This window comes from Hakea prostrata, chromosome 4 (assembly GCF_041222555.1).
Source record: "Hakea prostrata isolate BN-2017 chromosome 4, UWA_Hpros_2, whole genome shotgun sequence".
Taxonomy (NCBI): Eukaryota; Viridiplantae; Streptophyta; class Magnoliopsida; order Proteales; family Proteaceae; genus Hakea; species Hakea prostrata.
This window is the reverse complement of record NC_142603.1, coordinates 2,051,982-2,269,376: the sequence shown is the minus strand read 5'-3', so window position 1 is coordinate 2,269,376 and position 217,395 is coordinate 2,051,982. Positions and strand designations below refer to the sequence as shown.

General features: G+C 37.8%; 21 protein-coding genes, 1 long non-coding RNA gene, 1 other non-coding gene and 3 pseudogenes across 31 annotated transcripts; 12 read left to right on the top strand and 14 right to left on the bottom strand.

Moving 5' to 3' along the window:
• Positions 1-13,823: 13,823 nt before the first annotated feature.
• LOC149017037 (uncharacterized) lies at positions 13,824-15,793 on the bottom strand. Its single transcript, XR_016173169.1, has 3 exons — positions 15,328-15,793; positions 15,060-15,244; positions 13,824-14,956 (listed from the first exon to the last, which is right to left on the bottom strand). It is a non-coding gene; the product is annotated as an uncharacterized LOC149017037 (long non-coding RNA).
• Positions 15,794-16,872: 1,079 nt separating this feature from the next.
• EMB2296 (Ribosomal protein L2 family) lies at positions 16,873-21,630 on the top strand. Its single transcript, XM_089151337.1, has 2 exons — positions 16,873-17,498; positions 21,117-21,630. The coding sequence occupies exons 1-2, from the start codon at positions 17,059-17,061 to the stop codon at positions 21,457-21,459; spliced, it is 783 nt and encodes a 260-aa protein (XP_089007463.1). The 5' UTR covers positions 16,873-17,058; the 3' UTR covers positions 21,460-21,630.
• Positions 21,631-26,676: 5,046 nt separating this feature from the next.
• On the top strand, positions 26,677-36,116 carry LOC149017035 (auxin response factor 5-like). Its single transcript, XM_089151336.1, has 14 exons — positions 26,677-27,819; positions 28,151-28,263; positions 30,004-30,102; positions 30,233-30,289; positions 30,431-30,583; positions 30,678-30,762; positions 31,008-31,098; positions 31,990-32,154; positions 32,255-32,377; positions 32,638-32,713; positions 32,830-32,965; positions 33,043-34,367; positions 34,824-35,014; positions 35,232-36,116. The coding sequence occupies exons 1-14, from the start codon at positions 27,717-27,719 to the stop codon at positions 35,386-35,388; spliced, it is 2,874 nt and encodes a 957-aa protein (XP_089007462.1). The 5' UTR covers positions 26,677-27,716; the 3' UTR covers positions 35,389-36,116.
• Positions 36,117-39,015: 2,899 nt separating this feature from the next.
• On the bottom strand, positions 39,016-41,302 carry LOC149017034 (putative methyltransferase At1g29790). Its single transcript, XM_089151335.1, has one exon. It carries the CDS (start codon positions 41,134-41,136, stop codon positions 39,886-39,888), a length of 1,251 nt encoding a protein of 416 aa, XP_089007461.1. The 5' UTR covers positions 41,137-41,302; the 3' UTR covers positions 39,016-39,885.
• Positions 41,303-43,581: 2,279 nt separating this feature from the next.
• On the top strand, positions 43,582-47,690 carry MSRA5 (Peptide methionine sulfoxide reductase family protein). Its single transcript, XM_089151334.1, is given in 5 exon segments — positions 43,582-43,876; positions 43,878-44,003; positions 46,475-46,587; positions 46,664-46,808; positions 47,019-47,690. Coding segments are annotated over 5 exon segments (753 nt in total). The 5' UTR covers positions 43,582-43,705; the 3' UTR covers positions 47,217-47,690.
• Positions 47,691-49,091: 1,401 nt separating this feature from the next.
• LOC149017032 (uncharacterized) lies at positions 49,092-52,605 on the top strand. Its single transcript, XM_089153802.1, has 3 exons — positions 49,092-49,293; positions 49,392-49,457; positions 52,302-52,605. The coding sequence occupies exons 1-3, from the start codon at positions 49,246-49,248 to the stop codon at positions 52,347-52,349; spliced, it is 162 nt and encodes a 53-aa protein (XP_089009928.1). The 5' UTR covers positions 49,092-49,245; the 3' UTR covers positions 52,350-52,605.
• Positions 52,606-54,009: 1,404 nt separating this feature from the next.
• PIN1AT (peptidylprolyl cis/trans isomerase, NIMA-interacting 1) lies at positions 54,010-57,445 on the top strand. The gene is made up of 2 exons (XM_089151333.1): positions 54,010-54,489; positions 56,842-57,445. The coding sequence occupies exons 1-2, from the start codon at positions 54,255-54,257 to the stop codon at positions 56,964-56,966; spliced, it is 360 nt and encodes a 119-aa protein (XP_089007459.1). The 5' UTR covers positions 54,010-54,254; the 3' UTR covers positions 56,967-57,445.
• Positions 57,446-58,322: 877 nt separating this feature from the next.
• On the bottom strand, positions 58,323-66,417 carry LOC149017030 (zinc finger CCCH domain-containing protein 6-like). The gene is made up of 4 exons (XM_089151332.1): positions 65,909-66,417; positions 59,835-60,038; positions 59,568-59,692; positions 58,323-59,473 (listed from the first exon to the last, which is right to left on the bottom strand). Exons 1-4 carry the CDS (start codon positions 65,966-65,968, stop codon positions 58,534-58,536), a joined length of 1,329 nt encoding a protein of 442 aa, XP_089007458.1. The 5' UTR covers positions 65,969-66,417; the 3' UTR covers positions 58,323-58,533.
• Positions 66,418-70,201: 3,784 nt separating this feature from the next.
• Positions 70,202-73,085, top strand: LOC149017029 (small ribosomal subunit protein uS10y-like). Its single transcript, XM_089151331.1, has 4 exons — positions 70,202-70,357; positions 71,020-71,152; positions 71,237-71,350; positions 72,930-73,085. Exons 2-4 carry the CDS (start codon positions 71,032-71,034, stop codon positions 73,070-73,072), a joined length of 378 nt encoding a protein of 125 aa, XP_089007457.1. The 5' UTR covers positions 70,202-70,357; positions 71,020-71,031; the 3' UTR covers positions 73,073-73,085.
• A 1,749-nt stretch (positions 73,086-74,834) lies between these two features.
• On the top strand, positions 74,835-76,567 carry GMD1 (GDP-D-mannose 4,6-dehydratase 1). Its single transcript, XM_089151329.1, has one exon. The coding sequence runs from the start codon at positions 74,922-74,924 to the stop codon at positions 76,077-76,079; it is 1,158 nt and encodes a 385-aa protein (XP_089007455.1). The 5' UTR covers positions 74,835-74,921; the 3' UTR covers positions 76,080-76,567.
• Positions 76,273-82,802, bottom strand: LOC149017027 (uncharacterized). Of its 2 annotated transcripts, XR_016172756.1 has the most exons (7): positions 82,407-82,802; positions 82,222-82,302; positions 82,028-82,109; positions 81,125-81,213; positions 78,217-78,328; positions 76,721-77,819; positions 76,273-76,621 (listed from the first exon to the last, which is right to left on the bottom strand). XR_016172756.1 is itself a non-coding variant. In XM_089151330.1 (6 exons), the coding sequence occupies exons 1-6, from the start codon at positions 82,446-82,448 to the stop codon at positions 77,623-77,625; spliced, it is 603 nt and encodes a 200-aa protein (XP_089007456.1). In that variant the 5' UTR covers positions 82,449-82,802; the 3' UTR covers positions 76,273-77,622. The 2 variants fall into 2 exon arrangements, 1 of the variants encoding a protein (XP_089007456.1); XM_089151330.1 differs by having other exon boundaries at positions 76,273-77,819.
• Positions 82,803-86,572: 3,770 nt separating this feature from the next.
• LOC149017026 (protein IQ-DOMAIN 32-like) lies at positions 86,573-94,279 on the bottom strand. The gene is made up of 6 exons (XM_089151328.1): positions 93,858-94,279; positions 91,016-91,342; positions 90,686-90,898; positions 90,112-90,192; positions 88,151-90,026; positions 86,573-87,544 (listed from the first exon to the last, which is right to left on the bottom strand). The coding sequence occupies exons 1-6, from the start codon at positions 93,960-93,962 to the stop codon at positions 87,525-87,527; spliced, it is 2,622 nt and encodes an 873-aa protein (XP_089007454.1). The 5' UTR covers positions 93,963-94,279; the 3' UTR covers positions 86,573-87,524.
• A 1,857-nt stretch (positions 94,280-96,136) lies between these two features.
• Positions 96,137-109,845, bottom strand: LOC149017025 (uncharacterized). Its single transcript, XM_089151327.1, has 16 exons — positions 109,138-109,845; positions 108,890-108,951; positions 108,745-108,812; positions 108,200-108,321; positions 105,764-105,869; positions 105,568-105,619; positions 105,359-105,476; positions 105,234-105,264; positions 105,090-105,113; positions 104,770-104,894; positions 103,782-103,863; positions 101,268-101,390; positions 101,100-101,153; positions 99,445-99,514; positions 99,138-99,171; positions 96,137-96,808 (listed from the first exon to the last, which is right to left on the bottom strand). Exons 1-16 carry the CDS (start codon positions 109,331-109,333, stop codon positions 96,447-96,449), a joined length of 1,629 nt encoding a protein of 542 aa, XP_089007453.1. The 5' UTR covers positions 109,334-109,845; the 3' UTR covers positions 96,137-96,446.
• A 720-nt stretch (positions 109,846-110,565) lies between these two features.
• On the bottom strand, positions 110,566-118,643 carry LOC149017024 (FMN-linked oxidoreductases superfamily protein). Its single transcript, XM_089151326.1, has 10 exons — positions 118,269-118,643; positions 117,463-117,579; positions 117,101-117,337; positions 116,261-116,498; positions 115,906-116,165; positions 114,284-114,556; positions 113,727-114,008; positions 113,454-113,574; positions 111,441-111,610; positions 110,566-111,351 (listed from the first exon to the last, which is right to left on the bottom strand). The coding sequence occupies exons 1-10, from the start codon at positions 118,605-118,607 to the stop codon at positions 111,253-111,255; spliced, it is 2,136 nt and encodes a 711-aa protein (XP_089007452.1). The 5' UTR covers positions 118,608-118,643; the 3' UTR covers positions 110,566-111,252.
• A 2,543-nt stretch (positions 118,644-121,186) lies between these two features.
• On the bottom strand, positions 121,187-121,270 carry TRNAL-CAA (transfer RNA leucine (anticodon CAA)). The gene has a single exon. It is a non-coding gene; the product is annotated as a tRNA-Leu (tRNA).
• An 85-nt stretch (positions 121,271-121,355) lies between these two features.
• On the top strand, positions 121,356-131,913 carry LOC149017022 (uncharacterized). Its single transcript, XM_089151325.1, has 11 exons — positions 121,356-121,724; positions 121,917-122,800; positions 122,879-122,968; positions 123,045-123,509; positions 124,006-124,117; positions 124,207-124,380; positions 124,574-124,812; positions 124,949-125,042; positions 125,146-125,198; positions 126,604-126,685; positions 126,772-131,913. The coding sequence occupies exons 1-10, from the start codon at positions 121,493-121,495 to the stop codon at positions 126,670-126,672; spliced, it is 2,412 nt and encodes an 803-aa protein (XP_089007451.1). The 5' UTR covers positions 121,356-121,492; the 3' UTR covers positions 126,673-126,685; positions 126,772-131,913.
• A 470-nt stretch (positions 131,914-132,383) lies between these two features.
• Positions 132,384-137,907, bottom strand: LOC149017021 (Basic-leucine zipper (bZIP) transcription factor family protein). The gene is given in 5 exon segments (XM_089151324.1): positions 132,384-133,677; positions 133,679-133,863; positions 135,597-135,681; positions 135,802-135,934; positions 136,049-137,907. Coding segments are annotated over 5 exon segments (1,770 nt in total). The 5' UTR covers positions 137,335-137,907; the 3' UTR covers positions 132,384-133,596.
• Positions 137,908-145,336: 7,429 nt separating this feature from the next.
• LOC149017020 (NAC domain-containing protein 37-like) lies at positions 145,337-149,672 on the bottom strand. Of its 2 annotated transcripts, none has more exons than XM_089153801.1 (4): positions 149,503-149,672; positions 147,493-147,681; positions 147,051-147,322; positions 145,337-146,140 (listed from the first exon to the last, which is right to left on the bottom strand). In XM_089153801.1, exons 2-4 carry the CDS (start codon positions 147,656-147,658, stop codon positions 145,574-145,576), a joined length of 1,005 nt encoding a protein of 334 aa, XP_089009927.1. In that variant the 5' UTR covers positions 147,659-147,681; positions 149,503-149,672; the 3' UTR covers positions 145,337-145,573. The 2 variants fall into 2 exon arrangements, with proteins under 2 accessions (XP_089009927.1, XP_089009926.1); XM_089153800.1 differs by having other exon boundaries at positions 147,493-147,672.
• Positions 149,673-159,382: 9,710 nt separating this feature from the next.
• Positions 159,383-161,242, bottom strand: LOC149017019 (aldehyde oxidase GLOX pseudogene; annotated as a pseudogene).
• A 1,607-nt stretch (positions 161,243-162,849) lies between these two features.
• LOC149017018 (aldehyde oxidase GLOX1 pseudogene) lies at positions 162,850-164,370 on the bottom strand (annotated as a pseudogene).
• Positions 164,371-170,229: 5,859 nt separating this feature from the next.
• On the bottom strand, positions 170,230-171,888 carry LOC149017017 (aldehyde oxidase GLOX pseudogene; annotated as a pseudogene).
• Positions 171,889-175,643: 3,755 nt separating this feature from the next.
• LOC149017016 (polyprenal reductase 2-like) lies at positions 175,644-183,854 on the top strand. The gene is made up of 6 exons (XM_089151322.1): positions 175,644-176,102; positions 176,680-177,029; positions 179,390-179,624; positions 181,187-181,285; positions 182,506-182,577; positions 182,692-183,854. The coding sequence occupies exons 1-6, from the start codon at positions 175,947-175,949 to the stop codon at positions 182,794-182,796; spliced, it is 1,017 nt and encodes a 338-aa protein (XP_089007448.1). The 5' UTR covers positions 175,644-175,946; the 3' UTR covers positions 182,797-183,854.
• On the bottom strand, positions 183,408-185,106 carry LOC149017015 (NADP-dependent D-sorbitol-6-phosphate dehydrogenase-like). The gene is made up of 6 exons (XM_089151323.1): positions 184,974-185,106; positions 184,797-184,891; positions 184,591-184,708; positions 184,072-184,204; positions 183,723-183,942; positions 183,408-183,638 (listed from the first exon to the last, which is right to left on the bottom strand). The coding sequence occupies exons 1-6, from the start codon at positions 185,104-185,106 to the stop codon at positions 183,408-183,410; spliced, it is 930 nt and encodes a 309-aa protein (XP_089007449.1).
• Positions 185,107-186,974: 1,868 nt separating this feature from the next.
• Positions 186,975-200,439, top strand: LDL3 (LSD1-like 3). 7 transcript variants are annotated; one of them, XR_016172754.1, is made up of 11 exons: positions 186,975-187,183; positions 187,294-189,849; positions 191,106-191,247; positions 191,435-193,702; positions 193,839-193,932; positions 194,641-195,128; positions 195,636-196,352; positions 196,493-196,567; positions 196,730-197,564; positions 198,239-198,272; positions 200,357-200,439. XR_016172754.1 is itself a non-coding variant. In XM_089151317.1 (9 exons), the coding sequence occupies exons 2-9, from the start codon at positions 187,469-187,471 to the stop codon at positions 196,793-196,795; spliced, it is 6,231 nt and encodes a 2,076-aa protein (XP_089007443.1). In that variant the 5' UTR covers positions 186,975-187,183; positions 187,462-187,468; the 3' UTR covers positions 196,796-198,298. The 7 variants fall into 7 exon arrangements, 3 of the variants coding, with proteins under 3 accessions (XP_089007443.1, XP_089007442.1, XP_089007444.1); XR_016172753.1 differs by lacking the exon at positions 200,357-200,439 and adding an exon at positions 198,503-200,286; XR_016172752.1 differs by having other exon boundaries at positions 196,730-198,272.
• A 14-nt stretch (positions 200,440-200,453) lies between these two features.
• On the top strand, positions 200,454-205,851 carry LOC149017013 (V-type proton ATPase 16 kDa proteolipid subunit). The gene is made up of 3 exons (XM_089151320.1): positions 200,454-200,659; positions 200,780-201,065; positions 205,368-205,851. Exons 1-3 carry the CDS (start codon positions 200,581-200,583, stop codon positions 205,498-205,500), a joined length of 498 nt encoding a protein of 165 aa, XP_089007446.1. The 5' UTR covers positions 200,454-200,580; the 3' UTR covers positions 205,501-205,851.
• Positions 205,852-209,596: 3,745 nt separating this feature from the next.
• On the top strand, positions 209,597-212,753 carry LOC149017012 (arginine decarboxylase-like). Its single transcript, XM_089151319.1, is given in 1 exon segment — positions 209,597-212,753. A coding segment is annotated over 1 exon segment (2,154 nt). The 5' UTR covers positions 209,597-210,265; the 3' UTR covers positions 212,420-212,753.
• The last annotated feature ends 4,642 nt before the right edge of the window (positions 212,754-217,395 follow it).

Sequence of the window (217,395 nt, the reverse complement as noted above, 5' to 3'; positions counted from 1 at the left end):
CTAAAATCTCCTTTGTATTATCCGCCAGAGTGGGTCCCATTGGTGAGCCCGGATTTCTTTTCTATCCCAAAACAAAAATATCGTTATGTATCTAATGGAACCAATTCAGTATATATTTACCGGTAAATCAGTCTAGTATGAAATAGGTTAAAGGGCATAACTTAACACGCCTTCATTAGCTTCAAAGTTTTTGGTAACTGATGAAATACCTAAACTTTGATATCAGAGCCAGTACCACGTCAATAGTTCGAATCCCAAAAAAGGCACCTAGGAGAAGATTACTTGGAGTAGAGTGAAAGTTACTAAGAAATGGGTTAATTGTTATTTTTTTCTAAGGATTAGACGACTAATAATGAGACTTATGAATTAAATCTAACAGTCAACAGAAAGAAACAAATCCTACCAACACAGAGCTGTTCTAGTGGTGAAACCAATACCTCTTAATGAAGAAGTCGTGGATTCGACTCTTGTTAAGACATATTAATATCCCTATCCTCCAGCTTTATAAAGCCCTTTTATAAAAATAAAAAAAAGTAAATCCTATATATATTTTATGCATAATACGAAAAGAAAATAATTGAATCATTTACTTCACTATCAATTAGGTGTGCACTATAGACCCTGGTTGTCCCATTCTCATTAGCAAAATAAATAGGTACAAATCATTATGGCAGAGAATGTTTGGGGTTTTATATTTTGTGAAATAAAAAGGGCAAAATGTAAATGAAGTAAACGGAAAAAAGAAAAAATATGATTGTTATAAGAATGTGTTTGCTATTTTACCTCATATCACTTATTTAAAAATTAAAAAAAAAAAAAAAAAAAAAATTTTTTCATCAAACCCAAAAGGGAAAAAAGTTTTTTTTGGTTTTTGGGGGTTTTTCAATTAAGCTTTTAAAGCAACTTATTGCCAGACAATAAAAAGACTCAACCTTATTAACTTAGTCATCGAAAATCCATCTGCGAAGCCAGCCCACAATTAACATAATTATGCTAGATCATCAGTGGATGGTGACGTGGCATAGTGTATGGTAAAGAAGTGGCTTTTGGTGTGTCGCGGCCAGAGGGGTGACAGTTGGAAATGTGTGGAAGCAGCTTTACAAGTTAACAAGAGAGAAAACGTCTAGGTTCGAAGCCGCGCTTAGTTGTACAGCACAGCATCACGGACCCACGTACGCCGTCACAGGTCCCGTCCGTCTTACACCTCCCATGGTATTGACCACTTTTTTTCCTTTTAATAAATCAATCTTCCAACGAAAATGGACCCCGGAAAGGCGGAAATTATTTAATAACATTGTTAGTTGTTACTGCATAAACAAAAAGATTCCTCAATAATTTCTAGATTAAACACTTGTCAACACATAATCACTTTCTCTCTTAATTAGCGACAATAAGTTGTCTTCATTAGCGAATCAAAGGAAATAAATAACTAGGGTTCATAAAGATAATGCTGCGGAGGCCTACCTTGTTTATACACGCACGTGCAATGATGAACACTTACCTATTCTTTTGCCTCTTAAGCTTTATCCATGCATCCATGGATTCCTGCATATTATATTATCTTATCCATTGCCCACTGGCATTTTCTACTTTCTAGAAATTATATATTTACATATGAAAAAGATTAAAGAGACTCTACACTTCATTCATGTTTGTATTATTATTATTTTTTCTATCTAAAAGCAAGCTTATATAAAGTTTTCCAGCTGAAAATCTTTGGAGGCATTTAAAGAATTGTTTAGCATAAAATACAGAAGGCAATTCTATCAAATTCTAGAGATATTAAAGGTTTTAGTCTCACGAGCAATAAAATCTGCATAAATATTGTTAGACCTACTAGTAAAGGTAAAAGATACATACTGAAAATGAATACTAAGTTTCAAAATCTCACCAACAATACAACAGCACATCAGTCTAAGAAATGACTCCGATCATTGAGGGTCTCAATTGCACATTTGTAGTCCGAGAGAATAACCAACTTGATAATGTGAAGTAATTTTACCAATAAGATATCGTTTCTTTTCGCCTCTAATTCCACTGCAATTGCCGACATACTAAGACTAGAATGTGCCTTCGCAGCTAGAAAATCTCGCCATGCTAATCCCAAATAATACAACCTCATCCTCCCTTTTTACTTTATTTGTCCCAAACGCCACCCACATAAACATGTTTGTATTCAACAATAATAAGCTTGGCTATATGAATTATTATCTTCCAATCAACTCTATTTAAGACCATACTAGATACAAACAAGGTCTAAGTTACGTATTTCCATTATCATCACTTCTCTTAAAATTGTCTTAGCTAAGTCTACTTTTAATTCTTTTAAACATTTAAGTCTAGATTAAATAATTTCTCTATATACATGCATTTACAAACATCTATTAAACGTTATTGTGCCACTTCAAATGATTTTCTTGTAGCTTATCATTTATCAGAGCTATTGTTATATCAACTCTAACACGATCATTTCTTATATTATCCTTTCTAGTCATATCACTCATCTATGGTGGCATCTTCAGTTTAACTACACTAAGTTTGTTTATATGATATTTCTTAACAATTCACTTCCTTAATAAATATTTACATTATTAAATCATCTATATTCAAACTAAATACTTGTGTTAATCTCTCCTTTTATTTTTATGTTTTCTCGTGATAATCTTTCTTTTAAGACATGAATCAATCTACATCCCCAGAGTGTAGAAAATCTAATTATCTCCCAACATAGCCTTCTAGTGCATGAATAAGATAACTTTCCCATGCATTCTTTTTGAAAGAGAAAAAGCTTCCAGTAAAACTTCACGGGTTACTCCCAATTGCAAAGCCCATGGTTTTTAAGAATAGAGAACTGAACTAGTAGTATTGCTTCCATTCTGTGGGCTGCAACTATGACTAGGCATTTTCAGGACTTAAAAGCCACTTTGATTGATAGAATTAATGAACTCACACTACCCATCCCTATACAGTACAAGTTTAATTGATCAAGACAATAAAAGAAATGCAAGATTGTTAACTACGAATTAGAACCAGAGATTGAGATAAGATTCACGGAAATATGTCAGTACCTAATAAAAAAGAAGTTGCATCCAATAGAATTAACATGGTGATGATAAGGAAAAAATAATAACCAATTGGGTCCAACCGTGTTCGGGTCAAGGACCCCGATCAGGACTAGTTTAAAGGTTGGACCAATAAAGTAGCATAAGTGTTTAGGAATCCGACAATCATGGAAAGAGACGTGCTCCTATTAAATTCGGGATGCACAATTGTGCTCTATATAGAAATTACAACTGACTCGAAAGAAGAGAGGAAAACCCTACAATCGGATAGCCACTAAGAGAGATAATGAACGAATCCAACAATCAATAATGAGGAGGTAAACCCTACAATCAGATGGCCACTAAGAGGGATCATGAACGAATCCAACAATCAATAATGAGAGGTAAACCCTATAGAAACTAAAGTATCACACAAATAAAATGTATCTAAATCGTCTCCCTTTATTATCGTTATTCAATTAAACTCTGCAACTAACAAAAGTTTTGTGGTGATCCATTACTGATTTAACCATTAGAGATGGCATTTCGACAGCAGAGTCGACCCATGTCTAACCTTGTTTTACAGGTAGGTATTAAAGAATGATCAACTTTTGGACATATCACATAGACATGGATTATTGCTGACTAACTTGTCATAACTACAGTCTAATTTCCCAACGGTCAACAATCCATCAAATTTGAGAGATCACTAGGTTTTGGGATGAGGAAGTAAACCTACACAGTTTGAACTACTAAATTCCTGATGGATGGAGAGTCAGAGAGTCTCCGGTATTCAATTGTGGCTTCGGAAAGATCAAGGATGAAAGCAAGTCAACATGAAATCCCTTGCTTTTCCATTTCACCCAGAAAAGAATGGAAGTTCTTCTCTTGTAAGATCCTAAGAACATCAAAAGGAAATGCCATTTTGACGTGTAAAACTGAGATGATGAGGTTATGACCCATCAGTCACCAATGACATAGACGGCCACGTTTGACTTTCACAAGAGAACAGATTGAATAGTCATAGATTCGAGTCCACATCAGCCCGATCTATTCCAGCATTTGAAAACGACTGGATAAAAATGAACCAAATTCTTTCTTGAGGGTTTTGACTTCAACATCCAATATGAATCATAGAATTTGACCTAAATCAAAATCAAACATGAATTGCATTAATGGTCAATGGTGTTTGGAAGATAGTAAAATCTGTGTTTGCGGACACAAGGAGGAGAAGAAAGAAGAAGGTTTTCCACCAACTTCTCTAGGAGACGATAAAGAAATTAACAAAGATTGGTCAGCCCACATCCTTTTGGTGGGACATGCCCAAGAGCCATGGCTCGATTTGACAATTTGGTGTAAAAGCACTAGATTAGACTATCTTAGAATATTCTGATAAATTAAAGGGCTTGATACATCTTATACCGTCAGCTTCAGAGCTTTTAGCACACTGATTAAGACCTAATATTAGGCATGCATGATCTCTTCCAAGTTCCAACTTCGAACTAACTAACTACACACAATGCTAGCAAGGGATCGAGAACAATTTGTTCTAATATCAAATGAGCCTGCAGCCGGGCTGGCCGGCCCCTATAATTGTGAGACTAGAGCACAGAGTTCTAGCTGACATAGAGCCAGGGGTCCTCACCCAGCAAGGAACCACATTTAACCCTTCACCCACAAACCAGCTGAAGCTGATCGACAACTTTCCTCCTCTACCTTACCTTACCTTACATGTCCTTTTGATTCTTCTCCCATATGAGTGTCTCAGAAACGGCTGGTGGCTGGTGGGTACCATTCTAGCTTGTACTCTTTTGGCTTTCATTAAATTGGTCTGATTTGAGATTGAGGTGGTAGAGTTGTGTAGAAGTTTAGAAACGCCACAACTGAGTACCTGAAAACAATTTTCCACATGAACCCATGCATGGGTAAGGTGGTTGGTAGGTGCAGCCAGCCTTATCAATTCGAATGAAAAAGGCTTAAAAACCTTCAAACTCTCCAATGGCTGGGGTGGCATTAACATATAAATAACAATAATCCATTCTTATATACATTTTTATTATGGGTTGTGAGTTGTTGTTATATATCTACCAACCATATAAGTATGTTGTTGGCGAACGGATTATAAATGTCTACTGATATGGCCCAAAAATGATTGGTAAGGTACCGTACCAAAAATGGAATCAACTTCTTACATTCATCATAATGGTATTAATATATTGAAATCTCTCTTTTCTCCAAAGTGAAGTTGGGAGCATTACTTTCAAATTTAAATACATGATAAACTTAGAGAAGATTGTTAAGATAGTTTATTCTGTCTAGTCCTTGGTTTACAAGAGTAATTAAAATCCTAAGAAGGAAAGCTTAGGATCACCATAAGAGAATACTAGCTTTCAAAAGGACATGCTTGATAAAATGGCTCATAGAGTAACTCTGGGAGGTGGTTCCATTGGTAAAAAAATAAACGACGACTCCCAAATAGGAGGTTAGAGTTCGATTGTTCTCGAGGCCAAGGAAGAAGCCGCGCCTTATGTTTAAATTATATGTAACAGCTACCCTTAAAGATGTGATTAGAGTGAACTTGATTCGTCCCCTTAAAGTTTCCGAGCTATATATTTAATAAGGTAAACGAAGTTTGCTTAGGAGGGTGGTCCCATGAGATCTATCTTCTCCACATATGAAAAAGCATTTATATTCTATTAAAATTTGAGAAAGAGAGAGAGAAACACATGAGAGTTTTATCATGGAACCCTAGAGTGTTGGACCACACTTGTCAAAAACTGCTTTCCATTTGATAATTATTTGTGAAACATAAGCTATGAGTTAAAAGTACATTATTTGGGTATCATATATCCAGTGGTTTTATTTATGATTCTTGGGATCAATTTGTTAATTGGAATGATTTGATCCTGAATCCAAGAACAACGGAACAAAATTAGGGTTCTACCAATGGAAACGCAGTTCAAAGATATCAAGTAACAGCAACAAAGCTCTGATTCTTAACAATTATGCTAAGAATATATACTGATATAGGTTGAAGTCAACACATAAGGGAATCAAAAATGATTGGTTTTGGAATTGGAACTAAAATCATTGGATATTTTTAAAGATTCGGTAGCAACTAGTAATGCTGGAAGTGGGACACTTGAATTCAAAACCTAGAGTTGCTATATCACCTCCTTAAATAGATTTTGAGTTGTTAAGATCGTTAATTAGGATTGATTGTGGTTGCCATAAGAATATTTTGGTTGTTCCATACGTGATAGCAACACCATGATTAATTGTTCTTGGATTCGATTTGGAGGATCTACTTCTATCATATTAGCCTTTGGTTTTCGAGTTCCATAAAGGGTTAATCTGTAATTTTTCCTTTATATTGTTTTGGTTTTTTGTTCCGTCTAATTAATTATTTGGTTTTTCTGGTTTGAGCATCATATTGATGGTACACGTGTATGCCGAATAACTAGCTGAGAAAGCGAAAATGAACCCGAAGATGTAGGTTGTGTGATCAAACTCCACAAGCAATTTTCTTTTATTTTTCAATTTCTTCTTCTTCTTCTTGCGCGCACCACCATTTACTTCCTCAGGGGGAGCTTTATATTAATACGGCAGAGTGGGTGCGAACCCAAGACCTCCTCTAGGGAAGTTGGGTCTTAATCGCTTTAACATACTATCTTTGACAATTTCTTCTTCTTCTCTTGTGCTGTGATTTCTCTAAAACCATGGTCGTCTGATGTCAACAAGTCCATTTAATGTATTGGATGGATATGGGCTGTGGGTATGGAAGTATTTTAAATTTTGGATAAATATGGGCCATCTGTGGACATATTTCTTTACCAGGTAGGCCCAACCTTGTATCGGCTGGAATTGGATCCTTGCGTCAAGTTAAATCTTCATGGGCTCAAATGCTGTGCTGTCAAATTTGGGCCTCCAGCCCAAACATATATATAACTCATGTATACCCACCAAGCCCAAAGCTCATTCGGTTGACAACTTGACATAACTGTTTTGTTGAAACCAAAAGCCATTCCCACTATCCAAAATAAATGTTTCCGGCCCAAATAAATAATCGTTTTCTTTTTTTTTTTTAACTGAAAATGTTTCGTCTTTCATAAACACCAAAAGTTCTAATTCCTAATTGGATAGAGAAGCGGCCAAAAATGTGAATTGGGTTCGAGCCAATGTATGTTGAAAAATCCTATAAATACTGGGACCTAACTTATCAGTTTTTTTCCCCTTCTGCGCGCAGCTAGGGTTTTACTTTTACTATATGCAGAGCAGAGCGAGCGAAACGGCACACATGCGGAAGCACCAAGGATGTGATTTGTAAATTTAAACTTTTTTTTTTTTACTTTTAAATGTAAAATATAAAGGTTTGCATTTACATATATATCCCTATTCTTTAATTTACAACCGTCTAATCTATTTTTGTTTACGTGGCCTCATCCTAACAATTACTGTCGCAAATAAAAATCCTATTAATATGAATACCCCTTTTATAGAGTTAAATTAACTTTTTTAAGTATGTCTTTAAGGAAGGCTTTGTCTAGTGTTGCCCAAGCTTACGCATAGAAATGCAGATCATCACGGAGTGTCCACAAACTCTTACAAGTAGTATAAATTTTATAATTATTTTTCCTCCGATAATTCTGGATTCTTTCGCTAACTTTTTGTTCTCCTAAACAGCTGCAAGCAAAGGTGGGGAATTTCGTTCTTCCGTTCTTTATCCCTATTGTTAGTCCAACCGGCCTCGCCCTCTTTCGCCTCTCCCCTGGTGTCGTGGATTTTTCGCACCGAGCCGCCCGGCCTTGGACTTCTGTCTACCCTACTTCCTTATTTTTGGGTATTCACTCCCTAATTCCTCTCCTCCTTCCTATTCGGCGCAGTGTGGAGAGATTCACGGAACCACTTAACCACTTCACGCCTCGAACAGTAACAGCTGCGGTTAATTTCCTCATTCCGTTGCTTTTTCACTGGGAGAATGTTGTAAAACACTCGGGTGGTTTAGTCAAGGGAATTTATTCTCTGGTTGGGGTTTTTTTTTTCCCAGCGGCTGTTTCTTTTGGATGAGCCTATGACATTATGCAGGAGAGAATGAAAGAAAGACAGAATGAGAATAAGAGAAGTGGTAGTGTCATTTATGTGTCGAGCGGAGGGGCAATCGTTACCGCATCTCGAGCACTCGCGCCCGACACCAGCCCACCCGCGGCGAAAAAGAACTTCGCACTCAAGTAGATGCTTTGGATGTAAGATATTCAAATAATCTGAAGAAAGACGTCGATCATCTGGTGAATGACGCCAAGTAAATATAAATGTTTATTTATTATTTTTTTTTGTTTTTTTGGTTGTCTTACTATCTCTATTCTTGTACCCTTTCCTTTTCCCTCCCAAATTTGCCCGAATAATGGCTGCAATATGGATTACTAACACACCAATTCGACAAGATGCATTTTCAACGTTATTCTGATACCACTTTTAAGCTCCCTCCCCCAGAATAACGTGGTTTCAAAGATTCAAACCTATGACTGCATGCTCTGATACCAATTGTAAATTATATTAGTTTATTTGACGGTCAGATTTCTTAATCCCAGTAAACATAGCCCTACCTTTGCGTGCTTAATTTGCATAAAATTTTATGCTTATAGATCGATTCGAGGCTAGAATTCACCAGCCCGAAGATATATACCCATTTAAAATCTTTTACCATTCCCAAAAAACTATTGGGTCGCATCCACTACAGGGGGGTTTTTTTCCTATTATGTGCTTTTCATTCTAAATGGTTGTTCCCAAAAACCCTCAAAGGGCAACTTCTCTTCTATAAATAAAAGGAATCCGACATTCTGCCGTAAGGAAATTACCCAACAACAAAGGCTTTAAGATTATCCCTTATTTTAGAATCTTTTTAATTTTCAAAAAACAAATCGATTGATTGCTACCTTACCCAAAAAAAATATTGATTGCTACATTTTTATGTTATTATAATTTTTTAAGGATAAATTTAGGGGAAGAATGTTTACTAAGGACTATGAATCAGTTTTTTGGTAATTCTGACTTTTTAATTTACGCCGTTAGATTTAATTTTGTTGACACGGAGAGATCTCCACCATCGGCAAACAAAAATCCATCTTCCCACACCCTTCCCCCGCCTTGTCTTCTCTCTATAAACTTGTGCAAGAAGTAGCCAAGTAGGTCATTCTTTCCATATCTTCAAAAGCTCCAAACTGTCATTTCGTTCTGATAAGCTCCAAACTTCCATTTCCATTTCATTTCTATTATGTTCTGAAAAGCTCCAAAATGCCTCGTCTGAAGGGTGTTTTTGCACGGAAGAACGTCGGAGTTCTTCCTCTGACTTTGACAAAAAAGTTGACATTATAGAGTTTTTCACACCCCAAAGCTATAGTATGGTGATTGCAAAATGTGTAGTGGATGCGACCCAATAGTTTTTTGGGAATGGTAAAAGATTTTAAATTGGTATATATCTTCGGGCTGGTGAATTCTAGCTTCAAATCGATCTATAAGCATAAGATTTTATCCAAATTAAGCACGCAAAGGTAGGGCTATGTTTACTGGGATTAAGAAATCTGACCGTCAAATAAACTAATATAATTTACAATTGGTATCAGAGCATGCAGTCCTAGTTTTGAATGGATGCCAACCCAACTCGACCCACATTCGTAACATATCTTCAGGGAATTTTCATTTGCGATATTTTTATCGTTAGATGTTTGCCATGTGGAATTGAATTGAAGTTGCTATTATTATTTTTCTTTATACAACACGCAACCTCGCTTTCCTAAGCTCGTATTTCAAGTTTTTCACTGAAGAGGCTCTTCAACCTCTTTCTCGGTTTCTGCATGTGAAAGTCGGAAATGCCAAGCAGATGATATTTCTCGTGCAACAACACGGCATTATCTTCCAACTTTTAAAAAGCCATGGCTTTCGCAAGTACGGTGATATTTTAGGTTTCACTTTTTCCGATTTCTTTCAGCTTTGTAGATGCAGAGGATATTTGCAGGTGGATGGACTGGACTAGAGGTAAAAGCTATTATTTATCTTTCTTTCTTCCGCCGTAGATGATGTCCTTGTAAAACGTTTACAAGAAGCAGAGGTTATTTGCAGGTGGATGGATTCATGGATTTGAGGTAAAAGTTAATTTTTATCTTTCTTTCTTCCGCAGGAGATGATGTTCTTGTAAAACGAGTAAACGACAGTTCTTGTCTTCCAACTAATTCAATTTGTGGGTTGCACAGCAGCATGTCTAGCTAGGTTGTCACGTGTCATGTGTGTAAATGGGTAATACACGATGAGTTATTCTTGAATTTTATTTTACAGTCCGTTTAATAAATAGCCTCTTTTCTGTTCAATGTTTGATGGTATTCCATTTGATTTCTTAACATTTGGGAATGGTAAAAGATTTTAAATGGGTATATATCTTCTTGCTGGTGAATTCTAGCTTCAGATCGATCTATAAGCATAACATTTTATGCAAATTAAGCACGCAAAGGTAGGGCTATGTTCACTGGGATTAAGAAATTTGTCCGTCAAATAAATTAATATAATTTACAAGTGGTATCAGAGCATGCAGTCATAGGTTTGAATCTCTGAAACCACGTTATTCTGGGGGAGGGGGCCTAAAAGTGGTATCAGAATAACGTTGAAAATGCATCTTGTCGAATTGGTGTGTTAGTAATCCAAATTGCAGCCATTATTCTTAGTAAATCTGGGAGGAAACAGAAAGGGGACAAGAAGAAAGACAGTAAGACAACCAAAAAACAAAAAATAATAATAAATAAACATTTATAGTCACTTGGCGTCTTTCATCAAATGATCGACGTCTTTCTTCAGATTATTTGAATATCTTACATCCAAAGCATCTACCTGAGTGCGAAGTTCTTTCTTCGCCTGGACAGAAGCTGCCGTCGCGTAATGCTCGGAGGCAGTAACTATTGTCTCCCACACATAAATGGCACTACCACTTCTCTTATTCTCATTCTCTCATTCTCTCATTCTCTCCTGCATAATGTCATAGGCTCATCCAAAAGAAGCCGCCGCTGGGGGAAAAAAACCCCGACCAGAGAAGAAATTCCCCCGACTAAACCACCGACCGAAGAAGAAGCTCCCCCGACTAAATCGGTATTCGGAAGATTGCTATTTGTCCTCCGACGGATAGTGCAAGCGGACGGTTTCAGTCCCAAAGCAGCTATATCGGTGTCGGAAGCAGTCGTTACTCCCTCCGAGCACTTTGCAAGGGAAGGATCTCAAACTTACATAGATAAGATGGAGAAACATTTTATTTCTAAAATGTTTCAAGTCGAAAAAGTGGTGGATTTGGTGTATTCTTCTTCAGAATATCTGACAGCTTGTGTATTGTTTCTCGAGGAATTTAATTGGGTGATCACTTAACTTGTATCTTCTACACTATTCTGCCAGAGTTCATGGTCAACTAATACCAAAATCAGGATCTTGTGGCAGAGTTCTTGTGTGTGGATAATGATGATGGCCAGGCATTTTACAGTAAGAATTTGAGAAGAAAAGCATTCTTCAATTAGACAGCAACAAACATAAAAATCTCAAATATCTTAGTTGTTTTTTGATTTTCCATGAGTAAGTACATTATAGAAATTATTTAGTGTATCTGATTTGTAGTCCATGGCATGGCAGTATGATTTCTTATTACCAAAAAAAAAAAAAAAAAAAGGATAAGAATGTTGATAAACTTGAGCAAGAAGGACTAATGATGTTCTGATTACAAAGATCAAGAAGCCACGTAGTGAAATTAGGCCAAATCATCATGCTTGCCATAGATGATGCCTTCTTAGGGCGGCAAACTGTGTTGCCCTTTAGTTAAATAAATAAAAATGTTTCTTACCAAAAAAAAAAAAAAAGACATCAAATAGGTAGCATGTTTAGAAAAATGATGTGGTGACGTTAAATGTGCACTATATATTATCATGGATCATGCTAGAAGTAATGCTATGGCCGTTATTGTTAAGGATTCTTAGTCATTACCTTCATCATACGGGTATTTTAGGTATTACGTGTACGTAGATATTATGTTGTTTCCTTATTGTATTTTCCTTTATATAGTACTTGTCATTCTTCATTAATCAATACAATTAGAACTATAATACTAATCAGAGAGAGAGAGATGTCTAGGGAGAATTTGTCAGAACTTTGCTAGATAGAAGTAGAAGTAGAAGACATAATATTTAAAGCTGTTCATGAGGAAGAAGATCCTTATATTAGGCTCAGAAGGCAATCCAAAATGAAGCATATATATAGAAAGGGCGAGGTTAATCACATGGAAGGAGGCACACAGCATTCATGAATTAATTTGTTTTTCTTCTTCTTATTAAATCTAATTTGAGATGGAAGATTAGCAAGTAGAAGTAGAAAAATGGAACGCACAGAAGGACTAAAGATAGAAACAGCATCAACCCAAAGCAAGCTAGCAAACTGATCTACATACATCATATTCATATACCTCCAAATTTTATTCTAATTACCTAATTAGAAACGGCTGGTGGCTGGTGGGTACCATTCTAGCTAGTACTCTTTTGGCTTTCATTAAATTGGTCTGATTTGAGATTGAGCTGGTAGAGTTGTGTAGAAGTTTAGAAACGCCACAACTGAGTACCTGAAAACAATTTTCCACATGAACCCATGCAAGGGTAAGGTGGTTGGTAGGTGCAGCCAGCCTTATCAATTCGAATGAAAAAGGCTTAAAAACCTTCAAACTCTCCAATGGCTGGGGTGGCATTAACATATAAATAACAATAATCCATTCTTATAAACATTTTTATTATGGGTTGTGAGTTGTTGTTATATATCTACCAACCATATAAGTATGTTGTTGGCGAACGGATTATAAATGTCTACTGATATGGCCCAAAAATGATTGGTAAGGTACCGTACCAAAAATGGAATCAACTTCTTACATTCATAATGGTATTAATATATTGAAATCTCTATTTTCTTCATAACAGTTTTTTTTTTTTTTTTAATTAAAACTATTTGATTTTTTTTTTAGTAATTGAATACAATCTTTGCACCAAGTCCTGCTTACCAAAGGAGTGGAGATAGCGAAGGAGGAGGAGAAGTATAGCAAAGCTTGGATATCAACATGAAAAATATATACAAACCTAAGATAAGAGCAGCTGACCTCCAGTTTTAGGCCTTTCAGCTGGAGATCCCGCATCTGCAACCATATCACTCGTCTTCTCATCCTAAGAGGTAGGGACTCAACATTTTAGGTGAAAATTAAAATGAAGGCAAAAGTTCTGAAGATGCCATTAACTCAATTAAATGCTATAGAGTTAATAATAGAAAAACTAACATAAACCATTTTTACCCAAGTTTCTACAAAAAAGAAGAACTTGAAAAGCTGGAAAACAGTAGTTAGCAAGGAAGATAAGACCCACTCTCTCGCTGGCTGTACTATTACAACTTATGCCAATTGAAGTCATATGAGTTCTTTTTATCCTTCCCCTTCTCCTCTCTTCACTATCTCCTTCTTTTTCTTCCCTTGTTACTGACATCATGTTAGTCTCCACCATTGTTCCTCTGGACAATCAACTCTGCCTCCCTAACTACTCCTGCTAAAGGCACACTATTGCTTTTTACCGACAAGCATTCTATATACGGAAGAAGAATCCTGATGGAATCGAACCATCATCCCCCAGATAATTTCTAGGTGCTCTTCCATTTGAGCTAAGGATTCACCTAAAAAAACAAGCATAGCTATCAAGAAAAACAGAAGTTCTAGCTACTTGTCACACAGTCATAGTAACCAGGCCTGAAAATGCATAAATGTAGAACCATCCATCAAGCATAGTGGTTAAACTGATTTTGAAACCAACCTTATCGTTTGCCACCTAGGATGATGAACATCTAATTATTTGAAGTTGTTGAATGGGGTAGAGAAGGAGGAAGAACTCTTAGTTTCTAGAATTCGAACCATGTTTAAATCTCAATAATGTTGCCCCTATCCAATATCAAATTTACAAAATATATTTCAGCATTCAACCCCAAAAGATGAACTCATAACTGTGAATTTAAGGTGATAATAACCTACCATGCTGCACATTTGTACATGTCAATGTGCATTCGAGAAGTAACTGACCCATTCTAAACCACTAACAAATTGAATTTGATTTCAGATCCCACATCCTAGTAAGGAATGAGAGGAAATGGAGAAGAAGCTCTCCATTATAAAGTAATTGTCCCATTCCAAACCTGAAACATAATGTGTTGGAAGTAAAGCAGGAAATATTTCTTCCTATTGAAAGTAGTTTAGGTAGAAAAAATGGAGCCTAATAACTATGTGAAGGAGCTGAATGAATAAGATTAGAAGGAGGAGAAGCAAAATGACATCACATTATCCTGAACTCTCAATACCTGTGAAATATCACTTGACATTTTCACCACAACCCAAGACCTGTTCAAATTGCAACCCGAAATTTAGGAAAAGTAGCTATTTATTAAAAGCCAAGGAACTTGGGGCAATCCAAAATCATCGTCTCAAACTAAGGCCATCAAACAGTTATCATCAATCCAACATTAGAAAAATGATTATCAGATTCACAATTCAACATCTTATTAAATTTGTGCCATAAAATTGAAATCAAATGAAAAGGAAAATCCATAAGATTTATGGACCTTGAACATCCTAATCAATTGATCAGTTGTAAAGTAAAACAGTACGCCAAGTGAAATGAAATGAAAAGCCAAACCCATAAAGCTTTGTACCTTGAAGATCCTAGAAATGAAAATCACTTGTCTTTATGGACTTTCTTCCCGATCCAGCCGGCTACAAAATGGGAGTAAGAGACACTGTAGGAGGAAACCTGATTGGAGATGCAGCCTTATGTTACAAGTGTTCCTACTTTTTCTCCAATCTCAGAAGCAGGGATTTCCACCTGAAGAAGAGGGGGGGCCACAATTTTCAGACCCGAAAGAACCAAGAATTACAAGCAAATCTTTAACTAGATAGAAATATTAGATGTTCTACTTCTTTTTTACCTTCTGCAACAGTAAATGCTTGGACAGCAATGCCTGCACTAACTAGTATGAAACATAGGGAGAAGGAAATCAAAGAGAGAGTAACGGAAGTTGCAAGATATGCTCCTCCGTATTTCGCCAATAGCTCTTTAGCTTGATCCCCTTTGGATTTCTCACCTTGCCCTTCGTCTCCTTTCTCTTTCAAGCTAAATATCGGTAAATTGTAACTCCATTAAAGGTAAAGTAAGCGTTTCTTAGAAAAAATAAAAATTCAGAATCAATGTAATACCTTCCACAGATCAGCATCAAGAACCGAACTTTTTTGTAATTTCTTCAGGAGAGGGAAGGGTTGTCTGGGCTTCCTCTATCTCCTCTTTGAAAGCTTGAATTCTGAAGTGCTTAAAATCGGATTTGCAGTAAAGTGGCGAAACATAGTTGTGCAAAACTGCTTTATTTCTCTTAAAGAGCGAAGACGAAGGAGAGAAGAGGGAACAAGGGAATTAACCATGTATACATACATCCGACTTGAGTGAAAAATCAATTTTTATTTAAAATAAACCGAATCATGTTTTGAATGACTAAAATTTAATAAAATCTACATGACATCCATTCCAACGTGAAGCACAACAGACACCACCTTGTCATTTGCCAATGGTACTAGCCCAGCATACCAGCACTACAATCTTAACAGCAAACCATTCCCTTGTTCCCTTTTTAATTTTGTCACTTCAACCGTGATTGAGGTTTCATAGAAACTATAGGTATCTAGTTGCCAGAAATCCAAAAATTAAAAAAAAAAAAAAAAAAAAAAAAAAAAAAAAAAACTAGTAAAGTAGTTTTAAACCAAACGTGGCTAATGGTTCATTCAGATGTACAGAAGATCTGCTAGATTGAATCTAAACTAAATTCCGTGAACCGAGTAATTGCAAGAAGAACAGTAACATATTTATAAAGAATGTATTGTTTTCATTTCAAAGTAAACTGCAAACTTAGTGATTGGAAGACAGAAATATTCTTTATTATTTCATTAGGGCTTCTGTTACCTTTAGGGAATCGACGGTGTCGGGGAAATACGGATCAAGGGAAGAGTTGACGGCCGCAGCAGTAGAGTCGTGGGAACGAAAAATGATGAAGCCAAGGCCACTACGGTCAATTCGAAGGCGTGAGATGCTACCATACATCTCGAAACGACACTTAAGGTCGAGGACGGAGCAGTTTTGGCCGAGCCTAGATTCGACAACCACCGCAGGGGACCTACGAATGAATAGAACAGGAGAAATTAACGAAAAATGTATTAGCAGATCCAGGAGAGTGGATGATTACAGCAACTTACCTTCAAAGATTCAGAAATTGCAGTACGAGAGAGGAACAGCCATCCAAGAAGACAAAATTAAGAACCGGAGAGGAGAATAATCAAATACGTACTAAAAATGAAAGAATTTCAGTAATGAAGAAAGGGTTAAATCAAGGAAACAAGGCGTTGATGAAGTAAATGGAGAGTAAAAAATCGACACAGAGAGAGAAGAGAGAGGCGATTTTGTTTCTTCGGAGCTTCTTCTGAATTTAGGGTAGAAGACGAAGTCTCGCGCCCTGTATTAGGTGTTTCAAAGCGATTTTGAAAATGCATGGGTTGGTTTCTCTGGTCCGGATGAAGGGTTCGGTTCATATGGCAAACCGGTCGGATTGTTCACTCAGTCACTCTTTTTTTTTTTTTTTTTTGGTAATCGTTCACTCAATCACTTAAAACGTATAAAACGTATGCAACAAAAATCAAGAGCCAGGACTTAATTCATAAAGATCGGACGAAGGAAAATCGTAAAAACTGAACTAGGGTTTTTAAAACAAAAAAACTAGGGTTTCTACTTTTCTTGGTATTTATTCTTCGTACAGCCTCACCGAGCGTTCTTCTTCCGTGGTAACCATTTTCGGCGCCTTTAACTGAGAGCCAGCCAAGCTTGGCTTTCTTCTCAGATTGAGAGTGAGAGAGAGAGAGAGAGAGATCCAGAAGTGAAGTTGAACGATGGGGCGTGTCATCAGAGCGCAGAGGAAGGGAGCAGGATCCGTCTTCAAGTCCCACACACACCATCGTAAGGGTGCTGCTCGCTTTCGTAGTCTCGATTTCGGAGAGCGAAATGGTTATCTGAAGGGAGTTGTCACAGAGATCCTTCATGATCCAGGCCGTGGTGCTCCTCTTGCCAAGGTTACCTTCCGTCATCCCTTCCGATACAAGCACCAGAAGGAGCTTTTCATTGCTGCTGAAGGTATGTACACCGGTCAGTTCCTCTACTGTGGTAAGAAGGCTACTTTGATGGTCGGCAATGTTTTGCCTCTCCGAGCCATTCCTGAAGGAGCTGTGGTCTGCAACGTTGAGCACCATGTTGGTGATCGAGGTACCCTGGCTAGGTCTTCTGGTGATTACGCCATCGTCATCAGTCACAACCCTGATAACGATACATCCAGGTCTCTTTAGATATTTGTTTGGTCAAGCAATTGATTGAAATTATTGATATATTGATTCGTTGAAAGCTTAGTCTCTAGCGTTAATATGCATCTTGTGCTTGCTGATCTGTGCTTTATTGGTTTGTGTTTTGCTTTAGTTTATAGCGAATCGGTTCTATATTTGTCTTACATTTATATATATTTATTATATATTCATACAAAAGATCATGTATCAAATGCTGGCCATGCATGGAATTCCTCTGCTTGATTCTTGTATGGATAACAGGTACACTAGGTGGCACCCAGATATCTGATGGATACTAGCCCTCTCTAGTGTGTCCATGCCCATTTGGTTCGAGATCAACTCAAATTTAGATATTTTGTCTTGAACATCCTGGAAGAGAATATGTTTTCATCCCCCAATGGCACAACCAGTCTGGCAGCAGCTGGAAGAACTTAACTGTACCATTAATTAGACAATAGTCTTTCATTTTTTAGTTTTAGAGTAGGGATTTGTCATGTATGCAAGGTGCTTTAAAAGTGTTAGCATAGGAAGTGCTGATGACCATGGCAGCATCAGTCAACTAAGAAAAACCTGAGAAAGATTGTCAGGGTACATTGCAACCTGCAGTGTGGAGATCTCAGAATGGTGTAAACTTTCTTTTGATTCTAATCTTCCTGAAAATTATTAGATGCAAATATCTAGACTTCATCATTCTCTAAATGAATCTCGATGGAGCTTTTTGTCTTCTCTATGCCTATTATGAAGCTTAATGGAGCTAGCTTTAGGGTATCAGATAATGATCTGATACATTGTAGGTCCTATAACCGAGACCTCTCCCCTCAATATTGTCAGTGCAGTAAATTTGCTGATCAATCACTCCAGAAGACAAATTAAGTATGAAGCCCTATTTTGGATGCAAGCAGATATTTGCCTGAGCCTACAGCTACCTTTCATGGGTGCATTTTACAGCAGCATAAAACTTCTTTTTACTTGATGAGTTCATCCGTTCCTCTGGAAAACCTACCTAAAACCCCTTAATGACCTACAGCATTGGCTACTGTATCATTTGAAGAGCTCGTCCAGTGGCAGATCAATCAAACAGAGCACATAAGGTCCCAGATCCAAATTCTAGGCTCGCAAGAACCACTGTTATTTTCGTAAATTGAAATTGGTTATTATGTCGGCAGAGACTTTGGGCTCTATACAGCGTTGGTCTTTATGGCATGGAACGTGGAGTTCACTAACTGCTTAATTATCCTGAAATTCGAATCATTACTCGTTAAAAGCAAATAATAGATTTTTTTTTTTTTGGGGGGGGGAATAAGCAATGAATAGATAATTTGCATATGTTTGAAGGAAAATATTTGAGCACACCCAAATTTTCAATCAGCAAGAGTTGGAATCAATTTCTCTAACCGCAAGGAAGAGTCACCTGCATGCATCCAACAATTATCATTACAATGGTTAGACTAATGAGAGACTTCGAAATATTTGCTAACATACCATTAAAGGGCAGCTCAGTAATTCAGCACCTCTTATTGAAGTGGGTTTGATTCTCATTCAAGTCATTATGTCTTGATTTAGGTTTTACCTATACCTTGTTTTCAAGGATATGATTTGGTTGATCAGTTCCCTTTGGAACCAATTAGTGCTTTTCCTGGCAATGTGTTGCACTGTATTTGATTCCTCTTTTCAATATCTGAGTAATTAATTAAATAAGCCAAACTATTTTGTGTGAAGGTTGAGCATTATTTTTTCTAGTGTTCTATGAATTTAGCTAACTTCCCAGTGCTGATTAAGTTTCTGTTGACTATTTTTGTATTTCAGTCGCCTTTATAATCCTACTGAATTTAATCTCCGTAACTGCTTCTACTTGGTGCAGTTTTTTGTTTTATGATACAGAGTTTTGATTATTTTCTCTCATCATGTTACTATTTGTTACTACCTCTGTTCACACCCATGCAATTCATTTATAAGTCAATTCTGTTACCCTCTCATCCATCTACAGCCATATCTGGTGCACCAACTTTATCTGTTGCATAGGCAATGGTTTGAGAATTTGTTAATCCGGGTCAAACTAATACAGTGTTGTTACTGTGTAGCTCATGTGTAAATTCACTGGATACTTTATAGGATATTGATGAATCTCAGGACTTTTGTGAAGCCATACTGATTAGATTGTATATTGAATGCATTGCATGATTTGTAAAAAATTCAATGTTGCACAGTGGGGGAAAAGGTCAACCAACAATGTCATGGGTATGTATGTGTTTTGGCATGTGCCTATTTCTACAGGGAGATGATAATAGCCTTCTCTTATTGTGGAGAAGCTTGTCACACCTTGCTGTTTATGAAGTGTTTCCGTTAATGTAATGTTGTTCACCTTTACTAATTTAGAGCGAAAATGAAGATGCGTACTTTCTGAAATTTATCCATGGATCATCCTTCAATCAAAACCCTGTAGACTTATTTTCTGCCCTTTCAAAGCAGCCCATACCCAGACCACAAATATTAACTTCATAACTGAAGTTCAAGAATTACATCACCAATAACAGTTTTCCGGATTCCACCTGTTTTTTCCTTAAATTCCGATCACTCAACTTCTTGACACCCAACATATAAACATCGCTAGTTTTTCTTAGAGGGGTATAACTCTTCTTTTTTATTGTCCTATTTTGAAAACCCTCACCAATAGAGGGATTCTTAAATAAATTTTGTTACTTCTATAGCATCATTAATGAAATAGGCATTTTGTTTGGGGTTCTATAGGAGAGATGGTGGAGGGCCCTCAGGAAGAGAAACCTGAAATGGGGATGTTGCAGTGGAGGGGGAGATAACATTAAGAATATTAGGTTGGAAGAAAATTGCACATTAATTCATCCTGGCCTTGGGGGCACTCACACTTGATGCACTACATTCTTCACCCGTGTTCTAGTTACATAATTACATGGTATAAATAGAATAGATTAAAGCACATCCACAATAAGTCTGAAATTGAAACATATTAGAACTCTATCAAAAGAAGGCTGATGTCTTACTAGACCCAATCTCCAAGACTCAAAACTAGACTGGGTTCATCTCCATCTAGGTTAACCAACAAGTTTTGGATCTAAGGCCGTGCATCTGCATTAGGAGAAGAGTGACGATTTCAGTTCAGAAGTTCTCCACTTGACCTGTAATATAGTATATGCTACAAAGCAATGATCATATGGTTCACTCTCTTGGTCTTCTTCCAAAAGTAAGTTTTAATTAGCTTCACCAACCTTGTTAAGAATAGTGAATTTAATGTCTAGCAAATGCTTAATTGAAGACATGTTCATGTATCACAGTAGTTCCCCTTTTGCATATCTGTTTTAATGTTCCAGATGTGCATTTTTAGTATTGTTTTCTTGCCTCACTCTGCTATGAAATTTGTATAGTCAATTAGTCATTTGTATGTTGCAGTAGTAATATATTTTTGGGCATTTGTATTGCAAACATGTATGCCCTGTGCTTTGAGTATTGTCTAAATTCAACAAAAACAATCTCTCAGTCCAAGGGTTTTTCACTCCGATAAAAGTTCCACATTTGAAATGCTGTTTCTGATATAAATTTTTTTTTTGACACTCTTGGTCTGCTTTTGTATTTATTGGTAGGATCAAGCTTCCCTCTGGTTCCAAGAAGATTGTACCAAGTGGGTGCAGAGCTATGATTGGGCAAGTTGCAGGTGGAGGCAGGACTGAGAAACCCATGCTCAAGGCTGGAAATGCATACCACAAATTCAGAGTGAAGAGGAACTGCTGGCCCAAGGTTCGTGGTGTTGCCATGAATCCAGTGGAGCATCCTCACGGAGGAGGTAACCATCAACACATTGGGCATGCTAGCACAGTCCGTCGTGATGCACCTCCTGGCCAGAAAGTTGGTCTCATTGCCGCAAGGAGAACTGGTCGGCTTCGTGGTCAAGCAGCTGCCACAGCTGCTAAAGCTGATAAAGTTTAAGTATTTTCAAGTCTTGTTTTTCATATATCCTTGGAACCTTTTCAGGATTTTTTCCCTTCGAAGTTTTGTAGTAAGAGGTTTGTCAAGAGGATTAAGTTAGTTTTGATATTGCCTTAGAGACCTCCAGTAATGTTAATGGTGCCTCATCATTTGAGATTTATTCTAGTGTTATATCCTGGTATTTTTTATAAACATTTGTCCACTGAATGATTTTCCTTTTGAAGTGCTTACTTTTTTTATCATGGCAGAACTTTTTTAAGAGTTGCGTTGGTTTTGCAGTTTGGTGGGGGGGGATGTGGCTGATTGAAATGCTTTGATCTATCTTGTGGATGACAAGTAGTTGATCTAATCCTGAAAATTTTAAAACCTTGGAAGATAGAAAGTATTCTTGGGTTGGGTTTGAACGCATTTTTTAACCTAACCCAATGCTCATTATTGTTATTTGCCAAAAGTACACCAAATAAAGGTGAGTCTGTTGAATAATTGCATGCGTGTCTACAGAATGCAGTGATGGGTTTCTTATTTTCTTCTTTTCAATATGATTCAATCCTGGACATGAATGCATTGTGTAATTGTGCTTCGGGAAAATTAGGAACAAGGAGAGTTATCAAACCGCACTAGAGAAGTGTTTACCAAAGGTTGAGTTTGGGTTAAAAGACTAGATAGGAATTACATTCCTAGCTGGGTTACAGATTTAACTGAACAGCTGTAGAGATGAGCAAGAACCACATCCTTAAAGGAGGATTAATTTTGCCATCACACACATAGAAGCTAGAATAGCTCTTCTTCTCACGGTGTGACTTTATGGTTGGTTTCCCTTCTTTCAACCCTTCCTTTTGTTCAACTTTTAATGAAGCAATTAAAAAAAAATTCCGTAATTCAAAAGCAATACCAAGTAAACAGAGTGAGTTTGATCTCCACCCCAGTGAAAATGGAACGTCATTATTTGACTTCAACTCTTATGGAGTCTGTAGGATTCATTAGTTGTGATGTTTAAAATATGTAATAATGTTGCAAATTGAAGGGTTGAATGCTTATGAAGGAATTTGGACAGCCCTACTGAGACTGTAGACATTTTTTTTTGACAATAGGTTTTGTGCATTTAATTCATAGCATTCAAGTCTACTTTTTTGATAAATACACTTTTGAATGTATTGAAACATGCACTTTCTACATACCAAAAGATAAAGAACATACACTGGTTACTCTTGATTTGGAAGACCTCTTTACAGCTCCTTAGTAGGTTTTATCCATAATTACAACTCATTGTCTTTTTCTTTTGTTTTTTTGAATAAGAATAATTAGATGTTATTATCACTTTTGATCAGTGGAGTTGAGATGCGAACATGCTACCAGTTGGCTTTGCTCGTAACTGACATTAGAGGTTGCCATTCCCATTATTCACCACAGAAATCTCTTGGCTTAGAAGCTTCAATATTGGTGGTTTAGGGGTTTTCAATAGAGTCAAACTTTTGAAGAATTTTAAAAATTTAATCTTCTCTATTCATCAAAGTAGAGGTCCGTGTTTTGTTCATATATTTTCATCTCACACTAAGAAAGAGGTATACTTCTAAATTTTGATAAGATGAATTAGAGATAAGATCCTCAATAAGTCTTGAATCTCCTCTTAATATATGGTGGACAAATGTTAGAAAAGTAATACCAATACAAGTTTTAGACTCCAAACCTCCACCCCTTTCTTTTTTTTTTCTCAAAAAACCTCCACCTTTGATAACGGCAAGTTTTTTTGGTGGCCCATTTCAGTAACAGTATTCCATTTTGTTGGTGATCTTTGTTTCTTTTTTTTTGGGTTAATTGGTAGATCCCCAAAGATAGATTTGTGATCAAGATTCAAAGAGCAGGAGAAATGAAGAAGCATATTACAAGTTTACAACTCAAGAGAGAGTGGATGTGAAAAGAAAAGAAACCACAGAGAGCACAGAAATGGGTATCATCCATGTCCCCCTTATGCCGACACAAGTCTGAGTGCTTGTCCAGCCACTCCGCTGTCACCAAACCTCTTCTCTTCAAAGGCATCGCCGAGGAATAAATCCCAATCATCTCTCATGACCCTTGATTCCCCCTCTGTCTGTCTGTCGCCGCTGTTCTGTACTTGTGTGCTTGTGTTTGTTTTCTGAATTTGTGGCCGGGCCTGAGAAAGGAAAGTAAAATGGTTAAGAACGTCATGTCAACCTCACTGGGCCCTTGGTTCTCGTGCCGAAGCCAAACACAAAAAGGTGAAAGTTAAAACCTTGACTACCTTCATTTGTTAATTCATATTTTTGGATCAGATTTTCGCTAGCTCCTGCTTATAGTAAGGAAAAATGTTAATAGTTAACAACCCAAAAAAAAAAAAAAAAAAAAATTTGTTAACAAAAGGAGCATATTAAGATTTAAGAAAGATAGAATCATGGGACTTGGCCTACATCAATAGGCTAGGGGCAGTACAGAAGGAAGCTGGGTGCGGTCTGAGGTGGGGGCCCACTCAAGGGAAAGGGGGGAGGAAGGCCGGAGTGGGATAGAAGGAAGATTATTAGACCCACCGGCCCACCCATGAGTCCATCAAGCCATGGCCCACATATAAGCTGTGCTTGTGCTGGGTCCACAGGCCCAGCTCGGCAGACCCACATCATCATCGTCGTGTGACGTGTACACATCGATCGTCGTTTTGGGGAGGGCTATGGTTCTGATTACTTTCTTCGAACACTGACAATAAGATGCGTTCTCTAGCTGAAAACTTATTTAAATAAATAGGATAAATATGAATGATTCGGGGAATCCAAAAGGGGAGGTTACGCAAAGTATCTGCATGAGTAACACGTGGGTAGGTAGAGCATTCACGGTTTTGGAAGAAAAGGAACATCCATCTTTTTCTTTTTCTGGGGTGAATTGGAAGTAGGAACTCCAGCTTGGGCCGCACGCCGCCGCCGAAGCAGGCCGGAGGTGAGCGAGCACCACCGTTTTGGGCGCGGGGACCTGGAGGACTGAAAAGAGCGTTTTGATTCCCAACACATCGGGAGTTGGTAAGAGCGTGGACAATCAATCCCCCTTCTTTCATCTCATCACGGTATACCTATGGACCAAGGCCTCGAGAAGCCATGCTCACCCCCACGAAAACCATTACCTACACTAGAACCATAGGTCCATAACATAAATTTTACACCTACCCAAATTAAAATAAAATAAAGTTAAAGGGAGAATCTTGGAGGGCGGTTTCAGTAGTCTTCACAACCTCTCAGCCATTTGATGAATAATATTTCTTTTCACGTTTCTCGACTATACAATAAGAATGTTAAGAGTCACTAAAATTTTTATTTATTATTTTATTTTGTTTGTATTAATAATGGGTTTATCACTATTATGTTATTGAGATTTGAGAAGCATCCAGGGCACATATATTTTCGGCTAATAAGATTATCTCCAAACTTTTAATAAAGAAACACGAGGTTGGAAAATCCCTCCAGTTGTGCTATAATTTAGCTTTTTCACATGTGCATATAAAGAGTGACAATAAAGCCTTAATTAATATGCTCACAAAGTCCACAGGGATACCCTTTCACATACTGAATGATGTATGGGACAACATGGCTATTTTCACAGGTATTTGCTTGTCCCATGTTCATTGGGAAGCGAATTTATCAACGGACTCGATCGCCAAGTAGGCAGCGTTAACATAGGAATGCTATCTTTCCTTCTCATTCCCATCTTGTTCACTATAGTCTCCCCTCTCTAATAAATCAAAGCTCCTTCACATCAAATAAAAAGGATAGCACATTGTTCTTCCATGGGAGGTGATCCGGACCCTTATTTCAATGAGTGTTCAATAAGTTATAAAATTAAATCACATATAATATTCCAACGCAGAGCTACAAGAGGCGGCTGTGAGGTTCACATCCTCTACAATTCTCATCCTCTATAGTGTATAGGATTGTGACATATGGTGGTCTATAATCTAACATTCATAAATATAACTCAATTATGGATTGACTATAATGAATTCTTAAAAGAGTTTTTTACATGTGAGTTCCTTTAATGGATTATAAACCAATGTTGGGTTTTCTTAATGCAATATATTATATGTGGATCCCAATCAGACTAACACCATTAGTCGCTGTTAAATATATTCAAATTTCAAACTTGAAGGGACCAAAATGCCCCCCAAATTGTGTGAATATACGGTTCTAAAAATAGATAATTGGTTATTAAGTGTTTAATTATATATATATATATAGTAACACAATGTATTAAATAACCATCCATGTTTGAAATTTGAATATACTTAACGGCGACTAACTATATTTGTTTGATTAAGACCCACATGTACTATATTGTACTAAGGGGGCTCAACATTTGTGGTTCACTAAGATGACTTACACGTTGGATTATTAATATATTGTACTAGGAATTCATTAAAGTAAGTTGGATTATTGACTTCCACACGTACAATCCTCCTCCCACATTTTGAAAATTTCCCCTCCTAAAGATATTTATTGAAATTTCTCTTATGAGTCTCTTTCTATGTATCAAATATCAACATTTGTTTCTCATTGATTTGGAATTTTTTTTTGTAAAGGTTCATCCGGTCCATTTTATGCGCACAACGACTACATCCTCATAGAAGTTTTTTATATAATTAATATAGAAGAGGACTTCGCCCCTAAACCCCAAGGGGATTCCAACTATGATCTCTCATGTGGATGATTTGAAAATTTGATCTATCCCTTTCGACTATGATAAATTTGTCCTTCTCATTCTTTTTGTAAGTGTCAAATTTTTAATAGTAAAGACAATGGGTAAATACTCCGCACCTCTTAATCTAAAAAATATTACTTGCCAATTCTCCTCTAAGAAAATGAGTCAAATACTAAAAAGAAGAAGCATTAACTTAAAAGGTTTTTTTTTTTTTGGTAGAAGCACTAACTTAAAGGTTTTTTTTTTTTGGGTAAAACTTAAAAGGTTATTAAAGCATGTTTATGCAGTATAACATCAGAGAAGGAAGAAAACACGCATTTTTTCCGCATCTTTTATTCCTTATCAATTCGAAATCATCAAATCCTAACATTGACACGTAGGACTAGAGAGTCTCAATTCTCTCTCATCTTTGTCTTATTTTCCAGATTTTAATGTTAGCGTGCAATCTCACATTTGTTTTGTCGTGAACCATACGCATGACGATTGGAACGGTCAAATTTCATACGTAAAAGCGGGCGAAAGCCGTCAGGACGACCCACAGAGAGAGAGAGAAGAGAGAGGAGCTGCCATTGCTGTGACTGTGAGTGAACGAGTGAGCAGAGAGGGAAGACCAGTGGAAAGATCGTACTGAAGCAGAGAGACCGAGAAGGGAGAACACTGACGAATTTGCAGAAAAGAGATAAAGAAAAGAAGAAGAAAAGTAGAAAACCCAGTAGCTCTGCTCCGAGAAAGCCGAGACCCTGCAAGCCTCGTAAAACACGTGTTAAAGTGCACCACCTTGACATTCTCTACTTTTTTTTTAAACGCTAATCCCTAATCTCTCTCTTTCTATCTCGCGCGCGCACACAAGCATAGACCCACAAGGAAGCTCTACCTGAGTTACCCAGTACTGATTTCGTGTTTTCTGGGTCCTTTCCTGCTTTCCTCTCGCCTTTTCTTCCAGTCTAAAGCTGCAAATGATAAGCCATAAACAGAGAGAAGAGGTGCGCATAGCTGTAGCATATGTTCAAGATTTCTTCTTTAACAGGAGAATAATACAGTAAAAGGGACAAATCTGTGCTTCAATGGCAACCCAGCAGGGACAAAATCACCTCTGCTGTAATTGCGCAAAAATGAAAAAAGAAGGGTGCACTTGATAATCCGACCACTCATGCTTCGGTCCGCGTGCTTTGATAGAACCTCGCTTTTTTCTTGTGGGGTTTTGGGTAGACCCACTTAGATTTCAGTAGCTTTTCAGGTTTTGTTCCCTATTTTTGGATTTTGAGTGTGGCGCTTCATGTTTTGTCTGTTTGGATTTGTTTCTTCTTTTCTTATGGGGATTCAGGGGAAATGAGAGTTTTTCTTTGTGATGGATTGGGTTCTATACTTTCTCAGAAGATGAGATTTGGTGACATGATTTTCGTTTGTACTGTGGTTTTCTGTATTAAGTTTGGATTTTGAAACTGGGTCTTGAGCTATAATGAGAGGTTTTATGTAACTGGGTTTCGGCATGAAATGTTTGAGGCGTAAAAAATAGGCTCTACTCATTCGTTGTTCAAGTTTCGCAAAAGCTTCAGAATTTAAGAATGGCATCCATTAATGAGAAGGTTAAAGCATGTGGGTTCGTCAATGGACAACCGAATCTGTTTCAAGAGATGAAGATGTTAAAGGAGTTTCAAGATCAGTCTGGTTAGTTACTTCTATATACATTTTTATGTGGTTCTTTTGTTATTATTATTATTTTTTAACTCCTGGTGTCTTAGTCGTTGTTTGTTATCTTAGTGTGTTCAATGCGACAATGGGAGGACTTGGGATTCAAATAGTTAACCAAGGACCTTGACTTGGAACACCTAGATTGATTTAGTAGGGACTCTGCATTCTGTATTAGTGACTTGGAACAGAGATTGCTTACTTGGCAATCTTTTGTAAAGCAATGAAGTGTATACATGATCTTTTCTTTTCTTTCGTCAATTAGTTTTCTTAAATTGTTGATGAAAGGTTCACGTTTTGTTGGTTTCAGGGGTGCGGAAAAATTTAAACTCTGAGCTTTGGCACGCTTGTGCTGGACCTCTTGTTTCTCTGCCTCTAGTCGGCAGCCTCGTATACTACTTCCCCCAAGGCCATAGTGATCAGGTTTGCTTTCACTTATTTTGACAGTGGCGCTTAGATTAATCGTCTGTTTCTTAACAATCAGTGGCAGTTTTCAGTTTCAGGAAGTTATGTTAGCAAAATGCCATTTATATGTTATTTACTTATTTCCTTGCTATTTTTGCCAATTTTTCTTGAACTGAGAACTGAATGATTATCGGTATGTGAGGGTTAGTCATGTCTTCTTTGATCTAAGTATGACAAATCGCATGTATGAAGGAGATTCAACTAACCTAGACATAACATACCTTGCCAAAAATACTAATGCCATCTAGTTTTGTTTTCTTATTCTGAAATCTATTATATGATTGAGGTTCTAGATACACCCATTGGTTCGTACTTGTGAGCTTCACACCTTTGGGCCAGTCCATCATGCCTATATTTGAATTGGGTTTATTCTTGAACTTTATTAGTACCATGCCAACTGGGCACGCCTCTTCTTCAATAGCCTATAGCAAGTCGGAAACTCTCTCTTACTAACTTAGTAATCTGGAAGTAAATACTCTTTTGTTGGATAATCAAAGGGGATTATTCAACTACTTGGTACGTATGTAGCTAGCTTGCAGCAGATTATGCTGCCACAACCTCACAAACTGGTTGTACTCAATAATTTGACTGATGCTAATTTTGCGTATTTAAATTTATTGTTGTATGGAAGATTTTGATAAGATACTTCAGTTGTACAAAATTTTCTTGTGACTTGCACTAAAGCTCATGTATAAGTTATACTATTATACACTTATACTTCAGTTTTAACTAGAAGAGCCAACATTTTGATGTGTTCAAGAAGAGTTATCTCAGTCAAGAATTCTTTGAGTGTGGGAAGTTAGCTGATGGAGATCAGAAGATAACACGATCTATAGCTGATAGATGGGCATATTTAGTTCCACCAAAGAGTAAACAGGCAAGTAGATCAAAGATGCCCATATGAATTTTCAGATTGAAGGAAGCGACTGTAACAAAGTTGTTGGAGATGACTTTATTTTGTACGACACTGGAAAAAAATATGTATGGATTGGATATGTGTGAGCTGTATTTGATTCATCATGGAAATGCTAACCAAGAACTGTAGTACCTTTCTCCCTACTGGGGAACTGTTTACTGGAATTACAAGTGGAAGAATTTCATTGAATGTCAAGGTCATAAACGCCAGTTTACTACTAGAATGTCAACTGTTTGACTAGTCCAAACCTTAAAATCCACCCGGCAGGGATATGCCTTTGTCTCATTGAAATTTATATTTCTCTTTTATTTAATTACCTACAAACAACTATAGGTGTACCAATTTTCCAAGAATGTACATGTACGGTAGCTTTCCTTTTTGCAGTGAATGACTCCGTGTCTTTATCTCTCTGATGTTTTTCCTAGAGAATCAAATTTGCTTCTTACTGATATAAAAGCTGAACAATGACTAAACAGCTACTTTATAATAATTTCTGGCATTATGCTTCATTGCTATGATCTTCTGGACCAATGCATGCTTCTGGAGGTGTATCTTATAATTTATCGAGTCCACTTCGTCCAATGAAATAACATAAGGAATATCATGCACAACTGGTGATGATATAATCTTTACTTCTGTTAATGAATATGGTATTTTGTAATTCACTTTTTATTATTTATCTTCAGATATAATTTTGTGAAGTACATTGTAAATTTCTTATATCATTCTGTGACCCTTTTTCTACTTCCAGTTAACTGGTTTTTCTTCTCCCCCCCAAATAGGTGGCAGTATCAACTAAAATTACAGTCAGCTCACATATCCCAAATTACCCAAATCTTCAATCCCAGTTGCTGTGCCAGGTTCACAATGTCACATTACATGTATGCTTATGATACCATACATACCTCTTCTTTCCTCTTTTGAATCTTCTGTTTTACTTTTACATTTATCAGTCTTATCATATGCTTCTGAAAATATCTCATTTATTGCCTTTGTAAAATAATTTGGCAGGCAGACAAAGAAACCGATGAGATATATGCACAAATGAGTCTTCAGCCAGTCGACTCTGTAAGCCAAATCCTTTTCTTATTCAAAATTGAGATTTTTCTCTGATATGCTGCATTTCTCATTGTTTACATCTGGATGAATCAAGACATTTTATCTAATGGTGTTGATTTTTTTTTTTTTATGCAATTCTTATTTGGTCAGGAAAAGGATGTTCTTACCATTCCTGATATTGGATTAAAACCAAGCAAGCATCCAACTGAGTTCTTCTGCAAGACTCTGACTGCAAGCGATACAAGCACACATGGTGGCTTCTCAGTTCCCCGCAGAGCAGCGGAAAAACTCTTCCCACCGTTGGTGAGGGTTCTACCATGCTGAATACTGAACTCTTGCAATTATAACTATGATGGTTGGAGCAGCCTACTTTATCTCATCATTTTTATCTACTCAGGACTATTCAATGCAACCTCCTACTCAGGAGCTAGTTGTTCGAGATTTGCATGATAATACATGGACGTTTCGGCACATATACCGTGGTGAGTATGCTTGGGATATCCATTAAGTAATTCTCTGCTATTTAGTTTTGAAAGATTATAATTTTTTTCTGGATGAACTTAGAAGATAATAATTGTTCATCAATGAGAAGACATAAGTGCATGGCTTGAGTTTTGCCATTAAACCACAGACATTTAGTAGACAGTTCATATTCTAATGTTGCAGTAATTCATCTTTTTAATATGTTCAGCTTCTTTTCTCTTCTACTTTTTCTTTTATAATGTAGGGCAGCCAAAGCGACATCTTTTGACCACTGGTTGGAGTTTGTTTGTGGGCGCTAAAAGGCTTAGAGCAGGTGATTCTGTTCTATTTATAAGGTATGTTTTTGAATGATTTTTGTGAGTTGAAAGATTGTCTACTTTCCATGTCCATTGAACTGATGGATTCTGACACTAAAGTTGGAACATTTATGAAAAGGACCTTTTGATGCCTCAGTGTGGATACTCGGAGTATTTACTTCATTGTTTGCTAGTCATTGCTTTTAGCGATATAGTTTGACTTCTTATTTTTCAGCTTTCAGAAGTGGCTAATTGCATTCAATAATGTAATTTTCATTGTGACATTGACGATTCCAAAAGAAAATAAATTAGTAAATGAAAGAACTGTGATGGTTTCACTTCCCATGGTTAGCTCTTTAGAAATGAATGTTTTGCTTTGTACCTTATGTTTGTTGTATATGTGCATGTTACCCATTCTATTTATTTTGTTTTCTTCTTCTTTCTTTCTTTTTTTTTTGGAGAGGGGGGGGGGGTGTGCGGTTGTGCCGGGGTTGAACATATTAAGTCCTCATATTCAGGAACAAGTTATACAAGTAAACCTTGTGCTTTGTTGCATGTATGTGTTTTGCAGTGTTCTATTTATTTATCTTTTTTCAGGTGGGAAATGTATTGAATCCCTATATTAGACCAAGTTGTACAGGAAACTTGCCCCTAAGGAATTGGAATCATTGATCTGTATCCATGGCTTTGTATTTGGAAAATGAAATGCAGTTCTTTCTGTCTGTAGCTTTCTATTTTGCCGATATCTGTTGGTGAGAGGATGTATCTACTTTGGCTTGGTATAGTGTTTGTGGTATTTCACTTCATTGAGCCTCGTTAGTTCTACTTGGATATACTTGTGGGTGTTGATAAAAATCACTCAAGGACATTCATAATATTTATGATGACTATTCTCTATTACCTCACTAAAAATATTCCTTCTTGTTAAAGGGATGAGAAGTCACAGTTATTGCTGGGTGTGAGGCGTGCAAACCGTCAGCAAACTGCGATGCCATCATCAGTACTTTCGGCTGATAGCATGCACATTGGAGTCCTGGCAGCTGCAGCTCATGCTGCTTCTAATCGAAGCCTCTTCACCATTTTCTACAACCCTAGGTATCCTATGCTGTTTCTTCTTTTGATGAGATCCCTGTCAAGAGACAACATTTGGGCCCGCCTATATTATTTATATGATATTTTTCATGTGTCCATATAGGGCGTGTCCTTCACAGTTTGTCATTCCTTTGGCCAAGTTTCAAAAGTCTCTATATGGTAGCAGGGTCTCAGTTGGCATGAGATTTGGTATGATGTTTGAGACAGAAGATTCGGGTAAGCGCAGGTAACCATCTGAAATCCCCAATTTAGGAAGATATTTCTATTAACATTAGTTAACACCCCCATCCCAAAAAAACTTCAGTTTGCCAAACCAGGAAAAAGTAGCTTCAAATTACCACAATAAAGAGATGTTGGTGCAGTTCTGAGGCAGCAGCAGTATCTTGTTTCTGACAATGTCAGGATGTCAATCTTGTGATGCTGTATACATGCCAATTAATTTGAATTCATGATTACTAGGATTAACATATTCTCAATTACACTCAGATACATGGGCACGGTTGTTGGTGTCAGTGACTTGGACCCCCTAAGGTGGCCTGGTTCAAAGTGGAAAAATCTTCAGGTAATAAATTTGATTCTGTTCCTTTTAAATAAAGTTAAAGTTTGATGAGATCATTAATTCTGAAAAGATTTTGGTTGTACTAGTTGCTTGACTGTTGTTTTTTTGTCCCAAGTCAGGTCGAATGGGATGAAGCTGGATCTGGTGAATTGCCTAACCGGGTTAGTTTATGGGAAATTGAGACCTCTGAAAGTCTTTTCATTTTTCCATCACTTACTTCTGGTCTCAAGCGACCTTTACACACTGGATATGTGGGTAAGTCCATCATTATATTCTGTATATGAGCTAATTGGATTTTAGGATGACTGTGTTGCTGTGTTACCACTTATCAGGGGCTGAAATGGAATGGGGGAGTCTAATGAAAATGCAGTCCTTGCGGGTACCAGGAAATGTTTTTGGAGATATCCGATCTCCAATGACTAGTTCAGAACAGCTGGTGAAGATGCTTCTCAGACCACAAAATGTTAGTCCAATTTGCTCCTTGTCTTGTGCTGAGCCAGTCTCTGTGACAAAGGCAACTCCTTTACCTGAGGCAGACACACTAAAACATACATCAGTCCAACAGAAGCCTCAATTTCCTCATTCAGATCAGAGTCTGGTGGAGAATCAGAATCCTCCTCGTTGCCAAGACCTGCCGTGCACCATAGATTCAAATTCAGCATTACAAGCATTTATACGTGAAAATGTGCAACTTCCAAATAAGTCAGAAAAGCAATTGGCAACTCAAACAAATGTTGGGGTGGTGGAAACAACACCACCTATGGCTGCAATGGACCACCTCAGCCAATTGCCTTCCTTTGGAAGCTGTAGTGAAGACAGAATGAGTAGAGGTCCCTTGAACCAACAGAATCTTGTGAATGAGTTATTAATCTTGAACCAGGGGATGTTGCAGTTTCAGGCTGGCATGCGCTATCCTCAGCAGCAATGTCCAAATACTGGTTTACCAGTTCAAACTGATGCACTTCAGTCAGATGTAAACCAAAATGGTTTACTTCCGTACCCTAGTAACCTCTCATCACAGTACTTGGATGCTGATGATTGGACATTGCAATCTTATCATTTCCAACCACTTACTGGGAGCCTGAAATCACCGGGACCCTTATCAGGTACTACTCAAGATACATCATTGATGTACCCGGAAGCAGTTAACCCAAGCCTGCCAGCACTGAGCCAGGAGATGTGGAATCCTCAGTTGAATTACCTAAAGTGTCTACCGCAAGCAGTTCAACTTGCTCCATGTCATCAACTAGACTCAACTGCTGTTCTTAGTGCATCTAATTCATGTGGATTGAGAAATCTGTCTGAGGGAAGTAACAACCATAGTGATATATATGGTGGTCTTCATTTGGATGTAAGCAACGATGAAAGCACTGTGGTTGATCCTTCGGTGACAAATGTCTCGAAGGGATTTGGTACCTTGAGTGAGACTGCTTTGCAGAATCCTTCTGACTGCTTGGTCGGTAACTTCACTGCAAGTCAAGATGTTCAGTCTCAAATAACCTCAGGAAGCTTCACAGAGTCTCAGGGATTTTCTTTCCAAGAGTTCCCGGACAATTCTGGGGGAACATCTTCAAGCAATGTGGATTTTGATGAGAGTAGTCTCTTGCAGAAAACTTCATGGCAACAAGTATCTCAACCTCTGCGAACATATACAAAGGTATGCTATAAACCTCTTTTGGGGTCTTGAAATATTTTGAGTGGAATGTTTTAGTCAGGTTTCATCTTCTTGGAGCTTCATCAAATCTCATGCCATATGTTTGTCCTCTATAGAGGATATATTTTTCTGTGAAATTTAATAGGAATTCATCAAGATTTGATATGCTTTTAGAAGTATATGTGAATAAATTTTGACTAATGGAATATCTTCTGAGTACTCCCGGTAGTATTTTTGTTTATGGAATAAGTTGTAAAGAAAAATCAGAAATGTGATGTACTGGAGGGTAAGCATCATCTGGTTGGTTATTTTCTCTAACTAGCTTTCAAGACTGTTGGGATCAATTGCCATGCAATTCTACTACCTGTGCAGCACAGTTAGACTGATTATGTTATTCCGCTTCTCATGAAAGGCAATTTTCAGTGACTTTGTGACATATGAAACGATTTGATGTCACAGGTCCAGAAACTAGGTTCTGTTGGGAGATCTATTGATGTTGCAAGCTTTAATAATTATGATGAATTACGGAATGCAATTGCCTGTATGTTTGGACTCGAGGGGCTGCTCAATGATCCAAGAGGCTCTGGGTGGAAACTGGTTTATGTGGACTACGAAAATGATGTTCTTCTAGTAGGAGATGACCCATGGGAGTAAGTCACCTCTTTCTTATCCTAATGTAATGGTGCACACGGTTGACTGCCAAAATGAGTAGCAGCTGGTCAATACATCCATTTATGCTTTAGATGTTCATGCATAATATTCTTTTTAGTCGTTCCATAGGGGAAGATTGTAACTGCCAAAATTTCCTTTGTTTGCAATGTTGGTCTCACAAAACCTTGTGTCAATTTAACATTCTTACATGTGCAGGGAATTTGTGACTTGTGTTCGCTGCATCAGAATTCTATCTCCATCTGAAGTTCAGCAGATGAGTGAGGAGGGAATGCAAATTATCAGCAACAGTGTAGTTGAGGGAACGAAAGATCATGTATCAAATGCTGGCCATGCATGGAATTCCTCTGCTTAATTCTTTTACGGATAAGAGGTACACTAGTTGACACCCGGATATCTGATGGACACTAGCCCTCTCTAGTGTGACCACGACCATTTGGTTCGAGATCAACTCAAATTTAGATATTTTGTCTTGAACATCTTGGAAGATAATATGTTTTCATCTCCTAATGGCACAAGCAGTCTGGCAGCAGCTGGAAGAACTTAACTGTACCATGTAATTTGACAATAGTCTCTCATGTTTTTGTTTTAGAGTAGGGATTTGTCATGTATGCAAGGGTGCTTTTACTGTGTTAGCATTGAATGTACTGGTAACCATGGCAGCATCAGTCAACTAAGAAAAAACTGAGAAAGATTGGTCGGGTACATTGCAACCTGCAGTGTGGGGATCTCAGAATGGGGTACACTTTCTTTTGATTTGATTCTTCCTGAAAATTATTAGATGAAAATATCTAGACTTCATCATTCTCTAAATCTTGATGGAGCTTTCTGTCTTCTCTATGCCTATTATGAAGCTTAATGGAGCTGGCTTTAGGGTTTCAGATAATGATCTGATACATTGAAGGTCCTATAACCGAGACCTCTGTCCTCGACTCGCCAATATCGTCGGTGCAGTAAATTCGCTGACATCAATCACTTCAACCCAGAAGACAAATTAAGTATGAAGCGCTATTTTGGATGCAAGCAGATATTTGCCTGAGCCTACAGCTTCCTTTCATGGGTGCATTTTACAGCAGTATATAACTTCTTATTACTTGGTCAGTTCATCCGTTCCTGCTGGAAATCCTTCCGGTTAGATTTACAAATGGACCACAGTGAATTTCATCTTCTCTTGTGGGCTTACTTGTGCATTTTTTTTAAGAAATTCGTTCCATTCATATCTAAAGCTTCCCTATAGAATCATTGGTATGAAAGCATTCTATCCAGGGAATGTTTTGCCTTTCGAAATGGCCTTGGTACTGGCTGCCATTTCTGGGTTGAATGCAGAGAAATTGGGTTTCAGATAAAATTTGGTATAGATCTCTTTCTATTGCTAAAGCATAATCTTTCTATGGCTGGTTGAATCAGATGTTTTAACTTCATTTGGGATCCACTGGGGAATGTATCGCCAAACTCCAACCTTTAGTATCTAAATGAAATCTTTATCCTGTTTTAGGCTTTCCGAATCTAAAATCCCTTTCTGACCAACAGCATTGGCTACTGTATCAATTGAAGAGCTCGTCCAGTGGCAGATCAATCAAACAGAGCACAGAGAAGGTCCCAATTTCAAATTCTAGGCCCGCAAGAACCAGTGTTATTTTCATAAATCGAAATTGGTTATCATGTCGGCAGAGAGATGGTCTTTGTTGCATGGAACGTGGAATCCACTAACTGTTCGATTATCCTGAATTTCGAATCATTACTCGTTATAAGCAAAGAATCGATTTTTTTGGGGGGAAATATACAATGAATAGATAATTTACGTATGTTTGAAGGAAAATATTTGAGCTTTTCTTTCCACTGTAATCTTTCAGATGGTAGGGAAAAGCTTTTCTTTCCAATTCGCTTAGGAAAGGTTCTGTCTTCCACTTCCCTACCAAATCTCTCAGTATTCTCTCAGTATTCTGGCACATAAATGAAGGGATCGAAGAGATTATGGCGGATCATGTTCACCAAGAAATGAGCCGAAATTGGATCTTGGTCTATTTGAGATTATATACATAGACTAGACTTAAAGACTTAAAGAGATTCAAACTTTTGAGACCATCATTTATAAGGGTTGATTTTTACCAGAGAACAAACCCTAATTTTCGATCAGTAAGCAGTTGGAATTAAATTCTCTACCGCAAGGAGGACTCAACCGCGTGCATCCAACAGTTATCATTACAATGGTTATCATTGAAGGATAGCTCACTTAGTAATTCACCACCTCCTCATGTAATAGCCCCTTATAAAAAGCTATTAATTAAAAAAAAAAAAAAAAAACCCAAATAACTTTCCCAAGAGGTTATGAATTCTAATCTTTATCCCTTGAAAAAAAAAAAAAAAAAAACAAATGAACCAACACGAATCTCCTTAATGGCATACAAATTTTATATATAAAAACTATCTTGAAGATGCAGTTGAGACATGTAAACCAATCCAAATGGAACAACCTCCAATCCCAAAAAAAGAAATGGCAGCATTAGCATTGTATACGCCACACCTGAGAAGATCTTTTCTCATGCATTCTGCCCTTCATGTATGATGCTGCATCTTACGACTACATTGTTGCTGTATTATATGCCCAAATGGGGCAGTTGGCATCTTTGTTGTTTCCTCGTGTCATGACAAATGATATTTATAAAATTCAACGAATGGGGAGACAAGATTTTCCGTTTTTTGGGGTTTATAAATGGGAAACGAGATCATAGCCATTGAATCTTGAAATGAGATATATCTAATCTGAGAACTGTTCGAAAAGTACCATGGGACAGCGAACAAAAATTCTTTATTTCAGAGAAAAAGGAAAGTAGTACTACCCACTTTCTGCCTAACTTTTGGGATCCAAGGAGACCTCTTACAGGCGAAAGTGAGGCGTCCTTCATTACTTTCTCAACCTTAATAGACATTCACTTCACATATCACAACTCAAAAGCCTAGCAAGACACCGAGGCTTCCAAATCTCCCCAAAGCCACCTAAAAGTATCAATGATGGCTTCTATTTACCACCCCCAACCCAAAGAAAGAGGAGGTTGTAAGCCCCAAAGATTCAGGACTAGCATCACTCGAATAGCAAAATCAGAAAATTCAATCGTCTCCCCAGATGGAATTTACTAAAATCCCTTCCAAGGGACTGACACTCTACTTGAGGGGCTTCCATTTCAGGAAGTATACTTCTGGATCAATAGTTCTGGAAAGTGATCCAGAAACAAAAGCAAAGGAAGAAAAATGTGGCTGGGGAGAATGACTTAAAATCCTAAGAGAAGGCCTGCAGGTACCTTTATTTCTCCAGTGTTTGAAAAAAGAAAAGCTTTGGGAATGGGTTAGAGAGAATTAACAAGATGGTTCTCTGTTAAACTTTCCAGCTCCCAGAAAGAAACGAAAAAGCAGTAAGAAGGGACTGAAAAAAAAGGGAGAATAGGGGTGAAGATAAAATTGCCATTAGAATGAGGAGCATATTCAGTTTTACACTCACTACAAACAAGCCACCAATACAAACAAGCCAAGATAAATTGCCTTCCCCCTGCCAAACCAAGTCATCAGATCTCCACTTTGATTGAGACAATCCTATAACTGTACATCTAATGTCTTGGGAGGTAGGGGCATGGTGAAGAATGATGCAATGATAATCTGAACTTCACAACCTTGGTATATCACATTATGAAAACTAACTTCTGTTACTTGAACAATCGCACAATTATAGAAAGCTACATCCCAAGAAAAATTTAATAGTCAATTGAGTGGGAAAGCTAACAATTGGATCCATAAGTTCTAATCATAAAGACATGAACATGTAGTCAGGTTAAGAGGGCATATGCATGATCGCACTATGTTCTTCAATAACACACTTAGTGAGATTCAGTGAAAACCAAAGTTTGACATCTAGAGGAAGAAATGAACTTCCCTTTCTGGATTAAATGATGTCAAATAAAGCACTCTCAATATAAATATGATATGTACCAATAACTGGTGCTTGCATGAACAGGAAACATGGTTTCTCAAATCTTTATTTTATTGTTCATCTTCCACAATGTGATGTAACATATCCACAACATCACATATAAAATAAAACATGTCAAACAAGAGGTGGGAACCCAATGGATGGTGAATCATATAGAACAGCAAATAGTGAATAATATGGTTGGACAAAGTGATATTCAGATACAAGAACATGCAACCACTTAATAGTAAAGAAGATTCTGCTCTTAAGCTTTGGATGAAAAAAACTAAAAAACAGTTACAACCCTTCTGATATTTCCAAAAAAGAAACTGAATGAACCATTTACCAAAGTATAGAATGCAATTCCAAAATAGAAGAAACACATCTTATAAGCAACGGAGTACAATTGATCATGCACAAAATCTATTGGAACAAATCAATGCAGTTCAAGTAGACTTAAGCAGTCTTTGTTTGGTCCCAGTTGATCAATTTGTCATTTCAAGTATTCAACAGTTTAAAAAATGATTTTTACTTCTCTTTCTTCTTGCAAAATAAGACCACGAAATTTTAAAGACTTAATAATTGTATGAGGGAAAGTCCATATTCCAGGAAGCATCTATTACACCGATTCATCTTTCTACTGAAATAGAAAATTGGTACAAAACCATCCCATTGTCCTACTTAAGAAGTACTATTCCTGCCAATAGACCTTAAATTACAGGTTATCCTCCCTCTACTGCCAATTCACAGCCAGGAAAATAAACAACAAAGGCTTAACTTATTTCAGATAGAGAATAAATTTCTTGCAGATTTGATAGCAACGAATCAACACAAATTGTTTGTGCATCCATACCTCTGCCCACGCCATGTAAAACACAAATCTCTTGGTCATCATACTCTTACTGGTTTCTGCAGAATTGCAGACAAGTAAACCAGGGGCTTTCCGGTCGCAGCATCAACCTTCTCGCCTACAATCCACTTCAACTTCTTGTACCCAAATCTCTCAATCAATCTCATTAGGGTCTTTTTCCGCTCCTCATCCGAACAGTAGAAGTTGTCCAACCAAAAGAAGCCCCCAACCCTCAAAATCCGATCTATATCAAACATCAGGAACTCCATTTTCTCTGGATGACCCCCATCGCCCAAAGAATTCACTGCGTGAACCAGATCAAAGACATTGTCATGAAATGGGAACCTCTGATCCAAACTTAAGAACAAAGGGAAAAGCCCTCTTGCAGCTATGAACTCGTTGAATGGGGCTTCAACATCCAATGCCGCTGTCACCACTGTCACTTTCCTCTCAGCCATTCTAGCAGCAAAGCTGCCAGACCCACCACCGAGATCAAGCCCTATTCTTATTCCCCCATTCCCCAGCTCCAAGACATCATCAACAAGAAAATCGTTCTTACTCCTGGCTTTAATAAACCTATATTTTTCAGTTCCATTAACCACATCAAAACAACCCACGCAACCTCGACCAACCTTCTTTGCTTTCAAGCAGTCAAAATTCTTGCAACCTAGTCCACTCCAGCTGACAATCTTGTCACTTACAGGTTTCCAGAGAGAAAGTGGAAATGGAAGAATACCCACCTTAGGGATGGCCTTGGCAAAACACCTTCTCCTAGGCAATGGCTCGCAACCCCTCGAAATCAGCTTCTGCGCAAGGCTCAAATCATCAGGGCAAGCTCCACCAACCTTGTAATTCATGTACTGAGACAACAGTTCAGTGGATTTCTCACAGGAATGGCCAACGGAAGAGACCATTTCAGTGATCCCACTCTTGGAATCTTTGCCGAGAGGAAGTGGGTGAGGCTGTAAGAATAGCTTCAGCTCACTAGCGAGGTTGGGTCTTGAGACGTCGATGTTCTGGTAACCAAGGAGCTCTTTCTCCATCCGGGCAAGCTTTTTCTGGGATGATTCGATCTCTCTGAGGATGATTGACACATGTTCTGAGATAAGAGAGATGTTCTTGTGAGTATGGTGGAGCGTCTGGGTTTTGGGGGACGAAGTGAAAGCGTAGAGAGCGAAAAGATTGGTGGTGAGAACAGAGAAAAGCATAACAAGATTGAGAGCTGAAGAACAAAGAGTAGCTCTTCTGAATCTGGCAGTCCCATCTCCAATCTTCAGAGAAACAGAACCCATTTCGGTTCTGCTTCTGGGATAGAGAGATTGAAGAGAGGCGGAGAGATTAGAAACCTTTGAAGCAACTTTGAGAAACTAGATTCAGATTTGAGAGTGAACCAGAGCAAGTAGAAACAGTAAAAAGGTTAATAAGGACAACACAGAAAGCAATGAAGCCATTAATAAACAGTCACTTGCAGATATCGTGGTTATAATATCTCATCAGGAAGAACGCGGTGTTAATTTTATTATTTTTCCGAAACGGATCGTTGTCGGTTCACGTTACGCTAGACTTCTGATCACCGTCCGATACCAGATTACAAAGATCGACGATATTGATCCGGCCCCATCTGACGGTGTTTCTGAACCGTCCCCACCACTAAAGAGACAGATAACGATGAAGGCATCAGTGAAGTTAATTACCATTTTTATCACCTTCACGACGTTAATTACCACTTGAGGCCTTGGGTCCATTGCAAATTTGCATTGCAACCCTAAAGTTATAAGGCCAATGAATATATTGTGATGGCAAATATAAGTTTCAAACTATAATGTAAAATAGTGAAATAAGTGAAAAATAAATAAATATTTTAAAATTGTGATGTTCATTAAAATGTTAATCACGTGTTTTAAGAGTATTTTGTTAATGTTTTACTGAAAAATAAAGAGTACTATGTTAATTTTTTATTTTTTGTTACTGATTTCTAACTATTTTGTTCATACATTATGCTTGGTTGATTTTAGAAATACATTATGTATGGTTGAATAACATAAATTATCAAATAAAATTTTCACGGATAATCAAAATATTTGTGGTTATTGTCATTTTTATGGTTATTTAATGTATCTCTAATTCAATGATTTTTATATATCTTTTTGGAAAGATAAGTTTGATATACTGAGTAAATTGACATACTCCTAACGTATAAAAATAAGACGTCAGGTAAATTTGTTTTCCTCAATTTATAGCAATATAATTAAATTAAACTATTTATTTATAGACATGTTTTTTTTATTAAAAGCTACAAATTTGAAATGTTATTATATTATAGTTGGTTCTATTTTGAACTTAGATTATTGGATTTTTTTAATAAGAAAATGGCTTTTCTATTTTAAAAATGCTATATGATGATATTAATTTGGAATACGAAATGTGAAGACGAAGGCAATAATGAATGTTCATGGAAATGTAATTTTTCCTCATGTAATTTGTTTTTATTGATACAAATGACATTTTAGCAAAAATTATATTATAATTAGCTAAATAAAATTATAATTTTGCAATTAGTGTTTAATATTATAAATTTTGTTAAAAAAGTATATATTTATTTTTTATCTCGGTGTGAAAGTAAATTGTTGTGTCTCTTATAATTGTGAAAGAGTTGAGAAGTTGACTAAATAATTGTTTAATTAAATTAAATACCATGGTCAATGCAAGGTTGATAGAATTGTAAGATCCATACTTTTCAATGGAGATGTCATGAGTTTGACCCTTATAGGATGACAAAGTAGTCTTTGAGGATGTAATTGAGGTGCGCAAAAAACTGGCTCGAATAAACCTCAGACATCAAAAAATAAATAATAATAAATTAAACACCATGATAATAAATGGAGAAAAACTATTTAGATATTACAAAAGTTCACTAAAATAGAAAAGGGAAAATTACTATCAACTAATTATTTATTATTTTAACAACACAAATTTATTTATTATTGAAAAATGAGAAGACACTAATGAACAATATTCAATGTTTTATCACTGGTGATAGAAGAGACCCAACAACATCTTAATAATGTGGATTCTCATATAGACCTCATCAGGACCAATGTCATCTTAAGAGTGTGAATTATCATATATACATGAACGAAGTTTTTCATATTTGCCAGTTAGATTTCAAAACTAGGACCATTAATGTTTTAAAATTGGCAAACCAAGAAGTTTAAGAACTACCCCAATGTAACATGATGGCTTATATCAATTAGGGTGCGATTTTGAGCAATTATAAGGAATGTAATCAAGGAGAAGAAATAATAAAATTTGATGACATTCATTTATTTTTTTCTTTTTAGTTTAATAAAGTTTTTTTAGTTTTTTTTTTTTTTTTAATTTTTTTATAAAAACAAAAAGTTTAAAGAGAAAAATTACTAGTAATAATAATAATTATTATAATATTATAAAACAAAATTACATTTTTGGTACTATGTATACCATTTATATCCACCAATTCAAGGATTTCACATGATTATGTTTTAAACAGATTGATCTATGAATATAGGTTTCATACTCATGTGAGTTATGAATGAATGGGACGAATGAGTAGACTGACCTTAAACACTTACTGATCACTAATATCGGTGGGGTTATAGCGTAGGTCTACCCCTCTTAATATTAATAATTATTATTATTATTATATTTATTTATATCCCATCTGATTGTTTGTCCACCCAAAAAAAAAATCCACCTGATTTTGTTGGCCGGAAAGTGCAAGGGTTGTACAAAGGGTTCCAAGGACCGGGAAGTTTTTTTTTTGGTTTGGTAGTAATTTATGTGCAAAGGGTTTTTGTCTCTCGGACAAAGCAAAAGGCAAAAATGAGGGTGACGACGATGAATCTGGCTTCCCTTCATCTCCTAGGGTTAGCTCTTCTGAGCATCTTAGCGTCAGAGGGAGCTCTGAGCATTAGGTTGCCTGATCATGGCTATGTGACTACGAGTGTTCCCCCAAATCAGCCTTTGAAGACGGCGGTTTTCGCCCTAGGGAGCTTTTTGGAGGTCTGAAGCTGTGTTCGGATGCTTGAATGGCGTTGTGCGGACCACCGCCGGGTATGCTGGAGGAACGAAATCCAATCCTGAATTTAGAAACTTGGGAAACCATGCCGAATCCGTTCAGGTTTCATCTTCGTTTCCCTTCTCTTTAATCGCTAGCTGATGTGCCGTAGCAACTAAATTCAATCCAATTTCTGTTGTAGATTTGTGTCTGTATTTGCTAATTTTGAGTAGGTTATGTTCCATTGTTGTGAATTGGTCTTTGATGGATCGTAGATGCCATACATCGGAATTCGTAACTTTTTCTTTATTGGAATGTAGAGATTCTTGTTATATTTATCAATTCCTTCTCCCCCATTGTCCAATTGTTTGCGTACTGAAAACTTAAGAAATTGTTGAATGGTTACTTGTCAAGGAGAAGTGGTTGGATTTGTATCAATTTATATCAGTCCATCTATTCTGGCATGTCTTGGCATTTTTTTCATGAAAGCTTCATTCTCCTGGTGGAATCATCTGTAATCAATTCTGTATCACTGTTGAGATTTTGGGAAAGATGCTTAGTTTTGTTAATTTTTCATCGATTTTCTATAGATTATGCTGTATAGGGTTGTTGCCCATGTGGTCACATTGTGTTCCTTTATGACGTAGAGATTGTTGGAATTTGACATCTTCAGTTACTTATTTTGGGGTCTCAAATCTACTCATCAGTGAACTGCTTGCAGCCTCTGCACTAAGATATATATGTTTTTTGGAATTGACTATGGTATGTTTGTCTTTTGAAGTTTAAGACTCTAGAAACACACACACAGAGAGGGATGTTGATGAAATTTTTTGAAATTATTTTAACTTCTGCCGTACTCAAATTGCTTGTGGAATTAAGTGTCTTCCTGTCTGCTGTGTACATGGTGTATGGATTTATATCATTTTTGAGTATGAGATAAGGTAACTTCATTAACGTTGGCGAGTGATGATGGCTTGGTATGCCTAGTTGATTAAGGAACATATAAGTTGGCCATTGTCAATAGTGTGATGAAGGATGGTCCTAAGATCCTGTCCTCACTGCTGATGGGTCTTGAGATTCAAATCAAACCTTGTCAAATTAAGGGGCAGGGGGTACATTAATTTTGCATGTAGAAGAACCCTCTGGAGCTTAGGATTAAGAAAAATGTGAAGATATGATGTAAATGGGGGCTATTTGATGAGACCGACAGAAAAAGATGCAATCAGGTGGTTACAACTACTTATATTAGCAGGAATTATCAGTGCTATCAAGAATAATTCAGCATCAGAGTGCGGAAACTGAATTTAAATTTGAGCAGAATTTGTTAGTAATACCAACTTAGCATAAAATCAGATCTCTCTTAATTGGGGTTGGAAAAACAAATTCACATATAATGTGAATTATTTTTCAGATGATACAACATATTATTGAAATCAAAAGAAAATTTCGAGTCCAGCAATGTCAAATTTGCTTCAAGCCATCAAGGATTGAAAAAATTCACGAGAACTTTGATACAAAATAAGAATCATAAGACCAGTGCAACGGCAGCAACTAAATCACCAAGACATTAGACATCCTTACATCATTCAGGAAGCCAGCAGCTTCATTGTTAATTATAAAAAAAAAAAAAAAAAAAAACAGCTACTTCAGCATGTATTTATGGAGTCTCAAATATTCCTACTCTTTGTATAACTTTGAAGGAAAAAGTCTAACTCTAGCTTATGTAGGACTTGAAAAGAAATCCATTATTTTAAAAATCTCTCATAAAATCCAATTAGATTTACCTTCCCAACTATAATTATTGCCAGTTCAACTAATAAGTAATTCATCTTGACTAGAAATAATAAGATGTGGTGGAAGTGTTCTCCAATTTACTTTGACAAATAAAACGTAATCGACAAGTACTATTTTTTTAATTATTGATTTCATTAAGAGTAATTGACAATAATTCATAAATGATATTCCTGCATCAAAAAGGTGAATGACGTTCCACCTGACCAGGGAAAGTGTGTCCTTTAGTTTGGTCCAGGAGGAGTTTTGACATCCTTTGTATGGTTATTTTGTTACAATGTAGCTTGTGTCACTTCTTGGGGATGTTAATTGATGCACAAAAGTACTGGATGCAACACCAATGGCAACAGCAGCTTGGCCTTTGTCCTATCCAAATGGAGTCAGCTGCATGGATGCCTGCCCTCTAGTCAGCTCTGTTTAAGGTCATGTCCAAGAGGTTGAATGTTGGAACAAAATGAATATAACTGATTATACATAAAAGGACGGTGCATTTCATGCTGGTGACAGGATACGAGGGTAGTGACCTGTAATATGCTATTGGGAAATATATTGTATATTTGGAATGTATCAGCAAGTGGGGAGGACACATAAGATTTGATTGATCCACAGTATTCTAGTTTTAGCCAGATAATGGAATTCTTAGATATTCATCAATTGCTTTGTGATATTTTCTGCTGGAAGGTTGCAACACTTTTGAGTAAACTTGCTATATTATTGAATAAGTGTTACTATATTTGGATGTGTTCTTCTTTGTCATCATTTTAACATAACATACATGTCGGCTTTTTGTGGATGCTTCACAGATTGAATATGATCCCAAGTTGATTAGTTTCAAGCAACTTTTGGAGGTCTTTTGGTCTAATCATGATTCTAGGCAAGTGTTTGGCCAAGGTCCTGATGTGGGTTTTCAGTATAGGTAGTATGTTCATGACCTATAGCTGTGACATTTTAATTTTTATCAAAGGTACTTGATGAATATGGAGTATTTGCAGGTCAATAATCTTCACTAATGGAACTGAAGAAGTTAGATTGGCTGCTCAGAGCAAAGAAAGGGAACAAACCAAATCAAGGAGCAGTATTGTGACTACAGATATTCAGCAGTTGGGAACTTTTTACCCTGCTGAGCATGAACATCAGGTACAGTGGCCACAAAATTTTTTCTTCAGTGAAGTTTGTTGTTTCCCAGTAGACCTGCTAACGCAACCCAACTTTGTGGATGACCGATTGTACTTAAAAAGTGAAATCCGTTTTTAGAATTTGAAAGTTTATTTGCTGCTGGCACAATATTGTTATTGTTTATCAGTTAATTATTAATTCATAGTTCATCCATTATTTTAAACTTGACAGAAATTTGAGCTCAAGAGAAATCACTTCCTCCTCCAACTTATTGGGAATATGCCAGAGGAGGAACTTGCTAAATCAACCCTAGCAGCTAAACTTAATGGTTATGCAGCAGAGCTTTGCCCATTAAAGTTCCAACGGCTGATTGATGCCAAGATCAATGAAATCCTAAGAAAAGGTTGGCCCATCTTGAGAGAAGTCTAGTTTGAACTCATTGGCTTTGTATACATTCAACTGGCGAGTGGAAGTTCGGTTTGATGTTGAGACTTGAAAATTACAAGCTGATGAGGAGAATGGAAGAAAAGTTCAAGTGTTGTTTGTGCCACTGTGGCAAGGTTGTGATGGCTTTGGGGTTTCAACAGCCTGTAGCCTGTAGTTCTGGTTGTATGTGATTCCTAGCTGTTCGGTTTTAAAGATATAAACTGCATGAAGATTTATCTGTACAAAATTTTCCTGGTAATGCATCTGAATTGGGAAATTGTGAGTTGCAAAACAAAGGTATATGAGGTAACTCTTGCATAATTTCACAGCTTCCTTTCCTTGGGATTTTAAAACGCATGGATTACCTTTCAGTGGTACTCGTGTCAATCTCTGAAATCCCACATAATGTTATAAGACATGAGATACTGAAGTGAGAACCTTAATCGTACTCAGATGTTCTTGGGTGAAGGAATGGTGCGGAGCCATAATTCTTTGATTAGGGGGATTAGGGGGCTTTTGCCTGAGTGGTTCACAGGAAATCCATGAGAAATATAAAATGATTCCAGTGGAGTAACGTTTTCTCAAATTAGCTTATTTTTATTTGTTCCCATACCATATTTTGTAACGTGAGGGAAAAAAAAAAATGAGAGATGTTTTCCGGCTCGATGGGTTGAGCCAAATGATTATCCCACTCCATGGATCAATGGGGGACGAAAATTAAATGTTCACCCTTTAATTTAATTTAATGTTTCTTTCTGTATATTCCATCGTTTTCTTCTCCTTGAGTCAAATCAAATCAATATGCAGGTGTTGGTCGATTTCTTTGTCCTTTGGAAGTTAAAAATGAATATTGTAATTTTCTTCAGTTTGCTGGTGGAAATTTATCCTGTGCATTTATGTGTGGATGAGCCAGTTTTAAGAGAAAGAGTTTAGAGGGAAACTTATGAAAGTATGCTAAAACTTGAGTGACAATGCTTTTGCTTCTAAAAGCATGTTTATTAAATGTCTTGAAAAAAAATGTTTTGATTCTAGAAACAATCATAAGTGTTTCTAGTGTTTTTTTAAGCATAAATACTTGGCGGTTTATCAAATAAGTGTGATGGTTTTATTTTTTGAAGGGTGCATGTGAAGAACTCAAAACATTTAGGCATTTTGAGAAACACCAAAAAATGGTTATGCTTCAAGAAAAACTAGAAACAATTCTAAGTGTTTTTTGAAGTAAAGATACGTGTTTAGGCATTTAATAAAACTTGCTTTTAGAAGTAGAAACAATACTCGTAGTAGTTTAATAAAACCTGTTTCTTGAAATTAATTCGAAAAATGTAATAGAACTTACGAGAATTACCATTGTTATATTTAAAGTGTCAAATTCTAGAAATACCATTTTTAAAGCTATTTCACTTAAATTTCTCCTAGACACTCAAATTTTTTTTTTTTTTTATTTTTCGAGCTGGAGTTTATTCGGGTTAGCTCGCGCGTACACCTTGACTACATCTTTTGGCTAGACGCCTCGATGAGAGTTGAACCCACAATCTCTTTACTAAGAGGTGTGGGTCTAACTGTTAGAACAACTCTGTGTTGGCCATGGCCAAACGCTCAAATTGTTGCTTCTGTTTCTCGAGTTTTTATCCATGTTGCAAACTTCATGTGAAATAAAATGGTTTTATCAAACTACTTTTGACCGATATGTGCTTAAGAGACACCAAAAAACTGTTCTTCGAGACGAGTACTAGTCATAAATTTATGTTCTTGCCCTTTAGCCAAAATATGAGGATGCTTTTTGGTATTGACAATTGACAAAAAGTGAAAAGGCAATAGAAGGGGCACTTTTGGTATTTTACTTATATAAAATCAAATACTCAAATGGGTGAATGGAATGGATGAATTGGTTGCTCTCAAACTATCGCCGAGGTAAATCACATTTTCCGAATTCTAGGGCTGACTTGCTGAACTCTCGAGGGCTCTCTCTCATCCTCCCTCCCTCCTCTCTTTGCAAATTCTTCCTTCAATTTTCATCAATTGCAGAGCTTCTATGGCGCCACCTCCAGGTCCTTATTCCGGCACAAGCACGCTCGCCTTGGTAAAATTCCTCACTTTCCTTGCCTTTCCATTTTGCATGGAATGGTTGTTGTCAAGTTTCTTAAGCTGTCTTTCTTTTCCTGATTCTCACCGCTGCAGGTGGTTCGTGCATCGGCTTTCACTTTCGGTGTCGTCTATGGAACCGTCAAGCTCAAGTATCTTAAGGTATTTCCATTTTTCCCCTATTTTACTCTCTTTGAACTATAATTCCGGATCTGTTCAGTCCACCTTACTTGTATTCTCGATCCTTTATTTGGCTCTGTATGTCATATTATTATGCTTTTCGGGGGTCGATCACTGGGATTCCGTTGTACGGGATTGATGCAAAGGGAAAATATTGGCTTTAATGTTGTATAGAGAGTTCACGGTAGATTTTATTTGGAGATAGATTTTTTCGCTAATCCTTTTTTTATGATTTTTCTCTCGATATGCATGGTACTCGATCGGAAATTCATTTTTTTGGAGATCCGTGAGGTCTCTTTCTTGAAGCCCATGCTTTTTGATGAATAACTGGAAGATTCTGCCGCTTTGGTTATGCTTTTTAGTGTTAGTTTGGGATGTATGTCATTGTCTTAATGCATTGACCTCCTTAGACAATGACAACGCTTTCAACTAGGAAGTTTCTGAGAATCAAATTGTGTGGTTGCGTGCAGTAATTTCTTTCAGTCTGAGAATCCATATTGAAGGAACTAGAAGAGCTAGGGGTAGACCTAAGATAACCTTAGGGGTCGGTGGAGGAAGTAGCTTAGGCCTTGTATCTAGCTGAGTTTTCAGGAGGCCCTTTAGTTGGGGGCTCTTTTTTTTTTTTTTTTTTTGTTCGGTTCTCTCTCCCTCTATGGACATTTTCGATGATCTTTGTTTTCTTGTGCAAGTTAATTTGCTTGGTCAAAAAAAGTTATGATGTGAGAAGTTTGGATGCTTTTGAATGACTTGTATCCAATTGGGGTAAACAATAAAGTACCTGCTTCTCAAGGAATCCTTCCCAGATCTTTGGATTTCTTTGAGTAGCTACTCTGTTGCATATCATGATTGTTCTTATTAGTATCCCTTTAGAAAAGGGGAAAGAAGATTTTCTGTTTACTGGATATTTGTTCAATTATTGTGCATATTGCTTCTCATGTCATTTACCAATGAAAATAAGGAACCTGACAGTTGTGTGGACTCTCTGAAACAAACTTTTTCCAATGTTGGTAAAATACAATCTGTTTTCCGATAAACAATTGTCATCATTATCCAACCTTTTGTTCCTAAATAGTTACAGTTGCTACTTAGTTTTGATGTATGGCATAGAATGTTTATTGGGGACTTCTTGGAACTTGGAAGCCAGAAGTGAACGATAAAAAAAAATCCATATGTAGAACAGTTGGAAAAAAATTTGACTTGAAGCCCAGTAAAGGTGGATAGGGATTTGAGGAAAATTCAAGTAACAAATAAAATGAATGTACGGCAATTTGGCCTGTTGACCCATCTGCATGCATGACTTTTCCCTGTACAATTGTTTTCAGAACTTACAGGAGATTAATCGCTTGAAGGAACTCTATTTCATGGAACTTTGTTTATAATCATATGGAAGACAATTTCACTGACTCAATGAGAAACTTTGGTTGCCTTGCTTTTTAATCAATATATATCAGTTGCCCTTCATAAGCTATAACTTGTGTCGAAATTTAATCTCATTCATAAAAACAAAACATTGGATTTATGAAACCTAAACAACAGCATCTGCCTAATAGACGCAAAAATGGCACTGGGAAGCAGAGAGAGACTGGCCCGCCAGCATAGTCAAGAAATTCATATTATAGATACAACAGTGGCTGAATCATTGAACCCAACCACCTGAAGGTCACAATATTTATATTATAAAAGAAAATCAAAATATTTTGTGTGTGTGTGTGTTTTTTTTTTTTTTTTTTTTTGGGGGGGGGGAGGTTGGGTTTCTTTCCTTTGCTGGTATAGAAATGTCAAGGAGTTCTCTGTTTCCTTCTTTGCCAGTGTTAAGGAAATCTGGTGTATGTTCCTAAGCATCTGTTTTAGATTTAGAGGGGCTAGGTATCGTACTCTTGTGTTCTTGTAGTCCTGAAGAGTAGTTCGTGTTCTCATAGTTTTGAAGGATGACTTGTTGTTCCAAAGGATAGAATGAAGGGGATGACCCTACTGTTGTGTTGGCAAAGCCAGGTTGTGGGCGGAGAAAAGTGGGCATGGGGACATGGGTCCGGGCACAGCCTCCCTAAGAGAGCCATTCCATTTAGGACGGGATAGATTGGGTGGGCACGAGCAGTTTGGTGTCTGAGCCGATTGGTCAGACGACAACTACTTCCACTTATTAGATTAGTATTAGCCGCCTACAGAATGGAATGGAATGGAATAATGCAAAGCGCTAGAAGGTGAAGAAGCAAGCAACTCCCTGCCCTGACTGGGAGCTGTAGGGTCTCCCCATCTCTCCTAAACTTCCCCCGGTCTTCCACCCGAGCTGTTTGTAGTTCCGAAGGATGATGCATTGTCTCAAAAGACATCTCATCCAATGCCCAACCCCTAATGGAAAGAGATTGCATTCACAAGGTCTTTTTCTATTAATATTACTGTTACCAGTCTCATGTACTTGCTTCATGTATTTCATATACTAGTTCTCATGTCTCAATACACGTTCACATTCCTTGTTCTCAATGCTAATTTAACTTTTGTTATGGCCTCAAAAAAATTTAACTTTTGTTCAAACACATTATACTTGTAATGTTGCGATGTCTTAGAATTATTACAACCACATCACAGCAAACACTTTAATTAAGACGTATATTTCCGTGTTCATTACATTTCATTTACATGTCGTTCATACAGTAAGGTGGTCCAATTGTAGTGGACCCTCTGAGATAAGAAAATCTCTTCCATTTTTGCCTCGGATGCTTTTTTTTTTATATACACGTACAATTAGACTTGTTTTATCAGTCATTGTTATACTTGTGTATGGTAGATGATAGCTAATTATTTAGCAATGCTTTCTTTTTCTGTCAGGCCAAGGCAAAGGCACAGCAGAAGGCTGAGGCTAAGGGACATCACTGAAGCAAGAATGGATCCCATTGTTGATTTCCAATAAGCAAAATGATAAACCCTTTAGGAATCCTGTAAAGTTTTGGCAGACAATGATCCCTCATTGACAATTCCTGCAATTTTGTTTAGCCGATTTTTCCTACGAAAGGATTATGATTCAGCTTATATCTTCTAGTGTGTTGTGAAAGAGAAACTGTTAAAAGGGATTTTTGCACAAACCCTTGATTGAAAAATAATCAATCAATCATTCATCAACTTTTGGTTTTTATGTTGTATGGTTGCAGCATTATTCTGGTTGCAGAAAGTTTATATGATTTGCAAGATGTGGTATTGTTTCCTGACCATAATATCAGAAGTGTTGATAAAATTATCGAAAGCTTCTGGTAATAGTTCAAAAATTGAGCCATTGATTCACGGCAGAACTTTAAATTTTGCTGATGGTTCAGATGTCATCATGTCAAGATCTTTTACATGCAGTGGATTGTTAACAGAGGGGTGCTTTTGTCTGGGCATATATGAAGTTGAGCGGGTTACGGAGTTGCATGAAACAAAAATGAAGCCTTTGTGGTATCTGCTACTTTGATGCTACGGTATGGCAATGGACAACCTAGCCTTGCGTTCATTACTTGAGGAACGAGCAACAAAGTTATTTCTCTTATGTTCAGATAAGATTATAGTTGTTTTAGTGAGTAATAAAATATTAGTTCATTCACGGTGACCAGCTTTTGAGAGTACAGAAATGTTCCAAAGCTGCTGAGGTTTATGTTTGATTCCAACGCATACCAGCATTTTCTAGACTCTCTCTCGACAGATTTCGGCATGGTAAACTAATACGTATCATCTATTATTATTAATACCCTGAAACATGTTTGAGGGGTTGATGAGTTTTGCAGATTATAAAATTATTCTTTCAAAAGCTCAAGGAGTTGGTCCAGATGGCAAAAATTAGTGGCTTGTAGTATGATTTCAAGAGTTTGAATCTCAAGGTGAAGTTCTGTTTAAGTAAATGTTTACCTCATTTTAGTATTGCACGTTTGTTCAGTTGGTAAAATCAATACCTCTTAGTGAAGAGGTTATGAGTTTGATTTCTGCCTGAAATGGTTCATGCATGTTTGCCTGTTTAAAAAATGATAAAATATCTTTAGCTCTTCTTTTTTCATCTTTTAACTCCTCAACAGGTGTGGATAGTTAACTCCTCTTTCTAACCCAAAGCCTAGAAGATGACAGATGCCTACTTGTGACCTTTTTGACGTATATTGTTTAACTTTCTTTTTCCACTAAGTTTTTTATGCATGGGTTCTTCTATTGGACCATGAACTAATGTTGAGTCTCTTTAATGCAATGTATTACAAATGGGTCCTAAATACACTAATATCGTTAACTAAGTATTTTCAAATTTTAAACATGAAGAGACCAAAATGCCCCTCAAGTTATTTAATACATAATTTTAAAAAGAAATCATTGATTATTAAGTGTTAATTATATTATTAAAAAAAATATATATATATATAATCTAGGGGCATTCTGGTCCATTTAAAAATTTGTGTTAGTCTTGTTAGGATCCACACATAATATAGTGCACTAAAGACACCCATATGTGAAAACTCTTTTCTATTTTATTTTGTTTACGATTTACAATAACTAACGTTTATCCAGGGCCAAAAAAAGGAAAAAGGAAGAAAAAAAACACTCTTTTCTCCTAAGCGCGCAGGTCTGCAATCGCCTTGCTTTTTTAACACCTTATTATCGGGGTTACGAAGATAATAATTTAAGAAATTAAAAAAAGGATAATCGTAAGAGAAGAACCGGTGATAAGGGATCATTGAACAGCTACCTCCAATCAGCTCTTAAACAAAGTGGAACGGAAGAGAAGAAAGGTTCGGTTACCAGCAACAGAAGCAAAGGAAGAAGATAATCATGTCGAATTCCAATCAAGTTAGGGCTTCCCATATCCTCATCAAGCATCAGGGTTCCAGAAGAAAAGCTTCTTGGAAGGATCCAGAAGGTCGCATCATCATGAACACCACCAAGGAGAGCGCTATCTCTCAGCTTAAGACTCTTCGTGAAGACATCGTCACCGGCAAGGCCAAGTTTGATGACTTCGCTTCTCGCTACTCCGATTGCAGCTCCGCCAAGCGCGGTGGCGATTTAGGTTACTCCTTCTTCCCTTTCTACTCGATTACTTTCTATAGTTTTCTTTACCCCCTTGATTTTCTTTTCATCGATTCTGAATTTTTATTTTTTTCCCCACGTTTCTCTGTTACTTGGGAACCAAAGATTTAGGTTTTTTTTTTTCTCACTTGGAGAATTGTATCTACACTCTTCTCACCTTGGTCCCGTATTCATGTGGTTTCCCATAGTTGAATTTAACTGCGTATTTTAATGGATTTTTTCTTCTTCTATACCTTCAATGTTTTTTGTGAGTTGTCTTAGCTGAATCTTTCGCACTGATAACCCAACGATCCCATTTAATTTGACTCCTTCAACTTCTCCATTACAACGATTACTTTCCCACTGTTAATGGACTCTTCATAATTAAACCCCTTAGATAATCACAAATGAAAGTGCGCTGCGTGAATTACCATTCAGCCAATAAGCACTAACTTAGTCAGATTAAAGTTCATTTGGGTGACCATATGCAACAACCCCTTGAATAGACACTGTAAACTAATTGTCTGGTGCAATTCACAGAAAGCTGGAATTTTGAAACATGAGAATGCAAATGGTCTAGCCAATGTGTATACACGCTCATGAAGAATTTCAATATAGTATCAGAATTTACCCACCCACTGTTTGTAATGGACGCATCTTTTATAACTTCAAGTGGACGGTTGTTTGACTTTCAGACAGATCAGTTGATAGAAGCTGTGGGTAGTGGGACTGTCTGTAGTATTGCCCTGGTCATGAAGAGTTTCTTAGAATTTAGAAAGATATCTTAATTTTCCCCTCTTTTCCCACTTTTGCTGTAGTGACCTCAGGGAAATGCATCCACTGAGGCTATTTTCTTTCTGCTGTTAGTGAGCAAATCTTCGTGTACACTAGAATTCAAGACAGACCTGTCATGGATCCTAGGGAAGCACAAGAAAATCCATTGTGGGGATGAAATATTTAGAATAGGGAATGACTTTCCATGCTGCTTCTATGCTAAAAACATCATGTACACTAGAATAGTAAACATATTAACGTGCCTACGAGATACTCTATTGACTGATGATTACAGAATCTAATCAGAATAGGTGAATGCTCCATGGACCTCAAATTCATTTAGTGATAATAGCTTGTGTACCTTCATCAATCTCTGAACCCCAAGTAGAAACTCCAACTTATGTCCTAAGATAGATAGAGAACTCGTGGCATCTGGCCTTATCTGACCTGATATATAAGGCAAGGTTGGATTACTGCAGTTTGCATTTCCTAAAATTTTCTAGGATCCTGATAACAAGGATACTATTGATAATAGAGTCAGAAGTTGACAATACTGTACAAATTATGATAAAACCTGTAGCTCAAGATGAGCCTTCCCAAGTAATAATTGTCAGTGTCGATCAATAAGTTTGCCAACAACATATTTGTGGGGAGGTAATCTGAATATTTCTGACCAATTATGTCAAAACTAAATGCTAATGCCCATCATCAATAATTTGTTAGTGTAGCTTGGGAAATAAATGTACTTTTCTGGAGGGGTATGACAGCCACCTTTAATACATGGGAAGTGTCTCATGCATATCATGGTGACTTATTGTTAATCATCACTTAGGAGTACTGGAAGATTTTCTAGAGACAAACTAAGGTGCAAAATGCCATTAGAGTTGCATGTTTCCTTCCTTGATCACAGCTGTTTGTGCAGAATGCATTATATTCCATATGGTTATCTTGCAAGTAGGCTTTCTAGTGTTTGGGGCTGTCTCGTTCTTCCTTGGTGTCTTTTTTAGCTCAGATGAAGATTTGCTGCTAGCGGGTTTTTTTCAGAGACAGAAATGAAAAGGTTTTTGTTGAAGTTTTCAAGATAGGCTGGGGAGTCACCAGAACTGTCCCAGTGGGCCCTACCTTCCCACATCCCCCCCATCTCTCTCTCTCTCTTCTTTTGTTGCTTTTTTAGCTTCTTATCAACAAGTTGAAAGAAGATTCAAGTCCGTATTTAATTTTTCTTTGAGTTAGTTGCCATTCTTTCATCCTTTTAGTCCCCTGAAAAGAAGTTGTCTATCATTCTGTTGTAGAGTTTGTAGATTACTGATAAAAAAGTAAACAAAGATCAGGTTTTGTGTTCACAATTTACTAGACTAAACTCAATTATGATGCATTACTATTATCATCCAAAAAAAAAAAAAAATTCATTTAATTGGCTATGCCCTTTTTCCCTGTTTTTTCTTCCCAGCCTCATTAAGTTGTAATAAGGCCAACTACTTGTTATTGTATTGGTTTTTTTACCAATCAGTCTCCTATCTTATATGCACACATCTCATAATGCACAACTGAAACAAATTGTCTTCGGTGATTGTTGCAGGTCCTTTTGGCAGAGGGCAGATGCAGAAGGCTTTTGAAGAAGCAACATATGCTCTGAAAGTTGGAGAGATCAGTGACGTTGTGGATACTGATAGTGGTGTCCACATAATCATGAGAACCGGCTGATTGTGATCCAAACACCAGTGCATTCAGTTTTCTACAGACAGCTCGTCTCCAAGTTGGTTTTTGCTGGTTATCAATTTAGGGGCAGTTGAGCCATATTACACCTTGGATGACTATTCAGGGAGCATTTGTTGTGATCCTTCCGTAAATGCCTTACTACGTTTTGAGACATTATTTGGAGGGTATTGGGGAAATGATTCATGGCCACAAGAGCCGTTTTTCATGTATTTCTAATGCAAACGCATTGATTGAAGTAACATCGTTGGGATTTCTTCAATTTCTTTTGGATGTAGTGTCTTTTAATCTGCGTTCTTATGTCATTGTCTCTTGTCAATTCTCTGTCTCGGTGAGACCTACCCTTGAATGGTTTGCACTACTACGGAATGTTAGTCTAACTGAAAGGATTCAACAAAGTGACGAACTTACCGTAATGCATGTTACACATGAATGTGATTTTGTGGGCAGGTTATGAAATCAAGTTTCCAGGAACCTTTGCTTGGCGTCAATTTTCTTCTTTATATTAGCAGAAATGGCGAAATCAACCAACAGAATGTCTGGGTAAATAAAGAGATGAATGGAGCATACAATTGGTTAGTGCACTATTTGAGTTTCGATTTTTAAACTTGGGCTTTTTGAACCATTTTCAAGATATATCCAGTGGTTGAGGGAAGAGATCTTAGCCATTAAAGTGTCATCATTCCCTCTGCTCTCCAGGGTCACAAGAATTGGAGAACCATAGACCAAGATACTTTTGATTCACCATTGGGCGACTTGGTCATGGTTATCCACGCAATGCTCTATGTTTGTATTCAGTATATACTTTAATATTGGTATAAAAAATCATCCTATCTACCCTAAAAAGAGTCATCCAAATTTAACAGTACAATAAAATCTTCACATGAAACTACTGTAAAGTTTGACTGTGGCTGCATTCCTGGGAGAATGTGAGGGAGGGAAAACAACTTCATCTCTTTAGGTTTCATATTCTTACAAATGAGAAATGCATTAAACTTATTGTCCCCTACTATTTCCCTCTCCTTCTGTGTAGCAAATTTGAAAGAAACCTAAGATCAGTTCCAGGCTTTTGGCCACAGAGCAAGAAACTAAGACAAGAACTGAATTTCAAAATGCATTTCTAGATCCAAAATTCATTTCGAAATACAAACTGTATACAGCATAGTCTTCCCAAAAAGATATGAAGCATTTGTTTGGCTTATTGTAGCCTTAGCTCGCAGCAATGGATTAAGCATGAGATTTAGTTTAGTTGACTGCTTAAATTTAATGGTGGGCGCCAATCAAGACTAATGGGCATGTTCTCAATCCAAATTCTCGGTGATTCCTCAGGAAAAAAAAAAAAAAAAAAAAGAGCTCGTTTTTTTGGAGGCATTGGCAAATTGGAGAATGCATGCACAATCAAATATCAAGGTAATCTCTACAAGGTTGAGAAAGGAAAACGAATCAGAGAGAAGTCACGAGATATTCTATTTACTGACTAAATGAATGCAAAAACATCGAAGCGTCTTCATCAATTCCTCACAGAAATTAGTTCACTCATATACCAGATATCACTTCACGTCCTTCCTGTTATTTCCCTGTCTAGTTTCACTCTCTTTCCATTCCGAGTATCCTGAATGCTTCCCGGCCTCCTCTGATATGATCCATCATGTTGGTATGGACACTTGGCTCCATTCCGGCAACCCTTTGAACTATTGAAGTATATGCAAGGCTTCATGTTTTTAGGTTTTGAATCTCTGGGTTTTGAGTTTTGTAAAGGTTCAGCATTGGTTTCTGGTATATGCTGGTTCGAGCGATCACTAAATTGAGTGAAGGTGTGATCCCGAGTCTCTGGTTTCTCTTCTCCATGCTGTTGAATCAAGCTTTTGTAGTAGTTGATATCCTTCACAGGTTGTGGTTGAACAATTCCAGGCGGGGGTGGATTCAGAGCATGCAACATAGAATTCGTCACAGGAAAGACGTGGCTAGCAGTGGAGGCTGCTGAAAATGGTGCATCTGGTTCTATCCTGTTGATATGAGCAGGAGGGGCCAATGATGTCATCGGAGGTGACTTAGGCTTGGGCATGGCCTGCGGAATGGTGGGATTCCCATAATTTGCAACCAGTTTCTCCATTAATTCTGGGTTGCTGAGCATCTTAACAAGCAGTTCTCTGTCAATCAAGTCTGGCTGCTCGCTGCTTCGCATGATTGCTGTGAAGGCAGCAGATGCAGCAGCACCAATGTCAGCTTCTCCTCCAGAAATAGCACCAAGTGCAGGTTTTTCTGTGGTTTGTGCCTTCCAGGAGGAGTGAACATCATACTGAGATTGAGATTTTGTTGCAGGAGGAAACAAGCTCTGGGACACAACCGGTGGAGAGCTCATGGGATTAGTTTTTGGCACCACCAGATTGCTTGATGGATCTATGGCATCTTCATCTTCAATGGGAGTGACTGGAATTAGAGGAGTGTGAGAATCATCATGATGATAGTCTTCTACCTCAAGTGAAACAGAAGGGCTGCATAGGACAAAGAAAGTTGCATCAAAAGGGAGCATCAGGGAATCAAAGAAAAAATCTCTTCCAAAAACGTAGGAGTAGGCTGGCTTGTCACCTAGAAGGAATGGCAGACGGACGAGGATAAACTGCTTCCAGTACTCTCATCTCTCTCTGATCTTCAACTTCTGCCTCTCTGCTCTCTTCTCCAGCCACCACTTGCCAGCTGGGGATCAAAACAAACTGCAAATTCAAGAAACCAATTAGACAGCATTCTGTCCTCATATTGGACACCCATCAGAGTCTAAACTTGAGAGTTAAGTGCAACATGTATACTAGGAAATCAGGGATCAACCGATCAAGCACTCAAATATCAAGTGATTACCTTAGGGGGGGACTTCCATTTGATCAAAGGGATCTGAGAGAACTCCTTCAACCGATCAGCACCATGAGCCACCTCAAATCCAGGAGGAAGATGATCATCAGAGCCCATTCCAGTTGAATGTAATAGCCATGATGCCTTTGCCTGTAGGTGATCTTGACCACCACCAACTTGCGAGGGTGCATCCTCAGAGAGAAACAGCCTAACCTACTCAACAGAAGGTTTAGGGTGATTATTCAGCAACTACTCTTAAAATAATATTTATAATATACAGATGTAGAATTAACAAGCAACATTTCATCAGCAGAGTGTGAGGTAATTGATAAGCAATAAGCAAGATTCTAGTGATTTGGAAGATAACTCCAATCATGAGGCAGGATTTAAAGGGAGCTATGGATTCCGAAACCCCTAATCCTTCACGTGTATTGGCACATGATGGTTGTAGGAGAAGCAACCATACTACTAAGGGCTGCCCTCTCGTCAACGGAGATTTCATCGTTGCCTTCAAATCTCCTAGGAAGAAAAACAGAGGAAAACTAGTTAAGGTCTAGCGAGTCTGTTTCACCTTTTCCTTTTTGGACCTCTGATAAATAGTATTGTCCCCTTTTTCTTTTGGTTTCCTCTTTCGCTTTGTGCCTTTGGATCATCGTCAGATTCCAGCCTTTCATTGCTCCTTCTATTCTCTCTTTCCCCCCCCCCCCTTTTTTCTCTCTTTTGGTTAATAAGGTATTTATCATCCATTATAATTCCAATGATATTATTTCCCTGCAAGGCAACCGAAAACAACTCTTGATAGTTCCAAGTCCCACACCAAGGAGCCAAGAAGCATACCAACAACCATAGATCTCCTTGTAATTCCAAGTTCCCATGGCAAAGAGCCAAGCAGCATGTCGGCATCCCTGGATGCCTAAACTCCAAAGAACTTACAGAAGGCAAAATCCAAGTAGGGGCCAAATAACCAGGAACTCTATGAAGCAGTCAAGTATGAGCAAGTCAGAATTGGGTAGGGCTAGGATTAGGTTGAATTTAGTGCTTACGAAAGTCGATGATGGGAAAGGTAACAGTGAAGGTTTGGAATTCCACAAAGAAGGTTTGAGTGCTGAATTTGAAATTCCAGCCTATTAGAGTTGGTATCCGAGCTTTGGAAGAGTGAAAATTGAAGGAACTAGGTTTATACTTGGAAGGTCCTGGGCTTTGGATTGAACATTACTGGGCTTCTAATGCAGGTCCAATTAAAGTATGGTGAGATTTAGATGGCTGGATTAAAAACTAACTTTGATGTTATGGAATTAGAAGGTTAGGATGGTTTAGAAATATAGGCATTTTGCTGGACAGAATTGGACCAGCTTTGAATCAAAAGTCAAGGGCCTGGAGTGGCTCGTGTGTTCAGATTATGGAAGGGTTTCCATGGCTGGACACAAATTAATTTCAGTTTGAATGAACTGTACAGTGGAAGGGGGCAGTGCGGCTTGTGGATTGATTAAGGCCTGGTGAAAATTCAAAATTTTCAAAAGAAGAAGGTAGGGAATGGGATACTTCAAGAAGAAGAAATTGCAGATGGGGATCAATAGTCATTTGCTGAAACTGCACAACAGCAAATTAATGGATTGGACTGCTTGCTATCAGGTCTGAACCTTGAACAGTGGATGAAATGTTCAACTTAGTTGAAGGGAACCATGATTAGAACTTCCAGGCTTCGCACCAGGAGTCCACTAGGTCAAAAACTGAGCTCTCACAAACTGAAGTTGGATCAGCAAGCACTAAACTGAGTTCTCACAATAAAGGAAGATGTAATGGATTGGACTGCTTGCAATCAGGTCTGAACCTTGAACAGTGGAGAATGTTCAACTTAGTTGAAGGGACCATGATTAGAACCCAGGCTCGCACGGGAGTCCACTAGGTCAAAAACTGAGCTCTCACAAACTGAAGTTGGATCAGCAAGCACTAAACTGAGTTCTCACAATAAAGGAAGATGGCTCAACAAGGTTGAATGTTCAAAAATAACAGCAAGAAAATTCCAAAAATCCGACGTGCACTTCCCCTCCCACAATTTACTTTTTATACATATTATGGCCTAAATATTCCAAGAAAAAAGGCTCCCCTGAATATTACAACCACTTAAATTGGACCAAAATACTTGTGATTTATAAACCACACCAACAAAACTCCTGCGGAATCTTCAAAACATAAAAGTAAATATAGAATAAAAGCCAAATCCCTATGGAACATAATTACCCCTACTTTAGGCATTTAAAACTGCCTTAAACATAGCAAACCCTGGGATCAAAGGCCCAATATGTATATAACTCAGACCTAGGTTCCTAAGAAAAGAAGCCCATTTTGGTGATGAATCCATATCAAAACTCCCAGCAGATTCCCTATTGTCCATACAAAAAGATAGAAAGGGAAAAAGCATCCAAGGTAAGTTATAACACACTAGATCAATAGCCGTTTATAAGGTCCAGAGTCCAGACCCCCTCCCTGTGAACTGTCATCGTACATTTTCTAACTGTCAAGCCTATTGACTGCCAGTGTACTGATGTAAGAATACGATTAATCAGTCTAGGAAAGGAATATTAAAACAGTTCTTTTTAGACAGAAATAAAGATAACAAACAGAAGCGGTTTCCACTTATGGTTAAGGACTGGTTCTTTATGGTGGTCTACAAGGAGAGGTAATTATCACATCCATACAGTTTATTATTGCATAAGTTGCTAAAGGATAAAAGCTCAACTAGAAATCAAAATTAAGCAAAATCCCAAGCTATTACTGAATGGGAGAAAATTGGTCACTGAAATGCCTCTAAAACATCAAAACTTCACTTCGAAAGCTGTTTTGGGGATCTTGTTGACAATTAAGGAATAAGAAGAATAGTGGATGATCCTTCGTATCTACTTCACTGGAAAAGCTATGTAACTCTGTCAGAGAAAGGCCATTGAAAAAAGAGAACAGGTGATGATCCTGCACATCTTTTAGTAATGAAGTACATAAAATCTAGTCCCATAGGCAGAACCCAAATGTTACTTATGATTAAACAGACAACTGAAGTGCACAGTCCAACTACATATACTCCAATGAGGGAAACTTTTCAATATCCCTTGACAAATATAATCTAATACATGCAACTGCATCATACTTGATACCTTCAACAGGCCATCTCCATCATTCTCCATTAATCTCCATTTGCAACCATTGTAAAATTCCTCATTCCTCCCTTAACTATGTACTGATGAGTTTATGCATAAATTCTGAATGAGGTCATGTCTTCTACACAGAGGAATGGCTATATAGTTAGCCCTTCTGAAACCAATAGGTGCTCTTCCCAACATGCTTCTTAAAATCCTCCATTATAGAACCACTTAAAATTCATCGGTAAGGTACAACAGAATTCACATGACCACCAAATGTAATCAGGTCTAGCCTTTACATCAATTTTATACCTGTGGTTTCAGAATACCATGTGATGATCCTTCATATCTACTTCACTGGAAAAGCTATGTAGCTCTGTCAGAGAAAGGCCAATGAAAAAAGAGAACAGGTGATGATCCTGCACATCTTTTAGCTGGATATCTTCAAGAAACAACAATGCAACCAATGTTTTAACGTCCCTTCCAAGAAATGCATGATACAGGTCAAAACTGGATTTCCAAACGGAAACTTAGAAAACAATTTGAAAAATAAAGAATTTAGAATGAATGATCTACAGGGTCAAAATTGAACCCAAGACTTCCAATCAAAATCTGGGCTCTGTGAAGCTGTGGATGAAGATACAATCAATCAAGGAATGCTATTCAAAAGTCTAGCCCTTAGCATATTATGGTTATTTCAGTTTGTCAGACTTTGATACACACTCTCTAACTATCGTGGAGATTACTCAGACTGGAGGGATGTAACAACCATGGCAAATGGTAAGAAACTGATGCAAGACTTTGAGGACATCCCAATAAGCACATGTATTAGGAGTGGAAATCGATATTTCCCCCCCCCCCATCTTTCAGTGATTAGGTGGCTAAAACCCCACCTATAATAGCAGGATCTAAGGGGTTTATCACCACTCTGTTCATACATGTAAAGATCATTCATTAGAAACTTCCCATGATGAGCAAAATGTTAGCACCCAACAGAATAAATAAATAAATTACCTGCATAGTCCAAAACTGGCATGAAACATACTAGAACTGGAAAATTTTCCGACAAATCTAGATGCGATGAGACCACTGATCAGGTGATGGAAACTATCGTAGCAAAGCGTTTTAGAAAGATCTAGGAACTTCTCTAGTAACTCTACGAAGTGCAAAAAAAAAAAAAAAAATTGTTCCATAGTAATTTTTTATGTATCTAACATCAAATCTATCAGAAAATAGGGTAAAACAGCACCGAAAGTGATGATCATTGATAGCCCATCAACTGATAGTCTACCAAAAGGAGTTTAAACAAGGATGTATGGGACACCGTATGCATGATACAACAACCAAACCCCATCATAAACCTGATGCTGACATTATAATTCATAATATCTGAGAAGTTGCAAATCGATTCCCCCAATACCTTCTTGGATTTCATAATCCCTTATCTGCAAAAGTCAATGCCTTCGTCATCGTTTAGTTTAAGTTGGAGTTTCTCATGACAAAGCATATAAATTATAATTTCATATTTAATATGAAATAAATATGTCTTTTGATGTTCCATAAACTCAACAAAATCTCATTCCAACTACTTGATGGTGCCAGAGACCTCGTGTTTCCATTCCATGATATCAGAAAGCATATGATCAAAATATGTCATTGGCATTCATGTTTTCTTGACAACTTCATTCCACATCACTTTCTGCACTCCCGTGTCCCCTAGAGTTTCCACCAAACATCAAAATCATCATCTCCATCACACATGACTGAACCACCTTAGCTGACTTTACTTCATCCATTAACCTTCTCCTGTGTAAGCACTCACATTGATTCCATCCTTTCTTCTCTTTCCAATTATATGGCTCAACAATGCAGTCAGATAAACTCTTTTTCCAACTATGGATTATTTTTTACCACAGCAATCAAACACAAATTGAAAGAGCATTTTCACAAATAGCACCCTATAAGAAAGGGCCAAATAATAACAACAAACTCACCTTGTGCGAAGGTTGACATTGGTAGTTGATTAATAATTGATATTCAATTACTCAATCTCATCATAGAATAGCAAAGACACACTCAAGAATGGATCCAGAATTTGTAATATATTCATTTACAACCCAAAATAAATCAACTAAGTAATGAAGTACATAAAATCTAGTCCCATAGGCAAAACCCAAATGTTACTTATGATTAAACAGACAACTGAAATGCACAGTCCAACTACATATACTCCAATGAGGGAAACTTTTCAATATCCCTTGACAAATATAATCTAATACATGCAACTGCATCATACTTGATACCTTCCACAGGCCATCTCCATCTCCGTTAATCTCCATTTGCAATCATTGTAAAATTCCTCATTCCACCCTTAACTATGTAATGATGAGTTTATGCATAAATTCTGAATGAGGTATGTCTTCTACACAGAGGACTGGGCTATATAGTTAGCCCTTCTGAATCCAATAGGTGCTCTTCCCAACATGCTTCTTAAAATCCTCCATTATAGAACCACTTAAAATTCATCGGTAACGTACAACAGAATTCACATGACCACCAAATGTATTCAGGTCTAGCCTTTACATCAATTTTATACCTGTGGTTTCAGAATACCATGTGAAGTTTTATGCTGATATTTTCCACATCTTGAGTTATGTCTGAATCTGTATAAGACATGCATGGAGAATGCAACTAACTTTGATCAAGAGAACCCACTAAAGTAATAAGAAAATGAAGTTAATCTAAAAGCATGTCTCTATGTGATGCACAAAACACAGAATTCCCTTTTCAGATTGTAGAATGCATCAACAGCAAATGATACTGAAACTTAATGCATCAACAGTAACAGGTACTGAACCAGAATAGATATCAAAGAGGAAAAACAAAACATAGGTTTAAGTACATTATCACAACAGAAAAACTCATTTCCATAAATATATCGTATTTTACCTGACAAAGGTTAACATCTGAAGCCCAAGACACCTTTTTTGGTTTGTGCAATCCCCTCATGTTAACAAAAGATACAACCCGCTCTTCTTCCGGCAATTTTCAATAACTTACGAGATTTTATAATCGGTCACGAACTCAAGATGATTACCGCTTCAATTATCACTAAATCATAATAGTCTAGATTTTATGATCGGATACGAATAACCCTGACATTATAAGATCGTACGAGCTCTCGATAATCCAAGAACTCGTTCCAAACCCTAATCTACTAAATTAACACCAGGTTCTTTGCTCTGCTCTTCTATTCAATATCACATCTTCTACACTCTTCAATTTTTATAATTCGAAAACAACAATGGAAAACAGTGTTCTAATACTCTCCCTCATGTTGTGTTAACAATGGAGACGGATCAGCATGTTTGAGCATTAGAAACTTCACTAGAGTCGCGTTACCAGAACCTACCACTCTGAAAAAAATTTCTGAGAAACTGCGATGAATTTAGGGCTAAATCGCAAATGTATTCACCGTCGAACATTGATGACGTATGATTTAACATTAATGATATCATCTTGGTTTCTACTAAAGGTTGACGTTTTCTCACATATGTGAGCCACACAAATGGCATCTGTTTCCTGGGTCCCACTGTCCCACCTCGATGAACATTATGTATGGCCGATGGATCTGATATGTATCAATATGACAATGGTAGACCACCTTTCTACATTGCTTTGTAGGCAGACGTGTCCGAATCACCTACAACGATGGGAGCACCGTAAACCAAGTTTAAAGTATTCCACTATACTAGTCGTTATGTATCCATATTTGACTCAAGACATACAATATATCTCGATACGTCTCTCTATTGAACTATATTATAATACATTAGTCAAAGCGATACAATACTCGATATGGGGCGATATGTCTATTAAAATCACCTAACCGATACGATACTCAATATCGATACTTTAAACCTTGACTTCAACATTTTTTTACCATAAATATTAAGGGGTACAAGGGATACACTGTGGGTCTTACTTCTAGATTTTTTTCATAATTTTTTTGTGGGCTCTTTTTTTTTGTGTGGAAAAAGAGCATTGAAAAAGGCACATTGTATTGCCCGTCAAATGAGGTAATCTAGATTCTAAGAAAACGCTGAGTGTGAGTCTTATTTTTTCATATGAGTATGTAAATATGATTTGAGGTGATTAGACTCTAAGGGTACATTTGGTAACAGTCAATAAACAATTTTTTACAGTCTTTTATTATAGAACGCTGAAAAACTCCAAAAAGCATATGGTAAAATGGGTAGATCTTTCGTTTTTAGGAAGCGAACCAGTTCAAATTTCATATATTATAAGGTTTTTTATAAAACAACTTTAACTTATTTCGCAATTCTCATAAACAAAAAACATGTTTCAAAATTATGCACAAGGGACACTCAACTAAAATTTAATTCACAAACAACTTCTAACTCTTTATCGCCTTCATAAGAAAAATAAATATATTAAAAAAAAAGAAGAAGATAGAAATCAATTCTCAAGTGTTTTTGGCAAAAATTTATCACATAGTCAAAATTGTACTTAAACCACCGTTCTTTGATCAAATTGCTATAAAATAATTATCGAAAATAACACTATTCTTATAAAAGATTTTTACCAAATGCATACTAAGCAGACCTTGTAAATGCGAGTTATACTATCTCATGTGAATATGAAAAGTCTAGGTGAGAAGGATCTAGACTCATAGACTTGTGGTTCAAATGAAAATTGATGTGAATTTTGAAAAGTCCTTTTTTCTTGTCAAACACTCCTCCATTCCAATAAAATTGTAGGATTTATTTGTTTTTCTATGTGGCACCAGATTTTTGTCACCGTATACTTAAAATTATGGGTGTAAATAGATAATCGAAATTCGCTATCGAATTCGCATTCGCATCCGCATCCGTTCAGCAGTATTCGAATCTGTCCGATTACTAATAAGATACGGATATGGTAATACCCCTTTCTGACTGATTATTTTCCGTCCGATTAAATTATCAAATAAATGATTTATTTGGATTTATTTTTATTTAAGATATGTGATTTTTTTTTAAGTTTTCTACTAAAATAACTACCAAAATTGCTAAATTCTTAGACTTCAAACCTAATACCGCAAAAAAAATGATAAAGATGTCAACAGGTAGTCAAAAATTTATATTTAATTTGTATTCATGCCCATTCAAAATAATTTACTTAAAAAAATAATTATTCGATTATCATCCGAATCCATCCGAATATAATAGAATGCATATATGATATTACCACTATCCGATCCAAATCTGATCCGTTTACACCCCTACTTAAAATCCCACCACTTTGAAAATGAATTTGTATTAAAAAAAAAAAAAGAAAAATAAAACTTTGTGAAGCCCAAGTATCAAAATCTTTCTTTGCTTTTCGATTTATTTTATTGTCTCCTAGCCTTCACATGAATCCCACACTTTTTTATCATCCCACTTTAAACAACTTGTCTGTTTAATCACCATCAAAGGTTTGCTCAGCTGGCATTGACTAATTAGACTCTCCTTGATGCACTTTTTTTTTTTTTTTGGGATCCTTGATGCACTTTAATGGTATGTAATATGTATAATTGTTTCATCCTCCATCCTTGATATAAAGCTTTCTATTTTTATGGGAAAAAAAAAATTACTGAAGGGTTGCTCAGTTGGTAGTGATTGAAGCTTTATAGCGAAGGATTCATGTTTCGATGTTCTATGTGGTATACTCTAATAGTCCTCACCTCTACATGTTAAACTACTAGTTTCCCGATTTTTGTCCTCCTTCAATCAAATCCAAATTCTGCAAAAAATAAATAATAATCAAATGCATTATCCAAATCAATTATATGAGTTCCAGTTTTTCTTATATGAAGCTTTTGTTTTGGTACAAATTTTATACAAAGACTTGGTTCCAATTTCATGTAATATTTATTGGATCTTGAGTCAAACCAAACTTTCACTACAAAAATTAAAACCTAAAGGAACAAGAATGTATTGGACACCATGTGCATAATACAACAATTTAGATTTGGTTGAGAGAATGGGACAGAAACACAAAAATTTTCCATGCTTCCACTACCCAAGGAAGGCACAATAACTCTATAATTAAACTTAAATATAGAAATGGTCATTGGATCCATAAGAAAGTTTAAATAAATCTGAAATTTTAACTCATTTGTTTTTTTGTAATAGGTCTTTTGATCCCCTCCCCCTTTATAATTTTCTTGAAAGCTCCCCACAATTGTTTACCCAAAAAAAATAAATAATAATAATAAATAATTATAATTTCAATGCAAATGTATTTATAAGCATAACATGATATTCATTGATGGGGCTTCAGACTTAAATAGATAAGCAAACCCTTAAGTTCATAATTAACACCAGAATCCGCTTATAAAATGTAGAAACAGACATCCTGACAGATTAAAAACTAGAGGAACATTTTATCTCATCAAACAAAGGAAGGAGCGAAGCACCCGAAATCATCACCATCTCGAATGAAGGAGGGAAAATGCAAAATAATAAATTTGGTAAAATAATATATTTTTCATGATAGAGCCAGGCGGTTAATTGATATCAGAGTTAGAAGGTCAACAGGTGTCAGAGATAGAAGATTGTTGTTCGAGTCTCCTAAGAGGTGCTATTTGGGGTGAAAACGGCTTGAGAGTCATTGGATGGGACTTTAGTCTTAAACCGGAGAAGAAAACCTTAAATTTAGACCTTACCTCAGAGTCCTTTTGCAACCGGATTAAAAATTTAAAAAGTAAATTGCACTGGCGCCACAAAATGGAGGTCTTAAAGCACTGACACCCCACTTTATGTTTAAAAAGTACAGGACTCAAAAATTAGACTTTCATTGAATATATTTATCTAATTTATTACTTAAAACTTTGTAGACACTGTTTATTATAGGGATATTTTTTTAACATAAACAGTAATTTAACTGTTTTCAACGATAAATTTGACAAATATATCCAATAAAAATCCAATTTTGGGGTTTTTGTGCATTTTAAACATAAAGTGGGAAGTTAGTGCTTTAAGGTCTCTATTTTGGGTGCCAATGCAATTTACTCAAATTTAAAATTCGATTTAAAATCATACTCATGCCCCTGATGCTGCAAAAAATTGCACAATTATTACCAAAAAATCGGAAATTACCAAAAACATTCTGTTTATTTTCTTCACAACATTAAGTATTAGGGAGTTTTTAGAAATTTCCCATCATCATTATCCCCGCGCTGGCTGATGCCTCTGCCCCGGCAGCGTGAGCAATCAGTTTATTCCTAGGGTTTCACCCGTTTTCTAGCCTTCTAACAATTTCTACTATTGTTTCAGCTCCCGCGCCGTTTTTGTTTCTTGGTTTTTTGCTGTGGACATTATCAGACCTCGAAGAACAGGAGAAGCATAGAAGGTAGGATCTCGCGATATCATATCTGTTTCAGCTTTCATTCTCATTCAATGTTTGCTTGTTTGACTGATTGAATTTCATGTTATCTGTAAGAGGACTGTCGTTCCGGATGAGTTGAATATTTGTAATCTTGTATTTTTGATGAATTGCATTCTAATTTTTTTTTCCGCTGGTGCAGTAGCGTATGAGTTCATAACTAGAAACTTTTAGCTTTAGTTATATTGCACTTGTCTGAAATATCGATTACCTGAATTACGATGAAAATGGTCTTGTGGAGATTGAGCTTATATTGGAAATTTGGAATAACCTCTTAGGGGTAGAAACCAGTGGAAGATTTGTGAGTGAAGCTTCTTAACTTTCATGGTCTGTATTCTAGGTTGCAACCATTTAAATCACTGCAATGATAATTTATGAGCTATTAGAACTTCATCTGGAGTAACATTACGGAGTTTGTAACCCCAGCTTGGATTATTAAGCGTCTCATGCTTTAAAAACAGTTTTTGTAGACAGGGTTTTACTTTGATCTGTCTTGATCACCGTTACGGGATATATATCCATAAACAAGCTGAAAATTTCCAAGCCTGCTTTACCTGTGGTTTTCATTTGGTGCCTTGCTACTTGCGTCTTTAACCTGTTGGCTTCTTCCTCTTCTTTTTATGGCGCAGGGGTTTGAAATAATGGCGGCTTTAGCAATGGGGACTATGAAACCCCTCAAGCCTGGTCTAGAAGAATCACACGAGCAATTGCATCGGATTAGGATTACTCTTTCGTCCAAGAATGTCAAAAATCTTGAGAAAGGTTACCCCTTCTTTGTTATGATTTTCATTAAATTCTGTCCAAATGTTCGTGCGGAGGTATGAGGGTTTTAGGTCTTTTTAACAGTCTGTGCGGATCTTGTGAATGGTGCAAAGAACAAAAGGCTGAAAGTCAAGGGTCCAGTGAGGATGCCAACAAAAGTTCTCCGCATTACCACAAGGAAGTCTCCTTGTGGGGAAGGTAAACTTTCTAGCATTAACATACTTTTTCTTTTCTCAGGTGTGACCCTTTGTGCCTCTTAATTCCTGATGGGCTAACAATTTTTAGTTGTTAAAAATAGTTTTGAGCTTCATTTTTTCTAATCTTATGTTCGAACTAAGATATATTTGCCGTTCACCCAAAAAAAATGTTTTGCCCATGCAATTCTGCAAGGATTGATCATCACAAGCTGTAGTTTAACTTGTGGTGCAATTTTTTTCTGTTTTCCATTGTCGCTGGGGAGAATTGTTGTTTGGATGGTTTGCTGCTGATAGCAATTGGAAAGTCAGTATCATATGTGGCAGCCAGCTGCTGACCCTTGGAGCTGAGATATAAAAACTCTCATTTATTGGGTTGTAGTTAGGCACCTTCGCTTTCTTGGTTGAGAGCTCTGGCTCAAGGCTGTTTTTCAAGAAACTCTAGTAAGACTGGTTTCAGAAGTCAGTTACTTATTTTATTTTATTTATTTTGGTAAGTAGTCAGTTACTTTCATAGATAACCAGAAACAGCTAGGACATATGTTAAGGGAAATTGCCTGGAAACTTAGGCTGGGTCTTTCTGGGGTTTGGTCCATATTTTTTTTTCAGTGTTCCCATCTTCCTGGTGATGCAATGTTACATCCACCACGAACAAATGGAAGCCAGGGAATAATTTCCTATACCTCTATTATTTCCAGTTTAGTGCATCTGTTTTCTTTTGTCTATGCTGACTCAGATTTGAGTTGTTTTTTATTACAAAAAAGCTCAGGGTATCACAACAGTGCAGAAGTTAATGACTTTTTCATATTAAAGAGTGTCCTAGTAGATGAGGGTTGTGTAACTGCAGGATCTGGTGTGCGCAAATGTCCGTAGCTGAACCCCCCCCCCTGCGCACGGGACAGACAGATTGTTCCCCCATGTTTTGAACCTTCAACCAATAAGAGGCAGTAACTTAACTTAACTATTGCTCCAAGACTCTCAACAGAAATTGCATTCACAGTTTGTCATCTTCTGTACCCATTTCTGGATACATCTTGTCACGACATTTCTCTTGAAACTTTTCTTCTGTCATATGTCACAGATGTTTTACAATAAAAATTTACTGAAGTTATATTGAGGGTAAAGCATGAGTTGGTTATTATAGTCTGTTAATTTGTGCTTCATAGTTGGTGCGCTGATTTCACAAGGATAAGGGCTTTTTGATGGTATATTAATTTTCCCCTTTCTAGGACCCTGCCAAATGTGGGAGCCTTGTGCATTGGTTAGGTCCTTATTTTTGTTATTCTGATGATTGTCTGACGGAAATCTACTTTTGTCATTGTCTTCTGGGAACTTCTGCCTTGTTTTATATTTCATATATCTGTTTAGGTTAAATCCAGTATAATGCTTACTGGTTATGTACTCTAGCCACTAGAGTTTTTGTCGCTGGTTATTGGACACCAGATATTTATGAGGGGTGGTTTGGGTTGTGGTTGGAAGGAGTTGATTGACTGGAACACAAATTGCTGACAATGTCATCCTTTCTATTCTTTTTGTTTCTTTCTATGGGGTGATTTTTTTAATTCTTCTCTAATTTGTTATAGGTACTAATACTTGGGATTGTTTTGAGCTCCGTGTCCACAAGAGAGTTATCGATCTTGTGAGTTCATCTGAGGTTGTGAAGCAGATCACATCGATCACAATTGAACCTGGTGTTGAGGTTGAGGTCACAATTGCAGATCCTTGAGCAGCACTCCAAGTAGATACATGTCAGTTTTGTAGGCTGAAGAAGTAACTGATTTAGAGTTTGCCTATGACTTATATCTGGCCCAGACGATTATTTTTGGTAGCCATACATTAGGTTGTTTTTATATTGCAGTTCTTATCTGTTTCAGTACTGTTTTGAAGTTTTCTCTATTATAAGTGTTCCATTGACTGATCCGGGAAACTGACTTAAGCATGTGGCTTTGAATTGGATCCAGATCTCCATTCCAATGACTGTACTTGTATCCCAAAAAGAATTATAACCAATGAGATCTATTTACAGGAAGTGATGGAGATAGAGAAGAGGGGCTGAAACTGGGACAAGATACCAGATCTTGACCATAAGTAACAAGCCATTCAAGTAACATGTTCATTTATAGTGAAAGGACATTACAAACATGTGAAGCTATGCGATTATTTTGAAAATTTTAGTTAAGTGGTTCCATAAATAAGTTATATTAGGGCCCGGTTGGATTTATGGATGTGAGATTTATATTCGTTTGGTTGTGAAAATTCTTAAATTCATGAAATCTAGAAATTCATCTTTCTACACTAAAACGTGATTTTGTAGATTTTTTGTATGGGATGAAATCCGAAATCTCTATTATAAAAGTACTAAACGTTGGGCATTCACAAAAATTATGTTGACCAAACAGTCTTAATCAAATATTTCATTCCAAAGATTTAGGCTAATCAAATAGTTAATTTAATGAATTATGACTTCATAGATTTGAAGTCTCATGTTACAATAGGCTCTTAAAGTTCAAAGGAAATTTTATAAGATTGTTGGATGATAAAAAATGTCAATGTTGGATCAAGAACACATATTGAAAAACTGTTTTTGGGTGTTAATGGTGGTGATAGAACTAGAATGGTTAAATGACAAGTTATGAGAAAATCAATTGAAATGAGATGGAGTTCTTTAAGGAATTTGTTTCAGTCCTGCACATTAAACCGTCATGCGGTAGATCTTGGTCCGTCAGATCAAGAATTTGGTCTAGATTTAGATTCGACGGTCTTAAATTTCGCTTGACCGTCATGCACATGATTGAAGCAATTTCAGGTCTTTAGATACCCTTGTTGAAGAATCGATTTATTTCATATATAAAAAAAATGACATTATTTAATTGGAAAAGGGTCTAGTGTTGCTGTTGTTTGTTATTGTGTCAGCCTTGATCGATGATATTACTATAAAGGGGGATTTTTTTTCCGTCTTTGTTTGGTGTTGATATGCCAAGTCACTGTTTAGATCCTCTCTACCTAGTTTGTCTCTCTACTTACATTTACATGAGCGTGGGACTCACATTGTCTTACACTAAGGTAGATCCTGTGTAATGTGAGTTTTATACTTAATATTAATGTGAATTGCTTTCAGTCCGTCGGATCCAAAATCTCGGTCAGACCAAATAGTTTGGCTTGACCATCCTGCGCATTAAATACACAAAAATGAAGCAAAAGTATATATGAATATAGGTAGATTTAAGGAAATGCAGGGTGAGCGGAGAGGATCTCAATTTACCAAATGGACCCTAAAATTAGAATGAATATAAGTGCGCCATTTTTTTTTTTGGTAAAGGTTCCCATGGAAATTAGATTACATTAGAAGCAGAGTCCCATCCCACTATCATGGTCCCCTTAGCTGGTGTTTGTTTTATCACGGTTGTCTTCAAAATCAACAGAGAGGAGAGTATTGAGTAGGCCCTACCACATCAGCTGTTATATATACCTCAACACTCCCCACTCCCATTCGTCTTCGTATACACAGTTTCGCAAGGGAGAATCTCAGAAACGCGTGAAAACAGAGCTCCAAGAGAGAAGAGCAGAATTTCACAATGGCCTCTGAGAGTATCGAAGGCGCCAGATCTGGATCCACCACCACCACCGCCACAGCGGTGGCGAATGGCGGGACGCATCATTCTCCGTCTCCGGTGGAAACAGAACAGCGTCGGAAGGTCGCGTTGATAACCGGTATAACAGGGCAAGACGGTTCTTACCTGACGGAATTCCTGCTAAAGAAGGGTTACGAGGTGCACGGACTAATCCGTAGATCCTCCAACTTCAATACGCAACGGATCAACCATATCTACATCGATCCTCACAACTCTCAGAAAGCTCTCATGAAGCTCCACTATGCAGACCTTAGCGACGCCTCCTCCCTCCGCCGCTGGCTCGACACCATTCTCCCCGACGAGATCTACAACCTCGCCGCGCAATCTCACGTCGCCGTCTCATTCGAGATCCCCGATTACACAGCTGACGTCGTCGCCACCGGCGCACTCCGTCTCCTCGAGGCTGTTCGTTCACATGTCGCCGCCAGTGGTCGATCTCACATCCGTTACTACCAGGCTGGTTCCTCTGAAATGTTTGGTTCTACTCCTCCGCCTCAGTCCGAGTCGACACCGTTCCATCCTCGCTCTCCCTATGCAGTCTCCAAATGCGCCGCCCATTGGTACACCGTCAACTACCGCGAAGCCTACGGCATCTTTGCCTGCAATGGCATCCTCTTCAACCACGAATCTCCCCGGCGCGGCGAGAATTTCGTCACCCGCAAGATAACTCGGGCTGTCGGTCGGATCAAGATCGGTCTCCAGAGCAAGCTCTTCCTTGGCAATTTGCAGGCTGCTAGGGATTGGGGTTTCGCTGGGGATTACGTGGAGGCGATGTGGTTGATGCTTCAGCAAGACGAGCCTGGCGATTATGTGGTAGCCACCGAGGAGGCTCACACTGTAGAGGAGTTCTTGGAGGTCGCATTTGGGTATGTCGGATTGAATTGGAAGGACCATGTTGTCATCGATAAGCGCTATTTCAGGCCAGCGGAGGTCGATAACTTGCAGGGAGATTCAAGTAAGACGAGGCGGATACTTGGGTGGAAACCCAAGGTTGGGTTTGAGCAATTGGTGAAGATGATGGTCGACGAGGATGTCGAGTTGGCCAAGAGGGAGAAGGTGCTCGTTGATGCTGGGTATATGGATGCACAGCAACAACCTTGAGTCAAGATCTGTAATTCTGGATTCTATTATTTGCTCGTGTTGCATTTCGTTCTTTCTATTTAGATTCGTTATAGGATTATAAATCAGAAAAGGTTATTATTGTCTTTGGTATATGGCATACATGGACGGTAGATTGGAGCTGAAATTTTGCAAGGAGACAGACTGAGACTCAAGGGTTCCTTATTGCTTGTCAATGTTTTTAGCTTAATTGGAGTGCTTGTCAAATGGAAAGGTAAGGCTTTTCAAGCAATGGAAGAAGCTGCATTATAATTCTTATCAGAAGAGATGCATGACAGCAAATGGGATCACAACTGCCGCATCAACAAGCTACATTTTCTTCTTCTTTTCCGCTTCCTATTTTTCTTCTTGTGTTCTTTGATCTCTCATGTAGTTCCGATTCATTCAATTCTGGGGATTTGATCATTGTTGTAACAATTTTATAGTATAATCTGAAAACTAAATGGAAAGTTGTTAGAGTTTTTCTCCTGGGTTCTTCCTGTGTCCATTGTCCTGCAGCTGTTATCGTCCCCAAGGTCCTGCATCTGGCAGTGATCACCCATTTAGCATGCTCAAGAATATCCTGGCTAGTGAAGCAAGTGAAATTCTGCTCTAAATATCAGTTTTCATTTTTGTCTCTTCACCTGTTGATACAGATCTAGCGATTCCGCTAGCAAATCTACTTGATCGCGATGGAAGTCAAATACAGCGGTGATTCAGTGTAAGAAGATTAGAAAAAAGTGTATGAAGGCTCCAATCTTGTGTCGGCACCCACCGACATTTTCATTCCACCTTTAATGCTTCATAGGCTCTAAAATGGTCCCTTCATCAACTAATAATTGATGGGCACATGAAATCGATGATTAATTTATAGACAGATGTCATTTCAAAGTTGAAACTACTTGGAACTAAAAAATAAAAAATTCAGAAATTGGAAAACATGTTGATTAGCAAGTATCAAGATCCAACAGCAGGTGGTAACTCACTTGCGAGGTCTCCCACTTTTGCCATATATATATATATGTATATATCATGTAAGTCTAGCTTATGAGAGTCCGTGACATGCCAACCATCATAATTTTTTATGCAATACCTGAACCCACGTCGAAAAAACTTCTGAGTTTTGATAGACTTCCTTACTGGTGGAAGGGTATCATTGGCTGCATAACCACAGTTTAAAAATGAAAGAAAATAAATTGATTCAACAAATATATTTTAAGAAAAATGCAGAGGGAATAAGGAACGAACCCAACCAGAGGGTGAGAAAACCGACCAAGAACATGCATGTAGAGATACAAACCACTACTTTTGTTTGAAATTAATAAGAAAACAATGAAGGTAGACTTAAGAATTCCATATATTATATCCCTATATTTACCATTAGGTGCATGTTTTTCTCTTTCATTTTTTGGTAATACCATTAGATGCATTATGAATACAAGCACGCTGATCTCAAGCTAACCAAAGAATGACTACTTACAAAAAAACGAAGAATGATAGAAAAGACTAAACAAGAGAACCAGGATATCTTGTGCCAAGTTGTAGTTCAGTTTCCTGTTGGGGTTTTGGGTGAAGAGACATGGTCAAGTTCTACATCAGTCTTGGACATAGCAAATGGTTTGACAGATGAGCGAAGAGATTCTGGACCCTCTACAGCAATTCTCTTGCACAATGCATCACAATTATTTAATACCTCAGTAAGCCTGCCCTTGAGCTCCCCTACCTCCACCTGCAATGGATGAACTGCATGCCATTTCGAATATCACATAGTGCTCAATTATTTAGAGAGCCTTAAAATGTAAAATTAGAAACACCCTTAGGTTGATAGAAATCTTAAACAGAGGGCACTAATTCAACATGATACCCTCTACATCTGGAATGGATGGATCCACTGGTTATATACCAAAAATCGACCATAACCTTCAGTTCAAGGATCTGGAAACTCCATGAAGAATGCACTGGAAACTAAGAGTACCACTAATCACATGAAGTAAAAAAGGCGGGGGAGTTGCAAAATAATGTTTTTGTCAAGCTGTGATCATCACACTTGACAGGCTTCGATGTTTTTCATCTTCTCAAAACATTTCTTTATAAGAATTTTAGTACTAAAAAGAAACCGTGTGAAAATTAATTCCTCTACCTTCTGACAGATTATGTGCAGTCGTCTTCATAGAAGATACTGAATAATTAAAACGCTGAAGAAGTTTTACCGCCAAAGCATCAGCTACCTCTATTTTGTTACCCATCTCCTCCTGCACCCATCCAAAGAAAAGGCAAAATCAGCACTATTTTTCAACTAAAATGGTTAAAAATCTAATAACAACAAATCAACACATCAAAGCATATCAAGTTGCACAGACAAAAGGCACAAACCTCAAGGCTCCAACAAAACTACCTAGCCTTATTCCAACCAAATGGGTCAGCAGCATGTATCCTTGTTCTCCAATCTGATCTGTTTGAAGTCATACAAGATATGAGACCAAAACAATGCATGCCTTTTCTCACTACTTCACTGGGGGTCATTTAGGTTTGCCATGGATCTTTTAGATCCTTCAATCTGAATCAAATAACTAGTCCAAACTGGGTTATCTACTGAACATGACGATGCAAAGGACTCTCTTAGCTTAATAGCTTATCATGTATAGAGCTACTTCCAGTTCAGCTATACTATGGTCTTCTTAACTTCGTCTTTCCTAGTCTTTCAACACATCCATCTCAACATTGTTATCCCCACCACACAATTTATCTACAGCCAATGCATGGTTGGTTGAATGATAAGATCTATACTTCTCAGTGGAGAGGTCGTGGGTTCGACCCTTACGGATGGCATTTCTAGTATTAAAAAAGCACCCGTACCTAACATCTCATACCATACATCATAGCCAATTGTGGGTCCCTATAAAATTTCCTTTTCAGTTCTAAAGGAATAATAATGATCGCAAATATGCCAGTCACATTTCTCTCATCCTCATCTAATTTTTGGGTGGCATCATCCTCTGAATCACCTTCACTAATGATAGAGCTCAGCTATCTAAGATTAACACTTCAAGACTTTAATGATCTCCTTATCATCATTAGTGATCCACTTGTTAACCAACATAGTGTAATTAAACGTGCACACCATTTGCTCAATGTTCGTTCTACTTATCGTGACACCTTTTGATTCCAAGGTAGACCTCCACAACTCCAACTTGCCATTATCCAAGCTTCTGCCTCATCCACCAACAGAATGCCATCAGCAAGAAGGATACACCAAGGATCCATCTTGAATGTCCCTAGCAAGGTCATCCATGACAAGTACATACAAATAAGGGCTCAAGGAAGATCTTTGGTGTGAACCAAACATAATTGGGAACTCACTACTTTGACACCCCCCCCCCCAGTTCTTATGCTACAACTCACCATCGTTTTTCTTTGTTTGTCCCTAACTCTGTCTTTTTCTTTCAGCTGTGTCTTCTGTCTACTCTTTTTTTCGGTGCTCCCTGTCCTTCTCTCTCTTTTTTTTCCGAGTTCCCTACAATAGGATATACTTCTTGGACCTACTTGGCATAAAGCCAAATTGGTTCTCTGAACTGGTAGTTTTCTTCCTTAGGTAGGTACAAATAACTCTGTTCCATTGCTTTATTGTATGACTCATAAATTTATCCCTCAAATAATTATTCCAGCTCCAAATGTCACCTTTGTTTCTGTAAATCTAGACTACAAAGCTTCTCCTCCATTTTTTTAGCATTTTCTGTGTAATCAAAATTTTGTTGAACAGCTAGGTTTAACCTTAAAGATCCAGGTTCTTCAATACTCCTATAGGGACACGATCTGAGCCTTATGTATTGCTTTGCTTACTTTCATCTTTCTTAAAGCTTCTTTGACTTCACCATAATTATGAGGATACGTCTATGACTTTAAGTGTCATGATGGGCAACGCAGAATTTCCAATTCAAATGTTTGAAAGCTGGCAATGACAGAAAGACCCTAACAAGACATCAATAGGTGCAACCTAATTACCTATCTGATCTAATGAATAGTAAGTACAATTGTTGGTCCAATTTAGAGACCCAATCAGCCAGTCCATTTTTTCCTTTAAAATAAAAAGGTAGTAAAATACTAGCTGATTTATACACTGGTTATTCATATCGTAAAGGGTAAAAGAAAAGACATACAGACAGAGTGAGAAGAAGAAGAAGATTGCTATTGGATTGGGGAACTCAAGGGGAAGGAGAGAAGAGTGTTTTTTTTTTTTGGAAGGAGGGGGTGGGGGTGGGGGTTGGGGAACTCAAGACAAAGATCCACTCCCAAACATTCAGTGTTTTCCCTATAAGTCACACTTGGCTAAGAGAAAAACTGAATCAACTTTTCTTTTTTTTTTTTTGAGGGCAAACATTTAAATGTTGACCCCATACAGACACGAATTCAAGGCATTTAAAACTATTATGTGCTTCTTGGCACAGAAATAAAGCATTAAGTTCCTAGAAGTTGTCAGGAGCTGATAGGAAGTGTAAATAGAACTGGTTCAAGCATCTGGAGGAGAATTGCTACATCGCGATGCTTAGCATAGTGTAATTCATAAGGCCTTACAAGAGAGCAACACTTAAGTTATATTCCATCACAGTCCTTGCAGAGACATCTATGCATGAACAACTGATCAGACGATCATAAATGTCTATGAAGGAAATTTTTTCCAGAACTTGATTGCTCAACATGGTCAAAGTCAAATTTTATATAATAGTCAAGTCAAGGACGTGACTCTGTATGTCAAATCATCAAATCAAAGGACTCCACTGTTTTCAGAGCTACTATTTCCCACATTTGGTTAAAGCACAATCTTCATAGATGGTCTACCAAATCCTGCTCTACGGATTTGATATGGAAGGCCATTTATAAGGAAGCCCTAAGATCACTCTCCTCCCTCTAAGGCCCCTTGAGGACTCTCCAACGAACAAGATGTATTCTTGTAACTTGGGGTCCCATACCCAGATGTTGTTTTAATGCTTATTTATTAACCCAAAAAGATGGTCAAAGCAGTGTTGATAGGTGTACATCTAGAAAAATACCTGCCTCTTGCTGATCACTCTGGCCTTCTCTTCCTGCCAATCACGGTACATTGAGAAGAGTTCCAGTAGAACCTTGGGATCTAAAGTACCTGTAGCAGCCACCACAGAAAAAGAGATTAATTGGATCTCGACAGACAATTGTTATTTCTATCATTCAAAGAGAAGTGAAGAGTTAGGACACTAAGGGGGCAATGTCACTTATAATCAAGCAGGTTGGAAACTCAAAAAAGTAAGCAATGTCAAATAAATTATATACAAACCATATTCCTGGGAAATTAAGAAAAACTTGTTAACAGAAGAACATCAGTAGATAATTCTTTGAGTATAAAAGAAGTTCAGCTTGAATTGTCTCAAAGACAAAGAAACAATGTTTTTGCAACACATGTTAAATCATTCTGATGAAGTGGGTGAATGGGATCTTCCAAAAGAAAAGAAAAGCAACCAGTTTTAAGGGTTATCCTGGATAAAATCAGCTAGGCACTGCTTCAACCACTTATAGGTCTGGATTTTAATAGTTGAAAGAGGATCAGTATATTTGTGTGCAGCTCTCTGAAATTGTCAATTCGTATTGTTTCATTCCAATTTTACTATCTTAATTTCGCCCGTGAGAAATACTTTTAAAGTGTTTCCTTTGGTGTTAGTCTCAAGTGCAATTTAGTTAGAAATTTTAATTCATTTACTTGATAACTTGAATTTGGGCTAGCCAAACTGGCCAAGACATCAATAAAATATAAGAGCAGAACCGAACTGCGTCCCACAATGCCAAGAATATCCATGCGCTATCCATCACAGAAGACCAAATAATAATTCAAAGACAGATGGTTTTTTGGGTTCATCGATACAAGATCACACATTAAAAATAGAGTAGTCAGAAAACTAATTAATCGAGTACAATAAACTCACCAGTAACCGAAGCCGAGGGTTTCTTCACAAGGATATCGGTAAAGGTGTTCTCCGTCGGCGGAGACGTCAGTATTGGCGTTGTCTGCAAGTTAATCAAACAGAGAAATTAAATCGTGAACATCCGAAATGACGCCCTAAGCGAAAGCAAGAGACCAAATGAAGCGCAAGGGAACCAGATGGCAATAAGAACTCACGATTTTTAGAGATTTAACCCGCTCTAAAAGGGGATCTGCGCTCTCTATTCTCTCGGAGACGGTGGTGATAGCATCCACCGGCTGCTTCATTGACAAAGCAGAAGAGATGCAGGAAGCATTAAAGATCAAATTAATCAAACCCAAATTCGGGAAGTAGAGAAAGCAAAGATGAAAATCGAAACAACCTGAGACTGCGGGTTCGCTAGTGTGGATTCTGTGGCGCCCATGTGTGGCAGTTTGACAGTAAGGTGAAATTAATCGTTTCTCTAGATTATGTATGAAACGATGACAGTTGATATTGTTCGAAGCTACGAAAGGACCTTCGTCGTTTGCAGAATGAATCAAGCGGCGACTATCTTCACACGGCTCCAACCGGCATCCGAATGGCCGATGCCTAAGCTCACAGAACACGCGTGAAGAGCAGAGACGATCACCTTGGCTTCGAGTGAAGAGCAGAGACTTATCACCTTGGCTTCGCGTGTCACGCTCCTGCTCGTGGGAGAGGGAATCCACAGTTGCTGCCACTGGTAGTTGGTAACAGGTTTCAGAATCAAATCGGATCGCACCGGCCGACTCGTTTGGGCTTGATTCCAATTGACAAATCGGATTAAAAGTAATCTAATATATCAGTCAGACCCTCTAGCCCTTAATCTCAATTAATTTTTATTTTTCTATTTTCAATATTATCTTTATATTGAAAGTTTAAAAAACATTAATCATAAATCATATCCTAATCCTTGTGGGGATTTACAATTTTGAAAGATAAAAAAATTGCAAATGATAACCATTCGATAATTGTTCTAATTTTAACCTTGGGATTTCACAAGGCCTGATGGCTGATCTACTTTCATCGGCTATATATAAAAAGAAAACCAACTTCAAGATTTCTAAATCGATGTAGCATAGTCTATCAAAAAACCAAATGTAGTTTGGCTCTGGTTACTCACTGTCATCTCATATTCTTCATCATCATTAAGGCTCTTTTTGGTATCAATTATCATTGTCAATTATGAGAAATTTTCATTATTTTAAATTGTTTGGCATCTATTCTGAATTTTATTTTTATTTAAAATAATAGAAAAACCTCAAACCATAAGAACTTTTGTCCATTATGGAGAGAAATTTCATTATCTTCATTTGTGGTTTCAAAGTTCTATAAGTAGATGAGGGTAAAATAGTCATACACTTCTTTATAACAACCTACTTTTCCTCTTTCTCCTTGTTTCTCTTTTAACATTTTTTTTGACCCAAACTTTTTTCCATTTCATAATTTTTTCGATAAGTTCACCAACCATTTTTCATTCTTGACCAAAAATGAATTCTTGTTTTTTATTTTAAATAGGCATAATGAGTGAGTTGTCCGCTTTGTATCAATTAAATAGAGGTTGATGTATAGATTACTTTTTGTTTGGGGCCAAGCTATGCATATCATTTTTTACTACTTCTTTTAAAATTACTTCAGGTCTTTCCCTAAGGTTTTATAATTCCTTCAATCTGAATTATGTTACTTTTTTGTACAAAGGTATTTATAAGCCTCTGTTAAATACCTCTGTTGAATATGGTTGTACGGTCATACCACTCCTTAAAAAAGAAGTGAATATAAAGTTAATTTTTTTCCTATAGTTAATTAAGGATAGTATTATAATTTGACAAAAGAGTAAATAAGTAAAAAGATAATTGCAGGGTTATTTTTGGGATTTTAAAGAAAATATATAGATGCCACATCATCAGTAAACTAACGGAGCTTAACAGTAAAGGGCATTAGTAATTGTAGACAAAGTTAAAGGTTTGATTAATAATTTTAAAAAGTACAACGGATAAATAAATAGTAATACAATCAAAGTTCAAGGGGGCAACAGTAATTATCCCTTCTTTTTAATAGTCTAACACTTTATACCATAGATCCCAGTTGGTCGAATGATGATCCTTTAAAATTTTCCTTTGAGCTTTAAAGGAATTCGTCTATTATATAAGATCCTGGACATACCTCTTCATTTCATCCACCATATTTTAATTATTTGAGAAACATCATATTTTATATTACATTTTTTATTTATGATTGAACCAAGACATCTAAAACAATTGCTCGAGGGATCTCCTTATGTCAAATTTTACCACCTCATCATCCGCCCAATCATGACCAAAATTACAAACTAAATATTTTATCTTCATTTTACTTAGTTTAAAGCCTTTTAATTCCAAAATTATTCTCCATGATTCTAACTTGGCATTAATCTCTATTTAAGTCTCATCTATATACACAATATCACCAATAAAAAGCATACACCAAGGAACCTCATCTTGAATGTGTGTTTGTTAATTCATCAATTAAAAGTGCAAATAAATATGGATCTAAAGTTGATACTAAATGGAGCCCAACTATAACTATTCTTACACTAGCCACTAAACCATCACACAGATCATTAATTATGTTAACATATTTACTTGGAACACCTTTTCTTTAGTACTTGCCAAATGAAAGTCTTTTCTATACTCTTTATACTTTTCCATAAGTCTCCTAATAAGGTAAATAGCTTCCTTTGTAGATCTTTCTGGCATAAAGTTAAATTGGTTCTCCGTAATTATAGTTAATTGTCTCATATGGGTTTTAATTGTCCTCTCCTATAATTTCATAGTATGGTTCATCGGTTTAATAACTTTATATTTATTACAACTTTGAATATCTCATTTATTTTGTAAATTGAAATCACGAAGCTTCTCTTCCATTCATTTGGAATTTTCTTTGTATTTATAATCTTATTAAACAACTTAGTCAACTAAGCGAGCCCATAGGTTCCTATGCTCTTCCATACTTTTATTAGGATTTCATTAGGACCATGAGTCTTACCCATTTTCATTCTCCTTAGAACTTCTTTCACTTTAGATATCGAAATTCTCCATATACATGTTCGAAAATTAATGCCTTAGTGAATGGTATAATCATCCGACGCAGAAGTATCTGAACTTTGCTCGTTGAGTAGTTTAAAGATATAGATTTATCATCTCTTCTTAATGTCCTTATCACGTACTACAACATTACCATCTTCATTTTTAATACATCTAACATGGTCAAAATCTCTACTCATCTTGTCCCTTATTATTATTTTTTTTGGGTAAACCATACTTTTATTGAAAGCGGATAAGAGAGGAAGGTGAACATAGATCCACCAACCATTGATTGAAAAGCGGCCATTCTTTCAGGCCAGAAACCGAAAGGGCCTTCTTGGCTAGGAGATCTGCAACAATATTAGAACTCCATCATGTCTCATTTTAGCTATCTTAAAAGTAGATTCCCCCCCCCCCCCTTTCTTCTTCTTCTTCTTCTTCTTCTTCTTCTTCTTTTTTTTTTGGTGTGTGTGTGTGTGTCCAACTTATTAAATAAATCTTCATACTTCTTTTCCCTTAATTTTCCCACAATTTTCTTAGCTTTATTTGCCAACCTATTCTTTTGAAAACCTTCGACATTCTTAGTCATTTGCCATGTCTTAAAACTAACTTTCTTATTATAAATGGTTGCTTGAACATCCTCATCCCACCACGAAGTCTCTCTATAGAAATGAATCATTCTTTTTATTTCACCTATGACATATTTATCTACTTTTCTAATACATATAATTATCTTATTCCACATTGCATTAGTATCCCCACAAAATCCCATTTTCTTTATTTGATTACTTCATTAGTGAAGGCTTTCAAGCACTCACATTTTAAGTTTCACCGTCTTATCCTACGATAGTTAACCTCACACTTTTTATGAGTGTTTGGAGTTGGACACATATCCAAGACATTAGTCTATGTTGTACAATTAAAATTTTTCCCTGGTATCACCTTGCAATCTTTGTACAACAATCTATCAAACCTTCTAATTAAGAAGAAATATATTTGATTTCTATCATGTTCACTTTTGAAGGTAATTAAATGTTCTTCTCTCTTTTCTGAAATAAGGTTGCGCTTCTTTGCTGGAATAAATGTGGGGTGAAAAAAAAATATGAAAAGACAATTTTTCGTTAAATCTCAAAAGTGTGCTTTTTTTTGTTGATGGGGGTGGAAAAGCTAGCAACAAGAAGCTTGTCTGGTGAGGTGGCATGTTAATTTTTTCACCCTATGCATTTTCAAAACCCCACAAAATATGTGATCTAGTCCATTTCTGACAAAAAAATGGACCATCCATTTCCTTCTAGATGTGTGACATGTGTCTCAACATCACATCAAAAGGTTGAGGTCCATTTACAAGTCACATCAAATTTTTTTTTAAATTTAACCACATCTTTGATGTGACTTATAAATTAATTTCAACAATTTGAACTATCAATTTCCTTGTCGTCCGCTTCCGCTTCCATTTCCTTCTCCCTCACCCCATTACACATAGAACCTATATGTTTTTCTTTTCCTCATAACATATATTAATTTTAAGCTCTTCCCTGTTAAAAAAAATCTTTTGTTTCAAGTTGCTAATTTAATCTTTTACTTTTGGACTGGCTTCTTTAACTATAATCGTCCATGGCGCGAAAACCCTTGCCTACTTTATCACCGGATCTGGGCGCTTACATGGCGTGTCAATTATGGGAGACACCTTGACTAAACTTTGCCCACTTATCATTACACCCGGACCATAGTATAACATGTTACTTCTTTTGTCAACGAATGCCCTAGCATAACATTAATCATATAAGGTCATATCTATGAAAACCATTAGCTATAATTTTTTTCTGCGCTAGATGCCAACCTGACGCACCGACGCTCCTCCCAGACCCATGAAAAGCATTTAGTTAAGACCACCTCCTACAGGGACCTAGAAAAGCAAAGAGGATAGCTTTTCATACGAATAAAACGGAAAACAAGAGTGAAGCAGGAGGTATATTTCATCATTTCAAAAACAGCAATCCTTTGCTCCCTTAAAAATTTGCAAGGTGACACCTCCACGCAGCCAACCTAACAATGCTCTACCCCAAAGGACAAAAAATATATATATAAAAAATTAAAAAAATAAGAAAGAAGAACAAGAAGAGAGGGAAAAAAACCTAACAATGCACACAAATGAAGACATGAGGGAAAACACCTGACAATACACACAAATGAAGACATGACAAACACAAGCACACCTCATGGCAGGAGTTTTGAAGCACTAGACTGTACATGAAATCCTGAATCCTGGGTTTTCCCTCATCTCAGCTTGCCCAATTCCACACAACACCTCAAACATAGCAAAAGCCAGAGATCCCCCATCTCGTACCAGTGATATGGGAGGGACTGATCAAATGTCTGCACAACTCACTACGTAAGGCCCCCCTTAGATAATATCATCATCTTTGCCATTTTCTCTCTGAAACAAGCAAATTCAAATGGGTAAATATACAAAGCAAGATATCTATTGCTAACTCAGTTTTAAATACACGAATGGAAAATCCAGTTTGTGATCTGTTGCATTTATAAGTTACCTATGATTCTCCCGTATCTAAGGAAACCATTATTTCTCTTACAGCCACTGCAAATTAAATGAGTCTAAAGCATGCATCGGATTTCTTCAATATAATCACCTAGCTTTGGATATGGGAAAATACAACATGCATACAAAACAACAGAAAACAACCACAATGCCAGAACAATTGTGTCAACAGCACACAGAATAGCATTTAGAAAAAGAAAACCACACTTCTCCCATGTACTAAGCATAGACTACAGAACTCAAAAGTGGGCAGTGTGGTTATCACTCAGTACTGTAAGGAACTCTGCTTTCTCCTAGGAATAAAAGGAAATTACTAAGGACTTTTATTAAATATATTTGGAGTGGCATTTTCTGCAGCTAATAGCCAATCATACTGGAAATGCAATATCAAGCATGTGTTTTTATAGGAGATCACTATTTAATGGACATACACATTACCAAACAAGAACTAGAAAAGAAGATATAATTTAGTCTAGTAGTTACCAGATGGAGAATGTGTACCACTTCCCTTAACGCCCAGTTGTGCTTGTGACATTGAGCGTTGGATTCGCGGGGAAATCTGCTTTCCGTTTGCACTGGGTAGGGAATGTCTCTTCTTGGTATAAATATCCTTGTCTTGCACATCTGGACTTGATGTCACAGAATTATGGATTTGGTGGGCCTTGGCCTTGGCAGATTCTGTTGCTTGCATGTAACTGGGAAGTGAAATACTGCTGCCACTATCTCTTCTCTCCTCGTCAACAGGCTCAGATCTTGCCGAACCAAATGAGTTACGCCGTTTCCCATTTTTGGAGTCCCTGGGCAATTGTTCTGTATTACTTCGTGCACTGGAATCGTTCTGATTAGATGGGGACTTTTTAACTTTCCCCTGGGATCTCTGTTTTTGGTTGGACCCACTCCCTTCTAATCTGTTCCTCTTAGCTTTGATTGACACCTGACTAGATGGGGTTCCATGTGATTCAGGGGCAGTCATATGGCTTCTTGGAGATCCCTCTGGAGATGATTTGCATGTTTGACGACCAATCATGCTGTCCGGCTGAACTTGTACGTCTGACATACTTCTACCTGGCTGCTGCTCCATACCAGGAGTGCCTACAGCTAAAACTGTATCAGCAGATTCTTTTTCAACTTCTTCAGCCTTCTTTGCCTCTCTATCAACTTCTTCAGCCTTCTCTGGCTCTCTGTCAACTTCTTCAGCCTTCTCTGGCTCTCTGTCAACTTCTTCAGCCTCCGCAGGCTGACCAAAGACATCATTATGAGACAGATTAGATGGGGGAATGGAGGAAGAATCTTTTGCCTCAAGACTAGAAGTTCCAATTTTGTGCACATTATCAGCAGTGCTATCGTCGGCTTCCCTTTCTGCAACTTTAGCTTCATGTTCAAGTTCCCCTCCAACATCAGAAGTTTCTGGGGAATCAAGAGTGGAAGTAATAGAAAGTTCAGTTCCACATTCTGAGTCCCCAACCTGAACCTGCGGATCGTGAGAGACTGTGAGGCTTGATTCTTTGGCCTTCATTGCAGAGTCTTCAGGAGATAGAGGGTTGTCTGATTTGGATTTTGTTCCAAAATCTTCATTAGTTGACTTGATTGCCCTATCTAATGTTGCTGATGAACTCAGCACTGTGAATTTTGATTTTGCTGCAATAAATGCAGGATTAGATGCCTTTCTTGATCCAGAAACAAACTTCTTAGCCTCAGTCTCCAGTTGGTCAGCTGCAACTCTTTTCATAGTACGTTTTGGTTGCTCAGAGTTTAACCCAGGATTCTCAGGAAGAGAATTAAGTAGTGTCTCAGAAATGACATCAGATTGCACATCGGTTTGAGTTGGTAACAAGTCTTCCTTCAAATTGGTCTCTTGCGATACACTCAAATAGACATCCTCAACTTGAGACTTGTTAAGATCATCTTTTACCGATGGGTAGCTTGGATGACCATCCAGAATGCGTAAGTTACTTGCATTTTGAGATTTTTCTGAATCCACATGCCCAATGTGAGGCTGATCAAGATCATCTCTTTTCGATGAAAAATTAGGAACCCCAGCTTGAAAATCAAGGTCATCTCTGTTGTAACTTATCAAGCTCTCTTCACTCTCCAGTTCCATCATTGCTTCCCTTCTATTGGCTTTTATAGCTTCTGTAACAGAGATAGCTGCATCAGGCAGTGCAGCTCCTGCTTCAGAAGCAGTTGCCTTAATATTCTCTCCTTGTTCCACATTCTCTGGACACACTGGAGTATCTCGCTGTGCAAGTTCTGATGATGATACGGACATCCACCTCTCCAGCCAATTCCAAGCTGAATTAGATCTTGATGCATCACATTTAATGTGTATTGCTTTTGTCTTTGGCGCTGACTCCAAAAGCTTGTGGCACAAAAAGTGTTTATTGATTTCAGTTAGATGAAATGCCTCAAGGGATGAAGAACCAACTGTGAATACAGGACTTTACCTGACGGGCAAAACCATTGCTAAGCAGTTTCTTAATGGAAGAATAAGTTTGGCTTGTCTTAGCCTCTGAATCCTTGTTTCCCTGAACCCAGAAAAGACCATGAGAGTTTTTCTACCACTTCAGCATTACCTATTGAATTATTGTCAGTGAAACGACACACATAAATTATAAATGAAGAAAAATGAAAACACCTCAATCCTTCAAAGGATAGCAGAACTTTTAATCATGTACTTAATATACTACAATAGAAAACCAATAAAGTCACAAAAATCGATCAAGACCCATGAAATCCTAATCTAGACCCTAACTGCACTTTGTTATGCAGTTATGCTTAAGACACATTACTAGTGTGAGCTACAGAGAAGTCAATTGACGGTGTGAATCCAGTCAGTACTGAGTCTACTTACTATATGAAATTTTAGAAACCCTGTGAAGCATCAAACTTAACTGGTCAGTCCCAAATTATATTTTATATTACATCCAATTCCACCAACATTCAAGAGAACTAGCTAGTAGCTACCACATATAATTGAAGGATATACTCGTGACAAATTTTGAAGAAATAAACCATTACCAAGGGCTTCATAGTTTGTTCAGTTCTCTCATCAACTGACCCTTCTACTAACAGATGAGCGCGACGAGCGCGACGAGCACGCACAAGAGCCTGAATCTTGACAATCGCTTGAACACAGCGTAGAGTTCCTATAGCCTGCCTCCTGACTAAATGCCCACGTACAGCAGCTTGCAACCTAACAACATTTTTAATCTTCAAGAGAGTTCTTTTTGCCTGGCAATTTTTATGCAAAAACAGAGACATGCAAATAAACAAGAACAAAGATTGGTCAAAAAGAAGATTCACGAAAGTAGTGTTCTCAGAAATATAAGTCTTATTAAAAGAAACTACCAAGTATCCTCTGATAGCAGTCTGGATGACAATGGCAACAGATTTATCTGGACTCAATTTAAATGTAACCTTCTTGGCAATTAGGGGAGCAGTTTCTTTAGAGTGCACTGCCATTGACAATTCAGGTTTCCCATCCATCCATTGTGGCTCAGGTACTTTCTCAAGAACAGCCGACTCAGGTTGTGGACCAGAGCTGATTGCAATTGATTCTGGGCTCTCCTTGTTCCCAACAGATGGGGTTTCTGAAATTAAAGTGTTGCTTAGCACTCGATGCCTGGCAGATCTCTTTCTGAAGCTCCAACCACGTTTTTCTGTGGACTCATTGCTCTGGAAGAAGATTTATATAAAATAATTCAGTTAATGCACAAAAGGACCCCAGGATACTTTTCAGGATTCTAGGGCAGGATGCCTGCCCATCTATATCACACCTATCCAATTATTTGGGATCCAGATGACACAAGAAATGAGCGAATTCTTATTACTAATATAGAAAAGCGACTTTTTTTATAGTCAAAATAAAGTAAATTGTATTTTGAATTTTTTTTCACTAATATCTTCTTGATTTATTTGAGGAGTCTGTCAGAAACATTATGAGGAGGTCAATTATAAATACTGAACATCACAATCTAGTATTCTCAGATTCAAGTCAGGATACAGCCTCATCACGAGGTAGGGGTAAGGCTGTGTATATTATGATCCTCCAAGACCCAGCAATGGTTGAAGCATCATACACTAGATACACCCTCTTATTGAAGATTGTTTAGAATATGAAAAACATTGAAGAATTATTAAATCTGCATGATTTTTTTCCAAAATCTGAAACATGTAAATTCACAAGAAATAAACAACAGCGCCAAAACAAAATATCAAAGTTATAGTCAAAGAAGAAGCTGGCAGAATTATGCCATGTCAGCAACAGCAGTCAAATAATAAGCATTACATAAAATGTCTGCAATAGGTATAATAGACAGGAATCACTGCAGACAGTGATGCACCCAATGATGATATTTATTTAGCAAAACTACAGAAGATATAGTCTTGGCCTCTTGGTAGGATGGGATGGCAGGAAAACAATTTTCTACCAAGCTTCAAGTAGTTGGGATTGATGAAAAGGCTTGATGACTTGGCTAAGTTGAGATGAAACTACAACTCTGATTGCTTGAATACATTGTTTCCCAACCTTGAAATCTGAGAAAATAGAAAGAAAAAAAATCAATTGTTCAATCTGCTACACACGATGTTTTTCCCTTGAATTCCCCTTCTTTCATCTGTCTCTCTCCTCCTTCCTTTCTCTCTGACTTTTGGTGAAAAATGAAGAGAAGTGAGGCCATTGGTTAACAGGAAACAGTAGTAAGACAACCACAGATTCTTCTTACTAAGGAAATGTATGATCACGACCCACACTCCATTCTGACATAAAAGCTTGAAGTATGAGAGAACCATAGTACATCCCAATGCCTTTAGTACAGCACTCATTCACAGAAAGAAGACTATCAAGTATGAACCCTAAGAGACATTTCATTGATCTTTTGAACTCAGCTGTCAGAAGAAGACTATCAAGTATCAAACCTAAGACTCACTAACATAACTGAACCCCCAGCATTTACCACTTCCAAGCAAACAACCAGCTTAAGTTTCCAAACCATCTTAAAAGCTGCTGAAAATGTATGCAAACTTCTAACAAACATTTGGTAACCTAAGATCCCAAACCATGTAAACAGGAAAGACGAGCTCCCCAGTACTCAAGGCTTACATTGCCCTGCAAAGAAGCTTCTCAAGCCTAAATATGCTGTGTAAGCCATCATAATAGTTTCTCAAGATATCTGACAGTAGGTTGTCATCAAATCATTGATTACTCATCAAAGGAGGCTTAATCAGTTGTCCACATGCATCAATGCATAATAATCCTCATGTCAGCCTTCCATCTTACTTACAGGGGTTCCATGTCAATATGCATGATTTCGCTAAATTTTACTTATAGCTTATAGCCACAGAGCATACTACGCACCTAATAGCATCACAGTACAATCTGATGTAACCTGGAACCAGATCTACATTTTGATTTGAAAAAAAAAGATGAGAGGTGTTACCATATAATAGATACTATCAAATACAATAAGTACATAATCAAACAATCATAAAAAAACACAAAGATGCGGTTAAACAATTTTTCTTAAAGGTAAAAAGTTAAAACTACAAGTTGCTTGATCACGCTTACGACTGCATACATTCTCTCTTCCAAGTAGGTGTCATCGGACGAACAGCCAAATGTGAATCACAACAAGAGATCCAGATAAAAGTATCTAAAAGGGATCTAGAGCAAGTCCGATCAGTTCAAAATTTGGTGGCCTTCGAAGGCAGTCTTTGCAATAGATCTTTTCTAGTAGTAGATCATCCAAAACACATAAACAACCCGACCCTCGAATTCTAGCTTAGAAAAGGTTTCAACCCGATTGAAGATATCAGCAAGGTATGACGTTAAAGCTGAGGCACAAAATTCATCACAACTCCTCAATATCTTCGCTTCTGAAATTAGTGAAAAATTTCGACAATTCTCGAGAACAAAATCTCATTTCAGCGAGGAAAATAATGACTAATGAACGTAAAGAACAATATTATATCAATACTGATCATCAATGTCACTCCAATCTATACAAAACCATACAAGTAGAAGTTCAACAGGAGGGTGCGGAATCTGTTATTCACCAAATCAAATAGCGCAGGAAATATTGAAAATGAATGTGCGGATCAAAGCATTAAACTGCAAACAATTCCCCTAATCAAAAGTGGAAATCTGAAACTATTACTTCAATATCCATCCATGAATGGAGAAAACAAATACCTCAGTCTGTTCAAGGTCATCTTTTACAGGATGAAGGTCATCTTTTACAGGAGTGTCGTTGCCACATGCAAGGATCTTCAAACAGCTGCTCGAGGATCTCCCCATCTTCTCTCTTTCTCTCTCTCTTTCTCTCAGTCACACAGACACTCACCAGAACACCTCACCAGTGAAGCTCATGAAGAGCTATAATTTTTGGCTATAAGTTAACTTGAGATTCGAACCAGAGATGTTTGACAGGTCGGTCGGAGTGTCGGACCTTAACACGTTCCTAAATCACAACTGAACGTTCCCTTCAAGTCCGCCATTTTATCAGTACCGTTTTCCTTCTTCTGCAATCTCTCTCTCTGTGTCTCACTCTCGTTGGTGAGTTGTGGTTGATAAGAAAGAGAAGAAGCAAAATAAGAAAAAGATGTCAGATCCGTCATGTGTTTTCCCTTTATTGCTTTCGTACTTAATTATTTATATTTATATTCATTGGACTGGAACAATTTATTTATATGTAAAAAGGGGTAAAAAATAATTTTACCATTAATTCTTTAATTAACCAAATATTGGGATAATCCTCATCTAATCAAATCTAGCCGTCACTAATCACAAGATTCCACGAGAAATTCCTATCGTCTCGCGTTTTTTTGGGTTAGCGCAGTAGTCTGGTACTTCTCCTACATATATAGGAAAGATTATGTTGGGAATGATTGGTGATTAAGTTTATCCTAAACCGTTCGCCTCATTTGTTGAGACGACACGTCCACCCATTATCATGATTTCATGAATCAATTGGTGAGTTTGATTTTGCTTCAGCAATGGCGCTGGTCAGCCTTGCCGACTGTCGGATCAGAATTTGGTCAACATTTTAACAAAAATCTTGATCTGGACAATTGATTTCAATGGTTGAGATCGGGATTTGGATCAAAATCTCAATCCGACGTTCAATTTGGTTGGCAGAACTGTCCTATGCCATCTGAAGCAAAGTCCTGGTGAGTATTGGATCATCATTCTAAAAGATAGTGGTACGTGATCTTTTTAGACTTCTCTACTACATAATATGTTAGCCTGTTAGGTTCACTTGTTTGTCCAGAGAGTACAATAGGTGTTTTTTAACATTTTTTTACCACAAAAATAATATAAAATTTACACATAAATAATTATTAAAAAAATTTATAAGTGTGACCCATTAGAAATTTCACACTTGATCGTTTTGTCAGCAGGCAAAGGTGAACCACAGTTCTATTATGATGTACATAAGTACGAGAATAGCACTAGGATCTACCATGCCAAGTAAAGGATCTAGACTCTCAAATGATATGATTTTCTTTGATTTTAATTTGTAATTTTTGGTTTAATTGTTAAAGTCATACACCCTATTTTTGGGGTAGAACTTCTGATAGATAACAAATACTGTTATATTTGGCAGAAAATTGTCCATTAAAATCAATATGGGTAAAACAAAGCTTTCTCTTCCATTTAAAGCGTAGGAGAGGGAGGAAGGTTCAATGTCACGAGAAAAAAATATCCAAGCTTAAAAGATCAGGTTTAACTAATAAAATATGCATGGTGATGTGTCTTCTTCTTTCATCTTGAATAGGATAGGACAACATTCATCATTAATTTATCATTTCTCATTTTTAATTGCTGATGTTGCTGCTGCAATGGAATGGAGCCCATCTCACATGATATAAAGCTAAACCCATACAGCTTGATAATTAGGTGGTCGTCAGATATTCCAATTCAATTATAGTTTTAGTGATACATGCCTCACTTGCCAGGCAAGCATGTCATGAAAGATTAGAAGTATCAGTCTTTAATATCTAGAAATTTCAAATATGGAGTCATAATTTATAAAATTCAACTGTTTTGATCATCCGAATTTATCAGATTTCAATGAATTCATTCTAAAAAACTATTAGGTCGACATGATTTTGTGAATGTGCAAATATTTAGTGCTTTTATAATAGGGGTGAAATCCAAAAATTTCATTCGATATCCATAAATCTACAAATTCACGTTTAGTAAAAAGATGAATCTCTAGATTTTATAAATTCAAAAATTTTCACAACCAAATGCGTATAAATTTGGCATTCATGAATCCAGAGTTCATATATAACCAATAGGCCCTAAAAAGTTAATTGAGTTCCTGAATTTCAACCAGAATATGAAAACCAGGCCATTGGAAAACCAAGCCCAAGGTCTGTTAAATAAACCTGGGGTGTCTAAGTTGGATCTTGATTGGATCTGAGGTTCTTAACCGGATTCTTTCTCTTGGGTTAAACACAATGACGACCATGAAAATGTAGGGTAAAACACATAAACTCAGAGAAACCAAATAGATAGCAAAACAGAATGGGCGAATAATGCCACTAAGAGTGATGAACAAGTATAGAGTTTACATCTGTGAGAGCCTTTGCTCCACTGATCCTTCCCACGGGAAGATAATGAGCATCAGTTGTTAGTACAATGGTAGCATCAATGTCAAGTACAGTAATACTATAATCATTGCAAAGAACACCAACAATAACAAGGTCGCCATTGTGGAAAATGATACAATTTCCTACACGAAGAACAAATTCTGATCTGGATAAGAGACAAAGCCTATAGCTTGCGAGGTCTCCCTCTTTTCCCTGCTTTCTCACTCCCTCGGCCAGTCTGAGAACTTTTCTTCTCTTCAACAGAAGGCCGTCCTCCTCGCCCACGTCCCATGTTTCTTTTCTCCTTTATTGATAGTTTTTTTGCTCCCTTACCTCGGCTTATACTGGATAAACCATCCTGGTCTTCTAGATTGCCATTAGCATCCTCTTCACTGCAGTCATCCTCATTATCACTATATTCCTCTTCTTTAGAGCCAGATTCTCCAGCCACCTTCCTTTTCTTTGAGTTAGCAGAAGGCTTGGTAGCACTCTTTGTTGGAGTTTTCTTTGCAGCACCTGAATTTTTGCTCTCAGGTTCTTCAGTCCCTGCAAAAAGCGATTTAATTTCCATATCATACTGAAACTCTCATGATAAAAATGTCAAAAGTTTCCATATCCCTTCCTCTTCTAAGGGCATTACATTATGTAGACTCCAGATTTGAGCCCAAAATGAATAGCTTACGGAAAAAACAGAAACCTCTATAAACCGTGATTTTGAATAGTCAGAGTCCCCTACAAAAAACAGGTCATAACCCTAATAATAGTAGGGAATAAAGGTACAATACCCAAGTCATCATGCTAAATCTAGCTTCCGTGCATTGAAATAAAAACCACTATATTAGAGAACAAAACAAAAATAGTAACAAACTGAAATTAGAAGCAACCTAACATTCACAATTTTGGCCAATGTAGGAACAAAAACCTTCACATGTTTCTCCTCGGGCAAGACCACGTTGACTCTTTATATGAAGATCTTCAGAGTTCTGTTTCGCTTGATAGATTCCAAAGAAGTGACAGGAATGGATGATGCAATGGAAGCATATTAGCATGCCATGTGAAGCATCCACTAGCATTTTATTTTATTTTCTTCAGTTAAAAATTGAACACGGTGTTAATTTTATTCAATTTATGTGGCAAGCTCTTTCTGTAAATTTAAGAATTTCCAAAAATTAATGCCGCCTGCTTCACTCTCTCATCTGACAAGGAAAATTAGTGCATCTATCGGATTCGTTACCAATGCTTGAGCAATCCTTCAATGGATCTAGATCTATTATACAGTTTTTGCTGTTATCGCAGAATATTTAGCACTAAAACTACCAGACAATTGCAAGAAAAAACCAAAAAACATGTTCAGGAACATAGAGAATTGACCAACATTTTTATATAAGAACAATGGTGTCTTCACCATTGACTTGGATCTTCCAGTTCACAGTTGCCATGTAATAGGTTTTGGAGACATGGTGAGCACATAAACATAGAAGATCTCACTCACCATGATGTAAACCAAGGATTAGGGCTAGCCTTAGGGTTTCCAGGGTGTCCGGCCAAGGTAGAATAGGGATTTAAGCTTGCTGGTTTTGCAGATCAGACTGTCTTCTGTTGTGGTTTCTTCAACTAGAGCAGGTTCTAATCCACAAAACTCAATAAATTTCGGATTTCTGGAAAATTCTGCAAATCCAAGGAAAAAGATGAATTGCAGGTTTTTCAGAACTAAGGTAAGGAAGGCTGTTTCTGCAGAACTAAGGGTAGGGATGGGTTCCTGAGGCTTGTGTGATCCTAATGAAGCTGAATGGGGGCTAAAAGGGCCCAGGGTTGATGCAGTCCTAGATGGAGTAGGATCTGGAATCACAGGGAGGAAGAAGAGAGTGGGAAGGGCTGCAGTGGTAAGGCTTGGGGTGGGGAATGGCTGAAGGTGCAGGGGAAAGGTGAAAGGTGTTTAACTTACTTGTAAGTGAAGGGGGGTTGCTGGAATCTGAAGAAGGGAGCTCGAAGAAGACTTGGTGATCTCAAAACTGAAGAACAAAAGCACTAAAACCCAGCTGCAAGGTATCCAATAGATTCCCATGACTTCTTAAGTCAATTCCCAAACTCCAATTTTATTTAATCATCGAAAACTAAAAAATTACATGAATAACTAGGCTATTTATCGCCTCCAACTAAATTGGGATCCAATTACCCTCTTAAATAGAAGTTAATTAAAATAGAACTCCTTATAAGATAAGGTTCCTAAAATTAGGGAACCCTATCCTCACTTACTAACAACTCCAACTAACAATCAAAAGACCAACATTAACTCATCTAAGACTCCAAATTTAAAATAAAAACAGAATTAAAAATCAGAAATTATTCTGAACTCAACCCTACTGACATAGACTCGATCCAAGGGGTGAAAATAACCATTTAACCCCTTGGTCAGATTCAGCCCCCCAACCCACCCCCGGGTTTGGGCCCTATTCCGGCAGGGCTTGGCCCCCTTCTAGGCTCTTTTGAGACTGCCTGGGGGCTGGATACATCACATCACTCAAGTTTTGTCATAGTGCAAGAGGAATATGTAAAAGCAGAAGTTAGTGGCACCTTTGTAAATTATCATCAGTAGTAGCACCTTTGTAAATTATCATCACTCCAGATGCACTTTTAATTGCCTTTTAACGTGGACCCACTCAATGATTGACTACTGATACAGGCTAACGTAGGCAAATTTTACCAAATTAACACTAATCATCAGAAACGCTTTCAGAACTCCCCTTCATAAGTTCAGTACAACTGCAGACTCAACCCCTACCTTAACTGACCTAGGTCAACTTAATCCTACACAGATGCATAACTTCCAGAACTAAAGATTCTAGAAAATTTGACATAAATTTTACAAGCTTACCTTCACCAGAAGCTTTGCCATCATAAATATTGAGCTGCCAGAAACAGGAAAATCAGAAAAATATCATCAGGTAAAACAATGCTAGCAGCAGCCAAACAAAAGAAATAATACGATGACACCGAAGCAAACATCACATAAGAACTGCTCAACATGTAAAACATCACAAGTTGTGAATGGCAAGAGTGATTCAGTAATGTTCATTTCTTATTTAAGGGTCTATGTGTACAAACACATAAGGGACTTTCTTGTAATTACTTAGATATTCAAACCCATACAGAAACTAAAGAAAACATAATCAAAATTTTACCTGTTCAAGTCGATCACCAACATTTGTTCTATCAACAACCACCAGAGAATGACCCAAACCACAAGCAACACTACAGAAGAAGTCAAATAACCAAATCAGTTTTTTTTTTTTTTTTTTTTTTTGGGGGAGGGGGTTCAATATCCAAATCAGTATCACTATTGCAGCGGGGTTACACAAAATCCATATAAGGAAAATTACATTAAGCAATTACCCAGGAATTCCATCAATTTCATAAACTTCACCTCTACGTTGAAAATTAATTAGAAACGTTGAGTGATAATCCATTACCTAAATAATAATAAAATGTTCATAATAACCCCATATAAAGGTGTTTCACATTTTGATCCCTCATTAATTTGAAACATCATCATCTTCCCAAGCCACCTGCTGCTGTTCCAACTCCACTGCCGCACCACCACTGCCAACACTACCACTGCTGCTGCTTCTTCCATAGCCTCTCTTCCGAATGTTTACAGCTTTCTTCAAACAGCAGAGCTGCAAACATAGTGAATTCATACCCTCGCCCGATTCAGCTCTTTCATTGGAGAATCTGACTTCCTCCAACTCTCCTGAACTGAACAAAACATGTCATCACCCATTCAGTGATCTCCCTCCCATCCCCAATCTTCTCATGCACATGTTGCATTTCTGCCCTCATCCTCCATTTCAGCCCCTACACCTGCTCTATCCCAAGTAGGGTTCCACAGCCTCAATGTATCCCATTGCAAATATCATGGTGGGATTGATTTGTTCAAGAAAATTTTCAATGCCAAATGTCTTCCTTGAATGCAGTTTGGTGGGGCATTGTATTTCATGGTGCAAAGACTCGTTTTGGGTGGAATTTGATCTTGTTCCCTTGTGCTTCTATTTGTCATTTCGATAAAGTTTGTCCATTTTTCAAAAGACTTGCTTAACTTAAAGTTGATCTTCAAAAAGAAAGCTCATTCCTCCCTTTCCAAGTTTATATTTAACTACAATACTACATCCATAATATGTAATTTCTATTTGAAATTGAAACATGGAATTGTAAATACAGTGAAGAAACTCGTGTTCCAAAGTGAAGTTAGCAGAGAAGCCATAGAAACTGTTGTATGAATGAAATTTTCTGAAGGCAGAGCAGAGATGCCCAAATTTGAAAGTTGGGGGAAGGTCAGTGAAAGATGGCAAGGTTGGAGATGGAAAACCGAGATGCAGCAACGCACACAGGAGCGAATGCTGGGAGGCAATGAATGCATTGCCATTTTCTCCTCATGAATCTCTGTTTTCTTACCTCAATCCTGTCTACTGAAATTGAGTCGCCCATGTGGTTAAATGTTCATTCAAGTGCCTCTTGTCCATATGATTGAGCAGTTAACTTCAAACTCTCCCACATTTCAAATATTTTAGCTACTGACTCTCTCATCAGAGGTTGGGGACTGTAGGGTTGCATGAGGATGGAGAAGAGGCAAAGAAGAAAAATAGACCCCACGGGATGGGCTTGTCATTTCCTGTCAAAACTAACTGTGCCTGTCCCCAGGGATATGAACATAATTTTTGTAACTCCTGGAGCATTGACAAAGCTAATTGCATACCCCGGGGGACTTAGGCATAATTTTAGCTTTACATATAAACAAACAGTATACACCATAGGAGAATAAGGCACAACAATCACACACCTGACAACATGCATACCCTCCAGTATATCAACCTTTTTGGGATTTGCAGAAGACCTAGTGGACAAAAAAGACTCAAAAAATAATGGTTAAAACTTAATAATAAATAATCAACTAAATAAAGAGAGCAGAGCACGATTTTTTTACGCCAAAAGTAGTGGGGCAACATACTTTTGACCATCAGGGCCATATCCAAGCTCTCCATATGTTGCATGGCCCCAACTTATACATGATTTTTCAGCACCACAGAAATGGTGCATAGAGCCTGAATCCATGCAACGTATATTCCAACCACTGGTGACACAAAACATTCAGCAAATAATTGAGTAAGCACTAAGCAAAAGAAGAGGATACATCATCTTTTCTCTTTCCTTCAAAAGTTATTACATGTAAAGATGAAAATTAGTGACAGTTACAGGAAATTAGATCAAAACACTCCGCATCAATCAGTACATAAAAAACCAGAAAATAACAACAATGTGAAGGTAATAAAAAACAAGGTTTTGAAGCTAAAAAGAGAGTTCAGGCTTGATCATATGAATACTTGTTTTCTCCCATTTATGAATTATGATGCAAAATTTCAGTAAGAAGCGAGGATGGACGTGTAGTTTTGGGATCGGTTCACTTTCTCATGTCAAGGCTAAAATTTGAATGCTTAACGAATCATGGGCCATGGGATTAGTATTTTTAGTTCTTCATTTGGCCAATCTGTAGGGCCAAATATTAGAGATTTAGGTCCTATACAGAATTAGTTAGTTAGTTTCTATATTTGTTACTTTGTAGTGAGGCACAATCCTAGTACAACTGGGAATAGAGTTGCTTCCGGGACAAAGACCCATCTTCCGGGATGTTCTTGGGATGCTTCGTACTGGTTTGGATTTCTTCACCTTTAGTGTCCTTTGAAACCCCCCCCCCCACTGTACTTTCTTTTACTCCCTTTTAGCTCTTTAGTGCTTCTCTTATTTCTATTATTGTCTGAACCTCTTTTGGGTCCATGAAGCTGTCAGGACAAAGATATAGTGGTGATCGTTGTTCTCATATCTATTTCTAATTTCATTTTCTCTGATGCACAAGGCACCACTACTACATGTGTAGCCTACTTTCCAAGTAGTGGTTATCTTATTAGTTTCCTCTTGGAGAAAGTAGGCCCTTCTATATATTGTAAGGGCCTTTGAGCCCAACTTCACAATTTTGAAAATTGATGAAATTAGACTGTGCTTCCATTGCTGTGAGAAACAGTAAGCATGGTGAGATGCCATAAGGCTAGTGAATAGTGAGAGACTGACTGAGGCCATGATCATACCAATCCTCTTCTTCTTCCTTCTCCCCCCCCCCCCCCACAAAAAAGAGAAGTTTTCTTAGGCTCTCTTTTTTTTTTTTTTTTTCTTTTTTTTTAATTTAAATACTACCACTGCAAAAGAGTTACAAAACTATACTAACACCTGCTGGAAAGTTACTTTGTTGCTTGTTCCATCAGTTATCTATGGTGTGCCAACTACCAGGAGGCAGAACAACCCTACAACACTGTAAATCTGTTTTTGTTGACAGCAACATTTAACAGTGTAAAGCTCCATACCCAGCCCTTTTTCAACAACAGCAACATCATAGCCTTATCCCAACCTAAAATAGATCAGCTACATGGATCCTAGAAAAGTCATTAGAATAACAAACGAAGCACAGCAGTTGAAGCATAAAGCATCAACAAAAACCCCTAGGGCATCTAACATAGCTACAAACTGCTCCTTTGCAGCCCAACATCCTGCTCCAGGCCTTGAAATGGAGTACAATACAGGAAACATCGTCAAATCACGTCAAATCATCATAGTCCAACTAAGTACGGTAAACCACATGGATAGTTGATACCTAATCAGCTCTATTGGAAGTCATCCTAGGAATAAGGCCTAAGATACGCTTGTCCACTTTCCTATGGTTATCTTAGGTCCGCCCCTGGTTCTTTTGTTCCCTCAATCAGGGTCAAGTCACTCCTCCAAACTGGTTCTCTTGTTTCCTTCCTTCAGTTGTTTCTTTCAACTGTAATTTCATACTCATCCAATCACTGTGAAGTTCTTGGGGTAACAACTTTCTAATACTGATCTCCTAGGAAATAATTGAGAGTCATTATCATATCTCATAATCTAGCAATTAGAGAAGGCTGCAATTTTGAAATGATCATTCCCACAAGGTGTCTTATGGTCTTACCCTCAAGGTCTTATGGTCTTCTCTTCTTCATTTTTTTTTTTTACGTATACTGCTGACTGCAGTATTTTGTCATACTGTCATTCACTGTGGTAGAGGATTTCAAGATTGTAACTTGAATGTGTGTGGCTATATGTGTCAAAGTTAAATGTGACTATATGTGTCAAAGAACTGGTGTATACTGTTCTGTTACTGGTACAGGGTGCTATACTACTATAGCCTATTATTTTCACTTCTTTCCACAAAACTGAGGATCTTTTCATTGTGGGTTGGGTACCAATGACCAACTCCAAATAATTTATTTCTCTTCAGAAAATGCCATCCCAGTGATTTGAAATGCTCTTTTTTTTCCCCTTCTTTTCTTGACTCATGTCAGTTCTGTGTTGGTGTGGGAATGGGTGGATGTGTGTGTTTTTTAGTTCATAAATAACCAACAAAAAGAATAATTAATCACAAAGTATGACAACCATTTGCATGATGGAAGAATACCTTAAACCCATTAACGGCTTTGGATACATCCAATCATCGCCTGTAGATTTTATCTTGCCCCACATATACAACTGCCCTCCACCTTGAGGGGGGGGGGAGAAGAAAAAAAAGGAATAACCATCACCAATCAAGCTGGAAAACCCATATCACGCACACAAAGAATCAAATTGACAAACTAATGAGAAACACAGAAAACACAATAATTTTTCTTTTCATTCTAGATATAATAAATTTGTTAAAAAGAAACCTAAAACAAAGCCAAAAGCCAGAGAAAGATGAAAAAGGCCCCTCCCTACAATGGAACTCCCAGTCAGAAAACTAGAATGCATCTTCCAAGATCATCAAATATGTCAGTGATCAGGGTCTCCATTCCAATGAGAGGTTTAAGAAGAGAAAAGACAAAAACTTGTTTGATCAAAGTGCCACCCATCAACAACAAGAAAGAGTCAAAACACATATTACCATTTTGAATTTTTTTATTTGTTCGACTCTTCTTATTCTTATTACTAATACTAATTTTTCTAAGGATCCACAAAGCCAACCCCATTTAGTTAGGAAAGGCTGAGGTGTTATTGTTTTTTCACAATTGTAACTGACAAGACTACCTTACTATCTAGATTCTAAATAAAATGAAATAGAGTAACAAATCTTCTTCCTCTGTATTTGTTCATGTTCACCCTTTAGTAAACAAGATGCTTTATAGTCCTCTGATCCACTAAAAGCCTAAAACTAAATTTAGGGCTTCTTTCCCACTATCTTTGTGTTTGTCCCAGATTCTAATAATATTAAAAGTGACATTTAATGATGCTCTCTCCCCCTTTTGCCAGTGTCTCACATGAGTCTTGCACAGCAAAAAAGTAGTTCAAAAACAACTAATAACAATATTCTAAGAGACCAAAACACACAAAACAAAATCAATAAGCAAAATTCTCATGGATTTCACCATGAGATATCCACATTTTATCAAATTTGTTGGGCAAACCAATACCAGCTGTGCAAGCAGAATTAGCAGAACCAGCTGAGACCAATGCCTCAGGAGGTAGAACATTGTGTCTTTGAAATACTTCAACACGACGAGGAACCCACTCATCCTTCTGCTCTCTATGTCCAAGCCTATATCACCAATTCAGGCAGTTAAACAAAAAGATACAGCCAAAATTTAACAAATCTGAATGGTTAACGGCAGTGAAGCCATCTTTTTTCTTTATAATTTTCCATTAAGTTGCATATCTTCTTGCAGGTAGGAGGCCAGAGTATCATGCACACAAAAAAAAAGACATACAAAACAGCATTCTGCAACATTCCAACCTTCCATAGCCACCAAATCCCCACCTGAAAATGCACCAAAAACAAGAAAAATAATTATGACCTGTTAGGAATATGAAATATTTATACTGGATGCCCTTTCATTAGAAGAAAATGAAATAAAACTAAAACAACAACAGTACGTACGTATAGACAAAGCCTTTTGAGTCAACAGCAACTGGATTGTCAAACCAAATTGGAACAACAATAGGTATTAATAACACGACAGAATGAAATACAGCTTGAGGGGAAGGGAAAAGGTTAAAGTTAACCTGTATGATTTGTCCCACATGCGACTTTTACAACAGTTTCTGCTGCAAGGGCAGCTATAGCTTTTGGGCGCGGCTGGGGTGCATAAGCAAGTCTCACTGAGCTTTCTTTCGTATTGTACTGCATGCCATCCAACAGTCTTTCAATATTCAAGCCAAAAGCCTGATATTAAGTATAAAGGATCAAAACTTCCTAAGGAGTAAAGAAAAACCTCATTGTCTGTTCCATGTCCAAGTTGACCATATTGTGGAAGACCTGCAGATCTGAAAATCAACAGGAAGATAAAAAATCATAAAGAAGCATACACAACATAAGATCTCAAATCATCTTGGCCATCATGTACATGCAAGGTAAGCAACCCATACAAAATAAAGGACATGTGGGAACAGTAAATTTACAAACCATACAATATAGTAGATCCTTCAACAGAAGATAGCCACACAGTAAAGTCAGCCCCACAAACAGCATTTATGGCACCATTAACCTGACAGCAGACTGGTGACAGCTCGAACTCTATAGAAGTTAGAGTGAAGATATTATTAAATAAAAGAAGACCTGTTTTCATGCAAATAACTTTACCATGCTTAAGAAATACAACCAGAATAGATGCTTAGTGACCACAATAAAATAAATAAATAAATTATAAGTATGCTGCTGCATATAAAACATAGAATTGAGGCTTATATTAGTGAAAATAAGCCTAAGATTGAGTTATGCAATACATCGTTTGCTTGCTCTGATTGGCTTTAATTGAAATTGGTGACCTTAATGTACTTAACGGTAGGAACATGGAACTTACTACTTAAGTTGGAGGTCTTTCATCCTATTCTTTTAACTGTAATTATATTTAAGTGTTTCCATGGGCCGGTTAAATCTATTTAAGTTCAGCATCGTTTAAAATGTTTATTTCTTATTTAATGCGGGGTTTACATCAGTAAGAGCACCTCCAAAGTATGGTTCAAGTTTAGCCAAAATTTCAGTGAAATCTCGCCAAAATTTCTCCCAAAACCAAGACGAAACCTGCTAAGAGTTCTAGAAGTCTTGGATCTCAGCAGTTGTATCAACTTGGTTCGACCATTACAGTCCAAAAAGAGTCTTTTTATTCACCTGTTTCTAAGACATTTGCGTCTCCATAGTCTCCCTTGTTTTGACCATCTCAAGCTTCCACGGGCATTTTCGAAGAAAAAAAACCTCCATGTTTCTTGCAAATCCCTGCATTCCTTTGTGATTCTTCCTCCCATTAGCTAGATTAAGGTGGACTTAAGCTACTTGAGAAAAGGTATGTGTGATCTTCCTAAGTTTCAAATTTTTGATAGTTGACCTATCAATACATGTCAATCCTTGTTCAAATCAATATCCATTCAGTTTAGGGGTCTAATCTATGAATCCAAGTAGTTAAACCTTCTTTTTTTGGGTGAGTATTCTTTTTTTTTTTTTTTTTTGGGGTGGGTGTTAAATAGTTAATTCTATACAATATATTTTGAAAAAAAGAAAATACTATTTATGCAAGCATTTGGGATGTATATGTTGCACATTCAAAGGAGAGGCTAAGATTGATGCAGTGATATGCAGCTCATAGGATGGATCCACCAAAGAACTAATCATGGAATTCAGCAATCTCAGAAAAAGCTTCTTTAGCTTCTTTAGTTTGTGGTTAACACCATCTTGTTTGCCATGGAACATTGATCGTATTAAACATTTAAAGTACATTAGATTAAAACTCTTTGTATTTGTCAGTAACGGATTACCTCTCTAAATCATAGGATATAAATTAGTATTTTTCATTGATTTTTTATATAGCATAGCTCATTCATAGTGTTTAGAAGCCTTTGAATAAGGTGTAAGCCAAAACCAGCTCAAAAAAACACTCAAATTAGGGCAGAAACTAGGTTCCAAAACTCCCAGTGAAATTCCCTGGTTTCAGCCCATCTCACCGAGATCTCAGTTTATGGCTGGCTGAAACCAGCCTCAAAACCGAGATCTTGAACCTTGTTCCAAAGTAAGCTATTGGTTAGAGTGAGCTTCTTATTTTGAGTCCATTATACAAAGTTGTAAGTGGCTTTCATCCTGCCCATAAATCTAATGAATGAAGGTTGTTTTTTGCCCTTGGTTCTTTGGTGATTGAATGATCAAAGTGCTCCTTGCAGTGGAGATTCAATAAAATCCCTCACGCTATTCCAGAAGCCCTTGATAATGATTTCCATCCATTGAAGTTAACTCCAGACCTGGCATGATTCAAGATTTTGCATCTTCACAATATTAGGGTAGGCTTCAGCATAAAGTATCAATAGGTATCAAAACGAGACAGCATGTGAGTATAAAAGATAACCAAGTTTCAACTGAAATCTTGATGTTTCACCGAATTTTGGATCCTATACAAAGTTTAGCCAAAACTTTAGATGAAACCACTACAAGCCTATGATATAGAAGCAAGGTAAGCAAGAAAACAGTCACAATTTCAATCAATTTCATGAGTTCTGCCTGCTTTTTGGCAGAAGGATGAGAACTTAAATTTTTCATGCTTTTATTGCCAATCACCATCGTACAAGCATGAAACCAATTCTTGGACAAAATGAAGGTGCAACATTACCACTGCAGTGACGCCCACCTACTAACTTGTTCTCGTTAGTCAAAATAAACAGATGATTAATACAAATACAAGATTAGCAAAAGACAACACAGCTTGTCCCGCCCAACCATCCTCAGCAATCTTTTAATCCAGAAACCATGCTAAATAACAGGACTCAATGGTGATATCAGGAGGCTATTGATGAAAACCCTGATAGTTTTGATTTACCATTCAGTAGGAGGCTATTGATGAAAACTCTAAAAGTTTGACTTACCATTCTTCACTGAACCTGAACCCAACTGCCCATGCTTGTTCCATCCGAAAGAGAATGAGTTTCCATCATCAGTAACAACCACAGTGTGGCTCCTCCCAGCACCCACTTTAATGACTTTGTGTCTACACCCAACAAAATCATTGATTCAGAATCTTACTGGCAGAAAACAACTACAAAACAAGCAAATCCAATGCCTTCACATGGAATCAGGATAAGTAAACTATGAAGCAACAACAACCAAGCTGCAGCGTAATATATGAAATAAATAAAGGTTCACAAATCTACCTTGCAACAAAAGTATATGATTATTTATAGATAAAATGGCAACTCATTCATTAATAAATTGCATCCATTACCCGAAAGAAAGAAACAAAAAAGACTGGTTTTTCAAAAACACATGCATAAGCATTGAATTAGGAACGAAATTCGAGTTGCAATTGCTCGCACTGAAAAAGAATTCATTGTTGCCAACAGGTTTACTGGTTTTTAGGTTCAATACTTTCAATGTGTTTAAATAAAATATGCTTGAAAAAGATACAACTTACTTCAATAGGTCGGACACAACTGTAGGCCTATCACGCTGAAGGTAATCTCCATGGCCAAGCTGTCCCTTCTGCAAACAAGTAACCAGAAAGTACAAGATTATTGCATTTTCTGAAGAAAAAGTAAAAAGTGCTTTAGTTGCCATACCTTATTCCGACCCCAGGTATAGCAGCGACCTTCAACATCCAATGCCACACAATGACACGAAGCTACAAGGACATCAACAAGAAGCCATTCACAAACACACCTTTAGGGGTTGGGCGAAAGAAACAATAAAAGCATTTCGAAGATCACAAGGAGTACTCAAATCAAATTCATGTCATTTTATAGTTCACCGAAAGCCAAAAAGATAAAAATCAACCATTTACAGAACAGAAGCAACTGAAAGAACTCACCACAACCAGAAGCTACGAGGGAAATGTCAACACCAACCAGTGTACGTAGGCGTGTTGGGGAGACCAAGTTGAATTCGCCAGGTGCTCCTTTAGTACCTATAGTATCCCAGTTAGTTGCTCCACAGAACAGTAACTCTCCTCCCTTTTTAACTGACTTTTCCTCTTCTGGCATCTTCTCCGTTTCCGTCGTCGACATTTCTGATCCAGAAACGAAAACGGAGAAACAAAAAGAATCCGGCGAACAACTGATGATCGGAAAGAAGGTGATGGTAATGAGGGAGAGAAGAGGGTTTGAAACTGTAACGGCTAGGCGAGGGAAGAGGTCGGAGGTAGCGGGATTCGGCCGTAGATCTCAAACTGGTAAAGATGAAATGAAGGAAGAAATAACCGAGCCCTCGATGAAACAAATACCAAAATACCAAAAAGAAAGAAAAAGTGGAAACAGCAAGAGATGCGATTATGATAAATTTGTTTCAATAAATTATTATTATTGTTGGTAGTTAGATATACAAAATCATTACATTCCCCTAGTCATGGCACTTCCGCTTGCTGTGCAGATTAGTTCATCTATCACTCCAACTCCAAGCAAAGGTCCTAGATCGGTCCTTGCATCGGGCTCTAGAAATTATGACCAGTTGAAAGAAGTCTCAAAATTTGCATATAAATACATTTTCTTTGTAAAAATTTACTTTTGGAAGATTGTCACAATGCAATTCTCCAGTTTGTCCTATATGATCACCTGTGAAATCAACTCTATATAGAATTTGATTTTTTTAGGAGTTAGAAATATGAAGAAATTAAGTTCAACAAAAACCTTTAATGTTCCCTGCAAATAATCTAAACTGAAATAAAGAACTGAAAATAAATAATTTTAAGAAAAATGATGGCAAAAGATATATATGACTTAGATTTTTTTATTTTCTTTTTTGATAACTTAGTGTCAGTTATAACCTCAAATAAAATTGATTTAGAAAAGATCCCCAGTTGGGTTAAGACTTATTATTTTATATCTTGTCATCAAATAGTGCTGACTCTTGGAAAATTTTGTAAAAAGCTTCTTCCTTCTTTTTTTGCCAATCAGTTTTGGAGGAATTTTTTTCTTTCTTCTTTGGTAACTAAGTAGTTTATTCAATGTGTGCAAAAGAAGAGGCTGAAGAAAGCTCTAATAGCCAATCGGAGGTAACAGGCCATTCGGTCGGGCATGGAACTATCAAGGCCTTCCAAGCGAAGGCATCCGCAACAGAGTTAACTCCCGTCATGTGCACTAGCTTTTACTAATTGAAAAGTAAAGTGTTATGCTAGGAATGGGATTTAAAAATAAAAAAATAAAAACTAAACCAAAACTAAACTAAACTAAACTTTTTGGTAATCAACAAAACAAAACTCTTGCATGAAAAGGACTGCAAAAGAAAACAGGGCATAGGTTTTGTATTACAATGCTTTGACTTCCATTTAGAAGATACCGTTGTAAATCTTGCAAGTAAAGCAAAGGAATAAACACACCAGCCCAACTTTCCACCTTTGGAAGAAACCGCTGTAAAACTTGCGAGTAAAGCAACAGGAATAAGGACACTCGCCTACTTTCCACCTGAAAATACATTAGTAGAGTTCTCAACAATATCATTACACAAACTAATACCGTTTAAACCTTAACTTCCCCTGTTTGGTTGTTAAAATAAGTTTGTAATACAAAATTGAATACTGTTCATCTTGTGCTAACCCTCAACAATCTCAAAGATCATATCATTACACAAACTAACACCGTTTGAATCTTAACCTCCCCTGTTTGGCTGTTGAAATAAGTTAGTAATACAAAATTGAATACTGGTCATCTCGTGCTAACACAGAGTAGCTGGAAAGAGTCCAGGCTTGAATCTCAATGTAACAGATTCATAAGTTGAGTTCGTCAATGATTATAACCATCACGGTTCCAACTTGAATAATTAGAACAAATGAATGGTGGGAATGGAATGCAACCATTTTATAATGATACAGCCCAGGAGAGTAAAGTGTGGTCTCTATATCCAAAAGGGATGGGCACAAAAGACCAAATATACCACCTTGCCATCAAAGAAGAGACAAATTCATCCACAACAGCAGAGCAGCAAACCTTAGTCACCCGTTTTCTGCACTATCATAGGCATTAGATTTGTGTTTTGGTGCAAATGTGAATCCAGCAGGAACCTTGCCAAGCAACATCTCAGATATCCGAATCTACATTATGAAATATTAAAACAATAAGACAATTTCGAGGAGAAAACCATCAGAAGTAAATCAACCCATGATGAATATAAGCAACATACCCAATCAGCAGCAGATTCAGAAGCCATTAGCGTCTCAAGGTCATTGCGACCAAAATAACTGGGTGCCCGCCAATTCAGTTTCTGCGGAATAACATCTAACAGACCAACAGGTATGTACCTATATGTATAGCTAAGCCACTCCAACAAGAAATGCCTTGTTGTCTCCACACCTGCGGGCATATATTATATTACATTAATAAAATACAATAAAAATTAAAAAAAAAAAGTGCCCTGGTGCTCCAAGGGTCGTGGATTAAAAAGGAAGAAATACAAGTATTTAGTAAAGCCTACTCCCAAGAGCAATAAATAAATAACTTCTCCTCAGGAGAGAGCAAGATTATCTGAGGGTCCTTGTTTTAAGAGTTATTTTCCCAGTTACCTACCGTCAACAAATTCACCAAGATCCCAAGATCAACAGCCCTTAACTCGATCCTACTTGCAACTACCCTAGCAAAACCCTTAATTTTAGCTAACCCTAAAATCTAAAATTAACCCAGAATCCTAATTTTGAACGTCATACTTCCCACCATTAGCCTTTGTTCCAATTTGGACAGAACCTTCCCCTCGGTCCTCTTAATATTTGATCCCAAGCCTTATCCCCAACAGGTAACCCTAACCCCTAGTCTCTTATTCTCCCCAAATCTGAAACCTAACCCCCCAAAAAGACTTATGTGGCTAGCTCCATTTGATTGTGGCTACATCACATTCTTCACCAAAGCTCTCAACTACAGCTGTTGGCCATCACTATGAGTAGGATGGTGTGGCCTGTTCCTGTCCTACCACCTGCAACAACTGAACCAGACTTGCTTTTATGACTCACGTCTGTTCCAACAGGGCATTTTTTCCAATTAATCCCAATTTGAGCTCCTATGCAGGCTATGCCTGCAACTGTCTTGCAGCTCTAACCTTCTAATTTTATCACCAACTCAGATCTCCTCCGCTGCTCATCAGAATTGACCAAAACTTGCTGCAAGGCTTCATCACATTAATGACTACACACATCATCCTTGAAGTCCAAACACAGTGCCTAATTGCAAGTTATCTCATAACCTTCTCTTTTGGTATCACCTACACATCTCACCCTCAATCCATCGGAATTGGCTGAGATTTGGAAGGCAGGCTGTCCTTGATTCCATCTATACTCAACCTAAATTTGTTAAGTTCCCTACAAGCTGGTTTGGTTTGAATTCCAGAACTTTATAATTCTGAGTTTCATTATTACTGTGATTTGTGGGCTTATTTGGGCCTAGGTAACCCTGATCTAGTTTTGCATTACTCACAGTCCTGTATATAGGGTAATCTCTTTGACCAATTCAAAAACAGTCACGCTTTCCTCATTTCTTTAATCTAGGTTCAATTTGCACCATATTGATCTCTCAACATGTTCATTTTCCTTCTTCTCTTCATTGTGGGGGTTATTGTTAAAAGTTATCCAATAAGGAGCTCACAGCACCGTCAACGTGTAGTATTCATGGATACTGTTAATGTGGACAATGATTCGATCATTTATGATGTATTTTCTTTTGTCTTCTTATATGTTGAATGACGTGACAATCTTCAACAAGGTTGGGGCTCGAAGGTTACAGCCATCTCCTTTGTCTTCTCTTCTTCTCTCTTTCCTCATATTTATAGGGATAACTCTAAATAGATTTTTAACTCATTTGATATTTTGAATTTATCCATCCACTTGCTATTTGTCCCATTTCAATGCCATAATCTGGGTCAAGACTCATTTTACATAGATCTAATTTCATGATTGACCATTGAAACACATTGTACTTAAAATATGCAGAGTTACATATCTAAGGTAAAGAGTGAAAGTTGCCCAATTGTATCAATCCATAAGACCATCCCTTCAGTGTTTCCATTCCAATAATTACTCCAGCCTAGATCTTAGCCCCATCACTGTATGAATAGGCGATCTCTATAACTAGAGTTTCCAGGTGTTGCCGCTGATGCCTTCGGGTACAGCTACTATGAAGATGCTAAAGTTAACACATGATCAGGACATACCTTTGTTATCTGAACCCCAGTGTTCAAGGCCACAACGTGTGAAGTCTTTCAAAATATCCAGACGTTCAGCGGAACTGATGTCCCAATGCCTCTGTTCCTTAATTTCAGTAAATATCCAGGGCTGCATCACATTAAGCTTCTTCATTCAATAGACCATTTTATATCCAGGAAACTAAACCTTGATCGCAAAATGATATTCCGAATTCTTTCGGAGTAAAAGATCACAAAAATAATATGCTGAATTTTACATAAACATGAGGGAGATAGGAGAACCTTAATCAATGCTCCTCGAGCAATCATGCAAGTAGATAGCTCAGGACAATCAGACTTGTGCTTGTTCCAGTCTAAGTAAGAAAATACATCTCCATTGCCAAGGACTTGCAAAGTATTTGGTGCCTTCCTAACACATTCATAGATGTAATCCCAATCTGCAAGCTTGCTGTAGCGTTGCTGACGAGAACGGCCATGTATCGTCACAGCAGTGGCACCCCACTGACCAATATCTGAAATTAATGAATCAATCCGATTCTTCCCTTCAAAATAAGCAGTCCGTACCTAAAGGAACAAAAATTTTATATTTGTAAAATAGTCTATGTCAGATGGAAATGATAAAGGACAACATGAGGGTCTAAAACAAGAAGGAAACCTTATAACCAGTTCAATGTAATTTCACTCTCCTTTCAATCAAATATAGAAAAACATGTTGGAATTTTAACCAATCTGATTTGGAAGGGGGGGGGGGGGGGACCAAAGAAATGCTATCTGCTCATTAGCCCAGATCATCTTAACTGGAAATGTCCAAAACCATTATAACCTTGGGAGGGCAGTACCTTTACAGTTACAGGAGTATCCACTGTGCCAGAAGCTGCCTGAATGATACTTTTCATTCTCATCGGTTTCATAAGAAGAGAAGAGCCAGCACCCTTGTTAACAACGATATCAATAGGACAACCCATATTTATGTCAATAAAATCAACCGTACATTCACGGTCTATAAGGTCAACAGTTTTTGCAATGGTATCTGGGTATGCACCACATATCTGTACACCAAAGAGATCCTCAGATGAATGCCGCCTCAGTAATGCCCATTCTGAAGCTTGCCCCTGATTCAATCATTCATGGTAAAATTGCAATGAGAATGGATCAAATTATTTACAAGATTTAGTAAGCTACAGAAAAATACAGCATCAATTCAAAAAGGAGGAAGAAGAATAAAGAAAAACACAACAAACCTGAAGCAGTCAAAAACCAAAAAATACAATAAAATTTTATTGGGGATCATAACTAAAAACCAAAAAATACAATAAACCTTTTATCGAGGATCATAACTAAGTAAAACTGGCAAGTGTGACATAATTAATGAGCTACTCTGCTCATTCTGAGTCAAATGATCATTATCGTTAATTGATTCATAAGTCTGTTTAGTTCATATTTGTTTGTGTCATTGCTCCACTTCCATCAATCGATCAGTCAAGAACTTGAATGAATCCACAATCTGCTGTTAAGTAGCAGGCAGGTGTTTCACCGGAGACAAGGCATCTAATTTTGCCCTGCCCCGACATGTTGAATCACCAAGACTCCACGGCAATTATGAGGTATACAGGTAGGTGGCAGCCTAAAGTCCCACTAGTTGTCCAACCATCAAAGTCCCACTGAGGTAACTTGATTCTCAACATACAGTCTCACCTAGACGCACTTGACATTCTCACAATAGGAGTTCTTTTCTCCCAAAAAAAAACCTGGGTGCTAAAAGAACCACCCATGGTTCCATTATATAGCTTAGTGATGTAGCCTCAATTGAATGAGGGATGATCAGTATCCTTTGAAGCATTCTAGCAAAGACAGAAACAAGGGGAGTCATTGAGTTGCCAGTGACAAAGAAAGTACTACTTTAAAAGCTGTTAAAAAAGCCATGTCAAAGAGTGAAGCAACGGCAAGGCACGCAGGCAAACTGAATGATGCTGAGGAGTGGGAGAACCTCTAGTGCAACTGTGCAAGTAAGAACACAAGCAACTTTCGAAGGTACTAGAGTAGCTCAACTTCCCGATAACACAGTCTCTCGTCCATAATATTGACCACCTTAAAGCTCATCCTCCACAATTTCAATTTGGGCCTTCATGAAACCTTATAAAAATAAGTTATCCATGAAATGTCAACCTCTCAGAACTCCTGACCCTAACAACTACTCGCTCAGATGATTACAAAGCAAAGTATCCTGCTAAATAATGGAGCATCATATTTATATCCCTGAAAATCCAAATCAAGTTCCTTGCAAAAGCCCCAAAAAGGACACGAGCACATTATGAAGTGTCCACCTTTTGGAATTTTCGATAAGTTAGAAAATTTTATTACTTTCTAATTGAGGAATATCATACATCCGTAATTAAGTTGAAACCTTTGAATGTTAAAATAAAATAGGAAACCTGAGTAGGCATGTAAAGAAGATATATACCTGCAGGAGATTTGTACACATAGCCATTTCACCACATGTTATATCTGCCCCCAATTCCCTACAAACCCTTCGAAATGGCAGATTGCCAACAGTGGTCAGAGGTGCAAGATACAGCTTCCCCCTGAAATCAATTAGCTTCTTTTCTCGAGGATGTAATTTGAGGCTTACATCGGTTTCTGTAAGAATGTCATCACTTGGTTTCGCTTCTGCTTCACTTTCTACACAATTTTTCTCAAAATCATTTATTGGAAGAGTTGATCCTGTCCCAAATGGTGCAAAGTAAGTGACAATGTAGCAATAACAACTAGTATAAAACCAACTGAAACCACAATGAAGAATAAATCCAAACCATTACCCTCTTCACTTAAGCAGCAATTTTCAACTGGGACTTTTGCCTTCTTCTGTGGTCGAACAACATCACTTTCAACATCCACATCCTGTTCTGAAGGAACCTCTGGAGTGCAGTCTGTTGCTTTATCAGAATCACCCACATCTTTATCATTTTCTTCATGGCCAGCAATAGACCCATTAGAAACATCTTGACCAGATATGCTTTTAGTTTCAATATCTTTTGACTTTGATTTGGCCTGATTCTGCCATTCAGGAATAAAACCAGCTGTGGAGTAAGACAACTGGAATCTATCTCAAACTTTAGTGGAATATAACAATTTTAACAATGGGACTAATTGGAAATAAAAAAACAAATCAGAAATAAATAATCAAATCACAGTGATAAACCAGACCAACATACTGCAATATCAAAACACTCATTGTTTTACTAATAAATGACCAAAAAACAAAAAAACAACACATTCTTGCAGGAAATACTGTCAGGTTTATATATAAAGAGAATGATGGAACCACTCCAAAAGAAGTATTATCAAGAGGAACAGGAATCGTGCAACCCAAAAACAAAAACGAAGAGAAGGATGGTACATGCCCAACAGAGCTCAGTGAAATTATAACTCATTTATGTATAAGTAGTGAGAAAATAAAACCAAATAAAATGAGAAGCTAAGTAAAAATACATGAAATATGAAAGAAAACAGCAACGTATTCAAGAAATGTCTATTAAGAGAGTTCCAGAAAGAATGAATGATAAGGAAGAGAAAATATAAAGTTTATCTAGACGAGCCTGCATACATGCATGAAATGAGCAGAAAGAGTTATGTGGCATATATTGAAGTTTTCTTACCGATAACCCAAGAAGTTTCAGCTGAGCATCAGCCCTGGAAAAGCACATTTTGTTTTTCCACAATAGTTTCTGAACGTCTTTATTCAGTCCATTCATTTCGCAGCCTATCTTCTGGATGACCGTATTTTCTGCAGTAACACCATCTTTATGTGAACCTGAAAATCTACAAGCCAATCCATAAGGACATGGCTTTTCAAGACCTGCAAAAGGACAGTTTCCCTCCAAATCTGCTGGCTTCTGCATTTGAGAACATTTGACCCATCATACATGTACAGAGTGACGAACTTTTTATATTACATAAAAATCTCGTCCAATGATAAAGCAACAGCTTCAGAAAACACATGTAAAAGAAATTACAGTACCTGGGCCTTGAAGGCTTCCACATCATGGCTGAAGCGACAATTGTCACCGTAACGACATGAACTGGCATTTCCCGTCTTTGCAACTTCAGGACATACGTGTAGCGGCGATTTCTGTTCCTGAGAGTTATGGAAGCATTGCTATCAGAAATCGAATACACACAATCTTGCCATTAGCATAGAAATAACATATACTACAACATGCAAATAGTCATACAAGGATGACCAGAATGCGGCCTCGTGAGATTAGTCGGCCACTTTAGACAGAATGAGCCATCAATGTTCTACTAAAGATAATCTAAAGGAAGCAAGCATCTGAAATTCCTTGGTCCTTCAGTTATACGTAAACATAGACATCAATGATGCCTCCGCTTGCTTCTTATCTGAATGATGTCAAAGTTTGATGAGGCACGGAGTTTCGCCTCACCAATCGTCTGACAAGATCTTCACCAATAAAGATGGCCAGCATGAGTGAGATTGTTAAAGCCTGAGAAGTTTCAATGACTATATTGCAGATCATAATTGCTCGACGAAGATAATTGAAAATCCTGATTTCTTATTAAGCAGTTAAACCAAGGGAAATCATGGTAGTATAATGCAATTCAAGTTTGCTTTCAGATTTAATCGAGAGACTAGTTGTTGTTTCTAACTTCTGCAAATTAAAACCATATAGTTTCCATCAAAATTTAGCTTTAAGAACAATCCAAGAATCCCAAAAAAAAAAAGAGAAATCAAAGAAGCAAAAACCACGAACTGAAATTCAGCCGCCAACTCATTCAACAACAAAAGTATGGCTGAAGATACTAAACCTGTCGTCGTTCCCTCTTCAATTGTCTCTTAGATTTCTTCTTATCCGTCACGACATTAGACGAAATAGGTTTCTGTTCTGAAACTCGTCCATCATCGATATATCCATTATAGCCAGGCCTTACGGGTCGCAGTCGGAGGTGGTCTTTCTTCACTGGAGCTATTGCTTTGGCGATGAGTTCCTCTGGTGTTAGATGAACTTCACCTGTCTTTGAGAGAGATGCATCACTCGCTGCTACTTCGGCGTCTGGGGAGTTGACGATTTTGGAAGCCTTCACTTCGACCTCAGACTCGTTCATGGCAGAACCAAGATCTCCAGTGAAGTGAGGCGGGAACTGCATCTCGACGATTAGGGCTTTGTAATTGTAACCCTCCAAACGGGCGGTTGGCGGGTTGGGCGGCCCCACTAACATGAGTATGCCCAATTAGTATACTTACAAAAAATAATAAAAATATTGGCCGACTTAATACAAAAAATACTCCGTTTTAAGTGGGAAAAATAATGGGGACAAATATTGATTTTTTTCATTCCACTCAAGTAATCAATATTTCAGTTTGACCGATATCATAAACTTGTAATTATTATTAAAAACCTAATGTTAGTTTTGTTAACTTTGAATTTTAAATTACCATTTTGCCTATGGAGTGTTTACAGAACTTCACTTGATTTTTTTAAATTCACAAAAGAAGTCCGTGCTCTTTTTTTTTTTGGATCCAACGGGCCCCGCGACACCCGGCCGGGCCCCGCCGCGCGGCCCGCGCGCGCGCGCCGAGAGGGGGCCTCCCCCTCCCCGGGGTGGGGGGGGCCGTGCTCTTTAATACCTAGAAAACACCATTGAAGCTCTGGTGCTACTTCACTTTTGGTTGGTGGAGTATGGTGATTGGATTTAGACAACATATAAGCAAATTTGTTAGATTTTTTATTAAAATTTATATTATTTATATTAAGTTTCAAAAATTAGTTTTTGTATTTCTTTTATTTAATTATTTTGTTAGTGTGTGGGACCCATGAGGTGAGGGTGGTAATGAGGCACCATGAGTAAATGAGGCCCTTCGTAACCTTAGTTATGAGGCTCTTCGTGATATTGGTCATGGGTCTTAATGGTCTTGATTATGGTGGTGTGGTGGGGTTACTTGATGGGTGGAATTTATTTCAATTCTAACTCTTAATCATCAATTCTCATTTCAACTTCATGACCATTCATGGTCATTACCATGAGTGGGGTTAATGTTATTGAATGGATTAAATCAAATTCATTGCCTTAAGAATCCTAAGGGGGGCGGTGGGGGGAGGGGAAAAGCCCCGTGGGGGGGGGGGGGGGGGGGGGGGGGGGGGGGGGGGTCCCCTTCTCCCTCCCCCCCTGGGTTTTCGGGGGGGGGCCGCCCGGCCTGTCTCTCTTTTAGGTTTGGGTGTTCTTTTCTTTTCCCCCTTTTCCCCCCTTTTCCCCCCCGGGGTGTAAAGTGAGGTTTGGGCCTATATAAACTCAACCCAACCTTTCCTTGCATGCGGTGTGGAAAATTGATACACTCCTTACACTTGCATAATTTGTGTTACAAAGTTAATTTATTTATTTTAATTTGTCTAAGTGTTGTGCTCTAGCTTTTGGCTCATTGAAGGGACTAAAATAACTACCTTATCTTCTAGTTGGAGGTTACTTTATCTTGGAGGTGGTGGTGCGAATAACCCTTGGTAGTAGGGTGCATCAATTACCTTAAAGACATCACTCAAGGTGTGACTCAACCTCATTGATCGGTGGTTCGTTCAGTTGCAACTTCAAACTCTCCGGATTGGCTAAAGATCTTCATTTCTCAATTTGCAATTTCATTTTTTTGTGTTTGAAGAATTTGTAATACAATTACCTTGATTATGAAAGATTTAATGGCAAGTCTTGGAGATGGTGATCTCAACAAATACGAGAACAACAACATTGAGGTTGTTAAAGGAGCGGGAATCCCAAATAAATGAAACAACAAGGGGGCACACAAAATGCTAAAATTTCATCAAACAGTAGGGGAGATAAAAAGGATATCAGAACCTCCTTTCTGCAGCTCAAAAATGGCTAGCAAACAATCTACTTCCGGCACCACTAACTTATAGCCAACGCAAAATCACTCCTTGTATTTAAATTTACTTGACATTTGAGCACTAGATAAATATATATTTATTTGCATCTCTCTACTACTCTTGTATGCATCTATAGCGTCTTTCTCGACTCAATAATATCACCAATAAACTATAAAAATTGAAGAATCATGTATACCACAGAAGATTACACTCTTCACACCTTACAAAATAAGGAGGTTTGATCTATCGCATAGATCATACAATTGCTCAAACCTCAATTTCTTTTGCTATATTATATTTACTCTTAGATATAAAGGGAGATAGAGGTACCGGCTGAGTGATAATCACCCTTCAAGGCAGAACATCTCACCAAAAACCGCCTACCACCCACCACCCACACCTTTACCCCTCCCCTATGGGGATTCAGTGTCATCCTACTCATTGCAGTTTTGGATTGAATTCGATTTATAAAAGTTGAAGGTCTCAAACTATTAGGGATTTCGTATTTCTAGCAACTACTTTAGGTTTTAAAAGGGAAGTGGTGCATTGTAATTGTAAAGATATTGCTTTAGCCTTAAAGGGCGGGCAAGCCAATCCCCTTGATTGGTGGCTATGTCAAGATATTGATGTCTGTAATTTTATTTTTTATTTAAAGAGTGTCTAATGCTTTAGCAGACACCTTAGTTAAGAGGGCCCAGTCAGTGTCGAGTTTGACTGTTTGGCCCGTTTCCTCTCCCTTGTTGGTGGATTTCTTACCTCCAGGTTGTTCATCTTGGTAGTTTTTTATGAATGCAGTTCTATTATAAAAAAATAAAAAAAAAAAATCCCTTAGAGGAAGTTTAAAACAATTGTATTTGTCAGAAGTGGGATTTGAACCCACGCCCTCTCACGAGGATCAGAACTTGAGTCTGGCGCCTTAGACCACTCGGCCACCCTGACCTTGTTGATAATTTTCATTTCTTAAGATATTTATACTTAAGCATACCGAGATCTGTAGTTCTTTTTTCCCAGTGTTGCCGTTTGGTTTTAAGTTTGACGTCCCAAAATTTCATCTGTGGAAGGCGGAAAGACAAGACACCGACGTCAGAGTTCGTTCACCTGGTTTTCACAATCCCGTTCAATCTAAATTGGACATTTTGATATTGTTGTCTTGATCTCGCAATGAAAACTCGGAATACAGATTCTCCCAAACCTCGAACTGTGAAGAAAACGCCTGTGAGGAAGGCTACCTCCAAAACCCCTCCGAAGGTATCATCAGAAGTGCCGGAATCTTCTACGGTGACACCCAAGTCCGCTGAAATTCCAATCTCTGCATCTTCAACTGAACCGAAACCCTCCGATGACACCAGCGCCACCGCGACGGCCACTACTGTCTCAGAGCCCGAATCAAAAGGTACTATTCCAAGCCCTAACCAAATTGATTTATATTCTTTTCTTTTCTATCCTAAAGATCGATTTTGTTCTCATGGATGGGAGGAGGTTATTGTTAATAATGTTGATTCAATTGTTACGAACCCAATCATTTCTTACCCTTTTATCGTCTCCTGCAAAGCAAATACGGTTTTTTTGTTTTTTACTTCTTCAGCGGAAGATTCCGGCTCTCCGGCGGTTACTACTCAGGCGACGCCTGAGGTTAAACCAAGCCTTGCCACGAAAGCCGCAACGAAGAAATCTCCAGGAAAAAATAGAAATAATGCTGTAGCGAAAGCTTCTTCGACACAAACACCCGAATTGGTAGTGAAGCCTGAGCAATCAACTGGAAATGAAAATGCTTATGCATTGGTAATAGATGCTCCACCAAAGGGAGAAACTGTCCTTGCAGAAGTTGGACCATCTCCCGATAAAGAGAAAACTCCGGAAGAAGCTGATGTCTCGAAGGGAGAAGCGACCCAGGAAGAAGATGCGCTTGTAAGTGTTCAGGAGTCCCCGAAGAAGGATGAATCAGTTGTTTTGAACGTGGAGGAGGCTCCCAAGGAAGAAATTAACGAGGAGCCAGCCGCTGTTGAAGATACAAAGGAGCTGAAGAGTGACCCAGTTAGCATGGAAGGAGACGTAGTGGAAAATATGGGAGGTGAAAATGCTGAACTGAAGGGAGATGAGAATGTTGCTGACGAGGACATGCAAGGCTTAGGAGAGCAAGGAGGACTGGAGGAACCTGTGGATGAAGAGGGTGCGGAGAATGATGGTTTTGCGTCAGATGAGGAAGGCGTGAGGGAAGATGAACAAATGGAAATATCTGCAATTGCAAAGGAACGGAAGATGAAGAAAGAACAAGAGATCTTTGTTGGGGGATTGGACAGGGATGCGGTGGAGGAAGATGTTAAGAAGGCTTTTGAGAAGATTGGAGAAATTGTTGAAGTTCGTTTGCACAGGAATCCGTCAACAAATAAGAACAAGGGATATGCATTCGTTAAATTTGCGAACAAGGAGCAGGCAACTCGGGCGTTGTTAGAATTGAAGAATCCTGTCGTAAGAGTTCTCTCTTCTGTTAGCTTTGTGGTTTCTAAATATGTATCCTGTTAACTTCTATTTACTCGATTCTGATAGATACGTGGGAAGCGATGTGGGATTGCCTCCAGTGAGGACAATGACACGCTGTTCTTGGGTAATATCTGCAACACATGGACAAAGGAAGCTGTAAGTTTTTCACTAAGCTGAAGCCAGTTTGCCACCATGATGTGAATTGTTTCTCACATATTTTGTGGACTCACAGATCAAGCAAAAGCTGAGGGAATATGGTGTTGAGGGTGTTGAGAATATTACCCTTGTGCCAGATGCTCAACACGAAGGGTTGAGCAGGGGTTTTGCTTTCCTAGAGTTCTCTTGTCATGCTGATGCAATGCTGGCATACAAGCGACTGCAGAAACCGGATGTTGTTTTTGGCCATACTGAGAGAACTGCCAAAGTGGCTTTTGCTGAACCATTACGTGAACCAGATCCTGAGGTTATGGCACAAGTTAAGTCAGTCTTTGTTGATGGGCTTCCTTCTTACTGGGATGAAGACCGTGTGAAGGAACAGTTTAAAGAATATGGGGAGATTGAACGCATTGTGCTTGCCCGGAACATGTCTACTGCAAAGAGGAAGGATTTTGGATTTGTTGATTATACCACTCATGAAGCAGCAGTTGTGTGCGTCAGTGGTGTAAATAATACAGAATTGGGTGATGGGAAGTCGAAGGTAGCTTTCCAGTTTGACGATTTGGGATCTCATGCTGTTACATTAATTTTTATGTGGGAATATTCCATGTTAAGATGGTATTGCTATTTATGGCTCCTGCAAAGATTCATGTTGTTGGAGCACATTCATATTGTGCCTTTTTGATGTTTTGATGTTTCTTTCATTGCTTCTTTTAGTAAGCAAACATGAAAAATATTCAAAATTAGAGTTGGTTTTCCCTTTTCCGCGAAGGGGAAAAAAAAAATCCCCAGTTGTCTAGATTGCATAGTTCTTTCAATTGTCTTCTAAAAGAAATGTAGTTGTATAAGTATGTTCATGCAATATTTTGGCCTTTTAGTTAGATTTTCTCTGTTTATTATCACCTTAAAGATTTTCTCAGTTTATTGTTAACTTATTGTGTTTGATTGCTATGTGCTCAAATCTCTGTTTATTATCAACTTAAAGATTTTCCCAGCTTATTGTTAACTTCTTGTGTTTGACTGCTATGTGCTATTAGGCAAAAGTGAAAGTAAGGCTGGCCAATCCTTTGCCTAAGACTCAAGCTGTTAAAGGTGGAATGCGTGGTGGGTTTAGGATCGGTCACATTGGTGGAACCTTCTCGAGATTTGGTCGGCTAAACATGCGTAGATGCTTGTGCCTTACAGATAACACTTCTCTTTCATGTTCCTCTTTTAATTTTTTCCCTTTTGCACTATAGGTAGGGGATTTGGACGGGGTGGACGTGGTTTTGCCCCCATAAATTTTCAGCGTGGCAGAAGCTTCTATCCACGAGGACGTGGTCGTGGTCGAACTGGAAGATTTGGTTTTTCTGCTGGTGGTGATTTTGGACGCTATCCTGACTTTCATGAGAGGCAATCTTTTGGTGGACGAGGTAAATTAAAAAACTTATGGACTTCTTCAAAAAAGAAAACGAACTGTAGTTTTTATTTTCCCCCCTTTATTTTTTTTGTTGGGGGGGGGGGGATGTTGTGAGTTGCATGTTTGCAATCTTGAAACTTTGTTTTGTTGATTTTTATATTGACATGGTTTTGTTATCTTCCATTTTCTGTTTTTTACTAATGCAGGAGGAAGAAGGGGGTTCTTTAGGGGACCTCATGCACCCGTTGAAGAGTTTGTCCCGCGTGCTGCTTCTTCATCAAGATTTGATCGGCCTAGATATGGTGCTTTTGAGAGGGGTCAGTCTAGGAGGCTACCATTTTCCCCAGAAAGAGAATTTGGTGGTCCCTTTGGTGCTAGGCACTTTGTTGATGAACCTTACATGTATGATGGTAGTCATGGGATGAAAAGACCATTTTCTATGATGGTAAGGGATGTATATTATATGTGATGTGATATTTTCGTGCATCTTTTACATTTATTTTGACATTCTTGTTGTATCAGCTCTCATTTATTGCTGAAAACTGTGGTTGCATTTTTTCTTATTCTTTTCTTTCCTTCAGGACCAAGATCCCCTTTATATGGAGCCTAGTAGATTGCGTCCACGGTATGATTATCCTGATCCATCACTATCATCTCGAGGCAGTCATTTCCGAGGTATAGTTTTTGTATGAGCTTATTAAGGTTGATGCATGCATGTATTGTACATTTAAAGTTGGTTTTTGGTAAACTCATATTTGTTAGCCTTAATTTCTTTCAGATCCTCTCGGAGCTGGTGGTGATCCCTATGATCATGATTACTATGGTTCAGATGTAAGTGCATAACATTCAGCTATTTATACTTGTTAAAAAATCGCACTTTGCTGAACTACTCAAACTTTCATCCGTCCAAATAAGGTCCTTGGGTTGGTTGGTTAATCAAAATAGGTGATTGGTCAAGGGTTGTCTATATAAGAATTTATGTACTTAGGTATTGGATAAGAAAACTAATGCTATCTAAAAATCCAGATTTAAGCTTGCTCAACAATATCTGTGATTATATATGAGATAAATGAAGCACAAGCAGTACTAAGGGGCTTTGAAAAAAATAGAACAATGGAAAGCGAGGGAAGAGAGATGAAGAGACGGTTTTGGATTCCAATCTTGTATGCACTGCTCAACAACACCAAAACTATTTCAAAGAAAATTTTTTCTTTACTCAAATTATTTTGTTGGGGTTTGGAGTGGGTGTTGTGTTCTAATAGATAGACCTTCTAAACTTCCTAATGTGACTCATAAGACTCCTAATGTCTAATACACTTGGAAAAGTGAATAAACTCAAGACAGAATTCAGTAGTTATTAAGCATCCTTATCTAAACCAAACACTTATCTACTTATCCTGTGTACTAACTGTATCTCTTCTTGTTGGGCTTGTAAATTAGGCTTTTTATATTAATCAACGGAAAATTAAGGAGTCTATGATACTTAGAAATATGGGACTCATCGATCAGCCAAAATGAAGTCTTCTGGTGCCCGATTAACTCAATCAAACAGCCTAATTGAACCAAGAATATTGAAATTAATACTTTTATCATCATTGCAAACTTGAGCCTTCAGTTGTATGGTTTTTACTTATTGTTATTGCATATTTCTGTCCAACAAACATCTTCGAGATATGCCATTCACAGTTGCCTTAATTGTGCCTCTAAGCTTAGAGTCAAAATTTGCTTTGATACAAGTTGATGTTGCAGTGTTGAAATTCGCACTATAAGATACAAATGGAGTGAATCTATCTCAAAATGAAGAATCAAGTATAAAGTAACAAGGCCAGAGATGACCACTTAACTTTGGGTTTCTTTCCACTAGAGGATCTCAAACTCAATACGGGGCTTACGAAGCACACCAAGTTAAGTGTTCAAAGGCATTATCCAACACATTTTTCAATCAAACTACAATAATAAAAGAGAGAGAAAGAGGCTTTAGGAGGAATAGCAAAAGATATCTGGGGTACAGGGTAGGAAAAGAGACACTGGGAGGTGATCTTGGGGTGTTAGAGAGAGACTTGAGGTGGAGGGGGTTTTTGGGAGAACAATTGAGTCTGTTTCTATTTTTTTTTTTGGGTTGTTGGGGGGGGGGGGGGGGGGGGTATCATTGATTGTTCTGAAAGGTACTACGACTTCTGCATCTTATGCTGTTCCATTTGTAATCCTTAATTCCCTGCCGTTTTTTATTTTACAGTATGCTGGTGGTGCATATTCATCCCTGTACAGAGGCGATCATGCATTTGGAGGAGGCTATTATTATTAAAAAAAAAAGTTTGGTAATTGTACTTGGCTGGTTAATATCTTGTTTCATGTATTGATATTTATTGCATTATTGTCTAACTATGCTTTTGTGGCCTTACAGAGAGGGGACAAGCTGTTGCTGAGTGATGGACAAGTAGCTGTTTTATCCTATAATTGGTTGCTCTCGTAAACTCTGTGTTTAGCTTTGTTGTGTTTGTTCTAGGTAGTTTATTTGGAGAACTTATAGCCAGGAATTAAGATATTTGTATTTTGGGTCTGATGCAATACAACTTCATCTTGTTAAATGAATGAATTATCATGAGGGCATCAAGTATGAATCGATGAGGTCAATCTGGAGATAATGGTTTTATCTTATGTTTGTGATATACATCTGAGTTTGAGGATAGATGCAAGCAATCCTTCAATTGGAAGTTTGAAAGGAACAATTTTGATGGTATTTCCGCTTTGCTGGATGAAAAATATAGGTTTGGGGTTTTTGATATCTGTATTATTGGTAAAGATGTGGAGATGTATGGGCTTAGGTAGTTTTCTTGGAGATCAATCAGTCTTTTGAATTCCAGCATTTAACACCTCCCAAAATGTTCAAATCTTAAAATGTGGGATATATTTGGAGGAGTATATTGTGGACTAAGATGGTCCTTTTGAACTTATTTAATCATTGTTTGAATGAAAAAGAGAGGTTTAATATTATCCGTTATTCTTATGAAAAATAATTGATAGTTCAAGCATTTTTTGCAGCTATATACTAGGGGTTTATGGGGCTACAATAGATTTTCATTCTCAGTAAGCATGCTTGATCTTTATGTGTGTTTTCAGAGAAAGCACTTGACTATAATTCAGTGTAGGTTCTAGCTATATACTTTCACTTGGTGTTCGGGGGAGTGGAATGATCAATTGAGTTAATGATGCTATATGATACTTGTATGTGTTATCCAACATTCCATCCATCATTAATGAAATGGTATTTTACTGTTGCATTTTGGTATTACAGTGATTTACTGAATCCAGGTTGACTTATCAGGCTTAAGCAACCTTTCATGATATTATAAAGGGAGTTGGCTTTGAGGTTGATATTTACATTTTAATCAAGTCGCTTTGAATTCTCATCATGAAGATTGGACGCCCTTAAGTATGGGTGGAGTTGAAAGTACAATTACTGTGGATCTGTAATCATCACTGTTACCTATGGAAATGATTGATCATGTGAGGCAACAGTAATTTGGGGGAGGGAGACTTTGTTATGTGGTGTGTCTACCGTATGTTTGTTTGAACTTGTAATGCTGTAGATTGGATCCAAGTGCTAGTTCAGTGAATTAACTAAATCGAGGGAGAGTAAGTTTGCTGATTTAGTTGGCTGCTAAACTGGTCCTCTATGATGAATGACATGGGCTGTTAGAGACTTTTGTCTTAAGTGATGACTATGTTGTGTTTTAAAGAGCACTGTTGCCTTTTAAGTTGAAAGAAAACAATTAGATCATACGTCCTGCATTTAGAATTCTTTTCTTTTGGGCGAAGCTTTTAGGAATGCTTAATTTGATTGATCTATATTTTTTGGATTTTTTGTTTGCTTCTTAACCTGATGAGTTCTCTGTAATTGACGTCATTTGTATGTATCCAACTTAGTCCTGCTATTGAAATATGCCTTTGGTGCAGCTTGTATTGATGGTTTAATTATGGGAACTATACCAGAAAAGTTTGTCTGCGTGCATGTGGGCTCTACTGATTATCCATTGTGTAGAGGAAACTCATATGCGCTATTAACAACAGAAATGTTGATTAGGCTTTATGTTTTTATTACTTTATATGCCCTCGTATTATTAAATGTAGTATATCTTGTATCTTAGATCTGTACGTTGAGGAGTTGTTAGATAGACACCTTCCTCCCTTTTTTCTGAATTATGTGGTAATTCTTAACTTCCCTCTGTTAAGGCCAAACAGATTTGCTTGTTAGGTGGCTTAAAATTATGCAAGTATTGGGGGATTTTCTTTTTCTTTTTTAATTTTTATCTTTTCTTTGACACATTTTGCTCTTTTGATGGGTTGATTTCTTTATCGTCTGGATAGTAACAGTGCTTGAGATTCCATCTTTTAAACTGAATACAAGTTGTCGAACACTTTCAGTCGTGTTGCATTCATGCACAAGTCTTCCTGAATTTTGAAACATGGGTTCCCTCTCTAGAAGACGGGCCTTGTTGCAACAGCAAGTTTCTCAATTGGAACCTGGAATCCCTGAATTTTGAAACATGGATGCCATTCTCTCTAGAAGACGGGCCTTGTTGTGACAGTTTCTCTATTGGAACCTGGAGTCACAGGTTTGAATCTGGAAACACCCTCTCCATAAGGTGCATCTGCCCTAACCAGACACTGCAGGGGCAGAAATCACATGCTCCGGGTATGCCCTTTTAATGCCTCTCTTTCCCTCTCTCTCTCTCTCTCTCTACCTCTACTTGGTTGTTTGAAGCGGAGTTGGAAAGGATGAGCCCAATTGATAATTTACTGTAAAAAATTCAAAATCATGGATAACTTCTTAGCTGAGAATGTTCTATAAAGTGGTATAAAGGTTGTGCTTGGTGTGTTAGCCAAGTGCTTACTTGCTGAATCTTCATGGGCTTTGTGCCCTGGAAATAGCTTCTTTGGAAACAAGTTAAGACTGCACGCATTTGTTCTCCCCAGACCTTGCTAAGCATTAAGCCTTGTGCATCGGATATGACCTTGTTATTTTTACTTTTGATAATAAAGCATAAAGGAATTATAGTTTAAAGTTTTACTCATCTCTCCTAGTGATGACCTCTGATTACTCATAGTGTATTATAGGTCGTCAAGGGGAGATGTGTGCTCAAAACCCGTTTATTGAATATATTCTAGGATGTTTGATCATTTTGAAGGATCTCCTTTCTGAGGGATTTTTTGTTTTTGTTTTTTTTTTTTTTTTTTTGTGTCAACCAGTACTGCAGTAGTAAAGAGCTACATTTATGATGTTAAAAAGATCTTTTGGAAGTTTTATTTTTGTCTGGATCTTGATGACATTCCTGAGGGTGTTGAACAAATTTGAATGTTTTACCCAATTTGAATTTTGATGGTTTATTCGAGTATGTGGATCGTATGACCCATATTTTAAGCAGTTGATAAAGACCCTTTGTTGTATGGCATCCGTTTATCCGGGAGAAGGTGAGATTTCAGTTTGTTTAGTTATATTACTGTTGATGTTTCTCAATGGTATTTAGCATATTTGGTTGCCTAAAAAACTGGGGCATGATCTGGGAAATTAGAAATTGTGATATTCTGGCATGCTTCGTCCCTTTCAAATCTGCCAGGAAGCTAGTTGATGTATTTGGAAAGGATCGGTATTCATGTTCCAGATTCAGTACTCACTTGAGTTGAAGACACCGGAGATCAATCTATTCATTGGCCTCGAGAGGTTTATGTAGATTAGCTGACTATACAAAAGTCTCTTGTTGAGCTGCTTGGTTCTTCAGTGTGGGTGGAGCCAGTGACCTATCTCACTGTTGGATTGATAGATCAGCAATTAATGCCTCTCAGTTTTCTTCGTTGTATTTTTCAGGCTTATAAGGTATGTGATGGTAGTGGTGCAATTCCAGCGATTGTGATAGTTAGGGCACCGTCAGGTTTGGACTTCAGTCAAATTTTAAGCCCAAATCTCAGATCATCGTATTTTGTTTTTCCCATGCATAATTAGTCAGCCATGGGAATCATGGTTCCAACTTCCAAGTGTAGTTTTTGCAGCTTTCTGGTTTTGTCTGAAATAGTGATCAGATCCTTGTGTAAGTGGTTCATATTCTAGAAGAATGATTGAAATCTTTATCTAACTTGAGTTATTGCTGTAATCAAACTGGTTGGGTCCATTTAGGCCGGAAATTCAAAATGTATTCGGTGGTGATGCTTATTTATAACGGAGCTTCCAGCCTTCCAGGGCACTTACAAGGGATGCCTATACTAGTGATGGCTATTTGTATAGCTGGTTTCAAGTGTGTTTTCCTGCTGCCCAAGTCCTCTTTGCTAGCTGAATTTCTGGAATGCAAAGCTTTGTAGAATTTGCGGACGAGAAGTTGAATGATGGTCTCAGATTTTCTAGTATACCCTAACCAGGGCGAGGACTTTGGGTAATGGAATTAGTTGCTGCTGCAGAGTCAATAGTTCATCAGCTGCAGCCACTGAAAGAGATTTGAGACCTAAAAGGACTTCATAATTGTGTTGAGCTTGAAGGAAAGGGTGTGGGGGTGGGCGGTGAAAATTATAGACGGAGGAGGCACTGTTTTGTATGCATTTTACGTCAAAAACATGTGTTGAATCTGCCAGTCCTTGTACGGGGTGTTCTTGTTCTTGAATTGCAGGATTTATCTGGTAGGTAGGTGTTTTCGTCAAGGTCCTCTTGCAGCATGTGTAAGCTCTGGATATCTGTGGAAGTTGCAGAACATAGCGAACCTGAATGGGTTTCACACAAGTTGCTCGAATTGGACCACCTTGTCTGCTGCTCGCCCTTTTTGTATCTCTATCATGCGGAAAAGCAGATTCAACAGAAGTTGCTGCGGACTAAGGTGGTCCAGACTCGGCATCTTTAGCATCTTCCACTGGTAGTGACACAAGTCAGTTGTGAGGATGGTAGCAACTAGCAAGTTATGTTGGAGCGTAGAGGGCCTGGAAGGGTTGCAAGGGTGGAGAATGGGAGGGTAGACGGGGAAGATTTTGTTGAGAAATAAATAATAGATAATTAACGGTTTTACATAAAGCAGATTCAACTGAAGGCTGTTGCTTGTGTTTGGTGCTTCTATAAAGTGATTTTTACACAACACCCACTATTATTATTATTGGGGTAAGAGTAAGACTAGCGATCGCCCTATTATTCTTCAAATTAAATAGCACCCACATCAAAATTGTAAGGTACCCACAATTAAGTTTTTGTGTAAAGTAAGGGGTAAAATGACCTAAATGCCTTTATTCTCATTTGAAACTTAAAATTGTAAATTAGTCAAATGCAGAGTAGAATGACGTTATTACCCTCAATTTAACTCACTAAATGCCCTTAATCCCATCTAACTTATTCAAAATTTAAAACACAAATTATCGAAATCCTTTGGACAGTGAAATCACAATATTGTCTCAACCTACTCTGCCGTCTACAACCATCTTCTCCAACCACCTCAAGAATGGTTGCAGCAGTACTTGAGCATGAGGGTGTCTTCTTTGTGGCCAAAACCCTTGAGGTTGTAGTTTCTGCTCACAGTGGGGTTCTTGACATCAAACTCCAATTCCACGCGAGTTCCAGTACCAAAGACTCGCCATTGCTGCACTAGATGGTGAAGGGTTTTTGAAATTTGGAACTACCAAGGACACTGGACCGATTCTTCGGCAAGGAGAAGTTAGTACCTCAGAGAAGTAGTAGAGTTGCAGAGAAATCACCATTTGATTGTGGATGATCCAATGAGAGGTGATATTATTATTACTCCGCGAGAACCATCTAAAATGGAGAATTATACAAACTACAATACAGAGTGATTTCTCTTTCTAACTTTCTTATTTGAACTAGTAAGTTGCATAGGAGATTAGAGCACATCAAAATCTCAGCGGCTTGTCCAAATCGGTTTCGTTTTGTTTTCTTTATTTTTAAAATTGCTTTCTTCCTTGAACCGGTACCCAAAAAACTCATTATAATGGAGGGTGAGGATTAGAAGGTGATACTTGAGGTTTGATTCTGTGTAATGGATTTGGCAATTTTCTCTGCATCAATGGATTCGAATGGACTGAATGATGTTAGACTAGCTTGCTTCACTTTTCTGCCATCTATGTTCTTGAAGCTTCTGTATTCTGGAATTGTTCAAAACTGAATCTCTGGTGCATTCTTTGAAGAAACTTGGTTCAAGAGAATATGTGTTACCCACCTGCTTCTTGAATAGTCATAGTATGAAAATAACCTCTCAAAGAAACTTGTTGGAATAAAATTATTTACGAGAAATGCACCCAAGTCTTACTTTTGTGAAAGCTTTCGTCATCGGATTGCCATGTCTGGCACGACACCGTAATACTAAAATCTACTTTTTCAAGTGACCATCGCTAAGACAAAAATACTTTCGCTTTCAACCTAAAGTTGAGCTGAGAAAATAACGCCTTAAGAGCAATTCATCACGGCAACAGAGTATGCTAAAATTTTCCTGTAACTACTACATCCGAGCAGTCCAGCGAAATTTGCTCCAACATTCCACATGAAATACCCTTTCACTCCAGTTTGCTCCTTCATGATGATTGGGTAGGAAGCGATTCTATAAGATTTCTTTTTGGTAACCATTCTAGAAGACTAACCAGATTAGACAAAGATCATCAGAAAGCCAAAAGAAGTTTATAGGGTGTCAAACAAGATACTTTTCAACTGCTCAAATGATACAAAACCTTTTTACCAAAAAAAAAAAATGTAACTTGAAATGCCATCAAATATACACCACAGAAACCCAAAAAAAGGAACCATAAATATAGAGTAAAAGATTCGCAGGCTAATCTTGAAAAAGCACACGATGTAGAAAGAGTTTCCTCTCATTGTTCAAACAAAAAGCCAAAGTCTTAGACAATTAAATGCTTAAAGTTATATAATGAAACTTTGAAATATTAACAATAAATAAATAAATATAAGTGCTTATATAACTTTATAACTCTATGCTAACCGGGATTCAAGTCTTGAGAAAGCAACTTTGCACAAAGAATGCTTACGGGATTATATCCGATTTCACCCATTCTGGGACCTTGCAGCCCAAAGCAGGACACAAAACAAATCAGCTCCATGTCATTTTACCTGCAAGAGCACATCTTAACAGATAGAGACAATGAATGGACCGAGTAGAAGCCAGATTGAAGCTCCAGATTCATATACTAGAACACTTAGTTTTGACTGGTAACCACCAAAAATACCGGTTCCCCTTCAGCTTATTGGTTTTGATTCATCCTTCGCTGTTGTGTTGGTAGGATGCTGCTGTTGCTGATGGGCTTGTTGTTGCTGCTTGTGGTGGCTGTTGATTGTGCGGCTGTTGCAACTGGTAAATGTTGAGCTGCTGATTCTGCATTCGGAATAGCTGAGGATTTAAGGATAACTGCTGAGCCAAGCAATTAGAAGGATGAACTTCCCCACTTAATTCCCCAGTAGCCATCTTCAGGCGCTGAAACTCCGCAGTCAATGCCTCATTTAGGGCTGCCATGATATCAAACAAATTAAACTTCAGTATTCTGAGAGCTCAACTGATCATGTCAGAGCTGATAGAAAGTCATTACATGAAATTGACTGAATATAGTCCAAAGGAATTTTTTCTCTTTTTTTCTTTTTAATTCTTTTTTTTTTTTTTTTGTTGTGGGGGGGGGGGTGTTTGTGGGTGGGGAAGATTCAACATAGGGGAAATTTTATTTATCAGCATTAACCATAAACAGGAACCAAGACACATAGGGAACCAAAATGAGATTCCAAGCATGTGCATAGCTTGATATCTTATCTCACATTTACCACAAACAAATAGGAAAGAACACACACATATACATGCAGAAGCATGGCATAAATCAGCCAAGGTTATTGACCTCCAGAAAAAAGCTGAAAAAACAAAAGCGATATTAATGTGAAGACACAACCATGATTCCCTTCAGAGAATGGCATGTCATCTGTAGAACAAACGGTACATGAGCTGACTAGGCTTCATGTTATAAGATTGTAATGGAGTATTTTTTTTTTTAAATAAATAAAATATTAATATGTTCATCCAACTGAACTGTCTGTTTATCAACATCGAGTATACTCTGTTTCACGGAACCCTTCAGATGGATGTAAAAGGTGCTGGGATCTGTAGTAAACATATCAACCAAAAGTACCTAAAATGCACGTAGTCAACCAAAAAAGGTTATCAACAAGGGCTCGCCTATGTAGCTTCCAGTCCCCAACCTACACTGCATCACAGGGTAAACCCAATTTCATAGTCTCAATCTAGGGCATGGGTTTGTCTTGTGGCAGAATCTCCCATGCAACCCCGCATCACATGGTAAACCCTATTTCATACTCTCAATCTAGGGCATGGGTTTGTCTTGTGGCAGAATCTCCCATGCAACCTTGCATCACATGGTAAACCCTATTTCATAGTCTCAATCTAGGGCATGGGTTTGTGGTGTGGCAGAATCTCCCATGCAACCCCAATCATGATGTGAAACAATTTCATCAAAAGGACGTGACTAGAGAAAATAGTGTATGGGTCCACATGGTTCAAAGTGAGAGCATGAAAAAGCATACCCACAATGGCATAAGGATCTTATCCCCCTCATTTGATTCCTACTTCAGGGTCATCCAGATGGCAGGACCAACATCTCTTCAACATTTACATTGCCAATATAGCAACTATAAACAGTGTTCCTACATTAATTGTCGATGTTGCGATTTTGTAACTAGTTATCTTTGTACAGAAGAGTAACCTAGTTGTCAGGAAGTCACCTAGGCATCCAGATGCCTTGGCCTGCCTAGAAGCCATGATAACCGTAGTGGTAGTCAGAGGGTAATCAAACTTCCATATAAAAGACAACCTACAGAGCATATGATGATGTTGTCAGTTCCTATTACAGACAACATTCATTCTTTACGTAGTAATAGTAGTACCAAGAATGACGATGATAATTATTAAGCAACATAAGACCCTGTGAATTCCACTCCAACATGTGAGGACCTCTACACAACATCAAAGAGAACTAAACAAAAGTTGTAACATGATGCATACATCATTTGAGATGAAAATAATGAACTTCCTGGGCATACTTATCTAACCAATCTAAATCAACTCGCTGGACACTAATTTATATGTGAACATTTCTGATCATTTACATAAAATCAAAGGAAATCAATGATGTACTAACAAAGGGAAAACAACAAATGAGGACAAAAGAAAATATGGATACCATCTCTGAGCTGAGCCTGTTGTTCCATGGCTTGAAGACGAAACTTCAACTCGTTGTTCTGGCTTGTAAGCCCAGCAGAATCCCTCTGCAATAAGAAGTTAGAATAAGTTACCATCAAAGTTTCTTTTTGTTTTCATTTCAATAATATGAAATATCATTTTAATGGAAAAACATAACAGCAAATCTTGGTAAGCCAGGTACCAACCTGTAGCAGGGTCAGCTGCGCAGACAATGTGGTGGCTTCTGTCTGTAGAGTTTGCACCTTGTGTTCCAATTCTGAGATATACCTCATTTTCCGCTCCTTGGATCGTGCAGCTGACTGCCGATTTGCCAAGATCCTGTGGTACATAGATTCGCAAAAAGAAAAAAGGAATATTCAACAACTATGGACTCCATTACTTCCTGAATAAAAACAAATTCTTCTACTGAATTGATCATGAAGATTTCAGCACCTTTTGGCACGTTTTGGGTCTGCTGATGCAATCTCAGCAAGTTTCTCATTGGCCATAATCTTCTTAAGTTCTGCTCCACTGAACTCGCCATTCCCAAAATCCAAACTGAAAGTAGAATTCCCATCCATTGAATTACTGCGTGAATGTTGGGCAACAGGATTTCCAGGAGAAGGTGGTAACTTTGGTGACTCCTCACCAAAGTCAGGTAGCTTGCCCATGAAGCTATCCACAGAAACACTTCTATGGTGACGGGTGGTTGGAGCAATATCCCCTCCTGCACTTCTTTTGGTCCCTTCCTTCCTCTCAGTGAAGGAACCTGGGTTTGGACGATTCAAGCTGTTGCTGCTCTCATTTATGCTGCTCTCTGATTCATTGTCACTGCTACTAGCCCCATTTGTCTTTGTACCACTGGCTCTGCTATCTAAATCCTCGCGGTTCTCACGATATTGTTTGTCCTCAGTTCCAGATAAATTCAGTGACTCCATGTTGTCCAAGTTCATGTATGCAGAGAACAAGTCATCAAAGGCTTCCCCTTCAGATTTTCTCTCCCCCATTCCTTCTGCTGCATTGCTGTCAACATCCCTATCCCAGTCCGTTTCCCTTTTCACTAATCGAGCAGGCTTAACCATTCCTTGATTCTCTCTTGTGGATGCCGAGCGGTCCTGAACACCCGTACCCCTAAATGGGACTAGTGGAGGCGAGGATTGCATCATAGTATTAAACCCAAATGGAATATCACTGTTAGAACGCCTGTGAGCCTTCCGAGGGGGAAGGCTTTCACTGACACGGCTGGTATTACCTCTAGTGAAAGGGGAAGGAGAGTGGGATGATTGCAAGCCCCCCTCACGGTCTTCCATTGAAGCATCTGCAGAAGATGGGTCAGAAAATGATGGGGATAAGGAGTCACGGTAAGGCGAAGGGCTCAGGGGAGGTAAGTTATCGAGCGAGAAAAATGGTGGCTGCGACAGAGATCTAGAATGGGATGGAGCTGCGCTAAAATTCTGAGAGCCCTGCTGCTGACTAACTGGGCGAGAAACCGGGATCTGTGAATAGGGAGAAGCAGGGGGGAAGTGAGGGTGTGAGGGAGGTATACCAGGCCTCTTATTGCTATCAGGACTAAAATTCGGCGAGAAATGCCTCAGCGGAGGATGAACTAACGAAGTATTCAAATGGGGAATTTCGAATCGGTTGATGGATGGCTGCTTTGGAAGAGAAGACGACGATGTTCCAGACGACGACTGAAGTCGCTGCATCACATCAGCTCGAGTTTCTTCTGTTTCCTCCATTTCTCCACTCTAACTCTACAGTGAAACCCAATATAACTTTCCAGGCTTGTTCAAAAGCTCTCACACTTAGGATTAAATTAACCGTACCAGCTGCCTACTATTTCCGTTACCAAAACCAAAAGCAAAAAGCTTGACGATCAAACCCTAGAACATCGAAAACCAAAACGCACAGAATGCCTAATCAAGAAAACCAAACTACAACATTACATTCAGGATTCACAAACCAGAAAATTCACCATTCGGTTCCTCAATCCTCAAACGCCATAACACTAAAAGTTCTGGGAAGGGGATAAGCATACACAGTTCGTACCTCGCCAACAAGAAGTACTACGCCATTACAGTAGTAACCAGAGCAATGCCGGATGACCACTGTAAGCTACCTTAAATTCTCCGCCGAGTTCAGAACCGATTCAATCGAAACCTAAATGAAAAATTCGTCGAACAAAGAACAGAATCGCTTACTTCACCAGTTCACAGACGAACGAGACGAAGGGATTAGCACGCATCAATCCAAAGAGCGTCTTCCTCTGTCTCTCTCTCCTCCGAGCGCCGGCTACTGACGAAGCTTCTCTCTTTCTCTCTCTATGCTTTTCTCTATCTTAATTCCGCGTGAATTTAAGTAGCGTTTCATTTAACGTTAATTTCAACTTTCATTTGAAGTGCATTTGAATTTCATTCCGACTGGTGCGTGTTTTTTCTTACATGTCAATTCGGTTTCCTCCGTCTCCGCAGATGATCCGGGTTATAAATTTTTTCCCACACATTTAGTTTTTTCTATTTCTATTATTTCTATTATTATTATATTCTCTAAAATATTTTATTTCCTTTTGTTACTTATTTTCTTTTTATTTATATCATTTTCAATCTAATTTTTTTCCGGGTAGCTTCAACACTTTGATTGATTAAGACATTTCCTTTTATTTCATTTTAAAGAGAAAAAAAAATATATTCAACAAGAGATAGAGAATTTGACATCAGAATGCAAGAACAACAACGTTTATAGTTATAAAACTTTCGAACTTTTAAATATTACTCTGTTGACAAAAGATCAATGGCTTATACGATTATTATTATTATTATTTATTATCTTATTTAGAGGATTTCAATATCTTTAAATTTATTTATTTCGTATAGAATTCTATGCATGGTAAACTTTTCGTATTTTAAGTAAAAATAAAATTATTTTAGGAAAATAATAACAAGTGGCACATGCTTATTTTGGCACGCCCACTGCCCACATACATGCATACATGTATAATGATAATAATATATTATTTAAAAAATATTACAAAAAGGTATATCATGATATATGAGAAAATTCTCTAACGGAAAGGGAAAAGATTTTCAAACTATTCTCGCTTTTCTTTTTGACATACTAGTGAGATCTTTGCATAAGATCAATATTCTATGTTGTCGTATTATTTTAAAGTTCATTCACTCTCTAGTGTTTACATGTCTTTTTTCCTTCTTTTTTCTTCTTTTTGTACTTGTCAAATCGGTGTTTACATGTCGAGTTTTAGTTGAATTGAAATTGATCACCTTACTTTATGAATCTGAATTGGTTCAAATGTATGAATCCCTAAGCTTGTAACAAAAGTATTATTTTTCGTTGTAAATCATATTTTGTGTGGGGCAGGCCTCAACTATTGTGATTATTTTGAAGGCAAAAAGGATTTTTATACCGATTGACATAGAAGGTGTTTCTACACCAGCACCTAATTTGTATCATTTGAAAGTTGATATTGGAACTTATTTTATCAACAAAAAAAAAAAAAGTGATATGGCTTCTCATGGCATATCTATACTTCGATTTAGCATATAGTTGTAATTTTTATTTTATTTATTCATTTTGCAATAGATCTTTTGGTCAACCAATTTGTAAATTTCAATATTATTTAATGTGCCTCGTGACATAGTCCCGGAGAATATAGAGAACTCGTCTCTTTTAAAGATCCTAAAATTTATTAATACATGGATTTGAAGACGATAAATACTTTCCATTTGGTAACATGGATCATACATAAAATATTTTATCTATGCATATATATTATATTTTACAAAGTATACCAAATAAAGAGATTCAAATACAATGTTGCATAAAACATGATCATGCATGAAACACAAAAGAAATAAGTACCTTCTAATATAAGACATGAATATGTAATGATTGGTTATTCAATCTATTCGTATTCAAATGCATTGTGATCGAATGATATGTTATATCAAGTTGACAATTGTTGATCAACATTCTATTAATTTTATTAGTTGTTGGATACATCTAAGGATAATTTAGGCACATTATTCATGTGCATTACATCAATCTTTTGGGAAATTGGTTTCTTTTTGGACCATGGACTTCTTCTCCTAGTAGAAGAAACAACTAGATGTTATCATTGTATAAAGTATAAAGTAGGTTTCATTTGCATTCCAAATGTTTCATAGTCAAGTCGTAGTCTATCTATCCATTTTTTTCCGTTAGAAATGTTATTTGTCAAGGTTAGCTTATGTATACTTTGACTACTATCTTTAAGAAGTAGCTTGAGACTTTATCTTTAGCTTTCAAACTACTAATCTCATGTTATAATGAGTTATTATCATCATTAAGGGGAGCTTTATATAATTAATATAGGTGGAGCTTTGTCCTTTGACATCAGGGAGATTCAAACTCTAACATCATATGTAGGGGTATCAATTGCATATTGAACCACGCCTTTTAAAACCACACTGTACTGTATAGTTCAAAATTCGGTATAGTAAGAGTACCGAAACTGAATTTATTTGGTACGGTTCCGATTCAGTATTCATATAGTCGATCCTAAACAAGATCTTGAATTGGTACCGTACCAAATTAAGGGATATAAATGTAATTTCACAATAAAAACACTTTAACCTTACCATATCCATAATTCCTTATTTCAATTTTTTGTTTCATCATTCACTCATCTTCTTAGATTTACTTGATTTGTCTATATTAATTAGATTTACTTTCTTTGTCTCTTGATAATATCAAATTCAATTGATTGTTTGGTCGCAATTTCATTAAGATATTAATGAACTAATAATAAAAGTGGCATGGGTTTCTTCGTACAAAAAATGTACCACACTAGATACTATGTTTAAATCGTTGTTTTCTACCCATTTAATACCTAAATCGTATCGAACCATTTTGTGCAAATACCAAAATTATACTATACCGTTTAAATTATGCACGGTACGGTTATGGGTTTTCGGTATTTAAAGTTGGTACCGTATTGAAATCATACCGATTGACACACTTACTCATATGTGGTTGCATTGATATTTTGTCAACTGAGTCACCTATCCATCCATCACAAACATTCTTGGGTCATGTATCCAAGGGTATGGCGTTTGAGTGTGGATCATCTTCCCTGACCAGGGAGCATTTTGTGCTTCCACCATCCATTACAAACATTCTTGGACCCCCGGGTTTGACCAGTCAAATTAGCCACGCTAGCCCCCCCCGTGTCATAAGGCGGATAACACTTGTGCTTAAATACTCTGTTCTTTCGGTTCCACCATGCACAACCTGGCGTGAATGCCGTGGGGTAGGCAAATATTAATTTATTCATCATGAAATGTTCTTTTCATTGTTCCCGTCGCTTTCTTCCCCCCTGTCTCTTTCTTTGTTTTCGTTTTCTCTCCCTCTTTTCTTTTTCTTGTTTTCTTGTCTTTGGTTGTCAGTCTGGTTCAGTTTGTTCCGGCTCGGCGCTGCCCGGTTGCCCGCTCCTTCTGTCGGAATTTCACATAGAATCCTAGAATCTCATCACTCTAATCCTATAAGTCTTTCAATTATTAGCGGTCAACAACCATCAAGAGAGCAGAGAGGGGAGGAGACGATCCGAACTTGTGGCGTTTATCACGGTAACATTAACCGTTGAAGACGATAAGATCATTTATAAGTTTTAAATGATTTCTAGTTGAAACCTGTAAATAAGAAGTCAACGATGATGCAGACAACGTCAGGCTCTGCACGTACGTTCCATGAAGACCGCCAATGCCACTGCATTATGGGGATCGTGACCACGCTTAAATAGGGGGTTGGGATTGGGAAGTTAATATATATTATATATATTTCGGTAGCCACGTGGCAAACATAGTTGCTTAGGCGTCACGACATAAGCGACGAATATATTCACGACTTATTCTGGGCCGTATATTATTTTTCAAATCCGGCCCAAACAAACAAACAAAGTTGATAAAAAAAAACTTGATTTTCAGTTTGTAGGTTTGGTTCCCAAACCCACCCTACAAAGCCCACCCTAGAAAGCTCTTTATGCTTAATTTTGCTTTTGGATGTTGGGCTTTCACATGCTAAGATGCCAATTTCATGTCAGGCTTATGCTCGGGTTGGTCACCGGCCAAAAGCTTTTCCCATGCTAAAATGAATGGCCAAAAGAAGTGAATAAAAATCAACAAGGATTTGGTATCAGATTAGATCTCTCCATTCTGATTTGGTTCCGATTTACATCAATAAAGGTATTGATCGATCAAACTTGTCATGGGCGTTGATTGGACTCGTTGAAAGGCACTGTAGGAAACCAATGTGGTCCTAATATTATATCAAATAACAAATCGGGGGGGGGGGAGACGGCTGTCTGCAAGAGTCCAACCCACGACCTCTCTACTTTGAAGCATGAATTTCTACCATTCTACCAACCCTGCATTGACCGTGTGATTTCACATTTCTGGTGTTATTGATTGCCTAGCTTAATTTACCATTGGACCGATCATCCTGATTGGTTTACTCTAATGTTAATGTGTGGTTCTTAAACCAATCTGAGACCAAAATCAATTCAAATTCATCTAAGAGGAATTCAATTAATCAGAGAGTTTGGTTTACAATCTAACTGCTCATGCAATTTCAAAAGCAACACTTAAGCTTGGTCAACCAGTCTGTTCATTGCCTTACCATGCCTAGCTATCTCACATTTAAAAACTCATCCCTGTCCTTTCTTTCCTCTTATTTGGCTTTCTTCAAAGTTATCAGACCAAAAGAAAATCTTCAATTCCATCCCAAGAACCTCCACATCAGATAGACACTTTTGAAATATGGAACTACTCATTATGGGCACTTGTTTTTTTTACTAGTTAAAAGCCTTGATTTCTAATAATAATAATAATAATATTTGTCTTTCCCTTCATTTGGTCAAACAAGTTTCATTAGATAACAAGAGAGTCCTAGCTTCCAGAAGTTAATATATATAGCATGCCCATTATATGATATTATATTATATTATAACATGTATCAGGCTTATTTAATATAACTATTACCAAGTGATTGCTATATTATAATAAATTCATTCTGGGGAAGCATTAACAAATAACAAAACCTACATATGACTATATGAGTGAGACTTTTAATTTCAGATGAGCAGTGAAGTGGACTGAAAGTGCAAGTGATGATAGTGTCTGTGAGACTGACTAGAAGAACAGATCAGTTGCAATAGCTAGCGCATGCATGCTGGACCAGCCATGGTCGGGCATGGCAACTAGGCCCCCTTCAAAACAAACAATAATACAAACCAGTCAAATATCTATATATGCTTCCTTGCTTCCTTGAATTGCTGGTTCAAAAGTACATTATGATTGAGTCAAATGTCTCTGAAATCAACCTGCTCTCATTCATCTCCTAGCAGAGTAAGTTAAGCGAATCTGCTTCCAGGCTTAATTGCTCACGGTACTGCTGGGGATTCCTTAAAATCTGAGAACTGATCATCAGACAGATATTGCAGGGTCTGATGGCTGACACATTTGATAGGTAACTACATTTTTGGGAATGATATACATATATGGTAAAAACAAAACAAAACAAAACAATGGAGTGCAAGATGAAATCATTACCCAGACATGTTTCAATACATATTTTGATGAGAACAAAGTTACAAGGATTCTGTTCATCCCTGTGTTTCAAGAAATTTTTGTTTGGATACCCGCTTGGTTCTAATCAAGATTCAAGTTTTGGCATGCCTCAAATCATGAACTTTTCTTAAGTTATTTAACTGATTGCATCTCAACCATGTTTTCATTTAATAATTAACTGGGTTGCTTGGAAAGATGAACAGAGTTTTGCAATTATGTGGTTGTTATCAAATATCTAGTATATATATATATATTAAAAGAACAAGAAATAGACAAAAGAATGAGAGGAATTAGGGAAAGAAATAGAAATAGGCCACAGAGAGAGATTTGTGGTTCTATCCAGGAAACTACTGCCTACCTACACAGCGAGCAGAATTGGTAAGAATGCATTTCGGGCTTGCTTGGAAATAACCTTATATCATGTTAATAATAGCTAAGACCAATTTGGTTACATCTTAGGGTAAGAAAATAAAAAATATTATCAGAACAAACATCAAGAAATCACAAACAAAACTAGAAATCATATATTAAATTAGCGGGGTTAACACACCATACTAGTGCACAACCTCATCTATGGCAAAGAAATTTTTTTACTATGTAAGAAGAAGATTACCATCTCAAAAAATCACCAAAATGGTATTATAAAACTCTTAGCAAGAACCCAGTGAAAATCCCAGATCTCACAATGATTTCATACAAAAGCATACGATCAAGTTGCCTATGTTTCCACCATAGACCTTACAAAATTGGTCACATGGATTATTCATCAAAATATATCACAGTAAGTCAATCTTCAAATACCACGTACAAGAATTTGAGTCACACATGACACATGATCTTTGTAGATGGTGGGTTTTAAATATATTAACAAGTTGGTCATAGGTTCAACTAGATCTTAAAAGATTTACCCATCTGATTCATTTACTTGTTTTTGAGGACCTAGTGTTAATATTAAACCTCTTACTTATATACGTATTTAACTGTGGTTATACCTTTTGTTGTCAAGAAAATCATATAACCTTTAACAGAATGTGGGTGCATTTCATAATTACTAAGTGAAATTTCTCCAAGTAATAAAAAATATGAGAGAAAATAATTATCAAGAAGATATGATTGTTCCAAAATTTCTCCTGGCTACATTTATACATTGGAAACTTATTCTCGTTGATGCAATGGTTGGCCTTCACAGGAAAAGAGTTCAAATCATGTACATAAAGTCAGGTTAATTGTTGTAACTATGTGTTCTAAGTATTCATGTTAAACTATCAAAGCAAGTTGCTTGGTTGGTAATCACTAACACTTCTTAGTGAAGAGGTCATGGGCTTACTTGCCGTTGAAAATATATATAATATCCCCATCCCTTATGTAAAAAAAACTTGTTTATGTCAATGCAGGGTTGGTAGAGTGGTAAGATCCATACTTTTTCAGTGGAGAGGTTATGGGTTTGACCCTTGCGGACAACAAGCATTCAAGGTGTGCGCAAGCTGGCCTTGAACCTCGAATACCAAAAAAAAAAAAAAATTGTTTATACTAAAAAATAAATACTAATAAATGTTAGGGGAGTGTGATCAGTAGAATTTGGGGGCTAGCAATTCATACTACATAGGTTTTCCTGTGTCTGTTTTTGCCTAATATCTTTTTGTAGGTATGGGATTCAATAATTTAAATTCATAGGAAACTAAAAAAAACATGTTTCTTATTGATCTATTAATTATTATTCAGAATGCAGATTAATGAACGAACAGCTGGTTATTATCATTCCTTCCCCATAATTATTTCAACAGCAGCTTCGGTTGCATCAGGTTTCCTCATGGGCGTGTTAAGATAGAAAGCCATTGTTGTCTGAAAATATATATGTATATGAGTTATTATTTTCACAAATAATTAAGAAGTCCATTGTAGAACTCATACGCCAACGAAATACAAAATAATCTACTCCAAAGTTATCATGGTATCAAGGCAAAACCAGATTAGCTGCTTTCATTTCTTATAGTTGATTTGGGTTCAATTTTAGAGTCTCTAAAATTATTCTTCATTTATCTAAGATCCATTTCAGTTTAAGTGAGGTTCAGAAATCTTCTTTGTTTCGTTCTGTTAGAATTATTGATTGAAGAACGTGCCTGCAAAATCTAAAATCAAGATGACTTCAGATGGGGATTCTTCATCTAGCATATTTTAGTCTTAATAGGGTAAACAACATATTCTCAGAGAGAGAGAGAGATATTTTACAAACTTATAGGTCCTAATAAACATCCAAAAAAAAAGAAGAAAAATAATAAAGGTAACAGCATCTTAAGTTTTCAATCTGCTCTGAATCCCTCTTTATCTTCAACCCCATTCCCCACTTCTTTTATTCTCTTCAATTATCAAAGACACAAATTCCGATGTCACAGTCTGAGTTCGAATTAAGTAAGCCATTTAACTTGTTTCCTTCCTCTCTATTATTCTGCAATAGGAGCAAGGCCATGTCCGAATTATAATGATTTCCAAAGCTTGAGATTCCTTCACCATCATATCTGTCTTCTTGACTCAATTGAGAAGCTACAAACTTGTCAAGGGCCCTCCAATCCGTCACTTTTTCTCTGTTATTGAACCCTCTTCCTGCTTCTTCTTCTTCGTTGTTGTTCTCCGGTGACAGCAGTGATATGAAGCTCTGCTGCCTCTTATTCACTGCTGGGAGAGTTGGGCTCTCAAGCTGTGGAAGCTGTACAAAGTGATCAGAACGCAGGAAGTTCATATTATCCGTTTCAATCTCTTGCTTACATAAGTAACTCTGGGGTTGCCTCGGAATGTAATCAATTGGATCAACACTGGAGCTAACCCCAGTTGGTTCATCATAAAAATAACTGGAATCCCATCCTTCATTGCTTCTTGTTTGGCAATTGGTTCGTTTCTTGAAGGCTCGGCACACTACCCATCCTTCTTCCTGTAAACAAAAAGAAGACTGAAAGAAATTTAGTAAATAGAAGGTTTCTTTAAGTCACGCAAAGGGAGAACATGAGAACATGAAAAGCAATCCTACTTTGTTTTTTGGCCTTTATTTACCCATCCTTTTTGTTGCTTTCTTGGGTTGAACTTTTTGTTTGAAAAAGGGTAGTAGAAGAACTGTAGAAGCATTACTTAAAGTAAAGGTTTTCAACTGAAAGAAAAACAAGTGATTATAAGTTTCCTTTGGATGATGTGATTTATATCGAAGAAGATAGGGAAGATAGCAATTAGCAAGTAAGCCTGGCAGTGTCTTATCACTTATCATGTATACAAACTTGGAGAAACGAGAAACTCAGAACCGAAAAAGTAATTGAGTAAAAGCACTTCAGCAATGCCTGAAAAAGAATTCTGAATGTCAGAAAGAAAAGTTTTGTCTTTGAAATGGTGAATCATTTTTCTCTGGGAAGGAAAAGAAAAAATATACTAATTGGTACCGTCGTTATACATTATTCTAAAACTGATACTGAGACTAAAACAGTACTGTCTAGAAATAGAAATTTGATGATGCTTTCTCCTCATTAGTATTAGGATCATGCTTCTAAGTGAAATTTAAGGTAAAGTTGAAAAGGCTAGGAACTGGGTATCTTGAAAATTTAGGGTTTCTCACTGTTTGCGGTACTAAGATTTGATGACTCGGTTCTGATTTCTTGGCTAAGGTGGCAGCCAAGTGACTGATTTTCCGTATCACATTGAGGAAGTGATTCTATGCATAGATCTACAAAATAGGTTTTGGAAGGAATCTAGTGTTTAGTAATAGAGTCTGCCCTAAAACTCAATCTGATCGTATACTTTTAACTATATGACATAAGGAGTAAAAGAACCAAGAAGGTAAGATGAGAAATGCTCGCCTGTGGAGGACCATTCTCTTCAGTCTCAAGCCTGTATTCATGCATGATCCAGTCAGTTTTTTGTCCATTGGGAGCCCTCCCTTTGTAGAAGACGAGGGTCTTTCTCATGCCAATGAGTTTGTTCTTGTCATACACTGCCTTGTCTCTCCCAGTTGCTTTCCAAAACCCAGCCATGGTCGCCCTGTTGGTCCTTGTTCCTGTTGGATACTTCTTATCCTTGTGGCTGAAGAAATACCATTCATTCTGCTCTTCATACCCAATTCTGCACCGCTCTGTGTTTACAAATCCGATCCATCACAAATCCAAGTCTTGTTAGCTTCTTCATAACATAAATCGCATCATAAAGCAGTCAGTATACATGAACACGGGACTTGAAATAAGAGATCAAACAAGGTTTGCTTAATGGAAGGTGCGTTTTCACTTGAAGTAAATTTGTATATACCTTGAAGGTCCCATGGTTCAATTCTGTACAGATCGATGTCTCTGATGACGTCGAGATCAATCTTCTGGGATGCCACTTTCTTCTTCAGATAATATCCTACGAGCTCCTCATCTGTTGGATGAAATCTGAAACCCGGAGGAACGCAGGATTCCATCGTTTCCATCATCACCACCAGCGGCACTGCACCATCTTTAAATCATAAAAATGACAAAGAGACGAGAAAACTTAAATAACCAGAAGGAAGATTAGCTTAAAAGAGACGATAAAATTTGGAAGAAAAAAAAAAAAAGAAGGAGACGATTGGCGAATCCAAAGATAACATCTGGTGTTAGATATAATCATGAAGTCATTTGGTAATGACCGACACTTACCATTTACATTTATCTCTAAAAAGGGAAATAAGCGCATGTAATTAAAGAAAACCCAATAATCTATTGTTTTTTTGTATCAATGATGATTTCTTAAGTACAAAAAGAATAAATTGATAAAATCCAAGTAGAAGTTGGAAGCTTAGAGTAGGTACTGGATTGCAGGTCTTAAGAAGAGACAAGCAGCGGTCCGCCCTAATGATGTTGTCTTGTAAATGTGAATGGTATCAATAATTCAAGAGGAGCTGCATTTGGTTCACTAATAAGAACTTATGCAAGTTTAAATCTGAGCAACGATATATATAGAACTTCCAATTCTTTTCGTGTTTTTCCCGGTTGAAGATAAAATCAGAGATAGAGATAGAGATAGAGATAGAGAGAAAAAGGCTACCTAACAAACAGATTTGTTTGTAGTAGAAAGGCATGAGAAAAGAGCGAGGAAGAGAAGATTCAAAAAGTGATTAATCTTTTTTCTGGGGGTTTTGAGAAGAAAGCTGGGAAGGCATGGCTAAAATAGTTATGGAGGAGAAGGTGGCTGACGTGAGCAGAAATTAGCACGCGTTTCCTGAGGGCGATTTAAAGGCTACGACGAAAAAGAAGAAAGAGACGGTTTCATTGGATCAAGACAACCATCAGAGATGAAAATGAAAAGGCAAAAAAAGCAGAGAGAGAGAGAGGAGTGAAAGGTGTGAATGAGGAAGAGAGCTGAGCCACACTCAGAGACCAACAACGGCCATGAATGTTGCAGAGGGAATGATTCTGCTGCTGCTGTCTCTTTGTCGAGAATTTCCATGGCAACATCTGACCGATCTCTTTGATCAAAGAATGCGGATTCATTAACAAAAAGGAAATTTATGGACGATCGAGGTCTTCACCATTTCTTAATTAATCATTAAATAATCTCCTGCTTTCTGCACCTACGACTCCAGGTTATTGAGATTGTCACCTAGAAAGAGAAAGATCAAACAGCGAAGATTGAAAACCTTCTAATAAAAGAAAATGGAGGATTCTGAGTTACATCTTTCCTCTTTCAAAGCTCAAATGCAGACAGTAAATTACAGTTAGAGAAAGAAATCTAATTTCTTAAGAGAATTTGAGTGATCGATTTACTTGGACTTAACGGACGGTTTAACTGTCATATATGAAAGCAATGTAGGTGATGAATAGGATGAAGAAGAAGAAGAATAGGGAGGAGAATAGTTGAAATAAATCAAACCAAAAATAACACTCATGTTCTTACTGAAAACCCTAAACATCGCAGGAGAACGTCTAAACCTTACCAAAAAACTGGTAATAAAAGAAGAGACTGAGAAAGCAAGAATCCTGATTAAAATTGAACTTTAAAGTGAATTAAGGACTAACTTAGAAGTCTATCTGATCAGAAAAAAAGAAAAGAAATTGATAGCAGATGAAGATAGGTTCGTGAAATTTGGGGATTTTTTTTTTGGGATGAACCACAGACACAGCACCAGTCAGAAAAAAGAAAAGAAATTGATAGCAGATGAAGATAGGTTCGTGAAATTTTTGGAGATTTTTTTTTTTTTTGATGAATCAACACATGACACAGAACATCCAGTTAGTTCTTAAATAGATGTTTTTGTACCGGAAAATCATCTGGATAAGTTGTACCTCCAAACTATACCTGAGAGTGCGTGCAGGAAAACACTGTCGAACTGTGCACAGGTCGCTTCTTCAGTTGCAGGATATGATGATGGAGAGGGAGTAGAAGGAGAAGAAAGATGACATAAAGAAATTTAAAGAGGAAGAAGACAATGAGAAGAAAAGAGAAAGGACGGAGAGAGAAAGAGAGAGAGAGAGAGAGGGATAAATTCCGTTAAGAGGAGACATGAGGAGAGTATAAAATATAAATGTTTGAGGGTGAGAGTGAGGGACCGCTCGATTGCGCGTGGGTCGAGAGAGAATGAGCGACTTGCCACGGGCCCCTACTCCTCTCACTCTCTCCCTGACGTCATTCCCTTCATTTTCTCGTAGCTCCACTCGTCTGTTGAGAAATTCATTACTTTCTTTCACCATTTTCAATTCACCTCTCAATGAGCTCAAGGTTATTTGTTTTTGTTTTGATCTTTGTGAGGTTGTGATTTAAATTCTTTGATCGATGAAGAAGCTCCACGGGTTCTAAATTTCTTTTCTCGAAAAAAAAGTAATGAAAGTATTTTGAGAATAAGCATCGACCAACTCTGTGCCAACGACCACGGTAATACAGAGGATGTAAGCGTTACTAGGATGATTGAGCGTAAAGCATATGTTATCGGACTATGAAATGAGTTTTAGAATTTATTAACAATCTCTAAAAAGGGTACTGTTAATAATTCCCTAGGTACGAAACCATTAAAAGAACACCCAATAATTTACTTTGTACTATTTGAAATACTGAAAAGAAGTACCATTTGGATAATATTTCTAAAGGAGTTGCAAATAGATCTATTGGTCACCAATCATGCATTGATGGTTATAGAATCAGTAAGCCTACTTTACATGCAATAGTACCTAGAATTACTACTGGGAAAATATATAAAAGATGATAAATGTCTATATATGTACCTTATGTTTGCTTAAGAAGTTATTATATCAAAATTTTGCTTTAAGGTTCTGCATCAAATAAACAATCATATTAGAGTTGGTCTGGGAGTTGCTCCATAAGTGATAAGTTTAGAGAAAGTCATTTGAGGTGGCACGACCAAGTTCAACGGAGACCTATAAATATTCCTATTCGAAGAAGTGATATAATCCATATTAAAGGAACTAGAAGACCTAGGGGTAGACCTAAGATAACCTTAGGAGAAGTGGTGAGAAAAGATATGTATAGGTTAGGCCTTGTATCTAGCATGGCCTCGAACAAAACTAATTGGAGGTCATGAATTCATGTAGCTGACCCCATTTAGTTGGGATAAGACTTATTGTTGTTACTCTGAAAATTGATTAAGAGATCATTATTATTACTATTATTATTATTATTTGTTGTCTATAAATGTAATATACTGTTCTATGTATGAACCTTGTTATATTACATAGTTGGCTTTGTAATTTCTAAATATTCGTTTTAATAGTACTTGATAGTTTGTCATATTTTGGCAAAAAAAAGATATTTGGTCATAGATATTGCACCTTGTCAATTGAGTAACTCTTGGAGCTTGGTTTCCAATCTAGACCTAGATTACATTTACATATCTCGATAGATGTGGTCCAATAACAGCGCTACAGCACTGCCTATGCTATATTATCATTCACGAAAAATATAAAGGGAATTGCGAGAAAATGGTGACAATATATCGCGAAATGATGATTACTAATTTAACGCATTTTTTGGCCGACCATCTGCTCAAGCTATCAACAAGCGTTGTCTCTGTTCCAACTTTAGCTTTCCGCTCTTATTACTTTCACAGTTTCACTGACGTCGTCGCGGTCTTATGACACTCTTCATCTGCCACGCAGGCAGCCTTCAAGAACTCCACGTGTCACCGCCAAAACCCCGTCTTCACTTTTGCGCTTTTCTTTTACCGTACTCTGCCGGCGGCGGCGGCTCTCATGGCTGTTTTGGACTCCTTATGTGGCTTTACTTCTTGAATTTACTTGGAACCCCCCCTCCATCTGAGCAGAAGAAAAGTCGACGAAAACGTAATACCTAATGCTGCTGTACAGGTCCCATCCCGCTGAGATGACCATTGTGACCTTACGAACAGAAACGGGAAAGGGTCATCTGTAGGGGTGTTGACGTCCTTCCACTGGATGGTAATGATGCTCGACAAGCATCGTGGAGAAGGAAGAGTAGAAAAAGAGTTTGAGAAAGGGGCCACGCGTAACCTAGCAGTTGGTGGAGGAAAGGTGGGTACTTTACGTACAAGATAAACAAAGGGAATAATACTTCACAACAAAATTAACAAAGACCCGAGTAAAATATCCATTTAACCCCACCCACCTTTTCATTGTGGTAAAGGCATAAAAGGTGGGACCCGCCCCCATTTTTCATCTAGTTAAGTTGCGTAGCTCTCTACCAAAAAAAAAAAAAAAAAAAAAAAAATGTTGACAAGTTCTGTCTACCCAAAAAAAAAAAAAAAAAAAAAAAAAAAAAAAATGTTGACAAGTTCTGTCTATGTCATTTTCAAACTTCTTAGCCAGTCATTGTAGATTGGTAGAGTGGTAAAAACTATATTTCTCAATGGAGAGGTCATGGGTTCTATCCTTACGAACGATAAAATACCCTTTGAGGATTAATCAAGATGGCACTAGCTGGCCCAGTAGGGGTGTCAACGGTTCGGATTGGGTCGGTTTCGGGTTGAAAAGCACTCAACCTTTTCAGCCCAAACACGGCTCAATAAAAAAATAACGGTTTCGGGCCGGTACGGTTTGGGCTAACGATTTACTAACGGTTTGGGTTCAAGTTTACTAGCGCTATGTTTTGAGTACCTTGTTAATGTGTGGAATTTATCAAGAATATAAACACATATAAGCATTAAGTTCTCTTCAAATCTCTTGTGTTGGGTGTTCAAAACCAAAAGCTTTTTTTCTACAATATACAAGTAAAATTATAGAACTAATATACAAAAGAAAGCTAGCATATTGATGAATTTTAGTGGGTTGTATTTGCTTATTCCCCTTTCCCTTATTGACGTTTGTAAAAATGGATCAAAATAAAACATTAAAACATTTTCAAATGATAATACACTTGCTAAATATTTATTAAGCCCGTCTTTCAAATGGTAAAGGCTTTGATAGGCTTGTTGTTTGCATATTCCAAAGTAAAACAATTAAGAAAACAAATAGAAATTTGGGGCTTTTCTTGTCTTTTACATTTAAATTTATTTTATTTATTTATAACGGATTTAACGGTTTGGTTTGGGTTCGGGCTAGCGGGCCACACACGGGCTAGCCTGGCCCAGCCCGAACCATTGCAAGTTGAGGTTGTTCAGCCCAAACACATCCCATTAAACTTCGGTGCTGGCCGGTCTGGGTTATAACGGGCCGGTTCGGGTTAGGTTTTGATACTCCTATGGCGCAGGATGAATCTCATACACAAAAAAAAAAAAAAAAAAAAAAAAAAAAAACTCCTTAGCCCACGGCTCCACACTTAAAACTAGAGCAGTGTGGAGATCCTCTCCCTGAGGCCGACCGTCTCCCATGGCCCTGGGACAATTGAGTTGAGAGAATTTACACTCATTGGACCGTACATCTACATATGGTTTATGATTGATTATTTAAGCAAACCGAGCATCTAAACTCACTGGTTCACCCTAATTGTGAAGGTTGGGTTCTTTGTAACCATGATAATTATTGTTACTGAATCTATCTTAAACTTTAGAGGTAGCTTGATCAAGAATCAGCCCACACTCGCTCACTCGCTCACTCTTTCTTTTGTGGATTGATCTCGAGCCAAGCAAACTAGAATCAATAAAGATTCACTTAAAGAGGTTAAATTATATTAAAAATCTTGGTAAACTGAGTGAGAGAAAATGAGCATTACCGTTAATTGTGGTAGACAAGAGGCATTTTATGGCTGAACCTAATCTTTGTAGTGTTTGGTACCTAGAGTGTTTGGAACCTCTAGGTAGCTGGTTGCAATTTGCAAATCTCCTCGTTGATCAACACATCATTAGCGCAGGTTATCGTTTGACCTCAAGCCCTAGCAGGAATGAGTACACCACACCAGTGAGAGACTTTTCTTCTGAACATTTAAGCACATGTTTTATTCATGGGCATATCTTTGATTCCATCATTGTAGGTTTGGGTGGATTGTACATTACGCACGCTTGACCAATAAGGTCTCTTGAGAATTAGCTACGTGGGTCCATTTTGTATCTTTTGTATCTTGAACACTTAGAAAATTGAAAAGGGAGCTTTTTATTTTTGGTAAGTAAGGCCTCTGGATGAAGATGAACATGCCTCATGCCTCATGCCTCATGCCTCAATGCGTGGACTTTTAGGATGGGATGGGTGAGGAAGACAAAATTTCACGTGTTTTGGATTCAGAAAATTTAAAACCCTTATCCAACTAAGCCAGGTGATGACACGTGGTATTTGGTCCTTTAGGTCATAATTAAGTAGAGAATACGGACTATAATAAACTTATTATCACAAATATTAAGACAAAGATTCAACGAACAGATTCTATTTCAGTTTGAGATTCCCTTAATTTATTGAGTTATATCATATTTATTTTATTTTTAAAAATTCTTATAACATATTCTATTTATAAAGGAAAATTTTGACCTAATTTAAGTAAATGGTATTTTTCATCTCTTTAGACCTGATTTTCCTCATTATTTTCAATTGGTATATTGTGTACGTATCCAACCCTACAGTTAAAGGAAAAAAAAAATCTTAGTCAATTGTGATAGTTTTCTCTTATAAGGGTGTCATTTTGATGACTCGACCTCAAATGTTTAAGTTTCAACATTCCATGATGCAGTAAGTAGATGACAACGTGGCATAGTTGGCCAATAGATTTACAACTATGTACGATTATGATCTATTTATGATATGAAGAATCAAAAGAATTTAACTTTGTACCTCTAATATAAGAAATGACAATTGAAACCAAATTGAAATTACTATTGCATGCTATATGTTATGGATATTTTATAATAGACCTATTCGGGTCGACCAAAGAGAACCGGACCAATTAAACCTTGGTCAAACTACGAATAAAATGAAGGCACTAAGCAATGTATACAATTTGAATCATATTCAGCCTCCTTAAAAATAAGGTTAAGGATTTCAATCAAGTCGGATTACTCTTAGAATTCAGATCGGATTCCACAACTACAATCCAAGTAATGGATAAGATTCTTCTCCCCAGGAAACTAGCAACAATTACAGATTTCTATTCGAACTCCATTACCACACATTTAAGGTAACTTCTCCTAAGATCTATAAAATACCTACATATTCATCATTATCGGGTATGTGCTATTAAGTTATTCAATTAACTGAGATATTGAGGTTGATCTTTCTGTTCATTCTGAACTAACTTGTTCGTCGGAGACGAAACTCAACCACACTGGTTGAACATGTTTTTGCAGATTCGAGCAATCATACGGGAAGGACCGAATTCTGCAACAACACTATATATAGAGTATGAACCAAGTATTTGAACTAGATCCAAATCGATCACCCAAGTTTAGAGGAAAAAAGAGCAACTACTGCGAGTTGTTGCAATTTTGATTGCGGATGATCTAGATATGTTGAATATCTTGAGCTAGAATTAGACATGACTGTCTCGAACAAACTAGTGGGTACCGTAATGGTAGTGTCGTCTACGGAACTTACTCTATGTAAAAGGGTTTGATTGAATTTCTTTTAATATCCCGACATACCAACTCTTTTCCTTTGTCAAGATTTAGGACCAACAATAAACATTGGAGAAGTAAGTACATAGGTGGTGGCATCTAAATGAGTACCGGGACCAATTTTCACCTAAACAGGTTGGACCACAAGCGCACTCCAATTTATTTTCTCAAGAACTACTCAAGCATAACTGTGTGAGTAATATATATATATATATATAAATAGATAACTCCATATCATTTATACAGTAGCAACAAGATCATTTAAGTACAAGATTTCAACAAGGATGATTTAATAAAGCGTGCACTAACCCAATGGCCGGCGCTTTGGAAGACGACAGCCCCAAAAAAGAGGAAAAAGGAATGAAGCTTTGGACAGAATCCAAAGGTTGCTATCACTTTTAAGAAGGTTCGATCTCTAGCTTATTTTCAAAAAGAAACTTACCATCTCATGCAGAAAAGCTAGCAGAGGCTTCCAACTTTAATTGAAGATTGTCAAACAGAACGGCTTTTTTATGTAAAGATTTTGTTCTTTCTTCTTTACTTTTCTTAAGTACTTCCCCCTTGGCTAATCCACACTTCCTGATTGTCATGACATGAAGTATGTTCTGATTGCTGTAAAATGTATTTGGGCAAATCTAACTCTTGCTTTGAAGGAACCAACTATAGTGAACATTTCACCATCTTGTCTACAAAAGGACTGGTTTATTAGATCCATGAAGTGAATCCCTCTATGTTTTCTACAACATTGATTCCAACTCATCCAAGTGATCTCTGCACCTTGATTTCAGCGGAAATGAATTTCTGGTGTTTACATCTTTCTGCTATGCTCAGCAGTGCAATTTTATATCAAATAGAAAACTGCAGTTAAATATTTGATTTAAAAGTTTTTTTAAGTAGAAATAATGGGATCATACAGTTCCCAACAGAAAACAAAACAAAGAAAAAACTAATTTGACCCAATTAATATATCAGCCTGAAAAAGTTCATCTAATATTGAAAGTAGCTTTTGTAGGATTTTCAAAATTTTCATTTCATCCCAGAACATCCTTCTTGAACACCAATTGAGTATTTGATTTTCTTAGCGCAGAAAATATATTTTCATTATAGTGTATTAATTATAAGAAAATAATTTTCCTTATTAAATCCCAACTTACATAGGAATCATGTTATGTTGTCCACTTGGCAAAAATCCAAGCTTATTAAAGGCAGGAGATGGGGACGGCTATTGACGTTGACGCATCATCCACGTAGGCCGGTGCTGTTGGCCCCACCCAATCATGCGGCGGACCGCATCATTGAACTCATGAGTATCTTTGTTATGCCCCACCTCTAGTTGGGGCGGTGACCAGTCTCTCCCTCCCTCTCCCACTCTCTATATCTAATATTAATTAATTTATATATAAAAAAAAGTTAACGTAAGTGACAAAAGGGGAATCCTTGATGGGCCCCTGTTGGATCAATGTTGGGCTTTGACATCGACCAGTCTCCAAACTCACATCCTTCTCGATCTTTGTCTTCCAAGGGTTGAACTGTCAAAAGGAAAACACACGTACCTCTATGGCTCTATCCTTTAGGTTTTGTTAAGGGCGTTGATGATGGCTGCTGGCAAATAAGCCAAATGAGTTATAGGGAGGTGTTGATAATGGAGGTTGTTAGTGAAGCCAAAGTCACTATTGACTACTTATAGTCTTCTGTAAAGTGAATCAATTAGCTTAACCACACTTCTATTTCACTCATCTCTAATAGATCTCTATTAATTTCAGTTTCCACTACTGAAACCCTAAGGTGTCAACCAACAGTTCTCTTTGTAGAGCCCATCAACTATGATTGCTAATTGCTACCTCTCCTCTTCTAGACTTCTAGCTAGCAAGCATCTAGGTATTCATTAGTGAAAACCCCATATCCTTCAACACTTAGTGTGATGGTTAGAGGGCTATATCATGTGATGGTTTCTCTAGTTGTTTTTCATTCTAAGGTTTTCTCCTCTTCTTCTCCACTGATTCGGTGTATGTTGTAATGGTGATTCATGGTGTTTCTTGTATGATTCTTGTGAGGGTTTAAGCATATTTGGTATGACGTCCATTGTTTGTATTCGTTATGTACAACATATGTAAATTAAGGATCTGATCTTGCTATAGCATGTTAACTTCTATCCTAAATTCCGGAGATGTAAGCATGTTAATGGTCAAACTTCGTCATCATTCTTGGTGCTTTCTTTTGTATTCTTGCTTGCGTGATTCGTGTTAGCATTGGGTTGATACACAATCAAGGCCTAACAACAACTTAACGTAGACAACAATGTTGGGTTTGGAGTTGTAGTTTGCACCAATAAGGGAGTTGGGTTATGAATATATGGTAACAATAGAGTGGACGACATTTGATAAGAGACAATGTGTGGGGTTTACCAGTAATGTGTGGGTCAGTGAAAGCACATGCATTGGAGCCCATAGGCGTGCGGTTCCTTTTTCTGAAAGGGAAAAAAAAAAAAACAAAACCACAGTTCACAACTTGGGATCCAACCCAGAAACTTGTGGTTCTTGAGACAAGAGGTGATAGAAAATATGGAGACAAAGAAACAATGCGAAACTATAGCTCAATATAACTCCTGGCTAGCATCTCACCCATATTCTATTGTTGATCAGTTCCACATCACCATGTCTCATCATGTCCTTGTTTCTAGATATACTCGTTTTAGAAGAAAATTTCATGGTCAGTAATTTTGTCTTTCTTGGGTTAATAATTCTTCATCATGATGATTAGAGTGGGCATTCAGTAGCTAATCGATGAAAATTAGTCTTTGTTAAAAAGCTCTAGCCATCGAGTGAGAAACAGTGGAATGCATGCAGTGCAGTAACCGTGGGTTACATCTTCATGATAAAAGACATGAGAAACAACATCAAAGTTCTGGAGAGGGAAGAGAAAGTTGTGGAAATTAAGTCGGAAAGAAAGAAAGAAAGAAAGAGAAAAGTAATATGAGAGTTACAAGTTGGGATGATTGGATGGGTACGTGATAGCCTGTATAGAGAAGCCAAATGGAAAATTAATCCAGAAATAATGGAATGGAATGGAGCAGATGCTATAATGGAGGCAAGGTGAGTTTGAGGTGTTCATTAATGGGAGCTCTGCTTGGATTTCAGTGGAGGGGTCCAAATTCATTTCATGTAGATGATGATGATAATGATGTGCCTGTGAATTGAAATTGACAAGCTTACTGTGTCTTCGTCGTTTAGCTTTACACGTTACATGGACATCCTTCGTATTCTTTTTTACTTTCTCTTCTTCCTTAATGGACGATGGATTTAATCTTTTGCTTTCTTTGCTCTTTCACAATTATTGAGCAGAGACTTTCTGTATACAGATTGTCATATATCTCTTCAAACTTTGACATTACCGATCCTGAAATCATCAAATGAAGTCCAATTTAGACGACTGAACTGAAGCTACAGAATTACATAAAAGACCGTAACCAAGGAGTGGATAAAGGCCATTGAATCGTATTCAAAATCAACAAAGCCCTTCTTGCTGGGTGGTCTACAGCATAGTTAACCAACATAGGAATAGGAATATGACTATATGAGAGAAGGAACATTCCTCTAAAATATCATATACAATGGGCCTAATGTCATGGGATGGATTTGATGAATCATCGTTGATTAGATCAATCAACACTTAGCAATCTGATTCAACTAGGACTCGCTCTACTCTGGATCGAATGGCCAAAGCTTCACTCATCAAAGCTGATGAGTCCTGTTCCGGTTCTGAAACCGCAAAAATTGGTTGGTCCAATGGATCCTGAAGTGAAAGCCCAAACCTGCTCTGCCTGTACTTCCAATATATGAAGCGTCTGAGTTCAATTTGACGTAGCCTTGAGTTGGGCAAGACCAAAATTGTCTTTCTTCTGATATATTCAGGTTCATCATGTTATTCTTTCTTCTGATACGTTAGTCAAAAGAAAAAAGTTGGGGTGTTGAGGTTCTGGTATGGGCTTCTAAGAATTGGAATGGTATGGGCCTAGAATCCATCCCTCCTGTTGGGCAGTTGATGTAAAGGACCCCACACAGACACGGCCCCTTAATGGGCCAAAACCTATCCGTACAAAACCTCTTCATGAGCCCAATGTTAGCATATCAACGTCAACCAGTTAAAGGGGTAAATTTAAAGAGACCGGTGACCGTAGTGTTGACTCAAAACAGAGTTAAAAGTTCAACTCGACAAGTAAAGCCCGTGAAGGCTGAATTTCTCTGTATACTCTTGCCCGTGATGATCCATAACAAGTAATGACAAGATTTTACATCAAACGTGAACAATAATTATTTCATAGAATTTGAACCCAAATCCCCTCACTGGGAATCTCTTCATGAACCACGAATAGAAGATAATACCCAGAAGGTGCCAAGAAAGCTGAATTTGGAGTTGCTACTGCAACATCATATGCCAATTGCATCGGAGGCGATGCCATAGTAACATTTCCGCAACCACCCAGATCCAATAGCCTCTGATTCATGGAGAAGGAATGTGTGGTGAACGATGGAGACACCATTGTAACCTTAACCCTCTCGTCATTCACAGCATCTGAAACCAAGAACCTCACCACCAGTCTCTGCCCATAACCTATCTTCGTTTGTGACACCGGAGAGATAATCCTTGGCCTGAGTTTCTCATTTTCCGGCGACATATACGCCGGTGAGAATGCCTCTAAGGTTAAGTCAGTCGGATAAGTAACGCCGGTGAAGTTGTAAAATTTATGGGGATTGCTTCCTCCAACCAAAACTCGGCCATCACGGAGCAGAATTGCAGAGGAATGATAAAGACGAGGGATGGTGCTCGGGCTTTGGATTTCAAACCGTTTCCCTGATGGATTATCGGGTCGGTATAGAACCGGGTAAAACACCGGGTCAGCACCGTACTCCCATCCGGCGGTTCCTCTTGCTGCTCCGTTGACGATCAAAACGTCGCCGTTGGGGAGTAAAATCATGTCTCCCATCACTCTCGCAAGTGGCATTGTCTCCATGTACCATGTCGGATTCGGGTCAGTAATTCGGATCCTCCAGCAAGTATTCAAAGCTCCGATGAAATCCCCCGATGAAGTAACCTTTTGAAATGATCCTCGTGGAGCTCCGCCGCAGACAAGAACCTCAGCTTCCAACGAGCGGCGGCTCTGCAAGTTCGTCAACGGAAGCAAAACAGAGGAACCTGTGCTTGGGTAGTTTCGAGGGTGGCCGTCTGGTACAACAGGGTAAGTCTTCACCACAGAATTATTGGTGTAGTTGAACAAGATTGCTCGATTGTTAGCGAAGATGAACAAATTTCCGTCCACGTTGAGATGAACGAAAGGGTAGAGATTATTCTCTACGTTTGGGTCAGTCGTGTGAACTAGAAATGGTAAGAAAAAGACCCCGTTAGTAGATTTTGATTTTGGGTAGAATTCGTAATTGAATTGCCGGCGGCCACCAATGATGATGACACGTCCGTCCGGTAAGACGTGATTAGTGGCATACCAGCGGCGGGCGTTGAGTCCTAGCGGCGTCTCCTCCCAGTCACAACCATCACATGGCCGGAATATTCTGATTACACGATCTCCATCGTTGAAGCCACCAGTTTGGAGCAGACGGCCGTCGGAGAACATAGCTCCAGAAGAGCACCACACATCACTTTGAACCATAAGGGGTCGAATAGAGTTAGTAAGAACGGAATACTCGACAGAATGAGCGGTGCAGTCATGTTTGAGGTAATTGTCAGAGCTATCGTCTCTGCATTTTCCGGCGGGTAAGGAGAGATTTGAAGCGCCGAAATCTGTTCGGTCGTAGATGACGACACGATCGTTGTTGAGCAATTGCATGTGCATAGCAGAAATCCCAATGCTCGACTTTAGCAAGACCCATCTTCCTCCTGGTACTGCTTGCGTCACGGAACAGAGTATGATGCAGAAGAAGTAGAAACAGAGAATGTGAGATGGAGCCATTAAAGCTTGTTTCTTGGTCCTCTGCTCTGGTAGCCCATGAACCCAGAAGGGGTTGGAGTTTTATAGATTAAATAGTAGTGTATAAGGAAACAAAATTGATTGTGGATTCAAATCCTTTCTGGGTTGATCAAATCAGTAGAGGTGCCGAGTATTTACAGAAATTTCTGTGTCTTTTATGGAAGGTGGGCTGGAGTGGGTACTGTTCAGTTCTTTGTTTTCTTAGCTCCATGGACATTCTTTATCTTCACGGATCGTTTCTGTTCTGGTGCGGCGGATCACTGCAGATCGTCATGTGATCATGTCTTTTTCCTGGTTACTTTTAAACTGAGATTCCTTAGCTTAACCTAGGAAAACAACAAAGAAATTCATTAAATCAAAGCTTAGTAATTAACGTAAAAAGAAGAAAAAAGGCAAGACAGAGTTATAGACATACTGGGAAATATTTGTGAGGAATGAGATAGACAACTGTAAAGCACTGTGATACTTCCCCACTTGCAGACCCAAAGCCCAGGTAGATCAAACTCATTCAATTCTCTTGTTTCTGTAAATAACCTCCTAGCAAAAGTGAACAAGCGACGATCACAGGGGATAATGCATTCACTTCTTTTCTTAGTATTCTTCTGAAGAAAGGATTATCATTTTTCTGATACAACTCATTCTAAAGAGAAACTCTTTTGTTTGAATTATAGGTCCACCTTTCACATTGCAGAAACACTTGCAGACTCCTGAAAGAGATCCAATAAAGGAAGAAACTCAAACTCGAATGATCAGCAGAAATGACTATTTTACCTCCTTTTGACTTTGTTAACCTGAGATTTCGTACTTTGATAGTGATAGACTGATATCATAATATATTAATATGTTTATAATGTTAAATTTCATATATACCCCCTTCTATAAATGTCTTACTTCAAATTTCAGAGGAAAAAATATGATTAGACAAGAATTTTGTATTTTTTTTTAATTTTCAGTAAATGACTGATTCAAATTGTTTAATATCTTAACTAAGAAGACCTCTATATCAGTCATGGTAATGGTAATGATAATATTATAATAATTATTATGTGATTTAGATCTAGAGAAAGAAATGTTGCATTGATTTTCTAACATGAAACCTACCATAGGCTAGATGATCTTTAAGCACCTCATGAATAAAAAAAAATTTGTGTTATAAATCATTAAAATAAATTGTTTTGTGGCCGTTGAATGATTAAAATGTTGTTGAGGTCGAAATCTCAAACACGTTTTGACCATCCAACGGTTGCAAGACTATCTTGCCACTAAATGCATTGGACTCTGGCAAAATCATCCAAAAACTGGTCCTGGTTGTAAAAGGTAAAGTGATATGATTTCTTAATAATATATCTTCAACAACCTATGAAATAAAAACTTTTATTTACGCTTTTAATTTTAATTATTGTTGCATAAATGCTTGATTTTCTTTCTACTCGTCAGAATTATCATGTTATGAGGGCAGATTGTGTCTTCATACAGGACTTTAAGGCACTTCTGGCTACACGTAATCTTGTTCGGATGAACTCAGATCTAAAAAGAATAATCTTTATGCTGACTACAGAACTTCGATTTAGATCCCAGACAAAAATTAAATGGCTCTGATTTATTCTTCAATTCTATTAGCAATGAATTATTAGTTAGCAACATGAACAGAAGGCACTTCTCCTTCTGGTAATACAAAGCTAAGAAGAACTACTGCACCACAGTTTCATTGGAGTTGAACCCAAATCCCCTCACTGGGTATCTCTCCATTAACCACGAATAACATATAATACCCTGGAACTGCCTGGTTTGCATTCTTTGGAGTCGTCACTGTAATATCATGAGGCCAGCCATCACTCACATTTCCGCGACCCAGATCTAATATCCTCTGATTCATGGAGAAGGAGTGTGTGTTGAACGATGGAGACACCATTGACACCCACACATCGGTTTTCTTCACTGTCACAGGAGGCTGTACGTTGAATCGCACTACCAGTCTCTGCCCATAACTTATCTTGATGTAAGAATCTGGGTGGATAATCTTCGGCCGGAATTTCGAATTTTCCGGCGACAAGTACCCAGGTGAGAATGCCTCTAAGCTTATTTGCGTCGGATAATCGACGCCGGTGTAGTTGTAGTACTCATGAGGGTTGCTTCCTCCGACCAAAACTCGGCCATCACGGATTAGAATTGCACAGGAATGATACATACGACCAATGGTGGCTGGGTTTTGAGTTTCAAACCGAGACCCAGGTGGGTTATTGGGTCGGTACAGAACCGGGTGGAGAACCGGATTCTTGCCATATTCCCACCCGGCAACCCCATTTGCTGCTCCATTGATGATCAGAACATGTCCACTGGGGAGTAAAAGCATGTCTCCTACTACTCTCGCCAGTGGCATGGTTTCCATGTACCAAGTCGGATTCGGGTCTGTAATTCGGATCCTACCGCATGTATCTAAAGCTCTACCAAAAATATGCTTCCGTTCAACGTTAGGGTACGATCCTCGTGGAGCTCCTCCGCAGATGAGAACCTCAGCTACCACCGACTTACTCTGCAAGTCCGTTAAGGGAAGCAGAACAGAGGAACCCGTGCTTGGGTAGTTTCTTGGGTGACCGTCTGGTACGTCAGGGAATCTCTTCACCACAATGTTGTTGTTGTAATCGAACAACATGGAGTTATGGTTAGCGAAGATGAACAAGTTTCCATCCACATTGAGGTGAACGAAAGGATAGAGATTGTTTTCTTCATATCGATCATACGTCTCCTTTAGAAAATTGAAAGGGAAAACCCTGTTAGTAGATTCTGATTTGGGGATGAATTCGTAGTTGAATTGACGAGTACCACCGACGACGATGGCTCGGCCGTCCGGTAACATGTGATTGGTGGCGTACCAACGCCTGACGTCGAGTCCAAGCAGGTTCTCCTCCCATTCAGAATTATCCGACGGCCGGAAAATTCTGACGGCACGTTCTCCTTCTTTGTCACCGCCGGTCTGAACGAGACGACCGTCGGGGAAAACGGAGCCGGAAGAACACCAGGTTTCAGTTCGAAGGAAAAGACCTCGAACGGAATTAGTAGCAACATCATACTCGACAGAGTGTGCAGTGCAATCTAATGGTACTCTGCTGTTGTTTCTGCATTTGCCTCCGGGCAAGGTGAGATTGGAAGCGCCGTAATCTGTTCTGTCAAATATGATGACACGGTCGTTTTTGAGTAGCTGCATATGCATGGCTGGTATTCCGATGCTCTTCCTTAGTAAATCCCATCGACCCAGCTTTTCAGCTGGTAGTACTGGTGCTTGGGAGAGAACAGCGATGAAGAAGAAGAAGAAGAAGAAGAAGAGTATATTTGGTGAAGCCATTTTGCTTTGCTCCACTTGAATTCTCTACTAAGTACAGACCCAAGTAGAGATTGTATTGGATGACTTGCTTTGTTTCTCTCTTGGATTTACGTGTCGTATGTAGAAGAAAGACATGCATTTATAGGAAAAATTTAGAGACGTAAGTTAGTTAAGATGGAAAGTAGTAGAAAGAATACTTACGTAAACGGAGGTGAAACCTGGATATGGTATTTGATACAGATCCCCGAAAAAGGATGACTACACGCGTTTTCATAATAATAATGCACTCGGTGAAACACGTTTAGAAAGTAATTAATTTTAACAGCTTCTCAATACTACTTGCTCGCTTATCTAAAGAAAAAATACTATATGCTCTCTCTGAAAAAAAATACTATGAGCTGCTTTAATTAATATATATATATATATATATATATATATTTTTTTTTTTATGGGGTTCACATTAATTACCTTCTGAAAAAATGTTAGCTGATGGAAAGATCATCTAGACTTCTCCAAATTCCTATATATATTTTGTGGGGTTCACATTAATTACCTTCTGAAAAAATGTTTGTTGATGGAAAGATCATCTGGACTTCTCCAAATTCCTATATTAATTACATTCTCTTTCCTTTTTTGTTTTTTTTTTTTTGTGTGTGAGACTTACATCTAAAGTATATTTTTAACATGAAATTTCAATGAGTTTTACAGATTCTACATAAAATGTGTCATGAAAAAGCGTCAGTGTTCCGCTGATAGGGAGCTGATCCCGACTTTCTAAGTTTTTACATTAATTATCTTCTGAAAAAATGTTAGTTGATGGGGAGATCATTTTGACTCTCCAAATTTCTATATTAATTATATCTTTTTGCGGCAGAGTTGGAGAGGAAGGTGTTGAATTTGGAAGATATTTTTTAATCATTCATTAGAATTTAGATAGATATAATAAGGAAAAGATAAGGGATCATTCGTTGTGTGCAAGCATTTGAGGTTTCTAGATAGACTATAGATCCTTGTGAATCTTGTGTCTCAATCAATTAAGATAACAACTATAAATTCTAGGGTGAATATCACTTACCTCCCTCTTAGCTGGACAAATACCTTACACCCCTCTTAGTTGGAAAATCACTTACCTCCCCCTTACCTTGCGTATATCAAACACCTCCCCTCGCTTTCGGTATTTCTTCCGTTTTTCTAATCCCAAACTACCCTTGCTAAATATTTTTATTTTAAACCCTAAATTATCATCCCCTAGTTAAAATACTATTACCCTCATTAAAATAATTATTAAAACCAAAACTAAAACCAAATTATCTTTTTTTGCCCCCCTTTTTTTTTTTTATCAAACAATTAAAACCGACTCTCAGTAATTAAATGCTTAAAAGGGTTCTTTATATTAAACCGTCTACTTTTTGGGTTTTTTAATTGTTTGATAATTTTTTTCAAAAGGGCATGTTGGGCTTTTAATAACTAGTTTTGTTTTGTTTTGTTTTCTTTATTTTATTGAGGTTTTGTTTTCTTTGGGGTGTTCGTTTTGGTTTAAATAAAACATATTTAGTCGGGTGTTTGGTTTTGTTTTCGGTTATTTCCTGGTTCGGGGTGTTTTGATTTTTGCTGGTGAGGGGGTGTATTATCCCAGGGGGGTGCTTGTCCGGGGGGTGGTTCCCTATTAAAGCAAACCATATTAAGAAGAAGAAGGAAAGAAAGATATTAATATTAAAAAAATGCTTTTTGAGGAATGAGAAGATGGACAACTAAACTGGACTTTAACACAAGACTTCTAATTGGTAACTGGACAACTAAACTGAACTTTAATACTTAGACTTCTAACTTGGAAACCTATGCGATGGATCAAGTTTATGATTCATTATGTTCCAACTGGCCACCACTATAAGATGAGTTGGAGTTCTTTACTTACGAGGTTAGAGAATCCGGACTCCTGAAAAGAGAAATATATAGTTTAAATATGACAATCAAATTAACGATTTAAACTTTTTAAAAAATAATCTCATAAAAATTGTACATACACTTCTTTTTTTTTTTCTTTCCTATAAAGAGATTATCCATCCACGTATAACTTATATATATCGTTCTCAACATTAGCAAATTACTTGCCATTTGTAACTAAGGCATTCTTATTTCTACCAAAAAAGTAAAAAACAAAGATAGCTTTATTCATTGAGATGTATGATCTGAAAAGTTGTTTCCAAACTTCTAATTTTCACCGATCTTCTTCGTAGTATTTTCTTGGTTTCTTGTGCTTCTTTATTTCTTAATTAGGATTCCCTAGAAATCCAATACCTAACAAATTCTCTCTCTTTATTTTTTTTAATAAAATGCTTATTCATTAAAACGAGATGAACACAAGGATGAATGCTAAAAACAACTCATAAGACTTCCCAAGGAGAAGAATGGTCTTAGTACTTGTTATGGACAATTAATAATAGACCTAACTAGGTCGACCAAAGAGGAATGAGACCGATCAAACATTGGTCGGACCACGAATAAAACAAAGGCACTAAGCAATGTGTACAATTTGAATCATATCTAACCTCCTTAAAGATAGGGATAAGGGTTCCGATCAAGTCAGATATTTTGAATTGGTTTTAGAGTCTAGGTCAGACTCCACAACTACAATCCAAGTAATACTCTTTTGGCAGATAAGATTCCTCTCTCCAGGAAGTTAGCAACAATTATAGAGTTCTATTCGAACTCCATTACTACACAACTAAGGGCCTATTTGGTTACATGAATCCGGATTTCAAATCTCTGGATTCATGAATGCAAGATTTATACCCGTTTGGTTGTGAAAATCTCTAGATTCATGAAATCTAGAGATTCATCTTTTTACACTAAAAACGTGAATCTGTAGATTTATGGGCATAGGGTGAAATTCAGAGATTTCATCCCCACCATAAAAATACTAAACATTTGCACATTCACAAAAATCACAGATGAATCCACAGATTTCATTACACATATTTGGAGGTGGTGTCTCGAATCTTAAAATTCTGCAACAGGGAATCTTGATCAAAAAACTGTCATGCAAATCAAAATTAGGGACACTAAACCAACTCAATTGTATGTCTTTTGATTGACAAATTCCTCTGCGATTCGAGGGTATTATTTAATCTCTTCTTATGGGTAATCCAAGCATACGGTATGTTTTTCATTCACCCTCCTCTTTCATTGCTACAAATAGTGATTAATTTTCTCTACATTTAGGTGTTGTTTTGTCAATATGAAAATCACCGAGAATTCGGTTGGTTTCCGCAATCAAGAAATAACATGCGTGGAAAAGACAAAATTGCATCAAACCAAAATTGTTTGATTCCAACATGACTTTTTGAGATTGTAGTTGCCATCATTAAAGTAAATTTGGTTTTTATATATATATTCCAATCTAGACAGAGTCACGAGCAAGATCTAGCTTTACTTCTTTTGATTTTTGATCACAATGTCACGAGTACTTTACCCATAGTGATGGTTCGACAAAAACAGAAGAAAAAAGAGAACCAAATACCTTGAATGTTCTTTGTTCTTGTTTGAACGTTAGAAGGAGCTAGAGTCCTTATCGTATCCTGCTGGGAACTTTTAAGCCAAAAGGAGATGATCTCTATAGTTAACTTCAGATTCATCAAATATGATCCATCAAAATAGGAGGGAAGTAGAAGCTAAACGAGTTGAAGTAAAATATCAAATGTTATTGCTTTGCTTTTCTGGGCGTGTTTTTTGTCTAGTGGGTCATCTATCAAGCACCATTCATTCAGATCGTACCAACTGAAACTGGACCATTAGGGATGATGAAGGATTCTAATGGTGTCCAATTTTAACCTACCTAGCTGTGATCTTTGACTTAAATTTGTAATAAAAACGTGTGAAATTCCACCCCTGCTGATTTAGTGTCTAGATGGAACCAACTTTGTTACCCCTTTTTTAAGTCATTTTGGACCTCAAAGTCCAATTCTCCTGTGGTAAGATACCTTGACTTGGAGAAAATTTGCAAGTGACTTTGTTGCATAGACTTAAGAGGTGAATCTCCTGTGTAATCACATGCAATATCCTGACACTTTAGTTACTATCATACCAGTGATGTGGTTTTAGTGTTTATATATTTTGCTAATTTACTGTTAGGTTTTTTATTAAAATCTATATTATCTATATATTAAGTTTCAAAATTAGTTTTTTGTATTTCTTTTATTTAATTGTTTTGTTTGTATATGGGACCCATGAGGTAAGGGTGGTAATGAGGCACCATGAGTAAAGGAGGCCCTTCATGACCTTGGTTATGAGGCTCTTCATGATATTGGTCATGGGTCTTAATGGTCTTGATCATGGTGGTGTGGTGGGGTTACTTGAAGGGTGGAATTTACTTCAATTCTAACTCTTGACCATCAATTCTCATTTTTAACTTCATGACCATTCATGGCCATTACCATGAGTGGGGTTGAGGTTATTGAATGGATTAAATCCAATTCATTGCCTTAAGAATTCTAAGGGGTGTAAGGTGAGGTTTGGGCCTATATAAACCCAACCTTTCCTTGCATATGGTGTGCAATTGAGACACTCCTCACTCTCACATTATTTGTGTTACAAAGTTAATTTCTTTATTTGAATTTGTCTAAGTGTTGTGCTCTAGCTTTTGGCTCCTTGAAGGGACTAGAAGAACTACCTCATCTTCTAGTTGGAGGTTGCTTTATCTTGGAGGTGGTGGTGCGAAGAACCCTTAGTAGTAGGGTGCATCAATTACCTTAAAGACAGCACTCAAGGTGTGACTCAACCTCATCGATCGGTGGTTCGTTCGGTTGCAACTTCAAGCTCTCCAGATTTGCTAAAGATCTTCATCTCTCAATTGTATTGCAATTTCATTTTTGTGTGTTTGAAGAATTTGTAATACAAATAACCCAACATTTACAATTTTAATAAGAAAGCCTATGACATCCAACAACAAAGTAGTTATTCCAAGAAACACACAATTGAATTACACCCAAAAAAAACCAAGGAAAAAGAGCAAACAGACAAAAAATAGAAATAGAAAAGGGCCAACAAGAGGCAAACCCAGACCCTTCAGAAAATTAGCAAAAATAGGTTCTATTCGAACTCCATCACCGCACAATTAAGGTAACCTCTCCTAAGATCTATAAATACCCACATATTCATCATTATCAGGGATGCACTCTTAAGTTACTCTAAGAACTTGGAGATTGAGTGAGAGGATACTAATTTGTCGCGGAGACAATTTGACCACCCGGTCGAGCCTTTTTGCGGGTTCGCGTTCGCCGGGAGGCCGCCCTTTCCGCCTACTCATACGAGATAGAGCTCTCGTGGGACCTGGACAATGAGTTGGCAATGTTAACTCTCCCTAAGAATATAAAATAAACTATTAGGGCTTACATCATGGGGTAATGTGAAGATATCTTGGACAACAACTATATTTTACGCCTACGTACCCGTGCATGGGTTGGGCCTTTTGGGTGAGGGTTTGGATTTAACTCAAGTGATCGGAGATTCTATCGTCATTCCACTGGCGTCATGATTCATGAATGAGGAAGCCATGCATGTTGTTCAATTTGTTGTTATTATTATTAATATTAAGAAAACACCATATATTACAATTTGAGAGAAGAGAAGAGACACTCTCCATATGGCATAAACCATATTTTCATTGTCAATTTAACATATTTATATAGTACAATTAAGGTTAACATGAACTTATCTGGGGAGTAGAGAAAAAGAAAAAAATTAACAAGAACTGCCCTACAATTTTCATTGGATTTGAACCCAAATCCCCTCACTGGGTATCTCTTCATTAACTACAAATAAGAGATAATACCCAGGAGGTGCCTGAAAAACTGATTTTGGAGTCGTCACCGTAACATCATAGCACAACTCAGCCGCCGCCGCCGCCGGCAGCGGCACCACCTCAGTCACATTTCCGCGACCCAGATCTAATAGCCTCTGATTCATGGAGAAGGAGTGTGTCGTGAAGGATGGAGACGCCATTGTCACCCATACATCCGTTTTATTCACACCAACCGAAACAGAGAACCGTACTACCAATCTCTGCCCATAACTTATCTTAATGTACGACTCCGGATAGATAATCGTCGGCCTGAATTTCGAATTTTCCGGCGACAAATACCCAGGAGAGAATGCTTCTAAGCTTAATTCCGTCGGATACTCGACGCCGGTGTAGTTGTAGTACTCATGAGGATTGCTTCCTCCGATCAGAACTCGGCCATCACGGAGAAGAACTGCACTGGAATGATACATACGAGGAATGGTATTCGGGTTTTGGATTTGAAACCGATTCCCAGGCGGATTATCCGGTCGGTACAGAACCGGATTGTAAACCGGATTCTTGCCATTCTCCCACCCGGCAGTCCCATTTTCTGCTCCGTTGATGATCAAAACATGGCCGTTGGGGAGTAAAAGCATGTCTCCCATCACTCTCGCGAGTGGCATGGTTTCCATGTACCAAGTCGGATTCGGGTCCGTAATTCGGATCCTACCGCATGTATCTAAAGCTCTACCAAAAATATGCTTCCGCTTAACATTAGGATACGACCCTCGTGGAGCTCCTCCGCAGATGAGAACCTCAGCTTCCACCGACCTAAACGGAAGCAGAACAGAGGAACCTGTGCTTGGGTAGTTTCGAGGGTGACCGTCTGGTACATCGGGGAATCTCTTCACCACAATGTTCTTGTTGTAATCGAACAAGATGGATTTATAGTTAGCGAAGACGAACAAGTTTCCATCCACATTGAGGTGAACGAAAGGATAGAGATTGTTTTCTTCATATGGGTCATACGTCTCCAATAGAAAATGGAAAGAGAAAACCCTGTTAGTAGATTCTGATTTTGGGTAGAACTCGTAGTTGAATTGCCGCCGGCCACCGATGATGATGACACGGCCGTCCGGTAAGATGTGATCGGTGGCGTACCAGCGGAAGTCCTTGAGTTCATGCAAAGTTTCCTTCCAGTCAGAATCATTGACCGGCCGGAAACTTCTGACGGCATATTTTCCGTCGTTGAAGCCGCCGGTCTGGACGAGAGTGCCGTCGGGGAATACGGAGCCGGAAGAACACCATATATCAGTTTGAACGAAAAGGGCTCGAATGGAGTTGGCAGAAACATCATACTCGACAGAGTGTGCAGTGCAATCGTATTTTAGGGTTAAGTCTCTGCTATTGTTTCTGCATCTGCCTCTGGGTAAGGAGAGATTCGAAGCGCCAAAGTCTGTTCTGTCGAACATGATGACTCGATCGTTTTTGAGTAACTGCATGTGCATTGCTGGTATTCCGATGCTTCTCTGTAGTAAATCCCATCGACCCTTTTCTGCTGCTGCTTTCTCTGTGTCATTGCAACTGAGAACAGTGATGAAGAAGAAGAAGAAGTAGAAACAGAGTATACGTGCTGAACCCATTTTTCTCTGCTTCACACAGACAGACACACAGAGAGATAGAGAGTGCTCTGTGATGTCTCTCTACAATTGACATGAATATCATACGTAGAGGGCGGACCTGCATTTATAGGTAAAATTAAGAGGAGTTGTTGTACAAGGAAAGTTTACGTGGTTTTTTTATTTTTTTGTTCACTACAAGGAAAATTTACATACATAAACTTGATGAAGCCTGGATATGGATCTTGTGGTATAGATTATTGGATCCCCAAGAAAAGATGACTACACACGTTTTCATACTAATAATGCACTCGGTGAAACACATTTAGAAAGTAATTAATCTGTCAAAATACGATCAGGAGGTAATTAATATACGTTATAAAGCACGGATATTAAAAAATATTCCTTCCCTTTGACCAAAAAAAGTTTGTCTAGCCTAATTTTTTTTTAATTCTCTTATCAGAGTTTAGATGGAGAATGGAAGTTGGGTGATAGTCACTCTAAACACCGGACGAGAATTGTATCATATAATATAATATTTTGTTTTTGATAAATCATTAAATATAGTTTATTTTTTATAAAGATCATTAAATATAGTCAAATTATAGCAATCCATACGTTTAAGGAATGATCTCACGTATATTTTTCTAACACATATAGGGTATATACATGGTTCTCAGGTTTAGCGTATTTCTTGCAAGTTGTAATAAAGGCAGCTTTGTGCAAAACCCTAAGGATCGAACAACCCGCGTTTGAGGCGGAGAGACAGATGCCTCTTATTCATCTTCTTCCTATTTTGCTCTCTCAGCCTTTTCTTCTTCTTCTTATTCATCTTTCTCATTTCTCCTATCTCCTCTTCACTTCTTTGAACTCTTTAAACTTTTTAGGCATCTGTAATGGAGGGTGCATTTTTCGTATCTTTTGAGCTTATTAGTTGCTGTTATATTTACAACTTTATTTCTAAGGTTTTCTTGGACTTGACCCATACCTTACACATGTATGACAGTTTGGTCAAATTCCATTCATTGGTTTTGGATGCTTCTATTTGAGCCTTGTGTTTCCATGCTTCTATTTTTCTATTTTTATTTTTTTGGTGTGTTTCTGTATTTCTTTCCAGTTTAAAGAATGAAGTTTTTCTTTTACCAAAAAAATAAAAAAAAAGGAAAGGCAGCTTTGTTTATTGCGACATATGATCTAAAAAGTGGCTTATGAAATCTTTCACACCTTCTTCCTAGGGTTAAAACTAAGTGAAAAAACAAAAAAAGATAATAAAACCTCTTTTGTCTAATCTTTCTATGCATGGAAATAGATTTTTATTTTATTTTTATTTTTTAGCCAAAGGTGGTATGCTAAAGCAGACCCAACTTCCCTAGGGGAGGTCTTGGGTTCGCACCCACTCGGCAGCATTAATATTAAAGCTACCTCCCTTTCCTGAGGAAGTAAATCGTGGTGCGCGTAAGCGCGGCCGGATGAACCTCAGTTCAAAAAAAAAAAGAAATAGATTTATGATTCAATATTGATTTGCACATTTTCTTTGTTTTTTTTCAAAATTGAGGTGTACTTGGGCCAGTTTACACACACTTTGACTTGACAACATCCTCGAATGATAGCTATTATATATAATATATACCTAATGAATTCGAACTTTTGACCTCATATTTCTCTTCATTTCTTAACCAAGCTGACTCCATATAAACTGAATAAACTAATAGATTCTCAATCGGAATATCAGGATGGGCTAACAATTGACATGAGATTCCGTTCTGATGCATATGGATGGACAAGCTTTGGATGACAATATTTTGGGCTACGGAGTTAAGAGTCAACGGAATATGGGTTTCAAACTCAAGCTGGATGTTGTGAAACACATTGAAGTTTGAGATGATTCATGATCTTATGGATAGAATTATTCAAAACATTTATGACCTGGGGATGTTGATGATGATCATTTAGTACCATGTAAGGATGTCAATGAGCGAGAGCTATTCGAAAGCAAAATTTGTTTGCACCACCGACTAGAAACTCCATCCCCCCCCCCCCCCATTGTCCCCAGGAGTTGATTGTTATTGTGTTGAACTATCTGAAGAGTTAAGGCCCTTTGTGTTGATTTGAAGGGAACTTTGGTTGGAGCTGAACAGATGAGTTACAAGTTGCAAATATCGAAGGCAATTGAGTCGTTTCTTGTTTTCCGACGTGAAACTGTAGAGATCTGTTGATATAATTGGCCTTTAAATACATGCACTAAGATCCCAATTACCAACCCGAATTTGACTTGGTACATGGAAACAATGCCGCTCGTGTGAATGATGGGAGACATGATTTTACTCCCCAACGGCTAGGGATGTAAGCGGATAGTTGAAAATCTGAATTTGATTTTTTTGAATTCGGATGATCCGATTAATTCATTTAGACATAATACAAATAAAAAAAAAAAAAAGAAAGAAGAGGGAGATATGATACTCGCGGAGCTCCACCGCAGATAAGAACCTCAACTCCCACCGACTTTCCCTGCAAGTCCGTTGACTGAAGTAGAACAGAGGAACCGTGCTTGGGAAGTTTCATGGGTGACCGTCTGGTACATTAGGGAATCTCTTCACCATAGTAGTTTCATCCGACGGCCGGAAAGTTCTAACCACACGTTCTCCTTCGCGGTCACCGCCTGTCTGGACAAGTATGATAAAAGGCAAAAACCCTTTGGCAGGTGCGAATTTCCTTTTATAATTGGCAAAAAATCGCCAAATTTTCATTACAAAACAATAAATCGGCAAAAAATGGGCAACATATGGACGACATCGTATCGCTGGGGGAGTTGTGTCGCCTTCTAGCGACATGACCATTTTTCGGGCTATATCGCCAACACTTTGTACCATGGTTCTAATAGAATCATTTGAGCCAAGGTACCTAAAGTAATCTTTTTGTGGCTAGAGGTCTCCTCATCAAGTTTCACCACCTCATCATCTATCTGATCATGTTCAAAGTCATACATTATATATTCTTTGTTCTATTTAATTTAAAGCCTATTCTATAGTTGACCTAAACCAAGTAACCTCACCTTAAGTGTCTTTAGTTAGATAGATTCAAAGTTGATCCTTGATGTAACTCCATTGTAATTGAAAATTCACCATCTTGGCCTCTACTATTTTTACAATTGTCACCGAACTATTACTTGAACATAGGTTTCTAAGACTTTCTAATGACCAAATTATTTGGGACAATGGTTTTTATCCTTCAAATCACTCCATTGTTTTCTAAGTCGGTTTCCTTCCTTCTTTTTGCTTCTTCAAAGTGACTTGTTGGTTCTCTCACACTGGTTCATAAGTTTGATGAATGCACCCTATGCTGTTCCTGTTAACAATATGTATGCGTGAAGCCTCTAGCAGAAATTTTGCAGCCGTTTTAACATGTACGTTTGTTTATACTTCTATCTATCTTTTTTTTTGGTGAAGTACTTCTATCTATCCTTGGAGCTTGCACTATGAATGAAATGAGTTATTTTTGAGCTTGATTTCCCATTGTTCATGAGACATGAGCTGAGCTTCTTATGATCATAGACTGACAAAACCTGCCTTAGATCAATTATGTACGTCCAAACCCCAATTTTACCAAACCCTGATCGCGATTTACCGAAAAACCCCTCCATTATACCTTTTTCATTCTTAGGATATGTTTGGATGCCAAGAAAATAGGAAAAAGATAACGGTAACGGCTTGAGGCAACGAACGATGCATTTTATATGCAACTTTCTTCCCCAACCTGGTTCCAGTTTTCCGCATCTCCCTTACCCTACGAGATTAACAGTAAACAACGATTGATAATTTAGAATTAGAATATAATAATCCGTCTCTCTCTAACTCGAATGAGATTCCAGTAGTGAGCGCTGAGCAAAGTCTCCTGAATTTGTTCGTTTCACTTCTGGAATTGCTTAGAGTTCAAGTTTGGCAACGAAACAAAGACATGCTAAGTTTTGCATGCGTTATCAGTTGGTGCTATTTCCTCCACTGTCATGGTGGTGGTGTCTCGAATCTTAAAATTTGAGACTAGGGTTTTGTGGCTTTATCTCTATCGGAACTAGTGCTCGTACAATGGAAATTGAACCAGTATTGCTGCTAAAAGCAGCGTGGATCGCCGGAATCTTGTCTATTCTTGTTGCCTTGCTCCCTTGTGATCGTCTTACTTCCTTCCGTCGACTTGTATTGACATTCGCAAGCAGAGGGAAAATCATGCCATCTTCGTCACGAGTGAGTGTTCTAGAACTTTAGCAACTCAAGACTCCCTCCCTCTTCCGGAGTCAACTTTTGTATTTTGAGATGTGTTGATTTTTTTTTCTTTCCTTCCCTTTCCCCTGGTGTTTATGCAATTTATGTACCACCGTGGTTCTTTCATTCTAAATTATCATTTGCAAATACTATTTGTCCGATTGAATTATCGAATCATGGAAACGTAAGGGGTAAACACTGTCAGGGTAATATTTTTTTAGTTGCAGAAATGTGATTGCTTGGACATCGTGGGAAAGAAAATTACTTGGTGGCTGTCTTGTGAGGAAAATATTTATGGCACATTTGAACTAACAAGTACTAACAAAACCAATGGTAAGACTGCGAGTTTATAATCTAATCCTTTCATCATCGGTTCTTCCTGCCTTTTGTGCCACTATTCCGCCAAAAAAATACATCTTTGACATTAACAAGTGAATTGGGAATCAAAGCTGAAATTGGGGTTATTTCCTCTTGTATGATAAACTTTGTTTTTCCAATGGCAGCTAAATTGGCTTAATCGGACTTTCTCTAATTTGTTTTTTTTTCTGTTGCATTGTAGAAATTTACTGTTCCCCAGAGTTTTTTCCTGCATTTCTATGTGGTGGCGGTGCCATGGACAACGGTTTTGCTACTTATGACTTGGTTCTATGCGTACCGGATGCTGCCATCCAGTTCTGAGCCTTTTCATTATTCTACAGTTGCAAGCCACTTAACTGGAGGCTCACATATATTTTCCATGCACAAGTCTCCTTCAATTCCTTTAAAACATAGATACAGGGTATGGAAAACCTTGTTTTTGCTTTTACTGATGGAAGTTCAAGTCCTGAGACGCCTTTATGAGACAGTACATGTTTTCAACTACAGCCGCTCAGCTCGGATGCACATTTGTGGCTACTTAACTGGGATTTTGTAAGTTGCTGATATCTTCCCGAATCTTACTTCCCTTGGGACCTGACATTTTCTGTGTCTCTCAATTTTGAATATACTGACTTTACAGACGTTGTTAAATAATGCTTCTGACAGTGTGATTCGCATCTTCACTCCATGTTTGTACATCTGGAAAGTTCTCTAGGGGACAGTAACAAGAATCAGAGTTGTAGAACTTGAAATTTATTAGGATATAGGGTCAATGATATAGCTAGTGTGCTTATGTAAACACTCCATTGATGAATTTTTGCACCACATACACTTTCTAACAGGTGGGTGCAGGAAGGTTAGAGCATTATAGATGATTCTGTATTGTCTTTTATGATAATTTCTCATAGCTTATTTGTTTGAACATGTACTTTTGGGTACTTAAAAAAATCTATATTGCCTAGTGATCTTAATTAAATAAATCATTTGAACAGTATTTAATTTTTCGACACGGCACTGTCAAATAAAATTCCACCCTGTGCACTTTAGAATCTATACATTTCCTGTTCATTTATGCCTAACCTTACTTTTGGCTACCTATTAACGTAGCTTGGATTCACATTAGATTGGTTTCTCTGACTCAAAGTAGGGAGTTCTGAGATGAATATAGGATTTCTCCAACTCAAAATCATGTGTTTTGGGCTGCAGTGGTCAGAAAAGTGCTCTGGAAAACCCTGAAAGAAATCTTGGAAGGTTGAGTTGGTACCTTTGACCCGGGTCTTCTGTTTACTCTAGAGTTGGAAAGCCCACTGGAAGTCATTAGTAGAAGCAGTGCTGAACCACTGGAAAAATGCAAACGGGATTTCTAAGCTCACCAAGAGTTGATAACAAAAACCCTATCAGATCAGCAGTTGGAAGGAACTCTGCTTAGTTCGAAAGATGAGAGCATCAAAGTTTCCTTTGTTCATCCCAACTTCTTCCTCAGTCGTCAACCCCTAAAAAATAAGCCAAAACCAACACAAATCTCAGCTTGTTTGATTTCAACTGGAGAATAAACAAAACAGGGCTCTTTCAAAATGAATAAATGAGAAGGTAAACAAAACGAAGCTCTTCAAATATATAAAATATAAAATAAAAACTAAAAGAGTAATACTTGAAGTCAACGCTTCTTTGAAAAAGTGTTGCATTGGATCTTAAGGCCAAGAGAGAAACAAAGAATGGTTGATATTCCTCGTGCAAGCCCATTATTCTGTACAAGCTCTCCACCCTGAGGATCCCTTTCCTTAAAAGACTTGGAATCCAAACAGTTATGATTTCTCCATGGCTTGTTGGAGGGGGAGATTATTGTTTCTCACTGATTGCAATACTTCTTAGGGGTGTACCTGATGGGGTGTGGAGGATCAATAACCAACCCATAAACCGCTTGAATTACATGCTTTATAGACATTTCGATGAGATGAAACATTATTTTTTGCAACATTCCCCATTAATGTGTAAGTTAGAGTGGAATCATTCTGATGCGTCCCCCCCCCCCCCAAAAAAAAAAAAAAAAAGAAAAAGAAAAGAAAAGAAAAAAAAGTTTGGTCTAGCATTTTTCATTTGGTCAGCAGCGTAGAGATAATACAACAACAACAACAACAATAAGCCTTGTCCCAACTAAATGGGGTCAGCTACATGGATACTTGCCTTCTAATCAATTCTGTTTTGAGGCCATGCTAGATACAAGGCCTAAGTTATGCATTTCCTTTCTCACCACTTCTCTTAAGGCTATCTTAGGTCTATCCCTAACTCTTCTAGTCCCTTAATTTGGATTATATCATTCTCCGTACAAGAGCATTTATAGGTCTCCGTTGACTGTGGCTGTACAGGAGCATTTATAGCAGCCTAGAGATAATGTGAAGAAAAAATATGTTGGTTCAAGGTATCAAAAAGGTATCAAACATCCACTTAATGTGTACTACAAAGCCGGAACTTGTTGCGGCTCTTACAATACTTGAAGAAACTTTTCTCAATTGATCTGCAACTGGGACAATGAATTTTTTACTAAAGTCAACCCATCTGTGTGTATAATTTATTCACCTTGTCTTTAATTCCAAATTGCTCAAGTGAAAAGCAAGAGGTAGGAAAAGGAGGTTATAAAATATATTATAAACCGCTCAGTTGCTATCAGATTTGCCTGTTAATAAATTCAACTTGTATGTGTTGACTTGAGGAAGTGTTCTTGTTGTTCTTACCTGCCTGATTTTACATGATATATACATATATCTTGGTCTCACAAGCATTCATATTCTGCAACCGTGTTTTTGTGGGGTCAGGTCCATTTTTTGTCTTTTATTCTTTTGTTATGATTGTATAAACTTAGGGTTTTCTGGAGTTTTACTGATTCATTACCCCCCTCCACCAAAAAAAGCTAGTTTCTATGCAGCTGCGCCACTATCGCTTTGTAGCATTTGTGTGCCAGAGGTCTTTAGCTTTGCGGCTCATCGCATGGCTGAGTTTATTGTTAATGGTCGGAAACACATTCATAACGTTGAATTTGATTGGTGGGGATACGTGAAGCCTCTTAGCAAGCTTGGATGGTGCCAGTGGATTGGTGCAGCTATTTTTATTTGGGGTGAAATTCATCAGAGCCGTTGTCATTCAATTCTTGTAAGTATTACATCCTGCTATGATCTTTCCTGCTACTTCTTGGTGCAACAGGAACCAGTGGGCCATTGTAATATTCTGGGTTGAGCAGGGTTGTATGGGCACTAAAGAATCTCGGTGTTACTTTTTTTGTTGTAAATATTTTTGTTTGCATTCGTCAGTTCACTTTACATGTGGGATATAAAATTGGCCAGTTGAATGAAGATTTGTCTTTGATGACAAGGGTTTCTTGATATTCATCTCAAAGAGAAGTGTTTCTTCCGAGAAACCTCTTTCAATTGTGGTATTTGTGCTGTCCTTCAACTGAGGAAATCCATTATCCTATTATCCTTGATGGTTTGAGCTGAGCTGAATTATTGCTTGCAGCTGGTGCTAGAAATTATTCATAATGTAAAGTTTACTGGCTCAAAGCACTATTTCTTCAAATTGTCCGGACATCCTCAACCAATTCTCGATCTTCAAACCCTTGCACTTGTAAATCCAATAATGATGCTTGATATCCAATTATCGTTGTATTTTTCCATAATGAGTTACCCTAGTTTCTTTCAATCTCATCTTATCTTGGTTGTTTCTTTTATCCCTATGGCAAATATGATGCCCCGTTAAGGTTATGGACACTAGTATGGACATGAAGAGGCAGTGGAAACTGCGATGCTGCTCTTTATTTCTCAGGACTAAGGGATTCCATCTAGTACACACATATCATGTCATTAGTTGTAATTGTCAAGCCAAGTTTAGTTTTTGCTATCTATATCTCTCCAAGTCTTTTTCATCTCTTGCTACTCTTTTTATCCATCTCTGTTATTAATTCTTTAGATGTTCTTTGAACTATTCCTTCTATCTCACAACGCTAGCTGTCTTTCATTTAGTTTGACTTGATAAACATTCAGTCGAAATTTCTGTAATTCTGCCAGTTTTTCTTACTGGATCAATGCATTTTTAGTTCTTCTGATGTTCATTCTTTGGTTAGTCTGACCTGAACTCTTGACATGTATTTGTTAACTGTCTTTGCATTCATTGATGTTGTGGTTGTGTGCTACACTTGTTGTGTATGTACCACATGACAGCTTAAGTGGTCCACATAGATGGAAGTCACTTTCTGCTTATGGTTTCTGGCAGATAGACTCTGTTGCAGTAAGTTATCAAGAAACTTCTTGAAAAGCTTTGACATTTGCACCAAAAAGAATAGACTTGCCTAGAAGTTTACATCCAAAATTTAGATTTGCTACATTATCCATCTAGGGACCACCCAGTCTAGCTTGACCAATTGATCTGCCTAGCTAGTCTTTTAATCCCCCCCCCCCCCAAACACCTTTTAAACTGTGGTCCTATGTAGCCAGGCTCACCTAAGTTACCTGGTTAAAAATCATTTAATTAGTGTTGTTGTTGATGGTTTTTGGTTGTCTTTTAGGAATGAACTAACATTGTTGCTCATCTTGTTGTTGTTATGTCAGAATGATGATGAACCAGCTTAACCCTATGGAATTTCATCTTCACATTTAATTGCCTTTTCTTTATTAATTCATTCACTCTGACTGGTTGACTGAATTTTCATTTCTGAGCAGGGCTCATTGCGTGAAGACACAGAGAATTCAGATGCATATGTAATCCCTCATGGTGATTGGTTTGAATTTGTTTCCTCCCCGCATTATCTATCTGAAATGGTAATTGCCTTGTCTGATCTTACTTTCATGATTGCCCAAAAGAGATCTTTTATCTTGCAGTAGTAATATATACACTTAAGAATCTCATTTCTGTGTAAGCACATTCTTGCTTCAGTTTACCTGTCATCTCAAACAAAGCAAACAAGCAACTACTCAGCCCTACCCTAACTAATTGGGGTTATGTGTATCCTTGCATTCCAATCAGCTCTACAGAATCTCATTTCTATGTAAGCACATTCTTGCTTCAGTTTACCTGTCATCTCAAACAAAGCAAACAAGCAACTACTCAGCCCTACCCTAACTAAATGGGGTTATTTGGATCCTTGCATTCCAATCAGCTCTACTGGAGGTCACACTTGAGATAAGGGCTAAGCATGCATATCTTTTTGCACTATTTGTCCTCTGGTTGTTTTATGTCTGCTACTCGAGATCTTTTACTTCCTTCAATTTGGAGCATTCAAAGCCCTCCATTTAAGATGGCTGCGCCACCTCAGGTGACCTTCTTGTAGCTTATCATGTATCAGAGCTACTCCGAAACCAGTTCTACTATGATTTCCTTGCTTTATTTATCCAGCTTTGCTACTCATCCATCTCAACATCCTAATTTCCACTACATTTAAGCTTATCTATGTGATGTTTTTTAATTGGCTAACATTCACACCATACATCATAGCTTGTCGTTTTACCATCCTGGAAAATTTCCTTGAGTTATTAGATGAAAACATCAACATTAATCACATAAAACTCCTGATGCACTTTTCCACTTAACCTTTCCTAATTAATTCTCTGTCAAATATTGTCCCCTTTATCTTCTTTATCTATGCTTGAACTTAGATACCATAAGCAATAGCTTTGCTCTCCCTATAATCAAGTTTCACCGCCCATTATCTATCCTGGTGTAACCAAAGTTACTCAGTAGATACTCCATCTACATTCTACTTAGCTTAAAATCTTTTGATTCCAACGTTGCTCTCAATAATTTTAAATTGGTGTTAGTCCTTTTTTTGTCTCATAAAACAGTATCATCAGTACAAAGCATACTCCAACGAACTTCATTGCGCATGTCTTTGGTTACACTGTCTATGATAAAGGCAAACAACTAAGAGCTTACAAATTCATTTCCTTAACCCCTCACCATTCTTACAGTTGTCACTCCATTATCATCTATATGTTTGAACAAAGTCCACATATTTACTCGGAACATTTCTGATGCCATGTAGGTTATATATGCTGGTATTTTGGTTGCAAGTGGAGGTTCAGACTTAACAATTTGGCTACTTTTTGGCTTTGTGGTACTTTTTGCTGCCCCTAACTTAAGATATAACTTTATTGTGTTCTCATATTTATCATCAACATTTCACAACTTCAAGAAATCTTTGAAACAATAAACTTGTTGGATGCCACAGGTGGCAAATCTTGCCCTTGCAGCTGCAGAGACACATAGGTGGTATCTTCAAAAATTTGATAACTACCCACGTAATCGGCGAGCCATTCTTCCCTTTATTTATTAGAGGTGTTCCTGATGACCATTCATTGTACAAAAGCAGGTTGTCAATAAGGGGAAACAACATATATATAGGTTAGTGCTCCAGGCTGAGATGAACTGTGCTTCACTTTCTTCCCTGCCTTGTTTATGATGTAGAAAGAAAAGTGTATGCGATTTGGAAGTGTGAATGTCAAGATGAACTTTTGCTCACATATTTAGTGGAATCTTCTATTTTTGTGCGTAGAAAATGCAGTTTGGCCTTTATTCCATCTGTTATTTGAAGACATCTTCTAGAATAACATGAAAGTTACAATGGTAGCAATATGGTTTACCTTGTGTACTTTGCCACCCCCTTTCTCTCTCTAATTCAGTCAAATTCCGGTCTCTTTTATGTGCACTTTGTTCGTGATTGTTATCTTAAGCATGCTGCACAGATTCAAGCATTTCTATGCAGGAGATGATACCTGGGCCTTTATATGCGTAGCTTTTAAAAGAGTAAGCTTCCCAATTTTCTGTTGATGTTTTACATTATTCTCAGCGAATGATGATGAATGTTGACAAATTTATTTAAAATTTAAGATAGCTTTCAAAGATTTCAATCAAAATTTCCTATCAATAGAACTTTAAGAATCACACTTATGCATAAAGATCTATGCCCCAGAACTTGGCTGGTTGGTTGGTCCTGTGTTTCTGGTCCACACTCTTTATTAACTTCATGTCATCAGCGGTCAGTTCAAAATCAAACACTTCAAAATTTTCCTGCAACCTCTGCGTTTTTGATGACTTTGGGATGATAACTGTGTTCCTCTGGATACCCCACCGGAGAACTACCTGGGCCACAGTTTTCTTGTATTTCTCGGCCAGACCCTGGTTGTAGAGGATGAACACGAATCAAAATCAGGTTTATAAAAGATCATATATTTCATATTCATCAATGCAAGAAATAAGTACCTTGATGGCTGGATCATCCAAACAAGAGTTGGAACCAAACATTTCTTTATTAGCAGCAGCTCCTCCAATGGGGGTGTGTGCCGTAACACTTATCCGATGCTTCAGACAGAAGTTGACAAGAGATTCGCGTTGGAAGTAGGGGTGCGTTTCAATCTGATTAACAGCAGGCTTCACTTTGGAGTAGGCTAAGCAATCTCTTGTAAGATAGATATCAAAGTTGCTGCATTAAATAAACTAATTGTCTGAGCAAATATTGTTCTCCAGGGTTTCTCAGATCACCAACCATTGATGTAAAATGCAGTGAAACATCAAAACGAAGGCGGCTGGAGATGTCCAAAGGTCTGTTTACCTGATACCAATGCTCCGAACCAAACCCAGGGAAACCAACTCTTCCATGGCATGCCATGTAGTCTCCAAAGAAATGGTAGTGTCTATCGCCAGCACACCATCTTCATCCAAAGCACTGCCACATGTGCCCACACCTGTGTTTATAGCCAATACAAAGAAGGAAAAACTTATAATTCAGAGAAACAGAACAGAGTCAATGGCGTTAAAGATTCAAAGTTTAGGTAATTCCTCTGTGTTCCACCATGGCCTAATATGTAGATGAAGAATTTAACACAGTAACCATGATGTTACAGTCTAAAGTTAACTGGGTCTTAGACATACATGTGCTGGCTCAGGAGTGGATCCATTGTGTAGCCCACTAGATTTTTTTTTTTTTTTTTTTTTTTTTTAAACCAACATTCATTTCAAAGAACAGGGAAATGACAAGGTGTCAGAATTACAAAGATCCAACAACCAAGTAGAGCTGAAATTATAAAGTTGAGCATTTAATAATCTAATAGATGAGAAGGCTGCAATGTACCAGTATGCTTTGTAGCTATAGGGAAGTGAACAAGATATAAATCAAGATATTCTATCTGAAGTTTCTTCAGACTGTCTTTACAGGCTTCAAGAACATGTCCATGGTCTGAATTCCACAGCTGCAATCAGAGAAGAACCCAGGAAGGAATGCATCATTGATTTGGGCAACACCGAAGCTTGAAAACCCATATTCGCAATTAAACTGACCTTGGTGGTAATGAAAAGGTCCTCCCTTTTAATAAGGCCACTCTGAAATGCTTCCTTGAATGCCTCCCCAACTTCTGCTTCATTCTTATACTCAGCTGCGGAATCAGTCATTGAACATTATAAGAGAACTTGAAAAGAAAAATGAACAAGAGTGTGAATGTTGAAGTGATCACATACCAGCACAATCAAAGTGACGATACCCGATCTTAATGGCATTGATAATAAGGTCTCTCATGGCTTTCCCTTCAACCCGCCAAACGCCCAGACCGATTATGGGCATCTTTAAGCCATTGTTAAGAGTAATCGCCATTGAAGCCATTGAAGGATGACCTTGATGTGTTCTTGTTCCCTGAATATATCTGATGCTATAAATAAAAATGGACAATAATTAAAGCAATCCTTAGAAGGAAGTTGCTAAACAAACTCCTACTCACTTGGATCACAACGGAAACCCAACTACTATACATCAACGTTGTGATCCCTCCATGGGTTTCTCTTGCAAGAATTCTTGACTAATTATACCCTGTTTGTCGGTGTGGTGCATGGATATAAATCAAAATTTTCTTTCGGAGTGCAAGGCATTAATCAGATTTTGAACCATTTGAACCTCTATAAACTCTTTAAATCCAGTTTTACGAGTTGGGTTCTTTAATGGGTCGGTTCGTTCAACTTGGATTAGTGGACCGCTGATGGTTGGACCAAACCAGATTGAAATTGATAGGCTTTTCAGTCCCCAACCTGATCTCATCGGGTTGGTCCAATTCAGGTCTTAAGTCGCCGGTTGGTTCAATCTCAATGGTTGAGTCCTGAATTGGCACCCCTAATTTGGGTGCGAAATGGGTAAGAGAGGACATAACAAAGGTGCTATTGGGAAATACTAAAACCCTAATGAGTAACTGTCATTTATAGACTAGAGGAAAATTTTATTGGAAAATATAAAAAGATGAACATCTAGTTTAGAACTAATTTGTGAGAGATTAATGAATTAAAGTTGTCCACGTCAATCCCAAGGGATGAGTTAGTTGACAAAGGCGAACATATCATAATTAAGGAGTCAAAAGTTCAAATTTCCTTAGAGCTTCTTCTAATACAATTGCATCATGTACTAGATGTGTTCTCCTCTGTCATCTATTAGGATAGAAAACTATCAAAACTATCATATTCATTATCCCTAATCTACATTTTGTTTTTCTTAAATATGAAATTTATATCATAACAAAAAAAAGTACTAGATCTAACGAATTGTATTCTAAAATGCAATAAGCAATAAGGGAAAGTGATCGTTATTGGGGCCTTGAGAACTTGCATGTGAGCTTCGCCTGATATGAGTTTGAACATTCAAAATCTCGTTTATGAGTGATATTTCTTAATAAACTCATTTTTAACATTCAAAATCTCGTTTATGTACTAGATCTCGTTAAGAGCTTCGCCTGATATGAGTTTGAACATTTAAAATCTCGTTTATGGAGGTAAGATAGTTGTTTAGGCATGTGAGCCGCTCTTAAGCTTGATCACGTGACCAAATAGCATTATTGTTTCAAACGAGATTTTGAATGTCCTGGAGTTAGTTATACAACAACGTAATTTGTAATTTCCCTCCTTATATTTATCTTTCAATAACAACATTAACGGAATAACATTTAACAGCCTTTTGACTTTGGTCACCAAGATTTGGGAATTTTTTTCGCTGTCAACACTCTTCTTATCCCCAATTCAAACATTTTCAAGAAAAGATAACAAATCTATCAATTGACTAAACATGCATGTCCTGCTACAAGTTACTTCAGTTCAAGTAGAGCGAGCCTACTCACTGCTCACTATGTTCCCTAATCGCACGTTTCAAAAAATATTATTGTTCGATACAACCTATCTAATTGCAAGTTACTCTTATGCTAATGGAGTGATATTTCTTAATATACTAAGGGAAATGGGTCCTGACATAGTCGAAAATATACAGACAATTAACCAATAGCGTCGATGAGGAAAGAGGAGAGACACAGTGTCTGAATTATCACAAAGGAAGAAAGAGATTGTGGGGGAAGTGTCTCATTCTCTTGTTACATGGTCAGAAAAATTCTTTTTCTTTTTAAGTAAACATGTAAATATATATTTTTTGAATGGATAGACACCAAAATCATTGCCTTATGGGAGTCAAAAGCAGCTAGAATTTGCAGACTAGAAGGGAGAAATAAAAGAAGCTCAAAAGAGCAGTTCGCGCGATCAAGCGGCCCATCCACGTTTTAATTCGTTGGCGCATTATTTAGACCGGCTAGGCCAAAACCATTTCGCCGTGGAATAAGCTAACGTGCGCACTCGGCACTTCCCCCGGTTTCGGCAGATCCACGAGCGACACCATTACCGGAGCTTCGACGCTTGAACTTGTGCAGGTGCGGCTTTTCAAATCCCTCTATTCACTGTAAGGGAACCTTTGGGACTTCTAATTTTTGGGTGTTTTATTTTTTCATAAGAATTTCCCCTTCTGTATTTTGTTGTACAGTAAAAGAGAAACCCTCGACAGCCCTTGCATGGCGAATTGACTCTTGCAAACGATCTAATTTTGTTGTTTGAGTTTGTTTAATCTTTCTGTATATCTGTGTGATGGATGTTAACATTCTCGTGTATGTTTGATGGTTAATGGTGGTGCTGTGGTTTGGTTGAAGAACAGAAACCATATGAATGATGAAGGGATAGCAAGTGAGGGATTGTGTTCTAAATCAATAGAAGGATTGCATGTGGGGTCGAACTTCAGTGGTACGTTAGGGTTGGAAGGAGACTTGCTGTCTTCGGGAGCTAGGGCAAGAAATACCAATATGGATGGAGAAGCAAATAAATCTGCTTCGAAGAGGAGATCGAAGATTATTCAAGTTCAAGTCAATTCAGATGGTGATGATGAACCCATTGGGTCTCTTTTCAAACTGAAAAAGCCTCGGAACCCTAAAAGGGCAAAGCCTGGACTTAATGTAGGCGAGGTTGAACAAGTAGAGATTAGGGCAGAGGAATCTATGGTTGGAGGTGAGGATATGGATGATACCTTGGCTAGTTTCAGGAAGAAGTTGAAGGGCCCAAAGATGGGTAAAAATAGCGGATCTGGTAGGGGAAAGGTAGATGTTTCTGTTTTGAGAGAGGGGGTATTGCTGGATCAACCTTCTAGCGAACCTGTGATTCTTAAGGCTGCAGAAACAAAATCACCTGAGAAGCTGGTCGAGGAAAGCCCTGCAACTAGTATTGGTGGCTTGAATTTGTCTTTGAATGTGGGATTGAAGAACAGGTCAAAGGGTCGTGGTAGAAAACCTAGGGCTGTTCCAATTCCTGAGGTTTCAGAGGATCTTTCATCCATGATTGGCAGGAGATCACGCTCCAAGTCAAGTGCAAAGTTGGCCAAGAAAATTGACAAGGTTGATAGTGGGATTTCACAGAGAAGTCAAATAGATCCAGTTGTTCAAAATGAGACACTGGAAACTCACAGATCTGGTGCTGGTACAAGTACATCGTTTGGGTCAATCCAAGGGAACTCAGTATCTTGTTTAGCTCAAGAGCTTGCTTCTGCTTCTGAGATTGACGTAGTGAGATGTAATGATAGTAAATGTTATACATCCACTGAGGGAATTCGTGATAATCCAGAATATCAATCAGAGAGATGCGGCGAAGAAACTGCTTCAACTGCCCACTTGGATAATTATACAGAGATTCCAGGGAATAATGATAATTCAAACCAACTTTCTTATGGTGCTTCTGATGAACACGACATTGTCCAAGGGTCTTGCGCTGCTTCTGTCCAAAGGCTTACTGGGGAAACTCAGAGGTTGCAGTGTGGGTTAAAGCAGTGCACAAAGGTGAAAGACAGTGACTGGGTGCATGATGTTTCTGGAAAATTAAGAATTGAGTCTGAAGCAAAACTGATGCAGTCAAATGCAGTTCACGAAGTTTGCTGCCTATCCTTGCAGACTCCAGTAAAAGAAACTCTAGTTTCTTGTTCTACAGATGACCAATTGACGAGGTCCTTGGAAGAAACATGTAAAGAGAACATTGTTGAACATAGTGATTGTTTGAACCAGCCTTCTGGAAGTACCTTCTGTGAATTAAGTGAACAAGTTGAACAGTTTCCTTCTGCAACGTGTGAAACTCAGAATGGGGAAAGGACAAGATCTACTGAACTAGTTCCTTCAGTCAATGGAGGTTTGGAAAGTTCCTTAATGAAGTTGGAGGACATCCGAAAACCTCAAGACGAGCCTGATCAAAGTCCTGAGATGTTTTCAAAAGATCAGCATGTTCAACTCCATCCATCTTCCTATTCTCCCGGTTCTATACGGAAAGAAGGAACTTACAGTCCATATGATCTTCCAAATAAAGCTCTGCATGCATCTGTGGATTGCTACCATGATTCTATCTCTATGCGTGCAGAAGATACCTCTCGATCTGATTGTGGTTTAAGTCCAGCTACTCTGCTTGCTGACATGGCTAGAAAATCTGATTCTTTTCTTGCTGTAGATCATAGGAAGGAAGAACCAGCCACTTTCAATCAATTCTCAGATGGGCCTATGAGTGGTTCTGGTACCTGTATTGAGAAGCAATATCAACCTTTAAATGAAGCCCTAAAAGTGATAAATGTTCCAAATGGTGATTCTCTGAGTGTGAAGGAAGAACCCAAGGAAACCTGCTCTGCATCCATACATCCAGAAGAAATTTATCCTGATGATGCAGAAGAAACACTGGATCGTGGAAAGAAAGATGAAAAACTTTCACTGCTGCAGCGGGCCATGCGCAAGATTAAGAAGCGTAGGCATGGAGATATGGCTTATGAAGGGGATAATGATTGGCAGGTTCTTATGTGTGAGCAAGGGCTTTCAGATAGCAACCGTGTTTATGATGGTGATCGGCCTTCTAGTATCAAAGACAAATCCAATTCTCCATCACTTACAGTTTCAGCGGCTGATGGTGGTGCAGCAGCAGTAGCAGCTGGGTTGAAAGCTCGTGCTGCTGGTCCAGTTGAGAAAATTAAATTCAAGGAGGTCCTAAGGCGCAGAGGTGGGCTTCAAGAGTACCTGGAATGCAGGTTTGTTATCTTCTCTCACATCTAAAGCCTTTTGACTACTTTGTGGTTCTGCTTCCTGTGTTATAGTTGTTTTGCATCTTTCAAGTTTGTTGGGGGATTGTGTTTCTTCTGTTATTCAGGCAAGCAAATCTCCTTTATTGGCTTTCAATTTTTGGGCACTGGTTTTGCACGCCTTTTATGCTCTGAAAACTTCATCTTTCTTGTGGTTGCCAAAAGGTTCCATTTAGTGTCTCAAAAAACTATGGTAGTAATAGTTTTGCTCCACCTCTAGTGATGTGAATTTCTATTATCTGCAGCCGAAGTCATTTAGTCTTCTAATTTACCTTGTTAGTGTTGTGGTATGATGTGATGTAATCAGAATATTAGGGTTGATATACTTTATTTTTTTCCTCCAGTTTATTGGCATTTTGCTTGACTGAGTTGGAGATGGCATGGTGTTCTGGATTGATGCATGACCTTTTTTGGTGCATTTTCCAAGTAACCCTGATCATGAAATGTCTTGCCCCCCCCCCCCCCCCCTCGGGTAATTTGGATATTTATTTACCCTGTTGGGAGGGAAGAACAGTCTCCCAGAAAAGGGAAGGATTTGATGGCCATACAAAATTGGGGAGCTGTATATTACGCGTAAAGGAGATTGTTTGCCACTCACCAAGCTTGACATAAAAAGAAGAACCGAGGACTTAAAAAGGTGCCTCCATACTTGTATCTAGCATCACTACATCATTATCCCTTGGGAGATCTAAGATATTGGTAGCCATTAATTAAGACACTCTGTTAGAATCCTAGTCTAGAAGCACACTTATCCAAGTAAGCTATGTGGTTAAAGACCATTAATTTAACTTCCTACCCTTCTAGAAGATTTGAAACTTTTCAGTTACAGTGGTTGGAGATTGAAGATTGAAATCTGCATGTCTTTTTATATAAATTAGGTAATGCTAATTTATTATAAAAATGATGTAGTGTAAGAATGTGTATGGATGCCTATAGAATAGATCAAATGTATGGATTAACATCCATATGCATATAATATGTATTTACAGGGGTTATATAAACTAGGTCAAATGCATGCTTAATGAGAAATGCGTCAACAATGAAACTTTTAATGCACTTGTGGTGATTTTGTTGATGAAAATTGTCAGGACTCATGGAGAACACTCACTTTGTTGGATGTTCATGTGAAAAGCACATTTTGAGCGATAACTCTATGCCATGCTTGTAGTTTTTTTATCTGTAGCTTGATGATCATTCTCATGCAGGAATCTAATTCTAGGCCTTTGGAGTAAAGATATGACTCGCATCTTGCCTCTCAAAGATTGTGGAGTTACCGATGTTCCTTCCAAGGAGGAGATACCACGTGCATCTCTCATTAGGGAAATATATTCATTTTTGGACCAGAGTGTAAGTTTATTTCTTTGTTATGGATTTTTATCTCTAATTATGGATTGAATTGGGTGAACATTAATATGTTCTCGTGCTTAAGCCTCTTGTCTGTCTGGTATTGAACTTTTCCTTTTTGAGGGGTATTAATCGTCATTTTTGTAGTTTTCTACCTTGCAAGTTGCAACTCCTGACTAGTCTTGAACAGGGTTACATCAATATTGGAGTTGCTTCTGAAAAGGGTAAAGCAGATCCTCATGCTAAAGACCATTATAAACTTTCAGACGAAAAGATCCTGGATCAGAGGGTGGGACCCCAAGTTGCTGATTCAGAGGATGGAGTTGCCTTTATTCTTGGTCAGGTTAAGTATTCTGAAAATCATAATGAGTCGAAGAATAATTTGTTTCTTGATGATGCAAAACTAATCCCAGAAGCCACTGATAATGGAAAGCCACATGTGCAAACTGTGGGCGGTGAGTTATCTACTCTTGAGCCAGAAGAACTCCTTGTTGATAATGGAAATGCCAATGGTTGTGTGGATGCTTTGAGTATTGATACATCTAGTGATATAGTGGATGGTGGACCAGATACTATTTTAGCTACGGAGCCGTTAAGGGACTCATGCGGGGTTAAATCTGCTGTGATTCATTCTGTAGAGGTAAGCGATGGCATGCAATGTAATTCAGAAAATTGCAAGAGAATCATTGTTGTGGGAGCTGGCCCAGCTGGCTTGACTGCAGCTCGTCATTTGCAGCGACAAGGCTTCTCTGTTACAGTTCTTGAGGCTAGAAATAGGATGGGAGGTCGTGTTTATACAGACCGTTCATCTCTCTCTGTTCCTGTGGATCTTGGGGCCAGCATTATTACTGGTGTTGAGGCTGATGTGGCTACTGAAAGAAGACCAGATCCATCCACATTGGTCTGTGCTCAGTTGGGTCTTGAGTTGACACTGTTGAACAGTGGCTGCCCACTTTATGATATTGTAACAGGCCAGAAAGTACCTGCAGATTTGGATGATGCTCTTGAAGCAGAATATAACAGCCTACTCGATGACATGTTAGTTCTTGTTGCTCAGAAGGGTGAACTTGCTATGCGGATGTCACTTGAAGATGGCTTAGAATATGCCCTAAGGAAGCGCCGTATGGCTCGACCAGTTTCAGATGCTGAAAGTTTTCAATTGCATACATCAGTGGATGATTCCACTGAAACAACTGAAAACCAAGATAAACCAAATTCTGAAGATGATGTTTTGAGTCCTCTCGAGAGGAGAGTAATGGATTGGCACTTTGCCCACCTGGAGTACGGTTGTGCTACTATGCTCAAGTCAGTGTCTCTTCCTTACTGGAATCAGGATGAATTTTATGGAGGATTTGGAGGGGCACATTGTATGATCAAAGGGGGTTACAGCACTGTCATTGAATCTTTAGGGAAAGGGGTCAATGTTCTCTTGAATCATGTGGTGAAGGAAATTACTTATAGAGCAAATGACTCTGGAGAAAATTGTGAACAGTGGAGCAAAGTCAAAGTATCCACCTCAAATGGAAGCGAGTTTGTAGGAGATGCTGTTCTGATCACTGTTCCTTTGGGGTGCTTAAAAGCAGATACCATTAAATTTTCTCCAGCCCTTCCTGATTGGAAAAAATCTTCTATCCAAAGGCTTGGTTTTGGTGTTCTTAACAAAGTGGTCTTAGAATTTCCAGAAGTCTTTTGGGATGATACTGTTGATTACTTTGGAGTAACTGCTGAGGAAAAAGATCGGAGGGGCCAATACTTTATGTTCTGGAATGTCAAGAAGACTGTTGGAGCTCCTGTTCTTATAGTACTTGTGGTTGGTAAGGCAGCATTAGATGGACAAAATATGAGCTCATTTGATCATGTGAATCGTGCTGTAAGGGTTCTCCGTAAACTTTTTGGGGAGGCCTTAGTACCTGACCCAGTCGCATCAGTAGTGACAAATTGGGGCATGGATCCTTTCAGCCAGGGTGCTTACTCCTATGTTGCTGTTGGATCATCAGGGGAGGACTATGACATCTTGGGTAGGCCTGTTGAGAACTGTTTATTTTTTGCTGGTGAAGCTACCTGCAAAGAGTATCCAGACACTGTTGGTGGTGCAATGTTGAGTGGCTTAAGAGAGGCCGTACGCATAATTGACATCTTGAGTACCGGAAATGATTACACAGCTGAAGTGGAAGCAATGGCAGCTGCCCAGAGACAATTAGATACTGGAGAAAATGAATTGAGAGACATGTTGAGGAGACTTGAGGCATTTGAACTCTCTGGTATCCTATACAAGAGCTCATTGGATGGAGCAAAGATGTTGACTAAGGAAGGTTTGCTAAAGGATATGTTCTTCAGTGCTAAAACTAATGCCGGGCGTTTACACTTGGTGAAGGAATTATTGAATCTTCCTGTTGAAGTCCTGAAGTCTTTTGCTGGGACTAAAGAAGGACTTAGCACACTGAACTCATGGATACTGGTAACTTGTTAATTGAGTCTAGTTGATTAAGTATTGCACCTGCCCCGCCTCTTTTTCTTCCCTTATTATTTTTTCACTGTTCATGGTTTCAACTGAAAACACAAAGGCTGAGACAATGTTTCTTCAATTTTAACAGGATTCAATGGGAAAAGATGGAACTCAACTGCTCCGTCATTGTGTTCGCCTTCTTGTGCGTGTGTCAACTGATCTGCTTGCTGTCCGTTTATCAGGTAAGTGTGTGTATAGTTCTTTTGTTTGGGTGAGACATGAAAAACCAAGCGTTTCGACACCTGTTTTCATTTTTTTCTTCTTCTATAGACTCATGTTCTTTCACCATACCCAATATATGGATGTGGAAAACAGAATCCGACAGGCATGAAGTTGGATTTGGTGAATCCCTAACAATACAAATTTTTTTTTTGGGGGGGGGGGGGGTGGGGTTGCATTGACTAAAAGTTTTTATGGATTTTAACTTTTATAGATATCGGAAACTTTGTATGTGGAGTTGGCAAAGCAATCGGATATTCTTTTTAACGGCATTGCTTGAATTAACTTTACCCATTCTGTATGCATATACTGAGGACCTTGGCCAAGGTTGCTCCATTTTGACCGAGTGGTCAGAGTTTTAGAAGTAGCATCCACAAAGTGGGTGAAGGCTGCATACCTTATTGCCCCCAGATTCCGCAGCAGCTGGGAACCAGATGCAGTGGATACCTCACTGACCCCACCACCCAGTGGGCATCTTACATATTACATGCCTGGGGTAGTTATAATCCAGTATGATGTGGTAGCTGCATTTCTGCACACATCTGTTACACACTGCATTATAGTTTTCCTTGCCTGTCTGGAGTCTCTAATGTAATTCAGTTTTGCTTTTGTTAATACTGGAAGACTTATGGCAATTTGTTACTGTCTTCTCTATTCCTTTACTGCTTTAGGTATAGGAAAGACAGTTAAGGAAAAAGTCTGTGTACATACGAGCCGTGATATTCGTGCTGTGGCAAGTCAGTTGGTCAGCATGTGGATTGAAGTGTTTCGCAAGGAGAAGGCTACCAATGGTGGATTGAAATTACTTAGGCAAGCAACTGCTCTGGATTCATCGAAGGCAAAGGCAAAGTCATTGAAGGATTCAAGTTTAGGAAAACCATCTTTACGCAATGGCACCGAATATAGAGGTGGCTCAGAGATTCCTTCATCAGGAGCTCCGTCCAATATAAATAGTAAGAATAATAAGAAGATGAACAGCAAACCATCCAAATTGGAATTGGTTACTGACTCAAAATCAGAGGTTTCATCACGATCAGAAGGCGTTGTACAGGGGTTGGATTCTAAGGTTGAGGACAGCAGTGTTGCCGTGTCTGAAGAAGAAGCTGCTGCCTTTGCAGCTGCTGAAGCTGCTCGTGCTGCTGCACTTGAAGCTGCAAAGGTCTGATTCCCCCCCTCCCCTCCATTTTGTCCTAATTACAGTTGTAAATCTTTCGCTGCTTAATATAGATGATTATCTAGTGGAAATTGTCTGTTTCTCCACTGGGGTCCCTTTTTTGTGAGTAAGACACCCATGTTGATCATCCCTGGGTGTATGAGGAATCGTTATTTGGATCACTTGCTTGATTCCTTCCGTGGTTTTTTTTTTCTGATGCATTATATGTGATGGTCCTTACTATCCGATTATGTGGTTTTTCTGCCGAGGACATCACCTTGATAATTTGTGTACTAGATTGCTTTTGTGGTTTTAATGCAACCATGTGTGTTGCTTGTACTGCTGTTATGTGTCTCACTTCCCAGTACCTTAATACATACTTTTTTATTCTCCTCCAAATTCATTTTCCCTTTCCTCAGTTGCTTTCATTATGGACATGTTGATATAAATAAATATATATATATATATATGTATATTTTGAGTGGAAAATTTAAGTATCGCTTTATCTTGCAGGCATATGCATCTTCAGAAGCAGATTGCAGCACATTACGCGAACTTCCAAAGATACCTTCATTTCACAAATTTGCTAGGCGTGAACAATATGCGCAGATGGATGAGTCAGAGCTTAGGAGGAAGAAGTGGTCAGGGGGTGTTTTGGGAAGGCAAGATTGTATATCAGAAATAGACTCCAGGAATTGCAGAGTTAAGAACTGGTCTGTGGATTTCTCTGCCACCTGTGCAAACCTTGATGGTTCAAAAATGTCAGGTGATAACTATACACAAAGGAGCTACTCTAATGAGGTCGCATACCAACAAAATCTTGGAGAGCATTCTGGGGAAAGTGTAGCCATTGATAGTAACTTTTCAAAGGCATGGGTGGACACTGCTGGTAGTGGAGGGGTGAAAGACTCTCATGCCATTGAGAGGTGGCAGTCCCAAGCAGCAGCTGCTGATTATGAATTCTATCATTCAACTGAATTTGTAAGGGATGAAGAGGACTCAAACACAGCCACAAAACTGCACGCTAGAAAGGGTGAGAAACAGGCAGAAGAAAGCTCAGCTTCACGTCTCTCAGAAAGCAAGCTGTTGGTGGACAATCAGCGAAGAGGAGTTGAGCGTATTAAACAGGCCGTTGCGGATTATGTGGCATCATTGCTCATGCCTCTATATAAAGCAAGGAAGATTGATAAGGAAGGTTACAAGTCAATAATGAAGAAAAGTGCAACTAAGGTTTTGCTCATGATCATTTACTCAGCCACTATTCCTTTTTGGGCTCCTCCAAATTTTGATGATTACATATTTCTCTTTATTGTGAAGGATTTAAACTGGTTATCTTTCTGATTATGTTAATTTTTCTTTGGTTTGGTCAGGTGATGGAGCAGGCAACTGATGCAGAGAAAGCAATGACTGTTTCTGAGTTCCTTGACCTCAAGAGGAGGAATAAGGTATGTATGTTTCTGTGTTTATTTAATTTAATTTGGGATGCTTATTTCTTGTGCTTCCTCTTGTTGGTGTTTGTTCTATGTGCTGAAAAGAATTTATAGTTCTCTACTAGATAATTTCTTTGGTTGGTAGCATTGTCAATATATTCTTTTTTTGAATTGCAGATACGTCCCTTTGTGGACAAATTGATTGAGAGGCATATGGCGATGAAGCCCGTTGCTAAATCATGAGTCTGAGGATTAACTGGGATGTCCAACGGTTTATGGCACCCTGCTCAATGAGAAATCAAGGTGTGCCCTTGATTCCTTCTCAATTGCTTGAACATGGCATTTGTTGGACGGGGCATGTTTAAAAGATGTGATTATCTGCCCCATGAACAGTCAACGATCCAATGACTGCGGTGCAAATTGAAAATAGGGGAAGAGCCTATTTCTTTGAGATCCATGCCCATCTCCATTCATTCAGCTCCGGCAGATCCTTTCATTATGCACAAACGTGGGCACTTGCAAATTTGGCCTCGAGAGGTTTACAGTGAAGGTGAAAGAGCATTAGATGCCTCCTGTGTATAAACATTGACTTACTGGCAGCGGCAGTTTTCCTACCCATCAGAGATCCATTTTCCTTTTTTTGACATACAAAAGATTGAACCCTATTTTTTATCTGGGGATTCTCAAATGAGATATTAGATCTTTAATCTCCCCTTTTTTCATTTAATTTTTGTACAGCTCAAGATTATTTCTAACCTGAGAAAAACTTCCTGTTAACAATTTTCCTGTTCTCTTGTGCTCATGTAGACGCTTCTAAATTAGCAGCTGGTCTTTGTAAATTTGTTTGTGGTTACTGAAGAAATGGTCTGTATTAATTTGGCTGCCAAACTGGAAGAATGTTTGGAGCTTTTGCAACTCCATTCTCTTCTTTGGGCAGATTGCACGGAGGGGTGTTATTTCTATGTCAATCTTATGGGAGTCAAATCTTCATTGCTCGACAGTTTCGATACTGGTAAGTTATCACAATTCTGATACTGGTAAGTAAGCTATCACTAGAAGGATACTACTGCAAATTTACTTTTGTGTTCCCTGTTTATACTATTTATCAGATGTGGGATAGATATTGAATTGACACATTAAAATACATTGTCTTCATATTCAATGTTTGAAGTATATGATGATACTAACACATACACATCATATCTGTACAGTACCTAAAAAGGTCTTGTTATTACTTCTTCAGTACCATTAAGAATCCCCACTCTTTTTGTATATAGTCAATTGAATGTATTTGTCTCATTTTATTTTGTTGTCTTTTTCTCACTATGTAGTTTACATTTACATATTATTTATTTAATGTTTTGCCTGAAAACTTCTTTTGTATATTTACTTTAGTATTTTCAAGTACTTCTTGGCCACTTTTTTAATCTTCTAGCTTGTCTTGTGTTTCTTTATATGATGTGTCTCTTAAAGTCGCCATTCTAATTTGTTTCATGATATTGGCATTTCAAACATTGTTCATGCCCTACAGTGAAATCCAGATTTTTTTTTTTTTTTGAAATATCTTGAGCGTAACATGCAAGTTTATTACCTGTTAGACATTTTACTTCAACTGTTTTTTCATTCCGGACTAAGAATGCCAGATTGTATCTAATTTATTTCTTCATTTGGTAAACGGAATTTCAGGGCTCCTGCATAAAAGGCTCATATATAGACTTTGGTAAACTCTCTAAACACCGACAACACCTCCCCCCCCCCCCCCCTCTTCTCTCCTCTTTCCACCCAAAAAAAGAAAAGAAAAGAACCCCCCCCCCCCCCCCCCCCCCACATTCCCAAGACAAAATAGCAAGTGCTTTGCTAGAAAATTTGATCATATCCATGTGCCACCTATAGATGTTTACTGGAAGATAACTAAGGTTGAACTCATATTCCATATTTGTTAAAATGCAGCCTGTCTTCATTCTTCTTGGGATGAAGATGTCTTTCGTTGTTGACAAGACCTGATGTTTTAGGTTTCTTTTTGTCTTTTGGGATGTAGATTACTTCTTATAATGTTGGATGTGTAAAAAATGGCGGTGAAATTATATTTGATTTCTGAGTCTGTTGTTTAGAGCCCTAGGGGAGATGGTTGTGTTTGATATCAGTTCTCTGAATTTGCCGTATGTATCACTCAAGAATTTTCTAGACTCAAAGAGTCTACTCCCAGAATTTCTAGTGCATGGTATGCATTCAATCAACTCTGCTGTAGAATGTATTCTGTAAAACGACTCTTCATTGCTGTAGACTTGCAACTTGAAACCTGCTTTGCTAGGAGTCTTTGTGTGTGTGTGTGTGTGGAGATAAACCGTCGGTCGGGAGTACAAGCTTTGGCATATGAATTATTAGTGGATATAACAAAACATTGCATCCATTAAAGCTTTTTCCTGTTGTGTGTTACCTAGAAGAATCCCATCCAGACTAAATGACCCCTTGAGACTAATTGGTTGCTTGATGCCATATTCATTCGTTCGGGTCAATCTGGTTCAGTCATAAATTTGTGGTGTGTTGGAATATAGTACCATTCCTGTTCTTGGCGCTTCAGGCATGGGAACTAGGTTGTACACTTGTACCTCGGCACTGGTGTGAGACCTCGTTGTACTGAAGCTGGATTGATTTTTAAATAATGGAAAAGTTTTATGTTTAATATCCTAAATCAGGGGTTCGATTTTGATTTCGATCGTCTGTCTCGTTTTTAACCACTTGTGAGACGGATGGTCGAGATTGAAATCTTGGTTGAGATTTTGATCACGACCGTTGGCAGCAGGTGCTATGCATTAAATGCACAACATTCAAGTTTGCGGTGTACTAAATGCAAATCAAGATGGATGACCGAGCGGCGCTTTCTGTATAATATTTATGCCAGTCTCACTTGGGTTTGGGACTCTAGTGAAGCTCCTGAATGTGCTTGAAGTACATGTTTCTCTTCTATTTTCCATTTCGTCCTTTGATGGCTACTTGAGCTAAAGTATCACCATGGACGATAGAATTACCTTTTTTTTTTCTTCTTCTTTTTGGTAAGAACGATGACAGAATAACTAGTGATTTGCTGGTCATGTCATTAATATGATCTGAATTTGTTATTCGTCAAATTGCACATGTGTCGAAGTTCTAAGATCATCTAAGCCCAGACTGCGAAGAATGAGATCAAATTCCTAAAAAGCCAATGAAACATTTGGTCGAATTATCAATACAACTACAAGATTTGAACTCAGTTTTGAATCCCCTATATGTTTCTTCTTCACAACTCACATGATTTTATGATTGAACATTAGCTGTCACAAAAAGCCTTTCTTGGATTCAGTTAGAAGCTTCAATACCTGTGATTGAGGGATTCTTTGTTTTCCAATTCATGGGACATGGGAGTTTCTCATACTTCTTAACAACGGTTAACTTTTTTTTCATGTTAGACTATCACATATATTATTAGGGAGGGTCAAATTTGTGATTTCTTCATTAAGTGGTATCAATTTTTGCCAACTGACTAACTTCTGATGTTAGGGTGAGGAAGTAGGTTGATTATAATGTGGATAAATCAAATTGAAATAGATATTCATATTTTCTTTTATTATATATATATATATATATATATATATAATGATACGATCGGTGTTTTTTGACTTTTTTTCGTTAAAAGTTCAAAGGTCTTAACGGCTGATCTATATGAGAAGAAAATAATTACTGAACATAGAAAAAATATAAATAATTTCTCTTTTTTGGGTGGATGTCTTTAAAAGTAATTTTACGCTTCTTGTATCTGGGGCGCAGGAGCTGCGTGAGTTCTTCCTGTAATTATTTTACCTTCGGCGTCGATATTATATTGGAGAAGTAGATGTGCGTGCGTGCTATAAAAGAATCTAATTCTAAATCTGCCTCGAAGAAGAGAAGCGCTGCGTGAGAAAGAGGTGGAGGAAGCAGGTTCCAGACTCAATTCTCTACAGATCACAGGGAATTTAAAGAGTTTTAAGATCCGATCTTAATTTCTTCAGAAAATGTCATCTACTTTCAGCGGCGATGAAACTGCACCGTTTTTCGGCTTCCTCGGTGCTGCAGCAGCCCTGGTTTTCTCATGTAAGCAAACCTTTAATTGCTTCTTAGATCGCCATTAGTTCTTTTTATGAACGATTTTATGGTTTTTGAAATTGATTCTCCGAGTTCCTGACGTCGATCTGGGATTAATCGCCGTTTCAGGTATGGGAGCAGCTTATGGAACCGCGAAGAGTGGTGTTGGTGTGGCGTCCATGGGTGTTATGAGGCCAGAGCTTGTGATGAAGTCGATCGTTCCGGTCGTTATGGCTGGAGTTTTAGGTATTTATGGGCTGATTATTGCTGTCATTATTAGTACTGGAATAAACCCCAAGGCCAAATCATATTACCTTTTCGACGGTTACGCACACCTTTCTTCTGGTCTTGCTTGTGGTCTCGCTGGACTCTCTGCTGGAATGGCGATTGGGATTGTTGGCGACGCTGGAGTTAGGTATCGTTTTCTGATCTCTGTTTATTTTTCCCCTTCGTTTTGACATTTGGTATCCTGTCTGTTGCAATTGGTTTTTGGCTGTTCTTTGGTGATACGGTTTTTCTCCAACTATTTATCAAATGTTCCTAGGTAGCCTTTGATTATGCTTAAAGCTATGCTGGGTTGAATTTGTGCATTTAAAATTCACATAGTTATCGAACTTTTACTGGGTTTCTCTTTGTTTTTGTTTTTCCCCCGCGCCGTCTTCTTTGGATTGAATTTGAATATTTGCAGCTGAGAAGTTTTCTCTTCCGTCTCAAAACTTCAACCCTTCTAGGCTTGGGGATTGTTCAGTTGCTAATGCCACTATTGATTTAGCATTACTAAAATTTTTTATTTGGAATTCATGTTGTATTTCTGTGATATTGATGTGGTCTATCATGGCTCCTTTCTTGAATGAGGCACCTAAGATTTATATTTTCTGTGGTTGATTCAATTTGACAGTTGCAATCTCACCCTGCATCTAGCTTTAACTTAACTTTGGGAAGGTCGAGGGCTTAGGAGCTGTCCTAAATTGAATTTAGTTTAGCTTTCTTGTTCACACATTGAAATCTCTGAGAAGTAAAACCTTCTCAACTGTTTGTTGTTTAAAGATATATCTTGCAAAAAACTATTAGCAAGTGCCGAAGGCTAAATATAAATAAATAAAACTAAATTTGAGCAGCCATGAGAAAATTACAACACCAGAATTTAGGTATAAATACTTCAAAGTGAAGGGGCAAAAATGCAATGCAAATCTGAGAGGGTACACCAGATGCACAAGCCTTCGATTATTGTGCAGCCTATGGATGGATGCTAAAGTATGCAGCCTAAGGATGGATGCAAAAGTAAGCAGTGTTAGTCCACTTAGTTGAGGTGTTGTTTATTGATTCATAACCACAACCACTAGGTCACTATGGAGCAGCTTTGCTGTTAAGCCATGGCCTCAGTGTATGTTTTGAGAGGAACCCACTTAAGTCAAATGAGAATAAAAATTCCTTCTTTTTTTTTTTTTTGGGGGGGGGGTGGTTTGGTGGTAAAAAATGAGGATCACAATTCACTTCTTAAATTCTTGGCTAAAACTTGAGAAGCTGGGATTTATGGCAATAATGAGAGAAGAAGAATAGGACTTGAAGAAGTACAAGTTTACCTCACAAACATCAACAAGATGCACTATTCCCCCTCTGAAATCACCAAAACACCTCCAATAGCTTGTTGCTGGTGTATGTATATTATATATACCATCAATGAGTCGAACCCTGACCTCTTCACTTAGAGGCATTGGTCATTTGCCAATTAAGCCAACCCTTTGGTGGTAGTAAATTTTCAATATACTTATTTACTCTTTATTATTTGCTATTCATTTCCCTAGATTCTACCTAGAAATACTTATTACCAAAGAAAAACCTAGACTAATATTTATTTTAATAATTGCATTGCTACAATTTTTTATAACAACTATTAAAATAATTACAACATCTTATTTGTAGATTCAATAATTAAGTACACCTAATGGTTACTTAGTTTATTTCAATTGAAAAATGGAACTTATTCAAGTTTGACCCGGACAATATGCAATGTAAAAGTGAATTATATAATTCATATTTGAATATACACTAAAAATGCATTTGTGTGTGTGACCTTATTAGTGTGTTTTTTTGTGTGTACATATCATACTACTATTATAAAAGCACAAACTCAGGCTACATTTCTCTTATCTAAAAAACCCTTTCCCGTTCAAACTATTAGACTTTTAAGGCATTAAAAAAGAAGCCCAAAATCGTAATTTACCATTCATAAATATAATATTAATTAATAAGATAATGTAATAATTATTATTGATTGATCTTCAAAGGTCATATATGGGAATCACGAACACTCTACACCCATCAAAGCTGAGATTTCCAATCCAAGAATTCATAAAATAATATTAATCATTCATTAATACAATAATATAATAATAATTTTTAATTGATTTTTATTAATTCTACCAAAAACATTGATCTTTACCAACTGATCTTTGAAGATTCTGCATGGAAATTACAAACTTTTGAAACCTGTCAAAAGCGGAGATTTCCAAAAAAATCCATTCTTACAGGTGAATTGAGTTTCCTGAAAGCCATTTAATAGCAGGCACAACCAATCATTGGGGAGCTAGTAGTTCCTCATTGGAGAGCTTTGTGAGCATGTAAGCTTCAGTGGATTCTGTCAGCTTCAATTTGATCGGTTTGAGATCCTTTTGTCATAAAGGGTAGAGGAGAGGACAACAACTGTTTAATCATGAGTTATTTAGTGTTGTCCTCAAAATCAGGAATGGATGACTACTGCTAGGTCTGATTCCCTCCAAAAAAAATCTAACCTGGTTTTAGACCTTGTTTGATGTTTCTGGTGCACTCGCTAGATGATTTCAGTCTTTCTCCCAAATAGGGTATTTATGGATATGTAGAACTAACTAAGAGAGGGAATAGGAGTACAAACTAGTTTATGAAATAAACCAGACATAAATATTTAAGGCCCCATGGTTTTGACTTTGGTAGTTGAGTTCCAAACAAACCCCCCCCCCCCCCCAAAAAAAAAAAATAAATAAATAAATAAATAAAAAAAAGGTCGAAGGCAAATTCTTCTCAATGAGATCTCTTTTTTATTTTTGCTACTTTTGACTTTGTCATACTTGTAGTTCTCAGTTGCAGTACTGATTGATGTTGGTGATTCAGTTGGTGTGTCTCATTATTTGGGTGAGCCAGTTGGAGGGTTTTATTTCAGAATCCTGTTCTTTTTTTTGAGGCTACCAGAGACATTTCTATTCTTAGTTGCACTGTTAAATTCTTGCAGAAATTTAGTCTTCTGATTTGAACTAGTGAGACATTTCTATTTTACCACAATACTTTAACAGAAGCTTGGATTGACCCATTGTATAACTGATTTGAACTAGAGGTTTATTTTTGAAATTCAGAGCCCCTCTAATAAAACTTGAAGTATTTAACTGGTGCTACCTTCTAATTTTGCTGTCGGAAACTGGGAATCAATACTTCTGAGATTTCAGTCATAATCTTAGATTCATCAATTGATGGTCACTCTAAATCTTTCTATGTTTTAAGTTATTGGGTGAGTGGTCAATTGATTAGAGTACCAAATTGTTTTATGGTAAGCCGTTAAAATTCCCTGTTCAATATCATGTTATTTCCCGTGACTTCAGTCATTCTCATTTACTGTTATTAATGATATACACCTTAAGTCTCATTGATCATAAACCTACATCATTATTTAAGTGTTTCCATCATTCTACAGGTTCTGGAACATCCTAAAAGAAGTAAGACACATCCAGGATCCCTAAACTAACCACATGATCATCTTTTTACTTCTATTCTTTTTGTTTTCTAATCTAAGAACTGCTGTTGACTTTCTTTTTCTCTTTCCTTGGTGGGGTTTCTTTCTTTCTTTCTTTTTCTTCTTCTTTTTTTTTTTTTTTTTGGGGGGGGGGGGGATCTCAAGTTACTAAAAATGTGAGAGTTCTGGTTCTTGGAATTCATATTGGATTGAACCAACTATCATAGCGTTGTTTCTTGTTTTCAAGTTGCTGACTACTGCTGTTACTTTTTCTTGAATTCTGGACTTCTGTTATTTTTTAAGTTACTACGATGTTTGGTAATTCGATTTTCCTGAAGCTAACCTTTTAAGAAATTTGAACCCAAAGATCTCTTTGCACCCTTGTTGTGGGAGATTTAGGAGAGTTTCAAGAGGTTTGAAACCTCAATGATTTGAAGTTTTGCAAAATTTAAGTGTTCTTGCAATTTTGGTATATTTTCTTCAACTCAATCTACTATTTTTTCAACCAACTTCAATTGAAAATTTAGTACTATGTTACCTAGATAAAATTGAAAAAAATTGTTATATTCTTTGAATTTGTCTTGTCATTTTGTTTTGAATTGGAATTGAAATATTTTGCCAGAACTTCGATATTTTGTTTAAAATGTCAAACCATGGTCTGGGTATCTGTAGTGCCCCGTGGCCTTTCTATTTGTAAATAAAGAATGTGTATCTGTTCTCTGCCCTGATTGTTAAAGTTGAACTTATTCTACTAGATGATGTTATATGGATATTATACTGCTACAAGACCATAGTGTGGGATCTAACTCCCATCTTGAAGGTGAACATGGTTTTCCATAACTAAAAAAAGGAAAAGGTCCAGTGTCACGATTTGATCCATGTAAATTAAATGGAATGATCCTTATCCATATTGTTACCACATTAGATTAAAGTTATTTTTGCCTTGAAAATTTTCAGGGCTAATGCACAACAACCGAAACTCTTTGTTGGAATGATCTTGATTCTCATCTTCGCCGAAGCATTGGCTCTGTATGGGCTTATTGTTGGTATCATCCTCTCCTCTCGAGCTGGTCAGTCCAGGGCAGACTGAGGATTGGGAGAACCTTGGTGTTTCTGTCCGTTTTCTTGTTATCATTCGGAAGTGCAAGTTCTATGCAGCCTGGGAATGATGGTTCGTGAAGTTTCATTACAGGTAAAATGTTTTCACTTGGAACAAGATTGCTTTGCTGCTGCTTTGTACTTGGTGTAGAATTAGGAAGGAGTTTCTTGTCAAAATAAAGCTTTACTTCTTGTAGAATTAGGAAGGAGTTTCTTATCAAAATAAAGTTTTGGAAGCTTCTCACTTATTGATTTCTCTGTTCTGCTTAGTCAAGTAGTAGATGCTGTTGAAAGTCTCTCTGGATAAAAGAGAGAGCTCTTGTGGTTTGTTTCTGTTATTCAACCAATCAGGTACTATTCATGGAAACAGTTTGTCATGTATTCTTAAGTTAATTGTGTGAGGATTAAATGAAAGTTGAGATTAACTTTGGGTATGTAGACTGAATTGAGTATTTAGGGAGAGGTTCTGGTGTTATTTCTTTGGGGAGGGGAGGGGTACGGTTGAGAAATTTTGCAGTCAGTGTTAGTAGTAGTAGCAAATGGTGAGACGCGTATGAGTATCAAGACCCTCCCCAAGATTGTGCCTTATTATCCCTTTCATTACCTTTCATGTTTGTTGCGTTCTAATGATAAATGCCCCAAAGATTTAGTTGAATTCCTCTTTCCCAGGCTTAATGAGCTGTTCAGTCAATTCTGAAGTTCATGAGCCTCAGCATTGAAGCTCTCCTCGATCACAATAATATGATTGTTAGCTCAAGGCCAAGGGTAGTCATGGGTGTCATTTTGTTACGGAACCAGCATTTGGTATGGTTTTTTTTTTTTTTGGTTGAAGTGTTTGGTATAGTATCGGTATCATATGGAATAAATGTAACTCCGTATCCATACTGTATTTAGTATCAAACGGTACATATCATAGTTATTCATTATCATAGCATATTTATTCGTTAGAAAATAGTTCTATTACTTGATGAGGTATCAGTATCAGTACTGTATTGTTGATATATATCTTGTATATATTATTATCGAGCCATTTATTAAACGGGTATAATTATATTATATCAATATCATGTCATATTTATTTGGTATGATGATGTGGTTCTGTATAAGTGTTATGCAATATGAATTGACCTTTTTAGTTCTTTTATATTTTTTTTACCATATAGTAAGAGGGATTTGCGTTTAAGTTGGACAAAATGAAGTGGGACTCTGAATGAGTCTGTATCTATCTCCTCCGACCAGTGTGCTCTTTAACGGCTATTAACCACAAATTACAGGGGCCACAAGATTGGGTGATGGTTTTTTTTTTTAATATTTTATTCTTATTTTTTTACTTCTTTATGGCCGAGAATCGTGACTTATGAGACGATCCTTTTTGGATTTAAGAGAATCTTTCTTGAAGAAAGTAATAAAAATAAAAAAAACTTGGGGAATCTTAAATCTCAGTTGAATGGTGGGCCATGCGCCGTGTTTTCTGCCTTTACGGCATCTCTCCATTAACCGCCCTGTGGACATCCTAGATTCTTTTGACTTTGGCTTTTTTTGGAGACCGTTCGGGATTTGAAAAGCATTAAATTTCATGGAGGTAATCTTCGTTTCTTTCTTGCATTTTTCACCGGAGATTCCTCCAACTTTTTCTTGATATTTAATAGATTTTTTTGTACTGGTAGGTGTCTGCCAACACTAATGGTGGAAACATAGTGGTTTTCTGCTTTCTTTGAAGGATGATGATTTGATTGGGGATTTTCATTTTTATATATTTTTATTTATTTATTTATTTATTTATTTATATTTACGTACAGATATTAATAAAAATATTGAATTATATTAGTCGAATAGCCAATTGTTCTCTATTACCTTGCTTTTGACGACTATTTAACCCAAATACGCTTGCTCGTTAAGTTAATAAGTGACGTTCAAAGAAAACCATTATACCAAAAGTTGGGCTGTTTACCGTTTTTTTTGTTTCTCTTTTTATGTACATGAATATAGAAATGCTAATAACGTTTGTCAACTGGATACAATTTGCTTTTTCATATCAGTTAAATCAGTTCCCAGAAAATTATGAACTTAAACCGAAAAATAAAGATTCAATTCCGGTCAAAGATTGGCACCTGTGGCCCTACGAGCATGAAGCGAACCCAATTGGCCGGACCACTTAACTTATTGGATGGAGCTTGGGGACAAAGAGGGGAAGCTTCAGGGAAGCTTCCTGAAGTACTAACTAGTGCACGCTACTTGAAATTGCTTAGTTAAACTTTCAAGTATGGTGGCTGCTCAGAGGCCATACGGGGAAATTGGATAGAAGAGATAAGCTCTGCCGTCATCATATTCTCAAATTGAACTCTGTCTCTGTCTCTCTCTTCCTCTTCTTTTTCTTTTCAAAATTTTCTGTGGCTCATCATATAATTCACGTTTCTAGGCATGCCTTTTGGTCCATTAGAGACTTCTGGGACCAGTAGATTTGAGCTTCGTTCCACCAGTAAGAGAAAGCAACCACACATACGCTAACAAGTGTGGTGGGACCCTTGTTAGCTCAAACACTGGAAACGGCTTTCCCTATTTAAACAAAGCAATACCGGTTCCGCACAGTTTTTCCACGCCAGAATTGAGGTTGAGAAACCTAAGTAGGGTTCATCAATTTGAAGTTTTAAACGATTTTCTTTTCTCACGGCGTAACCACATAAATATTTTACAGATTTTTCTAGACCAGAACAAGACTCTGAATCCATATAATATATTCTAGTTGACCCAAAAAAATTACTTTAGAATCTGCAACTGATTTTTCTAGACCAGAAAAGACTTTGAATCCATATAATATATTCTAGGGTTTAGAGGAATTGATTCCAAACTGTTTTCCATTTGGTAAGAATATACCACAGTGTGTGTTGAGAAGCATCCCACGCCGCCTCACACGAATCTTCACACATATATATTATAAACCATACCGAATCTTTGCGCGGTGGTAAACACTGAACCCATCATTTACCCAAATAGTGAACCAAGACAGACGTCCTGATGCAGTGACACAACCCAGAAAAGAAGAAAACAAAATTGACAACTCATGGGTCACGAGTGATAGAAAGAAAACCAAAGTAACGAAAGTTGGCGCATCGGTCGAAGAGAAATACCGTTTCTTTGAAAAGATTGAGAAGTGAGAAGTCGTTTGATGTTATTGTGACACGTCGAAACCCACCCATTTTGCCGGTTTGACCAAGAAATCAACCAATTGCAAAATCAGAATATACCAAAACCAAATCGCAACGATTGTAATCAAGAATATCTTACCCCTGTATTGGGACTTGGGAGGGGTGAAAGAGGCGACAGGATCAGTCACGATCTAATCCCGATTCAGAAGCACACGCCACTCATGGTTTGGACTTTTGAACTTGGACCAGACCAGCACCGCCTAGCACTCCAGAGTCCCTAGACGCGTTAAAAAACGTGTGGGGAATCATGATTCTAATAATAAAATTGCATTTTGCTAACTTGGCTGTTGTAGTTGTCACCGGACTAGATATATACTCTCAATCAATCTCAAATGCTAAAGCTTAGGTGAGGCCAAATCACCGGAACAAATCGATTCAGCTGGTGGAGTAAAAGTCCAAACTTGCCTTCTCTATGTCGCTGACGGTCTCAAAAACAAAATTTTACCCCTAAAAAGAAAATCTCACAAAGATACAACGAACGAACCGAAAAGCCAGGATACCCTCTCTGTCAAACGATTAAAATACTTCTAAAGCCTGAATTTGTTAGTGGTTGTCTCTACCGCTCTCCTTCAAAACCTAATCTAGAGAGAAAGCCGCGGCAACGCAACTAACTTTATAACTCGTGGCAACATCTGAACCGTTGATCAGAAACTATCTGTTAATTATCGCGCCGTACGATTATTTTTCTCAAATTATTTTGCGCGATCATCACGCTACGTAAATCTCCTTCTTACAAATCCGGTCCTTGGGTGCGAGAAAAAGGTCGACAAAAGCGAACCACCACGCATAGACACGCGGCCACTCGACGCAGACAACTGACGCGCTCTATTTTAGGTCAAGAAGGAAAAGAACTCTTTTCTCATGTTATGAACTTATGATCCGAGAAATTGAAAGTATTTTTCGGGGGTGTTTGCCTTTTCGGACTATATAAAACCCCCCTTCAACTTCCTTTCGAATCTCGCCCGTTCTGCGACTTTCCCTAGTGTTCTTTCTTTTCGATCCCTTCGCTTCGCTATAGATTAGCATCTAAACCCTAGTTCCGCCTCGCTCCGTTAGGTTTTGTTATTGTTTTCTTTGGTTTCACCGGCGAAAGTACCTGTTTTCAGGCCAATTTCCCCGTCATTATATGTGCCTTTCCTGTTCCTCACTGGTTGAAAGAGTCGTTTTCAGTTTCCTTACTGTGCGATTGTCGTAATCGCCTGTTTTTTGTGTGTTCTTTGAGGTTTTGTCGTGGAGGAATTCTATCCTTCTTGATCTACCTTTCTGCAAGCATTTTATTTCAGGATTCTTTATCCCCAGTGAAATTTCGTCCTTGTTAAGCTTTCCTTCGGATCTTTTCCTTTGAATTTGTTCTTCTGAGGTTTCGGTGTGGGTATAGGTGGGTTTCGTGGAGGCGAGCTAGGGTTCTTTTCCTTCTTCCCAGTCTTCTACTGCTTCTTTTGGGGGGGTAGCCGGGGCTCCGGCCTCGGCATTTTGCAAAGCCCCCGTCCTCACAACCCAAAGATTTAACCCATTAACATTCTTTTCTAACCTACACAGATCGGGGAAGAGATGCCGGCCATGGCATGCTGCGTTGATCCTGCTGTTTTACCTCCTGGTTACGCTTTTGCCGGTGACAGCTCTCTTCCCGTGCCGGAAGTATTTTCCGGTGCTCCACCGGCGACAAACACCACCACCACCACCAACACCCCTTGGTCTCCAGCTCTGTCTGCTTCTCTCTACAGGATTGACGGTTGGGGACCACCATACTTCTCCGTCAATTCCTCCGGCGACATTACCGTTCGTCCTTACGGTGATGATACCCTGCCTCACCAGGAGATCGATCTCATGAAGGTCGTAAGGAAAGTTTCTGGTCCGAAATCCTCTGGCGGATTAGGTTTGCAGTTCCCTCTTGTTGTACGTTTTCCAGATATTCTCAAGAACCGTCTCGAAGCTCTTCAGTCGGCCTTCGATTATGCCATCCATTCTCAGTGCTATGAGTCGCATTATCAGGGAGTTTATCCAGTTAAATGCAACCAGGATCGGTTTGTCGTCGAAGATATTGTTCAGTTTGGGTCGTCGTACCGTTTCGGCCTCGAAGCTGGATCGAAACCGGAAATTCTCCTGGCGATGAGCTGTTTGTGCAGGGGAAGTTCTGAGGCTTTTCTCGTCTGCAATGGCTACAAAGACGCCGAGTACATTTCTCTAGCACTTGTCGCCAGGAAGCTTAATCTCAATACGGTGATCGTTATTGAACAAGAAGAGGAGCTTGATTTGGTTATAGACATCAGCCGGAAACTGCTAGTGCGCCCTGTTATCGGTGTAAGAGCCAAACTTCGCACAAAACATTCTGGCCATTTTGGTTCGACTTCTGGAGAGAGAGGAAAGTTTGGTCTCACAACTATTCAGATCTTGCGAGTACTGACGAAGCTTGATCAAGCAGGAATGCTCGATTGTCTTCAACTGCTACATTTTCACATTGGATCTCAAATTCCTTCCACGGCTTTGCTAGCCGACGGTGTTGGTGAGGCTGCTCAAATCTATTGCGAGCTCGTCCGCCTTGGTGCTGCCATGCAAGTGATCGACATTGGCGGAGGCCTCGGCATCGATTATGATGGAACCCGATCAACCGATTCTGACGTATCGGTGGGTTACGGACTCGAAGAATACGCTGCAGCTGTAGTTCAAGCAGTCCGCCATGTCTGTGATCAGAAATTCGTGAAGCATCCAGTGATTTGTAGCGAGAGCGGGCGGGCAATTGTCTCTCATCACTCTGTTTTGATCTTTGAGGCAGTCTCTGCAACTGCAATAGATAAGCAGCCGATGTCATCGATCAGCCTCCAGTATTTGCTAGAAGATTTCACGGAGGATGCTCGTGCTGATTACGAGAACCTCAGAGCAGCAGCGGTCGGTGGTGAGTCGGAGAAATGTTTGCTCTATGCCGATCAGTTAAAGCAAAGGTGCGTTCAGCAGTTCAAGGAAGGGTCTTTGGGTCTTGAACACCTTGCTGCTGTAGATGGTCTGAGCGACCTTGTCTTGAAGGCGTTAGGATCATCAGATCCAATTCGCACATATCATGTGAATCTCTCTTTGTTTACCTCAATCCCTGATTTTTGGGCAATTGGGCAGCTGTTCCCAATAGTTCCGATTCATCGCCTTGACCAACGCCCTGGAGTTAGGGGAGTCCTTTCTGATCTGACATGCGACAGTGACGGGAAGGTTGACAAGTTTATTGGCGGAGAATCAAGCTTGCCTCTGCATGAGTTGGGTGGAGAAGGTGGGAACGGTGGTGGATATTATTTGGGGATGTTCTTGGGTGGTGCTTACGAGGAGGCGCTCGGAGGATTGCACAACCTTTTCGGCGGCCCTAACGTGGTTCGGGTGTCGCAGAGCGATGGACCATTCAGTTTCGCGGTGACGCGGGTGATACCAGGGCCGTCGTCTGGGGATGTGCTGCGGGCGATGCAGCACGAGCCGGAGTTGATGTTCGAGACACTCAAGCAGCGCGCAGAGGAGTGCGGATACGTGGACGAAATTGCCCGTGACGCGCTGGCGAGCGGTCTTGCCCGCTCCTTCCATGCTATGCCATATCTCACAACAGCATCATCTTGTGGGATGGCCAACAGCGATCCTTATTACTATTGTGGATGAGACGCCAATAATGGCAAAGAAGACGCCAGTGCTGCTGTTGTTAACGATGAGCCGTGGACCTATTGTTATGCTTGAGAGTTTATATCCCCGTTTTAACCTCTATGGTTTGCTGTTTGTCTATGGAGGTCGGTCTGTGTTTTTTTTTTTTTCTTTCATAATTCATTTTTCTTTTTCCTAAATTTCCATTTCTTGATGGCAATGGAGGTGTAAGAAGCAGCAGGGGTAGTCTCTGTCTTGCGGAACCTGCTTGTTCTTCAAATTGAAATGGGTGGTTTCACCAGGAAAAAAAATTGTAGTGAGTAGTGCTGTAGAAGAAGGGAACGAACCGAATCACACTGTAAATTCGGAATCGAATTCCCTTCCCTTTTCTTTTCTTCGTAATAATATTAATTATATATCTTCAATTCCAGCTGTTGGTGTTACTATTTTTTGGGTAGAAAAACGGAATTATATCTTTACCAAAAAAAATAAAAAAGAAAACAGAATTACATATTTGTTCCCAGTTATTAGGATTACTAACTTTAACTAGCCTGAACGCTTGATGTCTTCTCCTTACCGAAAAAGAGAATGCTCGTTACTGCTCTTTCTTTAGAAATCCAAAGTGGGGGGATGTTATTGGATTGGCATCACAATTTTGTGGCCGTGTTGAATTTTGACCGACAAAGTTAGGTTGGGAAAGATTATAGGAAAAATTATGTGATTAACCACTTTTAGGTTTTATTTTATAAAAATAACCACTCAATATTTCACTTAACAAAACTAGCTAAAACTAAGTTAGGGTTTACAAAATTAGTCAAACTAGTGATTTTTTATTCCTTTGACATGTTTAACCCCCTAAAACTAACTCCATTGAAAAGGAAAAATCACTATTTTGTTCAAAAGGAAAAAGACATTAATTTTTCACTCCCTTTGGACATTTTTACTCTCATATTTGTATGATTAATTTTAGGGGTAAAATGTCCAAATGGATGAAAAATCATTATTTTAGCTAATTCAAAACTCAGTTTTAGTTAATTTTGTTAAGTGAAACATTGAGTGGTTATTTTTGTAAATGAAAACTTAAAACTAGCTAATTAAGTAATTTCCCCAAGATTATACAATATAGATTATAGCCAATACTGTCCCGTAGTTAAAGGTTGAATTTGAATTATGAATTTTTTAATACTTTTTAGTTTTTAAGTTTCCTTTTTTTTTTTTTTTTTTTTTTTTTTTGGTATGAAAACGATATTATTCATTCAAAGGAAACATAGGCGAATTATGGTTACAAAGCTCCCGAATCCAGGAAGATGATACTGGCCAAGAGGTCAGTCATTTGTTGGGTAACAGTCGAGAATGCAATATCAGAACCCCATTCCCCTCTATTCTATACACGATATGTGATTGCAACACATTCTTGCAAAGGATGCAGCACAAAATCAATTATATTATCCAGCTATGCACAATCCTCCAACTTGTTTAAATTTGATTTTACTTTATAATAGATTAGGATGTAAAGTTGCTGGAGGGTTTTCCCTCATTAAATAAAATCAAAACTCACTTTCTATCTTAAGAAAAAATAAAGTATGATTGCATGTTGTGTGCAACATAACATGGCATGCACTTGTGTCCAAACACAAGATCACTCACTAAAAATAGAAATCCTACCTTAAATAATGTTTTTATCCCTGTATTCTTGAATTTTGTCAGTTCTTGTATGTGAGTATTAAAAGTGGAGAACATGTATTTTCTTTACCAAAAAAAAAAGAACATGTATTGTTGTTTGTTTATGTCATGAGACATGCACATAACAGAAATTCTGTTACAAAACAGTCATTCACAGTCCCCTTAACAAACAATACCAACATGATAACATGGTTGGAAAACTTTCACATGTTTAGAAGGTGATAAGTAAAATAATTTTGGCAAGTGAGTCGGGTTGAATCATGGTCGGCCAATCTTGTCTGATCGGCACTAGAGTGAAAAGTTAATCCAAAGATTTCTTGAAAACGAAGGAATTTTACTGTTATGGTAAGAATCGTGATTCTATCAAATTTAGGATATGCGATCATGTCCAGAAAAGAATTTGCATCTAACCTAGATGCGAGGATCAAGACCCTACAATTGGACGGTTACGAAGACAACTTACAAATGAATCAAACAATCGGACATTGAAGGTAGACCTCATATGAGTTAGTGATCAATACGAAGGGGAGGTAAATAAATAGTTTTCCATTTACTCTAGTTTTCAATTAAGTTTTGCAACCAGTGAAAAGCTCTATAGTGGTGCATTCTTTGATTTAGTCATCGGAGTTGGTTTTCCAACCGAGGAGTCGGCCTGCATTTGAATCTTATTTTGCTGACTTCTAGTGGTTAATCAATTTTCAGATGCATCAGATAGAGTGAACAAATTTAAGTTAACACCAATTAATGACAATATAATACATGAGTAGAAAGGAGGAGGAAAACATATTGGTTTGTTGGATTAGATAATTTATTAGTTGGTTCATGTGGTTTTTTTTTTCTCTTAAAAAAACTAGGTTCATATCAATATCAACTCTATATTGAGAAATTAAGTAAAATCCTGTTCACTTGTTGGGGTCTTTTAGGTACCATGTATCATTTCCATCTTTTGATAAATTCTCAAATTTTTTTCTTCTTTCTGTGCTTGTCTTTTGGTATGCATTTTGAAACGTATCTTTGTCTTAAATAAGAGAAACAAAAAACTCTTAAAAATTTTAATAATTTATTATTACAAAATATGATACCATCCTTGGCCAAGAAGAAAAAGAAAAGTATAAAGAATGTGTTTTTTATTGCAAAAGATAATACTGAAAATGACCTTGTTTCAGTCATGCGCTTTAAATGTGTAGGACGGTCATGCTTTATACGTCGATTGAAAATCAATTGTTGAGAGCGAGATATCCGGCAAAATCTTCACCAGATCCCAATCTGACGGCTGGTAGTACCGTCAGATTTGAAGCATTTTCGTACCAAAAAGAACTACACTGGTAGATCACCAAAAAAGAAAAGTATAATGAACATGCGTTCAGCACCATAAGCTGGTGAAGGGGAGCTGTGCTTAGGGAAGACATTCCATCCCAAGACCTGGTCATGGAGATTTTGAAAGATCAAACTTGCAGAAGAGTGCTGTGGTTGATGTTGGCAAAGGAAATCATTAGCAACACTAATGAATAGTGCCTTGGTATCTAATTGGGCTGGGCCAATAGAGCGGGCACCGTGACAACTTAAGCCCAAGCTCCAAAGTACTAGTGCGTGGTAATGCAGAAAAATAGGAATTCCATGTATGTCCCATGAAATTGCCCTAGAAACGAGAAGAGTGCACATGAATGATTTAGATAGAATCCAATAGAGCTGGGTATTTAAGGCCGCGTTTGGTTCCACGTTTCCTTAGAATCAGGTTCCAGGGAATCATGATTCCAAAAAAAAAAAAACCTTTTGGTTCATACTTGACTCAGAACCCTAATTCTATTGGAACCTGTTTTTTAGTGTAAAAACCCGATTTCATTGGAAACCACCTCAAGAGTTTCTAGGGCCACTACAAATATATTGGATTTAGAGGCGAGTTTGGATCCTTCCACCTAGTATAGGTTTGTGCTCTTCTTGCATCTCTCTATATCATATTAGAAGGAAAGCATAGTTCTAAATTCTAACGGAATAAACCAAAGGTAGAACTCTTAGTAGGTCTTTCGTAGGTTTCCTTCTTAATAAGTAGTGGAGAGATGTGAAGGGAGCACAGAGGATTATCCTCTCCATGCAATTACCTGTCCTCCCATCATCCACCCTCACAAATGGGTCTACCTATGTATTGAGGCCAAGCTTGTGTCAAACCCAAGGTTTAAAGTACCAGTCCATATCATATCATATTGTATCGTATCATATCGATCAATATTTATCTATGTCGTAAGCTTGCAATACGATAAAAGCTAATATGCGTCTAAATTTTGTTTTTCCAAATCATGTATCGGCCAATACGCGCCGATACACACCGATACATAGCGATACACAATGATACATACTAATAAGTATAGATCCACCTCAAAAGAGGGAAAAAGCTTGGTCTTGTGACAAGCTACATACTCTTTCATTTCATTCTATTTGTGACTAGTACACCCATTGACATTGAATCTTGTATATGAGGAGAAATATCCTGAATTTGCACATCTCAAAAACTTAGAGAAACTTAATGTTTGGATAGAAGAATGTGTTATGTCAAACTCCTAGGCTTTGGACATACATTAGAAGATCCGTTCGGCATCAATTTGAGCAAAGATGTGAGGTGCTTGAATCTTTAAAACCATGAACTCCTAGACTCTGTTGTGTTAGATGATGCTTCTTGGCAAATTAGTGTTAGCTTTGCACTAGCGTAGGGCCATTCTTGCTGCCTGCGGGAGACGAATTTAAATTCCAAATTTCAACAGAGGAGACCGGTCTATAGGCACAGAAAGCGCACGCAACCGGGTAGCATACACGCCAACGCCAACACCAAAAATCATGCTTGTGGTGCACGATGGTAGATGATCTGATGATGTCATCTTCGTGGTTCGTGGAAGAAGTGAACTAAGAAGGTCACTTTCTTGGTCCATCACATGGAAAACGTTAAATTGTCAATGATGCCCTCGACTCTTGGAAAAGCTATATAGTCGTAAGTAGTAGCTCCCCGTTTGCCATGACGCGAGCAATGACGTTGTTTCAAGATACCAATCGGCCTCGATTCATTGGATTTTCAGTTATCGTCACTGTTAACGTAGGATTTTTATTTGCGTCAGCCCCCCGATAGGTAAGATTAAGCCACATAAGAAAAAAAGATCGGACGGTTGTGAATGCCGAAGTAAAATTTCATTTTTACATTTAAAAGTTTATAGGTTTCGGGTTTACGAAACACATCCCTGCCTCTATTCAGCTTTAATCCATCGTCAGAACTTGAAAAGCTGAGACGAAGAATTCGTGTAGTTACCTTCGCTTCAAACTTTGACGCAATGATCTCTTCAATTTCTTCCTCTCTTTCTTTCATATGTATCGCAAGAGGGATCCAAGGAGATCATTTGCAGGAG

Coding starts and splice junctions, on each gene's coding strand:
- LOC149017025 (XM_089151327.1), bottom strand. CDS start 109,333: ATGTCGACGACGGAAACGGAGAAGATGCCAGAAGAGGAAAAGTCAGTT. Junction 108,322..108,744: donor GTTGTGTCCGACCTATTGAA/GTAAGTTGTATC, acceptor TGTTGGGTGTAG/ACACAAAGTCATTAAAGTGG. Junction 105,265..105,358: donor ATGTGGGACAAATCATACAG/GTTAACTTTAAC, acceptor TTGACAATCCAG/TTGCTGTTGACTCAAAAGGC.
- LOC149017034 (XM_089151335.1), bottom strand. CDS start 41,136: ATGGGTTCTGTTTCTCTGAAGATTGGAGATGGGACTGCCAGATTCAGA.
- LOC149017026 (XM_089151328.1), bottom strand. CDS start 93,962: ATGGGGAGATCCTCGAGCAGCTGTTTGAAGATCCTTGCATGTGGCAAC. Junction 90,899..91,015: donor CTGCTATCAGAGGATACTTG/GTAGTTTCTTTT, acceptor AAAAATTGCCAG/GCAAAAAGAACTCTCTTGAA. Junction 87,545..88,150: donor TGGTACACATTCTCCATCTG/GTAACTACTAGA, acceptor TGCTTGTTTCAG/AGAGAAAATGGCAAAGATGA.
- LOC149017032 (XM_089153802.1), top strand. CDS start 49,246: ATGGCGCCACCTCCAGGTCCTTATTCCGGCACAAGCACGCTCGCCTTG. Junction 49,294..49,391: donor GCACAAGCACGCTCGCCTTG/GTAAAATTCCTC, acceptor TCACCGCTGCAG/GTGGTTCGTGCATCGGCTTT. Junction 49,458..52,301: donor TCAAGCTCAAGTATCTTAAG/GTATTTCCATTT, acceptor TTTTTCTGTCAG/GCCAAGGCAAAGGCACAGCA.
- LOC149017022 (XM_089151325.1), top strand. CDS start 121,493: ATGAAAACTCGGAATACAGATTCTCCCAAACCTCGAACTGTGAAGAAA. Junction 122,969..123,044: donor ACACATGGACAAAGGAAGCT/GTAAGTTTTTCA, acceptor GTGGACTCACAG/ATCAAGCAAAAGCTGAGGGA. Junction 124,813..124,948: donor AAAGACCATTTTCTATGATG/GTAAGGGATGTA, acceptor TCTTTCCTTCAG/GACCAAGATCCCCTTTATAT.
- EMB2296 (XM_089151337.1), top strand. CDS start 17,059: ATGGGGCGTGTCATCAGAGCGCAGAGGAAGGGAGCAGGATCCGTCTTC. Junction 17,499..21,116: donor CCTGATAACGATACATCCAG/GTCTCTTTAGAT, acceptor ATTTATTGGTAG/GATCAAGCTTCCCTCTGGTT.
- LOC149017020 (XM_089153801.1), bottom strand. CDS start 147,658: ATGATGGAAACGATGGAATCCTGCGTTCCTCCGGGTTTCAGATTTCAT. Junction 147,323..147,492: donor TGAACCATGGGACCTTCAAG/GTATATACAAAT, acceptor TTGTAAACACAG/AGCGGTGCAGAATTGGGTAT. Junction 146,141..147,050: donor AAGAGAATGGTCCTCCACAG/GCGAGCATTTCT, acceptor TTTTGTTTACAG/GAAGAAGGATGGGTAGTGTG.
- LOC149017035 (XM_089151336.1), top strand. CDS start 27,717: ATGGCATCCATTAATGAGAAGGTTAAAGCATGTGGGTTCGTCAATGGA. Junction 28,264..30,003: donor CCCAAGGCCATAGTGATCAG/GTTTGCTTTCAC, acceptor CCCCCCAAATAG/GTGGCAGTATCAACTAAAAT. Junction 32,714..32,829: donor CAAAGTGGAAAAATCTTCAG/GTAATAAATTTG, acceptor GTCCCAAGTCAG/GTCGAATGGGATGAAGCTGG.
- LOC149017027 (XM_089151330.1), bottom strand. CDS start 82,448: ATGGGCGCCACAGAATCCACACTAGCGAACCCGCAGTCTCAG. Junction 82,110..82,221: donor GGGTTAAATCTCTAAAAATC/GTGAGTTCTTAT, acceptor ATTAACTTGCAG/ACAACGCCAATACTGACGTC. Junction 77,820..78,216: donor TGCACATAATCTGTCAGAAG/GTAGAGGAATTA, acceptor AATGGCATGCAG/TTCATCCATTGCAGGTGGAG.
- PIN1AT (XM_089151333.1), top strand. CDS start 54,255: ATGTCGAATTCCAATCAAGTTAGGGCTTCCCATATCCTCATCAAGCAT. Junction 54,490..56,841: donor CAAGCGCGGTGGCGATTTAG/GTTACTCCTTCT, acceptor TGATTGTTGCAG/GTCCTTTTGGCAGAGGGCAG.
- LOC149017016 (XM_089151322.1), top strand. CDS start 175,947: ATGGAAATTGAACCAGTATTGCTGCTAAAAGCAGCGTGGATCGCCGGA. Junction 181,286..182,505: donor CGCATTATCTATCTGAAATG/GTAATTGCCTTG, acceptor GATGCCATGTAG/GTTATATATGCTGGTATTTT. Junction 182,578..182,691: donor GGCTACTTTTTGGCTTTGTG/GTACTTTTTGCT, acceptor TGGATGCCACAG/GTGGCAAATCTTGCCCTTGC.
- LOC149017030 (XM_089151332.1), bottom strand. CDS start 65,968: ATGAGGGGATTGCACAAACCAAAAAAGGTGTCTTGGGCTTCAGATGTT. Junction 59,693..59,834: donor AATGGAAGTCCCCCCCTAAG/GTAATCACTTGA, acceptor TTGAATTTGCAG/TTTGTTTTGATCCCCAGCTG. Junction 59,474..59,567: donor CCGTCTGCCATTCCTTCTAG/GTGACAAGCCAG, acceptor TGTCCTATGCAG/CCCTTCTGTTTCACTTGAGG.
- LOC149017013 (XM_089151320.1), top strand. CDS start 200,581: ATGTCATCTACTTTCAGCGGCGATGAAACTGCACCGTTTTTCGGCTTC. Junction 200,660..200,779: donor AGCAGCCCTGGTTTTCTCAT/GTAAGCAAACCT, acceptor TCGCCGTTTCAG/GTATGGGAGCAGCTTATGGA. Junction 201,066..205,367: donor GTTGGCGACGCTGGAGTTAG/GTATCGTTTTCT, acceptor GAAAATTTTCAG/GGCTAATGCACAACAACCGA.
- GMD1 (XM_089151329.1), top strand. CDS start 74,922: ATGGCCTCTGAGAGTATCGAAGGCGCCAGATCTGGATCCACCACCACC.
- LOC149017024 (XM_089151326.1), bottom strand. CDS start 118,607: ATGCAGTTCCCGCCTCACTTCACTGGAGATCTTGGTTCTGCCATGAAC. Junction 117,580..118,268: donor TGAAGAGGGAACGACGACAG/GTTTAGTATCTT, acceptor CATAACTCTCAG/GAACAGAAATCGCCGCTACA. Junction 116,166..116,260: donor TTGCTGCTTAAGTGAAGAGG/GTAATGGTTTGG, acceptor CATTTGGGACAG/GATCAACTCTTCCAATAAAT.
- LOC149017015 (XM_089151323.1), bottom strand. CDS start 185,106: ATGGCGATTACTCTTAACAATGGCTTAAAGATGCCCATAATCGGTCTG. Junction 184,892..184,973: donor TCGTCACTTTGATTGTGCTG/GTATGTGATCAC, acceptor CTGATTCCGCAG/CTGAGTATAAGAATGAAGCA. Junction 184,205..184,590: donor TATAGCTACAAAGCATACTG/GTACATTGCAGC, acceptor CTATAAACACAG/GTGTGGGCACATGTGGCAGT.
- LDL3 (XM_089151316.1), top strand. CDS start 187,424: ATGGTTAATGGTGGTGCTGTGGTTTGGTTGAAGAACAGAAACCATATG. Junction 189,850..191,105: donor CAAGAGTACCTGGAATGCAG/GTTTGTTATCTT, acceptor ATTCTCATGCAG/GAATCTAATTCTAGGCCTTT. Junction 195,129..195,635: donor CTGCACTTGAAGCTGCAAAG/GTCTGATTCCCC, acceptor TTTATCTTGCAG/GCATATGCATCTTCAGAAGC.
- LOC149017029 (XM_089151331.1), top strand. CDS start 71,032: ATGGCGGCTTTAGCAATGGGGACTATGAAACCCCTCAAGCCTGGTCTA. Junction 71,153..71,236: donor TGTCAAAAATCTTGAGAAAG/GTTACCCCTTCT, acceptor TCTTTTTAACAG/TCTGTGCGGATCTTGTGAAT. Junction 71,351..72,929: donor GAAGTCTCCTTGTGGGGAAG/GTAAACTTTCTA, acceptor AATTTGTTATAG/GTACTAATACTTGGGATTGT.